Source organism: Passer montanus, unplaced genomic scaffold, assembly GCF_014805655.1.
Source record: "Passer montanus isolate IOZ18808 unplaced genomic scaffold, ASM1480565v1 scaffold118, whole genome shotgun sequence".
NCBI lineage: Eukaryota > Metazoa > Chordata > Aves > Passeriformes > Passeridae > Passer > Passer montanus.
The window spans coordinates 99661-309528 of record NW_024358500.1 but is presented as its reverse complement, the minus strand read 5'-3'; the positions used below and the strand labels follow the sequence as shown (position 1 = coordinate 309528).

Genomic DNA, 209868 nt, shown 5'->3' with positions numbered 1-209868 from the left:
AGCTCTGGGGGATCAGGCCCTGTGCTGCTGCCCACAGGGGCTGCACAGCTCCCTGTGCCCTTGTGGTGACATTGAGCTGCTTAGAGGGAATACTGTGGGGTGGAAGAGATTTGTCACTGAGGATTGTCACCCACAACTTTGGACTGAACCCCTTTCCCTTGGGATGCAGCGTGTGGATAAAAGAGGGATGGGTGGAGTAGTGTGTGGAGGGGTGAGCTGGGGGATGCACAGTGCCATGGCTGCTTCCCTGTAGAAAAGCAGGGTGACCCCAACATCTGGGAGAAATGAAGCATCTGACTCCATGGGCATCAGAAGACTAATTAATTACTGTATTATACTGTATTATTCTATACTATATTACACTGCATCTAAACTGAATGTGCACAAGCACCCAACTGCACTGCCCAGCATCTCGTGACTGTCTGCTGACAGTCCTGACACACACCTGGATTCAACTGGTCAGTGAATCAAAACACTCACACCAGAATCCAATTGCCAATTCCCTTCAGGTAAAAGATCTTCTATATTGCATTCCACTTGTCCACTGTGGGGTCCCAGTTGTGGGTTTCTCTGGGTCTGGATTGAAGGCACTGGAGACAGTAGTTTCATGTTCAGACTCAGGTGTTTATTATTTCTTATCAGTGAAACAGTCTCACAACCATGAGTTCAGCAGCTTTTCATTAGAAGGCACAAAATGGCCAACAATCTCTTGTTACAAGGTCTTTGAAGACTAAACTATCCAATTAAGAACTGACACCTAGATTATTTTCCTTTTTAACCCAATCACTGATCCCTGGAAGCTCACAATGTGGACTTCTCTGTGCAATTACAAAACACCACCCAAACCCACAAAGAAGAAGGAAGAAGAAGGACGAAGAAGGAAGAAGAATGAAAAGAAGAACAACCTGCCTCTGCCCTAAAACCTCCATCTTGCTTCATATTTATTTCTATAATAAATATTGGGGTTTCTAAACCCCAAACTCTAAGTTTTCCACCCTGTGATACTACACACTTCTAACCAACTCCACACCATAATCCCAGTACTATCAATCAATGGAAGCCTTCCACCCAAACCCACAAAGAAGAAGGAAGAAGAAGGAAGAAGAATGAAAAGAAGAACAACCTGCCTCTGCCCTAAAACCTCCATCTTGCTTCATATTTATTTCTATATTCTAAACCCCAAACTCTAGGTTTTCCACCCTGTGATACTACACACTTCTAACCAACTCCACGCCTGTAATCCCAGTACTATCAATCAATGGAAACCTTCTTCACAGCCTCAGATCAAATGCAGTGTTCTCTTGTGGGTCTGTGCCTTTAGGCACAGAAAGTTTACAATTCTCAGCATCCAGGGTTCCAACAGATGGGAGAGCAATGCAAGAATAAGCAGTAATGGGAAGGTGGGGTAAGAATACAGCCACACAATCTGTTTTTTACAGGAAATAGTGCTTCAGTGCTTTCTGAAACATGGGAAACCCTCCAAAGAGCCTTCATTTGAGCACTCAAATCCCAGCTTAGAAAAATATACTTTATGAACAGTTGCCTACACTTTAAATTCCTTAACTCTTTAGTTAACACCTACACATCAGTCACACAGAGAGAGGCCATACACTTTAAATTCCTTAACTCTTTAGTTAACACCTACACATCAGTATGGGTCACACAGAGAGAGGCCACAGACCCTTAGAGGCAGAAAATGTTTTTAGTATTCCTTTCCCACTGGAGATTCTTCACATAACTTCTGTGATGTTTGACCAAGAGGATTTGTTTTACCCTGCCACCTCCCCGAGGATAACAGCACATTTTTGGCATAGTGTTGAAGTGTGAGGACCATTGTGAGCCATGACATCATATCTCAGGCCAGAGCAGAACAGGAAATGACCAAGGAGGCCAAAAATATTGGCCACGGGAAGAATGAACATTCCTTGGCCCAGATAGGTCAGATGCACCTGACAAGTCTAACAGGACAAGGAGATCTTTCACACTGTAGCACATGATGATATTTTAGTGCAGAGAGATGGTTTGTGGGAGGCAGAGGTGAAGCAGGGTGCAAATCCTCTACATGGCATGCTAATAAAGCAGAGCTGCTCTCACAAAGTGAGGAGTAAGGGAACATGGGGCTGAATAGCTGGACTGCTCCAAATCTGACCTTTATTTAACTTCAGGAGGCTTAAAATGAATTCTGGGTCCCAATTTCCAAACACTGCTAGAACAGTAATTCCCCTCCAGATATAGCAAAACTACCAGTGAGAAAAGATACATATATATTAATGACTATCTATGAATTTTTTTGGGGTAGAAGGTAGTAATAGGAGAAAAACAGCAAGCTATATTTTCTAGAAAATTTAACGGTGTTTTGCAAAAATAAATAATTATAAATATTGCTTCATGAGCTGAATAATTCAACTATTTTTAACTGATGTAAACGAGAAGATTAGTCAGTTTAAAATAATTTTTAAAGAGGGAGTCAGAGAGGTTTATGAGCTAAACTGTCTGGGGGGGCTTACTGACTGGGTTACAAAGCTGAGAGCGTTTTTTAGTCCAAGGTTCCATGAGTTGATCACTGGAGTCAGAGCCAAGATGAACCTTTGGGTTAATGGGCTGGCTCATTTGGACTCATTTTTCCCACAGCATAGGAAACAAAGTTCAAACAGATAAGTCTCATGTTCTCCTGCTGCTGGTTTTGTAGGTACTCTGTTCTCTAAATTGCCAGAGCACCAATCACTCTGTTCATCTTTGGTCTTGTACCAAGTATTGAGAGCAGGATCACTTAAACTAAGGTTTAGCTGCTTTTGGCCTTTTATGCTGGAATTGTATGGGGGGCATACAATTTCATTTGTGTGCCAAGGATTGACACAATATTGCTTTGAGGAGTGGAAATGGGCACCACTGTGATGATCTGGCCTGCAGTCTAGCAACTGTTTTTATTTCTCCCCTACAAAAACGTGTGTGTGATGCACCCTGTGGCACAAAGCAAGGTTGTTGTCCCTGCATCTCTACAGTGACAGAGGCAAGAATGAATAAAGCTATTGCAGGTGCTCAGTAATTGCCTCATGACCAGAAAGTTTCTGCTGGAAGAGAGTCTGTATTTCCAGCTTTCATACTTTCCCACTGTAACACGGTGTGGCTTTGCAGAGCTGTTTGCTGCACATCCCTAATCACTGCACTGTAAACCTCAGCACAGATCTGTGCTTGTACTGCTCAGCTTGGCTTCAAAGCAAGAACCTTCACTGAGGACAGGAAACATCCCAGCCCTTCAGGCTGAGCTTTCCTAGGCCCCATGCCCGCCAATTTGTTCCCTAATGATCCTGCCAGCCTGAGGCTGTGAAGCACAACTATTGCTTGCGTGGCATTCACATTCTCTGGAAAAATCCCTTCGCCCAGGATTTTTCTCCTGGGAAGCTGAGAAGCCTCAGAGAAAAGGAAAACAATAATTATCTGATTTGCTTCTCCTGTGTTTTGCTGATGTGGAATGTGTTTGGAGAGTGTTTACACACAGGTGATTGTTTCATTGGTTTCATGTGAATTGTTTTGACTCTTTGGCCAACTGGGGCCAAGCTGTGTCAGGACTCTGGAAAGAGTCACAAGTTTTCATTATTCTCTTTTTAGCATTGAGTAAGTATCCTTTCTGTATTCTTTAGTATAGTATAGTATTCTTTAATATAATATAGTATCATAGAGTAATAAATTAGCCTTCTGAGAACATTGGAGTCACATTCATCACTCCTGCCTCTGTCGAGACACTCCCAGCAATACAATAGTTGCTGAGCCATGTGTGGAAGGCAGAAAGCTCAGAAGGCAGGAATTCCTGGAGCAGTGAGAGGTGTGGGGCATGACAGGAAGAGGAGGCTGATACTTTGCTGAAGAGGCCTCACAAACAATGCAGGAATACCAGCTCTCTGCCCTGGCTGCAGATTCCCTTATCTGGGAGCGCGGGCGGTGGCTCCTGTCAGCGCCTCTGCCTCGCACCCTGCTCCTCTCCCACTGCCCCCAGATACAGAGTGGCTTGAACAACTTCCAGGGCTCCATCCCCGAGCTTCCCAGGACCCTTCCATGCAGCAGCCTCATTAGCCAGGTGACATCACTGCCAAATGCATTTCCTGTGTCACATTCCCCACTGGAGAGCCTCTCGCCAAGCCCTTGTCGTGCTACACTGTCTTTTTAGGAACAAATGGTCTAATTTTAACCTGCCTGCCACAAACACCTTCCTGAAATAAGTTCTTACTCTCTCCTGCCTTGTGTGTGTACTTGAGAGTTTAAAAACAAAATCCCTCATCCGTGGGGTGCAGAGCTAAGGCCTGTGAGCTGCAGGAGGGAGCAGGAGCCTGGGCCAGAAAATGCTGTCACTGTTAGACCCATCCTGAGCTGTGAGGATAGGAATGTTCTACAGACACACACTCAGGTGATGCACATCACAAAGTTGCATGGATCTGATCCAATCTGTTTTGCATTCCAAGCATGTTGCAACAGAATTTGTTGTTTTCTGAACTGGCTGAAGCCAGATATGACATTGAAAAGTGCAATAAATGGGCTTAGTGGCCTCTGTGGTGTGCCTAGAACAATTGCTGTCATCATGATCCTTTCTTTTTTGGGGGTCTAGGAGTCAATAAACTGGTTGTGATCCTACAGTGATGTCAGCTCCTCTCTGGCTGTGCTGTCCTTGAGGGGCACCTGCAGCAGTGACCTGCTTTGAGAACAAATAAAAACACAGGAGAAATAGGAATTATTGTGAGATGAGGACAAGGAGTACAGACTCCACAAAATCACAGGAGACTCGTGCTCTTGCCTTTTGCAGTTTCCAAGGAGGTGAATATGTGAGCTCTTGTACTGAATGATCAATGCAAGCCTGAGCTGCTGTTTTAATTAGCAGAGTCTAAAAAGCCACATCTTTAAAGAGTCTGCTAAACAGGAGAGGAAAATGTATTTTCAGGCAGCTGCTGTCATTATGTTGGCCTCTTGGGAGTGACACACAGACTTATGGTCCTTTAGACCTGGTAATTAAGCAACTCTTTGTACCTGCAGGTCAATTGATCAGGTGATGGACCCCCTGTGGTCTCCAGTGCACTAAGTCTTAAAGGATAAATAGAAAAAAGCCAAGAAGTCCTTGGGGATCTCACCAGATCCCAGCCTGAATTGTCCATGGGGCCTTTTCTGAGCAGAAATTCAATCAAAGAGCAGCAGAGCAGCTTCTCCCGAGGCTGACCCCAGCTTGCTCCCATCCAGCTGAGGACTAAGACAGTGCTGGCTCACATAAGGTGAAGGAAAAGTGGTTTGTGTTACTGGATACTCTGAGGGTCCAACCCCTGGCCCCAGCTGGGCTTCAATGGATGAAAACAAGTGTGGCAGCAGGGTTTTATGTGCTGAGCATCCCAGCAGGAGCTGAAAGGACAGCAGGGACTTGGGGGACAGGACTCATCCACTCTGGGTGAGCACCTGCATTACCCCAACTCTTGCACAGGCTGGCACAGCATTTGCTCTCTACTGTAGCAGGATCATACAGGATCTCTGAAATGTCACTGGCAAGAATTGTGTCAAATTGATTGATTTCAATGAGCCAGTTTTGTTTCCAGATTCCCATATTCCTCTCATTTTGACACATTTTTATTAGCTAACTTCTTAACACCCTGAGAAGCAGTGCAGAGCCTGCAGGTTGGGCAGCTTCCTGGTGGGTTTGGGAATAAGGACCAGCTAGAACTGATGTGTGTGCTGTTTTCTATTCCATCTTTTCAAATTTCCTCTCTTTTTCCCTGCTCTCTGGTTTCAAGTGCCAATTCCCATTTGTCTTGTCAACAAAGACTTGTCTTGGCCTTTTAGCTTCTCTGTCCTTCATCATGAGAGGAAAATGCTCAGTGGTGTTCCCTTTGCCTTTCCCTGCTGTGGCTGTGTGTGCCCGCAGTGACAGCTCTCCCATGGCCTTTCCCTTTCTCCTTCCCTTTCCCTTTCCCTTTCCCTTTCCCTTTCCCTTTCCCTTTTTCCCTTTCCCTTTCCCTTTCCCTTTCCCTTTCCCTCTCCGCCGTGTGTGGTCCCGCAGCGCCCCCTGGCGGTCTCTGCGGGCAGTGCATTGTGCCGCTCCAGCTGTGCCTTTTCCACATCTGGCGAGAGCAGCAGAACAGTTCATGCTCCGGGCTTTGCATCCCACGCGTCTCAGCAGTATGACTGGTGCAGGATGGCTAAAATATCCCGTCTGATCTTTATGGAAATGAAGTTTTTGCTGTTGAGAAACTCTCTTGGACTCGAAACTGGACTCTTTTATTCCTGCAGGATTCCTCTCGTTGAAGGTATATATCTGTGCCTTTGGCTAGGCTGAAATCCCCCATAATAAACTTGAGACTCTGAGTTAGCCCACTCCAGAGCAAGGTTTTCAGTCCAGAAAATGTTTCATGGTGCCAAAGTTAGTCTCAGAGTTAAGCCAGGCAACCTGGTCCAGCCTTAACCTTCATCCAGCCCAAGCCTTGCTGTGTGTTAGACATAAACAACACAAAAATCTTTGGGAGCAAGCCACCACATCAAAGCATCAGCACGGAACACATCACTTCCTTCTTGCCTGAGAAAGGGAAAGGGACTGCTCAGAGCTGAACCAAAGCATGCTTCGTTAATAAACACTAATTGCCATCTATCTAGCACACACATTTTTTCTAATTTAAAAATCCACACTGAAGCCTCTGAAGAGAGGAAGATCAGAACAGGCTCAATTTTCCATGCAAATAATTTGCTTCTGATCTTGACCCAGGATTTTCATAACAATTGGGGACAGCATGGGACTGCTGTGTCTCTGAGCCACAGTGCCCAGCTGTCCCTCTGCCCCTGAGGCTCCTTTCATGCCTGCCTCTGAAGGGATATGTGCACCTGAGACTTCTGCCTTCACTGAGCTGAAAGTCCTGTCTCTTCAAACACATTTATTTCTGTCTCTCCTTTTCCTGGTTTTTTTGGGATTTTTTTTCCACATTTGATCCCACTTGCTGAGTGCTGACAGGAACCAGATGAAAAGATTCCAACCTTTCAGTCAATATTGGATATCAACCTCGATTTATATATTGGGATTGTGTGTTCAAATCTTTGTGAGCACACCTGTGCAGGTTCCATACATCTCCAGTAATGTCATCACTTGGCATCTTAAAAACACACCACTATCTCCCTGGATTCAAGAGATTGACTACAAAAAGAGGGATTTTTAGGATTTTTCTTTGTTTGTTTGTTTTGGAAGTGGATTTCCAGGATGCAGCATGCTGTAATGTCATTTACCTTTGTTTTCTTTGGTGTGAAAGTGTTGGAGCAACTTCCAAGCTACCTTAATGGAAAAATCTGAACCACATACCTTTTAACAAAAATTAAATTATATTTGCATGGATGCAAATATTCCCTGTAGACAGGTTCTGAGATTTGGGGAGGTGGGAGGGAAAGTTGTGTTTGAGATTAGTACCTTATCAGGTTTTTTTATTAAGCTGTAAGCCTGGAGTGACCATTGTGGCCATTGATGCAAAGTCCTGCATGAACTGAAGCATTGAATTTGCCTGAAATATTTTTTTCTTGAACTGGTGAATATATTTTTAGAACAACACCTGACCTTGATTCATAAAACACCAATGCTGGAGTTAGTTCTGTGTTTCATTCTTTCTCATGTAAAAATATGCATGTTACATTTATCATGAGGACTTCAGCCTCCAATTTTATTTACTTTTGTACAAAAGCAAACAGTTCTTCAGCTCACCTTCAGAGATCCTGCTTCAGGCTGAGCTCGGAGCCACACACACACACTCCTGCAGTGACTTCCTCTGACCTGACTTAAAGAAACAGCTCCTGGCTTTGACTCTGCAAGGAGTCAACTTATATGAGCTGTACTCCAACCAACTTCCTTTGAATCTCATAAAGCTGCTTTATTTTAGGAAAAAAGAAATTATTAAAAACAAAGACCAAGAAATTATTAAAACCAAGATGAATTGCAGCTTTTCAAGCTTGACTTCCTCTTAAATTCACACCTTCCTTTGTGTTGCCTTTTGCAACCATTAAGCATTGCCTTGCCTCCTTTAGAAAGAACTTTAATCTGCTAAATCTCTCTCATGCTCTACATGAACCTGTCAGCTGGGAGAAGAGACAGGCCAAACCCTACCCCCACTTTGTGCTCCTGTTCCCTCCTCCTGGAATTGCTAAAAGAAGAAGCAGGCAGGATGGGGTTAATTAGATGTGCAGCTCTCTTGCAAATGAATTGAACTCTGCTCAGACTTGCTAATTGCCAACATGGGGAAGTAGTTCTGTTTGCTTTGATTTTTTTGCTATGATGACTCTCTTGAGTCATGCATAGAAGTGGAATTTACTGCTCTTCACTGCAGAGACTCTTCCTCCAACAAGGAAAGAATAGCAAATTTCAGTTTAATGGGAGAAGTAGCTTGTCTTTCTCATGTCTTCCACAGAGCTGGACTGCATCTGTGCCCCCAGGAGACTGACAATGGGAAAAATGTATGGAGAGGAGATTCCACTGTAGGGGAGAGAAGCTGGAAAGACAAAGTGCTACAGAAAATTACTAGAAGAAATTCAGTGTTGTCCTCACTTCATTTGTACCTCTGAAACAATAATCAAAAGAGTTATTTTCTTCTCCATCAGGATTTTGCTACTCCCTCTCCTACTATCTAAAGTTACACATTTTTCAAGCTGTGGTTCCCTGGGGAGTGGCAAAGACCACCTTGAAATAAGCAGCTGTAATGTGTCAGGGTGTCAGAGCCCTGGACTTTGGTGGCTGCATTCTGTGTCCCCTACAGGCACAAATCTAGGATGGCTTTGGTGAAGTGAGAGTCACACTGCTGTACACCTTTCACCTGCCAGTCGTGCTCCTGCTGGAACCCCACCTGCACTGTAGTAGCTTCTCCTTGCTTTGAGACACCTTCCTAAATTTCTACTGGTGTTTTAGGTTCCCACATTAACACACTAGCTAAAAATACCAATTGTGGCCAGGAGCAAAAAGAGAATGTTATTTAAAGGAGCTGTGTTTGCCTGGGACAGTCCAGTCGCTTCTTCTACTGTCACATCTCATCTACAAAACCTGGGAGAAGCTCATTTTCCCAGGATGTTTCAGTACCATGTGACCTGTGTTCCAAATTGGCACCTTTGCCACCTTCCCCCAAAGCAGGGGAGCCCAGAGCAAGGAGGTTCTCCTGGAGGCTGCGTTGGGAGCTCTGGTGAAAGCCATTCCTCTGCCTTTGGCTCACTCCATGGGTGGCACTCTCAGGGCTCCAGTCTGGTCTGGAGCTGCTCTGAGCCTGAGTGTGTGGGCTCAGCTCATCCCAGGACAAGGCAGGGCTCTGTGCAGCTGGAGCTGCTCCCACACCAGCCTGTGACAGACAGAAACACACATCAGAGCTGTTTTTCCCCCTGCTTCCAGGGCAAAGATGCAATTTCCCCATGTCCCAGTCTGTAGTGAATGCCTTGTTCTCTATTCCCCCAGCCAGATGTTCACCTCCTTACTTGTTGGACAGATCCCTGGCTCCTTTCCATCTTTTTTTTCTTGGAGATTCCTGGATTCCAGTGGCACACCAGACTGTCATTTTGAACACCGTAGTTCTTGTTTCCAAGAAGCCAGTAGGTTTTCATTTTCCCTTTGCCCTGGACAAGAAAAGGGGAGAGAAGAAAACAGCTGTTTTCATGTGATATGAAGCAAAGCAGGGATCACTATGGCCAGAGCTACTCCCTGTCCTGCATTTGTTATCTCTCCTTCTCTCATAAGTGGCTGCTGATCAGGGAAAGAATTATAATTCATGTGCAGTTTGAGTGTGGCCAGAGCTACTCCCTGTCCTGCATTTGTTATCTCTCCTTCTCTCATAAGTGGAAAAGATCAGGAAAAGATCAGGGAAAGAATTATACTTTACGAGCAGTTTGAGTGCTAATAATCTCTCCTGCTCAGACGTCACTGCCTTGCTGGCCACTGGCAGTGTTGCTGAGGGTTTAAAATAAGCCCTAAACCTAACATGTCTTTGACTGAATCCTCACACTCCTGCATTTGTTATCTCTCCTTCTCTCATAAGTGGAAAAGATCAGGAAAAGATCAGGGAAAGAATTATACTTTACGAGCAGTTTGAGTGCTAATAATCTCTCCTGCTCAGACGTCACTGCCTTGCTGGCCACTGGCAGTGTTGCTGAGGGTTTAAAATAAGCCTTAAACCCATGTGTCTTTGACTGAATCCTTACATTTTGGGCCATACTTGTGGTTCCATGCAGGTGCAGATATAGCAACCACGTTTCAAAGCACACAGAACACTTTTTCTTCAACTTTCAGGAGCAAGTAGCCATGCTGGTCACTGGCAGTGTTGCTGAGGGTTTAAAATAAGCCTTAAACCCATGTGTCTTTGACTGAATCCTTACATTTTGGGCCATACTTGTGGTTCCATGCAGGTGCAGATATAGCAGCCACATTTCAAAGCACACAGAACAATTTTTCTTAACTTTGAGGAGCAAGTAGCCACTTCCACTTGAATTAGCAAAAGAACCCCGGGGACACAGTTAAAAGTTGATGTGCTCTTCACAGAAGAGCAGTGGCCAAATCTATCATCTCCTTCCTATCCCATTAAATACCTTTATTGTTATAAAGACACAGAAAAACTGTTACCTTGACTTCAATTTCTCCTCTCAGTTCAATTTCATATGCATCATCTGTGAGAAGGGCTTCATATGTAGCAGAACTGATGTGGATCTTCTGTGCTAGGATCCAGAGCAGAGCAGGAATTAATGATTCCCTGAATCCCAGAGAAAACACACCAGCCCTCCTGCATTTACCAGCCCAGTGTTTCCACCTCCTCTTTTGTCATTAAGAGATGTGACTCTACGTGCCCATGCCAATCCACAAGAGTTTCTCTTTCTGTTTGGTAACTGGTGCATGTGCAGGAGTAGTGGGATGGCAGGTCAAGGAAGTGTTTCTTCCTTAGATAGATGATAATTACTTCTCTGACCTGGGGTGGTCCCAAAGTGTCACAGACATATTTTATGAAAAATCCTTTTGCCAGGATCTTTTCTCCTGAGAAGCTGCAAAGCCTCAGCTTCTCCATGTTTTGCTGCTTTGGAATGTGATTTGGAGAATTGTTTACCCAGAGTGTGAAATTGTTTTTACTTGATGACCAATGACAGCCACCTGTGTCGAGGTTGTGAGCAGCCACAAGATTCTGTTATTCATTCCTTTGCTTTCCTTCCCATCTTTCTGATGGATCTTTTCTCTCTATTCTTTTTAGTATAGTTTCAGTATAACATTTTAATATAATATAATATAATACAATAAATCAACCTTCTGAAGCATGGAGTCAAGATTTTAATTTCTTCCTTCGTCCTGGGACACTCGAACACAACCACACCAGAGAGTGTTCCTTCTCCTCCAGACACCTGATTTCACACTTGGCTGTGCCTGATGTGAGGGTGTTTGGGGATTTCCTTGCCCTCCAGTGCCCTAGAGGTGCAGGGTGCAGGTGTGGGTCTGGCTGGATGCTGGATCCTGCCCGGGCACTTACGCAGGCTGGTGGATTCCATGCGGGAAGCTGTGTTCACAGTGTCCCCAAAGAGGCAGTAACGAGGCATTTTGTACCCCACAACTCCAGCTACACAGGGCCCTGAGAAAACACAAGGCAGAGAGACCCCAAAAAGAAGCAAGTGGTAAGAAGCAGTGAGAAGTGCAGGGCAGTGTCAAATGCCAGCGCCTCTGCCAGTCACTCTGTGTCCTCAGAGAGATGTGGTAATTGGGAGTACTCTGCACCTGGGCCTGGCTGCAGTGTTTACTCAGTGAGAGAAGTCACAGTTTGATGAGTGTCCTGGATTACCAAGCAAATTGTATTCTATTTACCATTGTATGGTAGTTGTCTTCTTTCAGTGGGCAGTTTTCCTTCTCTCTTCCACATCCACTCCTCCCTCTGCGGGGACATCTGCTGATAACAGGCTGTGGAATGTCCCTGCATGGCTGGTAAGAACTACAGCATCCACTGGGAGATGTGAGCCCAGAGGGAGGAGCCAAGCATTCCTACCTGGATATAATCTGAGATTCTGGAACACCAGCACAGCCTTTCCACTGGATTCCCAGGGGAGCAGCTGCCTCTTCCACTGAATCATCAGAGGAAGGCTGCACCCTTCTACAGGATCCCTGCTCCAGCAGAACCACACCTGGCAGTGCAGGAGGGCTGCAGCCACAATTCCAATGGGACTGCTGCCAGCACCCTGACCCACAGAGTGTCAGGTTGTGTTCTGACTCTGTCCGTCTTGTTTTGGTTTACTACCTTGTTTATTTTATCTTTTTATTTTCTCCCCAGGTAAAGAACTGTTATTCCTGCTCCCATATTTTTTTTTGCCTGAGAGCCCCTTAATTTAAAATTTATAACAATTCGGAGGGAGGGGGTTTACATTTTCCATTTCAGGGGAGGCTCCTGCCTTCCTTAGAAAAGACACCTGTCCTTAGAAAAGACACCTGTCTTTTCAGACCAAGACAATTAGCTGTAGCTAATTGGTGGTGATATCACCAACACTAAATTGCTTCCCAGACCTTTCCACATTGATACAAGCAAAACTCATTTCACCCCCCTGTTCCTGCCAGAACAAGGAGAAATACTTAGGTGTGGGCAGAGGCAGTGGCTCGTAGAGAAGTGCAGAATTCCTTTCTCCTCTCTAACTGGCTGTGCCCTGCTGTGGTTTTGTGCTGCCCTCCCCTCAGCCCGTGTACCTGTGTGGATCCCAGCCCGCAGCTCCAGCCTGCCTGCTGGCATGTGAGGGATCACCACCTGCCGCACTGCTGCCACCAGATCCAGGGACATTTTGGCAATCTCGTCGGCGTGTCTGGTGCCATTCCTCTCTGGCAGGCCACTCACTACCATGTAGGCATCCCCAATGGTTTCCACCTGACAGGAAGGGGCACGTGTCACTACGTGGAAGGCACTGAGCTTGATAGGACAGGGATAAAATGTTTCTGAAATTGTGGAATATTCAGGGGAGTTAGAAAGGAAGGATGGCCCTGGGAAAATCTTAGGCTGCACCTGTATAATCATTTAATGACTATGATAAATGATATGATTGTTGGATGTGATGATTGTTTGGTAATTGGATATAATTATTGTTTAATCATAACAAGAATCATGAGAAACGACATTGGGGGAGTTTGATGGAAATTACAAAAATCCATGCTTGGATGGAATCAATGTATACAATAGAACAATATAAGTTTAATAATTAATATGTAGTTATATAACCATAAGGGTATAAAAATGTGTTCATCCCAAACCCATGTCAGAGTCAGATTTGGGTCTGTACTCCTGACACCAAAAGCTCTCCAATAAGACCTGCATAAAATCATTCTGTGATTATATGTTCCTGAATGCTAACAAGCTTTCCTTTGGAAAGAAAATCAGAGTAAAATCTATTTTAGCTGCCCAGCACTCACCAAAATGTGGTGTAGAGTCCCTGTAGGGTGGTGGGTCTTGTATTTCATGGATTTGAACTCCTGGCCTGGGGTATTTGATATTCACCAGAAAACAGAGTACAAAAGACTTCAGCAGCTTGCAGATTCCTTTCCTGTGGATTTGTACTCACCTTGTACACATCATAAGACTCAATCCTGGTGTCAAAGCAGACGTACAGATTGTTGAGCATCTCAACCACTTGCAGGGGAGTGCAGGAGGCAGCAATGCTTGTGAAGCCCACGATGTCAGAGAAAAAGATCGTCACCTGTCACAGGGAGAAGGAGAGATGAAGCCAGGATCTCCAGGCAGCACTGGTGGAGCCTCTGGGGAGTTTGGGGATTTGTGGAATCTTGAGCACAGCAGCCTAAGCCACAGCCTAAGCCACAGCAACCTAAACCATAGTCTGGTGGCTTACACAGCACATAGTACCAGTCTTGCACAGCTCAATAGAAACAATCCTAAATTAACAAGTTCTGATTCTGAATCTTTTTCTACTACTTTGAAAGATAAAGTTATTCTTATCTCCAAAGTTTACCACCTGTGAATACCTCATGCTAATGGGAGACAAAGTCAAAATGCTTTGAATCTTGTGAGCAGTGATCAAGAGACTTCTTATAGGACTAGGGTCTCATTTTCCTTTAAAAGTGATTTAAACTGTGATAGGGATTAAACTAGGTACCAAAAACCCCTTTGAAATAAAACCTCTGTAGCTGCCTCTGTTCTTGTTGAATTAGAAAATATTAACAGGGTTTGGTTTCATTTTCAAATGATGTTTGTCATGATCAAGTATTTTACAGAAAAAAATTACTTAAAAAATCAAACTTATAAAAGAAAGAATAGAATTGAGGAAGAAAAATGTGTGTTGAAGCTGTTGGCAAAGAATTTTCTTCTCTATGCTGTCTGAATTGTGTCAGTGTTTAATACCTTGCTAATACCAATTAATCTGGAAGGGCCACCTTTTCACTCTGCCTTGGTTCAGCACTTTTGATGTCATGACTATAGAGGATTATAATTAATTGTGCAATTACAGGTTGTTGTTTTGATAATGACACCTACAGATGAAATGCAAACCTTTAGTACTGTGGTTCACAGCTGAAAGTAAGGGGGTGTCCAGGGAAAAAGAGAGAATAGAATTGCAATTATGGTAGCATGAGGATTTGGGCTGAGGGCTATGCAGCACAGCTGCTAAATTCAACCCTGGCAGCAGCAATTCTTTTATTCCTGATGTTTTACAAGGAGGAGATTGATTTCTTGCTCCTATGAGCTCATGATCCAATGGTGCTGGCTGGCTGTTGTGGGTGGGCTCCTAAATGCCAAGACAATTTGCCAGTATAGGATGTTTGATGTCCAAAGCTGTGAATTTGATAATCTCAGCTCTCCTTCCTTCCCCATCAGCCTAGGTGCTCCATATTGCACAGCTCTTTCCAAAAGCCATCGGGAATATTTGGATTTCCATCCACACTCGACTCTGGGTGCAAACCAGGATCCTCAGAACTGTGACAAGGTAGGTGCTATTTTAAGGGAACACCTTTCTACCCTTGGTGGCAGCATCCTTTCCTTTTGCTAACCTGGTCATAGTTTTCTGCCTCAACTCTTTGGCATTTCCTTAGCTGCTTGGCCACAGACTTTGGCAGCATCTGGTGCAAGAGGTCCTCAGCCAGGCGCCTCTCCCTTTTCAAGTCCTCTGTCTTCTCCTTGAGGTTCCTGGCATAATTGTGTATCCAGTCTGTCATTTGCTTGAAGGACACCAGCACAATGGGGTAAATGAGACAGGCAACCACCAGCAGGCTGATCTTGAGGCTCACTGTGGACAGGATTTCCCTAGATTTCCTGTGCAGCTTTTCCTGCCCCTCCTGCAGCAGACAGCTCTGTGCAGAATGCAGTCCCCTCCCTGCTGCTTCCAGGGACACAAAGTCACCCAAGCCCAGGGAGGGGGTAAAGAAAGTGATTCCTTCACCATGGGTGAAATGAAGTGACAGATTGACATTATCTGTCCAGCACTTGTGAGCAGTCTCTGAGGAGAAGAGAGCATAGCTCAGAGTGGCAAGATGCTGGTGCAGCGTGGTTTGAAGGCTCGCAGGTGCTGGCAGGGGCTGAGCTTTGAGCACAGCTTCTCTGATTTGGAGGAAGAGTTTAAAAGCCACTGTGTCTGCCCAGTCAGGATTGTGTCTCATGGCTTTCAGCTCCTCGTGGGGACTCCTGAAACGCTCGAGCAGTTCAGAGATTGCTCTGGACAGCACCTGCCCTGCTTCAGTGACCCCTGAGACATTCAGTTTGTGTCTCAAGGCAGTCATGTAAAATCTACAAATGGAGATTTTCTCCTCCTTGCACTGGCAGTTCTCACAGTACAGTTCTGCCTCACTTGCCATACAGAGGGAGTTTAAACTCCCCAGGAGCTGAGAATGGAATGATCTATTCCTTGCTCCTGCTGCTGGGAGTAGCCAGCTGTGCCTCTCTTCCTGCAGCAGAGAGATGAGGTGAGCAGCCCAAAGGTTTTCGCAGGAGGCAAGCTCCTGAAGGGCTCTGCCTGTGCTTTTCCATATTTCCAAGGTGTTGCTCAAATCAAAAGAAATGGCCCCAAGGAGGCTGCAGAGGGAGACCATGCATGCTGTCAAAATCCTTTGAACTGTTCTTCTACCACCAGCATTGGAAGAGGGAAAACACCTAAAAAAATAAATTAAAAATAAAAAATTAAAAAACCCAGTGGCATTGTCTGATCCTGAGAGTGTTTCTTCCAGCTCCTGAAACCACTACTGGATCTAGCAGTGACATTTAACAATTCCCATGCATTCTGAAACAAAGCAAAAGGAGCATGCATTACCCGAATCTTTTTTAAAGATGTATTTTATTGCATTTTGTTCCACCTGATATTAATTTTAAAAGAAAAGCTGTGTTTAAGAGACTGCTTCCTTGACACACTCTGATCTGAAAAACCAGATGAATGATACAGTTTTTCTGTGAGAAAAAAAAAGCTAATAAAACCATTTTCTGTCGGTTTTATTCTCTGTGATACTTCTCTCCAAATCTTAAGGAAGGTCATGAAAAGCCAGGCTACTTATTTCCCCAGTGATTCCAGTGATCACAAACTGGAACTGCTGATTTTTTAAAATCAGACTTTGAGAATTTGTTCTTAATAGGCATTTCCATATGGTGAGTAATTTCTGTTGATATGTTCAAATGAGCTCAGATGGTTTTTACAATATTGCCTGTGTATTTCAGATGGGAAATGAATCACATTTCTGTTTTCAGTTTTTACTGAAGCATTTGCACATCCAATTTTTATTGTTTGAGTTTCATTATTACCTTTCTGGCTTTCATACTGCACATAACGGACATCTCTGCTCCATACAGCAAAGTGACCTCTAATGATCTTAATTTTCAAAACTATTATTCCATCATTTACAATCTTACTGTAATGATACTCATGAAAAAACCTCAGGATGTTATGCTGGAGCTGATGACTCCTGAATAACTGGGTAATCCTTATTTCCACTGATAAAAAACAAAGTTCTGCATTGAAAAAAGCTCTCCTCAGATCCCCTGTTCTTTCAGATATAGGAAATCACACTTTTAATCAGGCAAATAAAATCGAATAAAACCTATTATTTCTCAGCAGAGACTGATATTAAGCAAAACAAACTCTTGCTGGGCAGAATAGCAATCAATGGTTGTAAAGTAGAAGAAAAGTGATAACAATACTGTCCCCAAAGATGACAAACAGACATGCTTTCTCTTACTAATTTAATACAATTTCTGCTAATAATATATTTACTTTCAGTCCAAAGGTTAACATCTGCAAAATATCAAACTAAAAGGAACTGCAAGCCTAGTAAATGTATCTTTGAGGATTTCTGTTCTCACATCAAACTTCCAACCTTTTCCTTACTCTTTCTACTCCTTACCTTTGGGTCCCTTACCTTCCATTTATAATCATTCCTTTCACTTTTGGAAACATCTAGTGTGCACCAGGGAGAGAAAAAAAACACAACAAAAATCCACCTTGATTTTACACTGCCTAACTTCTACAGGGAAAGAAATATTAGGAGGGTCTCTGATTGAGCGCTGAGCTAAAAGTGGTGATTCTGTTTTGCCAAAACGCCCAGGTTTGTGCCAGCCTGGCAGCTGCCAGTGCCCACTCTGAGCTCTTCACCTGAATGAATAAAAAAGGAGCAGCGGGGCCATGGAGGAGACAGGTCTGCCCTCAGAGCTGGGTCTTGCCCTTGCCAGCTCCAAGGTGAGAGGTGGTAAAAGCTCTCTGTAAAAGCATGGTGCAGTGCTCCAGGGGGAGAAGAAAAACACAACAAAAATCCACCTTGATTTTACACTGCCTAACTTCTACAGGGAAAGAAATATTAGGAGGGTCTCTGATTGAGCGCTGAGCTAAAAGTGGTGATTCTGTTTTGCCAAAACGCCCAGGTTTGTGCCAGCCTGGCAGTGCCCACTGAGCCCTTCACCTGAATGACTGAAAAAAGAGCTGAGCTGTTCACCTGAATGACTAAGAAAGAGTAGCAGGGCCATGGAGCAGACAGGTCTGCCCTCAGAGCTGGGTCTTGCCCTTGCCAGCTCCCAGGTGAGAGGTGGTAAAAGCTCTCTGTAAAAGCATGGTGCAGTGCTCCAGGGGGAGAAAAAAAACACAACAAAAATCCACCTTGATTTTACACTGCCTATCTTCTACAAGGAAAGAAATATTAGGAAGGTCTCTGATTGAGTGCTGAGCTAAAAGTCGTGATTCTGCTTTGCCAAAACGCCCAGGTTTGTGTCAGCCTGGCAGCTGCCAGTGCCCACTCTGAGCTCTTCACCTGAATGAATAAAAAAGGAACTGAGCTAACACAACAAAAATCCACCTTGATTTTACACTGCCTATCTTCTACAAGGAAAGAAATATTAGGAGGGTCTCTAATTGAGCGCCGAGTTAAAAGTCATGATTCTGCATTGCCAAAACCCCAGGTTTGTGCCAGCCTGGCAGCTGCCAGTGCCCACTCTGAGCTCTTCACCTGAATGACTAAAAAAGATGCTGAGCTTTTCACCTGAATGACTGAAAAAGGAACTGAGCTCTCCACCTGAATGACTAAGAAAGGAGTAGCAGGGCTATGGAGCAGACAGGTCTGCCCTCAGAGCTGGGTCTTGCCCTTGCCAGCTCCCAGGTGAGAGGTGGTAAAAGCTGTCTGTAAAAGCATGGTGCAGGGGGGTGCCCACTCTGAGCCCTTCACCTGAATGACTGAAAAAGGAGCAGCAGGGCCGTGGAGCAGACAGCTCTGGTGCTGCCCTTGCCCTTGCCCTTGCGAGCTGGGTCTTGCCCTTGCCAGCTCCCAGGTGAGAGGTGGTAAAAGCTCTCTGTAAAAGCATGGTGCAGTGCTCCAGCACCAGCAGGAGAAGAAAAACAAAACAAAAATCCACCTTGATTTTTCACTGCCTATCTTCTACAAGGAAAGAAATATTAAGAGAGTCTCTGATTGAGTGCTGACCTAAAAGTGGCGATTCTGCTTCGCCAAAACCCCAGGTTTGTGCCAGCCTGGCAGTGCCCACTCTGAGCCCTTCACCTGAATGACTGAAAAAGGAGCAGCAGGGCCGTGGAGCAGACAGCTCTGGTGCTGCCCGTGCCCTTGCCGAGGTGGCAGGTGTTAAATCTCGGTGTGAAAGCGCTGCTCCCGCACTCACCTGCCGGGACCTGGCGGCTCCTCCGCTGCCTTCCCTGGCATCGCCAGCCCGGGCATCGCCAGCCCGGGCAGTGCCAGCCGCAGCCCGGGCTCCTCTCGCTGCCTCTGTCCCTCCTCCCGAGCCCCCGCGGCTGTTCAGTGATGCTCTGACTCTTCCCACCCTCCGCACCTTCCCCCAGGTGAGGCTGGCGAGCTCCAGCCCCAGGCAGGGACAGGGGAAAATATCCAGTGTTGTCCCAAATGCAGGCTCTGGGCTGCCAACAGTCAGGAAAAAGGGACAGACACGTTTTGTTTTCATCTTGCAAAAATACAATTTATTTCACAAGTGTTTGGTTTAATACTTGTGCTGTTAAAACTGTAATTTCCCAGTTATTTTTGATCAAAGGTATCATGACTTTATTCGAACTACTTCCCTTCTTGGGATCTCTCACCCAGTTCTTCAGTGGATTAGTTGGTTGCCATAACCTACAAAAATGTAAAACAAAAGAAAAATCAGATCATGAGATGCAAGAATTTGTGAACAGTATGTGCTCTGTCCAAGTCACAGGATTTAAATGTGTGAAATAAGATTTTTGCTTCTCCGTCAAAATTGATATTAAATTAAAAGATGTTTGACATTCCAGACTTGAGCTGCATGTGCCATCTTTTAGGATGCAATTGCAACTATCAGTTTCAATTGCAAATTATGATTAATATATATATATTTAAAAATACACACAATATTTTATAAATATGATATTATAAATTATATTATATAATATTACATAATTATTCTATTCTATTCTATTCTATATTATTTATAAATAATATAAATATATATAATATTATATTTTTTATATATATTGATGAATGCAAATTTGAGTAATCACTTCTGAAGTCTTTATGACCACAATAAAGCTCTAGGATAAAGGGAGAATGCATTCCTATTATCAAAAATTATTTGAATACATGAAAAAAAAATTGATATCTGTTTCAGAGGAGGACACTTTCACTGGGTGATGGTTGAATCAGGAATGACACAGCTCCCTCAGAGGGGGCAGAAGTCCCAGTGAGGGACAGGTGCTGCTCACCTGCTGGATCCAGCTGATGTAGGCAGAGACCCGGGTGAACACGGAGGGTTTGTGGTAGTAGTTGCAGCTCTGAGAGGAGCCAAAGCTGACGATGCCGTGCACTTCCCACGTGCCATCAGCCCTTTGGCAGTTCAGAGGGCCCCCAGAGTCGCCCTGGGAGGAAGGGGAACACAGTCACAGCGTGAGCAGCTCCTCTGTGGGGTTTTTAACCTCCCCTTCCCATCAGGCCTGTTTGTCCGGTGCCACCACATTTCACTGAGAAAAGCAAGCACAATTCTTCCCAGGAATACGTCTGGGTTTCGCATTCTCTGAACATGAGAGCAACGAAAAAACAGTTCTTATCTCGTTTGCTATGCCTGTGTTTGTGCCAAAATAGAATGCAATATGGAGATTGTTTACCCAAAGTGATGGTGTTTTGTTTCCTCGGCCTGTCAGGGCCAAGCGTGTGTGTGTTTGTGTCAGGATTGTCACGAGATTCTGTGCAGTGTGTGCAGGGTTGAGTGCTTGGCAGATCCAGTTTAGATGTAGTGTAATATAGTGTAATATAATATAGAATAATATAGTATAAAAAAGTAATTAATTAGCCTTCTGATAAGATGGAGTCAAATGCACATTCTTTCCCCCAGGCCAGAGGTACCGGCAAATTCGATAATCTACACCCAAGCCCTGAGAGTGGACTCACACTACAGCTGGAGATGATTCCATCCCCACCGGCACAAACCATGCTGGTTTTCACTATGGTTCCCCACCAGGAAGGTTGGGAGCAGGTTGCATAATCCACCACCCGCAGGAGGCCTTGCTGCAGGTCATCAGGAAGGGGTCCATTAGCTGAGAGAGGAGAAACACAGGGTCATGGTACCAGCTGGCACTGGAAGAATAAAACTGAAGGAACTGAAGGAAGAATAAAACTGCCCTGCTAAATTTCTCTTGGTGTCTGGGTACCATCACTCCAGGTAAAACACCCCACAGGGGCTCTGTTAAAGGAGAAGCTGTTGGAGGTATCAATGTCCCTTAGTTCCGCCCTTTCATATACACCTTAACTTACTGAAAATTTGCATTCCATTAAAAAATGTCTTATTGTTAGAGAAATAAAGGGCTACTCTATTTCCAGGAGTTTGCAATTTACTTGTCCCTCAAGGAATTGTCAGCCAAGCTGACACCTCTGCTCAACTCTGAGATTTTCTTCACTTCACATCAATTCCCTCATGTGTCTTCAGATATTCAGCAGGTGTGTTGGGATTGGCCAATGCATCTGCCTGCACACTGTTAACATTTGCATTACAATAGCTCCTGAAAGCTCAATAGAGGCCCCTCAGGTGCATTACCAGCTCTGTTACAAGGAAAATAAATTTCAAAGGGAAAAATCATAATGTGTGAGTGAAGTGGGGCCTCATATAATAAACTACCTCACTGCACTGAGTTTAGAGGGGGTCTTGAGCACCATTAACAGTCTCTGCCATCAATCTCAGAGGAGAAGGAACTTCTGAAAGTTTTTTTTTTAAATTTATTTCATGGTTTGGCACACCCCCAGGTACTCACTCTGCAGCCTTCCCCAGCCTGTCACGTAGCAGGCGGTGTTGGAGGCCAGGATGCTCTGGGCAGGGGGCAGGCAGGCCAGCTGGATCTGGTCACTCAAGGTGACATGATTAGAGAGCTTGATCAGAGCAATGTCATACCTGTGGGAACACGCACACGTGTGTGGTAACACGTGTTGGAGAGAAAGGGAAGGTGAAAAGGTTTGCAGAATGGATTAAGACACAATAATCTGAGCTCTCAGCAATTACACAGCACTTGGCCTACTCAAAAGAGAAGCAAGGGAACAAAGGCCACTGCACAAGCAGCAAAGATTCCTGCACCCCAAAGCAATTCATGGCAAATTCATGGGCTGGAAGGCTGTTCCCTGCAGAGCTGCTTGTATTCCTGATGGAAGAAAGTTGGTTTTTTATAGGTTTTTTCATCAAAACCAAGCATATGTTAGGAGTCACTCCAAGGACTGGAAGTGAGGGGATTTCTTTGTGACTGCCCTTAGCCTGCAGCAGGACACACATGGATATTAATGATCCATAATTCTGTTTCATGGATCCATTCTGATCCATAATTCTGTGTCTCTGCTGCTGGCAGGAGGGCTTCAAAGAGTGTTTTATCAAATGCTTCATTCCCCTTCATTGTACAAGAGAGATCATTGCATGCAGCAGCTTCTGACCCAAGCATGAACATGAAAAATGAATTCTGGAAAACATTATTAGTTAGTAAGAAATCGATATTCTTAATTGCTTTGCATTCTCTTGGGGGGGAAGGTAGAAACTGGACACTGTAACAGGAGGCTCTAAACATGAATTTAATTACCATAACTCCAGGTGGGTGGGATTCAGGCAGTTTGATTTTTACCCTCCACCTAAAAACTGAAAAAATACCTGCCACCAGCTTACCCATTTGAAACAGCCTGTGAATTCCAGTTCCTATGAACAATGAGTTTTGTTGGATAAACTGCAACTGATCCTTTTTCCTGAACTGATAGGTCGTATTTTCCAAGAAACACTCGATATGTCATAGAAGAGCTGGGCAAGAAAAGGATGAACACTCAGTTATGCAGCTGCTGCTCAGGTGTCTGCACCTTTGGCTCCTGAGATTCAATAAGAATAACCTTGACTGTGATCTCTCATCACAGGCAGGGTCTGTCTGGAGGTGAGCCAGTGGTTTGCTAAAGGCAAAGATTGTGTTCTAGACTTCACAATCATTTCATCTCTAAGCTGTCCTCTCAGCTCCTGCTCAAGGCTTCTTTAACAAACCCAAGGTGCCTCCAATCTTTGCAGGATTCAGCTCATAGTCTTCAATGCAATAACAATTTGGACTTTTTCTGACAGCCATAAATAGCTTCAATAATAAACATCTGTGTGATAGATATAATATGCAGGATTTATAATAACAACACTCAGGATTTATAATAATAACATACAGCCAATCCTTTATGTTTCATATTATATTTGCTACAAATTAATGTTACAATAACATATGCTACCAGAGCAAAATAGGGCTGTATTTGTGGAAGCAGTTTTGATGATGCAATGACATTGCTGTACCTGATAAATTATTTGTTACACTGCCACACAATATGAAGAGTTCACTGAAAATGATTGGTATATTCAAAATATTTGTGATTATCTCTTCAGGGAATGGATTTATTAGCTAACTTGTGGATCTCACTGACATATATTACAGGAACAGGCAACACAGCTGAATTTTAATAGCAACTTGAAAACAGAAGGATGTTTGTAGTTCATTTATGGAAATTAAGAGTATATAATTCAGGTAACTGGGGTTTTTCCCCCTTTTACATTCAGAAAATAAAGATATGTCATTCTCCTGACTTTTAATCAAAAGATAGACACAAAACTCAGACCTTTCAACTGGGAAAGGAAGAACTGGCATTGATATGGTTTGCATTCATCTCTTTCTGCTCACGTGCTGCTGCCTAGGCCAGATTTATCTTCATCCCTTACCTGATGCAGTGGGCAGCTGTCAGCACCCAGTTGGTGGCAATGAGGGTTCCCCCACAGGTGTGAGCCCACTTGCCGTTGGTGTAGTACTGAAGGGAGACCTGGGATCAAGGAACCAAGTAAGGCTCAGGCTTTTACTTGTTCATTTTTCATCATTGTGCTTTGTTCCTGCACCCAGAACACAACTTGCTGATGGTGGAAGGCTTTGAAGTTTCCAACTCCTGGCCACAGAAAGGCTTTCCCTCCTTCACTATCATCCAAATGCTGATTTCTAAAATACATCTTGCTTAAATAGCCTAAATCTACTTGACTTCAATGAGTGCCTGCATTACTGTCACAGCACACACTGCAGTCAGCAGGGCCACAACACAGAGCAGCACCCTGCAATTTCAGAAGCTCTAAGCATTCTCCCATGCACAGTAACATCACGCCACAACAGAGAGCTTCAAGCATCTGCCCTTCTTGATCTTTAGCCCAAACTTTTACATCCCTCATGTTCATGCACTGCCCCTGTGGGCCCTGTGGTCCCTTCCCTGCTTGGTCAGTGCCCGGGCACTCCATGGCTCACTGCCTTCAGTGCTGCTTCTCACAGCTGTGCCCACTGGGGATGGGGCTCTGCAGCAGCCCCACTCCCAATCACCACAGTCTGTGTGGCTACACAACCAGCAAAATGCAGCACATTCAGAGCTTTTTTTAAAGAAGACTGGAAGCTTTAGGATCAGTCAAAACATATCAGGCAAGATGCATCAAAGGCAATCTAAGGGGTGGTGTTGCTCAGTTGTGCTGTGCAGAGATTTCACAGCCCCAGCGGCTCCAGGGAAAGCACAAATCACCAACCTGCCAGGGCCAGCTGTATGGTCTTGCATTTTCCCCTCCAACAACTCTGGACACAAGAGGTGGGTAGGCAGGAACCCCGCAGCCAAAGGCTAGAAGACATACAAACAGGATGTGTGTTTTGAAAGTAGGTTTAAAAAAATATCTGTAAGATATCAAATAGCACAGCACCCAGGTACTCTTTTGAGAGACCCTTGTAATGAACATCCTCTGCTGTATTTTCTCTTTGATGGAGAATGTTCAATTTGTCTGAAAAAGGAAAGTTGTTTTTAGATTTTAATTAACTTGATCTTTTAAAATTAAAGCAGAAGTTGAACACGTAAACTTGATCTTTTAAAATTAAAGCAGAAGCTGAACACGTACCTGCAGATGCCAGAGCTAACACAGCAATGAGGATTCCAAGCATGGTGCCAGTTCCTGGTGCTGCAGGCTCAACTCCTTGCCATTTTATACTGTGTCCTTTATCTCCGGAACACATGACTTCAAATGCAGAGCTAAGCTATTCCAATACTAATGGAAAACTTGTATCACTGTGGGATAATTCTTTATATACACAAGTTGCTAAAAGATTCGCATTTATGTGGATCTTGGATGCAGGCAATATAAAAACTTGGATAAAAATAATCTCAAATTAGTTGCTTATTATCTGTAGCAGCTGTTTGCATTTCCATTACCTTGAAATTTCATCACAAAAGTGTTCACAGAATGACAACATTAAATTAATTAATCTCACACTTGTTGTGGTAGGTCGGCAGTAAGTGCCTGCTCTGTTGGGACAGTGATAGGTTCAGATATGTTGGTGGGGTTGCATTAGCTAATCTCCAGAGGCTCCCCTCCTATCTTAGTTATTGTGCAGTTATACAACTCCTTGGGATTTAATTTTGGTCTGGGGTCTGCTTTTCTTCTGTTTTGTTTTCTGTGTAACTGAATGGTATCTGACATTGTACTGACTGAAAACCTGTATCTTCTTTCCCAGACCAGGCTGCATGTGCTTTAGCATGCCAGACTTCCTCAAGAAACCAGACTCTAATCACTTTGAAGTGGAACATGCTTCAAGCCATACAAAGAAACAGCTGTCCATGATGAAGCAGAAATGCTGGTGTGTTGTGGTGAGTCAGACCCCATTCCTTTCCTATTTCCCTTTGTTAGATCAGTAGCCCTGGAAGAGAGCAGGGTTCCCTGCAGCATTGCAAATGAGCTGTGTACCCCCAGAGCAGAGCTGCCTGTGCTGTAACACACTGAGCTTGCTAATGAGAACAGCAAAGCTCTTCTACTCACAGGACAAAGCAGCAAGAGCAGGCATTGACACCACTCCAGACATGCTGCCATGAAAGGGAGTGTCCTAATTAATTACTGACATTTGAGATCAGTGACTAGATATCAATGCTTACCCTCGTCTCTTTTTTTCTCTTGATCTTCTACTAGAGGAATTTTCCATCCTCTGTCACCTTTCCATCCACCAACCACTGTTGCTTGCTTTTTGAAAACCAAACATCTCCATCCCATAACCCAGGACACTCATAGGGAACAAACTTACTAGGATGGAAACAAATATCATAACGCCAGTTTTACAACCTGAGTTGTGTTGTACACAGACACCAAACAAGGGGTTCAAAAACGCTGAAATAAATCTAATGTTTAATGTCAGGATTAATAAGCAGCAAAATCCCCGATTTCCAGAGCTTCCATTCAGCAGTAGGTACTGTGCTGGATGAAAGATGCCTGGAGCACACGTGTGGAAGGCAGAAATATAGAATGCTTTGCTGTTTTATCTGTTTCTCAAGAATGTATTTTCCTACCCAGACAATAGTACTTGAGAAAGCCGCATTTTGAATTGCAAATTGGATCAACCAAACCCTGTTCCAGCATCTTGTATTTATTATCTGACAAAAGCAGAAACCAGGATTAACAGTGCAGAATTGAGACTCTAATTTTTTTAATTTGTTGGCTCTTTTCTTAGTGTCTGAATTTACAAGATAAAAAACATTGTGTTGCTCAGTTTAACTTCCATGTCACTATCATTTTCACTGAATTCCAACTAAAAGTATAAATTTTGGATGGTCAGTTACTATTTTAACTTGCTTTGCTTGTTTCATGCTTGTAAATGTGGAATTTTGTTTAGTTCTTTATATTTGTGAAATGCATTTCTGCATTTCACAAATATAACCTTCTGCTCTCTTGCACGCTGTAAATAGAGAAATGCTGTTTCTTTTTCCCCTTCTTCATGGAGGAATTCTGAAACAGTTCTTTTGTTATGGAGGAAATTCTCATAAGAATCCTAATATATTTAATGTAAAACACTCTCAAAGCTGTTTTGTTTTTTGTTCTATCCATGCTTTATGTGATGGCAGCTAATCCATCTTTTCCAGGCCTAAACAGTCTTCCTTGGACTCCATGGGTGTCATCTGCTGGCAGTTCTACCAGGAAACATCAAATGGCTCAGCCTCCAGCTGATACCATGGTGGAAATAGCCCCCTGGAATCTCTTGTCACCTTCATGCCAGATGTTTCACAGAAATTAAGCAGCTCATGGGACTTTGGTGAGAAAGAGAAGGGGCTTCTGGTGTGTTCTGTTAAAGCAGAATAGTAAATATCTCCTTCAATACACAATGTACCTGTGTACAATTTAAAACAGATTCTGTTGCTTCCCTGTCTTTATTCCCTTGAAGGGCAGTAACTCTGCTACACTGATTAGTAAATGGAATTGTCTGCAGAAAAGTTAGACACTGAAATCTGCTTTCCTGAGGGATGTTTTTCATCTGCAGACAGTAACCCCTCTGAAAATTTGAAGTTAAATCCTGATCCAGTTTTTCCTTGGGCCCACCAACTGTGCCAAATTTATTACTTGCTGGATGGCTGTTAAATGTGCTGCTTGATGGTTCCCTGGGATCATTTCTGTGTAAACCTGGCCTTCATTCCTCAGGATAGAACACGGCTGTACTGAGCAGGGAAATGGAGATGAGCTTTGCCCTGTGTGTTTCTGTCACTTGTGGTGCCTTCCAAATTGTCTTATATCTGGCTTATATCCATTATCTATTATTTTCCACACTGTATTTGCAGATAATACTGGCCACAGATGTAACATAAGGCCCTGCTTATCTAAACAGGGTGGGGAGAAACGGCAGGAGAGAGCAGACACAAAACCAACAAAAACCCCAACCACACTTCAGCAATCAGCTTAGACTGAAAGATATTTATTTAGAAACAACAGCTTTGGTATTTTAAAACCAACCAACCTGTAAGTCATTAGAAAGTAGGGTGTCTTCCCCCATAGCCAAAACAAATCAATGCACAAAGTCTCAACAGGCTTAGAATAGGAAACGTGTAGATCATTTCCAAGTGCATGTCCAGAAAACAAATTCATTAAATTGATTTTGCACTCTACAGTCATAAAGGCTGAAACACCTGTTAAGAGAACTTATCAGCAATTAAGGTTGTTAGATATCGACAGGTCAATTGACTGTTACTGAAGTGGAGGAAAAATTAACATACTCCCCCTCCCTCCAAGCAATAAATTACAAACTGTATACCAGAAAGGAAGTTCATTAAAGTTTTCTAGTTAACTCTCAGAAGGGAATCATCATCCTTTATTTTTCTGCAGAATTAAAAAAAAAAACCCAACAGATCAAAATATCAAAGGTCTTAGTATATCTTCAAGTATCTTCACCAAATGGATAACTCCAAGGGAACTGAACAGCTTACAGGGAAAGGAAACATCTGTTACAAGCTTCTGGGATAAACAATTGAATCACCACACCTTCCAAGTCTCAGATCCTGTAATAGCAAGGCACAAAAGGATTGTTGCTTTCAAATGTCCTTGTTCTCAGCTGCAGTATTGCCAGGTGTCTTGTGCAAATGGAGGCAGAAAGCAGGACTAAGTTCACTTGGACGTGGGGATGTTCCCATTCAATAATGGACAAGGTGTTACTTCAAGACCATCTATCTTGCTTACTGCTACAGACTCTGAGCTTCAGCTGGCTTCCACTTCTTCCCTGTTTCTGGAATCAAGTTCTGCATCACCTTCATTTGAAGTAGGTCCAGCTAAGAGGAGGCAGCCGAGCTGTTTGCTCTGCAGTGCCCAGGAGGATGAGGTGCCAGGTCAGCCCTGTGCTGTGGCTCTGAGGCCTTGGGGCACTTCAGGGGGCAGAGCTGGGGACAGCCACCTGCAGCAATGGTTAACAGGTCACTTGGTAAAAGGCAGAAGGCAAGTCTTGAGATGACAAAGGCAACTGGATAGACAACAGTGAAAGGACATAATTACATCATTCCAAGGACACATTTCAGGCTCATGTTACACAATAACTGACCTCACCTCCTAACCCCTTCCTCCCTTTGCACCGAGGGTCTGATCATGACCAGAGGCTGGGAACTGCAGGGGTCTGATACACATTTCTATCCTACCTCCTCCTAGGTTAGTTTGTCTGGCTACAAGCACCTCCCACTCAATCTTTGATTGGATCACAGGTATTCAGACCTGCTTGGGATCAGGCTTGATCTCCAGTGCTCAAAATGACAAAACCAGTGAGCTGACAGGGAAACTTCCAGCTCACTTTAAAGACCCCTTACATAGCAGCTGCCAAGTTTAGTTCAACACCTTCTGTTCAGCCCTAAAAAAATCGAGTTTGATTTTATAATTTGGAATAACAGTACAATCTATAGCTAGAACTTTTCCTCTGACAGCTCTGTTTAACTATCATCTCCTTTTTTCTAAATGAAACGTACATTTAACTCAGTTCAGCCCTCAGGAGGGAAGCCTCTGAACAGCACAGCTGGCTCACACAGCACATCCAGTCTGGTCTTGCATTTCCACTTCATAAGAACACACAATCAGAAAGTCCCAGTACTAAGAGCAGAACTCACCACCTACTGTCTATTCTGTGCTAAGTTTTTACAGCAAATGAGTTTTCCAAGGCAACTCAAAACAACTTGAAATTCTTTACATCCAGGTAAGAGGAGCTTGGAGCTCTGGCTCCAGAGCTTAAACTCACAGTAAAAAGCACTCAGTACTTTCCTTAACACAGCTTTGTATTTTGTCTGACTGGGAGAAACACCAGTTCAGCATCCTCCCAAAGTGATGGTGGTAAGTGTGGTCTGATGGAGGGCTGCACAGTGTCTGCAATATGAACATGTGCCACAAGCCCCAGCAAGTCAGCACCCTCACCTCCAACACCAGCCTGCCTCTGGGTGCTCCTGTGTGACAGCTCACACCTTCAGAGCAGGCAGGCAGTGTGCAGGTCTCCACACAGCAGTACAGACAAGGACAGCAGCTCTCTCACAAGCCTTCTGGTACTGAATAACAAGAAGCATCATCTCATGACAACTGCAACTGCTGGCCTAGAAACAAGCAATGTCCTACACTGATGTGTGGAAAAAGGACAGAAAGCTGTGTCTGCCTCCACCTGCAGCCTCACAAATGCCTAAGGACAGATGATGAGTTTATCTTTTCTAACAACTGCGAGCCCTACTGCTCCAACCCCTGCCCTGATCCTCCCTGCAAGAAGAGGTCACAGATTGCTTGTTTCAAGAGACTGAAAATCCTCAGAGTCCAAGAGAGAGCCTGCCCAGGCACAGCTGACACAACATCAGGCTGACAACACTCAGTGGACAGCAGCCAAAAGCAGCAGTTTTATACCTTACTCCTGAAGAGGGGCTTGGCTCCCGGCCCACAATACTCGTTGTAGATCAGTTTGAACAGAAACAAATGAAACAAAGTAATTAAGGAGGCCACACTGAACCAGAACAGGAAGGGTAAGCCAGGGTATTGCTTGGCCATGTGTTCCTCATGAGCCAGAATAGCTTTTAGGTGGAGTGTGTGTCTTAGGTCCTGCAAGTGGACCAAATCTGTTGATATATAAAGCAGTGGTGTGATGGGTTGAGTCACCATGACAGGGAAGGTGTGACCCCGTGCCTCTGAGGTGAGCTCCACAGGCTCGTTCATACAGCCTGCCTCACACGCATACAGTCTGACAGGCTTGTCCTGGAATTTCACAGACACGTGCAAGAAGGGCTTTCCTTCAGCATCCAGGAGAACAGCCAAACTGATCAAGTCCTTATTGTAATGGATCCCACGTAAGGAATAGCTGTTATGAAGCACGTCCGGGTCAGCCTGAAACTGAAGATGGTTTTCTGTGAACTGCAGCCCCCCAAAACTAAGCACCATTCCCTGCATGAGTCCGTGGACTCCAGCTGCCACGAGACCCTTGCACCCCCGTTTTTGGAGAGTCAGCTTCCACAGGTCTGAGAGCTGCAGGATCTGGGAGACGCTGGTGAGCTTTGGTGGCCACAGGTTCTGGGCGTGCATGGTGGCGTGGCCGCTGAAGCAGTGGTCAGCGTAGTTGAGGCTGGCTTCAATCTTCTCCCTGTCCTCACCAGCAATCAGGGGGTCCAGCAGGGGGGCTGGCACAGTGCTCAGCACGTAGTACAGGGTCATGTTGACAGTCTCACTGGATGGCGTGTGTGCATCTGTGATCTTCCTCATTTCAATCCCTGCAGCAAAAGAAAACAACCAATAGTCAGAAATTATCTAGGAGGAACAGAAGATCAAACATGCACACTGATGTTCAATATGGTGTTCTTTATGACATTTAAGAAACCTGCATCCATAAAACACCACAGTGAAATGTTTCCTTGAGTTTGTCTAAGAAGATACTCCCTCTGCTACTTGGGAGTTTGAAAGCCAAGCTCCCACTAAAGACAAAGCTAATTAAATATACAGATGCCCTACAGGCCTGTCATCATGACTCTGCAAGAATAATCTGTCAAAAGAACATTATCTTTTTATAAAATAACAAGTTCTACATTATTTGGTGAGCTACTCTTTCATGTAAGACATTAAAATCTTAAGAAAAAGCTTCTTTGTAGAATGGCCCTTAACCTCCATGCAGAATCTGCCTTTTATGCTATCACTGAAGGTCAGCTTTATTTCCAACTGACATGCAGGGCAAATCAGTGAAGTTCCTGAAGCCACAAAAGCAGCACACACAGAATAATGATAACAAATGTTCTTCTATCACTTTCTACACACAGTCACGTGTACTTCACTTGGCAAGGTAAGCTGGGTTCCAAACCAGGAACACTGTTTTACTATCCCACACCCCACCAGGAAGACCAGAGCCTCTGGAGACCTTACAGCAACCAGGCCACTGAGCTTTCAGACACCCCCTAAAGCAACCCCATGGAAGCTGAGCATCACTTTCCTTACCTGAAATGAACAAGTCAGACCAGGTCTGCTGGTGCTCCTGGAAAAGATCTTCCACCCCCATCTGCATCACCTCCAGCATCTCTTTCTTGGCCGCCTCCCTCAGCTTGCTGAAGGTCTCCTCCAGCCTGGACACCTCGATGGGCTCCGAGGTGTGCACCACGGACAGCACGGTCTCGTCGAAGTGCGACTCGGGCGCCACCTGCACCCGGCTCACGAGTTTCTTGGCAGCCACCACCACCAGCACCACCTTGGGGCTGCCGGCCAGCAGCAGGCGGCCGGAGGAGAGCAGGAACTGCCTCTCCTCCACCTTCTCCAGGCTGGTGGTGAAGCGCCCGCCTGGCGCGGAGGCGGCGGCGGGAGCCGAGGCCTCGAAGGCGGCCAGCCTGGCGGTGGGGTTGGCGATGCGGATGCGCTGCAGGTAGAGGTGCGGCCGGCTGCGGTGGGCCACCACCTCCTCCCGCACCGTCACGCAGTCCCCGGCGCCGGCCCCGGGCCCGGTCTGGACGCAGCGCAGCCTCCGCACGGCGCCGTCCCTGAGGGCCGCCAGCGCCGCCCGCGCCTCGNCGCCGGGTACTCGGTGGCGAGCGCCGGGCCGGCGGCGGGCCCCGCGGGCCGCACCCACAGCCGCCCGGCCGACACGTCCAGCAGCAGGAACCCGTTGCCCGCCACCGCCAGCCCCGCCGCCTCCTCAGGCAGCGGCAGCGCATCGCCGCGCTGGGCCTGCTCCCGCCAGGCGCCCGAGGCCGCCTGCAGGCAGAGCGCGGCGGGAGCCCAGGGCTCGGCCCCGCGCCCCGCGCCCCGCGCCCGCGCCGCGCCCAGGTACCAGTAGGCGACCAGCAGCAGCACCAGCAGCAGCAGCAGGCGCCGCGCCCAGCTGCTGGACAGCAGCCCCGGCAGCCCCTTCAGGCGCTGCTGCAGCCACATGGGCGGCGGCGGCGGGGGAGCCCCGGCCCAGCCCGTCCCGGCCCCGGCCCCGCCGCACCGGCCCTAGGCCGCCATCTCCGCCGCTCTGGGCGGCGCTTTGCGACAGCCGCGCTCTCCCGCCCTGAGGGGGCTTGGCCGGGAGAGGCGGCTCGGACCGCCCCGGAACCGCCGGGAACGCCGGCTCTAAAAATTCTGGAACCACCAGCCTCAAACCGCCCCGGAACCGCCGGGGACGCCGGCTCCAAAAACCCGGAACTGCCGGCCTCAAACCGCCCCGGAACCGCTGGGAATGCCGGCTCCAAAAATCCCGGAACCGCCGGGAACGCCGGCTCTAAAAATTCCGGAACCACCAGCCTCAAACCGCCCCGGAACCGCCGGGAACGCCGGCTCCAAAAATCCCGGAACCGCCGGGAATCCCGGCTTCAAACCACCCCGACTTCCAAACCCCCGGAACCGCCGGGAACGCCGGCTCCAAAAATCCCGGAACCGCCGGGAACGCCGGCTCCAAAAATCCCGGAACCGCCGGGAACGCCGGCTCCAAAAACCCGGAACTGCCGGCCTCAAACCGCCCCGGAACCGCCGGGAACCCCGGCTCCCAGCCCCCGGCTCCAGGTCCCCCCTTGCTCGGGGCCCCTCCCGTTACCGGGCCCCCTCAGCCCCGCAGCCCCCGGCTCCGGCCCGCCCCAGCGCTGCCCTGCTCCCTGTGCTGTGGCCGCGGGTGCAGCTGCAGCCCAGCGCTGAGGTTCTGTCTCCTACCCGGCTCCCTGCACCGATGGAAAAGGCCTGGAGGGGTTTTCGGTAATTCCCGTGGCAGTTTGCTGGCTCACCAGCACAGAGACTGTGCGGGAAGGGAAGTTCTCTTTATCAAACTGTATCCCACTGGACAAACTTTCTCATGTGTCTTAGATGTGCACGGGAAAGCTTTGTATCCAAAGACAAAATGAGGAACAGGGTTTCAAGCAATCAGGCAGAAACACTGAGTTACAGCAAAATGTGAATTTCTCGACCAGGCTGAGGCAATGAGCAAGCTTTAAAAAGGGAAACAGGAGACACGTTCTTAATTTCTTCCTGCAAATGAGCTGTTTGACTGGCGGAGGAGAGCACTGGGATCCCAGAACGGGGGGTCAGACCCCATTCCTGGCCGGTTTCCAGCTCGGAGGCTGCTGGAGGAGCAGAGCTCCGGCCCTTCCCGTTCCCGGGAAGGCGCGGCTCCGCCCGGAGCACGTGTTGCACGTACTCACTGCACATCTGCACCGGCAGCTGGCTCTGCTTAACAGCGCAGCCTGCAGCCAGCACAAACACACAAAGAGGGGGAGTAAATGTGCTTGGCATAGCTGCAGAATACAAAGCTGTCAAACAGAGACAGCCTGGGCACAGTAGCATGAACAATGAGGCATTCATGATCTGGAGTGTGCAAAACCGCTTTCGCTTGAGGCTGGAGAGATTTAATTTCATTAAAGTGAGAAACTCGCAGTTTTAAAAATCCATGTTGAGCTGCAGGTCTCAGTCTGAGGTCTGAAGGTGAAGGATGGAATATCTGTGCTGTGGCTCCTGCCCTAAAGTGTTGGAACTGCTACAGATTTATACAGAGCTTTGTCTGAGCCTGCAAAGTATTGAAGAAATCTAAAGTGAAAGTATGTTCCTTTTCTTTTTTTGATTTAGGAAAACTGGCAGCTTTGCAAAAGGAAGTTTCCTGAAATCATCATCTTAGAGAGAAAATTCCAGGTTGTTGCCTGGAATGCTCAAGGCTTCCTGTTTGCCTGTTAACGATGAGGGAATTCCTGCACTGGGGAGAAGGAATGGAAGGAACAGTGCTTTGAACCCACTCAAGAATATTCTCAGTGAACAAACAACCAGTAATGGGAATTCATCAGGATGTTGCTTTTATGGATCATGGAGAATATCTATTAGCTACAGTGTAACCTTTCTAATGTGCTTGATTTTTTTTTTTTCTCCTCATGCCTCCTTGGTTTGTTTGTTTTTAACCTGAACCCTGTTATAGCTGTGATTTCTGTTAATTTAAAGAGATTATTTACTGACAGGCCTCACACAGGATCTGTGTCAGTGGTAACTCATCTGGTGTCCTGCAGGCTCAGAAGGGTTTCCCTACATCTAAACCTTACATTCACTGCACTGTAGAAGTGACATAAAGCAAACATTATGTTTAAGATGTGTAACTTTCTAAGACAGGATAATTTTGTTTATTCTCAGGGCAGAATGAAATAGAAAAAGATGCCTACATAAGTGATCAGGGCTACAGCAAGAAAACCCAGCACAAGGCCACAGAAATTAATGTAAGACTTAAAGAGGTGTATGAGGCCAGAGAAAACCAGCTACTACAGGAAAAAAAGAAACAGGGCAGATTTTTGTGTTCACCAAGGAAATATGGGAGGTGACAGGTAGGAAGAAGGTACGAAGAAGGTATTTAATAAGGCTTCCAGTTTCTAGAGCTGTGCATAACATTATAATCCATTTGTGGTTTGCTTTTTATACATAAATATCCTGTGTCAGCCAGCTGCAGCCCAGCAGTATCTGAAGCTGGCCAGAGGGTGACTCCTCTCCTCCTACACCAGTGTTTGCTCAGTGTGGGGGTCTCAGTTTCTTTGGGTCTGGATTGAAGGCACTGGAGACAGTAGTTTCATGTTCAGACTCAGGTGTTTATTATTTCTTATCAGTAAAACAGTCTCACAACCATGAGTTCAGCAACTTTTCATTAGAAGGTACAAAATGGCCAACAATCTCTTGTTACAGTAAGGTCTTTTAACATCACCAAGTGATCCACCTACACTACTCTCTGTAATCTATTTCACACTTTTGCGGATTCTAATCTAACTTGAAGTCTAGGGAAATTTCCCCATGAATGAGAGTCAAAGTCAGTGCTGTCCTGGGGGTCAGGACACCCCAGAGAAGCCAGAGAAATATTCCCAGTGCCCTGGGTTTCCAGTGCTTCCCCGGGGCTCAGGACAGCCCAGAGCAGACAGAAATATTCCCGGTGCCCTGGGTTTCCTTCCAGTGCTCCCCTGGGGCTCAGGACAGCCCAGAGCAGACAGAAATATTCCCGGTGCCCTGGGTTTCCTTCCAGTGCTCCCCTGGGGGTCAGGACACCCCAGAGCAGACAGAAATATTCCCGGTGCCCTGGGTTTCCACAGCTCAGTGCCTGTTTGCCCCTCTGCTGCTCCGCAGAGCCCCGCTGGATCCCGCAGCCCGGCAAAGCCGCTGCAGCTCCGGGCTCAAACCCCGCAGCTCCTCTCGCCGCTCCCCGCGCTTCTCCCAGCCCTGTCCCGGCTGCCTCCCGCCTCTTGCGGGGGCCGGGGCTGCCCGGAGGAGGAGCCATCTCCTCCCGCCTCCTCCTGCTGCCGTCTCCCCGGGCGGGTCTGGTGCGTGGCACAGCTCCGGCAGCCCCGGCCCGGCCCGCGGTGCCGCTGCCGCTCCCGCAGCGCCGTGCGCAGGGCGAAGCCGGCTCCATGGTGCCTGCGGCGGTGCCGCTGCTGCTCGGGGCGCTGCTGGCGCTGCTCGGGGCGGGGGGTGGCCGTGCCTCGCAGCAGGAAGGTAAGGGGAGCTGCTCGGGTCACCGCGGGGACCGGCTGGTGGACGGGGTGCGGTGCTGGCTTTGTCGTGCTGTCGCTGCCCAGCGCTGCCCGCGGCGGTGCGAGCCCTGGCAGGCAGCTGGAGCCTCGGGCAGCTCGCAGTTTGGTCACACAGCGTCTCGTCCCGCGGGGTGCATCCCACCCGGGTCAGCCCCTCCCTGCTTTTGAACTTAGGGGTTCGAGAATTAGGTAACCGGAGGGCATTTGATCCCAGGCTGGCCACACTGTGAGTCAAGATCTGGGGTGCTCCTAAAATAGCATCAGTGTGTCTCCCTCCGTAAACAGCTGGTAGAAGCTCTAGAGGAGCTGGTAGAAGAGCAGAGGATTAGGGCAGCTTCAGAGTGTCAGCTGCACGAAGTGGTTCATACACTGTCACTCTGCCAAGAAGTTTGGATAATTATCTCTGTCTTCATTAGAGAAGTGGCAATTAGGAGGAGATTTCATCTTGTTGTGTGTAATATTTCCCTTCACAGTGTGATTCTGGTATAACTATGTACATTACTTAATACAGTTACTGTGCATCTATGGGGGTGTTGGGAGTTCTTTGGCTGTAGTGGCATGATTAAAACAAAGAATCTCTGTGCTATCCTGCCTTCTTTGCACATCCCAAATCTTCCATGGTTTTAGTAAGGTTTTAGAATGCACTAGAGATATAAAACTTGGGGCTGGGAAAGAGAACGAGGTAAATTGGTTAGGAAGAGGAATTTGGAATTAGCTCTTTTCTGAACCATCACTTTTGGCATGGTTCAAAAAGAAAATGCCTCATCTTTCCTGTGCCTCAGCTTCTCTAGAGTAATGTGAGAATAATGATACTGGTCTTCTCTCTTGGATATTCTTTTATATCTGTGCAAAAGCTCTCAACATAGTTATTTGTAGTTGATAGAATTTAAAAAGATTCTTCTGTAAGTGTAGTACAGAGATTATATTATCCACTGTTAAATTGTGCACTGTTTTGTTTTTCTTCTTTTTGATCTCCATATTAATGGTATTTTCTTAGACACTGTCTTAACAGGAAGTGACACAGTAAGATTTCCCAAATCACAGCCTAAGGATAAATTCATTCCTTGTCCTAAAATGCAGCTGCAGCTGTGCTTTCCCTGTAGACTTAGGGCAGAAGAAAATAATTTTTTTTGTTACTGAACTCATCTGGTCCCTGAATTTTATTCTTTATAAAAACTCAGAAGTTTATTGAATCATTTCATTGTGATGTTGGTATCAAGGTTCCTGATCCAGTACTTTGTTCTTACAGAATCCTTTTCATCTATAGAGCTGTAAAACCTTCACAAAAGAGGTAAATGTCCTCTTCTATCATTCTACAGATGGAAAAAGAGGGATAGTAGGATTAGCTCCTTGTTGTAAGCAGAACCACCAATACAGTCCAGTTCCCCTGGTTCTGAGTCCAGTGCTTGCTTTGTTAACCACTGTGTATTTGTATTCTGCAGCCATGCCATTATTAAATGTATTTATACAATTCCTAGTTGTTTGTGTGGCCCAGGAGGCCTGGCTCAGCAGAACAAGCTGCATTTCTACATGTGGAAATTGACTGTGATATGGGAAACAGGGATGCATCAATCTGTTTAGGGTGTTTTGAAAAGTTTGCATGTGATATTGAAAGGGAGAGGGTTTACTGCTCTGTCCTTGAAAATATCTATCAGCTGCGTGAGTGTTCAGCAAAATCTTTGGGAAAGAGAGGAAAGGGTTAAAGCAGAAGGAGCAGAGGCAACATAGCTCAGCACAGACTTCCAGTGCTGGGCTGAAGGAATGTCTCTTGGGATGGAAATTCTATGGCTACTGCAGAGTTCTTAGAACAGAAACTGAGCTTAGTGTCTCTCAGTGTGCTACCCCACAGGGAATCTGCAGCTTGGAATTCTGCAGGGGATGAGAGTGGTCTTTGTGCTGGTTTTTCATGCTCCTCTGAGTTCACAAACTGCACGGGGAGAACTTTTCTGTCGTAGAAATAGGACACCGCTTCCTGTTCTGTGTGAGCGCTCAGCACTCATCCTGTCCAGCAAATTTTGGCAGTCAAGTCATAAACAGTGTGGGGCTTTCTTGGGATGGCAGCACCAAAATGAATTAGTGATTTATTTGATGTGAGATGCCTGAGATTTTGGGCTGAAATAATTGCATAGCAGTCAGAATCTTCTCCTTCTCCTTCTCCTTCTCCTTCTCCTTCTCCTTCTCCTTCTCCTTCTCCTTCTCCTTCTCCTTCTCCTTCTCCTTCTCTCCTTCTCCTTCTCCTTCTCCTTTCCTTCTCCTTGTCCTTCTCCTTCCCTTCTCTCATCATTATCATATGCTTTCTCCCCTCACGTATTAGAATTTGAGGGTTGTCTGCATTCCTGTCTGACAAACCCATGCTTCTCCCCCTCTTCCTTGGCAGGATGATCCTCACCTTCTCAGAATCCATGAGCTCAGAGATCTCTCAAAAAGCTGCCATGGCTTTCTGTGTGCCATCATATGGCTAGAAACTGTAATGGCTTTAACATATTCCCTGAGGATATATGTATTTTAGTCATTTGTTTGCTCCCTGTGCCTGGGCTGGGCACAAGGCACTGGAGTGTGCTGGAGGTGCTGGATTAGGAATGAACTCCATATGTCTAAAAATCTGCCTTTAAAAACTGCACCTATATGGGATTTATATTCTTTTATTTATCACTTAGTGCATATGTCTAATAAATACAATTAGCCTGACCTACTGATTGTTCTCCATCTCTTCTCTTTTTTATTCTGATGCAGGTAAAGGATTTGATGAATTTGTTTGGTAATATCTTTCTTCCTAACTTGGAGTCTTACACTTATTTTTCACTTTTTCTGCCTTTGAGAGGTCCATCTAAAACTTCAGCTTCTAGATCCTTCCTCTCCAAAACTAGACAGAATATCAGTTTGGGTACATGAGGGAGATACATCTGGTACATCCATTGAAAAAAATCATTGTTCCAAGAAAAGCCTGCTGAGACCAAGAAAATGTGCTTTCAGTTTTTCCTGGTATTTTCTGATGTTTAAAACGGATGGGCAGGATTTGCATTTAAGCACTGTTGCCAGAGCCTATACAAATTCCTACTTCAGCACAACTGTTAAGGTGAAGTATAACATTTCATCATTGCAATGGGGAAACCAGAACTTCCACGTAAAAATCATATTCCAGGGTACCACAGAGAAACTTCTGAAAGAGAACTTCAGGATTAAGGTTTGTAATTTTTAAGGGACTGGGAATGAAAAGCAAGTTTGGGAGAAGAATGTAAATTAAAATTATAGCACAATTAAATTCACATTGAATATGTGTGAAAAACTGGAAGATGCCTCAGGAATGGAGTAGAAAATTGAAGCAGCTATGGAGAGGAAAAAATAGGATTTAGTCTAATTTTGGTTTTCCCTACATCCAGTCAATGCTGAGTGACAAAAAAGCAGCTCTGTGGGGAACAGAAAGTCAAAACTGCATTCAATTGATGACTTCCAAATGGGCATTTTGTAATAGTTCTATTTTTTATCTTCTAGTTTAATTTCTTCGGTACTCTGTGTGAGGGAAGAGAATAGTAGCTTTCACTAGCAGGGCAAAAAACCCACTAAATACATTTTATTATTTTTTTTTTTAGCTCAGAAGTCAGGCAATGAAATGGTATCTTTGCATAATCTCTCATTTTATACCCACAATCAAGTTAGGTGTGGAACAGCAGGTTGTGGAAACCACACAAGTTGAGCATCTCTTGTGCTTTCCCTGTGTGCAGAAAAACTGCTGGTTCTGACTGTGGCCACCAAGCAGACTGAAGGATTCCAGCGGTTCAGGAGATCAGCCCAGTTCTTCAACTACAAAATCCAGGTGATGTCCAGCAGCTTCCATGGTGGTTGGTCAAAGGGGATTTCAAATTGTGGAATGGATCAGGCTTGGCCCCACAGTGATTAAATAAAAGCTCAGGAGAGGACACACATCTTGTCACCTGGCTGAAAAGCACTGTGGCTGGCTCATTTCTGCAGCACCCTGAGTGTTCCCTTGGGATGAGATCCAGAACTCCTGCTCAGGGGAGCCTCATGGCACTTTTCCCTTGCACTGCCAAGACACACAGTACAGTGTGCTCCTGTCCCTGTGGCCAGGAGTGCTCTGTCACTGTGTTACCTTGTGACACTGATTGTCCAGCCCAGAGACTGGATCAAAGGCTGGCCACTCCCTTTGTCCTGGGGCTGTTGTTTTTGCTGTGATTTGCGCTGGGAGTTACCAGGACCACTAAGTTTGTGGATCCTGGTTCTTTCCTGTGAGCCTTGCTGGGAAAGTGCCTTGTTGAGGTGATCCTGTGTGGCGTTTTCTAGAAAAATCCCTTTGCCCAGGATTTTTCTCCTGGGAAGCTGAGAAGCCTCAGAGAAAAAGGAAATTACTGTTGTCTTGTTTGATTCTCCTGTGTTTTGCTACTTTGGAATGCGTTTGTTCACCTGTTGGTGAACAGGTGATTGTTTCATTGGTTTCTGCTGTGAATTATTTTGACTTATTGGCCAATCAGGGCCAAGCTCTGTCAGGACTCTGGAAAGAGTCAGGAGTTTTCATTATTATCTCTTTAGCCTTCTGTAACTTTCCTTTCTGTATTCTTTAGTATAATTAGTATAGTATTCTTTAATATAATATAGTATCATAAAATAATAAATTAGCCTTCTGAGAACATGGGGTCAGATTCATTATTCCTTCCATCATCTGGGGCAAAACAAATAAATAACCCTGTGCCTGTTAATAAATTAGCCTTCTGAGAACATGGGGTCAGATTCATCATTCCTCCCATCGTCTGGGGCAGCACAAATACAATAACCCTGTGCCTGCTGCTGTGTAGGTGCTGGGGCTGGATGAGGAGTGGCAGGGTGGAGATGACCAGCAGCCAGCTGGAGGTGGGCAGAAGGTTCGTCTCCTGAAGTCAGCTCTGAAGCAGTATGAGGATAAGGAGGACTTGATCATCCTTTTCGTGGAAAGGTAATGGCTGCAAAGAATTTGCCATGACCTGAATCTTACAGTGGTTTGGACAGCTTCTCACTGAGAAGAAATGAACTGTGAAATCAATTGCTTTTGAAAAGTGTGTCCAGATCTCTGTCCAGATTTTTCCCTGAATGCTCTGGAGTTTCCTGGGAATCGCTCAGAGCTGCATCCGTGGCAGTTGGGAAGGTCTGATCTGAATAGGCTGATGCCAATTCCTGCATGACATTGATAGTGTTGTACCTGATTCTGCCACGGTGGAATTTGGCTGCCTCTATCTGCAGAGAATGAGCAGACAATTCCTATGGAACTAGGCAGGGCTTTCTTACCAGAGTTATTTTTTTTTTGTAAAATAAAGTAGGCTGCAGCACATTGTGAGAGCCAAGAATTAATCTCCAGAGAGGTGAAGAGAGAAAAGGATGGGTTGGAGTCTCAGTGTCTTTTCATATGCCCAGCATACAAATAATTTGATTAGTTGCATTACCAAAAATGTAATACTGTTGAACAGAACTAAAAGAAAGAGATTCCCAAAGAATTAGCTGTTTCCAGAAACTTTTCTCAATGACATATTTTTCTGACTCCATTCCTTTTGTCCTTTTTTGGTCTGTCTCTCTCTCTAGTTATGATGTGCTCTTTGCTTCGGGCCCCACAGAACTGCTGAAGAAGTTCAAACAAGCCAAAAGCAAGGTGGTTTTCTCAGCAGAGAATTACATCTATCCTGACAGAAGGCTGGAAGCCAAGTATCCTCAGGTGCGAGATGGAAAGCGCTTCCTGGGTTCTGGAGGTGAGACACACAGCTGGCTTCCAGCTTTCTCCTCCTATTTGACCTGTGGGAGAAGTGGCAAAGCAAACTGAAAGTTGATGAGTCTGCAGCAGCACAGGGTGTAGTGAGATTTCATGTGAGAGAAGTGAAAGTACGTGTATACAGGAGTGCTTCTATTTTTTGGTCGTGTGGGTTGAAACACCTCCTCATACTTATTCCCACAGGCTTCATAGGTTATGCTCCAAACCTGAAGAAGCTTGTGGAGGAGTGGAAAGGACAGGATGATGACAGTGACCAGCTCTTCTATACAAGTATCTTCTTGGATCCAGAAAAAAGAGTAGGTGTATCTAGATTCTGGGTTTCTGAAAATTTGCGTTCTAGCCAGTACCCCCATTTTCTGGTATTAGTGGTTTTTATATTTAAGCATAAAACGTGAATGGGAAGAGAGATGTCTGAAAACAAGTCTTACTGGAGGCTCCTACCACTATCTGGAGGTGCTGGTGTTCAAAGCCATTGAGTGTGGGGGAACTAAGCAGCCTCCTCCCAGGGGATGTGAAACTGCAGAGTGCAGTGCTGACTTAGAGACAGCCAGCCTAGCACTGAGTACATTTTAGGAAGATGCCATGTAACATCCTGCAGAAGCCTGGAATGGACCCTGGAAGCAGCACTGCCATCCCAGCACTGCGTAGTGCACTGGCCAGGCCATCCAGCCCACAGGTCATTCTGGTTCTGTGTCACTGCCCTGCTGTGCATTGCAGAGGCCAGTCTGTCCCTGGGGAGAGACCAAATGCATGGGGAACTCAAACTGTAACAGCAATTGAATCAAGAGGAAACATTTGAAATTAGGAACTGCTATCAGACTAGAGAGACACTTGCAATTTTTTTGCCAGCAAGGCAGGTAGAAAATTTAGAACAGCTGGGCTTTTTTAGTTCCCCAGATCTGAGTATGGCCTGTGATACTTTAACATGGACAGTCCCTTTAATGTTCTCATCTGCAGTTCTGGCCCTGTGCCACGCAAGGGCTGAGTAATTCCCCTGACTTGGCACTCAGACAGTGGATGTTAGCACCCTGCTGTCCTTTCCAGTAATCAGTCTCATAAATGCCTGCAGGGACACAGAATTCTGTTAAGTCAGAGCTGCATTTTAGTCCCACTCAGTCAGAGTGTGACTTGCAGCAGGGGATAAAAACAAAGATTGCACAAGCTGATCTTGCACCTTACTGTCCTCTGGTTTGACACTGGTACCTGGGGTAATGCTCAGGGTCACACTTGTCCTGTGGATAGAAGGCAAGAAACTTTTCACAGCAGATGGTTTTTCTATCTGGCATTCCTGTGTATTATATGTATTGTGGGGTTTAGATGACTGTAAGTCTACTTCATTCATATGATGCAGATTTATTGACACACCCACAGCAGCTTTAAAAGAGGGGGAGAGGGGGTTTGCATAGTTTTGCCTAATAGAATATACTTAACTTGTTCTTGAAAGTGGTGAATTGTCCCAGATTTGACTGAAAATGATGATTATATGGAAATATTTAAGGCTTCAGGCTTTGGAGAGTTTGCAAATGACTTTAGGAATGCAATATATCTTCACTGAGCATACGGTCTGTATATATGTATTTTGTGTTCTAATTAAGGTTATCTAATTTCTAATTAAGTTATCTAATTCTTTTAAAGGAAAGTATCAACATCAGTCTAGACCACAGAAGCCGGATCTTCCAAAACCTAAATGGAGCATTAGGTGAGATGGAAGAAAGGAGCTCATTTCTCCTTGGAATGCAACTTGCATGTTGACACCAGAAATAAAGTTATGGCTGAAGGGATTGTATTTCAGAAATGGCTGTCCCCACAGAAAAAGCTTTAGTAAAAGTCTCTGCCAGAGTTCTGGGATTTGTTTGCAATTCCACTGAGACCAACTACGTTCTCATTGCAATTCCTTCTCCACTTCAGGGAATGCAGGTCAGGTTTTTCATCTTACACCTCCTTGCCAGTTTGATCTCCAGGCATGTCAGACTGCATTAGCCTTGGGGATTGAGACTGGGAGGGACTTCCAGTGCAAGTAATAACACAGAGCCCTGCCTAGGGCTCGCCTGCCTTTCCGCTTCAGAACCGTGCTGGAATGCCATGGGAGGTGAGAAGCAACCAGATATGTCTGTGAACACTCACTGGTTGTACCAGGCTGCTGACCTGACCTGCTGATTGATTTTGCTAGTCCTGGCAAGAGGGATTCACTTACTTTCCTATCAATGCTGCCTAATGTTTTCAGTCTTGCACCGTTCCATCTTTATTCTGATCAAGTAAAAAGGGATAATGGCAGTGAAGTTTGTGGCTCCTGTGCTCATTATATCAATGACAGACTGCAGCTTGCATCTGTGCTAGTCTTTTTTTCTGAAGGATTTTGTATAGTTGTGTTGAGGCAACATCTGCCTAGCAGATGATCTCTGCTAGGAGGATGATGCATCTGTGCTAGTCTTTTTTTCTGAAGGATTTTGTATAGTTGTGTTGAGGCAACATCTTTGATGATCTCTGCCAGGAGGATGTACTTTTGTGAGGGGTGACAAAGAGAGACATCAGAACATGCATGTGCAGGTGCATGGAACACTTAGGTGGGAAGGGCCTGAGTCGTCCCATCAATAGCTGTCTCTGTGATCAGTAGCTGCTCCTCACTGCACAGTTTGTCAATGCCAGTTTTGAAATAATCTTTCAGTATGGCTTCTGCCAATTCCCAGTCATTGTCCAGCTTCCCAGGCATCCTCCTGTTACTTCACTGGATCATTCTGAATATTTTTTCTCCTTTAAAGATATTGTCTGTAGCCCTTAAACTACTTGTGCACAGTTATCCATTGTCCACACTTTCATCTTTCAGCATTTTTTTGTATAAATGAAGCATTGTGCTTCTAATTCTCAATAAAAGCCTTAACATGATGACAATGTCATTTCCAGATGAGATAGTTCTGAAGTTTGAAAACTCACGAGTGAGAGCAAGAAACTTGTTATATGACACTCTGCCTGTGGTGATCCATGGAAATGGACCCACCAAGGTAAGTGGACTGTCCTGAGAGAAAGATTTGGTCTGTGTTTGTTGCAAAGTGACCCTTTAGGCTCAATGGATGAGGTTACTGCCTCCACAGATACTGACTTTCCCTGTGTACATTTACATTTGAGAAACAATAAGCAGTCCAGGCCCTTAGCAGCAAGATGGATCTGGTTCAAAGACCCACATAGTTGGATGGTCAGGCTGTCATGATTTTCAGACTCTTTAGTTCATGGAGAAGGTAAACAAAGTTCAAATGTGACCCCACAGTGGGGATGCACACAAAGAAACTCCCCTGCCCTGTAATGCATAATCTGGCAAACTTCCTTTTGCAGCTGCAGCTGAACTACCTGGGCAACTACATTCCTCAAGTATGGACCTTTGAGACTGGCTGCACAGTGTGTGATGAAGGTCTGCGAAGCCTCTCGGGGTTTAAGGTAAGGCTGCTGTGTTTATTCAAAGCTCTAAACAAGTCTTACACTTGTTACGTGTCTGATGCTAAACGTGACTCACCACTGCTCTCCTCTTGTCCCTGATTGTAGGATGAGGCATTGCCAATGATTCTGATTGGCATTTTCATCGAGCAGCCCACCCCATTCCTCTCCCAGTTTTTCTTGCGGCTTCGTAACCTTCATTACCCAAAGCAACGGATCCAGCTCTTCATTCACAACCATGTAAGTGAAGTCGGCTTGTGATGGTCTTAGCAAATGTGGGGAAAATGTACACCTTGTCCTCTACTCTAGATACTTTTGCAGCCTTGGGTTAGACTTCCAGGCTGTGTATATCTGCAGTGGCACCCACAAAATTGCATTCTTATCTGCAGTAACACCCATCCAGCTGTTAACACGTGGAAGTGGGCTTAAGAGCTGTTGCCTGGTTACTCATTTTCAAGAGCAGGAGGCTGAGTGGCCTGGATGAGCCCATCTTAAGTGGTTTTTTTTAATTTTGCAATAGGAGGAGCATCACTTGATGGAGGTGGACTCTTTTGTAGAAGAGCATGGCAAAGAATATCTCGCTGTCAAAGTGATCGGACCAGATGATGAGGTGGAGAATGCTGAGGCACGTAACTTGGGCATGTAAGTGAAGAGGCCATACCTGACAGCTAGCAGAGACAGCCCCTGCCCAAACTAAGACATCTATTCTGAGGATCATCCCTATCAAGTGATTGCTCTTCTTTTCTCAGTCACCCTTTCAGTTTTTCTAGCATTAATTCTGATGCTCTTATATGTTGGGAAAAAATCAGCTTCCATACCATGTCACTTTGTCCAGTTTCAGGAACTAAGTTCTCACTGGTCCTTTGTTCTGACAGGAGGATAGCCCTGTATCTCCTGGCCTCATCTACATACCCAGTTATAGAGCTCAAGGGATAGGCACCCATATCTCTGAAGAGGAGGAGTGTTGTAGCAAAACTAAGAACTAGTGGGAGAGTATCTTCCTGTCTGTGATCAGGAGGTTTGAGCTCAGGTGTGGATTTGGGCTAGCTGTAAATGGGAACCTCTTCAGTTTGAGCTGAAGAAACAGTTTGCTAAATGTGATTTTGGCTGTGTCTCAATATCTGTTATTGGATACTGAATCTGGTGTGCTTGTACTGTGCTGGCCCTCTGGGTTGTTACATTAAACCAAACTTCTCTGCGCACCCAGAAGACCTTTAGACTGCAAGGTGAAGGAATTCTTGGTCTGTTCTTTGTCTTCCCCTGGTTGAGGATGTGACTTTCCTTCTCTCTGGCTGTAGGGATTTGTGCAGGAAGGATCCTGACTGTGACTATTACTTTAGCCTGGATGCTGAGGTAGCTCTGAAGAACACAGAGACTCTGAGGATCCTGATTGAACAAAACAAGTGAGTTCTTTGGTCTGAGCAACGCTTACTGGTCATCTCACATGAGGAATTCAGTGCATATCCCTGAGATGTTTGGGGAAGCAGGAGAGCTGTGCCAGAGATGGGATGTTAGCCAAACACCTCTTACATGTTCTTTTTTTTCTTCCCACTGCAGTTGTAATCCCTGGATTTTAGGCAGGGGATATAAATCATCCTTAGCTTTGTTTTTATCTAGTCACTAGAACAAATTGGATTCTAACAGACCTGGTGCAGGGTATAGTTAGAGAGGAGATTGGGACCATATTTAGCCTTTCTTACGTGGCATTTCATTCCAACAGAGTTAACAAAACAGCAACTCTGGGAGGGAGGGAGGGAGGAAACAGCTCTTACGGTACTGTGGTTTGTAAATATTTCCCTTTTCCTCCTGTGGTAACATCCTGCCCTGCAATTCCTTTTTCTTTCATGCTTCCAGGCTGGTGATTGCCCCCCTGGTAAGCCGTCATGAGAAGCTGTGGTCCAATTTCTGGGGAGCACTGAGCCCCGATGGGTACTACGCCCGCTCGGAAGATTATGTGGATATTGTTCAAAGGCTCAGAGTGTGAGTGTGCCAAGAGAGCTCTTCACTGATAAAATCCCTCAAATAGAAAGCTTGCTGCAGCACATTATCATCAAACTAATGCCCAAGAACCAGAGAGTGCAAATGCCTTTGTGTGTAGGAAAGGCAGAGAAGTCTCTGCTCCCATTTGGAAGTTGCTTTATGTCTCCCCGGAGCAGAGACAGTAACATACTTGGGGCAGACTTATGATCAGAGTAAGGGTTTGAGAGTGCTGATTGCTGAAATCATCTCATCTTACTCATGTCATGTTTTCCCACCTGGGTATTATAGTTAGTGTGATCCTTAAAGTCCTGTAAAGTGCTGTATAATCTCTGTCAGATCAATTTTCAGGTGATCTTTGAATGGAAGATTCACAAAATTGAATTGTTGATTCATTCAAATTCTTGAAGGACCCTCTTTTTTATAGGCCATTGTATGTGCAGTAAATGCTGGAAATCAGCTTATGCACTTTTGGCTGGTTCAGTTTCTTTAAACCACTGGAAAAATATGTTGATCTCTCTGGGAAGAAATTCAAGCCACTAATTATGTCCCTAGCAAAAACACACAGTAGCAATTAATTGCTTTCATGGTGGACTAGCATTTGTGCAGCTTAAAAGCTGTGGGCAATATAAGTGATTTTTTCTGGCATGCCAATCTCCATTGGTATGGTTTCTTCCTGCTGTTCTGAGTTGGCTCATTTAGGCAAGCCAGGCTGATGCTGCAGTGCTGCCTGTCATCCTGTCGAGTGCAGCACTATCTGTCTTAGTGGTACTTCCAGTCTGACTTTTCTTCTGCTGTGTTTCAGGGGGCTTTGGAACGTTCCCTACATCAGCAGTGTTTACATGGTGAAAGGCAAGGCGCTGCGCTCCGAGCTCGACCAGGCAGATCTGTTCCACAGTGGCAAGCTGGATGCTGACATGGCTTTCTGCCACAACATTCGCAGTCAGGTCAGTCAAGGAGAGAGGCTGGCAGGGGAGAGCTCTGTGCCAGGGTGAAGGGTACAGGATTAAGCAGTTTCAAGGCATTCAGCTCTGCCAGGGCAGGGATAAGGTGAACTTGTACTAGTCAGTGCAGTGCAGGCTTTGGAACAGCATGGGGTTTTTGTCTTGCTGTGAAACCATGTGTAGCCATGGACCACTGAACGTGGATAACATTTTTGTTATTAGGCCTTTTCAGGACTGCTCTAAGTGGGATTGACAGGGTAAGAAGGGAGACTCTAATCTCACAGCTGCTGCTCTCCTCTGCTTCCAGCCCTGGCTGGCAGGACTTAGAATTACTGTCTGTCTATAACTTTTCAGAGTTTCTCATATCCAGGGTGCAAATAAAACTGAAAGCCCACAGGAGAAAGAATGAGTAAATGAACAGCTTGGAGAACTGTCCAGTGCTTGGTTTCACAGGGCTCTCAGAAATGTGAGGCCTTTATTATTTTTCTCTGTCCTGCAGGGAGTCTTTATGTACCTGACAAACCAGCATCAGTTTGGACACATACTGTCCCTGGAGAATTACCAGACAAGTCACCTCCACAATGACCTCTGGCAAATATTCAGCAATCCCGAGGTGAGATAACCTGCATACTCAGAAGGCACAGCAGTGTGGGAGACCTGATATTAGATTTATCACTATGGGCAGCCCAGGCTTTAATAATGGTGACTCTCAGGTGGGATGAGGAGCACAGGCACAAAATTTGAAGAGAACATGATTTTGGGATTCATAACACGTGGATCTTCAAAGCCTGTGAAATACTGCTTGCACGAGTGCCTGGCTTTTTATTAACTCTTTAAGCAGGGGCCCCACAGAAGTTACTGTTACTGGTTTGCTTATCTTCTCATTGCAGGACTGGAGAGAAAAGTACATCCATGAAAACTACACAGCAGCTCTGAAAGGAAAATTGGTAGAAATGGTGAGAAAACATCACTATTATCCATCAGAATGGGAAATGAGCTTTAGGACAATGCTTCATCATCATTATTGTAATCCTCAGGAATAAGCAGTTGAACAGAGGAAACATAACCTTGAAAGTACTTTTAGAGCCAAATCATTCCAGCTCTCTTAAGTGGAAGTGGGGCACATAAATCAGAAGACAAATTTCTACCCTCAATATTTTGGTTTCCTTCCCCTTACTCAGTCTACACTCATTTTAGCCTTACTTTTTTGCCTCAAACACCTGTCCTTGTTTCTGCTGTTCTCACCTGTCTGCTGTCTGCAGCCCTGCCCAGATGTTTACTGGTTCCCCATATTCACTGACACTGCCTGTGATGAGCTGGTGGAAGAAATGGAACATTATGGCCAGTGGTCCACAGGTGACAACACGGTAAGAAAAGCAGGAGCTCTTTTGAGTTCTGGGCTACACCATTTTCTGTGCATATCTGGTGATAGCAGTTCCTCCTGTGGGAAGGCATTAGATCCTTAGATTAAACCAGGAAAGTAGGGACAATACTTTATTTTGCTCCTGATTAACTCTGAGTTTTCCTGAAGTCCTCTTTAGTGTCCTCTGAAGTTCCAGTGTTCAGCCTCTCTGATGGTAATATTGTTTCCCTTAGAGTTTAATTATGGTTTGAAATGAGCTTTCCATCCTGCAAATTCTGATAAACAAACATCATACTTATTTGTAGTTACCAGGAACAAGTACTTTTCATTCCTGAATTCCAAGGGTCCCGTCTTTACAGGTATTTCTGTTGGTTCTATTTCAGGACAGCAGAATACAAGGAGGATATGAGAACGTCCCAACTATTGACATACACATGAACCAAATTGGCTTTGAAAGGGAATGGTATAAGTTTCTTCTGGACTATATTGCACCCATCACAGAGAAGCTGTACCCAGGATACTACACCAAGGTATGTCTGTCATATGCAGGGTGACCCCAACATCTGGGAATGATTGGCACCTGACTCCATTGATTCAGAATGCTGAACAATTGCTTTATTAAAACTATATTATATTACATTATACTATACTATATTAAAGAGATACTATGCTAAAGAGTTTGGATACTAAAGAAAAGCCTGTGACTGTCCCCAGACAGTTAGGACACAGCTTAGACATAATAGGCCAATTAATGTAAACAACCATCACCAGAATCCAATTACCAAATCCCAAACACATTCCACATGTGCAACAACAACAGGAGCAGTGAATAGAGATAAAGAATTGTTTTCTCTTCTCCTCTCTGTGCTTCTCACTGCCTTCCCAGGAAAAGTCCTTGAGAAAGCTTGTGCCTGCTGCTCTCTGTAAAGAGAGCTGAGGCCACAGTATGTCCACCTGAACAGCAAAACTCATGGTCAGCTCAGCACCTCCTCCAGCTGCAGCTTTGTGACAAGAATCCTCCAGCAATACACAAACCATTTCCCAGTACAGGGGAACTGACCCTGCAGTGTGACCCAAGTATGTGCATTGGGAGAAAGGCAATCAGGCAGAAGAATGTCATTGAGAAACTGCCTTTCTCCTTTAGCAGTGGGATGCACTTTCAGTGTTACACCCTGCTCTGCAGCTCAGAAGCCAGAGAACCCTATAGCCCTCTAACAGAGTGCTCTTTGTTCTTCTCTCTCAGACCCAGTTTGAGCTGGCCTTTGTGGTTCGCTACAAGCCTGACGAGCAGCCATCCCTGGTGCCCCACCATGACGCCTCCACCTTCACCATCAACATTGCCTTGAACAGAGTTGGCATTGACTACGAGGTGAGTGTCTGCCAGGGGTTCAGGGGTGCAGCACACCACAACCAGCAGCTGAACACCCTTCCCTGATCCACAACAGGCTTATTTGTACTCAGGATTACAGTTAGTGGCTGTAAGAATCCATGCCTGGTGGGCTGTTTGGGTCCAATCTGGCTAGCTGTGGACCCCAGCCCACACCATCCTACATAGGACAAAAGGCAAAAGATGAGAAGCACTCTTCTCCACGTGGGGACAAAGTCCTAATTTTATTTCCTTGGTAGGAGACACCAGATCATCCAGGTGACCTGCTAGGTGAAAAAAAGAGAGTGATGTCTCATGGTGGGAGACTTTTAAACCTGGGGGAATGGGGAGTGGAGGAAGAAGACTATAGTGGATATTTTCGCCCCCGATGAGGGAGAGAAGATGCATCTGACTCCATCTTATCAGAAGGCTAATTAATTACTTTAATATACTATATTGTTCTATATCATCTTGCATTACATCTAAACTGAATCTGCCAAGGACTCAACCCTGCACACACTGCACAGAATCTCATGACTGTTCTGACACACACACCCACACACACACACACACCTGGCCCTGACAGGCCAAGGAAACAAAACACCATCACTCTGGGTATCTCCATTTTGCATTCTACTTTTGCACAAACACAGGCACAGCAAATGAGATAAGAATTGTTTCCATTCTCTGAAGTTCAGAGAATGTGAATCTCAGAAATATTCTTGGGAAGAATTGTGCCTTGCTTTCCTCTGTGAAGAGAAATGTGTCTGCAGAGGACCACAGCCAATGGGATACAGTGAGGAGGGGGTGAGGGGAGCAGTAAACCTGGGACAAACATCACCACCAGGGCTTTTGGGGGAGGGAAAGACCATGTGATATAAAAGGGGAATCCCATGAGGATACAAACATACTATTCTGTGCAATAGTACAGAACCCAGTGCAAAACAACTAAATAACTATTCAGTGCCATATAGCACCTGAGAAGCAGCCATCCCTAGTACCCCACCATGACACATCCACCTTTACCATCAACATTGCCTTGAACAGAGTTGGCATTGACTTTGAGGTGAGTGTCTGCCAGGGGTTCAGGAATGCAGCACACCACCTGGAGCAGCTGAGCACCTTTCCCTGATCTGTAGCCACATTTCTCTTCACAGAGAAAAGCAAGGCACGGCTTCCCAAGGATATTCTGGGATTCACATTCTCTGAACCTCAGAGAAAGGAAAAGCTATTCTTATCTCATTTGCTGTGCCTATGTTTGTGCAAAAGTAGAATGCAATATGGAGATTGTTTACCCAAAGTGATGGTGTTTTGTTTCGTTGGCCTGTCAGGGCCAGGTGTGTGTGTGTGTGAGGACTGTCGGCTGACAGTCACGAGATTCTGTGCAGTTGTGAGCAGTGGAGTGCTTGGCAGATTCAGTTTAGATGTAATGTAATATAGTGTAATAGCATAATATAGTATAATAAAGTAATAATTAGCCTTCAGAGAACATGGAGTCAGATTCATCATTCCTCCCTGCCACAGGGTCACCTTGTTCCGATACTGATCCATATCAGGCTTCCTTGCACTAAGGATCACAATTAATGACTGGCTTGGGCTAGCAAAGAGATTTTTAAATGCATGAGAACACGGGAGATTCCTAAAGCAGCTTGTCACATTTTCAGAAGTGCTGTCAGAAGGCAGGGACTGTGGTTGTGTTCAAGAGTCCCAGGACAAATGAAGAGATGAGACTCTTGACTCCATGTTTCAGAAGGCTGATATATTATATTATGTGTTATGTGTTGGAAGGCTGATATATTATATTATGTGTTATGTGTTGTGTTATGTGTTGTGTTATGTGTTGTGTTATGTGTTGTGTTATGTGTTGTGTTATGTGTTGTGTTATGTGTTGTGTTATGTTATATTGCTATACTAAAGCTATGCTAAAAATAATGGAGAAAGGAAAGCATCAGAAGGCTGGAATGGAATGGAATGGAATGGAATGATAACAAAATCTTGTGAGTCTCAGAGAGTCCGAGACAGTTGGACCATGGTTGGTCATTAAGTAGAAACAATCCACATGGACCAATCAAAGCTGCACCCATTGCCTTCCACAGCAGCAGATAATTACTGTTTTTCTTTCCCTCTGAGGCTTCTCAGGAGAAAAATCCTGAAGGGATTTTTCATGAAAATACCCTGGTGACACAGGGACCCCTTCCCTGAGGTGCTTTTCATGTGTTGTGTTCCCACCAGGGCGGAGGCTGCCGCTTCCTGCGCTACAACTGCTCCATCCGAGCTCCGCGGAAGGGCTGGAGCCTCATGCACCCCGGCCGCCTGACCCACTACCACGAGGGGCTCCCCACCACCAGAGGAACCCGCTACATCGCCGTGTCCTTTCTGGATCCCTAGAGCTCTGCTTCCCAGGAAGGACCTTCCCCTAGCCCTGCTCACTGCTGCCGTCGAGTAGAAGCAGGGAGTGTTGCTGAAAGTTTGTGAGGCGTTGTTCAGAGCTATTTGGATTTGATTTTTATATGATTTTTAATATGATTTTTAATTATATTCTAAGACTCTGTTACTGGAGGACTCCACTCTCTGATACTGCAGGTAATATCTAGGAATATTGCTGTAGAAGTCCAAAGGAGATTTTGTGCCTTCATTTTTGATTCTGCTCCTCATCCACTGTTTCTTGAAAGTGCTGTTTACTTGAACTTTCATCAGTGATTCATTGGCTTTAAAAAATAGTTTTTTGGACTGGAAATCCAGCTTTTTGGAGGCAAGTTACAAGCTGGAAGCCCGTTTTCATCCACAGCGTATGTGGGACTGGATGTTGCACAATAATTCCTGGACATTATTCCAAATATAAACCAATCAGGGAGCTGACTCCAGGAGTCATAACAGTTAAGTGTCACACCAAATGAAACCTAGTTGGAAGAGCCTGAAGATCATCTGATTATTTACCTCTTTGCTGTTCTTGCAAGCAAATCACAGAGTTCAAAGCAGCAGCAGTGGCAACATAGGTGCTTCTGGTTAGCTAAGGGAAGGTCCTGTGATGGTGCTTTACCTCTGGGATTAGACTGAAGAGATAAAAGACCTCCCTACCTGCTGTTTCTCCAGCTAAGTGCAGCAGGCATACCCACACAAATTCAGGCCATGTCAATATGTAGATTAAATCTAAGAAAGGGAAGGCTGGGAACAGCTACATCAGCCAGGGGGGCTTCTCTGCAGAATTGTCTCTGTTCTGTACCATGTTACAATAGTCAAAAGCTCTGATCAATCTCTGGATAACAACCCAGAGGTCCCAGTGGTCTTTGGTGGCCTCATTCCATTTGTCAGAGATTGTTTTGATAATTTTCTTTGATGGCCCATTCACATTAGATGGAAAAAGCGGTTCTTAGAGGAAATAATTATTCAGTGTTTCTAATGTTTGAGATTGAAAACCAAAACCATTGCAGAAACTTCTCCAGTGGGGTCAAGGCTGGTAGAAATGAGTGGCTGGGAAGTGCTGAGAGATTGTGGCAAACCAGTAGTTGTGAAAATATGTCTAGACTAGACCTGTGTTTAGAGAGTGAAGGGGCAGAAACCTTTTCTGCCTGTGGGATACCTGCTCTGCTTATCAGACACCATTATGCCAGACTAGTGTGTTTCACAAGCAATAAATTCACAGAGTGATTGTCCTTAGGGGAAAAAAAACCAAACCTATGTGCCTTTTAATTGTCTGTCTCCAGCTTCTGCTGCCTGATTATCAGAGTAGAGCCTTTCTTCTGGGATGGGTCACTCTGAGGGGCAGAACAGCTTTACACATGGAAGGGGACATGCAGCTTGTCCAACTGCTTTCCTTGAGCTTTTTAGGTCTGTTTTGAGGCCATACACTCACCTGTGCCCAGCAGAGAAAAATCCAGGCAGGGGCAGTCATTTGAGAAGTAAAACTGTGGCGTCCTGGTGTGTGAGATCCAGAACTGCCTGTTACCAAACCAAGGGGTTGAGCAGCCAGTCGTCGAGATGGCCAAAATGTGTATTATGTATTTATTTAGCAGCAGATTTTTTTGTTTGGTTTGTTTTTGTTTTTGTTTTTTTTTTTGTGTGTCTTTTTGTTTGTTTGTTGGGGGGTTTTGGGGGTTTTTTTTGTTTGTTTTTTTGGGGGGGGGTTGGTTTTTTTTGTTGTTGATTTTTGTTGGTTTTTTTTGTTTGGGGTTTTTTTGGTTTTTGTTTTAGTTTCGGGTTTTTTGTTTGCTTTGGGTTTTTTTGGTGGGTTTTTTTGTTGGTTTGTTTGTTTGGGGTTTTTTGGGTTTTTGTTTTTGTTTGGGGTTTTTTTGGTTTTTGTTTTAGTTTCGGGTTTTTTGTTTGCTTTGGGTTTTTTTGGTGGGTTTTTTTGTTGGTTTGTTTGTTTGGGGTTTTTTGGTTTTGGGGTTTTTTTTGGTTTTTTTTTTTTTCCTTTTTTTTTGGGGTAGGTGGTTTTGGTTTTGTTTGTTTGTTTTTTGTTATTTTGCGGTGTGTTTCCTCGGGCCGGTCCGGTGGTGGGCGTTAACGGGCTGTACGGTTTGAGCACGGGGAATCGCATTAAACCTTTCCCGTGACACGGTCTGTGGGCTCTGTTCCTGAGGCGGGCCGGGCCGCCCGCCATGAGGCCCCGGAACTACAACTCCCAGCGTGCCCCGCGCGCTGCGCGCGGCGCTGACGCACGGCTCCCGCACCTCCCGGGCGACGGCGCCGCGGGGTGACATGGCGGCCGTGCGGGAGCGGCGGTGAAGGTGAGCCACGGGCGGGGCCGGGCCCAGGGGGCCTGACAGCTGCTCCAGGCCGGCCCAGTCTCTCCGAGGGAGAAGCAGGGATAAGGACAAGGGCGGGGACGGGTGAGTGCGGGACCTTCTGGGCAGGGTCCTGAGGGGGCGCGAGGAGGGCGCTTCCCGCCCTTTCCTCCCGCCCTGAGGGCTGAGGGGAGGCGGCGTCCGACCGGAGCGTCAGCCCAGCGCCTTCTCCGGGCACCGGGATGGGGGGCAGCAGAGCCTAGAGCATCCCTGAGGCACACCGGGATGCGGGGAGCAGAGCCGGGGGCATCCCTGGGGCACACCGGAATGGGGGGAGCAGAGCCGGGGGCATTCTCCGGGCACACCGGAATGGGGGGAGCAGAGCCGGGGGCATCCCTGGGGCACACCGGGATGGCGGGGGAGCAGAGCCGGGGGCATCCCTGAGGCACAGCGGGATGCGGGGAGCAGAGCCGGGAGCATTCTCCGGGCAAACCGGGATGGGGGGAGCAGAGCCCAGAGCATCCCTGAGGCACACCGGAATGGGGGGAGCAGAGCCGGGAGCATTCTCCGGGCACAGCGGGATGGCAGCGAGCAGAGCCCGTGACGGCGGAGCTCGGTAGCCTGTGTCCGTCATCGCCGTCACTCTGCCACAGGGGTGGAGACCGGCTGGACTCGGCGTCGCTGAAGGAGCTGCGGGACCGAGTGCGGCCGGGGCGAGGGAGGAGGCAGGGAAAACTGCTGCCGTTTGTCTTCGAGAGGGCCTCAAGGTGGCCATGCGTGACTTGTGAAAACGTAACTCATCCTGAAAGTAAGCAGAGGATGGGGAGGAGTGATCACTGCGAGCCTGTTTGTTGGAAGGGAGAAAGAAAGAGTTTGGGGTTTTTTTCCTGATGCAGGAATTGTAAATTGTAAAGTGGAACAATTTCTTTATGAAAGAGAAGATAGGCCTTGAAATGCATATTTATCTAGTTCTTGTAAAGATGCTCGGTTGGATCATAGAGTCATGGAATGGTTTGGGTTGGAAGGGACCTTAAAGATTATCCAGTTCCACCCCCTGCTGTGGGCAGGGCACGTTCTGCCAGACTGGGTGGGTCAAGTCCTGTCCAACCTGGCCTTGAGCACTTCCAGGCAGCCACAGCTTCTCTGTGAAACCTCTGCCAGGGCCTCACCGTCCTCAGAGGGAAGAATTTCTCCCCAGTATCCAATCTCACCCTGCCCTCTGTAGCTGGAAAGCCTTTCCCCCTTGTCCTGTCACTGCCCCTCCTTGGGCAGGTGCTGGCACTTGGTGACACTGGTCTTTGCTGGATTTTTCCCCGTAGCGCAATGTCCCTGTTGTTCACTCGTTCCAACTCAATAGTTGCAGTGAAGAAGGATAAAAGACACATGGCTGAGGTAAATGCTTCTCCACTTAAACATTTTGTCACTGCAAAGAAGAAAATCAATGGTATCTTTGAACAGCTGGCTGCTTACATCAACGAGAGCTCCTTGTTCCTGGAAGGTAATTTCAGTTCTTGAACTATAACAGTGCTCTACCTACATATGATTTCCCCCAAAACACACACCAAACCCCTCAGTCAGTTAAACTGCACTGCTAAAGTCCTGCCTCAGCAGGGACTCCTGTCCCACCTGTCCTTGGGTAGGGGACAGAGACAGGGGACAGTGCCACAGGGAACAGGGAAGGGCTGATCCTGGGGGGACAGTACCTCAGCAGGGACTCCTGTCCCACCTGTCCTTGGGTAAGGGACAGGGGACAGTGCCTGTACTACAGGACAGGGAAGGGCTGATCCCAGGGAATCCAGCACCTTGGCAGGGACTCGCATTCCACCTTCCCTTGGGGTGTGCAAACAGTGCTAATACTGATTCAATCTGTTAATACTGCTCAATCTGTGTTTATTTATACATGCATGTAAATGTTTGTAAGAAAAACCCAAAATTATTTTGTTGAATTTGGGTGGAGTTCAGGTTCATATTTGAACATGAGAAGTTCATGCATGTTAAGAAATTGAGCTAGTTAGGGAGCTATGCTTGGTTTTTATGTTTGGGAGATTTGTAATTAATTACACAACCCCAGTAGGTATTTTTTGCCTGTAATCCTTTCACTATTCTTGCCTGAACACATCATTGCTACTGGCCTGTAACATACACCAGTAATTGGCTTTAACAGCTTAAGGCACAGACAGATTTTATCTCTGAGGGTGCTGGACTGTTTGCAGTGTTGGCTGTTCTGCTCAAGGCAGTCCCAAGAATGAACAGTCATGAGTCCATTTGATAAATCCTATTGTAAAATTGCTTCAGGGTGCCATTGTCTATGTCAAGAACACCCATGCGAGCTGTGGGACACAGATAAATGTCAAGTGATACCATCAGAGAGGGGTTTCACCCAGGTCTGACCCAGACAGCTTCTGGCATTCACAGACATGACCTATTTTGATTTTAGAAACACACAAGAATGCAGAACTTGATCCTGTCACTACAGAAGAGCAGGTACTGGAAGTCAAAGGCTACCTGTCAAAAGTCAGTGGTATTAGTGAAGTGTTGGCAAGACGACACATGAAAGTTGCTTTTTTTGGGAGGTGAGTCACATGCTTGTGTTGCCTATGCTCCCCATTCAGTAAAGCATTTGAGTATTGTAGCCAGTAAAAAACATTTATGTAAACACTACTGCCTTAGTTTTTGCTTGTGATGTCCCTGATACAGGTGCTCTTGTAAATTGGAAACAAGTATTGTATCACATAATTCCTCAATTTGAAGAATTCTTTAAATAGGGAAATAGAAAAGTCTTTTTTGCGGGTTGCCTCTGGCACCTAAATTGTGAATGGCTCTGATACAGCTTGGCTGTAGAGAACTCGCTTTTGTAACATTGAAATGAGCACACCTGGCTCTTGGAAGCCTGAAACACTGTCCTTAATCTGACTGCAGGACAAGCAATGGGAAGAGCACTGTGATAAATGCCATGCTGTGGGACAAAGTTCTTCCCTCAGGAATTGGACACACCACTAATTGCTTCTTGCGCGTAGAAGGGACAGATGGACACGAGGCTTTCCTGCTGACCGAGGGTTCAGAGGAAAAGAAGAGTGTTAAGGTACAATTTACTTAAGCATAAGGTTTAGAGCTCTTCAGAAATGTCAGAAAAGGAAAGAAAAAAAATTTCACAGTTAAGGATTTTAATCAATAAAGGAGTGGAGATGAAGAATGAGTCTTTGTTAGATGCAGGAAGTAAGAAATGAAGCAAGATGCAGAATGGAGACTTGTTCATTTTATGGAAGAGATGATATGTTGTATTTGTTAGTGATAGCAGGGAACAATGACTCAGGAAGTTTTGAGCTTTGTGATGGAATCACAGACTTCCTGGTAATTCCTCAGTAACCTTTCTGACAGGAGAAGTCTCTCATAAACTCTCATTAGCAGTTGTCTTTTTCTAGGACACTCAAGAAGGTTTTATGTGGAAAACCTTCCAGAGAGAAAATAATTTGAACTTGGACTTTATCTCAAATTGTTTGTGAACAGTCCTGAAGGGGAGGATAATTGTGTTAGTGGGTCTTGGCATACAGGAAATGTTATTTCCATCTTTTCGTAGACTGTAAACCAGCTGGCCCATGCCCTTCATCAGGATGAACATCTGAATGCTGGCAGCCTAGTCAGTGTCATGTGGCCCAATTCCAAATGTTCTCTCTTAAAGGACGACCTGGTGCTGATGGACAGGTGAGAAATAGCTTTCTTTCCTTTCCTGCTTATCACAGACTAATTATGGAACTGTTTTCAAAATATATTTAACAAACCTCAAGGGGATTGACCCTGTCCTAAGACAGTGACCAAAGTCCTTTGCTGTAATTAACAGTGTAATTTTCTCGGTCATTACTTCCTTTTAGCCTGTACTCTCTCACCTCAGGGCAGTGTAGCTCAGACATGGGAAATTAATGCTCTGAAAAGCTCTTATTAACTTTTTTAATTCTGTTTTTGCTGTATTCACAGTACAGTAATATCTCATTTCTCTTTATTTCTAGCCCTGGCATTGATGTAACCACAGAGCTGGACAGCTGGATTGACAAATTCTGCCTTGATGCTGATGTATTTGTCCTGGTGGCAAATTCTGAATCAACGTTGATGCAAACTGTATGTGCAATTCCACTTGTTCAATGAATTTGGCTAAAGCTTAAAAATATTTGACATATTAATTAAAAGAGGTATTGTTTCATTTTCCTTAGGAGAAGCAGTTCTTTCACAAGGTGAATGAACGTCTGTCTCGACCCAATATATTTATTTTAAATAACCGCTGGGATGCATCTGCCTCTGAACCAGAATACATGGAAGAGGTTTGTGATGTGTTTGAACTGCTTCTCTTTGCACGGATATTACGGAGTCTGTTTTGACTCTGGTCCTTGGGGATACAATCAGTGCTATGTGTGATGGTTTTACAGGTTGGATTTTTATCACCTTAGTGTGGAGACTTGAGGGAACATAGAGTAGTGATCTGGACACAACCCTTGAAATTTCTGAGCAGGAAATCGAGTCTCACAGGGGCCCCAGATTTGAAGACAGATCACTTTAGAAAACCTCTGGAAAATTCCATAAAACAGCAATTTTTTTTTCATGCTTTTTTGGTAGCTTTAGACCAGCAGAGGGCATTTGGGTGCCTGGTCTAACCTTTAAGAGATGGATAATGTGGATTTAAGTGCATGCATGGTTTGTGGCTGTCCCTCAGGTGCGCCGGCAGCACATGGAGCGGTGCACAAGTTTCCTGGTGGATGAGCTGGGTGTGGTGGATCGAGCCCAGGCAGGGGATCGAATTTTCTTTGTGTCTGCAAAAGAAGTGCTGAATGCCAGGATTCAGAGGGCTCAAGGGATGCCAGAAGGAGGTGAGAAAAACTAGCAGAAACTTTCCATTGACTTACTGAGATGAAAATAGAGAGTCTCTTGTTGCAAAAATGTATAAAATTGGGGTAGGCCAAATTATTAATAAGGCAATCACAATGGAAGGGGTGACTTAGTAGCACTTTTACATTGGCTTCAGTGTAAAGCAAGGGCATTTCTTGATGTCCAACATCTGATTGCTTTCTCAAAATTTAAGTGGTTGTTTTGTGCATTCCTTCTCTCAGGTGGAGCATTGGCAGATGGATTTCAAGTAAGAATGCTTGAATTTCAAAGCTTCGAGAGAAGGTTTGAGGTGAGCATTATGTGTGCCGACCTTCGGGTTAGATTTTACTCCTGAAAGACTGACACTTGTGGGGACATATTTTGGAAACGGATTGTACAGGAGGAGAAACTGTGTTAGTAATGGTTCTGCCTGCTGCTAATTTTGGGCTGCCTTTTGTATACAGGAATGTATCTCACAGTCAGCAGTAAAAACAAAATTCGAGCAGCATACGGTGAGAGCGAAGCAGATTGCGGAAGATGTTCGTCTCATCATGGACTCCGTGCACGTTGCTGCCCAGGAACAGCGGTGAGAGCTCTGCTGCTGCTTGCAGAACTGCAGTTTGTATTCTGGGAAAAATGTAAGGGAACATGAGGATTTGAAATGCAAAGCAGAATCCAGAGTGTTAGAGCAGGAAGGACATTGGTGGTCTTGCTTCTAGTGAATTATGGAAGTATTGGGAAAAGGACCTTATTTTTGTCCTGTGCCATGACTGTGTAATGCGTTGCAGATATTGACATGTTTTGTTACTGGGCAGGAAAATCTGTCTTATTTCTGGAATTCAAATATATTTATAGATCAAAAATGCATTTATTTGGCATTTTGATGGACAGGTTGGTTTTTTTTTTTACCAGAGTTTACTGTCTGGAAATGCGCGAGGAACGTCAGGATCGTCTGGGTTTTATTGACAAACAGCTGGAGCTCCTTACTCAAGACTACAAGCGGAAAATCAAGCAAATCACTGAAGAGGTGGAGAGGCAGGTAAGGAGGAGTGTCTGTGGAAAACTGGATTGTCTGAAATAGTTACCAGCATGGTGGGGAAAATGCGCAGTGCTGACAAGGCTTTGAAGTACTAAAAATGTGGGAATTACATATGGGAAGAGGAGAAAAGCTTCCAGAAGCTCTATTTTCTCTCCTGTGCTGTTTCTCTAGGTGTCAAATGCAATGGCAGAAGAAATCAGACGGCTCTCAGTGTTGGTAGATGAATACCAAGCAGACTTCCACCCGTCTCAAGTCGTTCTTAAAGTGTACAAGAGTGTAAGTGATGTTTGCCTAAGCAATTTAAAGACCTTTTTTAGCTCTGAGTAATTATGCCAGCTCATTGTCAGACAATCTCAATCTTCCAACTAGGATATGAGCTAAAGCTTTAATTTTTTAATAATCTCGGTAATAAATTGATACACATTATATATCATATTATATAGATTGAACAGAACTTTTCCTGAACTAAAGAGTCTATGTGAGATTTTTTTAAATTTGCCTTTTCATTCCCTTCACTGAAAAATGGGGGGAGGTATGATATTAATGTTACAACACTGGGCAGACAGATTGTGTGCTCCTGTTTTGGTAGGCTCTTTTTAACCAGCAAGCTCTAGCACCTTCAGCCTGCATCTTAGCTATGTTTATTCTAATTTTAATAACCCTTTCTTTGTTTGTCAGGAGCTGCATAAACACATTGAGGAAGGCCTGGGCCGTAACATGTCAGATCGTTGCTCCAGTGCTATCACAACTTCTCTGCAGGCAGTGCAGCAAGAAATGATAGGTCAGTTTCATGGGCAGTATTGCCCTTTCTCTTCCCTTGAATTGCAGTGTGAAATAACTAGGTAGATGTTCTGGGTGTCTCATTAATCCAGTGGCTGATGTGCAGGTGACACCATCTCAGTTTCCATCTTGATCAGTAATGCTGTTGTGGGGGGGGCTAGTTCTGTGTCTGAATTTATGCAGTGAATATGTACAGTCACAGTGTAATCCTCATGACAGAGTGGAACTGTGGTGAAATTTGGGAGATTCTCACACCAAATGCTAATGAAATACAAATTACTTGGAACTAGGTGCCTGTCTGAATATGGGACCATGGTGCCTAAAGAACTGGGTTTCAGATTTTGTTTTCCAAGGTCATGCTAATCTGTAAACTTCACCAGCTACCTATAAGGATTTTGGAGGGTCCATGGAAAGATTTCCCTCGGGGCTGGTCTGAAGAACCAAGAATTGAATAATTGATGATGTATCTCTTACTTTGCAACATGTAGAGGATGAAACAAGCCATAAGCACCTTGATTACAGAATACCAGACCAGCTAATTCTTGTGAACTCAGCAGCCGTTGTTTGCATGGTTTTGTTTCCTCTCTGTGTAGATGGTTTGAAACCCCTCCTCCCAGTCTCTGTGAGGGGCCAGATAGACATGTTAATTCCCCGGCAGTGCTTCATGCTCAGCTATGATCTGAACTGTGACAAGCTGTGTGCCGACTTCCAGGAGGACATAGAATTCCATTTCTCTCTTGGATGGACAATGCTGGTGAACAGATTTTTGGGACCAAAGAATGGTCGTCGGGCCTTGATGGGCTACAATGACCAGGTAGAGTACCTCACTGAGTGATTGGGTAGATATTCATTATTTCAATAGCTGCTGAAGTTCCTTTGGTGGGAAGAGCAGTAGTTCACCTCCTTTATTCTCTTCTTTGATTTTGTTTTGTCCCTGCTTTTCTAATTAGGTTCAGCGCCCTTTAACACCAGCAAATCCCAGCCTGCCTCCTTTGCCTCAGGGCTCTATGACCCAGGAAGAACTCATGGTGTCCATGGTGACTGGACTGGCCTCTTTAACTTCCCGAACTTCCATGGGGATCATCGTGGTTGGTGGTGTGGTATGTGTGCATTCTAGGTAGCATTTTTATAACTTAAGTTGGAGCACTGATGTGAAAAGCCCTTGCACTGCTGAATCCTGTAGATATTTGCTATTGACAGATATAAATATTTCCTATTTTCTCCTTTGATCTTCCATTTGAGTATAGCGAGCTGATTTTGCAGTGCTCTGTGCACCATTGTAGGGAGTGAATATCAGTCTGAGATGATGATTGTGTTTATCCTTGTGCTGCTTTAGGTCTGGAAGGCTGTGGGTTGGAGGCTGATTGCTCTCTCTTTTGGCCTTTATGGGCTGCTCTATGTGTACGAGCGTCTCACCTGGACCACCAAGGCAAAGGAGAGAGCTTTCAAGAGGCAGTTTGTGGAGTATGCTGGGGAGAAACTGCAGCTCATCGTCAGCTACACGGGCTCCAACTGCAGCCACCAAGTCCAGCAGTGAGTTCCCTGTATTCAGCTAACACCTTATGGAAATTCTCTTGTTTGGGGTTTTTTAGTGCTATTCCTTGTTTAAAAAAAGAGAACTTCATGGTGAATTCCAGATTTTAAAAAATGTAATGACACATGTTTTAATTTTTTTTTTTTTAATATGTAGTGTTTGGGCACTGTTAGGTGTTAATCTTAATATACTTCCATGTCTCAAATCAAAATGCTCTGATATATTCATGAGTATCTGAGTAATGATAACATCAAAGGGATTTATTCCTTGAATGTGCTGCTTGATCTTACTTTCCATTATACTCAGCTCTTCTTGTTTCATAGAGAGCTAGCTGGAACGTTTGCTCATTTGTGTCAGCAAGTGGATGTCACACGGGAGAATCTTGAGCAAGAAATTTCTGCCATGAATAAAAAAATAGAAGTTTTGGATTCACTGCAGAGCAAAGCAAAACTGCTGAGGTGAGATTTGATGATTCCATACAATTGTTTTTCGTGTGATTGCCCCAGGATGTTGATGTGAGCTGTAGCTTAGAGTTCATTCTGTCTTCGTCATAGCACTTGATGTGCAGGTGTCAGCACTTTTCCCTACCAAGTCATGTTCCCTTTCACTAGGTACTTTCCTATGGACTGTTGACAGTTATTTAAAGCTTCTGTCTCACAAAGCACCTTTTTCTTCCTGCTTTTTTATTTTTTTGGAATTACAGTTCCTTCCCATTTATGAAAACATACAGTCTGCCACTCCTACAAACTCCTTCAGGCCCCTACAAAATTATGCAAAAAGTCTTGCCTTCACCTTTGTACCCAGTTGTCTGCTGCTTTCTTTACCCTGCAGAGGCTGTTGGGAAGACTTTTTCAAACATTCCTTACCTACACAGTAAGACCAATGTGAAGCTGTGTCCAAAATCTCTGTTTTAACCTCAAAGCTTAGGGACTAACAGCAGGCAAGCATTCTTGACCTGCAAAGGAATGGCAGCAGCCTTTTGGAATGAACCTCTGGCACTCCATGCCTTGCTGTGTGCTCATTTTTGTTGCACTTCTTTCTGAATGGCTTGAGAAGAGCTGTTTCACCTAACAAAACTTTCTGTCCTTGCAGGAACAAAGCAGGTTGGCTTGACAGCGAGCTCAACATGTTCACACATCAGTATCTGCAGCAAAGCAGATAGTGTGAGAAAAAGAGAAAAACAAGTTTCCCTTCAGTGCCCTCTTAATTACTGCAGAGAACGTGGTGGGTGATGGAATTCCCTAAAGGGAATGAGCAAAAGCATATTGCCGTGTTTCCAGTTGCTGTGTGAACAGTAGGATTCTGCTTCCCTGTTCTGTGTCCCACCTCTAAACACTACCTGTTAACAACTTCTTTTTCCTTGTGAGACCAGGCTACTTCAGGAGGAGTGTGTGCTTTATACATTTACAGGGGGCTTTTACTGTACTTCATTTTGCTTTAAACAAATTTAAAGCAATCAAGCAAATGTTTGTCAGGTTAAAAGTTATTCTGACACATCTTTATGGAGTCATTTGTTTTACTTCATAAAGACAGAACTTTTGACTTCCAAGCCCCAGGTAGACGTATGTGTGACAAGCAGCTGTTTGCCTAAACACAGATCCCACACACACAGACATGATGGTGGTTTCACAAAGCATTTATAGCCCACACAGGCTTGTCTCTGAGGTTAACATTCCGTTATTCTAGAGCATAACAGAAAATCACAATGTCACTGCATAGAAAGGTTTATTGCTCTCAGGATGCTTAAACCTGTGAACAAAACCCAGTTCTTCTCTGGAGCAAGAGGGATTAAGATTTTGCTTTGGTAAGCTTAGTGAATTTGGAGTTAGTTTCTTCCTCTTAAGAGCTCTTTAATAACACAGTCTGGCCTATTTCCTGTCAGGGACAAATAGTTTGCAAAGACAGAACTAGTTCCTGGGAAGGAGATAGTGCTGATAATATGGCAGCTTGTTGAAGAAGAAAAGTAGGAAAGAGAAGCCAGTTGACACAATGTAAAGCACTGCATTATGAGCTCTGTTGATGAATGTGGGGCTTTTTTTTGGAAGAGCACAGCTGTCTTTCTGGAAGCAGGCCTGTGGAATTCCATTACCACTGTTTGGCCACAAGAACAGCGTGTGGATTACAAGCTGTAAGAGATGTTGCTTCACGTAGAGTTCCCACGGGATGTACAGTCTGGGCAGCAATAGGATTTGATATGTTTCTCTTCTGTTAAAAGTATTAGAACATGCTGGCAGGTACAGCTCCTCTGGGGTGGGGGGAGTTGTGGCTCTTGTAGTTCATGCCAGGGCAAGAACGGCTTAAAGCAATTTAGTTTTTTAAATACACTCTTTATTTGCAAATACATGAGAGTTTTGCCCTGATGAATTTGGAATATAATATTTGGGAATTGTAAGGATTTGAGTCTCTTCCAGTTGGAACTGACAGAGAAGAAATTCTGGCTGATTTTAGGAGCCTGAGTAGGATTAAGTTCCTCTATTGTAAGCATCTTTTTCTCCTTGTGGGTCAGTATTTTGCCATGTTTTGGTTATAATCTTTCTGTTTCCTACAAAATGTCTGAGGAATCCAGAATCAAATCCTGTAGTTCTGAGGTTAGTGACAACCTCTTCAGCATCACACACATAGAATATGGGCTGTCTTTGAGCAGGTCCCAGCTGAATTCAGAATTACTGAGCACTGGGGTGTTTTTCATGTTGACAAGGAGACTTTTCCCTTGAAAATGGCTTTAGGATTTCTCATTCATGCTCAGGTGTGAATATATGTGCCTGTGATAAGTCCCATGTTTTTCATAGCGTGGAACTTCCAGAAAGAAGCTGCCTGATACTTGAGGGAGTAAAAATAGTGAAATGTCAGTAATTACTTCTTAGGTAAGGCTGTTCTGAGATTTGCAGAAACACTTGAGGTATCTTCATTGTGTAGGAGCTGGCAGTGAGACATCCCTAGAATGCAGAAAGGAAACAAACCTTTCCCTTCCACTAGAAAGCTTTGACTCCAACTCCAACTGAAAAGCTGTTTCTATCAGAAGGTTTGTTTGACCTTGACTGGGTTCCTCAGGCATCCACCAGGATGGGAATACAGATTTGATCAAATCTGAGAACGAGCAAGGAAGAAGTTCGAGTCCTTGCTTTTGGAAGTGGGTACTCTGAGCATGAGGTGAAGTATATTGGAGTAAGTGGAATCATCTAGTCTTACTCTGCTGCAGGTCTTGGTTGAATAAATTTGAATCTTTAGTCTCTCAAGCTGGCACACAGCTATAATAAGCTATGTTCTGTTCTATTGAGTTAAAATGCTAAGCATGTCCCTAATACTCAAGGATATTGTCAATTCCAGGTCAAGGCAGAGGTGATGTTCTGCTGCTCAGCAGCTCATGACTACTTGCTTTTGACGAGGTAGTGTTGTCTCTTCAGCAGGCTTTTAGGGGAAATCTGATAAAGGAGCTGATCTTTAAGCCACTGTCTTATCTGTGAAGGGAAAAGAGATTGATGGGTTCTTAGAACCCAGTGTTTTGCTGCTGTGTGTGTGATGCTGCTCAGGCCCTGGTGCTGTTGACATTCTCACTGCAGAGCTGAAGCCTAACCTACAGAATGGGGGAAAGAACCACTTGAATTTTTTCAGAAGCAAAACTGCTAACATATGTGGGTGTAATCCTTGTCCTGGAAGCCCAAGTGATTGAGAATCAAACAGGCCTATAAGCTGGATTCCTCTGAAACAAATTACAGCTGTACTTCTTTAATTGAGAGTGGTGGAGGAATGAACACTATCATGAGTTTGTTCTCTTCTGATTTTCATAAAGAATGCTAAACTATTCCTTAAAACAGGTAATTCCAGAAACAGTCTTCCCCAAACTCCCATTTAAAGAAGGTCAGCTAAATGCACTTTTATCTGATTGCTGCTACTTACTTTTCCTGTTGCATTATGTTGATGGAGCTCTTTGAAATACTCTTACCAGTGAGTTTTCTCTCTGCTGTATTTAAGGTGATAAATTTGCATGAGTTAGTCCTGTAACAGTGCTGTAAAAAAATGGAAACCAAAATAAAAATGAATTGGAAAAACATTTCTCCTGATGTGTCCTGCATGTTATGATAGTTTCCAGTGTAAGCCTATCAGCTTACATCAGCGTGTAGAGCTTTGTTGCTTTGTGTTACTGAATTGCATGTTTGACACTAGTGACCTTTTTCTGTGTTCTTACTTTGAAAATTAACACGGAGACCAATGATACTGAATTGCCTGATAGAAAGTTTTAGTTGCACTAAAATTGCCAGCATTGAATCAATGATTTCTGAGAATATTGTAGGAAATAATAGTGAGCAACTACTGAATTGGTGGCCTGAAACTGGTGCATCAGTGTCCTCAGCTGGTAAGTTACATCGAGTTAGAGAAGGCCGGATTTCCCGTGAGGAGTTTTGGGCTATGGGAGTGCCGGGGGTCCGTGTCCCTTTTGACACGGAGCGTTGAGGGCAGGGTGGTGCCAGGGCTCTGTCCCGAGCTCTACCCCGCACCTGCAGCCGGCCGGGCCGTGTTAGGAATAGAAAGTTATCTATTTTTTTTAGGTTGCAGAGTTAAAAACAAGTCAGACCAGTTGCTGTAAGTTAGTTTCACTGTTAAAGAGGAGTTCTTCAATTACCTGTTAATGGCTGGTGATTAACCATTGTCCCCCTGATGCTGGCCGCTTGCCAGGGAGGGACATCGGCACCCTCCCAAGTACCAGGAGGATAGGAGTGGCATCAGAGCCACTATGCAGATGAGAAATGCATTGCGCCCCGAATTTTTACAGTTTTCCCAGGAAAACCCCTAAAATTACGAGCCAACATAGAACAAAGTGACCTCGGGGGAATCCCATCGGCGGCCAGAGCCGGGCGGACATCCCCCGACCGCCGGGGCCGGGCGGGCTTCCCCCGACCGCCGGAGCCGGGCGGGCGGCCCCCGGAGCGGCGCAGGTGGGCCGGGAAACGCGGGGGCTTGGAGCGCTCAGCCCCGGAGCCGCCGGGCCCCGCTCCGCCCGGGAGGGAGGAGTTCACCCTTCTCTTTCCGGTGGAAACGCGGGGGCTTGGAGCGCTCAGCCCCGGAGCCGCCGGGCCCCGCCCCGCCAGGGAGGGAGCGAGGGAGGAGTTCAGCGTTCTCTTTCCGGCCTCCTGGCTGGGAAAGGGGAGTTTAAAGTGCTCGGGCTCGCTCGCTCGCACGGCAGGCCCGAAGCGGCGCGGGGTGTTGGACAATCTCCCCACACGGAGGACGCTCCTCAGCTCCCCGTTGTTTATTCCGAGCTGCGGGAGGCCAAGTTCCTTTTCAGAAAGATTTCAAATTACAGCAGTTTCATAAACCTGAGCCCCCGGGGCTGGACATGAAGGACCTGTAGATTATGCCAAGAGTGGGCCTCAGCTGGTAAAACCCTTCCAGAAAGTCCCTTGACTGATGTTATTTTCCGAGTATTTGCTTTGTGATGAGCAATGATGAGTGGATGCTCATCAAATCTATTTGCTTTGTCCTGTGAAGGCTGTGAGAACTACTGGTTTTTTTTCAACCTTCCAGAAAGTCCCCTGACTGATGTTATTTTCCGAGTATTTGCTTTGTGATGAGCAATGATGAGTGGATGCTCATCAAATCTATTCGCTTTGTCCTGTGAAGGCTGTGAGAACGACTGTTTTTTTTTTTCAGATTGTCTCAAATTTAGTGCCTCAACACTGATATTCCTATTTTATGTTTTGTAACGCACCTCTCCTTTATTTTTTGTAACAAAGAGGTGTTGTAGTTTGTTGATAGCTAGCACTGCTCTTGATTCCTCCCACTGCTGTTGTATCACGTGTGCATTTGATTCCTCACGTCCAGTTGCCAAGGCAGCAGATGCAAAAACAAATTAGGTGAGCTTTGCAGAAGGTTTTAGGGATCCTTTAGAACAAAAGGTCCCAGATAAACACATAGTCTTCGTGAGAACATAATTTATTAGTCTGGTCAAAAGCAGTGTGGGAGTTTGGGTTTAGGGTTTGCAGCTGTTTTATTTAAAAATCCACTTTCTGCAAATTTAGAGGAGCTTGTGATATTGGAAAGATGTTGAACAATGTGACAGCCTTTCAGTCAAACTAGGTTTTATTTATGTATCTGTTTATTATTAACTCCTTTTCACCTCCCTCTTCTAATAGAAGGGCATCCCTTTGTGGGATTTATTGTAATTAATTTGAGGGATTGGAATTGCCTGAACTGTAGTTCTGAGTCATAGTTGAGCCTTTTGGAGCCTTCTTGCCCAGGGAACATGGAAGACAGCTTTGGCTCTGTATTTCTTTTGGATGTAGCAGATATATTCATGTTAATTAGTTATATTTTGAACTTAAAAGCATCCTGGTGTTATCACAATATAAATTTCAATGCTTCAAAAGAACATTACAGCAGAATTGCATAATTGTGTCCTAAATAGCAGCCTCTAAAGCAAATTTTATTTAGCTTTTTGATGTGAATTTTTTGTGTTTACTGTTTCCTCTGTCAGAGTTTGTTTTCTCCATTAAGTCAGCTCCCAGTTTCTGAGTGCAAAATATTTGGCAGTATGTCCAAGGGGAGGGAAGCATCTTGTGCTGGTTCTGAGCATAAGGAGTTTTGAGACTGGCTGATTTCTCAGGAGCAAGAATCAACATTTCAACAGCTGTAAGTATTTTTTTAGGAAAAGTCCTCTGAAAGTGTGTCTGCTTCTTCACTTAATGTAGTGAATTTATGTAGTTCACCCTTCTTCTGGCTTTACATTAAAGTGTTTTTTAGGATGGACCCAGAGCTCCAGAAATGTAGTGAATTTATGTAGTTCACCCTTCTTCTGGCTTTATATTAAAATGTTTTTGTAGGATGGACTCAGAGCTCCTGAGCAGGCTGCGCCAGGCCAACCAGGAGCTGCTGCAAAGGCTGAGAATGAAGCAGGAGGAGATCAGAAAAGTACTTCCCAGCAAGAAACTCCGTCCAGCAGCTCCTCATGGCAGTACAGCTGCTGAGAGACGGATCCCCTTGTCCAGGAGAGTGGTATGTGTGGTGTATGTGCTAGAAATTCAGGGAGCAAACAGACAGCAGCTCTGCCCGTGGTTTGGTGTGGTCAAGGAGAAATATGGATATGAAAGAGCTCTTAGAAAGTGGTAACTGGAATATAGAGTCTATTAAAAAGGTCCTTTGGTTATTATTATTTACTCTGTGGTCTCAATCTGTTCTCCTGGTAGAGGGTTTGGAGATCAGTTCTGCCTAAGAAAAGCAAGTTTCTTCTAAGATAGGAATGAGCATTGTGGAACAAAATCCTTTTGTTTCTTCTAAGCACAAGGGCTGAAAGTTCAATGGTTCCTCAAACTAGGAAAAGCTGCATTTAGCTGGAAGTGGATCTCTTTCTTATACTCCCCAGGATTTTTCTTTTTCCCCTGCAGGAATTTAAAGGAGTGAACAGACTAGAATGAGAGGTTGATTTAGTGAGTGAAAAGTTCTTACAAAAGGTATTTGTAGTGTGGCTGATGATATGTGTTAAGAGAGTGTGTCCTTACAGAAGGAAAATGAGGCTGATGCAGTAAAATCTACAGCTGCCCCTGGAATAATGGTGTCTGTGGAAGCCAGGGCTGGCCCAGCCCTCAGCTCATCTCTTAAACACAGCAGCAGTGCCAGAGGGGTACAGCAACAGCAAGCAAAGACACAGGAAGGAGCAGGCCTCAATTCCAACTTTCCTGGGAAAGAGAAGAGTGTTATGCCAGTGTCAGCAGTCACTAGGTGTGGCAGAGAAATCTCCAGAGTGGGTGGGGATGGTGGTGCTCAAGCAAGTCCAAAGAAAGAATCCTTCTTCCTGGGACATGGAGAGAACAGAAAACAGTCTGCTCTGCTGCGTGGTTTCCATGAGAAAAGTCATCCAGGGCCATCACAAAATAAAGAGACCAGTGAGCAGCATGTGGTCATCAAAGAGCCCCACATCCCTAAATCAGCCCTGCTGATGTCTCCATCCAAAGAGCCAAAGGTAAATGTTAAACCAATGCTTTTCTTATTTTCCTAAGTCAACAGAATGATGAGGAGGAAGGGCCAGGACAACGTTACCTGCCCTGTTCCCACTGTGTAAATTGGAAGTTGGGGTCAGAACTGTTCCCAGCTAAAGCAGCCAGGGGCTGTTGGCAGTTTGTTCAGGCCCTGCTTTCCTTAGCCAGTAACTGAAATCCAGAAATCTGTAACACTTCACTGTGAAGTGTTGTCTGTCTTTTGCATATGTCATCCATGTGCTGAGGGAGGGCAGGCAGGGCAGTGCTGCTGTCCCACACTTTGTCTCCTTAGGCATGAAGGGCAGGCCCTGGCTGTGATCCTCCAGGGCAGCCCAGGTTGTCTCATCTTTGGCAGTGTGTGATGCAGCTCAGCATTTTGTTTAAAGCTCTAAAAACTCCTGCCTTACTTGGGCAAGTCCCTGCCTCCTCTTTCTGTTTTATTTACCGACAAGACAAAGAGCTGGTGAGCAAATTACTGGTAGAGGCATGGATGGAATCCAGTCTCAAGCTAAGCCACAGCTGTCCATCTGAACAGATTTGGGTTGTCTCCTCAGCTGTACCTTTGACTGTCCTGCCAGGTGATTAGGAAGTCCTTCTGAATTGTTTTCTTTCAGAAGGAAGCTCGCCATGTGACTTTTCAGCCTGAGCCTGAAGAAGATGCCATACCTGTCAGCAGCTGGTCTGCCCATCCTTTACTGGGCTATGACTGGATTGCAGGTGAATCCTAGCTCTGAAGCAAAGCTCTCAGTGTGTTGTGGTGATATTTAGAGTTAAAACACAGTTTATGACCCCTTTGGGGTGTGATGGAGCTGCTGTCTTAGGGCCAATGAGCAGGTCCCAGCAAAGGGGCTGCAGCTTTGTCTGAGGCTCCTCTCCAGACTAGAGGTGACCTGTGCTTACCTGGAGTGGTGAGGTGGCAGTGGAATGGGAATTCAGGCAGCAAATGGTGAGGTCAGAAGGGATCCAAATACCTGGAATGAATGAATGCAGTAAGGGACTCAAATCACACAGTAAATCTCTGGCTGGACCTGATGTTCTGCCCTTCTCATTATCATTATTTTGTTTTGACTGTATCTTGTGAGGCTTGCTTTGGTACTTTCCCAAATTTTGTAAATCGTTGAAAACCATTAAATCATTCTCTTTCCTTGGTGTTCTCAGGGCTTCTTGATACAAAGTCTCCAGTAACAGAAAAATCTGAGCAATACTTTGCTGAGCTGCAGGAGTTCCGACAGTCCAACAGAGAAACCTGTATTCATCAGCAGCCCCTGGAGTAAGTGGGAATGGGGAAGGGCTGAAGCAGCAATGTTCAGTCCCTTAGTAATCCCTGTAGTAATGATAAGCATAATCTGATTGGACATTGCAGGCCTGGCTTTGAGGGTCTTTATTCACCTTTCAGTCATGTGTGCTTGGAAGAGGCAGTGCTGTTCAGAGGGCCAGCCCCTCTGTCACTAACTGATTTTCTTGTGTGTTTCTTTAGGCCCGAGGCTCTGGATTGCACAAGTCCTGAAGAAGAACTGGATTTGATAATTGGTTCTCATAAGTGTAAGATCATATTTCTTCATAATGCAATTTCTGTGAATCAACAACTAAGCAGTCTTTGCCTGTCATCCTGAGAGAGCACCACATCATGCAAGACCAGCAAGAATGTGTTATTTTCAGCTGCAGCTTTTCAACCAGATTCAACATCCTACTCCAAAGATACTTGAGTCTTCTAGGGATCCACTCTCAGTGTTATTTTAATTTGTTAGGTTTTTTTGTAATTGGCTAATGTTCTGTTTCTAAATTGAAGAGGTTGAAGTTTTGGTTTTGCTTTTTAGGAACTTACTTGGGGACAGGAAATGTATAAGATATTTCAGGAAAAGCAGCTCTTTTTATAGAATGCAGATGTGATAGAACACAGCTTTTTTGGCTGGGTTCAGGCACCTTGTGACAAACAAGAGCCATGATGAAGGTTTGTTGCTCTGTGCAGGTGTTTACTGTTATGGATTAAACCAGCGCCTCTTTACCATCCCTTTGGATTCAGAATCTGCCTGCCCTGTGTGTAAGGTCCCACGTAGCCAACAGCCCCCAGGGACACTGGAGGAGCCAGCCTATGTCAGGTAAATAAGAATCACTGTTTGTAATGTGCACAACTCAAGGGAACAATAAAGAAAATCTGATCAGGTGAAGGAGAAAAGAGCCATCCCAACAGTTCTGTAGAAGGTTACTGTTTTCAAGGCAGAGATCTCTTGCTTAAAAACTCTGTACTGATCTTTTCTATAAGCACAAACAGTCTTGAAATAAATGAGAAATGCACGTTTTGTCTGAAATTGGTCCAGAATCTGAATGTACATGTAAAGTGTCTACTGCCCTAATCCAGAATGGTTCACTTGGTTCACTTTGGGGTTAGACCCTTGGATTCTGAGTGGGAAGGCATTGCAGATTCCCTGTGCCTTGGCAGAGGTGTGGGCAGTTACTCCCCTTGTGTGGTTCCAGGGTCAGCATTCCCAGGTCTGCCCTTTTGCCAGCCCACAAGTACAAAGCCCACCGCAGGAGGAGCTTTGAGCCAGCAGATGACCTTGCCCTGCCCTCGGTAAGTTGCTCTCTTCCTGCTGATGGCACAACCCCAGCTGGGCCTTGCTGTATAGCAAGAAGGAAAGAGAATCTGGGGCTCATTCCCTTGGCAGAGTTTCCACTAAAATTTTTGATATGCATGTCAAGAGAGATAGATAGCATTTGAGATAGCCAGAACATCCTTTGGTGTGTTCTGAGTTCATGCCTTTGTGTGAGGGACATAAAGTATATAACATATTTCCAATGCTTTACACTGCACAAAAGAAAGTGCCATGTGGAGATTTGGCTGATTTGTTCCAGGCATTGGCCTCTCAACACAATGAACCATAGCTAGGAGTACCTGTGTTTGTTTCCACACATGTTGAGGAGTCTGAAAGGCAAGTGTTTATAAAGTATTCACAAACTCATTAGTGGAAAGGGTGGATTTAAAACTGGTGTTGTACCTCTGGTCCTGTATTCCAGCCAGTAGTCAGTGCTGCAGGCAGTGTTGTTAATTTAACCTGGCCCAGGCCTGGAGATTTCCAGGGAAGAGGTGGGAGGAAGTTTAGTTCTGTGGTTTAGGGAACTGGATGAGTCAGTTGAGACAGGTTCAGAGGGGTCAGGTGCTTGAGTTCACAAACTGGGAGATCAGTTTAGAAAGCTGGAAGAGGAGACAACTGTTTTGTTCTCCTTTATTTAAGATCTCATTTATTTCCTGTTAGTCATATAAAACTCCTCAAAAATAATAGATTATTTACTCACTTAAACCTCCCTGTGCAGAACTTATAAATAATAACAGGCCACAATAGATAAAAAAGGAAGAGCATTCCCATCTCTTTTCACAGCATTGCATGGCTGGCTGGGAAAACATGGTTCCTTCCAGCAGCACCCTGCTCAGCAGTTTGGATCTGAGAACCTCCCTGGAAGAGAAGCCTTCTCCCTGTTCTCACCTGGTAAGCACAGCCTCTGGAGTCCCAGCAGATGTTGGGAATTGCACAAATGGAAATTGCAGCCCCATTTCTAAAGGCTGTGATTACTGAGGGCAAACAAAAATGCCTGGAAGAGTATCTCATTGTCACTACTGGGAAATGTGTTCCTTCTGCTGATTGGTGTGCAGAGACAAAAAAGCAAGTGGAGCTGAGCAAAAGCCTGTTCTGCTCACCAGTCTTCATCAAAATGGGAAAAGTCACTTTGGCATTCTTTGATTAATAAATATCCTCTTTGTTTGGATTCCAGCACTCAGGGAGAAGCCAGAGCTGACAAGTTTCTACACCTGCCTCACTTGGCTCACCTGAGGTTCAGCAGAGCAAACCAGGACACCAGACAGCAGCTCTCAGTTCAGACCCCACTCCCTCAACACTCTGGATCATGACTTGATTGCCCAGGGGAAGGGATGGGCACAGCACGTGGAAACAGCTCAGAAACAAAGCAATTTGGATAAAAATAAATATTTGGACAGATTTCCCCCAGTTTTCATAGTTATGCACTTATGTGAGCAACCAATATACAGATCTGAGTTTGTACTCAGATTTGTACAGACCTGAGTTTGTACAGTCACTGTGTTCACTTTGCATTTTTTGCCTTTTACAGCTACTGAGCAGCTGCATGAACTGTCCCAGCTAGGCTGGATAAAGTGCAGGATCTTCAGTGCATCTGCCACCTCAGCTGAGTAATGAGCAGTGTGGCATTAACTCTGAATGCCAGCTGAGGAGCTGGCCTGTGGAGGCCTGGCTCAGTGGAGTGACACAAATATGTTTATTTCCAGATATTTGAAACATGACAGACAATTTTCTAGTGTGTTACACTTGAGTTCCTCAATGATTTGTAAAAATTTTTAAAATTCCATTTATTCTCAGTGCAATGTGTGCTACAGAGTGTAGTACATCAGAGTAACTTTGAATGTGAAAGAAAAGTTAAAGTAAAATGAGATTTTATTCATCAATGAGCTAGATAATGCCTTGACATGGTTGCATATTTTGCTTACCTCTACTGTTCCAAGTTTTCTGGAGATAAACCAAAAAGCATTTCAGAATTTTTAAATGGTATCAAACCAAACTACTCCACATAGTGTGATTTGTTTGAACTTTATACACCAATCTTACTTTCTGTGTCTGAAAACAATAAAACTGATGGTTTATTTTACTTTGAATTTTCTGAAACAGAAGTTCCTGCCTCTAATGCATTTTAGGGAGCTAACTTGAGAGAATGAATTTGGTTTGTGCAGCTTCTTGGCATTCACTTACTTTTATATGAAATACATTATTTATTAAATCAAATGCATGAATAGACTTTTTAAACAAGGAGAGGAATATTGCAAGCATGACTTAGCATGACTTTAGCTTTGGGTTATGTACCTGTAGGGTCAACTGAATGGAACTGGTCACATAATTTCCATTATTGGAAATACTAATTTAAAAATAAACTAATCCAGTGACTATGGAACAGTAGGTGCCAAATTTTATACCAAACAGGGCAAATTCAACATTTTACTACCTTGCCTTCAAACTCAAGACATCATAAACATTTCCTTAATTTATCCTGAAATAAATTACAGCAAGCCTGTTCCACACTATAAACATGTTAGATCTCTGTGGTGGATGCAGGTTGGAGCCAATGTTGAATTCAAAATGTCTCTTGATAGATGGGAATGCATCCAGTCTTTTACACTTTTGGGAGTGTTGGAGGTGTGATTGTGTCCCTCCATTAGAAACAGATGAAAGAAGTTGGTGATGCTGCCCCTGCTCAGTCACTTTTGTCTCTCTTGGTTCTGGCCTGTGTGATCCTGCCTTCCTTTGCAAGCTCAAACAGCCTGAAACTGCAGGACAGGGGACTGGGATGTCACCTGGGTGTGGCTGAACTGACAGCAGCTCCAGGATGAGTGAAGAGATCTGAACCTTGACTCCATGTTTCAGAAGGCTGATTTATTATATTATTATATATATTAAAATTATATATTAAAACTATACTAAAACTATACTATATATTGTATTAAAATGATATACTAAAACTATACTAAAAGAATAGAAAGAAAAGATCCATCAGAAGGCTAGAAAGAACAGGAATGGAATGAATAACAAAAGCTGGTGACTCCCAGAGAGTCCCAGCCAGCTGCATCTTTGGTTATTAATTAGAAACAACCAACATGCACCAATCAAAACTGCACATGCTGCATTCCACAGCAGCAGATAATTATTGTTCATATTTCTTTCCTGAGGCTCCTCAGCTCCTCAGGAGAAAAATCCTGGCAAAATGATTTTTCAGAAAATATCATGGCTACACCTGGGGGTACATTGTAAATGAACACATCTACTTACTGCTTGAAAAGTTGCATTTCAGCCAGTGTTGAAGCAGCTTCTGCACTTGGACAGTGGGCTCTGTGCTGGGATCTGCATTTCCAGGGAGAACAGAGAGTAGTGGGGGTGTGTGGGGCTTGTTGGCATTGTGAGTTAAGAATACTGAAATGTTTTGAGGCCAAGAGTTTCCTAAGCCTCAAAATAATACAAACACTGGACTTGATTGTGTGGACACAGAGGTGTGGGATAGCTTGTCTGCTGTTCCTGGATTTATGTTTTTCCCATACTTAGCACTTAGGAACATGCTGGTTTGGTCTGGGCAGCTGTGTATCCTGTTGATGGCTGGCTCTGTGTGTGCTCATTTGTGTCAGTTCTCTTCTGCCTGATGTTTTGGTAGCAAAGCTGGTGGTTTAATTCCCCTTTCTGACTGCATTGCATATAAATAACACTGATTCATGAGATGGGAAGTCCAGCTTTGCTTAATTACACAAATTAGATGCAGTAAATGATGTATTTGTGATTGTTTTGAACAGAGCAATAAAGCTGTTAAAATACAGCTCCCACCTACATCTCAGTACCAGTGTTAGATGGTCTTTAGTGTTTGTTTGCCTTCTCCTATTAAGATAATTTTCGTGGTGTCTCAGGATCAGGTGTTTCTTGCTGCCAGTAAGAATTAATATCAAGAGTTTTAAATGAATGTAGTGCTGATTTATGTGTTCTGTTTTGTTTTCAGCACCTCAGGCAGTGACTGTCCCCAGAACTCCCAGGTGAAACAGCTGCATGTGGCTTGAACTTGCTTTTTGAATCATTTGCAAACTTTGATTTTGGGGGCTTTCATCTCCTGAACTTGGGTTTCAAAGCCCATAAGGATTTGTTTTCAGAGTGTCCCAAATTTGAAGACAAAGGAGAAGTTCTGCCCTTTCTTTTTGGGCTCAAACCCCTCAATTTCACCAGCTCCCTGGATAATGGCTGACCAAAACTAAGGACTTGCTTTTCTCCCTTCCATTGGCTTCTGCAGAGCAAAACTGCCCGAAGAGGAAAACAACACCCTAAATTTTTAAGGCTGAGATGCTCAATTAGTTAAAGAAAAGAAGTTTCTGGAAACAGTCTTTGGAAAAACTACATCCTGAAAATCTTCCCATTTGATTCTTTCACAAAAATTATTTAATACTTCCCAAGTTTCTTTTGTTTGTGTCCACAAAGGAAAATTCATCTGGTTTCTGTTTTTGAACTCAGCTTTTAGATGAGGAGAACCAGAGTATCAAGAAAGGATAGGAGCTACCCCAAAGGTCTGTGACACTGTGGGGAACTAATGAGCCCCACTTCTGTGTTTTAACCACCTGGCCAGTCTTCCCCAAACCTTTTTATTTTCTATTTGGGATTAAAATGCATAGAATTGCAGCTCTTGGTGCTTTTTCAAGTTGCTTTACCAAGAGCTTTTTCTATGGAGAATGACCATGTGTAACTATGCCAAAAGCTGTAGTCAGAATTACTGAAAGTACAGACATGGTGTGATCTCTCATCTAAGGTAATTTCTCTCTCCCTCCCTCTCCCTCTCTGTCTCTCCCAGCCTGTGGACATAGTAATTCTGTGATATGATTTTGGTTTTTCATAGAAGCCCCAGTTTTCTTAAGAGAACTGAGTTCTCTGTCAGCTCTTCTCATTTTTCAGTCTGACTCAAAATGTACTTTAGTTTTGAAGCTACTATGGGGCAGTAAAAGACATTTTATACAGATTTTTTTTTGTTACATTACTTATTTTATCTCTTGATGTAAGGAAGTAGTATTAGTAAAGATAATGAAAACAAAGATATAAGATTTTTTTGTCCACATAAAATTTATCTAAATGACATGTAAAGGAGTGTAATTGGAAATTAAGACCTGTTATCTTTGTTATTAATATGGTAACCTTTTTCTTTCCTGATGGTACCCCATTTTAAGCCATTGCTGCATTTTAACAAGTGTGCAACAAAAGCTTTAAACCATCTTCATTGTTGATCACAATGGACAAATGTACTAAGGTAAATTGCTGAATCAACACAGCTCTCAGATCATGTTCTCAAGAGCACCTGCAGTGTATTTAATCCATTAAAGTGACATAATTAAATGGATTGAGAGGTATGTAATACTAAGAATGATAAGTGTATGGGTCACCAAATAAATATCAGTGGCATAGAGGGACAGACTTTTGTCAATCTGTGGCATGAATGAGGTTCTGTTGCCTCCACGTGCGATTTCAAACACTGTGTCAGCTGCAGCCAGTTCAAAGCCCAGTGAGGGTGTGCTGCATCTCAGTGAGATCCCTCTGCTCTCCCTCTGTCTGTCCTCTGTGGCTGTGGAAGGATTCACTGAGAAGCTCAGTGTTGGCTTTCCTCACAATGCCTGAGATCACTGAGATCCTGTGTGCTGCTCCCAGTGTCACCACCCAGGCACAGAGCTCTCCAATGGGTGAAATGCCTAAAGAGATCAAGAAAGGCAGAAAGAAAATAATTCCTGGCTTTCTTCCTTTCTTTCTGTCCTTCTTCCCTGCACTTCTCATTGCAGGAAATGCCTCCATTTCTCTTCTCTTTTTTAATTTGTACCCCAAGGTGTGTAGTGTGTATCTCAGCCCCCCCCACCTTTAGCACTCCTGGGGCTCCTCATGAAGTTTCAGCCTCTGGCGTTGTTTCATCTGGATAATGGGCAAGAATTTGATGATTTTTTTTTTTTTTTTTTTTTTTGGCTCTTGATGCTGTTTCAGTGGTCCTAAAAGCACAAGACACAGTTGGGTGATGATAGGGGTTCCCTTTTTAAAGATCCTTACAGTGCACAAAACACCAGAGGGAAAGTGCCAGAGATGCACATGTAACAAAAAGCAGACACAATTTTTATGTCTTTAATAAATTAGCATAACTGACAAGAATCCCCAGTTAGAGGCACAGGTGATGAAGTAACTCCTTCCTGGTTCTACCCTTTTCTGAAACCCTCCACCCTCTTAGGTAGGAACTCATTTTTCTTTATGAAAATGTGTCTCAGAGAGCTGGTTTCAACCTTGGACCCCCAGGGCTTGGAGCCACTAGGGAATTTATTTTGTCTTTCTGTCTAATAGAGTCGATAAAATGCTAGCTACGAATACAATAATAGGCTACAGAGCTATAAATATATATGTAAAGAATATAGAGAATATGTAAAGGCAAAAAAGGCAAAAATCAGTTTGGCATTACTCTGAATAGCAACACTACCAGACACTGAAATACAGATTTTAGACTAGGTATTTTAATATGTATGCTTTTAAATTTCATGGTCTCTTATCTGTCAGAAGTTAAGAGATGACACTTCTCTTGGTGGTTTGTTTTCCCATCTTATACAGCTAGATTTATATTAACTGAACATACATATTTAAAAGCAGAAGAAACCTCGGTAGAAGTACAACATGAGATTAAAATCAGCCATTTCAAAATTAGAAAACGTCACGAGCACTTTTGCTTGAGCACGTGTGTGCCAATGATCCTTCTGGAATATTCCATTGCTGCTTCCTCTGCTAGGCTCTCACTGTCAGAGCACAGAGAACAGACACTGCTGAAGGGATTTTTGGGCATGTGGTGGAGGCTTTCCCTTGTGGATTCGTTGGGTCTCTGCATTCTCCTGCTCCAGGTATCAAGTGGCATTTGAACAACCCCTGACTTACAGGGTTTTCTGAATTAAAATAGGAAATTCCAAGAAAGCTTCTCTGAGGGCATCACTCCCTTTAACACCTAAAACAAAAAGTGATCCAGGTGTCAGAGGCAGATACGTGTAATCAAATAAACATTATAAATAATAACAACATGCTCACAGGGCCTTCCCCTTTTTTCCTGACAGACATTGTCCTTTGATGGAAGACCAGAGAATCAGGGGTTGGTTATTTGCTTCTATTTGTTCTGTGGGGTTTTTTTCATATTAACATGGGAGGTTATTTTCTAGGAAATAGAGCCACCATGTAGAGAACAGTAGCGTGGGTTTGTAATAAAATGGAGGTGCTTCTTCCAGTTACTGATAGAGCTTCTTTTGGAAAGCCCCTTTTGTTGTATTTGAAATCAAAATACACCAAGTCTGAAAAAATGCATTCACTTGGAAATGCATACAGACTGTGATGTTCCTGTGGAACAACCTCTTCACCCTCTTCATCGATGTTGCTTTTATTACACACTTGTAATAACATTTTGTCATGTAACAGCCTTTCTGAAAAGCCAGCAGCAACAATAAGCACTTTCCATTTCCTATCCTTTTAAATATCTAGTTCAGTCAAGAAAGAAACTTAATGATTGAGAAGTTCAAGGGAGAATGGCAGCTGGGAAGTCCAGTTTCACTTTGGATGTGCAAGTGGAGTTTTTCTTCTCAGGAGCACCCTGGAGCCTTTCCCCCAGTGAGTGCCACCAGCACCTTGTCCCTTTATCCAAGCCATCTTATTCCATGTAAAACTTAATGCCATTGCCATCTCAGACTAAGTTAATTGAAGTTATCTAATGGGTTAAAAAAATATTGATGCCATTCATTAAAAAGGAATGAATAGACATATGTATAAAAAATGCTCAGTATGCCCGTTTCAGTTTTCCTATGGAAAATAGGCCAGAAAACTCTCCCTGGTTCTGGGAAAGTCTTTTACACACAGATTTTTGTACTCACATAAGCAATTGTTGCATCAGATACTTTCACTTCAGCAGTGTAACTTAAACCTTCCAGGCTCTCTGTGGTGTTGGTGCCTGTCCTTTAGCTAGAAAGGCTTGATAGGGCCTGGGAAGAGGAAAAAAAACACAGAAGGGAAGGAAAAAATACAACAGAGCTCATCAATTGTCCTGACTGCTGTGTTACTTGAAACTGCATTAATAAATTGGGATGATTGCCTAATGGCCTATTACTACAGAAGATTAAGTTGTGTTCTAGCCCATTATTTAATTAGCAAAATCAAGAATGTATTAATTTGGCATTGAAATTCTCAGTTGTCTCTAGACCTATAAGGCAAATCTACTCCAAGAGTTTCTATAGCTAAGAGAGCTTGGAAACTGAGCAGAGAGGTGCATTGTGTGTCACACACTGTGTGCAGTGTGCTGAAAATGCCTGGGGTTTGTGTGATGGCATTCTGGAGAAAGAAATCGAGGGAGTTAAAATTGTTGCAGCTGTGAATTGAAAATAAATATTTACACAGGGTCCCTGTGGAATGCTCACCTTTGGTGCTTGGTTGTGATGGCAGTGAGGTGGTTGTGGATCTTTAATAAAATATTTTTTATCTGACTTTTAGTATTTTTCCTTTCTTTTGTTGTTGTTGATAAGGGCGCGAAGCAAAGAAAAAACAACCCAGAGACGTGAGAATTCAAATTGTCATTATTTTCCTGTGTACCTCAGAGGGTTTTCAAGGCACTTTGCCTTTTTGAAGTGGCTAACCTTCACTTTTGACTATACTTCTAGGGCAGATAAGGAGGCTTCATGACATCTTCAACCAACTGAAATATTTCCAGGCATCAGAACAAAAACCATCCAGAGTAACAAATGAAAGTGAGTGAAATGATGAGTACAGTCTTAAGGATGATTGTCATCAGCAGGAGTTATTTTCTCCTGGGATTGGAGGAAAGGGAAGGTTTCTCTAAGGGAAGGTGTGTAGTGTGTTGGTATTTGAAGTGGCAAAGTGTGAAGCCTAAATCTTAGAGGAGTCACCATGGTTGATTGTGAGTCTTCACCCACTCATCCAAACAGGAGCAGAATGACTGTACTGAAAGAATTAGCATTTTTTACTGGGAACTTCCTTGAGGCTTGGTTGCAGCTCTTGAAAAAGTGACTGCTGGTTGGGGCAGGGCTTGGACTTGTGCCTGGCCAAGGCTTTGGGGTGGTGAAGAGCTCTCTGAGAGCAGCACAGATGACTCAGGAGCCTGAGCACAGCCAGCCCTGTGCCTTGGGTGACAACCCTGATTCTCACAACTGACTTGCAGAAACTGCCAGCACCAGGACTACACATTGAGGCAGTTTTGTTTTGTTCTATTTTTACTTTTCTCTTTTGGGGCAGCCCCCCTCCCCCTTCCTTCTAAATTGTTTCCTCAACTCAATTGAGCCTCAAAGCCTGTTGCCTGCTTGTCTTGAGCAGCTGGAATGACTCTGGACTGAAGGAGCAGGCAAGGAGCATGACTTGGGACCGTGGAAGGGTCTCAGCCTCCAGAAGGGACATCCCATCTGTGTCACCTGCAGTGCTGGCAGCCAGGGCCATTTAACTCCACCTCAGATGGCTGCCTGCAGCCTGCCTCTGGGACTGTGGCTGCTGCTGCTGCTCCAGGACATCCAGACCACCCCACAGGTAAGGCAGGGGGACACCAGGACCCTGCAGCTCCTCAGGTGAGGTCTGGGGCACTGGGGCTGCAGAGCCATGGGTGTTGGGTGGGTGTCCACAGAAGCAGGGCTTGTGCAACACAGTGGGCTAAAGGTGGTGGGCAGAGCTCTCAGGAGATGAAGGCATGAAGAGAGCAGCCAGGAGAATCTGTCCTCTCTGGGATCTTCACAGGCAGGAATGTGGGATGTGAGCTGGGATCTGCACCTTGCTGGCACTGCTGGAGCTGCTGCAGCCCCAGGCACATCACAGCCAGGGGTGAGGGAAGGGTTCATGGCGTGGGGGGCTTCTGTTTCTGCACATTCCTTGCAGATCTTGGTTCAGAGGGCTGCTGCCCACTCTGCTGATGCAAGTCAGGAGGGGCAAATTGAAAGGTGTAGAGGCTAAACAATAATAGACCTTCTTCTTTACACCCCCCACCCTACTCACACTGATTTCCTCATGAATCCACTGCTATTTCTGAACCAAAAATCACTTCAAACAGACACAACCCACTAGCTGAACTCAGCTGATGCTGTAGATGCACACCAGCTCCCTGCTCTGATCGTATCAGCTCTCGTGGGTTTGCTTCCACCCACACACTGCCACTGGTCCCCTCCTCACATGGCAAGGAGCCCTCAGCACCTGGCATAAATCCAGGTGATTTCCCTGACTGACACGTAAAAATTCACATTTAAAAAGTAGAAAGGTCAGGCACAGAGAGACTGGCCAGGTAAAGTCAAGTACGTGAGTATTTGCATGGAGTGTTGGATGGGAAATGAGCCATATTCCCTTACATTTCCCTTACATTTCCCTTACAGTGGAAATACAAGCACAGATTAGCCTAAGACACCTGTCAGTACATGGCAACTGAAAAATCCAGCACATCACTTGGGCTGCCAGATTTTTTTGCAAGACACTGACTCCAGTTAAATCTTTGAAAATAACCAAGTTCTGTACCCTCTTCATAGACATTTCAAAAAGATCCTCCTGGTTCTTTTGGTGGCAGTTTGCTCTTGTGTCTTTCGTTGTAAATTCCCCTCCCACATTGCAAGTTTGCTTTACTTTCCCCATGTTATCTGTGCTGCCAATGTCTCCTTGCTGAAGTACAGAGGGACAAATGTTCTGTGGGATTGGAGTCTGTAATCCTTGGGAAGGCATTCAGACAAGTTTGTCCAGTGTGTGATTGCACACTGCTTCAGGAGGAAAGCCAATGGAAACAAAAAGATGATACTTTTTCTCTTTGACATCACTTTTTGTGGTCTGTTCACAAAATGAATGGGGCAGGGAGAAAATTTTCTGGTACTCATTGTCAGTATTCTGCCTCCCTGTAAAGTGATCAGAGACATTGCTGGGATGAGGAGCTGCCTTGCCCTGTCCTGCATTGCCTCTCTCACAGCAATGCTTGCTCTGCTAATGGAGCACAAGTGATACTTTCTACTGTTTAGTGGTCATATTTTTAAACCATGTTCCACCTTACCTCAGTCCACAGTCTGGGTTTTGTTTCTCTTTATATTCACAGAACTCTCACTTGTTGATAATGTCTTTACTATCAAGCAAATGAAGCTTGACCACTTGAAGCTGTAGATTTTCAGCTTTTTCTGTACTGTCAGAGTTTGGATGGAAGCTTGACAGACAGTTAACTGTTTTGCTGCAGTATTAGTCAGTTCTAGAATAGCCACTGCTGGTAGATTTTTTTTTTTTTACAGTAATATGCTTTCTTCCTGACTTACAGCTCATTTGTAGCAAGCCAATTTCTTACTCTGCCTCACAATCACTTTTTCTCTATGAGTTCAAAAAACCATACATAAATGAGTCAAACCTTGTCCTGACTGAATTGCAGAGTAGCCACTGAATTCAGCACCACCTTTACAACTGCCATTATTTAAACTGGAATAGCAAACATTTTTGTAGAAATAAGGAAAGTCAGAAGAGCTGTAAAAAGCCTATTTTCTAAAACAAATCCTCTCAAGCAAGTGCTGAAAAACCCAAATACTTTTGATCTGTTTGCTTTATTTAATTGGTCCTTGATCTGCAAAGCATTCAGAAAAGAAAAAAACCAAACTGTTGACTTGCTGGGTGACTGAAAGCTCTAAACCAGTGCATCCCTGTGCCTGCTGTCACAGAGCAGTCCCAGCAGGATGGGAATTGGCATCTTTCCTTTGACAAGATGTATTCCAGCTCCTGCTAAATCCACAGCCTTTCTTTAAAGAGAAAATCAGAGAGAAGGATAAAGACCTGCTGTCCACCACAGCCACATGCCTCATCCAATATGTGTGATCTTCCTCGAATGTTAAAGGGTTTTTTATAACACACATTTACAAACAGAAGTGGAAGTTCTAATGACAGCAGCAGAAGTTATTGCAATAAAACTTCATTGAGCCTTTGAGAGTGCTGGGAACCAACCTTCCTGCTGAGCTAAGAGCAGAACTTTGCATCCTCGTGTGGCTGTTACAGGTCACACGAGGAGTCAAACAGCTTTAGAATCTGGAGGGGAAAAGATGACAAGAATGGGGGCATGGTGACTGATGCTGAGCGTTGACATGGAGGTTATTCATCACTGAAAGGATCTGTACTGATTTTTATACTCATGAAACACCTCTACTGAACAGATGCTGACTTACAGGCATTTTGCTTATAGATTAGATGTGATTGGGTCTTCAGAAGGTGATTTCCCAGTCATAGACATCCTGCTGTGATTTGTTTAAATTAATTTCTGTTGGATTAAGTTGGTTTTTTTTTTAGAGATGGGGTAATTGTGAAAAACACCAATCACTTGTTTTTAAAATTTTAAATGTTTAATAGTAATAAAATGGTTATAAAAAGAGTAATAAAATGAAAGTAATAAAAATTTGGACAATTAGGATTTAGGACAATATGAGAGAATAAAAACAAAGAGTTAGGGACAGTCCGGGTACCTCTTTGTGGGCAAAATAAGCCCGAAAAAGGACCCACATTAACAGAGGATTAACCCTTAAAAGCAATAGCCTGTTCCATATTCATACAGCTCACCCATGATGCATAAATTCCATTCAAACAGAGGATTCTGTCTGGTCAGGGTCAGCTTCTTCCTCTGAATCCTGAGGCATCTTCAGGGCTGAGCGAGGTGGGAAGAAGTTAAGCTTCTTGTGATAATGGAGCAATAAATTCTTTTTCTCTGAAAGATTTAGGTGTCCTGTGGCTGCTATCTGGTGTGAGTACCTCATTTCTCTCTTTTTAAAAAAGTACCTTACATAGTATAGTTTCTATTTTAGCATTATGTTATAACCTCAAACTATATTTAACACACTACTTAAGAAAATGAACACAGCATAACTTTCTAACATAACCCATATAATATTCATTTTAATATTTGCAAAAAGCCAATCATAAAATACTCATTTTTCACAGTAATTGAGGGGTGTTCTTTCACAGCAGAGCACCTTGGGTTTGGCTCAGCAGCAGCACAGGTGCCTGCAAAGCTGTGCTTGCAGCTGGACCCTTGGCAGCAGCGTTTGTGGAGGAGCCAGGGATGATCTGTGAGATGTGGGTGGCTCTAGTGCAGAGCTGCCCTCCCGTGGAAAGGGGGAAAATAAGCCTGAGTGCTCTCTCACATATATATATCTGCATAATCTGTTTAGTATGCAGGCCTAGTGATTTATCACTGCACTACCAGCAGGTCAAATTCATAATCAGAACGTGCACTGTTGGAACCAGGAGCAGAATCTAATACTAAACTCCTGATTTTCATATTCTCAGCGAGGTAACTTTTTAAAAAGCTGTTCTCTCACATTTTTACACAGACACTATTCTATAATTTAAACCTCAAACTAGACAATTAAATAAGATGTAGGCTTATGTGCTGCATTAGTAATTCAATGATTCAAGGGTTTGTACTCTTGTTTAAAATTCAGCTCCATTTGCAGACAGAGTTGCTTGCCCAAGAGAACCAGGAAGAAAAAATTAGGTGTTTATGGTGACTTCCCACAGCTCCTGCAGAGAAACCAATCCAGGCTGGCTTAGCTACAGCCAGGATGCTATTGTTTCTGGAATGTTCTTTATAGAAAAGTTAATTCACTAAGTAACTCAGGACTGACCTTTTGGTGGTGACTGGCCATTTCTGGGGGTGTTTGCCTGTCCAGGGCACCCCTGCACACAGAGGTGAGTTTTGGATTTGGAGGGAGCCCTGACAAAGGAGGGAAGGATAAGTCTGACCCCACTTACTGAGAAGGCTAATTTATTACTTTATTATACTATATTATATTGAAGAATACTGTACTATACTAAAGAATACAGAAAGGATACTTACAGAAGGCTAAAAAGATAATAATGAAAATGTGTCCTGACACAGCCTAGCCCTGATTGGCCAAAGAGTGAAAACAACTCACAGCAGAATGCACTGAAACAATCACCTGTGGGTGAACAATCTCCAAACACATTCCACATGAGCACAGCACAGGAGAAGCAAATGAGATCAGAATTGTTTTCCTTTTCTCAGAGGCTTCTCAGCTTCCCAGGAGAAAAATCCTGGGATTTTTTTCAGAGAATGTGAATGCCACACGTGATGAGGAGACACCACTTCCTTCTCCTCCAGCCTTTTCTTCCTCCTCGGAGCAGGAAAACACGGGGTGCCTTTGTAAAGGTGGTTTGAGTCAGGCTGAGCAGGCACAAACTCCTGCTCTGGCTCCAGAGGCAGGATGAGCTCATAGGGAAGCCCAGGGGTTACAGTGCAGAGACGTTCAGAGTTTTCACTTCTGTTACTGCACTTACATGAAATTTAATGGTTTCGATATGTTGCTATTTCTTGTTCTTCTGTTTATTTCCTCCTTGACTGAAAGCTCCTGTTTTCTGACGGAAGTTAAATAATTTTTCTATTTTGTGTGTGTTTAATAGGAGAACTGGCTGTGAAATGAGTTAGGTGGTGAGATTCTGCACAGTGCACAAAGGCAGCTGGTGACAGCGAGTATTATTTCAAAGACCAGTGGGAAATTCATTGGCAGAAAGTGAGACGTAGAGTTTCTGAAATATTTAACTGCTCTACCAGTATCTTGTGGGAAAATCTCCACAGAATCTGCTTATCAATTCTTAACAAAAAACCCCCCAAAAAACCCCCCAAAAAATCACTGTTCATACCTTCTAGTAAATACTGAAAATGAATCTCAGATAACAACATTTTTAGGGGATTCTTAAGGGAGATGCCAAGTTCAAAAATCAGATGTCTCATCAGAACACTTGCAGCACTGTAATTTCCCAGAGCATGTAGTGGCCCAGACATACAAAAGCTAAATCTTATAATTCTTGTTACAAGTTGTAGCTGGGTGTCATTTTGTAAGCTAATATCAAAACTATTTTATGGGGTTTTTTAACTAAATAAATATCAGTTATGTAATGATGAAAGGTTATTTCTGAAAACCTTCACTCACAACAGAAGTGGGATCAGTTATTTGAATAAGGGCTTCATCATGGGAGTATCTGCAGCATTATTTTCAAGGCAAAATCCTCCTGCAGGATTTGTCCCTAAATGATACATAAAATAATTTATTGGTTTATAATAGACACTTAGGTTGCTAAATTCAAACAGTGTGACTGCATAAGTAACAGAAAACTTGGATACTGCAAACAGGAATGACCTCTGTGGATTACACGAAATCCTTAGCTCCAATTAACATGAAATAATTTTAGGGCAGTAATTTTATTTTCTTTTTCTCACGGCTGCAATGTTTCTAAAGGAAATACAGACAATAATTTTCAAAAAACTGTGGGCTTTTCCTTACTGTCTGCAACCACCATTGCTTAAGACAGGCATTGGGATCTGCTCTAGTACAGAATGAATTGTTTTCTAATTGTGTCTTTCGTCTTTTTCAATTTCTAGCCGTCATTAACCCCACCTCATTCCTGTGATACACGAGATAATTGGTTCTATGATGAAACTTCACAAAACTGCTGTTACCAGTGTCCCTCAGGTATGTTTATAATTCAGCCCCATTTATATGGAGCCCTTCTCATGGAAACAGTAGGAACCCTGTGTATCTGCAGAGCTGTGTTTTGTCCCTGAAGAAAGGGACAATTTAATGAATCACTCTCTAATGTGGCTCCAGATGTGAATCTCTTCTCCACTGTCCTGCTCCTGTGTAGTCTGCATGCAAATCAGATAATGTTATAAAATTATAATGGGAATTTTATGATTAACATAAATTAAATAAATTTTAAATTTAAAAAAAATATTTTTATCACATCACTTGACACTGAAGTAGCCAGGTCGAAGAATTCATTTCAAAACTTGCCCCTGGGTGTGAATTAGCACAGTGAAATTAGGCTAAATGACTTTCTTCTCAGAGATGAAACAATGTAAAATGAAGGTTTGGAAAATCTGACATTATTCTCATAGTCACAACAGTTTAGAAAGTGTCTCACACGAGGGAGGAAGCAGGGGACACATTATGCTGTGCTAGAAGCTGGTGTGACTCAGAGGCACACAAGGTCAGCAGCAGGAAACACCTTGGTGAGACACGAGCTCAGGAAGTGTCTGGAACTGCCCCATTGGTCAGAACCCCCTCGGTGGGTGGGTATTTTATTCAGCACCATCTGTATCTTCTTGCAGAAGTCTTTTTCTTTCGTTTTTCTCAAAGGAAAGTTCTGTCCTGTATTTGTGTTCTGTGGCACAGAGGGCTTTAGAGTTTGGTTGCCAATATTTGCATCCAGCTCCATCAGGATCCCCCTGGGGCATCCTGTGCTGCTGGGCACACCACTGGAGCCCTTCAGGCAAGGGGTGAACAAAATGGTCCAATAAAAGAAAAAATGGGTGGGATGTGACTTTGACATTCCCAAGAAAAGCTCTTTACTTCTCCAAAACCAAAGCTCCTGTCATGAGGGGTGTCATAGTAAGGCTGGGTGAGAAGCAGAGATCTGGTTTACACCAGGCTGTAATAATGAGTTCACCTTTGCTGATTCTTTATTGCTACATCCTCATTCAGTCCTGGACTCCTCCACAATAAAAGTTACAAGAATCCTTTTCCACCGTAATCATCCACTGCTCCTTCAAACCACAACCTGTTCGTATCTGCTACTGACTCAGCTGCTCACTGCAAAGAAAGAGGAGCTTTTAGAAAAGTCCTTTGAATCAAATGAAGAACAGAAGGAAACATGAAACCCAGTTCCCCGGGAGCTTAGCAGTGGCAGGACAATGGCTGTTATGTTGCACCACGATAATTCAAGTGGCCCTCATGGAGACTTGGATGTCTTTTCTGTCAGCAAATGACTTCTCATGTGCCCATTCCACAGCAGTCCATCCCAGCTGGGATTGTGTCCTGGCCCTCTACCTTAGCCCTTGAATGGGAAAGGCAAAAATGTCCTAGAGAAACCAAATAACTAAGAGAAGACTGTGGTAATGTGTCTAACAGGTAAACAAGCTGACAAGAACATTTCAGGAAGGTTTTCTGCCCATTTTGGATAGGTGTCTTGAATATTTTGATTTTTTTTTTTTTTTTTCCTCCAGGCTATGTTAAAAAGAAAGCATGTCCTCGGGATCCATCTGAAGACTGCATGACATGTGGGCCTAATGAGTATTTGAGCAATGAATCCCAAAAGCCACGATGTGATGCTTGTGTGTCATGCTTAAAAGGTTTGCTTTTTCCACACATACCTCACAGTTACACTGTTTCTCTGTATATTTTATTTACACTTAATTTGTATTTGATTCCTTTAGAATTTCCACAGCAAAATTATCCTTGGTTGCTGAGTTAGGCAGCAGAATGTTACCTTGGATACAATCCATGTCACTGCCTGTGTGACCTACCTAAAAATTCTCCCCTCCAATGCTATCCCAGTCTGGTTTCTGCTTTCTGTCTTATATTACAAGCTATTATCTACAGGCTTCTCTAATTATTCATAAATTACCATTATATGTGTTTAAACTGAAAGAGGGCAGGTTTAGATTGGGTACTAGGAAGAAGCATTTCCCCTGGGAGGGTGGGCAGGCCCTGGCACAGGATGCCCAGAGCAGCTGTGGCTGTTCCATCCCTGGAAGTGTCCAAAGCCAGAACCAATCTGTACCTTAACTTTTATCTATAGCCTATCATAACTACTACAATTACCATATTCATGTCACTATTCTCCAATCACTAAAGTTAGTGCATTACAGTTTAAGCTAGAAGTTGTTTTTCAGTTTTCAGTGGAAAATTCTGAGACCTTTTTTCTACTTGCAACATCAGCAGACTTGTTTGCCTGTGCTATCTTTCTGCTTGATAAAAACATTTTGTTTGAGGTGGGTTTATCCTTTGCTCTAAGCCACAGAAACCCCTTCTAACTAAAATACCCTTTGCCTCCTTGGTTATCCACTAAGACTGGCTCAGCAATTCCTTTCTTCTGTATCAAAACTTGCTTCCATCTCTATTCCTTCTTCAGCTTCTACATTCAAAAATCTTTCTGCTAAGCATACATATCTGCAGTCATGATATTTTATGAAAAATCCTTTGCTAGGACTTTTCCCTCCTGAGGAGCTCAGGAGCCTCAGGAAAGAAATGTAAATAATAATTATCTGTTGTTGTGGAATGCAACAGGCACATCTGTGATTGGTGCATGTTGGTTGTTTTTAATTAATGGCCAATCACAGATGCAGCTGGCTCGGACTCTGGGGAGTCAGGAGTCTTTGTTATGCATTCTATTTCTGTTTTTTTCTAGCTTTTTGATGATATTTTTCCTCTTTAGTCTTTTAGTACAGTTTTTAGTACAGTATTGTAATATAACATATATTATAATATATGTTGTATTACAATACCTTCTAAAACACAAAGTCAAGATTCATGGGGTATCCACCACACGTATCAGTGAGACTTTCTTGCCAAACTTCCATCCTTCCCAACGACTGCCTGTGTTCCAGAGCTGGACCTGGTGGAGAAGCAGCCCTGCTCCCTCAGCTCCGGCCGCGTGTGCGAGTGCCGCCCGGGGCTCTTCTGCCGGCTCCCCGTGCTCAACAGCTGCTCACGCTGCCAGCACCACTCTGCTTGCAAGCCTGGCTTTGGAGTCAAAATCAGGGGTAGGAATCCCTGCCCGTCCACTCTGCCTTTCCTGGCCACAGGCCTGGACCTGGTGTGTTTTATTTTGTCAGTCCTCAGTTGTGATTTTTGTTCAGGCACCGCAAAGAATGATGTCACGTGTGAAGAGTGCCCTCCTGGGACCTTCTCTGATCAAAGCTCCAGCACAGACGTCTGCAAACCCCACACCAAGTAAGTCTGTGCTTCTTCAATGGGACTGGCTCGTGGATTGAAATTAATAAAGGATGTCACTTCTGGTGCAAAGTATACAAATTCATCTGAGAAGCAAGGGAATCTCCATGGGCTCATGTGCAGAGGCCTCTCTTAGTACCAGTTGCACAGCTCTGGGCTGGAGGAGAAGGGACAAAAGGAATCCTGCTTGCTTCATTTTTAGTTTACTAAGTACAGTGGAATTGCACACCTGTGTGAGTATCAGCTTTGCATCCAGGCCAAGAATTAATGCCACAGGGATGAGAGGAATAGTGACTTTTACACAGAAAACAATAATTGTGGTTGGCACAAAAATGGCCAAGGGGATGTTTGTCACATGGAAAACGCATGTGCCTTGTACCAGGGCAATGCTACCTGTTATTTTTCAATGATATCTGTTCTCCTTCAATGATACCTGTTGTTTTTCAATGATACCTGTTATTTTTCAATGATACCTGTTCTTCTTCAATGATACCTGCTCTTCTTCAATGATACCTCTTCTTTTTCAATGATACCTGTTCTTTTTCCATGATACCTGTTCTTTTTCCATGATACCTGTTCTTTTTCAGTGCTATCTGTTCTTTTTCAATGACACCTGTTCTTTTCCATGCCCAGCTGTGCCAAGCTGAACAAAGTAACGCTAAGGAAAGGAAATGCTACTCACGATCAAGTTTGCCTGGACCAGTTGCCCACTTACCTCACCCCAAGCACTTTGTCCATGAGATTCAGCAATGAAACAAATAACTTTGACCTGAGGATGTTTAAGGAGAGCCTGGTGACCTCGGCTAGTGGTGACCCTCTAAGTGTCACAACAGCTGAAAATCCCAGCTCAACTCCTGAGGAGAAAGCTCAGGCTGGCACTTCTCCCACCTCAGCCAAGGGGAAGATGACAATAGGAGGTAACAAAGACACAGCATTTACTCTCTCTAGCACTTTTGATTTGGAATTATCTTTGGTAAACACAATTTTTATGTGGGAACTTCCTGCAAATCCCCTCTGACTGGTGAAATGATGTCTGTGGTCCTACGTTCAAAGACGTGGATCGACTCAGGGCTTTCCCTCTGCCCTTGCTCAGCCTGCCCTGTGCTCCCTGTCTGTGCTGCAGGTGTGGTGCTCTGGGCAGTGGTTCTCTCCGTGGCAGTGCTCCTTGGGGCCATGCTGGCGTTTTGGAAATGGAAGGTTTGCAAGAAGAGGATCCTGGTGCTCAGAAGAAAGCGTGAGTTTTTCAAGCTGTAACACGTGGTGTGCTGCCTGGTCTGCCTAAGAGCAGATGGGAAACTCAGATATGGGGATATTTGTGGAGGTCACTGGGGAAGAGAATGTTCTCTACAGGCCAGATAAGGGTTTAAGGCAAGCTGCTCATGCAGGACGTTGGAGAACATGAGAGATGGAAGCAGCTGTGAATTTAGGGAGGGAAGCAGGTGGGTGACAACAGGAGGGGAAAAGGTAACTAGCTGTTTCTTCTCTCAGCAAAGATATTGATATTAACTGATACCCGAAGTGTTGTGTGAGTAGTTTTTGGTTCTGGGAACAGAACTGGGCTCTGAGCATGAGAGGAAGGTGATTTTTGCTGACACTGACTCCCCACAGCTCTGCCTGGAGTTACATGTGGGGTGTGTCTGCAGAGCCACATTCCCTCTTTCACAGAAAGCAGGATGGGCACGTTGTAGGTTGGCTGCAGATCTGTGGGTGTGGTGAGGCTGGTGGAGCCTTCAGGCTCCGTGGTGAGCTTGACTAAATGAAGGTTTCTTTTATCAGCACACCTGCAGGCGGTCATCGCACACAAATACGTGCTCAAACCTCAAGGTGAGTGACTGAGGGGCCAGCAGTGCCATCCTGATGTCTGAAGAATAAGTGGATAGCTTAACATGGGATTTTATTTTATTTTATTTTATTTTATTTTATTTTTATGTTATTTTATTTTATTTTTTATATTTTATTTTGTTTTGGTTATTTTATTTTGTTTTGGTTATTTTATTTTATTTTATTTTATTTTATTTTATTTTATTTTATTTTATTTTATTTTATTTTATTTTTTATATTTTATTTTATTTTTAAATATTTTAAAAAAATTTTTATTTTATTTAATTTCAATTTAAAAAGTGAAAGCTTCTCATGTCACAGGTGTGTCCCTGCTGCCATGCAAGAGGCCAGTCCTGCTCCTCCGGAGCAGGCAGGGGACACGCTGGATGTGAGCAGGTGCCAGCAGGTGGCACTTTGTCCCCACGGTGGCTGAAGCCTTGGGTGATGTCAGTGCTGGAAACAGCCCCATTGATTTCGAGACAGTAAAATATGGGAGATCTCAGAAAAAAACCCTGCACAAATCCCATAAAGTGCAAACATTTCACCCATTTAGCTGATCCCCTCTCAGCAGTTCCACTGCCAGAGCCATTCTCTGTTGTGTCAGACTCTAATCACCACACAGCAGAGCTTTCTGTATTCATTCACTCAGGAATGCAATTTAAAAACTCTTGTGTGCAGCTTAATTTTCTCAAAATGGAATTCTTTCTCCCTCACTTTCCTTGCACAATAGAAACTGTTACTGTGCAGCATTGCAGAGCTGGTGCTCTGAAAATAAAGGTGATTGCACATCAGGGTGAAATTAGGCAGAAAGTCTGAGCCCATGTACCTTCATGGTGCTGCAGAGGTTGTACACTCCCTCCTCCTCACCTCTCTTCTTTGCCCAGTGTTCCCTGTTAATGGAACTGTGCATAAAATCCTTAATAAACCCCCTTAATAATCATCTGACAATATGATGAACCGACCTAACCAGTTAATCCTGCAGAAAGTTATTAATTTTCTTTTTAATAAGCCTGTATTGTTCTTATCTAGACAGTTTCATCAGTTCATTTTTTCATAAGGTGAATAGCAGTTGTGGTGTGGTGCAAAAGGCTTTGGGGACAGCAGGATTTCCCAGTCTTGGCAGCAACCTGTTGCTGGTTGCCCTCAGGAGTGTAATTTCAGTGTGGCCTGGGTTTTGAGAAAACCATCATGCACATGGGGTGGGCAGGAAGTGATCTTTCAGAGCATATATTAACTTTCTTGTGATTTTGTGAGGCTTCTTCTTCTGATGATGTTCTTACTTTCCATTGCAGGTTCGGATCTTGTGAACAAATGTGCAGTAAGTGTGAGCAATATTCCAAAACAGATCACTTCCCATGCCAAAGTAAATAATATTATTTTCAAATGTCCTGCCTAAAAAGTGCCAGCCTTTTAGTTTGGACTTTCCACTACAGTATGTAATAATTTAGGTGGGATGAGATGTATTAGGACTCAATATTTTCATGTCTTGAGCTGAGGTTAGTGTGGTGTTAAATGATGTGATGCTGCCTGTCGTGGTTGAGACAGTCACAATACAAAGCAACTCTCCATTTCCAGAAGGCTTCCAACTGTTTTTATTATAGCATGCATGCTTTTTATATATTCTTACAAAATTCCTAAATTTACCCTTTACTCATTGGTCAGGAAAGACAAAGTGCTCATTGGAATAGGCAGCTGGAGGTTTCTCTTATTTCTCCTTCTTTCTTTCTTGGTTTCTCTGTCAACAACCTTGGTAGAAAATTCTTTCAGGGGTAGACATGGATCCTCTTATCAAACTTCTCTCTGGCTCACAGAAGTTGCTGTAAAACCTCTTCCACAGCTGCCAGTCTTGCTTGTGAGGGGATTTAGTTTGGTGTTAAACCATTCATGGTGCATTCCATGGGAGAAGATCTGAAATCACAGGATGAACAGTGGGTTTGGTTTGTCATTGCTTCAGGACAAGCTCCTGGTGTTTTAGAACAGTTTGCAGATGAACAGGACAAACTCCAGTCAATCTGGCAGCAGAAAGCAGCTCCTCAGCTGCTGAAATCATCACTGCTTGGTTTGATTTCCCCTCTGTCAGTGAAATAACAGCCACTTTCATTTTCTGAGTATTCTCAGTTTATTATCCTTTTTATTAGGATCTTTAAATGTCCAGATCTGCTAAATCACTCTTTAGACTGTTAATTTTTTTCATTTTTTTAATGAGTTTTCTTTTAAATGCTGTGTGTCTGCACACACACAAGATGCTGCTTTTTCCAGTCACTCTGGTTGCAATCAGCTGTCATAATTTCAGTGTGTAATTGTTAATTCCTGAATCATGAGGAGCTTCAATTCTTGCCTCTATAGAATCAGACATGAACAAGGATATAAAGTGCACATTTCAAAATATTTTTTTTTTCCCAGCCTTGTGGAAACAGAAGAATATGATCAGAACCACCAGAAAATTGTGGTGCAGGACCTTTACCTCTCTCAGATTTTGGTTCCTCTTTTAAAGAACTGCTAGTAATTAATTCTTCATGTGTTAGGTAGTCTGAGCTTGTTTCTTCTATCTGACATTCTGCTGTGGCAATTATATTTTGAAGTTAAATCAGTTTGGCCTCTGGCTCGTTCTATTCTTCCATAGGAACATGATAGGTCTTTGCAAAGTCTAAGAGGTAGCTAAAACATATTTTCTTCAGTGGAAATGAGGTACATTCCTCAAAATGTCATCAGAAATCTGTAACTTCAGCTTAGAAACACTATTTTGAAATATGCTCTTGAGTGATGCAGGAGCCTGGTTTGAAGTTCCTTTAGGTGCTTGGGGACATTTCTCTCCCTGTGCCAGTGGTGCTGGGAAGGACATTCTGTCATCCTGGCTGCCACAGGAGGATCCTGTGGACCTGCAATGTCCAAAGTGTTTTTACACTCACACAGGAGGATCCTGTGGATCTGTTGCAATGTCCAAAGTGTTTTTACACTCACCCCACTCCTGCTCTCCCGTTTCTGTTGGCAGAAGATCAAACTGACCACTGACACTGGGCTAGAAGAGGAGGAGTTAATTGACAGAGCCCTTCCTTTGGAAACCAACAATAACTTGGTGTCCAGCTCAGAAAAAGCCCAGAGTCCTCCTCGGAGTGTGGCTGATGTGGCTCCAAGCAGTGGGAATGCCCCAGATTGCCCTGTGGATTCTCGAGTCAGAGACCACACAAACAACAGAATTGGTGAGTCTTGCTTTATTTTTTTTCCCTTTTGTCATCTTCTTTTTGCAAATTTTCAAACATGGCGCATACTGTCATTCCAAGATTGTTAGTAAACTTCAGTGTCCAAATCTCCTGACAAAGATTGTGCTGAATCTCCAGATCTTTGACACAAAAATACCTATTCATTTGAATATAATGCTTTCCTTTTTTTTCATGTTTGTCTTAGTCACTATGAATTTGACAGAAAATTCCCTTCTTCCTCCTTTTCATTCTGGAATATGTACATTTTACAGAAGAAATTTGAATATGTCAGCTGGAAGATGATGCTGTAATACTGAATAAAAATTGTACTTAGCTATAATTTTCTTCTCTGGTTTCATAATAATGGCTTGAAATGCATCTCCCATGTGTTCCCATAAAGTCTTTGACCATGGCACAGGCTGGGAGATAAAGTCAGGCAAGGAGCTCGTTCATAGGGGTGAATTCTTACCTGAGACACCATCTGCATGAGACATTCTGGCAGTGCTTCCAAACCCAGTTCTGAGGTTATTTGAAGGTGTTATTTTTTATATTACAAAAACTGACCTTTCCTTACTAAACACTCCTCCTGTTTTTACTGTGAGAGATGGATTGGGATGAATGTGATTATTTAATTTACCATATCCAAATATCTCCAAGCAATTAACCTACAGTGTCTGATGTGCAGCATCCTTCTGAATTAAGTGCAGTGGTGCAAGCCATTGAAAAGGCTTTATTTACCTTTCTGTGAAGCAGTACAACAACAAGCTGGACCCAAGATCCAGAAAATTTTGTAGTTTATTCTCAGCTGGAAATAAACTAATTTCTTTTCAGGTCCTAAGAGCCCAGAACTTCTGTGCAGTGCTGATCTTTACCCAAAGGTTTCTTTTACATGGTGCTGTTTCTTGAAACAGCAGGAGCATAAACCTTGGATTCTGTAGATCCCAGTTAATTGCTTCTTCTAGCAGATTCTTGTGAATATCTTCTGCCTTTTCCACTTTGTCTTTCTCGTGTAGTTCCACCTCTAGCTCAGTGGCTTAATCCCATGGAAGTGGGATCTGAAATGTCCAGAGTGCTAATAAAAATGTTGCACGACAAACATTAAAAACTCTGGGGCAGCAGTGACTGCTCACCATGCTCAGCACTACTTTTTTCCTTCCTCAGAAAAACTCTACATCATGAAGGCCGACACTGTTATCGTGGGGACTGTTTCAGAAGTGCCCAGTGGCAAGAACTGTGCTGTTAAAGGGTGTGACAGTAACCTCGATGCCCAGGAAAGCAAGGAAGAGGAGCTGGAAATGCACTACCCAGAGCAGGAGACAGAGTCCTTTCCAGGGAATGATGTGATGGTGCCTGTGGAAGAGGAGGGAAAGGAATTTCACCACCCTACCACTGCCACTGAGAAGTGACAGCCCACAGAGACAGCGTGGACATACAGAAGCACCAGTGTGACACTAAGGCAGAATTTAGGACAAGGGAGGTAAAACACACCTTAGATTATTGGGAACCTCCTGGAAAACACTGAAACACTCAAACAAGGAGTTAGCACCTCTTTCATCTCACAAAGGAGAGGATCACCCAAACTGTTGGCCTTCACAGCTGACACCAAATACTTCTATTTCCCTGTCTCCCAGTGTCATACTGACAACAAATTTGAATCAAAGCTGCATGATTTAGAGGACATCTGGATGTCAGCTGAAGTTTCAGAGCTTGCTTTCTCAGTGTGAAGGAATGGATTGAAATCTATGTCTGGTTACTTCTATTAGCTGTGAAAATTCTGGCCAGGATTCCGAGTCAAGTTTGAGACTCAGCCGTGTTGTTTCTACTCCAATACATTTAATTTGGTAATATATTTTGCAACATCTGGCATTTACTCAAGGCTTCAACTTGAGTTGATTGAAAATGATAACAATCTCCATTTTCCTTAGCATAAACATAACTCTCAAGTTTGTGGATTTCATGTTTCTTGAGGAATTAGGATCAAAAGGTGCCACACATGCTCTGAAAATAGAAGGCAAACAAAACTAATTGACATCCACTGTACTTTAGGCCATTCTTTCTAGGTTTTGAAGTCCAATTAATATTTTTTGACTACATCAAATCATTAGTAAGTGTACAAAACATCCTCTTCTGATGGAAGCCAAACTGGCTGAGCATCTGGCTATTGGATGAAGTATGGGTTAAGCCTGTAAAAAGAGAAATTAAGAAAAGAAACTATTTCTCTACTGAAAAAGAGGCACAGCAGTTATTTCCACTGTTATTATCTGCTTGTTTTAGAATCGTTCATAATCATAGGGTGACACTGATTTGCATATCCTTTAAAAACAAACCTGTTTGGTGGCCGACTGCCCTGTGTTATGCTATTTTTAAATCTTTTGTGCTGCTTGTTCAGTAACTGTAAATGCAATAGTGCTGACTACACTGTTACACAGGACAGTGGAAAATGAGCACTATGACAAAGTGTGTCTTAATAATCAAAAAAAGGAACCACAAAACCCATTACTTGCTTTGTAGCTTTGTCCTGAGCAGAGCTCTGTAATACCAGTGGTGCACCTGCAGCAACTTCTGTCTTAGAGAGATCACAAGGGCACAAAAACCCCTTCTTGGGCCAGAGTTTGAGCCCAACATTTCACCTCTGACACTTGCAGGAAGGGATTAGTTAGGAAAACCACAACTGCTGTTTGCATTGATCATAGTTCTGCAGTTGCAGCTGCCATTGGATTAAGGATGTCAAAGAGTTTCATTCAGCCTTTATTGTTCTCTTACATCACCATTAGTTTTTCTTCTCTCTTTTGAATTTCCAAGTACAATCTGTCTCCATAAGCACCTGTGGCCAAAGATTACAGATATCATGCACTGTGTAAAGGACTTTTAGCACTTTGAAACTGGCCTCTTCATTTCAGTGAATGCCACTAGCTGTTCCCTTACAGAAGTCAGTGAGTTACTTTTTATTTTTTCCTTTTCCACCAAGTTGCTTTTGTGATTGATTGTATCTCAGCTTTGATTGCACTAAGCCTCCAGGTTGAGTCCCACCTTTTCACATTACTCGTGTAAGTTTGATGCTCCACTGTCTTGGTCACTTTAGTTGACCTTTTCCACATCTACTTTAACTTCACTACATACTTCATTTTAGAGAACACCAGTTCATGAATCCACAAACTGAATAACCACATTTACCTGGCTGTGATTGTTTGGGGCTGTTCTGCAATGACTGTAATCGTGTATTTCCACTCTGTTATTAATTAATCTTTTTTACTGGAACAGCTTTCTAGAAGAACCATATGCATTGCAACCTGCTGGATGTGTTATTGGTTTAATAATGCTGGTAATCTCCGAATTAAAAATTACACGGCTTTTAAGCCATGGCCACTTTTCCTGTTTTTAAACTTTTCCTGTTTGATATGTAAACGTTAAATTGCTGATAATTTCAGTCTCAGAAGAAATATTTTTGCAAGAAAGCCATTTGAAGCTCACGGAGCTCTTAGTGGACTAGAGGGCTGAATTTACAGTAAAGCTGCGTGCGACACACGAGTGACTGCCATCAATGAGTATTAATGACCACCGGCACGCTGCAGAGGCAGCTCGGTACTGCGGGGCGAAGTGACGACGATCCGGGGCGGTGTGGTGTGAACGGGGCAGGCGAGGGCCCCCACCCGAGCCCGGGTTCCCGTGCGAGCAGCTCAGCAGTGCGGGCGGTGCCAGCGATGGGGCCGCGCCGGGAGCCCGGCCCGGGGCTCATCCCCGGGCTCATGCCGGTGTTGATCGCGATGTTGGTCCCCGCCGGGGCCGGGCGGGTGAGCGAGGCCGGGGCGGGAGCACCGCGGGGAGACGCGAGCGGCACCGCCCGGGGATGCGGCTGCGGAGGGCGCGGAGACGGGCAGCGTGTCACTGCCGTGTGTGCGGTCTGTTTGTCACCTGCCCGCCCCTTGTCGCCTGTCTGTCCCTTGTCAAGTGTCCCTTGTCAGGTGTCCCTTGTCGCCTGTCTGTCCCTTGTCATCTGTCCCTTGTCAGGTGTCCCTTGTCATCTGTCCCTTGTCAGGTGTCCCTTGTCGCCTGTCTGTCCCTTGTCAGGTGTCCCTTGTCGCCTGTCTGTCCCTTGTCATCTGTCCCTTGTCAGGTGTCTCGTCTCCTGCGCCTTGTCGCTTGTCTGTTGCTTGTCAGGTATCCCTTGTCACCTGCCCCTTGTCGCTTGTCTGTTGCTTGTCAGGTGTCCCTTGTCGCCTGTCTCTTGTCATCTGTCCCTTGTCAGGTGTCCCTTGTCTCCTGCCCCTTGTCGCCTGTTTGTTCCTTGTCACCTGTTCCTGGTCTCCTGCTCCTTCTCACCTGTCCCTTGTCTCCTGCCCCCTGTTGCCTGTCTGTTCCTTGTCTCCTGCCCCTTGTCTCCTGTCTGTTCCTTCTCACCTGTCCCTTGTCTCCTTCTGTCCCTTGCCACCTGTCCCTTGTCTCCTGCTCCTTCTCACCTGTCCCTTGTCATCTGTCCCTTGTCAGGTGCCCCTTGTCACCTGCCCCTTGTTAGGTGTCCCTTGTCTCCTGCCCCTTGTTGCCTGTCTGTCCCTTGTCACCTGTCCCTTGTCTTCTGTCCCTTCTTGCCTGTCTGTCCCTTGTCACCCATCCCTTGTCTCCTGCCCCTTGTCACCTGTCTGTTCCTTGTCACCTCTGTGCCCCTGGGCTTGGGCTGGATTCACCCTGATCTCCACAGCAAGCTCAAGTCCCGCTCTTAAAACGTCAAAGCTCAGCCTTTGTCTGTGTTGTTACTTCTTGCCTTCCCAAAGGAATGACTAATAACTTTTCCTGGATTTTCATCGGAAATAGGTTGATTTTGCAGGCTTATTTGGATGTTCGTAAAACCCGTGGTGAGCACCCTGGCAAGTGCAGAGTGTAAATCCATATCTGTGTTACACTGTTTACACAGGAAGAACTTGTGCTCCATTGGCTCCCTAGAACTCTTCCCCATTTAAATAGAAAAGCCTTTAATTTGCAGTGAAGATCTGATGTGCTGCAGCTGCTGCTGTTTCTGCAGCACAGTTTGGCAGTGGGGTTTGTAACTCTGTCAGCCAAAGAGCTCCATGGGATCTCTTTGCCTTCAGCTGAGTGTTTTTTCACTGGTGTATTGATAGCACTTTTCTGCCTGGTTTTAAAATGTTCAGGATTGTGAAGATAAGTATGGAAATGTTGCTGAGATGTCCAGGTCACTGTGTTCTTATGGGATATTTATGTTGTTTATATGTTTGTTTAATCATAGGAATTTAGGCTGGATAAAACAAATTGAAATGAAATCAGGTGAGGATGTCAGAATGTGTATTGAACCTGGAATTACACAGTGGCCTTTTAAGGAGTATGGAGTGCTACAGTGAGCTGATCATATATTAAAGTATCTATTTGAACTGTTTCTCACTAATTTTTCATTCAGCTCTGGTTTTAAGGTGAGTCTTGCAGGGAGCCCTGGCCCTTTTTAAGTCCTAAAAATGAGATCCAATCTTATATTATTAAAAACTAAGGCACTACATCACTAAAATATTCCAAATGCCATCAGTAGAATAAGCTCCTGCTTATAACATCCCATCAAGAGACCTTAAGACCTGACTTGGACACGGGTAAATGGATAATTACATTTCCAGCATCCTGTCATTTCTCATTTTGTCTGCTGAAGTGACAACAGCAAACATGGGTTTATTTTGCAAAATAAACATGGGTTTAGCAGTCAGTGAGAGCACACTGGTTCTGTTCCCTGAAGCAGCTTAACAGTACCTAAGGTAGAACATTGTACCAACACCTGTACTTTGGGCTATAGATCACCTGCATTAATGAACTTGGTCATGCTGTCCTCCATCATTTCTAATGGAAATTGGTGTAGAACATTATCTACTTGATTCACTGAGAAGTAAGTTTTAAGGATACAGTGTAAGTTGAAAGGACCTTTGGTCTCATCTAAATAGATAATCTTACAAAGCTGGTTAATTACAGTATGAAAATATCTGTTGTAAAATCTCTAAATACAGTGATCTGCACAGACTGAACATCTCAGTGTGGCCCCCAGGTATGGCAGTGGTGAACACAAATGGCCATGTTTGGGGTTATGACACAACATAACACAACTGCAGGCACAGAGTTTAAGTGTGCAAATTTCTCCTTGCCTAGAGAGAGAAAACTCTTCTGAAAATGTAGATATTGGGGCATTTGGTTTATGGTGCTATACAAGCCCAAAACTTGTATGTGAACATCACCTCATGTTCACTCGAAACATTGCAGGCTGTGATTTTAAATGCTGTCAATGATATCTTGCTTTATTTTTGTTTTAAAACCAGGGCTTGTACAGAACCAAACTTGCACTAGGTTCCAGGACAGAATCTGCAGCTGCCCACCCCACAAGTACTGTGTTTCCAAGCTGGACAAGCACTGTGAGGTGTGTAGAACACACAAAAAATGCGGCAAAGGTTACCGCGTTTCCAGAAGAGGTAATCTGATTTTGATTCTGCTTACTGCACATTGACTCTGGCCTAATTCCCTATGGTTGTGCATTCCTTTTAGGGTTTATTTTTACATCCTCAGCAAGTGGGCACTAAGCAGAGTAACAGTATTCTCCAGAGCTATATCCAAAGTGACAACATGTTGCAATTTCTTACTGTCATGTATCATAAAGTTTCCAATCCAACTTAATCTGCATTTTGCTCTACTGGGTGATTTAATTCTGTACAAGTGACTGAGATCCAAGACCACTTAATCACTCCTTAAGTCCTTGAAAAAGGGCTTCAGGTGCAATTTTGGGTACAGTAAATAATGATGACTCTATGCTGTCCTGCAGAATTGATCTGGTTTTATTAGTTGATGGAATCCATCACCCTGATAATACATCTGTCTCAAAATGATAAATAATTAAACAATATTCAAAACACTGCACATTTAAAAAAAATAGAATAATTTTGAGAAGATGCAGAACTCAACAGTTTGGTGAAAAGCTCAGCTTTGCAGCACCACATTTGAACCTTTAATGGCACCAAACTTACAGCTGGTTAATCTTCTCTTTGGGTTGGGTGCATCAAGTGAATGTCTTCTGTGACAGTTAGAGACTGCATTTTTTGCACTGCTTCTATCACTACTAGGGTCTCTTGCAGACCCTGATTATTCATTCCTGTTTCTCACCAGATAAGTAACTGGAGTTTTCCTCTTTGTTTAAAGGGACAGACAGCACAGACACAGAATGTAAACCTTGTCCTCCTGGCACGTTTTCCCCTGAGGAATCCTACAACACCAGCTGCATACCCCATACCATGTGAGCCAGAGTTCTGTCCAACAGCAGCCTTAACTGTGCAGGGCTTTCTGCTGTTCCTAACTTCTTTTTTGTCTCCTGCAGCTGTAAATCAGTGGCTGTCCCTGGGAACAGCACGAATGACACTGTTTGCAGTGACTCAGGAACAGCCACAGTTCTGCCTCACACTAATTGGAACCTACTTCTGACCCAGAGCTCAGCTTTCCACAAACCTGAAATAATAACTCAACCTGTTGTGTTAAACTCTGTACCTGACCTGTCCCACATCACTGGTGAGCTTTAACTCATTTAAAGTCACTTCTGTCTGCTCAGGAACCAAGCTTATATTTAGTTCTCAGAGTCTTTCCAAAACCAGTCGCCTGTACCCAAACAGAACCTCAGAGAAGCTCAATTAATTCAATGTGACACTGCATTTTTACCACTTGTGCATTTTATGATCCTTGTAAACTGGAAATATTTCTAAGAAACCCCAAACTAGATTATACAAGGCATTTCCTGGTAATGGCTGCTATAGCTGGTAGAAAAGGTCATATCTTAAATTCTGGACTGAAGCAAACCTGGCTTGGTGAGAGGTCTGTGAATTTTCTGTCAGCCTTTGCTGAGACAGAAGGTCCTGACAGCATTCCTAGGTGTGGATGTGCTCTCTCCTGTTCACAGCCCATCCAGGAGCCAGAGATGTTTAGGAGCATTTTCAGCTACCTGGCCTTGTATGTGACAAATTCTTGCTTGCCCGGAGAAATACCTTTTGTGACTGAGGCCAAAAGTCTGTCCTTACTTTTCAGGAGAGAATTTAGCTTTATGAAGTGATGGTGACTGAAATGAGACCTTGGTGTCTGACAATTGAGGCATCAAATGTGAATATCAGGCATACACAATACTTGTAAATTTAGCTTTTGTAGTGATGCACAGAAACTACAAGACTACCTTTTTGTAATATGATCCTTTGTTAGATCAAGCTGCCAAATAATTTCTTCTTTTTATTTATTTTCAGGAGCAGTAGCAGGGCCATTCTTATTGGTCCTGATAATTGCTATTTTGGGATATTGCTTAGTCTCCAAAAAAAAAGGTAAGAGTCATGAGGTGAAAACAAGCAAATCTGAAAAAACTGTGAAGTGTCACCTAATTTCACATTAACCTGAGCCTGGTGGTTGACTGAAATTGGTGTCTTAGAAGATTCCAGCTTTCTTCTGATCTGTCTTGTTCCTCAGATTTTAGGTTATTGTCTAAATACACAACAGCCTTGGAGTTGGGCAACTGTGCAACAGCTGTGCTTCTGCTGAAGCTTATGTTTGGTACTTCATCATTTAAATATTAGACAATTTCAAGTGTTATAATTATACAGACATGAATCTGATTTATTGTCATCAATACCTTTTTTTACTGACACTATACAAGAAAAATTATTAATTAATGCTGAAGCTTCCCTTTGCTTCCTGGCTAAATTTGGGTCACAAAATTAACACAATACAGGTTTCAATGTGGCCAAACTGTGTGTAATAAACGTACATTTTAAGTTTATTCCAGGAGCAGGGATCACAGCCTAGCTTAGGGTGCAGCTGTTGCAAATGGGACAGGTTTGGGTGCTAACAGACTGTCTTTGCTCATGGCAGCCCTGGTGTACTCTGCAGCAGCTGCAGAAGCAGATTTGGTGAGTGTCCTCTCTTTCCATCTCTTCCATTTCTTTAAAAGTTATACAGAAATCATAAACTCTCACCTAATTACAAGTAGAAGAAAACTGCAGAGCAGCAAGAAAACTGGAGTGAGAGCAGGGTGGTTTGGTCCCCAAGCTAGGGTGTAAGATGTACCTTATATATCCCATATAATGTCCCACAACCCAGGTGGGGTTTTGAAAACTTAATTTGACAGCTTTGGTCCCTAAGTAATCAGAGTAGGGCTGTGGGTGCCTTCAGGAGATGAGTTCCTGTTGTTAAACCCTTAATAATCTGTTATGGATTTTGCTTGCACCCATCACTATGCAAATGAAAATAATTATAGAATGGCTTGAATGAGAAGGGACATTAAAGCTCCTCTGGTTCCAATCATCAGTGGTGTCTTTAGCTGCCAAAATACTGACCAGTTCTTTGCTAGTGGGTTGCTTATTTTATTTTTAATATTAACATTTTTAATTTCTCTGCAAATGTTCCAGAGTTTTCCCCCTCCAGAAAAACAGTGTGACAAAAAAGTCAGAGATACAGAATTGCAGAACTCCAGGAGTTCTGAACAGGAACACCAGCATCTCTTGGAAACTTCTGGGTCCAGCAGTATCCTGAATCCCACTGGATCTCCAACCATCAGTGTAACAAGTAAGAAGAATTATGAAAATAAAAACTCAGGAGAGTTTCAGCTGCAACATTCACCTCCTGAAGGTTCTAAATTCCTGAGTGGAGATGGACACAGCTCTGCGAGTTCAGGTAGTAGTGATTCTGAATGATCCAGAACCTCTTGAAATTTATCAGTTATGAGTCTTTTTAGCAGAATTTAAATGGCAGGATAAAACACCTGAGTCCTGTTCAGCAGAGAGAAAATTTAGTAACTTTTGAAAATAAAAAAATGATTGTTTTAAGTTGCCATCCTGAGACAGTAAAGAGTTTTCTCAGTGGACAAACAAGTATTTAAGGGCTAGGGGAGTGGGTGGTTGGCACTTACCTGTGAGTGGGAGTAGAAGCCAAAGGAAGCAGTTACAAAAGAACATTGTCAAAAGCATTTGAAATGACAACAGACGGGCAGGGAATTGTTTGCAATCCAGCTCTGTGCATTAATTTTGGTCGCCTTTTTATTTCTGGGGAGATACATAGATTTTATGGTACCAAAATGTGACAAAACCAACTCAACCAGCTTGACTAAATTGTGTATTTTAACTGTAAGTCAAAGAGCTGGATAAATAATCCCCTGTTCTGGTTTCATTCTTCTGTTTTGTGTTTATTTGACAGAACATTCTGGTAACGGAGGAACGCAGGTGAATGTGACGTGCATTGTGAAATTCTGCAGACCAGACTGCAGCTCGCAGTGCCCCGAGCAGATGAGTTCAGCGAGCAGGGATTATGGGCACACTCCCTGGTGTTCCCCCACAGGGGGAGAAACCCTCCTTTCCAAAGAAGAAAATGCCTTGAACAAAGAAACTGAAATTCACATCGCAGTGGAAAATGAGGACAATTTACTTCAGGACTCACTTCCAGAAGAAAAGAAGGTTCCTCTGGGCATTCAAGATGCTGGGATGAAAACCAGTTAAAGGAAATGACAGATCATATGCTGATGGACTGATAATCAAACAACCTCTTGTCTTATAAAACAAACATTCTGGTACATGTAGCTTTCTTACAGATTTGAAATTTCAGATGAATATAGACACTGCTGCTTTCGAGGTTTTTAGCATCTTCTGTCGCTTTGCAGTTTAAAATAAAAATCACTGAAGCTTTTTAAAATTGAATGGCCAACTCCTCTCTTTCTCTGATTCCCTAAGAGGACCTTTATCAGACTTGAAAAAGAATATTTTTCAAACTTTATGCTGTTTTCTCCTGAAACTTGTGATGATGATTTCTATTCAAGGTCTGCCACGTGTCAAGAGCATGGCTGTGACCAGCACTTCTCAAGGGACTGGAGTTACTCAATGCTCAGGAATCATCTGTTTGATTTAAATTTTAAAGCTATTGCATTCAGTTTCCTATCCCCTATTTTAGCTGTCACCCTTTCCCTCATCCTCCTGGATATTTCTTTTATTATTACAGTTTGTTTTTTCTTATTATCAGAGCAAATTTCTCAAGTACATATAGGGTATTAGGAAGTGAAATCTTTTACACAAAGTTTTTTTTACAACTAAAATTACAACTGTTATGTTTAAACAACAGCATTTCATTGTCTGTACATAGCTCATTTTGTTTTAGAAGGGAAAGCCTAGACTGAACTGTCGTTATCTTGGAGTAGGAGTAAGTTCCTTTTGTTGACAACCTTAGAGTTTGTCACCTTTGTGTCCTGGCTGAGGTAACATGTTTCCCCCATTGATCCTGACCTCTATTTTGAGGTAAACCATAAATGCAAAATATTTTCCCTGTGTTCAGTGACTATTAGAGCAGTTCCCTGTGATTATCTTTGCCAGATAGCTCATTGCCCTCAGATGGCAGAGCATCATCTGTAATAAATGGAATTTACTCAAACCCCAGAACCTGAAAATCCTGTTCTCCTTCACTGCTTGATGACGCTGGAGCTCCAACCACCTCTTACAGAAAATTAGTGGAGGTTCTCCTTGAATGAAGTGGTTTGGAAGCCAATATTTAGGAACCCACTTCCCATAATTATATTTTACATTTGTGACTTAACTGTCAATTGTGGTGGCTGTGTTCAACCAGAATCTGCAATCCCGTGGGAGTGAAGTCACACAGTGACACATAAGCCTTGTCTTATGCCATAAAAACACTGCTGGACTATGTGATCACTGAACTGCCCTCATCTATCTCAAGACACAGTGGTTTTTTCTGAGGCCTGAGACCTAAAAGGATCTTTTGGAATAACACTGCTACAAAGGAGTATTCAGATTCAAAAAATGCAAATTTTAAACTTCCAAAAAAGCTCTGGTACTATATAAGCTGTAATTCTTTCTGGAACTGACAAACACGTCGGTAGTTCTACTATGAAGAAGCATTTGAAGCATTTTGCAAATCTGTATTAAACTTATACTCAAAGGTATTTTTCAGGAAAGACTTTGAAAATGGGCACTCTGAAACTACTACAGAACTGAAGGATTTAGGCAAGAACCTAATTTTCCACAGCTCTTTGAACCTCTTGCTCTGTAATATTTCTGTCAGCCAATTTTTTTCTCTGTCAGCTCCCACTACTGGGGCCACAGTGAAGCAGCAAAGGAAGATTTTTAAAGACGTTTAAAAATATTAAAAAGGAGGATCCTGTTATGGTAATTAATTTACTGAGTTTTCATATTAAGGAGCTGTCACAGAGAGAAAATCCAAGTTTTATGCTGAAGTAGGAAAAATGAGCCTGCATTTGCGTATTAAAAAAAAAAAAAATCAACAACAAAGAGCAAAAAACAAACCCCAAAAGACAAACATATCTTTCTTATAAATACACGTATTCTCAAGTTTCCTGACCTGTTTATTAAACAAAATTCGGATTTCCAGTGTGGCTCTCTCACCGCACAGGTTACCCATGGCAGCCAAGCGCTCCCTGTGAGGTTGGTACCGAGGAGCCGCAGCTCCTGCAGCCCGTGGGGCTCTGCCCGAGGAGGGATCTACCTGCGAGGGTTCTGCCTGGGGGGAGCTCTGCCTGCGGGGTTTCGGCCGCTGCTTCTCTTCAGCCCGGCTGGGCCAGGGCGCCGCGAGGCCTCGGCGCGTTCCGGGCCCAAAACCGCCCTGTTTGAGCCCATTTCCGTGAGGGCGTTCCGGGCCCAAACCTGCCCTGTTTGAGCCCATTTCCGTGAGGGCGTTCCGGGCCCAAAACCGCCCTGTTTGAGCCCATTTCCGTGAGGGCGTTCCGGCCCCAAACCTGCCCTGTTTGAGCCCATTTCTGTGAGGGCTCTGCGTTCCTCCCCAAACCTGCCCTCTTTAAACCCATTTCCGTGAGGGCTCTGCGTTCCAGCCCCAATCCCGCCCTGTCCGAGCCCATTTCCGTGAGGGCTCTGCGTTCCTCCCCAATTCCGCCCTGTTCGAGCCCATTTCCGTGAGGGCGTTCCAGCCCCAATCCCGCCCTGCTCGAGCCCATTTCCGTGAGGGCGTTCCTCCCCAATCCCGCCCTGTTTACACCCATTTCCGTGAGGGCGGCGCGGAGCCCCGGGTCCGGGCCCGCCCCAGGGGCGTTACCGTGCCCCGCCTGCAGGGGGCGGTGCCGCCGCCCCATCGATCGCTCGGCGCTCCCGCACTCGGGCGCACCCCCGCGACCGCCCGGCGCGCGCCCGCCGCCCCCCGCCCGCAGCGCAGGTGAGTGCGGGGCTCCCGGGGTGCCCCGAGGGGGTACGGGGGCCACTGGGTGTACCCCCGGCCCCGCTGCCTTTCCCTTCTGCGTCAGCCGCCGCTCCTCGGCTCCGGCCTGAGGGGCCCCTCCCTGCCGCACGCCCCTCGCGGCGCCCCGCCCCGTCCCGGGGAGGGTGGGCGAGGGGCGCCCGCGGTGCGTCCCGCTCTGTCCGGGTCCGTCCCCCTCTGTCCGGGTCCGTCGCGGTCCCTGCGGGGCGCGGGGGTCTCAGCGCGACGGTGGGGCCCGGGGGTCCCTCAGGGCCTCCCCGCCTGGCGCGGGCCCTCCTGCGCCTCACGCTGCGCGGGGCTCCCGCGGGGTCCGTCCCGCTGCGCCGGGCAAGGTGACCTTTCGCTTCCTCCCCGGCACGCCGGGCGAGCCCGCATTTTCTGCTGCCCATGCCCCGTGTCCGCGGCGCTGGCCCGGAGGCTCGTTCCCTCAGGTTTTGGGTGTCGGGGCGCTGGCAGAGCCCCCCGCGCCTCGGGCGCTGCCCTCACACCTGCCCTGGCCCCGGCGCCCAGGGCCTGCTCTGTCCCCCCTGCGGAAAATGCATCCTTCTTTCGCTTTGAGCCAGGGCCTGCTTTGGGCTGTGCTTCTCACCCTGACAGTTCTTGTGCTGTGTGCGTTAAGGAAATGAAAGCATTGTCACAGAAGAGAAATGCCTTATTTTTCTTTCCGGGGCACAGCAGTGTATTGGAGAATTAAAAATACAAAAGCCTTAAAACATTTGAAAGATTTGTACATGGTTAGTTATGTCCCATGAATTTAGGTTAAGGATGTGATGTACTTCATGTACAGCTCTTAGGGTGACTTCAGGCAGGGTTTGTGCACCAGAGTCACTGGGATGCTGATCTCTGCTGTGCTTAAATGTTTCTTCAAGGTCTTTCCTCTGCTTTGGTTCCAAACACCTGTAGATTCCTTCTTTTACTGCCTATTTTTTTTTTTAATGGCAGTGTAACAAAGATGATTGTATATACTTTTTGATCTTGAGTTTGTTGTCACTTTTATTAGAATAAAAACCTATAATGTAAGCGGGTGGCCCAAAAGCACAAATGCTTAGTCTTTATTATGTGGAACAATAGTATTGTTTTTGAAAATTGTTGAAAAATTTTACAAAGGGAAAACTGGTAAAACACATTTTATTTGAAGTCATGTGACTGAGTTGAATCGAAGTTGCCTGTGCTGTTTTCTGTTTCATTCTTCAGGACAGCACAGTTTCACTTTCAGCCTTTAGAAAAAGCCTTTCATTGCTCGCTTAATTCTGGTTATTTAATTTGACTATTAGTTAAGTATTTTCACTGCCTTTTTAAGAAACAAATAAAACCTTAAATGGGGCTGCCTAAAATCAAGCAAATCTCATAATGAGAAAAGTCTAAATCTTAATGTAAAATTTAAAATGTGTCTCTTGAAGCTGTTGTTTCCTTCTGTGGTCAGCTGTAAATAAAGGATGTATCTTGCTTTTTCTGCTTTGTAGAATCCAGTGGTTTAGGCAGGTATATGGGATTGGGAGAGTTTTTAAAAATTCCATCCTAATCTCAAGGGATGGCCTGCATGCTTTTTTCCTTACTGTACCAGGCTTCACCCCGCCCTTGCAGGAGCTATGAGTAGTTTTGTAATTCAGTGGTTAAAAGGTTGAACAGGGACTTTGGGATTTTAATACCCTGATTACCACAGAAGTGAAACAGAAGTGACTGGAGAAGAGTGAAGGGAAATGTTCTGGACTGTGACCAGTGGTGCTTCTCTAATGCAGCTTTTTCCCTCTTCAGTGCAATAATCTCTGCTGCCACTTTGAAAACCTGTTGCAGTAAGTGTTGGTGGGCTATTTTTGGGGCTTGTATCTGGTTACTTCCCACACACATGCTCTCCCAAAAAGGGGTGTGAGTAGGGTGAGTTGCTTCACAGAAGTCATGTAAGAATTGTACAAAATCATGGGAGGCTTCAGGCTGTTGCTTCAGAGCAGGCTGCCTAACCCAGCATGGTGACAATGTTGGCAGCAGAGGTCAGGGAGGCCAGTGCAAACTTCAGATCAATGTGGAGTTTTGTCCTTTCCTTTTCTGGAGGAGGATTGTAGATTCTCTGTGTTGATAATTGCACCAAAAAGTATTGTTTTGGTTAGAAAAAGGATGGAAAGATGAACTTTATGTGCAAATTTCTCTGTGAAGCTGATTTCACACTTGAAGGGCATAGGATAAAGCTTTTTTAAGGTAGAAACCAGCCTTAGTGCTTTTGCTTCTCTTTAGATAGATTTCAGTAAGAATTGAAGTGACAGTGATGTCAGCTCTGCTGAGTGTATATTTCAGACAATAATTTTCTTCTTTTTTTCTTTCAGACTGGGACTAATTATGGAAGAGAAATCCAAAAAATGACAGAAAAGCATTAGTTTTCTCCTTCTAGGACAGTCATGTTGGAAGGATTGGTAGCCTGGGTCCTCAACACCTACCTGGGCAAATATGTCAATAACCTGAACACAGACCAACTTTCAGTGGCACTTCTAAAGGGTGAGGGTGGCTTTGTGGTATCTTCTCTACGGTTTTCATATTGTGATTTAGAAAAGTGGGGTTTTTTTTGTGGTAACTGGAAGATGGAATAGAAATAATCACTTAATATTGTTTTTAATGACTATATAAACCCTTTTAATAAAGAGTTTGGTACTAGAACTTTATAATGAACAGTAAATGATCTTATGTTCTTTGCTCTTTATCAACACTCTTAAACCAATTTACACAAAATTTTCAAATGTATGCTCAGCTACCTTAGCATGTTGAATTTATATAATTTTTTCCTGATACTGTTCCCTCAACTTTCCTGTTGAGGGACCGTGGCAGGAAGTGTCTGCACCCTCTTACCTTTTAGTGCTCATAGGTGCTCCCCTGTACTCTGGTTTGTGTCATGCTGCATCCACGAGTTTTGTACTTTGTACAGAGCCCTCAAATCAATGATTTCTGTTCACCCTTTGCTGCTGTTATCTGCTGCTTCTGGTGAGAATGTTTTGTAATACTCCAAGGCTCTTCTGTATGTGCTTTTCACAATACTAAGAAAATAAGTATTTCTTTAGAAAAGACAATAGGGAGAGGTTTTGTCTCTGGCTATAACAAAGTTCAGTTCTAAAGCCCCACAGAAGATTGCTTCTGGATGATATAATGAAATAGCTTGAGCACATGACATTGGATTAATACATTAACAAGTGTATTAAATAACCATTGTGATCTTAACACAACCTGAAGTGATAGGTTGGCTTATTAAATCCCATTTAATTTTTTAAACAACCAATGCCAGTTGTTTTAGGGTTACAGTGTTCAAGTTGGCTTTCTTTAACATAGTTTTGTTTAGCAGACTTGTCTTATTCTTCTTTGTATAGGTGCTGTTGAATTGGAAAACTTGCCACTAAAAAAAGATGCCTTAAAGGAGCTGGAATTACCATTTGAAGTAAAGGCAGGTTTGTATTTTGCTTGTGTGTGCAGGACAGATATTTTCTAAGCAGGAAGTATTGCATGTTTTAGAGGACCTGTGAGTCAGAGGCTTGAACAAATGAGGTAGCCTGATTTTTAGGTTATTTATGTTTTAGATTGTTTGTTTCTTATACCACTTTTTCTTTGGGGATTTTCAAGGTTGATAAAGTAAGCTTTCACAGGAATCTGATAGTGTTTCTGGTTTGTTTATTCAGGTTTCATTGGCAAAATAACACTACAGATCCCTTTTTATCGTCCACATGTGGATCCATGGGTGATATCTGTCTCAAAACTGCACTTAATTGGAGCACCAGAAAAAAGAGAAGAGTTTGATGAGGAAAGGGAAAAGTTGCAAGAAAGAGAACACAAGAAAGCCCTTCTGCTGGCACTTGAAGAAAAATGGAAGGTGAGTCACACTTGTGTTTCATGATGAAGAAACCTCTGTGGTGGATGGATTGTGTTTAAGTCTCCTAACAAGAGACAGAACAAATGCACAGGGAATGGAGTTGGAATTTGATTTCCACGTGCTGACATAGTTCAGTTTCTGTCCTACCACCCCTCACCATTATGTCATATGTCCCACATATGTCAGAGATACATAAATATCTTAAGTTAACTTGTTTAGTTTTTCTTTCTCCCTGTTAACAATGTAACAAAGTATATTGTCTCCTTACCAAGTGTTACAGTGCTTAGTAATGCTTATCCCTGTTTCCTCTTTCAGAAAGAACAGCAACAGAAAGGGGAGTCTTACTGGTACTCAGTTACTGCATCTGTAGTCACAAGAATTGTAGAAAACATTGAAGTAAGTCTTTGCTTTTGAGTGGTTGGCAGTTACACATTTGCCTTTAAAATAGAGAATAATTGTAGGATAGCAAAAAAAAAGTACAGTGTGTTATGAAAGTGGCTTGTGTATGGGGAAAAGGGCAGGGACTGCTGGTATCTGGGGAGAAGGTAGAAGCAGGGAGTACAAATCAGAAATGAGGAATAGGGTTTCTGTTACGATAAATGTCTAGTAGAAATTAGTTGGAAAATTGCAGAAATTAAATATGAAATTGTTCCAGCATTAGTGAAAATACTACTGTTTGCTATAGTGATGTAAATAGTATATCTCTTGTAATTTTTTTTTCTGTCCAGTTAAAAATCCAGGATGTGCATTTGAGGTTTGAGGATGGTGTCACAAATCCCTCGCAGCCGTTTGCATTTGGCATCTGCATCAAAAATGTCTCAATGCAAAATGCAGTGTTTGAACCAGTAAGTGCAACTTGTGTGTACAAGAGCAGCTTGGATGGGATGCTGCAAAAAAATATAGGGCATTTAAAAATATTTTGGGTGATTGTAATGAATTGACTCTGTGCATTTCATGTTTTTTATTGGGTATGTAGAACTAAAAACTACATGGCACGTGGTGTATGATCTTGATTTTGCTTCTTCTGCTGCAGGTGGAGAAGCTTATGCGGAAAAAACAGATGGATGTTGCTGATTTCAGTGTTTATTGGGATACCAGTTGCACTTTACTGGGTGACCTGCCTCCTGGTCAGCTACAGGTACATGAAAGAGGTTTTGCATATGAAAGAGAGGTTGTTGTTAGTCTCCTTTCTGCACTACAGATCTGATTAATGTAGAATTTATTGGATCTGGTCTTTTAAGAACGAAAGAAGTCTACAGTTTCATGCTTTAGGATGGTAGGATACATGTGCACCCCACAAAGGCTGTGCTGTGAAATACCTTGTTTTACTTTTGAAGAGAGAACATGCCCAAGAAGTTTTTTCCAATGGACTGGCCTGCTAATAAAGTACATTCTAGTGCATGAATCCAGTGCATTCTAATGACTATTGCACACTTGCTTCTTAGAGAGTAATTTGCTTGTAACCCCCAGGAAGCAATGGATAGAAGTATGGAAAGTCGTGATCATAATTACATCATGGAGCCTGTCTGCACTTCTGCTCTTCTCAAGAGAAATTGTTCTAAGGAGCCTTTAAGATCCCGGCATACTCCACGGCTGGAGTGTGACATTCAGCTTGAGACCATACCCCTGAAGCTTTCCCAGGTAAACACCAACCTTTTACCTGCCAGTAACTGAAACAGATATTATAAAACTGTGGCAGTGTTTGTGAAAATAAATGCTGTTATTGTAGCATAAAATTAATACTCTCTGAAAGATTTTGTTTGAGAGGCAGCTCAAAGAGATATATTGAATAAGTTGTTCTAAAGTCAAGCATTCAAAATTGCTTATTTATTTTACTGAAACTGATTACTGCAAAAAGAAATTGTTTATTGTAGTAGTAGGAGTGGTGCATTGGGGTGGGGTGGTTGGGGTGGTTGGTCTGTACAATGTACAAAAGCAGCTGATGTTACGTTGATAACCTGACATGGAAGATTTCATTCTGTGTATTTGTAAATAAGGCCATAAATGGAATGTCACACATGAACTAGTAGTGGCTGGGAGAAGATATGTCACACTGGGGAAGAAAACTGTGACTTAACAATAATCTTAATTCTGCACCGTGTACAGGCCATTGCCTCCAGTAAACCAAACCTGTGGCTGGGTTTTTGACTGGGCTTTTTCCTCTCCTCTTTTGCTGGGAAAACACTCAGTACCACCTCACTGATCTGTGTGTTGTTTCATTAAAAGATGCAGTATCAGCAGATCATAGGATTTTTAAAGGAATTGGCGAGAAAGGAACGACAGCTTAAATACAGGAAGTGGAAACCAAAGGTTACAGTAACAGAAAAGTAAGTACATCTTCACATGGGGTGTTGTCAGCTATATTAGAAAAACTAGAATGAGAGAAGTACAAAAATATACATAATAATCATATTTTAGAGATTCAGTTTTCATGTTTTGTTCCCTACTTCAGAAATTAGTTACAAATATGCAGATATAATTCAAATATAAAATTATCCTTACTTGAGGCTTTCAGTCCAGGCTGTGTAACTCTGAATTTTGTTGTCTGTGCCTGACATGTGGCAGCTGGAGTGAATCCCAGTGGGGTGGTAGGACCCTGGGGAGCACTGTCCTATACAGTCTGTAGGACCAGCCCATCTGTGCTGCCCCAGTGCTGCTGCTTTTCCTGGCTGCTGGCCCACTGCTTTTCACTGAGTCTCCTGGACCTTTCACCAGCTGGACATGCACTTGCCTTAGGGTTTATTAATGAAATCCTGCTAATGCAGTCATTGAAAATGGTTTCAGCTGCCGGGAGTGGTGGATCTTTGCCCTGAATGCCAATCTTTCGGAGATCAGGGAGCAGAGGCAGCGTTCCACCTGGGCATTTGCGCTGCACCGCGCCCGGGACGCCGTGTCCTACACGGACATGTACTACAGCAAGCTGAAGGGGGAACCGCTGTCTGCTGCAGACCAGGTATTTGGACTTGACTTTCTTCTGCGGTGATGGTTAATGATATTACACTTGGTTTGTTTCATCTTTTCCTGTTTAAAACCTGGACAAGTTAAGAAACCTCTTCAGTTGTACTGCAGGCCATTTTCATTGAACTGACTGTCTGCTGACTGCAGCTGAGATTTTAATGATGAGACCTGGGCTTGTGGGAGATGTGTGAGCTGCAGGGTTCCTGTGTTTTTGTTTTGCACTGCAAAAAGCTGTCTGGTTTTTGACCTATAACTAGTGTTCACCAAAAATAGCATTAACTGCTGTAGAATTCCTGTGACAGTTGGTAAAATGCTTTCTTAACTCATGTTCTCTGTAGATCCAAGAGGTATTTAAATACCAGAAATGTGTCTGCCCATATGGTTGGGTAGATAATTGGGAAAAATTGTGGCTATTTGACAGTTGGGGTTGTTTATTAGTTTTGTTTTTCCAAGTTTATTTGAGGATGAAGAATTCAGTGCCCCTAATAATGAACCTATGACCTACTTCAGAAAGAAAAAACCCATGAACTATAATTAGCTGCTTTTTATCTTTATGTATATTGGGACTTTTTCCTCAAATCAGTTCAGGGCACCATGTACCACACCTGTATTAAAGGAATTCTATTGATACTTTTAAGTTGTATGTAATCCTTACTTTTGTTATTTGGGTATGAACTGTAGGAGTAGCTTAATGTACAGAAAATTTGTATAGTACTTGGCAAAGCCAGGTCTTATAGAGCACATATTGTGTTCAGCAGAGCTGTGAAATGTAGCAAGGGTAATGGCAGTGGACTAGAAAAATGTCTTTTGCTTTGTTGTTTCGTGATAGATTTTTTTAGACTTGGATGAATCACCAGTTCCCTCAAACAACTTGTTAATCAGTACAAAAAGACAACATGTCTGAGTAACTGACTATGAATACTACATCGTCCTAATTTACCCAGTTCATTTCCTCCACCTTCTTTACTCAAGACAGAAGCTTTTTTTTGCTTCTGGCTAAGCAAGGCATTCTCTTAAATCAATTTGTTTTCCCTGGTTTAATTTTCGTGCTGCCGATCTTGCTTCTTATTTGTAATAGGAGGATACAGTTGTGAATTTTTTTACAGTGCTAAAATAGTGTATTTTGCAATCAAATAAGCTTTATTTATAATTCAGGAGAATGTCAATGTTACAATTGCCTACCTGACTTTTCATTCATTTTCATGTGCTGAGGCACTTGGATACGATCATTAATGCCATCTTAAGTTTTTTCTACAAGTCCCTAAATCAGTGCAGAGATACTTGGCATGTTTGTGAACAAGATTCTGTACTGCTTTAATGCAGGTACTTTACCTTTTTTGTCTTTCCAGGCAGAAATGCATCGTATTGAGGATGAGCTGACTTACGAGGAGTTGAAGGTTCTGTATGAGATAGTTCATAATAAATTTCATGACTTAGCTGAGGTGAGAACATTCTCTTTACAGGGTAATATTTGGAATCTTTAAGTGATTATCTGAGGTATTGTTTTGCTGGAGAGCCTGAGCATGTATTTTCTTTGATTTAAAAGTGTTGCATTAATGCTAAAACTGCAGAAATGCTCAGTTCCTGCAGTTTTTGCTGTTGTGTCACTTGCACAGTGAAATCTTGGAAATCTTGTCTCGCCATATGATGATGTTCCCCAGCAGGATCCTTGCCAGAATTCCTAGGTCAGGTACTCTCCATGTTAAAAACAGAGAGGGGAAATGAAGGCCTGTAATGAATATTTTCCCAAAATAAATATGTGACAGAAGTGAGCCTCATGGAAATAGCTTGGGGAGCACACTTCATTAAATATGGACTAATTTCTGTAACAACACAACATAATCTCTTGCAAATACAAATGCTAAACTATAGAGCTGTGCTTTATGGTGTCAAATGACTTCTTTGGTTTAGTGTTTCTAGACTAAGATTTAAAGAGTGATGTGTAACTTCATATGTGCATAATCACATGTATATTGTTGTATGAATATGCATGCAGCTCTTAAGTGATGATATGTTTGTTATCTGTGCTGCTGCTCTCATCTAGGCTGAGTATTGATTGGGAATATCACTGCTGGACTGCTGAGTAAATGGGAGATGAAATTGTGTTTTTATTGTGGTGTTTTTTGTACACTGGTGATACTCTTTCACTGAGCAGCAGTAACATGTGTGTCTTGGATGTTCAAACAGAGTGTTAAAGAGCCCTTGCCTGATTCCATTGGAGGTTCCCCTCCAGCAGAAGCCCGTGACAGCAGCTCTGGGATGCTGCAGTACCTGCAGTCGTGGTTTCCTGGCTGGGGAGGCTGGTATGGATATGCTCAGCAGACATATGAAGGTGAACCTTTTGAAGGGCTGCTGCCAGACCCCAAGGAGCAGTGGAATCCAGAAGACATACTGGGTATGGAAACACAGGGTTTGCTCCCATGGTTTGATACCTGTTCCAGGGGGGCAGAAAGAGCTCTGGGCTTGTACTGTTAAAGGATTCTCTGCCAGCTGATGCACCCAGGCAGCAGAGCCTGCCCAAAGCTGAGCAGCCTGGACAGTGTGTCAGTGCCTGGATACCTGCTTATTTCCAAAGCAATACAGGGAATGTATTTGCTTGCACTGTTACTGTCATTTGTGGCAAAGAGCTTTGGGACTTCTTCTGTTCAAGTGTGTGTGTGGGTCATGGGACTGGGTGTAACAGGAATGGTACTGGGTTTTTGGGGTCTTTGTAAATTCAGGCTTATATTACCTTGATTGAAAGAGAAGAATTTCATGGAATATTCTTTTAAAAGGAAAAAGGTCTATCTGCTCTAAATTTTGTTTCTATTTTTCCCCCCAAGAGCTAGAGAAATCTTAATTTTCATATTCATAGGAACTTTCTTGTTCTTCAGCAGCCCTCCAGAAACTTAATTTATTTAATGTGTTGGTTTTGTTTTTTATTAGGCACAGATGAATTTTTTGATCCTGCTGCAGATGCTTCCAGCATGAATACCTTTACCAAGAGAGATCATGTTTTTGCTAAATTAAATCTACAGCTGCAGGGTGGCTCTTTCACTCTGTTGCATAGGAAGAAAAAGGTATTGCGTGCTGAAGAGACTGCTTTTATGCAGCTGGAGTTTTCAGGTATTAAGCCCATTTCTGTTCTTTCTTAAAAAAAATGAGGGCTGCCTCACAATCATTGTACTATATAACAAATTTCCATTTTTAGTGCAAATAAATATATATAAAGACTTCAAAAATACTTGTTTGTTGGATAGTATTTTTTATTGGTAAAATGTAAATGAAGTGTGTGCTGTACTAAAAGAAACAAAACAATTTTATGTATTTATATTCTAGGTGTAAAGGTCTTGGCAGAATCCCTTCCTCGCAGAAAGTCTTCCCTTCTCAAAGTTCAGCTTGGTGGTCTTTTCCTGAGGGATTTGGCAACAGAAGGGACCATATTTCCTGTTCTTGTTTTTCCAAATCCTGTAGGTGACAAAACCCCTATAAGTTACTATGTGGGATGCATAATTGTGTATGAAAATAGTCATACTCCAAAACTCAAAACATTTCTTATGCCAGAAGGGGAAAACAAAAGTCTTGAGGAAATGTTTCCACCTGTTGAATTTACTTTTTCCCTCTCTTTCTAAATATCATTTGTAGAGATCTTCATTTTTTTATTCTGCTTTACTGTATGCTTGTGACTTCAACCTTTCAGTTATATGTGTTGAGAAGAAGATATTTTGTTGAACAACATTTGATTTTTGGAACAATCAGCATTGCTGCTTAATCAGTGATTGTTCTTTTCCATAAAGCTCTATAGCCCAAATAGTGGTTTTGTTTCACCTGTATGCTGGTAAAGTAAATGCACAAATACATTCTAGAAAAGATTTGAGAGTTCTTTTCTGAGTGAACAAAATTTGAATCTAAAGCCATGAGAATTTCCCATGTATTTTGTACTTTGTACTGACTGCAATTTGCACTTCAGAGTTCAGCCTGTGTGCAGGAGTGGGGAGTGTTTGCTGCTTAGTCATATTGCCTATTTTTGCTTGATCATGTCAGGGCAAAAATGCTTATAATAATCTCAGACTGTACATATAGTTCAACAGAAAAGACTTGTATGCTTATCAGGTGGCTTGGTTGATTTTATCTAAACAGTCTTTTTCTTTTAAATTCTTATTAGCAAAAAGAGGTTGGCTGCATGTCTTCCTTTGGACTCCAAAGTTTGTCCTCAGAAATGACTAATCAGAGCACTGGTAAAGATTTCATTTTATGTTTGGTGAGATAATTCCTACAAACCAGAAATTTCAACAATAATTACCTAGAGTTTGAATTAATGCAAATGCTTTTTGCACATGGTAAAGATAAAATCATAGAAGCTTTGTTCAAGATGTAAGGTGAATGCAGGTTGACTTTACAGAAAGGAAGAAATTATGTATTTCAAGGCAGTAAGAGTTGCACTTACTGTTTGTTTTGGTTTAAAAATAAGTAGGAGTTCAACATTAGAACCCCATTTATACAAAGGTTTTTGTATATATAAACTTGTTGAATTGTGTTGATTGTAGAAGTTGATCATATTACTTCCTTTTTATTACTGAAGAATTCTTAGACACTTGTACTTTCCCAGTAGTGCCAGTTAAAAATCAGTTATTAAATTCTTTGGGAGTTGTTTTTTGCTTTTGTCTTCTTTATTTGTTTTGGATTTTTTTACATTTGCTTTTTGTAAGTAATTTTTTATTCTGTTGCAGATCCTGATGCCCCAGTGTTTGAGATGCTTTATGAAAGAAATCCAATTCACAGCACTTTTGAGAGGCGCCTGGAAGTCAGTACCAGACCACTAAATATTATTTACAATCCACAAGCCATTAAGAAAGTAGCAGACTTCTTCTACAAGGGAAGGGTTCATACCTCAGGTTAACCTTTAATGTGTTTTTTTTGTGGGGTTGGGGTTTTGTTGGTGTAATTGCATCTTTTCTTGTATTTGATTTTTATTTATTTTCATTCTTAGAAATATAAAGCACTAATCAAAGAATCTTCACTTTAAGTTCAAATTTAACAATACTCCAAGTCTTGTCTGGAGGGTTTTGTTCCTTTGTTTTGTTCTTTGTTTAATTAAATCAGGGATTTTGCTTTGGTAGACTCATGCTACTTGTGCTTTAAAACTGCAAGTTGGTGTTATGCCCCATGGTGGATGTTCATGTCCCCTAAATTAAAATGCATAAATAAGGAGAGGGGACTTATTCCTCCAATCTGTTCTCGCAATTGATGGAGTTTTTTTTGAGAGGGCAGTTAAAAGAATATTTCTGTAGTAATGATACAGAGGAAATAGTATTCCATTTCCTGTTGTATTTTTTTGTTGATGAGATTAAGTGTGCCCTTTGTTACATCTTCTTGAGATATCTTGATTTTTAGATTTGAACATACTCGTTCCTTAAATTTCTAAACACAACAAGATTTAGGGTTCTAGTACCTAGGCCTGTAACACCATAAAGTGGCCACTTTTGCAGTTTTGGTAGTTCAGTTTCTGGGGAGATGAGAAGTGACAGTGAGTAACCTGAGGAACATGAAAATGTTCTTGAAATACCACTTGGTTTTTTGCTGATTATGGTAAATACCAAAAGATTCAAGTTACCTGGTATAAAGGTACATGTGGCATCTTTTCTCACAAGGTGAGAATATTCCATAAATACTCAAGTTTAAAACAAACAAACCAACAAAGCAAACAAAAAACCACTGCCTACATGTGCACATCTTAATGTTTAGTCAGAATTTCCTCGGTGGCCGTACTCAGCACCCTTTCTCAATTACTCAAATTTAATTATTCAGGCTGAAGGTCTGTGAGAGAAAGACCAGAAAATTTATTAGGAAGTATTTTTTTAGGGTGATTACTTGTTTTGTGCTTAAATACTTCCTTTTTTCTGTGCAGCAACCTGGTGATTAGGCACAGTGACTTTCACCTGCTGTCTTTTCCTGTTCTGTATTTTACTACTAAAATTTGAAATAAATCTTTTCTCTTCTTTCCTCTTTTTCTTCTGATTCAATGAAAGGTGAACAAAGTTATACCTAGTCAGTTCTCCCTCTCTTGTGCAGGTTTTGGTTATCAGTCTGAGTTAGAGGCAAGAGTGGCTGAAGCTGCCAGAAGACAGTACAACAAGCTGAAAATGCAGACGAAAGCTGAAATCCGACAAACGATCGATCGTTTATTAGTTGGAGACTTCATTGTAAGTTTTTGCCCCCAAAATGTTTATGTGCACTTTTAGCCTTTTGGTTTAGGACTTGAAACTCTAAAGAGTGAGGTTTGTTGTTGTTTGTGTCATGTTCTTTGTGAGCAGGAGGGGAGTTTTCCAGGAGGTGTTTTAGATGCCTTTTGCTGTCAATCAATCCAGGCTTGAGGTGCAGGGCATGTTTTCACCTGCTGAAAATGTTTTTTTTTATTGACTACAGTGCAAGTCTGTGGTTTAACAAGGTACCAAACCTGAGTGTGGCTGCAGTTTGTGACAATCAGCTCATCAGGAGAAAAAGTGACTGATAGATGTTTCACATGGCTTTTTTTGGTTTGTTTCCTTGTGGGCTATTATGTCTTTCTTCTTAACTTTCAGGAAAACAGCAAAAGCTGGACTGTGTGCCTTGATATCTCTGCCCCTCAGGTGATCTTTCCCGATGATTTCAAGTTTGTGGATCCTGTGTTAGTTGTTGTAGATCTGGGAAGAATATTACTCACAAATTCTCAAGGTATGATCTAGAATTATTGCAGCTTTCCTTTTCTTTCTATCTTCTTTCAGAAAGTTAGAGCTTAAAAAAAAAGGGTAAAAAAAGTACAGGGAAGTTTTGGGGGATGTTCCTGTTTGTAAAGTAGAAAAAAATCATTTTCTGAAGATAATAAAATAAAAGTTAATATTAGGCAATAAAGCCAGTTGAAGAAAACCTGAGGATAAAAATAATGTAGTTAAGAAGATCTTACCTTTCATTTGGTTTTGAGGATTAGGAGAATTGTGTGGGCAGAGTAATGGGTTCTTTTTTTGACAGCTTGGTCAAAAGTAAATCTTGCAGTAAGTGGGTTAAAAATGAGACAATGGTGTATTTTAATAGCTTCTGTACTACGTTGTGACTGTCACCTCTGTGAATGTAGAAGTATAGCAGGTTTCTTGTTGAGGAAAAAGGAAGTGACAGTGGAAGGAGGCAAGGACAGTACCAGATATGCTTTGTGTTAAAAAAAATAGCACTTCAGACAGGATGATCAGATGATCATAGGAAACATCTGAGAAGGGAGAAGAATACTTACTTTTATTTGTTTACTGTGTTTTTAATCCACAGAAGATTCTAAGAGGAGTGCCATTTCTTCAGAAGCCAATGAATTGAGTGATGAAGAATATAAAACACCTCTTGCAACTCCTCCCAATACTCCACCACCAGAATCCAACACCAATAGTGACATCAAAATGTCTGAATTTACTGGAGTAGAAATAAGTGAAGAGCAGCTACAGGCACACTTAATGAGTAAAAAAATGTATGAGAGATACACACTTTCTTTTATGGACCTTCAGATCATGGTGGGCCGAGTGAAAGACAACTGGAAACATGTTCAGGATAGTGATGTGGGTCCAACTCATGTGGTAGAAAAATTCAATGTTCACCTGCAGCTGGAGCACAGACTGATCTACACATCTGACCCAAAATACCCTGGAGCTGTCTTGTCTGGCAACCTGCCAGACTTGAAAATTCACATCAACGAAGACAAAGTGCTGGCTTTGAGGAACTGTTTGGCACAGCTGAGTACATCTGAAGCTAAGTCTTCAGATGCTCTGAATTTAGGGAAAGACAAGATTTTTGCAGAGGTTGACCAGTTTGGCAGTTTGCACGATTCTGTAATGAATCTGACCCAGAGTGTTGTCATGCTCGAGCAGCACACCCGGGAAGTTCTCGTTGAGTCCCAGCTGCTTTTGGCTGAGTTCAAAGTAAACTGTATGCAGTTGGGTGTTGAGAGTAATGGGCGATACATCTCTGTGCTCAAGGTTTTTGGCACCAATGCCCATTTTGTGAAAAGACCTTATGATGCAGAGGTGTCCCTGACTGTCCATGGCCTCTTACTGGTTGATACTATGCAAACATATGGAACAGATTTTGATCTTTTGATGGCTTCTCATAAGAACTTGAGCTTTTATGTACCAACAGGAAGCCTTCGAGACAGCAGGGCTCAGTCCCCAGTCTCTGGACCACAAGATAAACATCCCATTGATGTTGCTGGTTTAGCAGAGAGATGCAGTACACCCTCCAACACCTCACCCAGTAACAATGGAAAAGATCAAGAGTCCTTGATAAAATTGGAGTATCAGTTTGTGAGTGCAGAATGCCCATCGATGAACTTGGATAGCAGTCTGCAGGTGATCTCTTTACAGGTGAACAACCTGGATATCATCCTTAACCCAGAGACTATTGTTGAACTGATTGGGTTTCTCCAGAAATCTTTCCCCAAGGAGAAAGAAGATTCTAGTCCTCAGCCTTTAATAGCTGACTTGGAGAGAGGTTGGAGGGAACAGGAAACATTCCAGTCTACTTATGCACAGAACACAGAGGTAGCAGTGGATATTCACTGGTTAAATGTACTCCTCCTCAGGACAGTTGCCATGTCAAATGGAGAAAAATATGGCAGAAAAATTGCAACAGCCAGTATTGGTGGCACCAAAGTCAATGTCTCCATGTGTAGTAAACTGGAGGTGAATGGCTCTCTTGGATGCCTTCACCTTATGGATCTGATTGAAGAGAATGTAAAGAACCAGTATGTGGTGAGCATAGGGAGCACAGGGAGGTGTGAAAATCTCACTGGCGATGTAAATTTCTTTGAATCTTTATTCTTTAGGCTTGATGATGGAAATAGCCTTCCAGATGCTTTAAGTTTCACTTTCACAGAAAAGTCAAAAGAGGAGTGTTCTCTCAACCTCAAAATGGCCTCCTTGCACTACAACCACTCAGCCAAATTTTTGAAAGAACTGACTTTGTCCATGGATGAGCTGGAAGAGAATTTCCGCAGCATGTTGAAAAGTGCAGCTTCAAAAGTGACAACAGTCTTGGCAACTAAAACTGCTGAATACAGTGAAATGGTTTCTTTGTTTGATACCACACCACGATCAAGAGATGTTGCCAATGCAGAAGATAATGAAGGCAGTGCATTTGGATCACAGTCCCTCAAAGCTGATACCATCAAGCTTATATTAAATGTAAACATTGAATCCCCAATTGTCTCCATACCTCGAAAGCCTGGTAGCTCTGAGCTGCTTGTAGGTCATCTAGGACAAATATCTATTCAGAATTTTGTACCAGGAGAAGATGAGTCTACAAGTGATAGGCTGCAAGTTGAAATTAAAGATATTAAAATGTATTCATTAAATAGTAGTCAATTTACAAACAAGAAGGAGCCTACAAGTGGAATACCCCGTGGGTCACATTCTTCATCAGGTCCTGCCAGCATGAACAGCCAGGAAGAATCTCATTTCACTCGTCATGACTTCTTTGAATCATTACATAAAGGTCATGGTATGTTAATCAGAGGAGTCTTAATTATTATAATATGAGTAGTATATGTGTTAAAAATATGTATTGACTGTATATTCTGCTTCACCCATCCTACTAAAACACATTGGTCTGTTTTAATGACAATGGGCTAGTTATTGTATTTATATCCATTTTTGGTCTCCTGAGCAAAAATGGAATTGTGCCTTTTAAGCAGAAACTGAGCAAAACATAACCACAGAACCTTAGTCCAGCATTGCTCAGGTTCTGAGCAAGTTCAATAGCTACTGTGTTATCTCTTCCATACAGTATTTATGGGCTAGTCAGTTCCCTTACTCTAATGTTGTTTTAATTTCACTTTCTCTTAAAGCTTTCCACATTCTGAATAACACCACGATCCAGTTTAAATTGGAAAAGATACCACTAGAGAAAGATTTGGATTTAACTTTTCCTCTGTGTAATGAAGACTTTGGAATATCAAGCATTATGAAAATTGAAGGCAAATTTGTGAACCCCCTTCAGGTAAAGAAATGTAGTATTTCCATTATCAATATAAAAATATTTCTCTGCATAGAAGATAAGTATTTTTCAGGCCATTATCTTCAGGTTTAACATTTTAGAAATCAGATCCTTATAGACATGGTTAGAAGAGACAGTCTTAAATCATAATAATAATGAGCAATATTTAACTTGTCTGGGGACATTTTAGACATCTTTATGAATTAGTATAACTTTTGCTTATCTTGATCACAGAACGAAAAGTGAATGTGTCACTGTCCAAATGACACTGTCCAAACAGTTTATTTGCAGTTGTAGTTGAAACTGAGTTTATTTGCAGTTGTAGTTGAAACTGAGTTTATTTGCAGTTGTAGTTGAAACTGAGAATTAATATGCCATTACCTTGAAAAAATCTGTGCAGGAGCAGAGGTTTTAAATAGAGAAAACTGGAACTTAGGAGACAAACCATGATGGCTACGTAGAATGTTTGTTTCATATATTACTGTGTAAGCTCAGGTGGTGAATTATTTTTAACTAACTCTGTTTGGATGGTTTTTGCCCAGGAATACAAGGTATCCTATTCTGGGATCCCATCCCATGTCTTTCTGGGTGGTGTCATCTTGCAGAGCTCATACAGAAGAGCTATTTTGCCTCAGTTTTGCATTGTTCCTTGTTTTGCATTGTTATTATTACTGTTGTTGCTATTGTTATTATTATTATTATCATCATCATCTTGGATGAACTTAAAATTTGTGTGGTTTGAAATTCCACTTACAAGTTTTAGATTATATGTATTGATTCCATTAATATAGAGAGCTCCAGTGTGATTGATGATTGTTTCTTTTCTCTACATTGTAGGTGGTGTTAGCAAAACATGTATATGAACAAGTCCTTCAGACTCTGGATAATTTAATTTACAGTGAAGACTTGAACAAATTTTCAGCCACTTCTGTATCTACAACTAGTCTTAGTTCTCCTTCAGCATCACTTCATAGTACAGGCACAGAATTCTTGAGTGAACGGAAGGAAAATGGCTTGTTCAGCCACTCTAGTTTTAATTCTGTTCCAAACAAGCCCTTAGCTATCAAGGAAACAAAATCTTTTACTCAAATTCAAGCAAACTTTCACATCTCAGAGCTCCAGGTTCAGTTAAGTGGTGATCTCACACTTGGGGCACAAGGTCTTGTCAGCCTTAAGTTTCAGGATTTTGATGTTGAGTTTGCCAAAGACCACCCTCAGACCTTGTCCATTCAGATTGCCTTGCGTTCCCTGCTGATGGAAGATCTCTTGGAAAAGAATCCAGACTCTAAGTATAAGAACCTCATGGTGTCCCATGGAGCACCCAAACCATCCAGTTTAGCACATAAGGAGTATCTTTCACAGTCCTGTCCCTCAGTGTCCAATGCAGAATATCCAGATATGCCACGGTCCCTCCCTTCCCATATGGAAGAAGCACCTAATGTCTTTCAGCTGTACCAAAGACCAGTTTGTGCCTCCCGTAAGAAGCAAAAAGAAGATGCTGATTCTGAGTATCCTCTGACTCCACCTCCTTCTCCATCAGCAGACAGATCCAAGTTGTCCTGTGGAAAAAGTAACTTTGATGGTTCATTAGTTCATATCAATATATTTCTAGTGGATAGGAAACATCCTGAATTTTCTTCTCGTTATAACAAAATTAACCGTAGTGTAGATGTTGATTTTAATTGTCTAGATGTGTTAATAACTTTGCAAACTTGGGTAGTAATATTGGATTTCTTTGGGATTGGATCCACTGCTGATAACCATGCTATGAAGCCGCAGCCTGAAGATACTCAGCAGACAATCAAAGCAGAAATAAATTCCTTGTCAGCTTCTCAAGTCCAAGAGCCTGTAAACACTAAACTGGATCTAAAGGTATACTTGACATGCAAAACAGTAATTGGATTGTCTGTCATAAAGCATCTGGTTTATAGCAACTTAAGGTGACATTTACAGCGTGTGTTTTATCTTCTGGTGGGGAGTGTACACAAATGCAGAAGCAGAATTAAAATGTATGTAGATGTAGTTTAAAAAAAATAGGAGTTATAGAAAAGCAGAACATTTGCAAAATGCTTGGCTCCCTTCCTCTGTGACCCTCTCTTGAATGAAAAGGTTGCTTCAATATTAAAGACCTAACATGCTGCAGTTGGCACTGTGCTGTTCTAGGTACTGTGGAGTTTATGTATGCAAAAAGTCTATATTTTATAAATATATATCCAGATATGTTTATATATCTATATGTATAAACATGTGTTTTTTGAAAAACACATGTGGTATGTGTATATAATACAGTCTTTGCCTAGAGGCCCTGCAGTCTAACTTACATGTGACAAAAGAGAGGATGAAGGTAACAGTGCTGGGATTTGTTCTTGGTCTGATCATTCTGAATTGTTTGGGAGACCCATTAATGTGCAAACAAGGCAGTAACAATCAGTGTCTCCAGTCAGATAATTGTTGTTTGCCATTCGAGTGTTACGGGGCAGTTGTCTTGGAGAAAAGCTAAACAAGATGTTCAGGCTCTGAAGTCATGTTTTTCATAGCAATTTCTTTCTGTTTTATTTGACCAGGTCCATTCTTTATCCTTAGTCCTGAATAAGGCAACCAGTGAGCTTGCTAAAGCCAGTGTGGCAAAACTTGCAGCTCACTTGCAAGTGATGGGTGAGTAGATTGAAGGGCTCACGTTGTTTGCAGCTTGAAATAAAATGAGTGCACCTGAGTAAAATGTGCACTGGAGTTATGATTTTAAATGTTTTTCTTTTGGTGCTCATTGGGGTTTCTGTGTTTTTTTCTGGACAAAATGTACATTCTCCTCCCACTGCTTCTTCCTTTGCTTTTTTAGGGTTTGTTTAAATCATGGCATCCCTCCCAGTTGTCAAACCTTTCATCATTTTAGCTGTGATTGGCTGTGATTTTAATACTTTGCTTTCACAGAGCAGAACAATAGTTTTTATTACTGTTCTAGAGGAAAAAAAGTAGTTGTATCCAAGCTTCACAAATCAAAGTGGTGTGATCACATGATGTGTGTAAAGCCTAGAGTAATGTGTGGGTTAATACAATCTTTGTAGTAGAAACACATGATTTTCTTTGAACATGAGGTTTAATGTTTAATTGAATTGATTTATTTAATTCCTTGTAGTGAGGCTATCCCACTAACAGAAACGTTTGGGGTTTAGTAACTGATTTGTGTTTGAGGATCCTGATTTTCTGTCCTTTGTTTTCCAGAGGGAGATTTAGCCTTGCAGGGAAGTATTGGAAGTCTTTCCTTAAGTGATCTTACATCTCATGGAGAGTTTTACAGAGAACGTTTCACTACAAGTGGTGAAGAGGCACTCATTTTTCAAATCTTTAAGTATGAATTTAAACTTTTTGTTACTCTATATTAGCTTGTTACTCCATTAACTTTCAACCCTCCCCAAAAACCCCAAAAGTTGAACAAACCCAGAAAACCCAAGCCCACAACTGTCAGGGCTGCATGATTCTGCTTTGGTCTCTTGGGACTTAAGTGGGGCTTAGAATATTTTCAGTTATAAACTTAAGATGTTTAACTTTGTCTTGCAATGTATGAAGAAGCAGAAAAGGAAAGGTAGTTTTTTATTTACCTCTGAAGGTGTTCTTGAAAGTATTTACATGGTAGTTTGTTCCTAGCTAAAATGTTTCTTTTTTTAAAGTTGGAAGAGGTTTTCAACTGATGAAATAGATTTTCCATTGCTTCTTGATTTTGGAATAAGGGGTTTGCTTTTATCATAATGTCAATTGGAATTTCGTTGTTGTGTTTTAACGAATAGGTCTTATCTTGTGATGTTTCCTGTTTTTCCAATTCATCAGATTAGAAATTATCCAAGTAATGTTATGGAATTAATTTCAAATATGACACACACTGATTCAGAATTGAATGTATACATTATCCTGCAGTGGAGTAGTTACCTTAAATGCCACTGTTGTGATATAAAATCACCAAAGGTCTAACTGATATGCAGAGATTAAAGGTACATTCCAAATGCAGAATATTTTTATTTGTTTAATTAAAACTCATCACCACTTAAATGTACAAAATTTAGTATCAAGTAATTAATACAAAACAAATACTTCATGTCTGCAACTGAAATAGTGTTAATTACATGCTGTGAACATTAGTTAAATCCTCTATATTAGTATTCTGAATGCAGCAAAACGTCCAGTGCAGTATTGTAAATGCACAGCGAGCCCCGTGGCAGGGAAGAATGATGCATCTGACTGCATGTTCTCAGAAGGCTAATTTATTACTTTATTATACTATATAATAAATAATACTATACTGTTCTACAGTAGAATACTATATTTCTATGTATTATATAGTATATAATTCTAGAGTACTATGCTATACTACAGAAAGGATACTTACTCAATGCTAAAAACATAATAATGAAAACTCGTGACTCTTTCCAGAGTCTCGACACAGCTTGGCCCTGATTGGCCAAAGAGTGAAAACAACTCACAGCAGAATGCAATGAAACAATCACCTGTGCGTGAACAATCTCCAAACACATTGCACATGAGCACAACACAGGAGAAGCAAATGAGATAAGAGTTGTTTTCCTTTTCTCTGAGGCCTCTCACTGCCTTTCAGCTTCCCAGGAGAAAAACTCTGGGTGAAGGATCATGTTCAGAGAATGTGAATGCCACAGTGCTGCTTCTAAAATGTAGCTAAGATTGGTAAATTTTCCTTTCCACCCTTCTCACAGGTATGGGAGGCCGGACCCGCTGCTGCAGCGGGATTGTGACATCTGTGTCACCCTGAGGATGGCCTCTGTCCAGTACGTGCACACACAGCGCTTCCAGGCCGAGGTGGTTTCTTTCATCCAGCATTTTACTCAGCTCCAAGATGTCCTGGGGAGGCAGAGAGCAGCAATTGAAGGACAAACAGTATGTCTGGGTCTTTTTTCTATCCTTTCCCAGCCTGCTTTTTGCAGTTGAAATGTGGTATATAATTTATGTTAATGCATCACTCAAGTGAGTTGAAATGTGGGAGGTTTTAGAGTTTTGCTGTTAGTAGAGTGTCGCAGTGGGACACCAAATGAACGACACTCACACGCTGAGATGTCCAAGGCAAAAAAGGGCAGGTTTATTTCCAGACCTCAATATTTATAGAATTCCAAAAGTGACCATGGATTGCAGGATGAAATTGCCACCTCTCCAACCACACTGGTCAAACCAACAGTCCATCAATTCTCTCTTCCTCCAGAAAGGAATGCAAACCAATCATTATTTGCATGAAAAGTGCATGAGAAACTCCATTACAAAAATGTAAACATCAGAAGGCTTAGAAGAACTTTAGAAGAGCATGACAACAGTAGAGATTTCTCATGCTCATCTTGTAGTCAAGAGAACTTAATTAGGATGATCCTGCTGCTGTTTGAAAGTGCAGAATACCAAATGTACACATTCCTTAAAACTTCAGCACCTGGTTTCTGCAGGATGCACTGGAGAGAAAGGGTCAAGGTGTTACCTTGTCTTATTCTCCACTGTTCATAAGTTAATAATACCTGAATTAGGAGAACCAAGTGAGAAGTTCTGTTCCACTCAGGTGTGTGTCTCTGATTTAGTTTGATGGCTGGTAGTCTGAGACCATCAGAACTTCTGTGTGGTAGAATGTCTGAATATAGAGATTGTAGAGCAAGGTAAGAGTATATCAAAATAGAGTATATAGGACATGATAATGTTACAATAATCAGGACAGCCATAGACCACATGACCCAGTGTGGGAGTAATTAATACAGTCAATAGTCTTCTTTTAAAATAAGCTTCTCATAATTGAAGGGAAGACAGTGAATGCTTGGATATTAAAATGCTTCATTGTGCATCAGGTGAGAAGTTTGAATCTGATTTTGAAACATCTGTTCTAAATAATGGGGTTTTTCTTTTTGCATATAATTTTTCTTAAGTAATTTGTTATGTGGTGAGCTGAATAGTGTCCTGACTCTTAGTTCAGGGCTGAAAGAGTGTGTCACTCCTGAGTGCTGCACCTCTTGCACAGGTTTTTCCTGTTTAGGTCAAAATACTTTGTAAATGACCCTTTATTCTCTGCCTAAAACAAGAGATTGAGGGGTTTTAGTTGGTTGTTTTGTTGTTTTTGTTTGCTATAAACTCTTACCGTACCTTAATTTTGTAAATCAAGGGGTAATGATCCTGAGTTCAGTACTAATCAGTGGAAAATAATCACCTGCTTCCTGCAATTTCTGTAATTCTTTTTTTAATGTGTTTTTGCTCTTTCCAGGTGAGAGATAAAGCCCAGCGAGCTTCCCGAGTTCTTCTTGATATTGAGGCTGGGGCTCCTGTTCTGCTTATACCTGAGAGCTCCAAGTCCAACAGTCTCATTGTAGCTAATCTGGGAAAGCTGAAAGTCAAGAACAAATTCCTGTTTGCAGGAATGCCTGGTACCTTTTCATTAAAGAACAAGGTAGGAACATTGCTTCTTAATTTAGCAGCTTGCAGTTTTGCTAGTTCTTGCGTGTTTTATTTCTAAATCAAAATTTTAAATGATTCTTAAATTTTACTTTATATATAGACTTTATAGTTCTACTAGTGAGAATCTGTGCTAGTGTGCAGGCAAATCTTGTAGATGTGCTCATATGGATTGTGCTGTGCTGCCCTTCCTGTCCTGAGCTTGGGGCAGAGGGGAGACTGAACTGAGTGTTTGGAGAGAGCAGAGGGAGTAAAGGAGGCTGAACTCACTCCAGCTGCTCTGGTGAGGAGTCAGGACCCAACCAGGTGCACACCTGAATGTGGGACAGGATGGGCTTTCAGCTCACCCTTCTTTGTTACTGCAGTTGTTTACCACTCAAAATTCCACAGTGTGAGCAGCAGAAAACAGGAGTCTCTGTTGGCTGAGACTTGCTCTAACACACTGGAGAACAGAATTGGGTTTATTTTTTTTCTGCTCTCAGTGAAACTGAGTGTGTGTAGTTGCTTTGATGAGGTGAATCCATGGGAAAGGTTTCCAGTGATTGAACATGTGGCAAAGCACAGGACAGGAGTAGCTGGTGCTGCCACAAAATTTGGGAGAAGGAAGATCCATCTTGGATGGCTTTCTGTATCTAACTCATTCAACAAAATAGGGGGTTGTCTGGGAGCCCTCTAATTCCATTTTGAAGGGGTTAGAAGTTAGATGGACTAAATTGCTGCAGTGGATTTGTGGTGTGTGTTGCCTTCACCTGACTGGTACCTGCCTGTGTCTTTCCTGTAGTGGACTCTGCTGTTGGGTTGTTTCCTGCACTGTAGTGTGTGATACAAGTACAGCTTTGTAAGCAGTAGACTCACAAATTAACATTATAAGTTAAAGAAAATGTGCACCATAATTTTATTTCAGCCTAAAAATACTGTGTTATATAGCACTGTAGAAATGTAGGTGTTTGAAATTGAATTAGGTGGGGTTTGGCTTTTTTTGTTGGTTTTGTTTTCATTTTTCCTCTGTCCTGTGTTTATTTTTGAGGATCGGATTTTACAAGGCAATGCATACAAGGATCCTGTTTTATTTGAGGTATTTCACATCCTTATGGCAGTGTTCAGGTGCTCCTCATTCATTCTATAAAAAAGAAAGCATTCTTCTGGAATTTAGCATTTAAAAAGCTACTTCATTTATTAAAAATGATATTTCTCTTCTAAAGGTTTTGCTGAATTCTATAAGAATTGGATGTAGACTTTTTGTGGTGTGCTCTTTATGCATGTCTGAGGAGCTGCTAATTTGGATTTAATTGCATAAATTCATAGATTTATAGATGATGTGATGATTTTCCTTTGCATGTACTTTTCAGTCTTTTCTTTACAGTATGAAGTTGGATGTTCATGTCCTCAATTTTTTTTCTTAAAATCTTTGGTTGTGTTTACAATTAATTTTTCCAATTTTTTCTAATATTTAAAAACCACATAAGGCAAGAAAATACTAATAATTAAAACCAAAAAGAGAAGTTTATGGTAGATATTGATGTGACATCAGAAACTGGATACAGAAGGAAGATAGGAAATGATAGTAACAATACAGGAGTCAGGGGCAAAGTGAGCAATCTTGGAGTAAGGGCTGAGTAAATCACTCAAGATGATTGCTGCCTGCATGTGGAACACGAGGTTAATTAATTGCAGTGATTGACAGATGATCCCCAAACTGCCTTTGGGCTATGAAGGTGGTGCATAAACCTCTTCCACCAGACAGATCACAGAGTGGTTGGGGCCATTCCATCACAGAAGGCTGTCAGATTGGTCAGGCAGGATTTTTGGGGAAAGAAATTTCAAATGTTGATGTGACTGTTTTTATAGTGAAATTTGCAGGTTTTTGATGTAAGACAGCTCATGGATTTCCACTGGATATGTGGTGGTTGGGAGATGTCTAAAATGTTTTACATCAATATAAATGAATTTTTCTTTTTTCACCTGGGAGGAATTTACCACTAAGTGTAGGCATCTGTCCAACCTTAAACTGAAGGAGAATTTTGGGACACATTTTGGTGTGACAGCTGAAGTATTTAAAGGGCATAAAATGTGCATGGGTAGAAGTGTTAGTTCACGTATTGTAATAAAATATGAAGTTGCTGACATGATTTTGCAGAAATAATGGCATATATTTTTTTCATCACCTGAAAAACAGCTTTAAATATTTAACAGTCTTTACTCTACAGAAATGTTTAATACTGTCACAGTCTTACCCCTCCATTTTGGTATTAATTTCATTTACATGAGAGTATTTTGGTTTTATGCAAAACCCTCTGCTTTTGAATTAATTTCTCATTGAAAAGATTCTACACCTTTTTGAGGAAGGTTGCTGAAATGAACTTTTTTTACAAAGAAAATGTTCTCATCTCCTGCTAAGGCTATAGGAGGAAAGTCTGGCCATTTTTCTACAGCAGAGGATGCTGGCATTCCAGTAACATACTTTCTACAACAGAATATAATGGCATTTTAGTGATTTCTTGCAGCTTGTATGTTGATGCGTTGGTTCCTTAGGATTTAAGTCAAAAATCTAATGTTAATTACAAAATTTCTTTCATTAGCAGGATTCAGTTCAATTTTCTTCTCCTATGGGAACCCCAAAACATAGCATGAAGAAAACAAGTGCTGATGAGTCCAAATTAGCAATGGAAGGATTGGTCATGAAAAAATCATCAGGAACAAACATTTCTAGGCTGAAGAATGATCCTGCAGGGAGCACATCGAGTAAGCAGCAAGGGCAGCCATCAAAGCTGCCTGTTGTCCCAAACCCTGAGAGCCCAGGTATGTGAGAGCCACAGGAACCCCATGGAGCTTCTTTTGCCTTGTGAAACAGTACAGTGACATATGTGACACTGAAATGTATGAGGCTCTGGGTCTGAAGATTGTAGATGGGAGAATAAATCACTTCTGAGCTTTAAGGCTGATTTTTTTGCAGCTTAAAGGATTAGCGAGTTGTAGTTCAATTTCTGGAAGAACAGTCCTGCAAATTGGATGTTTTGAGATGCATATTGTACACATACAAAGAGTGTACTTGATCTCCTGATTAGGAATTAGATTGACCTGTGAGTGAGCTTGGTATCTGCTAGTTACAGATACTGATGAACATGAATTAAAAAAATGTGGAATAAAATCAAAACTAAATTAAATTTCTTTTTAAAAGTAGGTTTTGCACAGCTTCTGTTTTTCTTCCTTAATGTTTTATCTCCTGTGTGCTTGCAGAGGATCACATCTGCCTCTTAGACTGCATTGTAGTTGATCTGCAGGACATGGACATCTTTGCTGCTGAAAGATACCAGAGAGAGTATTCCAAGGCTGTGGAAGATACCAGTGCAGATTTGAGCTTTCCATCCTTCTTGGTGAGGCAGACAGGAGGGAGCCTGCTGACAGAACCCTTCAGACTGAAGTTAAAAGTAGAGAGAAATTTGGACAAGTGAGTTTAAACAGGGTCACTTTATGCTGTCACCTAGAGCAGTGTTTTAGGTGCCTTTTGTTGTACCCTAAAGGTCTTGCCTGCTGTGTTGGAGCTCCTGGAAGCACTGAGGTTTTCTCTTTTCCTCTTTGTTGCAGAGAGCTGAGTCACGCTGTGGCAGACATTTCAATCCATGGCAACCTGTCCTCAGTGCACTGCTCTCTGGATCTGAACAAGTACAAGCTGATCCGTGGGCTGCTGGAGAACAACCTCGGCGAGCCCATCGAGGAGTTCATGCGCCCTTATGACTTGCAGGATCCAAGAATTCTTGTAAGGATCTGTGTGCAGCTGAAATTCTCTTGAAATGTCTGGGGGGGGGGGGGGGGGGGGGGGGGGGGGGGGTGTTGTGGTGGATGTTCAAAGTGTGGGGACACGAGGCTTGACTCCATTTTTCTCAGAAGGCTGATTTATTATGTTATATATTGCATTAAAGTACTACATTAAAACTATACTAAAAGAACAGAGAGAGAAGGTGATCAGAAGGCTACAAAGACCAAGAATAGAATAGAATAGAACGCATAACAAAATCCTGTCACTGCTCACAGCCTTGGCACAGGTGGCTGTGATTGGTCATCAATTGAAACAATCCATGTGGACCAATGGAAGATGCACCTCTTACATTCCACAGCAGCAGATAGTTATTGTTTACATTTCTTTCCTGAGGCTCTCAGCTCCTCAGGATGGGAAAAATCCTAGCAGAGGATTTTTCATAAAATATCATGGCTACAGGGGGGTTGCTGATTTTGCTGATGGCAGCAATGTTTTAAGGACAAAGAAGCTCTAGACCACTACTGTGAGACTGGATTAATGGTCATTTTCAAGTTAAAGGCCACAGTGTTGTGAGATGTAACATTTCCCCAGTAATGGTTAATGAAACCATTGATGAAGCCATTTGAAGAAGGATTCCACACAAAATCTGCTTACATTTTTCTGAAATACAGGTTAATTCAGAGATCAAAGTTAAACAGATGCTCTGAAAAAGAATGTTGGTGTTTTCCACTTTCAGACAGTTTTGAGTGGAGAAGTGTATACTTCCATGTCATTCCTCATTGACATGGTTAATGTGAGCCTGGAGCTGATGGATCCAAAGGGAAAAGATGGATGCAGCTCTTTAGCCAGGTAAGAATGTTCTTCTCTTACTGAATACCTTGTCCTAAATGCTGTGCTCATGTGAAAGATACAGGACAAGAATTAAAATAATATGTGGAATTACAATATAATAATGGAGGGAAATGGAATTTTTTAATTAGAGTCCAAACTGAGAGTTTAAGCTGCTCTGAAAGATGAAAGGGAATGACACTGTTCAAAAGATATGGTCTGTCTTTCCACTCGTCCTTGAAATAACAGTCAGCAATCAGTACTTGCCCAAAATAATTTTAATTAAGAAGGCAAAATGAGGGAAGGTTAAAAAAGCAGATTTCTGCTATGTTGACTTGTTGGTTTTTTTAAAATGCAGAAGGCTTTGTATCAGTGGAAAATATGATTACATTTAGTACAGATCTATTTTCTGTCTCTATGATGTGGGACGTGATTGTAGCTGTTTTAGAAAGTACCTAGATGAAACATTTCAGCAGAGTGCCATACTTGTAAAATAAGTGACTCCAAGGAATAAATAAACTGTAAGTCTCCTTGGTGTGTTGTTTTGCTTTTTATTCTCCCAGGTTTGATTTTAAGAAATCCAAGTTGCTTTTTGAAAGCTCTTCAGATGGAACAAAGTCTGTAAATCTGGTCTCTCATTCCATGATGGCCTTTGACACTCGTTATGCTGGACAGAAATATGCTACAGGCCCCCCAAATGTCTTCAATTGCATCTTTCAGTCATCAAAGAACACCAGTAGCCCAGGAGCAATCCAGATTGAATTGCACTTCAGGTTGGTAATTCTGGGATTTGTTTGTTTTTAATAATGACATAATCAGTATTCTCCTGATTTTAATACATCTGTTATTATTGTAGATATACTTGGGGGCATTGCATTTCAATCTGATGACATTTTTGGGGTGATCAGTGGTACTTGATAGATTGAAATCTGCAGTTATGAATTCTCTGTGAGTTGTTGGATGTTTTTTTCCTCTTCACTTATTGCAATAAAATTTAGGTTTGAATGCGTAATGGATCAGATGAAGGTTTGATTTATTAAAATCAATAGTGCTTAAAGCTTGATTAGTCTGGTCTATCACTTTTGTGTCTGCATAAAAGCAGTTTGTAGAATTTTTAATATAAGATGCACAAAAGCTGTTTCCCAGCAGGTGTCACACGTGGTTTACTGAGAGCATCAAATACAGAAACACCACCTCTTTCAAAAACAATCTCTGTATTCCCTTCTATGTTCTGTCCTACCCTGTTTGTTTTTTCTTACCTGTTTTGATCTAATTTATTATTGAAATTTTGAATATAAAGTATAATGTCAGTATTTAGCTTGTATCAGCGTGGTGATTTTTTCTGGAATGTTAAAAAGAGGGTGAAGTGAGATGACTGAGATGTTGCTTTCACTTCTGATTTGATTTGCTGACCAAGCTCAGCTTTCTCACTCTTATATAAGTGTGATGACTTCTCAAAAACTTGCAGGAGTAATGTAGAAAAAGAATTGTGGATTATTTTAGTCCAGTAGAAAATTTTAGTGGCAATTTTTCATAAAAAACAGCTAAAGAATCTTGGCAATTGAGAGAAATTTTTTTATATAAGATTTGGATGCTGCATTACAGTTTTAGGTACCTAAAAAATATGTTCAGAAAGTAGCCAGCATTTCAATTTGATTAAAACTAAAATGGGATTTACTAAAAAATACACCCTAAAAAAACCCCAGATGGTTTTCACAGAACTGTTGAGTCAGTAGGCGGCTGGATTAGACACAGTTAGTGAGTTTGCACAGTACAGCCTAATCTGGTTTATGAGTGAGAGTTTCAGGAATCTTCTTCCCAACTGTTGTGATTTTAAATTTCAACTGCAGCAGCATGTGGTCTGTTTTTAGTGGTGAGAGCATCCTTGGCAGAAGATGCAAGGGCTGGCAGAACTCTGATAGTGTTGTACTGGGCTGGTGCCTCTTGAAATATCCTGGAGAGCCAGGGAGGGTTATAGGCTTGTGCTGTTGGAAGCTGTGCAGGCAGAGCTGCTCCCCACTAAGGCATCACAGTTCTTTGGAGATTTTATAGTTCACAGTGTGCTGGATTGAAAATTGTTTCATTCTATTTAAGCACTTAGATGGTTTTCCAGTCAGCATGATCAAATGTAACTGGTATTCCAGATCACAAAGCCAAATACTTTATCCCTCCTAGCCAGACCTTCAGAATGGGATGCTGGGAGCTCAGGCAGGCTGACATTTTTTCTGAATGACAAAGCAGCTTCCTGTGCTGCAAAATGGTGTCAGGGTATCAGAGGAAATTCATATTGTACCTCTTATCTCCGTGCCAGGTCTGAGTTTCACACATGGAATGTTAGGTTTGATACCCAACAGGCATAACGTGATAATAAAAAATGGTTTTAAAATTTGAGATTTTGAAAATTAATCTTGATAATGTGTGTTAAAGGAGCTTATATAAATTTCCTGTCATGTAGTTTTTCAATTCATTTCTTGTAGCATTGTGGCTTAGAATTTGTGCAGTTAAGATCTGTTGGGGTTCGGTGGGTACAGGAAATTGTTGAATTTCAGTCTGTTTAAATATATATATAAAAATATATAAATGTATGTATGCATTTTAAAGGCCAGACTGTAAACCAAGTGTATGCCTATAAAATGCCATATGAGTCTTATAGATACTGATAGTTGTCAGCATGATTTTAAACATTTACAGGTTGTAAAGTTCACCTGTGTGATTCTCTCTTCTTAAAAGGTCTACTAAGGATTCCTCCAGTTTCACAGTTGTTCTGAACAACCTTCGTGTGTTCCTGATATTTGACTGGCTGTTACTGGTTCATGATTTTTTATGCACTCCTGGAGAGAGCAGAAAGCGCGAGAATCCGCACCCGTGCCGGCAGCGCCCCTGCATCAGTGACATCGCTGTTCTTCCCAAAGCTGTGAAGAGTGGGGTGGTTACCAAACGTTCCTCCCTCCCTGTGACAGCAGAAAAGCAGCTGGAAGTCAAGGTTAATGTGACAGGTAAATGTGCTCTTCTCTGATGTTTTTGTAGGAGTTTTTCTCATTAAAAGCCGTGTGCTGGTGTAAAAGCAGGTACATTAAAGGAAATTGTGGTATTTTTGGGGTCTCCAGATGGAGTAGGAAGGAAAAGAATCCGACTTCATGTTCTTAGAAGGTTAATTTATTATTTTAGGATATTATATTGTATTAAAGAATGCTGTACTAAACTATACTAAAGAATAGAGAAAGGACACGGACAGAAGGTTACAAAGAATGATAATTCATGACTCCTTCCAGAGTCCCAACACAGCCTGACCCTGATTGGTCATTAAATCAAAACAATTCAAATGAAACCAATCAAACATGCACCTGTTGGTAAACAGTGTCCAAACACATTCCAGAGCAGTAAAACACAGGAGAAGCAAATCAGATAATTCATGTTTTCATTTTTCTCTGAGGCTTCTCAGCTTCCCAGGAGAAGAATCCTGGGCAAAGAGATTTTCCAGAAAATATTATGGTGACAGGAAATCAAGAAACGTGCTACAAGTGCCTAAAGCACCTTAACAATATTGCCAACTGCCCTGTTAGTTATTTGTCTTTTTTTTTGGTTAAGGAACTGAATTTGTGGTTGTTGAAGACATGTCCTGCTTTGATACCAATGCAATTATTCTGAAGGGAACGACTGTTCTCACTTACAAGCCCAAGTTGTTAGATCGTCCTTTCTCTGGCAGTTTGTTTGGCATTGAGGTAAGAAAAATAAATTTTCTTCTGTATAACATCGAAAATTGCAGGAGTTTGTGAAGATACTTTACTATAAATATATATACAAAAGGAGTAGTCCACAGATGCATTCTGACATTTGTTGGTTTCTCATGAAATGCTCTCATTTTACAGCAGTTTTGAGAATAGTTTTATATGGTTTCTCTTAAAACATTGTAAGACTTGACTGTAGCCTCAAAATATTACTACTTCTTGTCAGGCTTGTTATCTCAGTTCATAATTTTAAAAATATAATTTGCAATTTTTAGGTGTTTTCGTGCCGGTTAGGAAATGAGCAGGAGACTGCACTGTCAATTATTGACCCAGTACAGATTCACATGGAACTTATTGGGAATTCTTCCTACCCGAGTGGTTCAGGACTGCTGGATGCTTTCAACAGTGAAGATTTTCCTCCTATTCTAGAGGTAATATCAGAGGCCTGAATAAAACCATGCAGTAGAGAATACTAGCAGAGATATTTTTATGCCCAAGGATTCAATAGAAGACTTTCAAATGCATAAGAAGAGAGTAAGGTAACTTTTCTCTGAAATGGAAAAAGAAAAGAAAGAAGCATGTAGAAAATGCTCTTACTAGTAATAAAAAGTGATTTACGGGATATGTTACAGAGATTAATAGTGGGGGAAAGAAATGGGCTGATTATGTGGGTTGATGGTGTTAGATAGTTCCTAATACCTGAAAGGAAATGATATTTTTCTGTATTTTCTGTTTCTAATTGTTAGAACATATTAGAGGGGAATTATATTTAAAGATTTTTTTTTACCGTTATATCAAAGTAAAACTTCTTTTCCCTGAGATGTAATGCTTTTGGTTGTTGGTAAATAATAAGTTTGATAAATTTATTATTGGATCTTTGAAACAGCATAGTGATCAGATTGTAACACTAAATTTTGTCTTCCCTTGGGAAAAGCTTTATTACTATCTGAAGTATTTAAGAAAAATGTCTAGAAAAAGGAAGTGAATCTTATTTTCTTATTTTTCATTTAGATTCAGTTGCAAGCACTGGATATCAGACTGTCCTACAATGATGTTCAGCTCTTCTTGGCAATTGCAAAGTCAATTCCCCAGCAGACAAGTGCAGCTCTGCCTGACTCGGCTGCCTCAAGTGCTGGGAGTGCTGCTGATCCCTGCAGTTCAGCACTGGGGCACGAGAACTCCTTGGCTTCTGAGACCAGGGATGCATCCAAACGTGTGCTGGATCCTGTTCTTGGTATGTTTTTCACTGTTGGAGTGAAGCCATTCCTTATATCCAGGGGAGGTTTCTACAAGGTGAAGCTAATCTATATACTTAACACAAAAGATGTTGGGATCTTCATGGTGTAAGACCCTTTGTTGGTTGGAACTACACAATAATGGCATTGTCCTGATGATACCATAAAAAACATAAAAGCAGGGCTGAATCATGTGCTTTTGCTACAGTTGCAATCTTAAATAAACAAACCGCCATTTTTCATACAGATGTATCTTGATTTTTGAAATGAAAATAAGTAGATAACTGTCAAGGATTTATGCCTGGTTAACTATTAATTCCAGAAGTCCAGCTGGCTCGCCTCCAGGAGCTGGGATTCAGCATGGAAGATTGTCGTAAAGCTCTTCTGATCTGCCAAGGTAACATCAGCCATTCTTAGCAGGGGTTTGCACGTTGTTCATATTACCTTAATTGCAATTAAGTAAAGCCTTAGACTGTCAGGTGGCTGTGCACAGGCACTGTTTCCTTCTTTAGAACATCTTTGGCTCTGTGCTGGCCTGTAGTCCTAAACATTCTCCTTCCTGTTCTGCTACTGTGTAAAATCCACCCCCCAAGGATTCTTTCTGCCCTTTGGGATGTCATGTGCGGGGTGCTTGAGTGTATTTTTGTTTGGGAGTTTTAGTTGTGTTCAGGTTGGTAATTTTTATGGTGCACCAATTTCTCGCTGTTCCACATCTCTTCCTCTTGATAGTGTGTGTTTTCATCTCTCCCTTTAAAATCATATTTCTAGTTCTACATGCAGTACCTGAAAAGAAAGCAAAGCTTTACCACAAGTGATTCTTTTTTCCTTTAGCACTATCATGCTTCCCACTTTATATACAGGCATGCATGATGTTACAGTTTTTTATTAAATTTACAAACTTCCAGACACATTTCTTACCCTTAGGATATACCAATGTTTTTATAATCTTCTCATATTTATGTTACAAAATAGAGCATATTCAAGTACTGCTGAGAATATTTTCTTAAGAGAGGGGGACTTAGTTTTCTTCTATATGATTTTTACTAAGTACATGTCTTTGAGAAAGTAGGTGATGTTTGATTGGTTGTTTGCTTTTATCTAAGGTGACTTGAAAAAAGCAGCAAGTTGGTTGTTTAAGAATGCTGAACCTCTGAAATCAGTTTCCCAGCCTTCTGGTCGAGATAGCCAGGGGATTTTGCCTTTCCAGTTCATCTCTGGAGTGGAAATAAAGGCAGAAAGCGTTTGCATCTGCTTTATAGATGACTGCATGGACTGTGATGTTCCCCTGGCTGAATTAACCTTTTCATGTGAGTATCTGGTTCTGCCATGGTCAGTTCTGGGTGTGTTCAGCATCATGCTCTTGTTTGTCAGGACCTGTCAAATTTCAACTGACAGTGTCTTGGTGGATGTTGTGTGGGATATTGGAGGTTCCTTTTTCTTTATTTCTGTTCAGTTTAAGTTTTGGTTTTGAGAAGATTACAGTCTTTGTAGGGTTAAGATTCTGGTTTCCCCTTTTTTACATCACATAACAAATGAAATCTGTCCTGAGCAGAATCCTAGGGAGGCTCTGTATTGTAAGGTGTGGCTGTCTGCAAATGTTATTGGAAGAGTATTATGATAAGCTTTTTATACCATTTCAGTTTAAAAGACAAGCCAAAACCTTCTGTTGCTTACTTGACAGTTCACAAAATCAGGAAGCTTGATTGTTTTGCATTAGTTTAAATTATTATTTTTTTCCCCCCACAGGTTTGAATTTTCTCCAGCGTTTGAGGACCAGCCCTGAAGGCTACGCTCGTTTTACCCTCTCTGGAGATTACTACAACCGTGAGCTTTCAGGTGAAACACCTAGGGGCTGTTTTCTTATTTAGGTTTAGGAAACAGCCTTTCCTACTACAGGAGCCTGAAGTTTACCCACTATTAAATGCCTCTAAGGGAATAGGGGAAGGTTGACTTTTGGGACTGTGTGTGTGAGACAGTGTGATCCTAGACAGGATATCCTGCTTTGAGATCATTTGGAGGGATGTGGAAAGTGGAGATTTGGCTGATATGAAAGTGGCACTCAGGTTTTCAAATGGAATTGCATAAAATGGTTATCCAGCAAAATAACAGTTTTATAACAAGCTGGCTCTGCATTTTCTTCTCTCTTCTCTTTAATTGTTTGGTGGATTCAATTTATTACGTTTTTCAGGAAGGAAAATCATGTGCAGGCAGGTGATTAGGCTGAAGACAAAGGATTAGCATAAGAAGACCATCACAATTTATGTTTTAGATACAAAGGAACAAGTTACAGGCCAGATGCTGACAAAATAAGTAATCTAGTTGTGTGGGATTTTTTAATTTGGAAACTAAATTTTCTGTTACATCACTTTGACAAGCACTCAGGAATTATCTGTTGATAACAAAGTTTGGGGTTTTTTTGTTTTAAAAAATACTTTGTTTTTAAAAATATGTAGGGTAGAGTTTTTTTAATAGCTTCTAGTCTTTGATCTTTTGAGATACTGAATAATCACCAACTTAATGTATAATAATTGTGTGAAAATAATTGTCAAAGCTATTTGAGAGCTTAATTCCAGCTAGCTTAAATAGAGCAGTAATTGCCTTCTAGTGCTTAAATTGGAACTACGGTATTTCTGCAAGACCCTGCATACAGAATACATGGAGTAAATGGAGGAGCTGGACCAAATTTGTATTAGGTATTAAATTAAATCCATAGGCTTGTGACTTCATTTTGAAAACAGATTAAAAGTAAAGGATCTAATTATGAAAGTTTCTTTATTAAATATGTAAAGAGCATTCCAGTGTGGCCTCCATGTGTGTAGCAAGGTGATGGTTTGTGTTTCCCTCAGGTTGGGAGCCATTTATTGAGCCGTGGCCATGTTCAGTGTCCTGGCAGCAAGAAGCCTCGAGCCGCCTGCAGCCTTCCCGCCTGAAGCTGGAGGTGAAGGCCAGACCCAGGCTGGACATAAACATCACCTCTGTTCTCATAGGTATGTGGGAATGTTCCCTGAGAGCAGCACTCTGGGTTTCACTACTGAAAATGACAGACATCTCTAATTAAAAGTGCTGCTGGCATCCTGTGGAGGAAGTGGGGTTGGCCCAAGTCCCTCCATGCTTTCCAGGATGCTGTACCAGGTGTGTGGTTAGGCAGCCTGTGTTCTGACAGATGGTGTGAAAATGTAAAGACACGAGCTGCATATGTTAGAGGTTAGTAGGAATTCTTTCTCTGGTCATATGAATTCCATCCAATTTGTATGGTATTTGAAATTTATTTTTTAATCAGAAACAGGCTTTCATCTAAAGCTTTCTGTACTTCATAGAGCCTAAAAATATTTTGGTAAGCTCATCATTTTTCAGTACATTGACAGGTGTAGTGGGGAGCTACTTATTTCAGTTCTTCAGTCTCTAAGCACCTGAGGTGTCAATGACCCACCTTTGGAAATCAAAATATTTTGTTCATCAGTAACTCCAGTTTCATGTGAGCTTCTGCATTCTGGAGCTCCAATTGTGTGCCTTTCCCAGGAATATTGTTGGCTTATTCAGAATTATTTGGTGTGGACAATAAAAAAATGCCAGCAGCTGAGCTTGTGGATGTAACAGAAAAGCCTTTGTTGGTCTTCCTCTCCCAAAGAGAACCTGGGGCAGAAAGAGGGGGAGCCAAGGTGGCAGGAGGAGGAGCAAATCAATAATTCCTAAGATGGTGCTTTTTAAAAGCAGTGATAACAAGTGGTGAGGCTGGTTTGTGATTGAAATTGTGCCAGAGGACCCAATTGGTGTATTGTTATTTATACAAGAATGTGTCTGTGCCTCTTAAAACAAAGTAAACCACAAAACCCCTAGGAAGTACTTCTAACATGAAAATATTTAAGGTTAACTGCCTTGGCAGGGTGGGCTCTTAGATTGACATAGGAGTATCTTAAGAACATGAAATTCCACAGGTTTTTTTAAAAATAAAATCTTAGGGATTTTTTTAAGGCACTGCTGTGATTTTATGAGCTGTTGTTTGTCTTTAACTTATGTGACTCAGAGAAAAAGCAGTGAAATCAAACTTGTGCTGTTAAAGTGGAGTAACTTGAGTGGGAGCAATTTAACACACTTTTCAATGACTTTGTTTACTGCCACCTTGAAGACATTGGCTGTCTGTGCTTACATTCCTCTAGAGCAATATACATGCACCAAGCAGTCCTGGATGGAAGATTACTGTAAACAGGACAAGGAGGTGAATGTAATCAGCTCAGAGGACTGGATGGGTTCTTCGGTGGATCCCCCATGTTTTGGGCAGAGTATGTTGGTCATTAATCACACTTTATTTGGAACAGACCTGACACACAAGAGCATCTGTCTAATATATTACAAACAGAAGTATTTTGTCTTCACAGAATGCAGTGATTTGTTAGATATGTTTGGCAAAAAAAAAAAAAAAAGACAAAAAAGCTGTTTTCTGTTCAGTTATGCTCAATTATTTAAAAACAAAAAGCTTTCTGGGTGCTCAGCTTTGAGTAAGAGCTTTGCACTGCTAGTTCTGCTAGTTCTGCTTCCTTTCTGTCTGCCACTCTCAGTTAATGAGTGACTCTCATTAACTTAAGTCAGAATGTTGATTTTTAGCTGTGTGCAGTTCAGAGAGGATCTTTTTCTTTCTGTACCTCAAAGACCTAAATAAATTAGTTTCTGGGAAAATTACTGTTTTCTTTGTGAAGTAATCACCTGAGTAATAGCTCTTGATATGTGGCAGGTCTTTTCAGCTTATTTTCTCCCAGAGTTCCTTCTGGAGGGAATTTTATCAATTCAAATGCCAGCTTAGTGTAAGCAAATGAGTAGAGACTCATAATTGCATGATGTGTCCCTTCCCTTCTGCATGCAAGGGAAGATCTACCTGTATTTGTGTGGATTTTCTTACCTGCTGACTTTGTCTTTCCTGTCTGCCAGGCCTTCCTCTTGTCTACCTTAGAACTAGGAGTACAGCCAGTTTGACTAACCTAGAGCATCAGATCTATGCTAGAGGTACTGTACAGCACACAGGCTCCAAAAGGTGGTTTTCTTCTTTGGAAGGCTCTTGCACAATAAATACTGTGCTGTATGTGGGACTTGCTGGTAGATTGGCTTCTATATTTAAAAATAATGAAAACCAAAAAACCCTCAAGCCAAATAATACAGCAGCTACTTTTCTTTTAGTCTGCTAAATTTAATATTTCATCCTGTCGTTCTCTGGGTTCTTCAGGAATGAATGGAGAATTATAACCCAATGTAGGAAAACTGTCTTTGTGAGGAAGGTTATGTGAGTTGTTGACTATTCAGTGTCCCTCTTCTAGAGGGGCAGTACAGTGGGATTAAAAATAGCATAATAATATCACAATATTTAATTTATATTTTAAAAATATCTGCCATTATGTTCAATATACATATTTATACCTAATTTAGCATCTTTGGATACTTAAAACTTCCAGATGCTTTAGAAGCACAGGCTGTTTTCAGTAAGCCTTAGGAAGTAAAGCATTCCCAATTAATAATTTGTTAATTTGTTTGGGTTCTATTTGACAGGACAGGTTTTGAGCAAAACCATTCAGGATAAAGTAAGATTTTTTGACATTATAGAAGACAAAGAGCATACTTCATAAATATATAGCCCTGTAGAAAAGTTAATGAATGGGAGGACAGAAAACTTTCTAGAAATCTACATCTGTTTCCTGTTCGAGTGCCATTAGAAATATTTTCTCTGAGTTTAAAGAAAAAACAAGATGGAAAATTTTGGATTTATTTTTAGGAAGTATTTTCTGGGATTTTTTTCCCCCTAAAATCAAACAAGCAGCAAAACATCTAATATTCATTGCTTGGCTTTTAGTAGGGGTTGCAGCTAAATTGCTAAACTAACTATTAAAAAAATCCTCCTGGTAATGATAGTCTTTTTTTTTTTCAGGCAGTAGTCTCAAAATGCAACTTTTACATTTCTTTTGAAAATCAGGCCATAGTCCCAAAAATCCATTTTTTGATGTCTCCAAAGATAAATTGGCAATAGATTAAACACCAGAGTAAAAGTTCATTTGGCTTCTGGTCTGATTTTGTAGAACCTGGGCTAGCCAAAACATTATATAAACTGAAACTCAACACTAAAAACATGTATTTGCTTTTGGCAAAAATCAGAGTTTTGATTTTCAAGGATTTAATCTTCTTGTTATTTAATTGGAAATAACTTTCTCTGTAAGCTGTAGATTGGATTTAAGTCTCCGTGGACAATGTGAGGGTACATGGGAATTTGTTGATCTGACAGAAAATCATCTGTCATGATCTGTAACTCCTTCAAAAACTTTCCTGCCCTCCCCACACCAGCCCTGCTTGCCTCTGGAAACTTTTGGAGTGACTTCAAATCAGGCCTGGGGAAGAGATTTCTGTCTTACCTTTTGTTTAAGCAACTGATTTATTGTGTGTGCCTTCTTTCCACTTCTCTCATGCTAAAGATCTTGTGTATTGAGGTAGCAGCCAGTTATCTTCCTTTTTAAGTAAATTGCTGGGCTTTGGCAGGGGTTTTTCTGTGTCCAAACTCAGTGAGTATTTTCACAGATTTCATGCACTGAAGTGTGGAAGATGAGACTAGCACTGGTGTGCATGTTAGAAATTTGTGCTTAGAAAAATTGAACATGGGAGAAGTATTTTCTTCTGGTGTTTTGCTATCCCAGCATTTTAACAAAACCAGATTGTCTTTGTTTGTTCTCAAATTATTTTCCATATTTCAGTGGGCTTTATCCTGTATAGGAAAATATTTCTACTTGTTCAGGCTTTGAGAATAAAAGTCCCTTTAAGGGGTATACTGGCTAACCCTGTATTTGTCACATTAAATACAGCATAAATTGTAATTATAAGTGAATGTGTGTTTAGTATTTCATGAGCATTTGGATGTACATAAAAGGTTTCTGATTATGCTTGGGTTTTTAGTTAGATACTGTACATGTTAGGTGTAACTGAAGGCATAGTGTTTTATAAGATTTCATATAAAGAAACAGAAGAACATGTAGATTAAGCTCAGTTCCAAGGGGGATTGATGTAGGGGAAGAATGTCTGTTAGTTTTGTACCATTTCTGTAGTAGTTACTAATTGTAAAACCTTTGTAGATAATCTGATGTGCTGTTTCTTTGGTTTTAGGTAGTGCAGGTTGTGGTTCTCCAGCATTGTATCTCATCCCACACACACATCTGATGAAGGTTTCTCATGGGCATTCAGACAAGTCTGTGTTGTGTTTTGTAGCTGAAATGAAGACCCCGAAGCGCAGGCAGCCGTTCGTCCCCTTTGCTCTGAGGAATCACACTGGCTGCACTCTCTGGTTTGCCACCCTGACTACAACCCCAACCCGGTAAGGAGCTCTTTGGGGATCACTGCAGACATATTTGTCTGGCTCCTCCTCCACATCAGCCAATCTCTGTTGTTTTCAGTGCTTTTGTTTCACAGACACATGTAGGCAGCTCCCAGTTTTACTCAGTTGAGAGCCTCTTCTTTGACAGAGAGATAGTTTTATTATTAAACAAAAAAGATTTTTTTTTCCAAGAGACCTAGCAGAATGTGGAAACCAGTCAAGTATATTCATGGTGTAAATGTGAACTGAGGCAGACTTAAAAAGCACTTGCTGTCACCCTGTTTTTCTAAGTTCTTCTAAGCCTTATGGTCTTTAAAATTTTGTAATGAAATTTCTCCCACAGTTTTATGTAAATAATTATTGTTTTACATTCTTCTGTGGAGGAGGAGAAATTTGATGGAGTGTTGCTGTCATTGGAGAGGTGTCACTGTCCTCCTCCAATCCACTGTCACTTTTAAAATCTATAAATGTTGGAGTCAGAAAAGAAACTTCCCTTCTTTTTACCTTGGAGGTTCCAGCATGCGTGTTGTTTTATTTCATGTCCTGCAGTGACACACTTGCAAATTGAAGTAGTAATTTTGTGAAATGCTGTGCTTCTCTTCACAGGGCTGCGCTGTCTCATAGTGGGAGTCCAGGTGTTGTTCCTGAGGAAAACGGGACGTTGCTGGGTGATGCCCATAATGTCAGTGAATGGCAGGAGGTTATCACTGGGGAAGAGGTTCCGTTTGAGTTTGAAACCAGAGGGAAACTCAGACACAGGTGAAGGGACCAGGCCATGAGATGTTCTCACAGTCTCCTATATGGAACACACAGGTTCACAGTTGTGAGGGCACTGGCAGGTGTCACGTTAAAAGTGGATTTCTGTAAAATCTATTGTTAATGTATAGTTTCTATTTTTAATACTCTTGTATGGAATTATAATATCTCTGGTAAAGCAGCTGTTGTGGCAGCTATTCCTATATGTGAGTTGGATCATTATCAGCTTTTGGAAGGACTTGGGGGCCTCAGTTACAAATCCTTTATTTTAAAGGGCTGTTGGGGCAGTGTTGGTTGTTATCAGAGGTAAGAACTAGAGCTTGTTAACAAATGTGTAGCACGCTTTTATTTTTGCAACGCACTTATGTGTCTGTGTGCTCCTTAGGAAAGGTGGAGTAATTAAACATAAAACCAGGTCCATCTATCCATGAAATGGGAAAACTCTTGAGATTTTTTAATGCTTCAGTAAAATTCTTTAAATAGAATCCAGAGGATGTTTGTGGTTTTAACTTTTGGTATTTAGTCTCTATAATAATGCTTAATAGTAATTTAACTTGCTCTAACCTGGTAGGCACACACATGACCTAAGGATTCATCAGTTGCAAGTGAGAGTAAATGGCTGGGAAGAAGTGAGTCCAGTGTCTGTAGACAAAGTTGGGACATTTTTCCGATATGCTGCGCCAGATAAGAATTCTTCCTCTTCTACTGTAAGTTCTGATTTCGAGTGTTTTAAAATAATATTAGGATATTAATAATATTAGAAGATTATAATATATTAGTTTATGATTGAAATATAATAATATTATAATATAATGCATTATAATGTATTAGAATAATAATAATATTAGAATATTAGGAGTAGTGATTCTGATCTAAAAGCATCTGCTATATGAGATTGCCTCTTTCCAGTTAGCCTGGACTGGGAGAGCTTGGAGATGCTGGGTTCCCAACTGTGTAACCAAAGCACAGCCAGAGCAGTCAGCAGTTAATCTGTGCTTGGCAGGCAGAGCTTCCAGGGACAGAATGAATGTATTAGTGACAGGCCATGCACTCATGGAGACTGAGCTTTAAATCAGCCCAGCATTTCAGCAGCTACTTTTATTTCTTTTATTGCAGGAATGCTTTTCATGTCCTTAATTTGCTTAAAATAAACAATACTGGCAATTTCCTGTAAGTGTAGAGATTGGTTTTTAAGTCTGTGGCTCTGTAGACAAAATATACTTGTCATGAAGGGAAAATGCAGTTGTAATAATCAGCAGGCTGGCATTAGGGGGAGGCTCAGTGATAAAAATGGTTTTGTGGATTTCAAGACTATATTTTGAGACTAGCTACTGGAAGTTGTTGAGCACCGGGCAAATAGGAGTTTGAGATCTTTTTGATATAAAGCAGAATTAAATTTGATTTAATACTGCTGACAAGAGCCAGTGGTCTCTTACTTGAATTTTCTGATGTTTTTATATTGAAGCATAAAAAGGATCATCTCTCTGTAATTTGAATATTGAAGGAAAAGGTTGCAAATTATGAGATTATGATAAATTAATGTGAACTCCTGTTCAGCAACATCTCCTGTAGATTTTTTCTTTACAACAAACCCTCCTTAAGCTTAATTTTTTTTGCAAAGCAGTGTTACAAACAGGCTTTGCTAATCTAGTTCTGACAGGATTCCAAGCTGTACTGAAGATCAGAAACACAAAGTGATGAACACTTATTCTTCTGTAGTAAAGTTCTGTGTTAAAGCTGAGGGCAGTATTTTAAAAGTTGAACTACTTTCACCTTCTTGTTTACTCTCCTCTCAGCTTGGAAGCCCAATCAGTAGAACAAATATCATACATCCACAAGTCTACGTGAGTATATATTTTAATTTTTTTGAGAGCTACTTAAGTAAGAGTAGGGAAACTCTACACAAGTGAACTGGCTTTCCCTTCTTTCTAGAACCTTTTCAGTAGAAAGGAAAGAGAATTTAAGCTAACAAAATGAACTGTCAAATATTTATGATTTACCATTCCTCACCAGTACAAATATTTGAAAAATGGGTCTTAAATTCCAGTATATGAATTCTAGCATGTAAACACATACTAAATGTTGTTTTCAGGATCAAAGTGGCAATGACTTTGTGTAATGTAGAAGGTAAAACACCACAGCAGAAGGGCAGCTACGAGTGAACAAAGTGTTAAGAAAGCTCCAACTAATTTTTCAGTTTTGACAGATAGGAATGATGAGTGGTTGGTAATTATATGAGGCTTAGACTTCATGGATTTATTAAATAATGTAATAGTGAGATGATGTATAAAGTTATTTTCTTAGGATCTGTATTGCTCTTTTTGAACAATCCAATTTGAACTTGGATTATTTTGAGAAAGATAATGGAGTTAGTGGTATGTGGAATTGCTTTTTCATAATTTTACTGTGCTTTAAGGAGGAGGTACAGGATTATAAACCACCATTATGAAACTATTTCAACACCTGATGAGTTGCACATGCTTGGACTCATTTGCAAGTTTTTCTCCAGCAGTTAGTGCTTCATAATGGAGGTGTCCCTCTTGTAGATCTATTCATTACCTGAGCTTTTTAATGCTTTTAAATATCTTCCAGTTTTCTTCATTGCCTCCAGTTCGTGTGGTGTTTGAAGTGACCATGGAGGGGAGCGCCCGGAAGGTGATAACGGTGCGCTCAGCCTTGATGCTGAAGAACAAGCTGGAAATTCCAATGGAGCTGCGACTGGACAGTCCTTCTGCCCCTGACAGTGAGTGCTGTACACTCCTGTGACCCATATTCCTATAGCATTCCTTATGTACTGTGGGGAATTCAGCTTTCTCCCCAAGAAAATTCACCACTTTATGTAATGCTTCACCTCCCTGGACAGGATGTGGGTTGTGTTAAGAAGAAGACAGTCAACAAGAGACTGGAGAGTCCAGTAGGATTTTCAGTTGTTGATAAACAGGGAAAGCTGAGTCTCTGTAAAGACTTAATCTTATTTCTGTATGTAGCAAAGTTGTCTCTTTAGCAGCAGTCTAGAGGGTTTTAGTGTTACCATGCAGAGGGTTAGTGTACAGATCTAATGATACATTGATAATGTACCCAAAAGGTTTGAAGAATGAGGTTTTTGAAACAAGCATTTTCACTAAAGAATTTCAGTACCAGCAAGTTTTTAGATTGTTTCAGTTTTACACACTGAAATTAGTCTGCTGCCAGATTGTTAATAGAGCTGAAAATAACTGGTTGGGTTTTGAAACATGCATAAAGCAGGAGTTGATTTACATTAAAATTAAACGTATTGCCTTAAAAATTTGAGATAGTACTTCAAAATTTTATGGTTTTCAGTAAAGGAGCCTCTTTTGATATGTGTGTTTTCTTCTCTGATTGCAGAGCCTGTAGTGCTTCCAGCAGTTATGCCAGGAGATTCCTTTGCTATTCCATTACATCTCACATCCTGGCGTTTGCAAGCCAGGCCCAAAGGAATGGGATTCTTCTTCTGCAAGGCTCCTATTCACTGGACTAATGTCCAGAAGGCAGCAGAGGTGTGCAGCAGCAAGAGGGAGTGTCATTCCATGGAGTCTGAAAACAGCCGATTTTTCAGGTAATTAAAGCCTAGTTCTTCTGTAAGCTCTGATAAATGAAATCCTGTGGGAGTAAATAACAGGAAAGAAAATGCTTAGAGATGAAAGCTGCTGCAGTTTAGTGGGATGTTTTATTGGGTCTGTTGAATAGTGAGAAAGCAGTGAAGTGTAGCTGCTCTGTTTCTGCAGGGCTCCTTGAAGCTCCTCTGGCAGTGCCTGTTAAACCTCTAACAATACAAAGCACACTGTGAATATTTATTGTAAAAAAAAAAAAAGAAAATTTAGAACATTGAATGTGAACTTGCATTCAACTAACTGTTCAGTCTCACTTAGGATAATGAGTGGTTTTCCAAAAGAGTGTTCACAAATATTCATGCTTTGTCCTCCATGTCCTCTGCTCGGTTCTGAGGCCAAAACTGTCTCTGCATAGTGAGGACGTAATGGAATGTTGTAGTTTTTCAATACAATTGATTTAGGGCTGCTCTGAATTTGGGAAATACTAGTATGAGGATTATGGAAATTGTGTCAGGAAATGACCTTTGCACGCTGTATAGTTATTGCTCTGTGTCAGTTGCATAGTTCATTTCCTAATACGCTGGTTTTTAACATATCAATAATTTAACAAATTATTTAAAATGAAGGTTTACCAACTCAATTTTTCACATTAACTAATGGAAAACTGAAATGCCAAGTGGTTAGAGCAAGGATATATCTACTGGGAAGGAGACATTCAGCATTTATATTTAAGAACATGCTTTTGCAAGTTTATGAAACTTGGTTTTAAAGGTGGTGATAATAGCCATTTTCTGTTAGTCTCTGAATAGACCAGTTTTTGGGGAACTAACTTTAGTCTTTGATTAAAATCAGAAAACTCATGTTGTCTTAATGTCAGACATAAAAAATACCTTATAATAATCTACAAAGTGAACATGTGGAGAACAACTCTTAAGTGCTGTGTTTCTTATTAATCGTGAAGTTAGAGCATCTTTGAGGACTTAGTGCAATACAGAAAAACTGGGTTTAATTGTTCTGTCAAATTCATTCACTTCTCACGTCTCGGCATTCCCAGGTTTTGCGTGGCTATAAAGAAAGAAAACTACCCAGATTACATGCCTTCCAGCATCTTCTCTGACAGTGCTAAGCAGATTTTCAGGCAGCCTGGGCATACCATTTACCTCCTGCCAACGGTGGTGATCTGCAATCTGCTGCCCTGTGAGCTGGAGTTCTACGTGAAGGGTTTGCCCATCAGCGGGACGCTGAAGCCGGGCAAAGAGGCCGCCTTGCACACGGCTGACACAGCCCAGAACATCGAGCTGGGTAAGGCTCCTGCTCAGGCACCATTTGCTGCTCCCCTCTGTTCCCCCAGGAAACTTGTTCTGCAAGGAGCTATGGCGCAGAATGGAAAAACAGAAAGCATTTAAATGATGATTTCATTGGGTTGCAGAGCTTCTTATTTTTAATTAAGTGAACGCACTGGAAAAAAACCAACCCAGTATTGCCATCATTCCTCCTGGTTTGTCAGCTGTCACTTGGAATGTTCCTTGTTCAGTTCTTGTTTTCATGAGAGTGGACACTGGAGAGAACAGTGGTAAAGAAGGGAATAAATCAAATAAGCTCCTAATATTTTGGGTAGTTTTGCTCTTTTCTTTTTGACAGAAATAATTGGTGTTGAGAGTGTATGTGGAGATACTCAACACAGGCTAGACCTGTAATGCCTAAAGCAATAATTAGCCCTAAGCACAGTCCCTTACAGAACTTGTTTTGCTGTTTGTGTCTTAAATTGAGGCATTTCTTCATGAGATCAGAGTTTACTATACTGGGCAGATATAAAAGTTGATCAGGGTGAGCTCTTTGTAATATTTAGGGAGATCAAGAAACGCCAGCTTAAGTGCTTATCAAAAACCTCGTGTTTGTGTGGGTGATGTTTTATTTTGCTCTGCTTTTTGTTTCATAGGGGTATTGCTGGAGAACTTCCCAATCTGCAAAGAGCTGTTGATTCCTCCAGGGACACAGAACTACGTGGTGCGGATGCGATTGTACGACGCCAACAAACGGCTGCTCAATCTGACCATCCGCATTGTGTGTCGTGCTGAGGGCTCTCTGAAAATACTCATTTCAGCTCCATACTGGTTAATCAACAAAACAGGCAAGTTCTGTTGTAATCATGAAGTGGGAAACAAGGATTTCCTGTAGTATTTTGATTTGCTTTCTAGTCAAAGTTTTTAAATGCTACGTAAGAGGAATAAAGGTTGTAAGAATTAATATTTTTATTAGTGCCAGCAGCTACTGTTTGATGCATGTTACAGCAGATAACTTAGACATTGGGTTGCTATATTACAGATTTTCAACGTGAGCTGTTGTGCCTCTCAATAAATCAATATAGATTAGATTACTTTTGAACTTTGTTTGATTTTCAAAGACTGAAATGCCTTGGGAAGGCAATGGTCTGAATTGCAGTGAGTCTGTGTGAACTTCCACTGGCACTTTCAGGTCTGCATGGACCAGTCTCATGATCTGCAGCTGTGAACAGCTGTTTTAAGAAGATTAAGAACTTGAAGGAAAATTCATGCACAGTAATGGCTAAAATACTACAATAAAAATATCTTGGGTTCCTTAGTTTGAAATTGTTACAGTTCTCATTTTAATTTGTACAAAGGTGATGTGTAGTTTAACACTCTTTTCTTCTGTGTTCACTTAAAGGATTGCCGCTTATCTTCAGACAAGATAATGCAAAAACAGATGCAGCTGGCCAGTTTGAGGAGCATGAGCTTGCTAGAAGCCTCAGCCCACTGCTGTTCTGTTATGCTGATAAAGAACAGCCAAACTTGTAAGTAAGAAGGGCAATCAGGAGGTAATTTACAAAGATGAAAGTATTAAGATGACCTGTGAAATGATTACGTTTTTTAATGCTGTGTTGAGCATATTGGATTCTTAGACATTTCCTACTGAAAGCTCCTTAGTTGGCCAATTCTATTGTGTCTCAATTTATTCCATTTTTTTTTTTTAATTTCAAATATAAAAGATAGCATTTGGGTATCATGATTAATCAGTCTGGAAATTGCCAAGCTTTTTACAGGACATGGCCATTGACTCCTTACCAATGTGTTGAAAGGGCTTATGGCAGAAATGCAGAATGAGTCAGTCAGTAAGAGATTTATCATGGCTTCAAATGCTTCTGCATCCAGGCACAGATGTTCTTTTTCTATCTGGGCATGTGTTTGATCATCAGCATCGTGTTGCTACCTGATCCTTCATTTAAATGACTAAAGCTTTGTGTTTTCTTCTTGCCCTTAGCTGTACCATGCGGGTTGGGAAAGGAATCCATCCTGATGGTATGCCTGGCTGGTGCCAGGGTTTCTCCCTGGATGGTGGTAGTGGTGTCAGAGCCCTTAAGGTGATCCAGCATGGAAACAGGCCAGGCCTCATCTATAACATTGGTGAGTGGGGATGGGAGCACTGGAAAACCCTGTGGAACTCTTGGTGAGCTACAATGCCACTGACACAAGAAACAGAACAATTGCAGCAGGGAAATGTATCTTCTTAAAGGCTTTTGAGGGTCCAGAGAAAACCATTGAACAAAAGATAGTGTTCTAAGTATTTTTATATCTTTGTTTTGAACTTTATTAGCTTAAAAATTAGCTTTCAGTTATTTTTAATTTTACATTTTGAGTGTTAATAATTACATTGTCAAACTGTTCTGTCTGCTTCTATGTTTTTATTCCCCTTGTATGTTAATTCCAAGTACATTCTAAATCCTGTGACATTACTCTGATTATTTTGAGTGTCTGTGTACTGTAACTGTTCAGCCATGTGCTGCTTCTCTGGGTTTTGCTTGGTGGTGCCTGCATAGGCTGATGTGCAGGAGTGCAGCTTCTGGATTCCTTGTGCTCCTGGTGTACATGAAGTACAAGCAGGTTTTAGTTTTGAATTAAATGAGAATCTGGAAGTTACTCTGCAGTGATTGTCAAGGAATTTTTCATATGTTTAAAAGGGAAATAATTACTTGCATTGATAAACTTGTGATTGGGAATTGTTTCTGGGTTTTTTATCTTCAGTTGTCTTCAGTATATAAGTTGTACTTGAGAAGTAGAGAGTAACAGATGGCATAAGGTTATATTAACTGTTTAAAATAATGTTCCAGTGTAAGGCAGTTGTATGGCACAAAGGCTTCACTTCAGGAGCCCAAGAAAGAACTTATCTTCTCTGAAATATACTCTGGGAGCTGTCTTTTTCTTTTGTAAATAATAGCTATATTTTCACCTTGTTTTTATTACTAGGAATTGATGTTAAAAAAGGCAGAGGTCGTTACATTGACACGTGCATGGTCACCTTTGCTCCCCGGTACCTGTTAGACAATAAATCAAGCTACAAGCTGGCCTTTGTTCAGCGGGAATTTGCCAGAGGTCAGGTAAGAAGCTTCCTGGTTGTGACTTTTTAGTACAGTACTGTCCTGGTTTAGGGCAAATTTGGGTGAGAACCTCTGAAGGGGTTCATCTGGAAAGCAGATTCAAATGGCTCTTCCCTCAACCAGTTCAGGAAAATATTTCCTTGGAGAAAAGTGGAAGAAACCTGTTTATTTAATAGGCAAAGCATTCACTTGCACAAAAAATCGCAAATATTAAACAATAAAACATCTTGCTGCTCCAAAAGAGATGACAAATTCACAAAGTCCCTCTGTGGGCTGTAGCTTGGCTCACTCAGTCTCTTCTCAGTCCCTCCAGCACTGGAAATGCCATGGCCCAGGCCCAGCTTGGTGGGCCACATGTGAGAGCTGCCAGTCCTCTTCTGGTGTTCAGGCCAGAGCAGGTTTAAACAGCTCCAAAGAAAAAGAAAAGCCACAGTCCAGGGAACTTCTCTGCCTCAGCTAGCTAAAACTAAAAACAAAGGAGAGCTCTGTCTGCTGTCTGTCCATCCACAGCACAGTCCAGGAGGAGGAATGTGGAAGAATGAGTGCAGTTTCTGAAAACAAACTGAGTGCTTCTTCTTCTCCCCACTTTGCTCTCAGAACCAGGCTTTAAGGGTGCAAAACTTATTTCTGGGCTACGCAGATGAATGGAGATTAGAGCATCATAAAGTCACCCCAGGACTGTACTTAGTCACAGCTTCTGCTCACCAAGAAGAGCAGACATTGTTCTTGAAAGTATTGTTGGCTGGTTATGAGGATCTTTCTCATTATTCCAACAGCAGCATCCATCTGACAGAAGAATGGCTGTGTTTGTATTTTAGAGGTGTATTGGTTAATAATGAAATTTTCAGTGCTGGGATTATTTACCAATTATTTACCAATTTCTGTTCCTAGGGAGCATCCAATCCTGATGGCTACATCTCCACCCTCCCTGGTTCCAGTGTCGTGTTCCACTGGCCACGGAATGATTATGATCAGCTGTTGTGTGTGAGGCTGATGGATGTCCCAAACTGCATTTGGTCTGGGGGCTTTGAGGTCAACAAGAACAGTTCATTCCACATTAACATGAGGTAGCTGTGACCTATAAATCCTCTGCAGCTGCTGCGTTTTGATAGAAGCAGCAGTTTAACCCTGCAGATAATGCAGATCAGAAGTTTACATGTTTTGTACTGTGATCTTCTTCAGGGACACCCTGGGAAAATGTTACTTCTTAAGAGTAGAAATCACCCTTCAAGGAGCCACGTATCGCATTGCGTTCAGCGACACCGACCAGCTGCCACCGCCTTTCCGCATTGACAACTTCTCCAAGGTACAAGAACCAAACCCCATGTTTTTCCTTTTTTTAGTAAAAATAATAATTCTGCCACTTTGTTAGAAGTGGGAGATGACTACCTTGTGTAATGAGATAAAATGAAAGTCTATATATTTGTCTGTAGTAATTGTAATTTTCTGAAGTTCTAGTAAAAATTGTTTGACGATGTCAGCTGATTATGTCAGCTACATCATATTTTTCAAATAATAGTGGTAACATTGTGGCTTTAATGAGTGCTTTAAAAGTCTCTTTTTTAAAAAGTCTCTTCTTTAAAAGTCTCAATTTCTTACAAGGAGGAGAAGTATTACCAGTGAGAGGATGGTATTTAATCTGTTTTTGTCTCGTAACTTAGATTAACAGTTTGAGATGCTCCATGGGCCTGCAGAGATTTTGCAGACCTTTCACACTGATGACAAATAAAAGTAGAGATGATGTTTATCATCCCTTTAAGACTCTCTTTACTTGAGACCTGAGTGGAAGAATATGCATATGGAAATGATTGGGAGGGCAAAAAAAAGAAGTGATCTGAACATGTTTCAGTCATCACCTCCTGGTAAATGAGCAAATGATAGCAAAAAGTCTGTCTGATGAACAAGTCCTGTATGAACTCCTCTTTGCTGACTGCTACAGGTCCCAGTTGTGTTTAAGCAGCACGGGGTGGTGGAGCCCAGGCTGTCCACTGATGTGAAGCCCATGACCTCTCTGGATTATGCATGGGATGAGCCAATCCTGCATCCCTTCATCACACTGACTGTGAAAGGAGCAGGCTCCTCAGAAGTTGTCTGCTGCATGAATGACTTCCAAGAGAGCAAACAGCTTTACTATGAAAACTTCATCTATATTGCTGCTACATATACTTTCTCAGGGTAATTCTTGATATCTTTGATGGAAGTACTTTTAACGTTCATATTAAGCTTTAATTAATTAATTTCAAATTATTATTCTCTTTATGGTTACCATTCGGAAGTTTTTCACACGGAGTTAAACTTTTGTCTACCTTGTAGCTAACACAAGAAATGCCAGATTCAGAAGCTGTCTGGCTGTTAGTAATGTGTGTATTTTACCTCATTTGGACATAGCACCTTTGCTTTAAGGTGCAGCTTGACAGTTTATTCCATCACACAGTGAGAAGGATTCAGCATCTGGCATCTGCTGTGACCCCACTATGTGGTCTCAGAAGAGCTGGGATGTTTGGGGTCCCCCTTTGGGGGCTTAATGTCTTTTGGTGTATAAAGGACACTTCACCACAAGTCACACCTCTTTACAACATGCATGTGAGGTTTAAACTTGCACTCATTTATATGCTACTGAAAACACCTCTGGGAGATTGATACAGGGCTGTGTTACTTTCCTCAAAATGAGGTATGAAACTGTTCTAATTCATCTGTTTTACCTGTGAAGTTCCTAGTTCCAGTGAGAAATCAAAGCCCCTTTTAAGAATGTACTCAAATTACCAGCTTGTCCTGGTAATTCCTAACAAGAGGGGAAAATCCCCCAATATAAATGTTACTCTGATGGGTTGTATTGGAAGTGTAAACTTCCAACAGAATTTTGATGCAGATCTAATTTGTGCTGCAGAAGAAGCTGCTACTCTGAACAAACATGATGCTGTTTTCTTGGTTCCAGGTTACAGGAGCCAAGTGTAAGACCAGTTACTCCAAATAAGGATGCTGCAAATGCAGAGCTTGTCCTTGATGTTTCTCCAAAGACTCAACGAGTTTTGCTGAAAAAGAAGGTACCAGGACACGTTTGACTTTTTTTTTTAGTAACACTGTTGCTCTGTGCTGAAGTAAAATCAAATGCTGAGAGTAGGACAACATTTAAAAGTTAGAACATTTTTTTTTTAAGGGTAGGGAAAGACTCCAAACTGATACGTTATTGGTGCTTCTGTATAAGACTTTTATAGGGGTAAAGGTGACAGAAAAGGGAACAGGAATAAAGTGGCAAGGAAGGTTGTAAATGCCTCCTAGACAGCAGAATATGATAGTTGTGTGTTGGATATTCTCATGAAGTTACAAGGTAGGACATACTTCCTTTTCGGGAGCATTGTAAGCCAAGTCATCCATTTCTGGAACTCTTAAGAAATAGAAACTGTGTTTAAATATTGCTGAGATTAACAAACAGCTTTTAAATGCAGCTCTTCATCTAGCTGCTGTTGTGTATTCATTGAATATCAGAGTTCAATCAGAAGCCTTTGTCCAATCTAGTTCCTAATTCTAATTCAGAGCTCTGAAGTTAAATATATACAAGTCATTCCAGGAATTATAATTCAAAGCCTCTGATAGCAAAACAGAAGAAAAATACTTGCTCTGTACTGTATTTAAATGTTGAATTTTTCTGTAACAGGAGCCAGGAAAGCGATCCCAGCTCTGGAGGATGACAGACTCAGGAATGCTTTGCCATGAAGGTTCTTCAGTTCCTCATAACCCCCACAAACCTTCTCCTCGCTCCGAGGACTCCAGTATGATCTTGGATATTGCAGGCCTAGCAGCTGTCACAAATAACAGGTACTGAAATACAGCTCCTCAGGAAACTGATGGGGGTGTCTAACAATGTCTTTGGAAACGTACTTAATCTGATATTCTCTGAATACGGAAAGTATGAAAAAGCTGGATTTTGTCTGGGTTTGTTAGAAAATCTCACGATCACCTGTGTGATTTGAAATAGTTGTAAAAGCGTGGCTGATGCCTTTTCAGCAGGTGACTGTTGACAGAGCACTTCAGAAGAGAGATTAGGAAAATGAGCTGGGGCAAAATAAATGTTCAGCATTAACAAAGTGCAGAGTAAAAGTTCTGAGGAGCATCCTGTGAGCACTGAGGCTTCCCCTGCAGGTACGAGCCCCTGATGCTGAGGAGGCCGGACCGGCGGCGCAGCACGACCCAGACGTGGAGCTTTCAGGATGGGAAGCTGACCTGTGGCATCCATGGGCTTGTTGTCCAAGTCAGTACTGATTGTGTGTCAAACCTGTTTTGTTTGTTGCTGATGTAGATGACAGTCATTTGGGCTTGGTATTGAAGTGAGCTAAAAGCTTTGAGACAATTTCAGAATACAGAGCAAAACAAACTTGTGCAAGCACCTTATGTTTTAAGTTTATATTTGAATGTTCTTATTAATTTCAAATAATTCAAGATCTTGCACTATTAATTAGAAATTATAAAAGTATTTTAGTTAGTACCATGATATTGCATTGATCATTTTACTGCAGCTTAGTAAGTTTCTACTTGAAGCAACCAAAAAAGTTCTGTATTGCTGTCTTTAGACAGCAAGAAATAAGGATTGACTCAGTAAGGATTTACATTTTCATGTAAGGTCCAGAGTTCATCTTTCAAAAAGCTTCCTATCATTTTGGAAGACTTTTCAGGAAGGTCTTTCCAATGTCCCTTGATGATGTGATAACTTCAGTTTTAAACATGCAGTGGGAATACTTAATTCCCACTTAATTATCAATTACCTGCCTAATTATCAATTACTTAATTATCAATCTTGGCTGCTCCTTTTAGCTGCCAATTAATTAAACATGAGTTAGTAGAAACTTCAGTAATATCAAGTAAAATGCTGCTGGACTGCTTTTCTTTAATTTCTGAAGAATAAGGAGAGGAAAGTAAAATACCGTTTTAGATTAATATATGCAAATAGTTATCTGAAGTGTTTACCTATTGCTTAATTACTTAATTTTCTTTCCTTATTTTTTTTTTTTCTTTCTCCAGGCAAAGGGAGGCATCCAGGGTCTTCATGATGGAGCTGAAGTTGTTCTGGGGCCTGATAACTCACTTGACCTTTTGGGGCCAGTTCCACCTGAACAGCAGTTCACAAACCAAAAGATGAGGCCTGGCTCAGGAGTACTGGCTGTGAGAGTCATCCCAGATGGGCCAACTAGAGTTCTGCAGGTGACAGTCCTTCATTAACTAGAATCTGGTTATATTCTTTGCTTATGCTGGAAATATTCTTTTTCTGTATTACACCCTTAAATCCTTATGAAAAGCTGCCTTTATAGTGACACAAAGGGGATGGGAATATTGTGAACCAGAAGTAGTTAGTACAAAAGTTTCCTTGGCCTTATTTTTTTAAAAAGATAATTTACTAAGGTAGGACAATGTAGCTGTTATTTATATACATGAAAGGGATCATTGTAGTAATTTATTTGTTTTCAGATAACTGATTGTAACCAACGTAGAAATGATCGTTCATTCAGTGAAGGAGAGCAACTTCCAGTGTCGGAACAAGATCTGCGCAAGTCCAAAAATCCAGACACAGAGCAGGAATTAGAAGTAAGATATGACAACTGGTGCTTGTCTTTTTTATTTTAATTTTCCTTTCTAGATTTCAGGAGGGGGATGATGGTCAGTAACCTCTCCTAATAATGACCTCGTGTTATGAACTTCAGATTTTCCTGCTAAAGCTTCTTGTTCTCAGAATTTGGGTTAATATGTCTTAACCCTCTTAAATCTAAGACTAACTTTAAAGAGCTGCTCAGTCTCTCTGAAGATGATCCTAAAAAAATAACTTCTTTGCACAAATGTGCGTTTGATATCACAGGTTTTTTCATTGCTGATTTGTTAGTGGTGAGTTTTTTCCCCTTCTTTTCTCAGGTGCTTGTGAAACTGGAAGGTGGAATAGGATTGTCTTTGGTCAACAAAGTCCCTGAAGAGCTTGTGTTTGCAAGCCTCACCAACATTAATGTGCACTACACTCAGCTCTCGACTGGTCAGGTTCTAGAGCTCAGTGTGCATGATATACAGGTACTTGCTGTTTTGAAATAAATTCATTTACTCTGCTTCACAATTTTGAGTCATAATAGATTTGAAAAATGTTTAGAGCAATGACTGAGATTTTAATTTATTTCTAAATTTTAATTATCACTGGAGTTTCAATTCCATTTTCTGTCCATTGTGTAGGTGGACAACCAACTTCTTGGCACCACACAGCCTTTTATGCTCTTTCTGACACCCAGGAGGAGTGAGAATGGGCCCCTGGACTCTGCACCTGCTGTGCAAGTCAATGCCATGAAGTTTCCCAGTAAAAATGCACTGACTGATATATACAAGGTAAACCACAATGTTTTGTTTGTGTAACATAGGTATTACTTTGCTTAAATGACTTTCTGTTCTTAATTTTTACTTGTAATCTGAATTCAGTGGTTTGTGAAATGCACTTTGTTGAATCAGTTCTGAAGCTTAAAGGCCACAGTGTCCACCTTCTCATGTTTGCAGTGTTTAAAGCTATAATACAATGATCAACAGGGTAATAAGTATGTTTAAAAATGTGACAAATCAGTCCAGACCCCTGACTGTCCATGTCTCTGACCTTGCTTTTCAAGGCAGTTATTCTCTCCTGAGAACTGTAGCACAGTGAACCAGAATATCTATGTTTTGCTCTTCAGGAGTTGAATAAAAGGTTATAAATTCTCTGTGGTAAGCTGTTATCTTGCCTCATAAACCTGGTTCTGTGCACTGCAGTCATTTGGGAACATTAGTTGGAAATTTATCCACCAACTGTGGTACGTACTGTGATGGCAAAGCTGAGTTGGTTGTCAAGACTTACTTTCTCACTTGGAATCTTCACCCATGTATTTTGACTCTGTACTGAAAAGCAGCTGATTTTAGTGTTGGAAATGCAGCTGAATTTTGAAGTGTTAGGATTAGGTAATTAAGCACAACGCCTTCCATAAAATTGAAATAATCATCACTAGTTGTAGATAACTTGAAGTGAAGAAAGCTACCAAAGACATTTTGAAGGTGGGAGTCTTGCTACAAATCCATGAAATTGAAAATATTCCATTGAAATAGAGCACGTTGTCCTTTCTAATAGCTTACATGGCTTATATATCTGGTGTTAATGCTGTAAACTGAGACTTGTTTATCTCTGTAGCATCTGATGATCACTGCCCGAAAGTTCACCGTTCAAATTGAGGAGAAACTGCTTCTGAAGCTATTGAGTTTCTTTGGCTACGGCCAGTCGGAATCAGGTGTGGTATAAAATTGCACAGCCCACTTTTACAATGTACAGAACTATTATGATCTTTGTGTATAAAGTAAGTAGAAAACACCAGCACACTCTTGGCTGTGTGGAGCCTCCCACTCTTGAACAGAGCTGGAAATGCCTCGGTGGCCCCTGTGAAGCTCTTCATGGAGCTGTGCCTGTTGCAGAGCTCAGGTGATGGCCCAAGTACAGCCTGTCTCTGGAAGGAGTTCAGTGTTCATTTTCAGTTCCTGTATCTGGATTCATCTGAACTGGGATAAAAGAAATTGTGTTATTAATTTAGCAAGCCACTCTGTTTAGTGACTTGTTTAGTTTGTTTATTTAACCCAGGGCTAGAAGTGGGATCTGTGTTAATTTGTTCCTTGGGCAGTTCCTCTTGCTTCACTGCAAGAAAATTTTGTCTGACCTTTGTTGTGGCATCCATACCCCTGGTTTTAATTGTAATGTAAGTTTTCTTTCATTCACTGAGGCAAGACAGACCTTTTTAATCTTCTGATCTCATAGGTGCTATTCTAATCCTCCTATTTTAGTGTTTATCTGTGCTTTGGAAACTTTCTGAAATGTTTGTTTTGGAGTGGCAGTTGAAAAAGTCACTTGTATTATGCAGTAGCCTGTGTACTGTTACATAATAATTGTCACAGGAAAAGAACTATTTTTGGCATGATTCCAAATGGGGCCAAGCCTACAAATGATGCTCCAGAGTTCTGTCTTGCTAATCCACAGTATCCTCTGAATTGTCTCTGGAAAAATAACAGTATTGCATTTCACAGAGGACTTTCAAACTTAAATCTCTAGTGATGAGGAAGAAGTACAAATTTTGAGTTTTGCACTTTTTAACTAATTTCCTCTTTGTTCTGGTGTTCCTTTTGCTCTTTTTTTCCTTACCTACTGTACATTATTTGTAGTTTATCTGCTGATGTCATCCTAAATTCAGACAAAAATAATTTCTTATTTGTAGTTAACATGTTTTATTGTTCATAAGTCAGAGTTCATAAGACTTGGTCATTTTTCATCTTTGCCCTGCTTCCTCACACCACCCAGGTGCTCTTACAAATAACGTGAGCCTGTTAATGTCAACCAAATTTGAGTCACTCTCCATGTAAATTGATTTATTGGATGTCTTCCGTGTAGGCATGTTGGCCATTGTGCAGTGAATATTTGAAAGCTTGCTCTGTACATTATATTCCTAGTTAATTGTGTAAGGAATTACAGAGGGAGTAGAGAGAGGAAAACAGACTGAGAGCATGACTGCACAGTAGGAGCATTGCATAATCATGTGTTATCTCCTTGTTTCTGTGTGCTGATAAAGAGAAATTAGAAGTGAGATTAAAAGCTCAAATAACAGGTTTTAGAGATGCAGAGAGATCTGACAAAAATTCTTGAGCCTCAGAGGTCAACTTCATGTCACAAGGCATGAGTAATTTTGCTGGCTCCACCAGCAGTCACACATACTTTTTATTTGTGCAGAGGATTGTTAACTCTTAACAGAGTGTGCATTCCTAACCCCATATTTATTTATCTTTAATTGGTTCTGATTCCTGTGTTTTGTCTGGATGCAGAGGTTGAAAATTATGATGAAAACCTCCATGAGAAGGTTGTGGAACAAGGCAGAGCACAAAAACGATACTACTTTGAAAATCTGAAAATCAGCGTGCCTCAAATCAAGCTGAGTGTCTTCACTTCCAACAAGCTCCCTTTGGATCTCAAGGTACACCAATGCATTCCCAGGGTGGGCTTCCAGTAAAGAGGAGGAAAAGGGAGTAGATGTTTTAACTTAACATGCTCTGTTTCCATTTACTATTGCGTTATCCAAGTTAATAGAAGTTCCAGCAACTTCTGACATTTAATTTGCATAATTTCCAGTCTCTTCTGTAATAGTCCTTCATTTTTGTAATTTCAGCTGAAACACAGCCAACTGGACCTAATGACTCACTGCTTTGCAAAGGACCTTAGAATAATGGAAGTGTAAAGAGCTTGAAGGGAATTACGGTCTTAAAATAAGCAGTTATTCAACTTCTTATACAAATACAGGACAACTCTGAGTGTTTTCATCCAAAAAATGTTGTTTCCTTGCAATTGAAGAATTTGCATGAGGACTGTGCAAAATAGTTGAAAATTAAAGTGAACTGAGATTGATTATGAACTTAAAATAGGTGGGAAGTCTGCTCTTTTTCATATGGTCATAAATCTGACACAGGTGGGAAGTGAACCTGGGGTTCCAGATTATGGCCAGATCATAATCTCATCCAGTGTTCCCAAATCAGATGTTAGGACCTTCCTGTACACAATCAAGTGGCAGTAGTCATTTGCCACTTCAAAAATGATTAATGTAACATTTCAGTCAGAAATACTTCAGTTCTCTCTGAGCTAATAAAACTACTTCCCTCCAGGGTGGGAGAGCTGAAACAAAACCAACCAACCAGACCATAAAAAACCCTCCCCATTGTGGAGGAACTGAGCTGCTGCCTTTTCAAAAAACCAAAACTGAGACACCAACTGGGCTTTTTTGTCCTTGATATTAAGGACATCATGATGAGTAAACTTCTGAAGAAGTTTAGTGTTGTGTAATGACTGTCTGTCATGGAGTCTTACCAAGATGATCCAGAAGATCACCAGTGCTACATTCTTGTATTCTTTTCACCAAATCCTTGTGCCAAAGACAGTTCAACAGCTAGCTGGGGTATTCCTTGGCTGTGATATTCCTAGCTATAATACTCCTTAGCTGTGTTATTCCTTACTGCTATAAAATAGCAGCTGTGTCCTGAATAAGTAGTTGCACTTCACCTTCAACATGAATACCCTTGTAATTCCATTAGCTGAAATGCAGACTGAGGAAGCAGAAGTAGTGGTGAGTGCCTTTAAGAACCCAGCACTGTGCACTGTTCTGTTTGGATTTCCTACCACCCCTGGTATAGGATTGCACATGGATCCATCTTGGCAGTGTTCCCAAGAGAAAACTTGGCATATACATTTTTCCCCATAATGCTGACAGTCCCTGCATATTCTGTATATTGACTTTCACAGAAAGAGTTCAATTCATTTCTGTAGTCCAGGAGAGTTCAGGGTAGGAGGGAGAGAATAATCACAGTAGAGCCTTTGTGGAAGTTTTTCTAACTACCTCTAATGTTTCTGGCTTGGACATGGCTGTCTGGTAATTTGGTGTAGACAGATTATTTTTATTAGGTACCAGTATTAACAAAGTTGTCTTATATAATATCTGATAGTTAAACAGGAAATTACTTCCTACCCAAGTGAATAATGAGGACTACTCTGGTTGGTCATCCATTTACTGAAAAAATAAATAGCTCTTTCCTTACTCACAAACTTAACTCAGACCTGTAACTTGCCTTAATTGCCTGCAGATGGCACAAAAACTCGTGTTCCTTATACCAGGCAGCTTTGTGATTAATGTGTAAAGATAAAACATCAGCATGAAGCCTCTTGCCTTCTTCAGGGTATCTGATGTTGGTGAGTGTGCAGATGCCATTATCAAGACCTGAAGAAGAAGGGTCCTCTTTCTGTCTCAAAAAATTAGTTTTCTTATCATTTTTTTCCAAATTATTTTATTTCCATGTGTCTCTATTTAGATGTATAGCTTGTCCACCTTAACTGTGTTTTTTAATGTATAAATTGTACAAAATACAGATGGCCTATGAACTAATTACAATCTTAATTTTCTTCATTGAAAAATAATAGGAAATGCTAGTTTAAAGAATTTCTTTAGACCACATAATGTTAAGAAATGAGCCTCAGGCTTACAGGAAATTATGGATGTTATTCCAGCTCGTCCTGACACTTAATCCCTTCACAGAAGTTCAGCAGGGTGGAAAACAGCCAGTTTTGTCAAGGAGATTCATTTAGGATTGGAGTTTAATTGAACATTAGAACAATATAGCAAAGTTGTATATAGAATCTTAGACACATTTTGGTTTGAAATATTCCTATCAAGTGTGGGAAAGAGATTGCATTGGGAGCTTACTGACTCTTGAGTTATTGAAGAAATGCAGTGCTAAGAAGCTATCAGTGCTTAGAATTAAAAGGTTTGTGGGTGACTGCTGTCTGAATCAAAGTGTCCACACTGCAGTGGTAGAGAACTCCAGCAGCTTCAGAGAATTTGGGTTTGTTACCCATTTAAAGGATGCTGTGAATGAGAAGCAGAGAGAAGAATTACAATGGCAATATCTTTTGTTTACTCAGGCATTGAAAAGCACACTGGGCTTCCCTCTGATCCGGTTTGAAGATGCTGTGATTAATCTGGATCCTTTCACTCGGGTCCATCCATATGAAACTCAGGAGTTCATCATTAATGACATTCTGAAACACTTCCAGGAGGTCAGTGTGACCGAGGTTATGTTGTGGCAGAGGTTGAACTTCTCTTGGTTGAGGAGTTCTCCACTGAGGATGTGGGAGCTCTTTCCTGACTATCCATTGTTAGTGCTGTGTGGCCTTCTTTGGTATATGGAGAAGTAGTATCCCAGAAGAAATCTAAGAATACACTGCATTTTAAGATGAAACTGATGTTAATTTTACTGGTATTTTGTGTGTTGATTTCTCTCATAAACCTACCTGGGTTGGCATAAGCTTCTGTTGTGGGTGGGATGGTTTTTTTCCCCTCAACCTTGCTGGTGTAAATGTGATCCATAAGAAATATTTCATTCTTCCTCTTGATTTTACAGGAGCTGCTGAGTCAGGCAGCAAGCATTCTAGGTTCTGTGGATTTCCTTGGCAACCCTATGGGTCTACTGAATGATGTTTCAGAAGGTGTTACTGGACTTATAAAGTATGGCAATGTGGGTGGTCTCATCAGAAATGTCACTCATGGCGTATCAAACTCTGCTGCAAAGGTAAAAATTGTGATATTAAAGTTTGCTATAACAATAGGCAAGAAGTCAAATAGAACTGTTGACCATGCTTAAATTGCTTTATCTTTGTTTTGTAAAAATGGCATTTGAAGAATAGATGTTATTTGTCTTAAATGCTTTCTGTACATCCCAGGAATGCCAGAAATAGGAGTCAGTGAACCACTCAAAGTCCTGTTGTTGCTGTACAGATACTTGCAAGTTAAATCAACAGCTAACCAAAGTGAGAAATAACATGCAAATGAACAAAGCTGTGTTAAATTATGTATATAATCTACATAGAGAGAGAGCACTAGAGAAAGGTGGAGTATTTAAAGGGTTGTTTAGTATAACAGGAGTTGTTAGCTGTTATTTTTGAGAAGTGATTAAGCTGATGTGAATAGCAATTACTATGCTGAACACTTGAGGTTTGGGGGGGTTTGTACCACATAGCAGCAAACTAAAGAATTTCCAGATTGCTTTGTATTTATCTGTAGTTTATTTCCAAAGTCTCTGCATGGTGAACATTCTGCACACTCACCAAAGAATGAAAGAAGCTGAAAGAATTCAATTATGTCAGTGAAAATAACTGTATTTAGTGCCCAAGAGAGGGATGGTCTGAGGCAGGAGTCAGAAACAGGAAGTAGTGTGGATCGTGGTTGAGCTGTACTTGATAGTTAGCAAACATGTTCTTGAAATGTTTTGTTACATACATGGTGTGTTGGCATGAGTCCCTTCATGGGTACAACTGCAGTAATGCTTTTTTTGACACAAGGACATGTTGGTAAGTTTGGTTTTGTGAAAACTCTTTACTTTCTATTTTTATCATTTTCCTAACAGGTAACTTTGTGTGTGTTCTCATGCTTCATCTTTTAATAACCTTTCCCACTTTTTTGTACACAAGGAAATCTGCTTTTTCCCTTCCTTAGTGAAGAAAAGGTAATTCAGAAGATGTGAAATGCAGAGTCTGTATAATTACAGAGAAGTCAGGACTAGCATTATCAAACCTAGTCCATCACCAAGTGCAGAGCTGGATCTGACCCAGAGACCTGAGCCATCAGGAAAGATGACATGCACATTCTCTGTCATAATCATCTTGTTTGCAGCATTAACCTATTTTGCACAATTTCAAGAAACTCAAACAAAATACTATGTTGATATTTCTGCTTTAACCTCCTAGCAGGTGGTGCTGTAATTCTCAGCACTGCAAATACAAGCAGTCTGGTAGAAGACTTGCTGAGCTGGAAGGCAGCTCTGTCTGTCTGCAAATGAGTACTTCTGTCCATGCTTTGTCCTCATGGTGTAGTCTCTGGTGACCCATCCACTCCACCCAATCGAGTATGTTTCTTTAGAGTTTCCTTTCTATAAAGTGGTGTTTCCTCATTGCAGTCACATCTGCAGCAACAGTCCCATAAATCTTCCTTTAAAAGGCACGAGCCTTCCTCTGTTTCCCACAAGGGCAAGGTCATTCTTTGAACTTTGGAGTCATTTGTAACCAAGGGGTTTGTGAAGGAAGATTTTCAAAGGCAGAAGGGCAGTTGGATGCTGAACTCCTTTCAAAATTCAACAGGAGCCGAGTGCCTGCTTCCCATTTATACCTTTGAAAATCACCCCATATACTATTTATTTGTCTTCCCAGGTATTTTTTTCTTTCTCCTTGGTATATCAGAAATGTCTCTGTGATGCAAGTCTCACACAGTTCCCTTTTCAAAGCTTTTTATATGGTTTATGTATTTGTTCTTTTGGAACAAGGAGGGAAGTCCATAATTTAAGAAGGCTTAGTAGTACATTGTGGAGCTCCTTGATTAATCCTCTTTCCAAAGGTCAAATCTTAATTCTGCTGCATAGAAGAGAATGGTAAAAAAGGCTCAGATAGTCAGGTTGAATTCTTCCTTATGTGTTGCACTGCTTTCAGGCATTTAAACCTGCTTGAAAACTAAGGCAGGAGTGTCCATAGGATAAAAAAAATCAGCATTTCAGGTTCAGTTTGGGATATGTTATGTTCATGGTACCACACAGAAATTTGTCATTTACTTGCTGTTCTGCCTTCTTTGTGCCATATGAGTGTGTCTAGGATATGTAAAGTACTGGCAAAGAAAATCATGTGGAGAGAAAAAACAATTTGATTTAGTCAAGAGAAACAAAACTGAAACAATAGGTCATTTTCATCTTGCTGTTGGTGCTCCAGGAAGGTATTTTTAAGTATATTTTCACTGCATAAATTTTCACCTGATTCAGCTGTGCCACAGAGGGCTCTTGAATTTGCAGCTAATTCTGTGGACCTGGTAACTAAAGCAGCCAAAACTAGAGGAGCCTGTGTCCTGCTCAGGCACTGAGGGCTGGGAAAAATCTCCATTTTGGTTGTTTGACTACCTGACTTATGAAGTGTCTAAAATAAAAATCTATCCTAGATTTTAAGATGAGTTAGCTATTAAGGTGTGAGTAGATAGATAAACAAAGAGTAATACTATAATCATGGCTTTTAAAGTAACACTGCTCAACTGAATGGAGAAGTAAGCTATTGGAGTTGTATCTGGTTTTGTCATTTTATTGCTTTTCTATTTTATAGTTGTGCTGATTATCCCTGTAATGGCTTTTCCATGCATTTCAGAGCATGCAGTGGGTAATGCCTTCTTTCAAGTGGAGAGCTGCAGTGTATTTAAATTGGCACAAAACCTTAGGTTAAATAAAGTTCACTACAGACAGTTTTGTAGTTTTTATCCCTTGGAGATTCCAAGTTCTGTATTTTAAAAGTTCTTTGATCCTAAATATAGACACCAGAGGGAATTACATTCCCTCTGAATGGAGCCTTCTATAGTTGCCATATGCGTAGAAATGTCTCACATTCTTGGCATCCACACTTTTTTATTTCCCCCGTTAGGCATGATAGAACTAAATCCTAAATTTCCCCTGTTTCAGATGTGATTCAATTAGAAATGAATATTGAACACTGAATTAGCAGCTGAACAAAACTCTTCTGTAGCTTGTTCTCCAAATGGAAAAGTTGTGGTTGTATCTATCACTGGCAAATAGGTGTTATGCTGACATAGTGAAATTCCTGGTGGTAAAGGATTGAAAAGATTCACGACTTGTCAATACTGTGTTTAATGTGTCTGATTTCTTTCTACCTCTACCATAAATTCTCTCATCTTTTAGGAATTATGAGCAAATAGTAGTGTAGCTGTTATGACTCTTTTAGGTCATAGGATATAGGATGGAAATAATTGATGTGTACCTCTCTTCCTCTTGAGAAAAAGAATTTAATGAACTTCATGACATGAAGAGCTTAATTTTCATATTGAACTTTGAAGTTTCAATTTTAATTAGGCTTCTTAAGGAGAGGTAAGCCATCAGTCACACCTGCATTTCCCTGTTAGGTTTTTGGGAAGCATGCAGGGTTCTGGGAGACAGGCTTCCTTCCAGAAGCAGGCACCTGAGATGCCACAACTTCCCTAAAATGGAGTTGCAGCAAATTGCATTTGAGTGTCTGTTTTCTTTTATGGCTGATGAACCTTTCTGCCCTGGACCTTCTTTCCATCTATTTATTTCAACTGAGGTCAGACTGATGGCAGAGGTGCTTAGGTGCTTAACAGAGATAGGAAAAGAGGTGAGGTGTTAGAACCAGATAAGAAAACTTTAAGACTAGTAAGGATGCTCCAGGTGAGTGTTTGGCCTGGAGGCATTTGTGGAACAGGAGCATGAAAGCTTAAATTGTTTGGATTTTTTGGAAAACTGGCAGTCATGCCATACAAAGGGTAGTTGAGGTATTGAAATAGTGGGATTTAACATAATTTTTTCTATTCCAGCTGTGATTTACACAGTTTGGGTCAAATATAGATTTTTTTTTTTGTGTTTTCTTCAGTGTAATCTTTATCTTTCCCAGTGTAGCATAGAGGTTCCTGCAGCCTGTCCAGGTGGCACTGCAGATCATCTTCAGTTTAACTTGCATTTCATCCACAGATTTGCAGGTTCACATGAGCAGTGAGAATCTGTATCAAAATGTGTAGATTATGAGGTGGAAAGCAATTGAAATTCCCAGGCAGAAATGCTGAGTACATGAGGGATATTACAGATGAGGCCATTTCCCCATTTCCTGCCAGTTTGAAAAGACAGCAAGTTTTATGACCAATTAGTGGCAATCAAAAGTCATGGAAAGTGTCAGTTTTAATGTGCAGAACATCTGGTATCTGTAACTAGTATCTTTGAAAGAGGTTTTGGGATAAAGGATCATCTTTGAGAAGTTTGAAGTATTTCTTCCTGGTTTTCATTTGTACCATGGGATAAAACCTGTGTGGCCAGCATCTAGGTTAAAAGTTTTCTTCTCAATTTGGTTTAAATTCAGCCTTTCTTTTACAAAGCTTCTTGCACAAAGTGATCACACTTTAATCCAATGTAATTTTATATGGAGAAATGGTTATGGGTAGATTGAACAGAAATGGTGATACAGTCTGTGGGAAGAGCTGGTTTAATGTGGAGTTAATGTCCTAAATGCACCCCATTCAAAAGCAAACTACACATTGGTGGCAGCTTTGGATGAGCCTTACCCAGGAGAAATTGCTCAATTGAGTATGAGAGTCCTGTAACAATGCAACTGCGTACATGGAGATGCACAGCTGGATAGAGGAATGTACAGGTGACCACTGGAGAATAGAAAAAAAGAGAGATTAGAGAGCTTTAGGGTTTACACCAGCTCTAGAGCTTCATTTCAAAGGGGTTTACCAGCTGATTTTCCTGTAAAATAAAATGCACTGTTCCTGTTTTGCTGACTCATTGGAGAATTCAAGTGAGCCGAGGAGAATGTAAAATGAGATATGCAAAGTTGCCAAGTCATAAACTGTGACACTGGAAATAAGCATTTATCATAGATGAAATCAAATTTAGTTTTAACCTGCAGTTTTTGAGTGGTTGCACATCAGGTAGACTGGCACATCTATCCCATATATCACCATTAGCATCTGAAGGAGAAAAAATGGGGTGTGGGTTGGAAATTCATCATTTCAGTCTTGATAAATGGCTGACTGCACCTCCCAACTGTGTATTTAAAGTTGTAGAGTTGAGTAGAATATTAAATAGTACAGACTTAAACTTGGAGTTCCTTAGCTGTGTGTCCATGAGGAGTGAACATAGTGTTTCTGTGTCCAGGGGGGAAGGCCAAGCTGTACCAGGAGATCCAAACAGCTCAGAGTTGTTCCCTATTTACACAGACACACACACATGATGGCAGGTCAGATTAATGTGCTTGCATGGGCTTTCCTTCAAAGTATCTAGTAGAACATGGAAAGCCTGTTAGTTTTTAAACAAGGAGGTTCTTTCAGATCCCAAGCGTGGTCACAGGTGGTCATGGCAGAAAAAGAAATTGTCTGGAAAGAGCCTAAGTGCTGCAGTTAGTGCAGATGGAAATGCTTTTGGAAATCAAAATCAAGAGAGCTGGTAAGGATGATGTTAAAACCAAACTTAACGTGGTCTCTCTTTGTTGTTACCTATTAACTCAAGGTACTGGATCTCTTGAGGCTTTTTCTCTGATTTTCAGTATATTGAGGGGTTTAAGGAAGGGGGTGAAGGAGGGCAAATAATTCCATTCCCAAAAAATAAACAAACATGAAGACCTTCAGGTTTGGTAAGAGTTAAGGCCGGGGGGAGGGGAATTATCTGTTAAGAGTATTAGTTGTTTAATAAAGCACAGTTGTCCTCCAGATGAACCCGCCAGTGACTCCGCAATTGGGGTCATTCCAAGTTCATGCTGTGGACTTTTGACTGCCTTCTGTGTCTGTGAAAACAGCCGGCGGTTCCTGCAGGGATCACTCATTCAGGGCTGTAACACAAAACTCCGGCCAGCGGGCACCTGCTGGGGCGGCTCCCCGGGCGGTCCCGGGGGAAGCGGCCCCGGCTGCGGGGCACGGCGGCTGCGGGACACCCGGCTCACCACAGCCGGCCCGCCGGGGCTTCCCGCGGCCGCCAGCAGCCCCTGTCAGCCTGCATCAGCCAGCTCGGCTAACGATGGGATGTGAGCTAATTAAAGCTCCTTTGCTTCGCGCACATGACATAAATAGGGGTGGGGAATGCTGCAGGGGATCTCAAGGAGCGTGTTTGTTCGGTAGGAAAAGCCGTCGGCTCCTCGTGGTTGTCAGTAATTTGGAGAGGGTCAAAGTTTATGTTGCTCTGAAAATGAGAAGCTGATTATCGCTTTTTGCTGATTTAGTATTTTCTAAATTGAGAGTGTATTGGTGCTGTTCAGAGTGCCAGGGCTCGTTTCTCTCTGCACAGCTTGGCTGGGTTAGAAATGCCTTGGAGGCTCAGCCTGAACTGTCCTTTCTGGTCAAGACTGGATCGAAGGGTTCACTTGGTCTGTCTTGGTGTGTAAAGGAAAGTGTAGAAGTCTAGAGCATATAAACAAAACTGAATTCACAATCTTCCCTGCTAAAATGCTCCAAGTAATTCTTAAGAGACTGACCAAAGATACGGCAGAAGTACTTTGGGGAACAGCTTCAGATCAGTGAGCCTTTGAAACCTAACAAACACCTGTTATGTTTTCAAATAAAAGCATTTCACTTTTTAGTCCCAGTATAACACACCATTGACCACAGTGATAGGAAGGGAGGAAGCTGTGTTTGTTGTCTGTGCCTACTGATGGCCAGTTTGTAAAATTAAATATATACTGATTCTGCTCTATAACAATGTGTGTACTCATGAGCAAAGAAGCTGCCCTAAAAGTTATTTTTATGGTAAGTCAAGAAATATATTACATATAAATCCTGAGACGTTGCAGTAAAAGCATGGAAATTTAGGCTGCAGAATTTCCTGGACAACTTTATCTGTCCCACTGCACCCAGTCCTTGTGTATATCCAAGAATCTGGCAGGGGTTTTTGATTTTTGCACTTTCCAAAGAATAGCAGCAAGACTAGAGGATGACCTTTTTTAACCACAAATCCTAACAGCATATCTATATATATATATATATATATGTCTCCTTAGCCTGGAATATGTACATTGTGAGGATTTTTTGCCTCCATAGGCAAATGCCTGATTTGTAACTGTTGTAATTTATCAGAGTCAGCATAAAAATAGACATCAGCATAAAAATTGGCTTCCTCTAAGATACCTTCAGCAGGTTGTAGAGTTGTAGGAATAAAGGTGATTTTTAAAGATTTTTCTACAATGCAAGCGACCATGAAGGATTGAACTCCTTTCTAAATGCGTTCTGCAGAGCAAAGATGAGAACCAAATAAACCCTTTGATTTCTGATTTAAACACAGTTCATTGTGAGGTTTGCACAGAAATTTTAAGTTATCTATATTTAATTTCATCACTTTCTCCCTTAACATTGCATCTTGGAATGTTCTGCTCTGCTCAGTTAGTAATATTTGTAGATGTACCATTCTCTGATGCTAGAATTACAATGGAATGTTTGGACTCAGGTCATAATTGTGTATTTATCCTTTTGGGATGTCCTTAGAGAACCAGGCAGTGCCAAGAGCTTAAAAAGACTTTAAAAGATTACTTAAAACTTATTTCCATGCTGTGTGCTTCATGCATCTGGCTTAGAGGGAACAAGCAGTCCAAAGTCGAGTTTTCATTTGCTTTGAATTCTTTTTGTGCCCCATAAGCCTTAATTGTTTGGCACCAGCTTTGGTTCACAAACACTGTATATGGGTGGTTTTGTTTTTCCTCTATTGCTTGAAACAGCAAGGGATATGTAGTCAGTGGTAAAAGGTTTTTGTGGTAAAACTTCCTTAATTATTGTGCCTTTAAAAAGAAAAACAAAAGACCAAGTGACCCCAAACATGAATAAATCAGTTTCTTGTACAGATAGTATTTCATCTGCTTTTGCAGATCTTGGTGAATAATTAGTATTGATTGTTGACACTGTGTAAATGTAAAACAAGAAATGATGAATCATTGATTTACTTGAGTCTGCAGAGGAGGAGGCTGAGCCCAGCATGCCCCAGGCTTGCAGAAGTGCAGTAACATCTTCAATGATTGTGAAGGGCTGAGAGTGGTGAGCATGCTCATCCAAAGATAGTGTGCACAGTAGCATCATGCCCTGGGATTTGGAGGAAAATGTCCTATTTCACCCTGCTCAGGAGGATGAGTTTGTTACTGAAGTGCAGTGGGGGTTGTTTTCTGCTTGCCTATATTACCAGTCAGTAGCTTCATATCATACATGAACTGGTGTGGGATGAAAACCAGTGATCCAAGTGTCTTTAGAGTGCAGATCTGGAAGAAAAGATCAGTGTCCCTCTGTAGAAGGAAAGTGCAGGAAGAACCATCTGCTCTGGGGACAAAAAGGGTGAGAGGAGGCAGAGGGTATCTTGTGAATGAAGGTGGACAAATGCTCAGGAGGAGGGGTTCTCCTTCTGTCCGGGCAAAATGGATCAGGCAAAGCATTAAACAATACATACTGATGGTAAGTTGAAATATTTTAAGTACATGAAATGACAGAGCTTTTAATGAGTGGTCTGGAAGGCTCATATTCCCCTCTGTTTGGAGAGGCCAAGTTGACAAGTAAAATACCCACTTCTATGTGTGCCTTGTGCAGACTGGCTTCATCCAGAAACATCAGGAGCCTTTTGGTCTGGAAGCAGGTAACTTCCCTTAGCTAAACTATTGTATTATGTTGCAGTTCTGTTTCAAGGCAGAGAGTGTCTGAAATGGGACGAATGCAGAGATAAATGACCAAGCGACTAATTTTATTTTTTCTTTCATGAGCAAGTAGACAAAGAACTCATGAAAATTAAGGTAGAGAAGAGGGAGCTGGTTTTTACAAGTCCCTTGATTAGTTTCATGTTTGTTCCACAGACTGTTGTGTTTAGTCATGTTGGCATTTACATGGTATTGAGTAGGCTTTGAAGTTACCAGGTCACACCTTATTAACAAAAGCTGAGGAAGACAAGGGTGGGTCACACTTTTGGTGTCACCTTCCTTTATCTGGAGCCTATTTGCTGTGTGATGGGGTTAACAGCTCAGTGAGGCACCATCTCTGCTCTTTCATAAGTTTTAAAACCTCAACCTCAGCAGCTGATATTGCACTCCCCAAAGGAGGCATCTAAAAGCAAGACACATAGGGGGCAAAGGTAAGTCTGCTTTTGTGCTTCAGCTTGTTCAAATCTCCCTTCAGAGTTTAAGCTGGACTTAAACTCCTTAAATTTCTAATGCTTGCTTAGGTTTCTGATCATGAGGTAATGGCTGAGGAACTTGTTCTCAATACAGTGATTGTAACCTAGACAGACTGGGCAGGAGTTGTTGTGCAGGTGTTTCGTTAGTCGGGGGTTTTTAATGTTAGAAATCCTTAATTTCCTTATTGTATAGGTAGATACAATCCTATTGCCTGCAACAGACTTCAAAAACTACTTCAGGGTATTTCTGAGGTGCACAGAAAAGTTAAAAAGAAATGTCAGATTGTGACATTTCACTCAGGTGGTATTACCTGTGGTGGGTTATAAGGATGGATGTAGGTGTGATTCAGGTCAGGAGTCAGGGTAACTCTGACACCACAGCCTGAACCCTTATTCAAATACAAGTCTAAACCTCACACAGAAAGGGTGAGCTGCCCCATTGCCTGCAGCCCTTCCTAATGCCTGTGGAACATCCCCTTGCTTTACCTTCCCTGGCATTTCACCTCTAATTGGCAAACTCTGCACTGCACTGCAGGAAGGGGCTGCTCCCAGCTGGAGGTGACTCAGGAGGGACCCACTCACTGAGGAAACCCCTTGGTTTGCAGATGGTGACAGAGGTTTGGCTGCAGTCTGCGTTGGATGAGGCCAGGAAACAAACAGTCCCAGGGGAGGGGGGAGAAGGAGCCACTTCAAAAAGTAATTGAACATGAAGTTCATGTTTTGTAACTAACGTGTGCCGAGTTCAGATTTTGTCACCTGAATCAGGGCAGAATGGAAACATTCATAGTACATTTGGTACATTAAAATCCTTAAATTGTTTTGTTTACAACTATAATTTAGTGCTATTTTCTAAATAACACAAACAAAAATGTCCCTGTTTAACTTTGGGTTTACAGCTAATGGAGTTTGACTTTTAAACTATGTGCGTGGGATTTCTTTCTTTTTCCTCTTTACTAAGAAAAATCATCATTACATTAAAATTCTGTCTACATACAAACAGGATTGCTACTGACAATTAGGAGTCACATTCTGTGTAATGGAGGAAGGGATATTTGAGGAAAGACTGGATTGTATTTGGGGTATTGGAGGTGGATAGTGTGGTGCAGGTAGGGGGAAAGTTGTAAAGAGAGTTTACCAATTCTCAGCCATAAGTTGGTTTATTCCTTCTGGCTGATTGTCCAGTCATGTACTACTGTAACTTCTAAAACATGTTCTTGAAAAAGCATTTTCAGGTCTTGAGAGATTCTGTAATGAGGTTTGAATTTTGAAGACCTGTTGAGGCTTTCCATCTTTATAGCAACTACTCTAATCCACATAAGCAAAGTATTTTTCCAGAAAAAACCCTAACCTTAAATGTGATTCATAAATGGCTTCAGGTCGGTTTGTCTTTCCAGGCTATTTTTATTTTAAAGAACATCTACATTAAGTTCATAACAAGGTCAGAAATAATTCAGTCCATGTTCACTGTTTAGACTCCATATGATCAAGTCACAAGAAAGGTCATGGGATTTCATTTTCATCCCTGTTAAAATCTATTTGTTTAGATAATTGGAACCACTGGACTGGTTTGTCTTTAAGCTGAAAAGAAGTGTTTCAAACCAGGACATTGTGTCATTACTGAAAAAGAAACACAGCCTTAGAAGAAATAACAGAGAAAGGAGGGGAACTTCATTGTGGCACTGGGCCCATAAATGAACTGTTTGTCTGGTTATTTTTCAATATTTGGTGTATCAGGGTTCCACACCAGGTCTCAGTTGTCCTCTGGTGCACCCCTGAGCCACGGAGGGGTTTTGCTGTAGCTGCTGTGGGTGCAGAGGAGATGGTCCATGAGACAGAGGCTGCTCCTTGCAGTGAATTCCTTGTCCTGGAAGAGCTGTTGTCATGCAGGACACTGGGGACCTCAGCACCCTGAGTGACTTTGACATTCTTGTGGCACCTGCTCCATTCCTCAGCCCCAGTGGAAGACACAACAAAGCTTTAAATGATCTTTCCTTCCACAGGGGTGGAGAGGATGAAGTTTGTTCATTTCTGAAAGGAGATACAAATGCTGATAGTAGTTGATAGTGGTACAGGAAGTGTCCAGCTACACATAATCAAAAACCAGATAGTTTTTGGAGAGTATTCCAGGAAAATTCCTTCCAGGAGCCCTTTTCTCTAATAATATCCTGAAAACAAGGCAAGGTTTGAGGTTTTTTGTCTCCTTTTCTTGACTCCCTCTTTCTACCAAGCTTCTGGTTTCTATCTGATTACATTAGACTAAAGGTCAGCAGATCACAATAGTTCGTTTTTATTTGGTGCTTTTTCATTGACTTGCACACAGCAATGGTCAGAGTTCTCAGAACAAATCCTGCTTGGACATAATGTTCCTTTTCATCCACAAGCATGTCTCTAGTCCTCCCCCACACTTTTCAAGGTAAGCTTAAGGACTCAAAATGCTCCACAACACACTCAGGGTTCCCCCTGAGCTTTTGGCTTGGTACCTGTGGACACTTGCTGGAGGTTAGGATTTATTTTTTTTTCTCTCAGGGGGTTTTCTCCCATTTGTTGCCTGAGATGATAATGACAATTTTTAAGAGAGACAAAAGATGTGCTGGGATGAGGAGGAGGGAGAAGGTGCAATTGGCCCCCTCTGAGCTGAGGGGGCTTTCTCTTGGGAAGGGCAGAGACACTGAGATTTTGGCCAGGGGATAAGGTGCTGGGCTCAGCTCCTCACTCACCCTCCCTCTGGAACGCAGGGCAGATGGCTGGGCTGTGGTTGCTGAGGGGAGAACTCACCATCAGCACGGAGTTCTGTCTTTTACTGCTTCTCCTACCGTGAGTGAGGCTTTGCTCGTGAGAGTGGCCATGGAACTGGGATCTCATCAACACCTGAGCTCACTAGAAAGGGCCCTCACCATCTGCCCAGGTGCCTCAGGGGAAAAAACTTGGCACCCCGAGCTCTCTGAGGGAGCTCTCCCCGCTGTTTGGGGGGTCTGGCTGCTGCTGCCCAGCCGTGCTTTGGGTTTCTCTCTACACTTTCACTCCACATCCCGTGTCCGCCTGAGTGCCGCTCTCTGCGGCGCCTGCTGCAGAGTTTCTGCTGCACTGTGTTTGCCACACCCAGGGTGCCCACCCCTGTGGCTCCAGGGCTCCTGCTGCAGTCCATCCTGCCGTGCAGGGCCACTTGTCCCAGCTAGATGGTGACAGGGAGGGTGACAAATCCCCCTTTGAGCCCCACTGAATCCCAGCTACCCGTGACGGCGCACCTTGAACAAAGAGCAGCACCACAGGTCCCCGGGTAACTTTATTCCATGGTAAAATTTCCCCTCTTGGGAAGACTGGGGGCAGACAATGACTTACGTAAGGGGGCAGGTCCCAAGGGAGGATACAATCTTTAGCAAATCAGGAGAATTGGGAGTGAAAAACAAGGCGGGGAATACAATGTATAAACCAATAAAGAATTTAAAGGGAGGAGAACATTTTCAGTGAGCTAACAAGGTTTGGAGAAATACAAAACTGACAGGGAAATTTCTCAAAAGAAGGCAGGTTGGGGAAGAGACTGGCATTTAATGAAAGGAGAAGTAAAAAGATTCTGGGAAAAGGGCAAGGACAAAAGGAACAGCATAAGGAAACTACAAAATTACAAATCAAACAGTAAACATACCAATAAAACAAAACCCACAGTACAACAATGCAGAGGGGCACTGGGCCCAGCTGCCCCTGTGCTGGCAGCGGGAGCCCCTTCTTCTCTCCCCTTAAAAATGTTGTCATTTCATGACAGGCATATTTACCTTGAAGCTTTGCACGTATCTTTGCAGAGGAAAAGCTTTATGTCTAAATAACTTTCCTTTTAGGTTTTGCGGGGTTGCACTTGGGTCATGGGCATTGCTTTTGGTACATCTTTCGCAGACTTGGTTTGTTTTGGCTTGGCTGCAGTAGTTGGGACACCTTCTTGTCACCTCAGGATTCCAGTGGTACCTGGTGATATAATTCTGGGCTTTCTCCATGGCAAAAGGTTTGGACAGATTCTGTTATGTATCAAAATGAGTTTGTATAATTGTGCATTTCACAAGTAGGATCTAGGAATTTTCTGCAGCAAATCTACTTAGGAGAAACAGCTTCTGTTCTTCCAGTAACAAAAAAGGTCTTCTCTTGCAGTTTGCTGGGACTTTGTCGGATGGTTTGGGAAAGATCATGGACAACAGACACCAGACAGAGCGGGAGTACATCCGATACCATGCTGCAACCAGTGGAGAGCACCTTGTAGCTGGAATCCATGGACTTGCACATGGTAACCCTTAGCTGTAATATTAACTCATTTCTCTCTTGAAAGGGATGATCAGATTGCAAAGAACAGTGGGTGTTACTGCTGTATGCTTGAATTTCAGTGCTGGCAGGTCAGGGTGGGGGCATTGTTTGGTCTTCAAGTCAACAGAAACTACATTTAATAATCAGGGTTTTTCACATGCAACTGCAAGTAAAAGCTTTTTTTTTTTGCAAATTAAAATGAAAATTACAAAGAAAGGTCATCCAAAATATCAATTTCTTTGTAGAGGCATGAAATACCCACAGAAACATTGTTTTTGAGGGCCAGACATTTAAAAAAAATTAGTATGGCTGGGTTATAGCTTTCTTACATTTGCTTTTAGTTCCAGAAACATGAGTTTCCTTGGAATCAGTACATCAGTTTAAAGTTACATTTCACCAGTTGGGTTATTTTGTGGGTTTTTTCAGTGTACTAAGAACTAGAGACATTTATTTGTGTAAAGGGTAGTGGACTAGTTTTAATTTGGCCAGAACTTCACATCAATTTAGTTCATGATTTATCTGTTGAAGAAGGTTAAATCAATACAAGCCAAGTTTAAATCAAATATTTATATTTTGCATCATTTTGGCTCAGTTATTTAAATGTTAAATGTAACTGTTGCAGCCTGTGCAAAGCTGATTTGGCTTTGACTAAAAGAGGATCTTTCCTGTGCTGAGAAAAGTCCTTTTGCTTTGGTCACACAGAGACACTGTGTAGGTGTGAAATGAATTATGAAAGGTTCCTCTCACACTAGTGTGCTGAACAGTCTGCCAAATTGGTAGAAACACAGGAAATTCAAATTATGTGAATCTCTGCTGAAAAGTCCATTATAAAAACAGTTCACTGCATTGTATTATCCAGGAATTAGTGTGACTCTTCTAGTCCTAAGTCTGTGGCATTTTTAAATGCTTCCCATTCAGTTTTTTTTAAAAATAAAGGAACTGTTAATTACTACATTTCAACAGTCAGGATTTAATCATAAACTATAGTTACTCAAGAGGAGAGATTTAAATACTTTGTGCTTCCTGAGTTTGGCAGTTGAGATCTGCGTGGTCTGTACTTGACTTACAGAACTCAGGGGAGTCCTGGGCTGCTGGAAGCTGGGCAGGTGAGGGCTTCAGCCAGGGCACTAGAAACTGATATTTTAATCATGGAGATGTGAAATCTCCAAAGTGTGTTCTCACATAATATGAACTGTTCCAAGTGGTTTGAAACCTCAGTAGGTGCTTGGTTTCTCACAGCATTGAAATTCTCTGGAAGGGGAATGTGAACAATAATGTCAGCAGCATCACAGTTAAAGTCACTTAAAATGACTTTAAAGACATTTAAAATGCCAGTTTAAAATACTTAACTTCATCCAGAAGAAATGCACTCTGTTGTTTCCTGTCTCAAAAACCAGCTTTTGTGGTGATAGAATTTTGTCACATCCTAAGTAACCACTTAACCTGTGCAATAGATGAGGACTCTTGGTGTAAGTGCAGCTGAAAGTGAACCAGTATTGAAATACTTTTAAATATACATATTTAATGATTAATTAAATATTTTTCTGTGGGCTAATATGGTCTGTACCTATGCATATGTATACTACATACACAAAGTATAAAGTTACTGGTTAATGTAATTGAGTTTGAAAGTTTGTGTATGAAATTAAATGCACAATAAACTGTATAGGCAGAGTGCTGCATTCACATTTTCTTAAATTCTGGGCAAAGGGATTTTTTTTTTCTCCTGGGAAGCTGAGAAGCCTCAGAGAAAAAGGAAAACAATTCTTATCTCATTTGCTTCTCCTGTGTTGTGCTCATGTGGAATGTGTTTGGAGATTGTTCACCCACAGGTGATTGTTTCATTGCATTCTGCTGTGAGTTGTTTTCACTCTTTGGCCAATCAGGGCCAGGCTGTGTCAGGACTCTGGAGAGAGTCACAAGTTTCATTATTATCTTTTTAGCATTCTGTAAATATCCTTTCTGTACTCTTTAGTATAGTTAGTATTCTTTAATATAATATAGTATCATAAAATAATAAATTAGCCTTCTGAGAACATGGAGTCAGCTTCATCATTCCTGCCTTAGTTGGGGCATCCCCCCAAATACAACAGCAGAGAGCATCAGGATGAGATTCTGTAAGCTCTAGAGCCAATAATTCTGGACTTCTCTGCTGCTCTTGTCTTTGCCAGGTATCGTTGGAGGATTGACAAGTGTCATAACATCGACAGTGGAAGGTGTGAAGACGGAAGGAGGGGTCAGTGGTTTCATATCTGGCCTGGGGAAGGGGCTGGTGGGCACGGTCACCAAGCCCGTGGCGGGAGCGCTGGACTTCGCGTCGGAAACCGCGCAGGCCCTGAGGGACACCACGACCCTGAGCGGCCACAGGTCAGCCCCCCGTTGGTATTTCTAACCAATAATACTCTAAAACTGTGCATTAATGCCTGCTGCAGCTCCTGAATTGATTATCTTTCTGCAGGCAAAGCAACAATGAGCAAAGTTAACATGAGCTGTTACCAGCCCATTGCTTTCCATTTGATTTGTTTAATAGATGGCATTTGCTGATATTTTATCAAGAGTGAAATTTGCCTGGAAAAGCTGCAACATAAAGTAGGAATTATTAACTTACACCATTAGATGAAGCAAAATTTTTAGAAAGGCTGTATGTAGTAAAATTAAACTTCCACCACTGAATCCTCACAGAGCTGAAATGAAGTTCTCTCTGCTCTACCTCCAGCTTTTATTTTGCTGTAGAAAAACAGTTATTGAAAGGTTCGAAGAGTTCTGTCATCAATATAGTTTTAATTTTTATTCAGTGTGAAGTTCTCAGTTGTGAAAGGGGGTGGCTGTGTGCCCTTAGTGCATGTGCCCATCCTCCTGTGGCTGTGAGGTGTCAGCACATCAGGACAGATGCTTTGGCTTCTTCCTGTGGTCAGTTACTGTTGTAATGTGGGCTCAGCAAAGTAATGATGGTTTTGCTTAAAAAAAATAAGTGTTTATTAGCACTGACTGTGAGCGTGGCAGAGGGAAAGGACCAATTTCTGAAAGGGCTGCTCTGAGAGAAGAGTCTTTGTGCTCTTTGTGGCCAAGAAGTCCTCTTGTATGTACATGAGACCTGTGTGCTGAAGTGAAAGAAAGCCCTAAGTAGGTTTTGTTGTCAGAAAGCTTGGAGAAAAATGTTTGAAAAATGTTGGGTTTTCTGCCTGTTTTGTCTTCCCATTTGGCTTTTCCATTTCCTGTGTTTTATTATGCCACTCTTGGAATTCTGAAGGGTCTACATCAGGGTTTCAGTAAACAGTAAGTCTGATGAAGTATGAGTGAGGTGCAGGAAGCCTGAAGAATTACCCTAGGTGGGCTTTGTTCTAAAAATGGAAGTTTGTACATGTGTGTCTTAGATATTTGGGACTTACTCTGATTTGTAAAACCAAGAGGTCAAGGATTGAAATTTAGTAAGTGTATTTGCATGCACAAAATTAAATGAGAAATCAAAGTTGCATCCCTGAGAAAAGTAAGAGTTTCACTTGGGCATGTCTTAATTTTGTGCAGGTTTTCTGATTTATGTAAAGGTGGGGAGAAGCACACCTGTCTATGCTGCATTTCTGGTTGAGCTGTGTGTCTGTTGTAATTTGTTTCAAGAAACGTGTTCTTAAAATTCATGTTTTGACATGCTTCTGTGGGAGACAGCCTGTACACAGTAGGTGTTATCAACAGTTGCAAACTGGACAACAGCTGGGGGAGAGAGGGCAAGAAGATCTCCAGCCAGCCTGATCTTGGGCTTGTGTTTCCTGTGGGAAATATTTCTCTTTGCCTTGTTAACTGTCAGTTAAGAGGTTAAGACAGATGAGCTGAACCATGTTTTTGCTTCCCCTAGATTTTGAAATCCTGTTGTCACAGATGAGTATTATGAAATGACTTTAGTGTCTGCACACAGTCTGTTAAGTTTCTGACCCAACAACCTTTTACAGGATGAAAGAAAAGAAAAATGGGAAAAAAGCCCCAACCTTTCTCAGGTTACTCAGTTACTACAATCCTCCAGTCTACAAAAGTCTGATGAAAACTTATTTTAGCTAAACAAATGTACTTGAGAATATTTAGATGGTGTAAGGGGCTGTGGGGAGAGGTGGGACCAAAATGCCACCTCCCTCTGTAGGCAACCTTGCACCCATGTTTTGTTTGGTGTGTGGGTTTTATGTGCTTGTATAATGAAGGAGCCAAATTGTTCTTTTGGGGGTTTAAAAAGCCCCACAGGACAAAGGGTTTGTCTGTTTTCTGGGCTGCCGTGTCCTGCTGTCCCCCGTTGCATTTGTAACTGCTCAAGTATGTGTGGTTTGGAATGAGAGAACAACGTTCCCAGCCCGGGCTGCTGGCTCTGCTCGGAGTGAGCTGGGCCAGGTGGGCTCCTCCAGGCTCAGCACACAGCAGCAGCCTTCCCTGATGGAGGGGACTGGAAATGCATGGCAGGAGCTGATCTCCAGTGTAGTTTGGAACACCTGAGGACTGAGTTCATGAGTGTGACAAGAGTTGTTTGACCTTACCCTGTGCATGTTCCTGGAGCTGCTGCAAAGCTGACTCAGCCAGTTAATTGCAAGTTGCATTTAAATAGCAGGATATGTAACTGTAAATTATAGGCCCCTTGCAATTCTCTAATTATATGGTTGAATTTTAAAAAAACCTCTGAATTTCAGCTGCTTGACTTTAACCATTGGATCAGGTTTGAGTGGGATGAAGAATTTTAATTGAAGCTGTTGGCTTTCCTGAAAGACATAGTCTAATTTCAGCAAATCCACTTCATCAGATTCTTGAATGGAGTGGAACAGTCTGCAGCATGTGTTCTTGTGATCAGGCTACATGGACATGAGAATTTTTTGTCTTTAAATGTGTTGATTTGTGTTGGAACTCCTGCAGCTGGCATACACCACGTGTTGGGAACATGGAGCCAGACCAGCATGGCTGAGGCACAGGTGAAGGCTTTAGTCCTTAAGGGCATAGTTTCAAAGCTGATTGGTTTAAAAGGCAAGAAAATATTTTTTTTATCTGACTTTAGGCTGGACTTTTTCAAGGCTAATCTTATAAACTTATTATTTAATCATAAAGATGCCCTACTACTTCTAAATTCAATGCAGAAGAGATCATAAGGTGGTTGGTGAAAGTACAGCATACATCTAATTTATAAACAGTTAATGCCTATGATTCGATACCTTTATTGAGAGGGTTTCATGTGTTCCAAGTACTCCAGTGTCACATACAACAGTTCTGATTATTTCCATATTTTTCATATACTGCCAAAAGTTTTAAAGCCCAGTTCAAAACAGGAAAGCTGTTATGTCTCTGGATATGCTTGGAGAGCTCTCGCCTAGAAACGTGTTTTACGTCCTGGAGCAGCACAAGCAAAGAACATTTATATTTAGATATGTGTCTAACCTAACAAGTAGTGCAGGAAACTGCCTTTATGGCTTTCTCTCAGGCTTCTGCCAGATCAGTGCAAGTTTAAGATTATTCTTGGGCTGTTCCTGCATGAGTTTGTGCTCTTTTCTGAGTCACAAAGTGAAAAGTAGAAATAGATAACTCTGTGACCTCCCCAACCCTGATGAATTCTGTCCATGAACTAGACTTATTAGTAATGAATGGCTTGAGATTGGAAAGCCATTAATGGTCAGAGAAAATTGTTATGTAAATAAAATAATCCACCATCTAAGACCTAAAATGATTTCTAACTAAGTGAAGCTGCCCTTTAGAATGAACAGAAAGTGGTTCTCTGTTCCTTTTTCTGTTCAAGGAGCTCTTCTTTCTTCATGAGACGTTTCTGGCTTCTGGTTGGTTCTTTTTTCCCCAGCTCTCTTGTAGAATAGGTTAGGTTTTCTTCTTGTTTCTACTTAGATTTTATTTTTCAGAAATCCCTTGCTGTGCATCAATAAACTAGTAGTGCTTTTTGTCAGTCAAGTACTGATTACGTTTGCCTGGGAGGGGAATCTGTCAAGATTACTTTGCATGTTCACTCTTGCTAAGGGGAAAGTCAACTTCCCCTTAAAGCTCTCTGGAAGGGATTCAAGCAGCTGGGGCTTGTGGTGACTGTTCTGGAGTGCCCAGGGTCAGGAGAGCTGAGGATGGGCTGCAATACCATCCCACATCCCACGTTTCTGCACTTCTGAAACTCAACCTACTCATACAGTGGCTAATAAAACTTAGTGTTTCAAGAAATAAAAATAAAATTTTCAAAGTGATACAACTTTAGAAATAAAGTGAAGTCAAGCCTGCGTACCTCTGTGTGAGAATGAAATACAGGGGTCACTTTTCCCTTTTTTTTGTGCCCTCCTCCAGCATTGACAGGCTGGGCATGTCACAGTTTGTTCCCTTTGCCCTCCTCCCTGGAACAAAAAGCTGAAGGACAATTTGTTGGGACTACAGGCTCTGTTCTTCACAACAAAGCAGGATTTGCTATGCATGACTGAAGAAATGACGCATGTGGTTAGATTTCATTGGGTTTCTTTTGTAACCCACAGGATACAGTAAAAGCAAGATGGAGTTTTAAAACACTGAGTTTGCTTAATCATATTTTATTACAGAGTCAATAACCCTAGAGTCTCATGTATAAAAATGTCACAGTTTCTAGAACGCTACATTGTCCATTGTTTGTGCCCAGCAAAAGTCCAGATGATGTGGTGAATCCAAACTGCCCTGACACATCTCCTATTCCTTTTTAGTGTTGAGTGGGATTGGTGCTCAAACTCTTAACACATTTCTGTTTGTTATAGCAAATACCCCCTGTATGTCTGAATAATGTTTCCAGGAGGCTGTTCCTAGGGCTCAGTACTACTAAATACCATTTATGTTGTCTGCAGTCAGTTGTCATTGTCCCCCTTTCTGAACTTAACTCAGTTTAAGTATTTGTAAGGAATGGAAGTAAAACCCATTGTATTTAGACCTAGAGAAGCAACATAGTCCTACATTAACATTATATAGATGTGGTTCCTTTCACATCTACCTACAGGAATATTTTTATGTAATAGGAGATTTTTGGGAAAATGGGCTTGCATTAGGCAATGTTTAATCATACAGGTCTCACACTTAACATAAGTTACCTTGGTTGGTCTCTGGGGCTTACGAGCTGGACTTGGAGTAGCAGGGTCTGAGACAGGAAAACCCCAAAACAACCCGCTTACCTGTTTGTAAAAAGACATTTTTTCAAGCCCAGGGGTTTAGGTTGCTGAGGCTGTTCAGCTCCCTCACATTGTCTTTCTGGGGTTTTGTGCACCTTGCATTTAAGGAAGAAGCTGTAGATGGTTTAAATTCCAACAAGGAGGGCTAAAGCTTTAAGACTGTGCAACTTTTCGTGTTTAAGACTTTTTGCTTTGCCATGACAGAATGTATTAAACTGAACAAAAACCTGGCTTAAGAAAATGGTGCAGGCACTGGGTTCTCCTGTTTTGCATGTTTCCTGATTTCTGGCATTAGTGTGATTTTTAGATCACAGCATCTCTGCTAAAGGATACTGCTGTCTTGGTATATTCTGTGTAACACTTGCCTTGGGTGGAAACAGTTCCAGAGAGCTGCAGATTTCATTGCATTGGTGCCTCCTAGAATAGAATTGGAGACTCTTTGGAAAATAAAAAAATTATATCCATGCAGGACCATCAGCAGAACCAACTAAAAAGTCATCAAAGGTTGGGCCATAAAGTACTTGCAGTTCCAATTCACAAATCTGCCTGCTCAGGATGAGGTGGGATGAGTTGGGAGCACCTGCCCAGCAGGAAGGAACAGAAGCTGTGTTCAAGCCAGCCGTGTCTGCTGGAACCCACCAGGACAGCCCAGCAGGCTGTGGTCAGTGTCAGGCTCGGGCCCCAGCACTGACAAACATCTCGTACACGTTCTGGGAGTTTTCATCATCTCTTCTGGCCCTTTTTCTGGGATTTTCACTTCATAAAAATAGCAGAAAAGTGTGGGTGTCCCAGTTGTGGGTTTCTCTGGGTCTGGATTGAAGGCACTTGAGACAGTAGTTTCATGTTCAGACTCAGGTGTTTATTATTTCTTATCAGTAAAACAGTCTCACAACCATGAGTTCAGCAGCTTTTCATTAGAAGGCACAAAATGGCCAACAATCTCTTGTTACAAGGTCTTTGAAGACTAAACTGTCCGATTAAGAACTGACACCTAGATTATTTTCCCTTTTAACCCAATAACTGATCCCAAAGAGCTGCAATGAGGACTTTTCTGCCCAATTACAAAATGCCACCCAAACCCAGGAAGAAGGAAGAAGAAGCATGAGGAAGAAACCCAGGACAACACCCTGTGCCCTCCATCTTGCTTCCATCCACAACACACTAAAAATCCCTGAATTCCTCACCAAGTGATACACCTACACCACTCTCTATAATCTATTTCCCACTTTTGTGGATTCCAGTCTATCTTGAAGTCTAGGAAACTTTCTCCATGAATGAGGGCCAAAGTCAGTGCTACCCTGGGGGTCAGGGCACCCCAGAGCAGCCAGAGAAACATTCCCTGTGCCCTGGGTTTCCACAGGGACAATGAAACTGGTGTAGTGCAATAGGAGTGTAGTGTTTGTTTATGTACTTATTTTTAAGGCACAAATGGCAGGAGCTGCTCACCAGTGTAGTGGCTGTGTGTCCTGCTGGCCTGAGACAGCTCTGCTGGTGCCACAGGGGTCAGGTCTGGTACAGCAGGTCTGGGGTGGCTTCTTGGGAATGTCTTCATGAAGGTAAACATGGATATTTTGCATGCTGAAGAATGAGTCCACAGGCACCTTCTATTTCCTGAACAACCACCGGGAGTCCTTGGGGTTTTCTGTGTGTGTATTTGCTTCTCTTGTGTGGATTTGGAATAGCCTTTCCATTTACCTTCACTCCTGGTGCTTTTGCCTTGAGATCACACTGGAGGTATCTTACATCCTTAGTTTGTGATCTTGCCCTAGTTTCAGCTAAGAGAGAGCTAATTTTTTTTTTTTTACAACAGGAAAACAAAAGCTCAAATAAAGCTTTGAGTAGAGAGTGTCTGAGCATACCCAGTGGTGGATTTTTATCATCCTCAGACCAAGTATAAAAATGTAGGAAATGCCCAACAAAATAAAAATCTTCTCTCCGTACTGTATGTCCAGTAATTTTGTGTCCTATTAGAATTTCTTCTTAGATCATAAATATCAGTTTCTCTGAGGCTACTCCATGTGTTTAAAGTGGTGGAAGTACTGAACCGTACGTGGCCATTTGCACTGATGGGTTATATTTTCAAACAAAGAGACACAGCACTGCTTTAAAGCTAATACCACTTTTAAGCAGTGTTTTAAGACAGCTTAGTCAAGGTTCAGATTTGTGTAAAAAATGACATAATTGTAATCAGGCTTGCCTGAAAGCAGCAGAGCCGGCGGTGCTGCTCAGGTGCAGCCGGGCTGTTTACCTGTTAGCAGCCAGGCTTTCCCCTTTGTCATTAACATCAGGTTTTGTGTTCAGTCCCAGGCCGGAGCGGTAGATGGGAGCCCAGGGCCTGCTGGGATGGGGTTTTACACTTGTGCTGTCCTTTTGCCCTTCCCCTGAACTCTTTTCATTTCAGTCATGAGCAAACAGTCAGTGCCTGAACTAACAACCCCGCAATCCTCCAAAGCACGCTCCTTACAGTACCAAACAAAGGGAGGCCCGCGTGGGCCGGCCCAGGCCAAGGAATGCAGCTTCGGGGTTCTGCTCCATAAATTTAACCAGCACGACAAAAAGGAGATAATGTGAGCCTTCGTGATGATCTGAAAGGGGGAGGTTTGTGTCCCATTGATTGCGGTCTGGCGCAGCGCCAGCCCCGAGCCTGACCGACAGTTGAACCATATCGTTAAGGCGTGTAATACAGCTCGAGTCTTGTACAGCAGCCAATGAGTACATATCCAGAGGGCAAAAGTTTATAAAGAGTCGAGGCTGTCCTGTTTAACCCTCTCACACTGCCTGTAATGTACACTGCTGCCATTCACAAATAGGCACTTCGCTGTTCAAATGTAAACCTTCAGCTTTCTGTGCTTGGAAAATGTACATGTGTGTCTGATTTCTAATGTGCAGCAGATTTATAAAGTGATCGTGGAAAAATATGTAAAACTGATCTTTTTTTTTTTTAAACCGGAAAAAAAAAATCCAACCCACTTTTATTTCAGCACTACTTCATCCATAGTTACTTTTTTGTTCTGAGATGTCTTCTGGGTTGTTCTGCAAACTCTTTCATACAGATGGAGCTATTTATTGCCTTGATGTCACCTCATTTAGCATGTGGCTGGTATTTTTATAGATAATTTTTTCACCTAATGTTGCTGTTAACATGTGGAATGCTCTTTATCAGTTTTGTAAGTACAGCCAGTTGATCTGAATTGTTCTTGCAACTGCAAACTTTAAAAATCAAAACAAACCTCGTGAGTAGCTTTTTGTTGGGTGAGGTTTGTGCTAGAGCACTTTGCTGTGCCTCTTGCAGCCCCAGCTGTAGTAACTGAGAAGTATAAAAGGAGGGTTGGAAAGAGAAGAAGCTGATTGACACAGTCCTTCATGCACAGCCAGTCACTGTCCTGTTGCTGGGCATGGCCCCTGCTTAGTTTTGTTGGGTTTTTTTTTTCCCCAAGTAGATTTACTTTCCCAGAAAGGCAGGAATACAACGTGGAAGCATTTCTGTTGGATTGAAGTATTTTACACTTGAAGTGACCATGTTTGTATTTGCTACAACTGGATATTTCTTGACCAGCATTGGTGGGACCATTATGAACGTGACTCCCCGTCCCTGGCAGTGTCCAAGGCCAGCTTGGAGTGGACTTGGAGCACCCTGGGACAGTGGAAAGTGTCCCTGCCCATGGCAGGGATGGAACAGGATGAGCTTTAAGGGCCCTTCCAGCCCAAACCAGTCTGGGATTCCATGGGCACAGACATAAGAGCAGTGCTCCATCTGCTATAGGCCCTGCCTGGCAGCAGACAGCATTTCATATTTTAAACCCTCACCCAGTGCCCTGAGGCTGAGCAGTGTTATGGTCCTGGGCACTTTGGTTTCACTAAGCTCCTCTTCTCAGACAGGTGTTTGCAGGAAATCCCTGCTGAGAACCATATTTTACATTGAGTCAGGAGGTGAATGGGAGCATTTTTCAACACATTGGTTTGACAAGAAACCTTTAAGGTGACAGCTGCTTTCATCCCTCTAATCAGTACAGGAGGAGTCTGGGGGAAATTGGAAGCTGGGATGGCAGTGTTGTGTTTTCTCAACTTCTTAAGCTTGATGTTACCAAAGTGCTTGAGAAAGTGTGAGTTGTGCTGCCCAGCTGTTACAGGCACAGGTGGGGCAAGTGCCAGAAGTTAATGCCCAGAGTGCAGCTGGTGTCACTGCTTTGTCTGTAGTGCAAGCTCATACACCTTGTCCAGATGCTGGATTTGTAATATGGATACCATAATTAAGTTGTGTGTTAATTAATCTCCTCTCAGTTCCTTTTGAACTTGGAGCCTGATGAGGTTATGTACAATTGCAAACCCAGAGAATAATTCTTAATTTTGTTTTTATCTGGTGTACAAAAGAAAAGACAAGGGGGAGAAAAGCTCTATCTCCAAGAAACTGGCAGGAACAACTTCCATGATAAACAGTTGCTCCTTGAGCATGCTGTACTCTCCTAAAGGCACGTCGGGTCAGCTAAAGGTCTGCAGCATCTGAGCTGGGAGATCCCTCCAAAGAGGAGGGATTTAACTGTAAGTGGGAGGTTTTAACCCTAGGCACCATTTATTTGCATGTTTCTGCCTGAAACTAGCATTTTGGGAACACGTTTAACAAGCACAATATATTCCATGCGTTTGCTGGACTAAACGGCGCATATGAGCTTCCTCAGATCTGCAGTCAGCAGGGAGCTGTCTGGCCCGTGATTTTACACATTCTTGCATCTAACTGAGACGTTCTGATGCCAAATCCAGCACTCAACTGACTGCACCATGTGTGCATTTTAACACACCTTAACAGCATCTGTGCTGGGACCAGCGAGTGAATCCCGTGGCACAGCTCTGCTGGATCTCTGGGATCAGTGACCTGCCTGCTGGGAGCTGCACCCCAAAATCCAGCACAGGATGGAGGCAACTGCACTGACCCCGTGGAACAGAGCACCAGTAGGATCACCAGGGAACAGGGAATCTAGATTGCCACATGTTTTCCTGAAATTAGGCCCAAGGCATTAAATGTTCTCAGGCGCTGAGAACTGGCACATCAAAAACCTGCTGTCTCTCCCCTTCTGTGCAGTGAATTCAGGGAATATTGCTGCTCATCACATGGGTTCAGCACATGAAGCAAAGTTAAGTGCATCAGTGAGGAAAGAATCGTGGAACTAGTGGATTTTTAGTGCTGTGCAGGGGTGCAATGTGCACTACAGACCCCATTACAAATGGCACATATTTGTTTTAATTTGTTATCCATGTGTTCTCAAGCTATGGCTGCAGCATTGAGTTTGTTGCTGTGATGGCTGAGTTTTCATTGAGTTGCTGGTTGGAATTCTTTCATTTCTCTCACTGTGATGGCTGAGTTTTCAGCTCAATTTTTAAGACATACGTTGTTCAGCATTTCATTGGTTCTGGCACTGCCAACTGTGCTTTGCACAGTGTTCTCCCATCATGTCTGTGGCACAAGCACCATCCTCACTCTGCATTTCATGGAAATCATGTGCATGGGGTGATCCTCATGGAAGGCTGCAGGTCCAAGCCAGTCTGGAACTCAAAGAAGTGTGCCAGGTATTTTAGTTGTGTATTTCATGGTAGAGGATGAAGGTCATTCCTCCCTTAATTTGCCAGATCATGTCACTTTTAATGTCTGAAATGCACTGAAGCCTCCTCAGACAAAGCGCTCCCTGTATTTAGGAAGCAGACTTTTTTCAGAGCCAGTAATAGTTTGATTTTATTATTTCTTGAAAATACCAGCAGCTTTTGAGTTGTGTCTTACATTACCTGCCATTTTCCTTTGTTTGAATTAAGATTGTTTTATAATGATTTCAAGGGGATAAAAATTGTTGTCAGGCTGAAAGTCATTATGCCAAGCTACAGCCCAGAGCAGGCACTAAATTTTATGCAAACCTGGAAAAAAAAGAGTTTACAATGGAAACCCTAAATGTTATCTATACCAGAACCAGCAATTTACTGCTTAACTGGGCTGGGCTAACGAGGTGGTGAGACTGGACCTTTGCTGGTGACAATTGCTGAAGTTTTGGCTGCAAGAACTGGGTCTGGCAAAAGGAAATGGTTTCTAGAGAGTTTTGGGGGAGCCCTGGGGCTGAAGGATCCCTTGGGAGGGAACCCATGGCCAGGAGCACCCCGGGGTGGCCATGGGGCTTGGCTGGCAGGGAGGTGCTGCAGCAGGTCAGGTGTGTGAGGAGCCTGGTCCATGAAGGTTCCAGGTGCCAGAATTCCATCTCCTTGCACTTAGAGCTGCTGTTTGTGCAGGATTTGGGGTGTGCGTGCTCAGGCTGGGTTCTTGAGCAGATCTGTGGTTGCCACTGCTGTTCCCTTACCCAGATGAGAAATCCCTCAGATACACATTTTAAATGAAATCCAGTGATTGCTGTGTTGGTCATGGGGTTTGGTCCATGGTGGTTTTTCTCAGAAGTTGCTACATTTCCTAAAGTTGTATTATGATGAATAATTATTCTGGGTGTGATACTGAGGAAACTGAAAGATGCAGATTTGTAAATAATTTCTAAATCATTTTAGAATAGGGATGGTTTGTTTTAGCAGAACAACATCTTCTGATATACAAAGTTTGAGGCTTCTAAATTTTATTTTTTAATGTTTTTGTCAAGATACTCAGGGTACACTTCAGGGAAACTTTTTAGGTCCAAGAGACCATCAGAGATAAATAACAATTGTTGTTCTCAAAACCACTGTGTATTTATGCACTTCTGCAGGAATCACAGATCCTGATCTGTGATCTGCAGACCTGATGGTAGGAACCTGGTGGGGTGGGTACCTGATAGGGTGAACTTGGAGTGAAGGAACAAGCACAGGGGATTCTGGAAAGCATGTGATGTCTCTTGGAGAGTTTTCTCAATATAAGTTGGTCAATAATTATCCCTACTAATATCTTAACCACTTCCTTCATCAGGTTGGTGATGTGTTTGATTACAAAACTTCTGGCTTAAACCTGGCCAGCTGAATTGCAAGGATTCTGTGAGCTGCTCAGCAAATGCCAAGCAGTTAATGCCATGCACTGGTGCCAGGGTGCAGAGTCAGCTGAGTGGGAGCTCCAGTGCTCAGCTGGGAGCAGGGCAGGGCTGCAGTGCTGCTCTCAACCTCCCCAGAGCCTCTCCCAGCCCTTTGTGCCTCCATCCAGCAGCACCATTCCCTGCTGTGCCGGGCAGACGTGAGGGCATTCCTGCCTTGTATTGCTTTTGTGTGCTTATTAAAAAGGAATCAGCAGATCTGCTGAGTGCCTGGGTAATGGAACCCAGATGTGGGCACTGCTGCCTGCTCTGCTTGACAAATCTGCAGCTTTTGGGATTTCACCAGGGTTGCTTATTATTTACAGAAAGTAACTTGAGACAGTAGAACAAATTTTTAGATTAAAAAAATCAAGTGGTGTGGAATGTTTTTAGCTGTGCAGACCAAACAAAGCAGTTTGCCAAGGGGGTGATGGACTACATCCATGCAGTTTAGGCCCAGCACCAGTGGCACTGGGTTGGAGAACTGCTGACCTTATCACCAAGAAGGGAATGATCTCTTATCACCAGGATCAGTGTCTGAGAGTGGAGGGCACAGTGAACACTGAACTTATACTCTGAAGTGCTTCTTCCATTTAAAAAACAAAACCAAAACATAAAACCTTGTCTCAGAAATTGCCAAACCTTCAGAAATCCATTGTGGTGCCCTTTGTAGCGCTGGTACTTTTTCTCTGAGCTGCTTTGAGCCAAACATCAGAAGGCAGTGTTCCCTGAGGTTACAGTGTCTATGGGATTAAAAGGCCCTGTTCTATCCCACTGCCATTAGGGCAGTCTTGCTTGCAGTGCCTCAGATCCCTCTTCTCAAGGAACTACAGAATATTAGAGAGGCTGGTGTGTTGAATATTACAGAATTACAGAATATTAGAGAGGCTGGCACAGGGCAGTGTTTGTCTGAAGGATGGTTCATGTAAAACCCACTGCATGGTGCAGCTGCTCTGTCCCTGTTATCCACCTTCCTGAATGCAGGATGGAAAGTCTCAGCAAAACACTATTGCTTGGCCACTGTTAATTAAAACCCACCTAAGGCTGCAGGCAGTAGCTCTTTGAACTTGTCAGTAGGTGCCATAGAGAGGTTTAAGACCCAACAGGGGTTTCTTTGATTAGTGATCTTTTGCCATTTTCCTGCTTTGGAAGTTACAAAGTAGGACAAGCAGCAAGGTGTGAATGATACTGGTTGGAATTCTTTAATTTCTCTGGAACTTTTGTCTCAACATTTTGCATTCATGGAGGCAAACACTTTTGTTTATTGCTTTGTAAGACTCTAATAGGTAAAAGCAGGCATGTGTTGTTCACCTCTTGTGTAGATTTAGAAAGACAAGAATGCTGTACCTGGTGCAGGTGAATCCTGTGTGTATCTAAGGAATTTATGGGCAGGAGGAGTGATTTACTCCAGAGCCACAGTACGTTAATAGCACAGTTCTAACCACTGCATTAAGAGTTGTCAAAAACTTGAAGGAAAACAAATTTTAAAAGGGTGCCCAGGTTTCAGGTGTGGGTCAGGACTGCTGAGGGGGAAAGGTGACAAGGAAATGAGGCTCCAGAGAAAACATCTGCAGAGCATGGACCCCAGAAGGTGAGTGCTCAGAAGCAAAGGGAATGCTCCATGGGACCTTCCTCCTGTCCCTGGATCAGCAAGGCTGGAGTTTCTTGTGCAGGGTTTTACAGAGTCAGGATGGGAAGGGAGAACACTAATCCAAAATGGTGCATTTGGCTGGGAAATTTGTAACAGCAGTAGCCTGGAAGAGCTGTGAAATACCATGGAGCAGCCCCAGAGTGATGCTGCTGGGAAGGGACAGGGAATGAAGCAGGGCTCGGCAGCCTGTAACACAATTCTTCAGGGGCAGGGCGTTCCAGGAGCTTGAAGGAATTCAGAGTATTATGTTTTAACAAAATTCTGCTAAGGGAGGAACCGAGCCTGCAGTTCTGTGGTGCTTGGCCAATATCTCATGGCTGTCAGCCCACAAGTGTGTGTCCTTCTTGTTGTCATTTTTAATAGACACACAGAAGGGTAAAGTATGTTAAACCCTGCTATGGGGACCCTAATTAATGAGGATTTTACTTCTGTCTTAATTTAACTGCATGTTCCCATTTCCATAACCATAGAGTTTGCAGTCTCCTGACACTGTCCATTGGTGAGAGCTCTCTCTGGGTTTTTGTACTCTTAATTTCTTCAGAGCAGTGAGAAAAAATGGTCAAATCAATAAAACTGCTGATAAATACATCCCAAAATCTTCAGAGAGTATACACTGCTTAGGTCACTTCTTCCTACTAATGTAGCTACTTTCCCCTTCATTGTAGCCAAAGTTCTTCTATTTCTATTATTGTATGGTTCTGTGTCTCATGGAAATGTGAGTAGACACCACATCTTCCAGACCCAAGTCTTCCAGGATCTACACGCCGTGTTTGTGAAGACCTGGGATTTCGGAAGGCTTTGTATTTCAGAAAGACTAGAGCTGTGTGTGCAGCCAGGTGTGAGTGGGAGGAAGGGCTGCCCCAGGTGATCTGTGTGTGTCTCCTGCTGCAGGACCAAGGCAGAGCGAGTGAGGAAGCCTCGGTGCTGCAGGGGACCCCAGGGGCTCCTGCCCCGCTACCTGGAGAGCCAAGCAGAGGGACAGGAGCAGCTCTTCAAACTGACTGACAACATCCAGGATGAGTTGTGAGTACACAGCCACGAACACTGCTACTCGGAGTACTTCTGTTTGCTGCCATCATGTCTAAAACTGCTTCACACACAGACATGTTCAGTTCTGGGCCCTCACCACTGCAAGGACATGGAGGGGCTGGAGTGTTCAGGGAAGGGAATGGAACTGGGGAGGGCTCTGGAGCACTGAGTGGGGGAGCTCAGCCTGGAGGAAAGGAGGCTCATGGGGGACCTTCTGGCTCTCCACAGCTCCCTGACAGAAGGGTGCAGACAGACAGGCTCTGCTCCCACAGAACAGGGAACAGGGACAAGGGACAGGATGAAAGGAAATGGCCTGAAGTTGTACCAGGGGAGGTTCAGGTTGGATATTGGGGTAAATGTGTCCATGGAAAGTCATAAAGCCCTGGCACAGCTTCCCAGTTGCCATCCCAGAAGGGATTTAAAAGCCATGTGGATGTGGCACTTGGGGACATGGGTTAGTGTTGGCATGGGCAGTGGTGGAGGAACAGTTGGAATGTTCTCAGAGGGCTTTTCCAACCCAAATTATTCGGTGATTCTGCAGGGGGAATATCACTTTGTTGGGTTGGGGTCTGAATGCAGCATTCATCACTTGCCTGATCTCCACCATAGTTACTGATCAGCTGTGCCAGGGGACCCACCAGAGCATCTGCCAAGGCAGAGGGGCAGAATTGCTGGCAGAGGGAGCTACAGGTTCAGCAGGGTCACTTGGTGTCACCAGTGTCACTGGGCAGGTTCCATGTGCCACTCCAGGTCCTGCCTGAGGACGAGATTGCAATCTGCCACTTGTCCCCCTGTGAGTTCACATTTGGGGTATCCTGTTTCCATCTCCTTTCAGGATCTTTGTGCCTATTCAGGATGGCTCTTAGGCAGGGAGACTGGAAAGAGCAATTTGTGACCAAAAAAAATCACTGGTGTAGCCCTCAGCAGTGCAGTGGCCTTTGTCATCGAGTCACACTGTTCATTCACTGTGACTCTCACTATTAGAAACATCATTCAGCAGGAACACAGTGTTTCTTGTCATGGAAAATAAATACAAAATTATGCCTCTGACTTTTATCCTAGTATCATAATCAGAAACACATTTGAAGACCTGATTATTTGCATATTTTCCTTCAGAGTTAAATCCATAAAAGGGGGTTTAATACCTTGCTCTACTGTTCTAACTAAATGTTTCCACATTTTTTTCCAGTTAGGCTCGCTGTTTCACTTCTGGAAAATATTGTGTAATTACTTCCTGATGTTGTTAAGAACCCCACAAATTCTCCAGAGATCTGGTTGCTTCTACTTTGTTCTACTGGATCATGTTTCATTTAATTTTTCATTTTATTAATTTGAGATATTTTAATAGTGTAGATGTATGGGTTTTAAAAAAAAAAAAAGTATCTTGCAGTAATGTCTGAAAAGGTTAAAAATACCCATTTTAAGACTTGACACTGAGAAAAAAGAAACAATTGGCAAGAGCAAAGGTAGTGATGCATGACTCAAACTTAGAACAAAATGTAGAGCCTGAACTACAAATTAGCTAATGTTTCTGGGCTTCTCCATTAACTCACTGACCTCTGTTTCCATTCCTCAGAATATATACATGCCACCAGTAAAAGTCTTTTAAGGAGAAGTACATGCATCATGTGTTGCTCTGACAGAGAAATGCAACCCGTGGTCAGTGCCCAGGTGTGCCCCCTGGAGTTTTGAGCAGCTGTCAGTGCCCTGTCTGTCCCCGTGGATGTCCTGGTGGCCCTGGAGGCATCCTGACCCCGTTGGATCTGGTGCCTCCCTCCAGCACTCCTGTTTGATGTGCCTGTCCAGGGCATCAGGCTGTTCCTCTGCAGCTGTACTCCTGCTTTGGGTTTAAATTAAGTTTTCTGTGACACTTCATAAAAAATGTCACTCTCCATCCTATTTAACTAATTTCAAAGGCAGAACCTTACCCTGAAGTGTTTGAACTCTGATGGAAAGCTGCAGGGCAGGTGCTGATTTCCAGAACTCTCTTAATGTTGTCTTTCACCTGGGTTCCTCTAAGCCAAACTCCACTTTTCTTCCAGTTTGTTTCACTTAAAGGATCACAGTTTTTTTATCCCCTCCTGGAGCTTCATCCAAGGTTAGAGCTGGGCAAAGCATGTTACAAGCCCTTTTTAATGAGGCTGTGTCCCTCAGCACTGACATGACAGTGGGGACAGTGTGGGTTGGGGTTGGTGTGTGGGGAGCAAGGGCAGGGACACAGCACAGAGGCAAAGGCAAATTCAGTGCAGAGCAGTGTCTCTGAGAGACTGGAATACAGAATTACTGGAGTTATCCTTTTCTACCACAAAAAGAAACTATGGCCTGACCTTTTGCCATATTTTTGGCTATTAACATACCTTTTATAGCTCTGGGTTTATTTAACTACAGATCAGAGTAGCTTGTGTGCAGTGATATTTAACTGGCAGAGCCAAGGGTGCATTTGGAGACTTGGGAGCTTTTCTGTTTACCAGAAACACTGAGTTAGTGACAAAGGTCACTGATTTCTAAGCCAGTGGAGGATTCTGCAGGATGTGAGGACAGCAGGGAGGTTTGCATGAGCAGTAGCTCAGAGGGCAGCAATTGGGAACCTGCCTGACAGCAGCAGAATCCTCCTTTACAGATGCTTGTCAACCCTGGGGGCTGTTGGCAGAGCTTTTTTACTCTGTTTAGCACTACTCTATTTCTCTACTCAGCTATGATTCCACATTCAAGTTGCTGAATTTTTCAGCTTTTAAAAAGCCCCACTAATGAGGTTCATTTCAGTAATAAACCAGAAGTGGGGAGAAGCATTTGTGTGTTCAACTTCCATTTCACTTGTGCACCTTACAATTATTCTTCTACACAGCAGGCTTTTCAGCCATCATAACTCTCAATATTCCTAACTCACTCTTTTCTCCTCTTCCTATTCATCACTCAGCCTAATCTCCCTGGGGAAACCTGCTTGCTGCTTAACCTCTCACCCCTTGTTAAACAGCTAATTTCTCTTTTCTGCTACTGATCCTGGCAGCAGGTTCAACTTGATTTTGGTTTTGAAGGCAGGGAGGTGTGGGGAGCAGAGAAGCACAGGAGAATTACAGGATTGCTCTTGTCATAAATGTCTGCAAACCTTTCATGTACCAGCTCTGGAACTGAAGTTAGTTGCAATTAAGCTTCAGCATTAGGACTTGAAATGCTCCAGAGCAAGGACATTACTGTTCCTAAGCCCTTGTCAAAGGACATTTTTATGTGTACCTGTAGTGCCCAAAGCTGGTGGCCAGGCAGGCAGCACTAATATTTGATTTACAGCATGATCTTTCTATAAATAGGTGACAGTGTCCTTCATTAGCTCCATTTCTAAACTGTTTAAATTAAATACAGATGAATTGTACGTTTTGCACTACTACATTTTCTGATGGACTTCTGAAGGTCACAGAACAGGTGAGGACACAGGTTCATTTGCTATTTTTACTTTAAGCTAATAATGCTTTTTACATTCTCCTTGGTTGCAGCTTCATCGCCGTAGAGAACATCGACAGCTACTGCGTGCTCATCTCCTCCAAGGCCGTGTATTTCCTGAAGAGTGGGGACTGCACAGACAGGGATTGCATTTTCCTGGAGGTCAGGTATGATGACCTGTACCACTGCCTGGTGTCCAAGGACCACGGCAATGTCTACATCCAGCTCACCAAGAAGGCTGTGAACACGAGCAGCGGGCTGGCCATGCCCGGCCCCTCCCAGCAGCGGCCCATGGTGAGCAGCTCACCCTGTCCCCTTGTCCCCTTGTCACCAGAGTGCTTTAGGCTTTGTTCTGTCAGCACTGAAAGCAGCTGCTGCCCAGGTTTCAGTGGCTGTAGAAGTGGCTCCCTAAACTCCTGAGAAAGCTGAAGAAAGGAAAACACTAAAATGTTCCCACGGGCTGACAAGTAACAGGAAGAAACATGTATTTACCTGTGAAAGGCTTTTAACTTTTAACCACATAAATGCAGCTTGGGTACTTTGCTGTCTGTTTAGTCTTCTCCTCCATGTAGTAGTTTTTACTGTGAGGTCTGTGATGCTGGAACCAGTGTTTATGTTTTGTGCCATTACAGTAGTTGCTCAGGGGCTGTTTTACAGGCACAGTTACAAGCTCACCCCTGACCCAAGTCAGTTCACATTCCAAACAGAACAGCCAGATAAAAGGTGGGAGGGGAGGCAAAGGAAATAACCTCAGTTATGGCACTGTGTTCCTGCTCACCCTTGAATATCTGTGTGTGTACCTGGGCTCCCTCATGCTCCTTCCTTGCTCCAACCTAAGTGCTGAGAGGGAAACTCCACTGAAACCCTTCTGTCCCTCACCTCAAATCTAAAATCTATTCTGTTTTAGCTGGCAGAGAAGCACATTAAGAAAAATCCCCTTTCTTTCTGCAGGTGAAAGTGAAATCAGAAGCTCTGGCAGTAAAGGTGTCCCAAGAAATCAACTATGCAAAGAGCCTTTATTATGAGCAGCAGCTGATGCTGAGACTTAGTGAAAACCAAGAGCAACTCGAGCTGGACTCTTGAAAATCCACTTCCTCACTGCCAGAGAGAGCTGCAAGTACCAGGCTGGAGCCAGGACTGTGTGACTAGAGACAGGAAAAATATAATTTTAGTATTTAGAGAAAACAAAAGAGGTGGCTTTTCTTTTTTAAGCACTGTTGTATAACAGAGGTGTAGCTGACACAGCTTTGGGTCTGGGAGAAGCCCTGTATTTTGCTAACATGTATATATGTACAAGTGTCCATGTAAATAGGATGGGCAGAGGGTGTTGGTATAAATATGAGTCTGTTTACTGTGTAAAGAAATTAAAGGAGCTCTACTGAGTCGTACTGCACTACCTGACAGAAGCCCTTCTCTCTCTCTGTCTTTTTTTTTTCCTTGAGAAAACTGATTTTCACAGTACAGGAATGTAGATAAACCTTTAAAAAATAAAATCAAGAATTAATTTCAGCTTTTGGAGCACAGGTGTCCTGTGGTTTAGAGCTTTAACACCATGAATAGGGTGCATTAACACTGTGATTAGGGGGCATTGGTTGGGTTGTTTGGTGGGCTTTTTGTTGTTTTTTTTTCTCTTAACTCACTAATACAGGTAAATACAGGAGACCTGGTCTTGCACTGAAATGTCAGCCTCTTTTTTAACAAAAAAAAATTGTATTTTGGTAAATAATACAGGGAGGATTCAGTTTTACATTCACAGTCTGCATCTCAAAGCCTCTTTTCTGACTTGTTTTTGAAGTAGTTGAAGCGAGCAGCCTTGGAAAATTGAACATTTAACTTCAGATTTTTCCTTCCCTCAGGTGGAAGAAGGGTGGGGGGAGAGGAGATTACCAGCTTGTTGGACTTCACAATATCTTGAGAAGTAAACTGCTAAATAATAAAATCAACAATTTTTTTTCCCCTGATGTTGTACACCACATTGGTATTTGTCTCATTAACTGTGACCACACTGAAGAGGGAGGAATGAGTGCTCTTAAAACACCTTGACCCAGGGGAACTGGAACCCTCAGTGTCACATTTACTCCCTGGAGGTGCCAGATTTGGGTGTGAAGACACAACTCTCCACTAACTGCTGAGTAACATTTTAAAGTGTGACTTCCTAAACCTTTTAATTCAGTGTAAGTAGACCTTTTAAAAGGCAAAGTAATTTGAAGGTCAAGTCCTTTCATGAAGACAAATGGGAATATTTTGATGCTGAAGGTTAGAATGAAGCCACTTCTGAGCTCTTGTAAAGTCCTGGGCTGCTAAAGGTGGGGAGGGAGAACGAGGAGTTCTCACTGCTGTGCTGAGCACCTCGGGGGATGGATGGAGCACTTGGGCTGTAACCATCCATGAGGAGATGATGTGCAAGCACCAGAGCAGTCACTGAACAGTGGCACCCTTGGGGTGCCCTGAACTCAGCTGTTTGTGTAAAAAATCCTGTCCAGCTTCAAGGTGTAATAAAGAATAGATGAAATCACACCTCAGCAGGGGTAGGAAGAAAGAACTGTCTCTGACTGGTAAAGAGACCCACACAGCATGGAAATGACACCTTTGTCTGTCTTCCTTCTCTACTCTCCTTCCCTTTCCTTGCCTGTTTTCCCAGTCCTCTCATCCCCTTTCCCCCTGGCACATCCTTTCCTGTCCTTCTTTTCCCATCCTTTCCTCCTCTTTCCTGTCCTCCCCCTTTCTCTGCCCTCCCCTTTATTCCCCTTTTCTCCCCTTTACTGCCCTGCACTCTCCTCCTGTCCTCTCCTCCCTTGCCCTTTTCCCTGGCCCATGGTTTCACTGCAGTGCTCCTGCAAAGGTGCAGAAATGCAGGGGCTGAGTGCTCCCAGTCCCTGCTGGGAACAGCCCCACTGTCCCACCCACAGACTGAGCCTGTCACCAGGTCTGGCTCAGGACCCAGGCATTCCTTGTCTGCCTCTCCTGAGACAGGGAATGCCTTCACTTGCTCAAGGCATGAAAGTAACCGGAAAAAAGAAACTAAATTTTAGACTCCAGAACCAGTTCTGTGTGTCCTGCATGTGTGGATGTTCACAGTGAAAACCCCCAAACCCCTTTTCCTTGCCATCACTGCTTGATGAGGAATGATCCTGTTCCCAACAGCTCCCACAGCCTGAGGGGTTCCTGCAGTGACGGGAGCATGGGGCAAACGTTACCAACACCCTTCCCTCCCCTCTGCCCCTGCAGTCCCAGAAACTCGGTGTGCTGATCCATGTGAGCAGCTCCAGCCCCACAGGCTGCTTTCCAAAGCAGTGCAGTGTTTACATTTTTGTGGGGAGAAGCTAAGTGCTAAATGGGCCCCATCTCAAACCAGAGCAATAACCAGGCATTTCCCAGTGACAGGGACCTTTTGATCTCTTCACTATCTCATTTCCTAAACTGCATTATGCTTTTCAACATTTATCTATTTTCTCTTCAATAAAATACTCTGTAACATCTTAGCCCAACTATAGATATTTTTTAAACTTCTTTTTCTCCCTAAAGCACTGTTTAGTACGAACCTGCTTCCTCCAGGGCACAACCCACTGGGCTGACAAATCCTCTCAGACTTGCTCTGTTTTCCTTTTCAGAGGAACCCACCTTGATTTGCTGCTCACAGTGACCTCACCTTGGGTACCTCACTCTGAAAAAGCAGGTTTCAGTGAATATACTCTCTTTAGATTACAGGTTGTTGCACAGATATTAAAAAAAAACAAAAAG

General features: G+C 42.4%; 9 protein-coding genes across 20 annotated transcripts; 6 read left to right on the top strand and 3 right to left on the bottom strand.

The window, feature by feature from the left end:
* Positions 1-8062: 8062 nt before the first annotated feature.
* LOC120496734 (atrial natriuretic peptide receptor 2-like) lies at positions 8063-19126 on the bottom strand. Its single transcript, XM_039697454.1, has 7 exons — positions 19071-19126; positions 15414-15426; positions 14981-15265; positions 13543-13677; positions 12680-12854; positions 11484-11582; positions 8063-8079 (listed from the first exon to the last, which is right to left on the bottom strand). Exons 1-7 carry the CDS (start codon positions 19124-19126, stop codon positions 8063-8065), a joined length of 780 nt encoding a protein of 259 aa, XP_039553388.1.
* Positions 19127-19360: 234 nt separating this feature from the next.
* On the bottom strand, positions 19361-24967 carry LOC120496764 (chymotrypsin-like elastase family member 2A). The gene is made up of 8 exons (XM_039697499.1): positions 24834-24967; positions 24474-24562; positions 23640-23737; positions 22569-22697; positions 21679-21815; positions 20822-20967; positions 20140-20292; positions 19361-19534 (listed from the first exon to the last, which is right to left on the bottom strand). Exons 1-8 carry the CDS (start codon positions 24946-24948, stop codon positions 19517-19519), a joined length of 885 nt encoding a protein of 294 aa, XP_039553433.1. The 5' UTR covers positions 24949-24967; the 3' UTR covers positions 19361-19516.
* A 2675-nt stretch (positions 24968-27642) lies between these two features.
* On the bottom strand, positions 27643-32755 carry KIAA2013 (KIAA2013 ortholog). The gene is given in 4 exon segments (XM_039697480.1): positions 27643-28632; positions 30102-30955; positions 31671-32234; positions 32237-32755. Coding segments are annotated over 4 exon segments (1803 nt in total). The 5' UTR covers positions 32595-32755; the 3' UTR covers positions 27643-28605.
* Positions 32756-35940: 3185 nt separating this feature from the next.
* Positions 35941-54680, top strand: PLOD1 (procollagen-lysine,2-oxoglutarate 5-dioxygenase 1). Its single transcript, XM_039697522.1, has 19 exons — positions 35941-36143; positions 39904-39995; positions 40990-41126; positions 41747-41910; positions 42114-42226; positions 43566-43629; positions 44832-44929; positions 45258-45359; positions 45465-45596; positions 45877-45998; positions 46655-46759; positions 47211-47336; positions 48139-48280; positions 48777-48890; positions 49168-49233; positions 49540-49644; positions 50024-50170; positions 50884-51009; positions 53239-54680. The coding sequence occupies exons 1-19, from the start codon at positions 36059-36061 to the stop codon at positions 53392-53394; spliced, it is 2196 nt and encodes a 731-aa protein (XP_039553456.1). The 5' UTR covers positions 35941-36058; the 3' UTR covers positions 53395-54680.
* A 791-nt stretch (positions 54681-55471) lies between these two features.
* On the top strand, positions 55472-67988 carry MFN2 (mitofusin 2). 2 transcript variants are annotated; one of them, XM_039697471.1, is made up of 19 exons: positions 55472-55733; positions 56384-56538; positions 57050-57228; positions 58168-58303; positions 58650-58812; positions 59308-59432; positions 59735-59843; positions 59936-60043; positions 60433-60586; positions 60827-60894; positions 61049-61170; positions 61497-61623; positions 61795-61899; positions 62302-62404; positions 62997-63217; positions 63354-63503; positions 63740-63936; positions 64261-64395; positions 65030-67988. In XM_039697471.1, the coding sequence occupies exons 3-19, from the start codon at positions 57054-57056 to the stop codon at positions 65097-65099; spliced, it is 2268 nt and encodes a 755-aa protein (XP_039553405.1). In that variant the 5' UTR covers positions 55472-55733; positions 56384-56538; positions 57050-57053; the 3' UTR covers positions 65100-67988. The 2 variants fall into 2 exon arrangements, with proteins under 2 accessions (XP_039553405.1, XP_039553404.1); XM_039697470.1 differs by having other exon boundaries at positions 55472-55835.
* A 772-nt stretch (positions 67989-68760) lies between these two features.
* Positions 68761-75908, top strand: LOC120496791 (migration and invasion inhibitory protein). 5 transcript variants are annotated; one of them, XM_039697555.1, is made up of 11 exons: positions 68761-68871; positions 70410-70564; positions 70756-70927; positions 71433-71891; positions 72525-72624; positions 73066-73177; positions 73385-73449; positions 73877-74006; positions 74383-74479; positions 75285-75392; positions 75676-75908. In XM_039697555.1, exons 3-11 carry the CDS (start codon positions 70757-70759, stop codon positions 75697-75699), a joined length of 1266 nt encoding a protein of 421 aa, XP_039553489.1. In that variant the 5' UTR covers positions 68761-68871; positions 70410-70564; position 70756; the 3' UTR covers positions 75700-75908. The 5 variants fall into 5 exon arrangements, with proteins under 5 accessions (XP_039553489.1, XP_039553485.1, XP_039553488.1 ...); XM_039697551.1 differs by having other exon boundaries at positions 72522-72624; XM_039697554.1 differs by having other exon boundaries at positions 70731-70927; positions 72522-72624.
* Positions 75909-83748: 7840 nt separating this feature from the next.
* Positions 83749-100051, top strand: TNFRSF8 (TNF receptor superfamily member 8). Of its 2 annotated transcripts, none has more exons than XM_039697586.1 (11): positions 83749-84032; positions 89893-89983; positions 91516-91641; positions 92899-93054; positions 93151-93244; positions 93878-94161; positions 94368-94478; positions 95021-95068; positions 96358-96383; positions 98058-98265; positions 99427-100051. In XM_039697586.1, exons 1-11 carry the CDS (start codon positions 83961-83963, stop codon positions 99669-99671), a joined length of 1461 nt encoding a protein of 486 aa, XP_039553520.1. In that variant the 5' UTR covers positions 83749-83960; the 3' UTR covers positions 99672-100051. The 2 variants fall into 2 exon arrangements, with proteins under 2 accessions (XP_039553520.1, XP_039553519.1); XM_039697585.1 differs by having other exon boundaries at positions 96358-96428.
* A 1765-nt stretch (positions 100052-101816) lies between these two features.
* LOC120496733 (tumor necrosis factor receptor superfamily member 1B-like) lies at positions 101817-110048 on the top strand. The gene is made up of 8 exons (XM_039697453.1): positions 101817-102159; positions 104568-104717; positions 105439-105532; positions 105614-105801; positions 106521-106595; positions 107140-107177; positions 107676-107940; positions 108460-110048. The coding sequence occupies exons 1-8, from the start codon at positions 101817-101819 to the stop codon at positions 108756-108758; spliced, it is 1452 nt and encodes a 483-aa protein (XP_039553387.1). The 3' UTR covers positions 108759-110048.
* A 1295-nt stretch (positions 110049-111343) lies between these two features.
* On the top strand, positions 111344-208084 carry VPS13D (vacuolar protein sorting 13 homolog D). Of its 6 annotated transcripts, none has more exons than XM_039697387.1 (70): positions 111344-111450; positions 113811-113979; positions 114840-114917; positions 115146-115336; positions 115652-115732; positions 116065-116181; positions 116370-116474; positions 116807-116977; positions 117563-117663; positions 118121-118289; positions 119644-119736; positions 120482-120689; positions 121220-121399; positions 121613-121743; positions 122439-122511; positions 123004-123168; positions 124346-124476; positions 124855-124987; positions 125570-127786; positions 128133-128284; positions 129119-130153; positions 130846-130936; positions 131501-131627; positions 133000-133180; positions 134532-134714; positions 137302-137518; positions 137957-138167; positions 138305-138476; positions 139213-139325; positions 139868-140077; positions 142035-142300; positions 142893-143026; positions 143308-143463; positions 144044-144266; positions 144590-144664; positions 145371-145574; positions 146014-146103; positions 147114-147254; positions 148425-148547; positions 149191-149265; positions 151501-151606; positions 152213-152365; positions 152934-153069; positions 154159-154206; positions 154955-155105; positions 155729-155939; positions 156989-157236; positions 157874-158065; positions 158620-158746; positions 159214-159356; positions 160197-160327; positions 161219-161394; positions 161510-161633; positions 162267-162502; positions 163263-163371; positions 163983-164143; positions 164468-164576; positions 165344-165523; positions 165788-165904; positions 166226-166375; positions 166532-166681; positions 167505-167601; positions 169175-169323; positions 171813-171947; positions 172292-172459; positions 185705-185837; positions 188026-188221; positions 202555-202686; positions 206181-206421; positions 207079-208084. In XM_039697387.1, exons 2-70 carry the CDS (start codon positions 113883-113885, stop codon positions 207208-207210), a joined length of 13161 nt encoding a protein of 4386 aa, XP_039553321.1. In that variant the 5' UTR covers positions 111344-111450; positions 113811-113882; the 3' UTR covers positions 207211-208084. The 6 variants fall into 6 exon arrangements, with proteins under 6 accessions (XP_039553321.1, XP_039553322.1, XP_039553320.1 ...); XM_039697388.1 differs by lacking the exon at positions 149191-149265 and adding an exon at positions 151399-151407 and having other exon boundaries at positions 137299-137518; XM_039697386.1 differs by having other exon boundaries at positions 137299-137518.
* Positions 208085-209868: the final 1784 nt, after the last annotated feature.

Bases quoted from the DNA above. Each gene is read 5' to 3' on its own strand.
- VPS13D (XM_039697386.1), top strand. From the start codon at position 113,883: ATGTTGGAAGGATTGGTAGCCTGGGTCCTCAACACCTACCTGGGCAAA. The intron at 113,980-114,839 runs GTGAGGGTGGCT...TTCTTTGTATAG, and splicing joins TTCAGTGGCACTTCTAAAGG to GTGCTGTTGAATTGGAAAAC. The intron at 116,475-116,806 runs GTACATGAAAGA...TGTAACCCCCAG, and splicing joins TGCCTCCTGGTCAGCTACAG to GAAGCAATGGATAGAAGTAT.
- PLOD1 (XM_039697522.1), top strand. From the start codon at position 36,059: ATGGTGCCTGCGGCGGTGCCGCTGCTGCTCGGGGCGCTGCTGGCGCTG. The intron at 41,127-41,746 runs GTAATGGCTGCA...CTCTCTCTCTAG, and splicing joins ATCATCCTTTTCGTGGAAAG to TTATGATGTGCTCTTTGCTT. The intron at 49,645-50,023 runs GTAAGAAAAGCA...GTTCTATTTCAG, and splicing joins GGTCCACAGGTGACAACACG to GACAGCAGAATACAAGGAGG.
- LOC120496764 (XM_039697499.1), bottom strand. From the start codon at position 24,948: ATGTGTTCCGGAGATAAAGGACACAGTATAAAATGGCAAGGAGTTGAG. The intron at 23,738-24,473 runs GTTGGTGATTTG...CCTTGATCCCAG, and splicing joins CATACAGCTGGCCCTGGCAG to GTCTCCCTTCAGTACTACAC. The intron at 20,293-20,821 runs GTGAGTCCACTC...CCTTCCTCCCAG, and splicing joins GAATCATCTCCAGCTGTAGT to GGCGACTCTGGGGGCCCTCT.
- LOC120496734 (XM_039697454.1), bottom strand. From the start codon at position 19,126: ATGCCCGGGCTGGCGATGCCAGGGAAGGCAGCGGAGGAGCCGCCAGGT. The intron at 13,678-14,980 runs GTTAGCAAAAGG...TCCCTGTGACAG, and splicing joins AGGCAGAAAACTATGACCAG to GTGACGATCTTTTTCTCTGA. The intron at 11,583-12,679 runs GTACACGGGCTG...GTGTTTTCTCAG, and splicing joins GCGGGCTGGGATCCACACAG to GGCCCTGTGTAGCTGGAGTT.
- MFN2 (XM_039697471.1), top strand. From the start codon at position 57,054: ATGTCCCTGTTGTTCACTCGTTCCAACTCAATAGTTGCAGTGAAGAAG. The intron at 60,587-60,826 runs GTGAGAAAAACT...TCCTTCTCTCAG, and splicing joins TCAAGGGATGCCAGAAGGAG to GTGGAGCATTGGCAGATGGA. The intron at 62,405-62,996 runs GTCAGTTTCATG...CTCTCTGTGTAG, and splicing joins AGTGCAGCAAGAAATGATAG to ATGGTTTGAAACCCCTCCTC.
- LOC120496791 (XM_039697551.1), top strand. From the start codon at position 70,757: ATGGACTCAGAGCTCCTGAGCAGGCTGCGCCAGGCCAACCAGGAGCTG. The intron at 73,178-73,384 runs GTAAGTGGGAAT...GTGTTTCTTTAG, and splicing joins ATTCATCAGCAGCCCCTGGA to GCCCGAGGCTCTGGATTGCA. The intron at 75,393-75,675 runs GTAAGCACAGCC...TTTGGATTCCAG, and splicing joins CTTCTCCCTGTTCTCACCTG to CACTCAGGGAGAAGCCAGAG.
- TNFRSF8 (XM_039697585.1), top strand. From the start codon at position 83,961: ATGGCTGCCTGCAGCCTGCCTCTGGGACTGTGGCTGCTGCTGCTGCTC. The intron at 91,642-92,898 runs GTTTGCTTTTTC...CCTGTGTTCCAG, and splicing joins TTGTGTGTCATGCTTAAAAG to AGCTGGACCTGGTGGAGAAG. The intron at 93,245-93,877 runs GTAAGTCTGTGC...TTCCATGCCCAG, and splicing joins GTCTGCAAACCCCACACCAA to CTGTGCCAAGCTGAACAAAG.
- LOC120496733 (XM_039697453.1), top strand. From the start codon at position 101,817: ATGACCACCGGCACGCTGCAGAGGCAGCTCGGTACTGCGGGGCGAAGT. The intron at 105,533-105,613 runs GTGAGCCAGAGT...TGTCTCCTGCAG, and splicing joins AGCTGCATACCCCATACCAT to CTGTAAATCAGTGGCTGTCC. The intron at 105,802-106,520 runs GTGAGCTTTAAC...ATTTATTTTCAG, and splicing joins TGACCTGTCCCACATCACTG to GAGCAGTAGCAGGGCCATTC.